Source organism: Indicator indicator, chromosome 24 (genome assembly GCF_027791375.1).
Source record: "Indicator indicator isolate 239-I01 chromosome 24, UM_Iind_1.1, whole genome shotgun sequence".
NCBI lineage: Eukaryota > Metazoa > Chordata > Aves > Piciformes > Indicatoridae > Indicator > Indicator indicator.
This window is the reverse complement of record NC_072033.1, coordinates 544,317-823,896: the sequence shown is the minus strand read 5'-3', so window position 1 is coordinate 823,896 and position 279,580 is coordinate 544,317. Positions and strand designations below refer to the sequence as shown.

The 279,580-nt window shown below is 55.2% G+C and overlaps 6 protein-coding genes across 6 annotated transcripts in view; 2 read left to right on the top strand and 4 right to left on the bottom strand.

Moving 5' to 3' along the window:
- TP53INP2 (tumor protein p53 inducible nuclear protein 2) overlaps positions 1–16,818 on the bottom strand; it is a 17,441-nt gene extending 623 nt beyond the window's left edge. The window contains exons 1-3 of the mRNA XM_054392021.1: positions 16,781–16,818; positions 5,816–6,143; positions 1,398–1,695 (exon numbers count right to left, since the gene is read on the bottom strand). Coding sequence (XP_054247996.1) covers positions 1,398–1,695; positions 5,816–5,939 — 422 coding nt within the window. The 5' untranslated portion in view covers positions 5,940–6,143; positions 16,781–16,818. The remainder of the gene's footprint in view (positions 1–1,397; positions 1,696–5,815; positions 6,144–16,780) is intronic.
- A 38,675-nt stretch (positions 16,819–55,493) lies between these two features.
- PIGU (phosphatidylinositol glycan anchor biosynthesis class U) lies at positions 55,494–76,834 on the top strand. Its single transcript, XM_054391983.1, has 12 exons — positions 55,494–55,623; positions 57,855–57,919; positions 60,473–60,532; positions 61,397–61,459; positions 63,866–63,975; positions 65,821–65,921; positions 68,330–68,427; positions 70,066–70,220; positions 70,931–71,074; positions 71,549–71,673; positions 73,741–73,883; positions 76,721–76,834. Exons 1-12 carry the CDS (start codon positions 55,494–55,496, stop codon positions 76,832–76,834), a joined length of 1,308 nt encoding a protein of 435 aa, XP_054247958.1.
- Positions 76,835–80,299: 3,465 nt separating this feature from the next.
- Positions 80,300–83,183, top strand: TLDC2 (TBC/LysM-associated domain containing 2). The gene is made up of 6 exons (XM_054392137.1): positions 80,300–80,332; positions 81,084–81,245; positions 81,801–81,953; positions 82,121–82,216; positions 82,599–82,672; positions 83,030–83,183. The coding sequence occupies exons 1-6, from the start codon at positions 80,300–80,302 to the stop codon at positions 83,181–83,183; spliced, it is 672 nt and encodes a 223-aa protein (XP_054248112.1).
- Positions 83,184–88,318: 5,135 nt separating this feature from the next.
- Positions 88,319–135,287, bottom strand: SAMHD1 (SAM and HD domain containing deoxynucleoside triphosphate triphosphohydrolase 1). The gene is made up of 17 exons (XM_054391789.1): positions 135,110–135,287; positions 134,942–135,008; positions 125,229–125,301; positions 123,553–123,713; positions 115,233–115,348; positions 113,118–113,188; positions 111,358–111,513; positions 105,867–105,967; positions 105,649–105,757; positions 104,525–104,616; positions 103,394–103,509; positions 98,577–98,716; positions 97,976–97,983; positions 93,348–93,435; positions 91,774–91,878; positions 90,737–90,874; positions 88,319–88,747 (listed from the first exon to the last, which is right to left on the bottom strand). Exons 1-17 carry the CDS (start codon positions 135,285–135,287, stop codon positions 88,625–88,627), a joined length of 1,842 nt encoding a protein of 613 aa, XP_054247764.1. The 3' UTR covers positions 88,319–88,624.
- Positions 135,288–144,890: 9,603 nt separating this feature from the next.
- Positions 144,891–176,604, bottom strand: RBL1 (RB transcriptional corepressor like 1). The gene is made up of 22 exons (XM_054391809.1): positions 176,467–176,604; positions 176,232–176,365; positions 174,641–174,841; positions 173,591–173,655; positions 173,370–173,498; positions 173,101–173,261; positions 172,376–172,425; positions 169,924–170,110; positions 168,069–168,235; positions 165,579–165,691; positions 164,135–164,238; positions 163,488–163,625; positions 161,141–161,305; positions 160,856–160,988; positions 157,528–157,782; positions 156,320–156,498; positions 151,551–151,727; positions 150,702–150,773; positions 149,975–150,059; positions 147,078–147,244; positions 146,042–146,206; positions 144,891–145,061 (listed from the first exon to the last, which is right to left on the bottom strand). The coding sequence occupies exons 1-22, from the start codon at positions 176,602–176,604 to the stop codon at positions 144,891–144,893; spliced, it is 3,156 nt and encodes a 1,051-aa protein (XP_054247784.1).
- A 5,672-nt stretch (positions 176,605–182,276) lies between these two features.
- Positions 182,277–234,691, bottom strand: CHD6 (chromodomain helicase DNA binding protein 6). Its single transcript, XM_054392136.1, has 37 exons — positions 234,428–234,691; positions 233,085–233,584; positions 230,897–230,909; positions 229,115–229,249; positions 228,829–228,978; positions 226,116–226,181; positions 225,586–225,644; positions 224,692–224,809; positions 223,275–223,361; positions 222,767–222,916; positions 222,370–222,491; positions 221,518–221,761; positions 220,737–220,913; positions 219,038–219,181; positions 218,116–218,371; positions 217,424–217,634; positions 216,834–217,029; positions 216,192–216,356; positions 215,656–215,835; positions 214,828–214,938; positions 211,677–211,879; positions 205,065–205,264; positions 201,810–201,969; positions 201,359–201,448; positions 200,400–200,503; positions 199,691–199,820; positions 199,395–199,455; positions 198,776–198,833; positions 197,795–198,014; positions 195,846–196,054; positions 190,961–192,520; positions 190,306–190,454; positions 189,872–190,069; positions 188,783–189,232; positions 187,966–188,157; positions 186,249–186,368; positions 182,277–183,167 (listed from the first exon to the last, which is right to left on the bottom strand). The coding sequence occupies exons 1-37, from the start codon at positions 234,689–234,691 to the stop codon at positions 182,277–182,279; spliced, it is 8,343 nt and encodes a 2,780-aa protein (XP_054248111.1).
- Positions 234,692–279,580: the final 44,889 nt, after the last annotated feature.

The following is a 279,580-nucleotide window of genomic DNA, read 5'->3' as shown; positions in this document are numbered from 1 at the left end:
GGAATGATGTCCCCTAGCCCAGCTTCACCTTCTGCCTCCTGCCATGGTAAGGGGCTCCCAGAGGAGATGCCAGAGGGCAGGGGGGGTTGGACTCGATGACCTCTGGAGGTCCCTTCCAACCCTTAGCATTCTGTGAGTCTATGATTCTATGACTGGGGAGCAGTAGGGACCTCATGGCACGGTGGGACCTAGGGCTCGTCTGGCAGCAGCAGGGCTGAGCGTTCACAGTCAGGGCTTTCCCAGGGCTACAAGGCACTGGAGGGCAGACATGGGGAGAGGGCAGAGCTCCCCAGAGGCCACAGAGGGGCTGTGCCCCCAGAGAAGGATGGTGGTGTCCCAGGCCATAGCTCCTGTAAGAAGAGAGGGCAGTGGGGGCATTTGGGGCATGCTTGTGTAATCTTTCCCTGCTGAGCTGGACCTTGGGGCAGGAGGAAGGTCTACATCCATGGCTGGTGGCATCCTGCCCAGCTGGCTGCAGGACACCCCTGTGCTAGGCCAGCATGGGGCCAGGAGTGGGATGAAAGCAGCTGCAGCACCCTTCTGCTGGGGGAAGCCAGGGGGCTGGGGGGGACCACTCTGCCAAAGGCCACCTTGTCCCATTGGGTTCACTTCACCTGTGCCAATGCCCAGCCTGGCAAACCCTGGATGGGGGTGGGGTGAGGGTGACAGGCAGCAGTGGCAAGGGCTGCAGCCCAGCAGCAAGCTCACAGTTCTGCAGCCACAGCCATCTCTGTACTGTTGAGAACCTCTGAACAGAGCATCTTGGGACATGGAGGCTACTCTCCTGGCATGGCGTCCTCTGGGGTGCCCTGCTAGGTGTGCAGAGTACTCCCTGAGGAGAGATGTGGGGACAGGGGTTTGGAGCACCTTTGCTATGAGGACAGGCTCAGGGAGCTGGGGATGTTCAGCCTGGAGAAGGCTCCAGGGAGACCTAACAGCAACCTGCCAGTACCTGAAGGGGGCTATGGGAAGGATGGGGAGAGACTGTTTGCAAGGACCTGGGGTGACAGGGCAAGGGGCAATGGCTTCAAACTAGAGAAAAGCAGATTTAGATTGGATATCAGGAGTAAGTTTTTCACTATGAGGGTGGTGGAACACTGGAACAGGTTGCCCAGGGAGGTGGTTGAGGCCTCATCCCTGGAGATACTCAAGGTGAGGCTTGAAGAGGCCCTGGGCAGTCTGATGTAGTTGAGGATATCCCTGCTGACTGCAGGGGTTTGGACTGGATGACCTTTGTAGGTCCCTTCCAACCCAGACCATTCTGCGACTCTGTGGCACTGAGGTTCCTCACCCTGTCCACAGGCAGCATGTGCAAAGCACTCCCAAGCACACAGAGCCGTTTGGGATGCTGCCACTGACTGCCCACCCTGCAGCAGGCTCCCCCCGGTCGCACTCACCCGGTGACATCGTCCTCGGGGCCCTCCCCGTCCACCTCGAGGGTGCTGGTGACATACACGGACATGCTGGGGTGCTCGATGAGCAGGTCCTCCATGGGGCTGCTGCCCATACCGTCGGGGCCAGGCTCCTCTGCAGTAAAACAGGGGGGAGGGGTGACAAACCAACTCTCGTCCATCAAGCAGGGACCGGCCGGAGCCGGGGAAGCTGCCGGGCCAGGGGGCGTGGGGCGGGAGCGCGCCGGGCGCCCGGACCCGCCCGCAGCTGCTCGCTGGGCTGCGCCGGGGCGGGCACGGCTGCCTGGGGGCGGCGGGGGTGCAGAGCCATGCGGGGCGCAGCGGGGACACACACACATACCATGTACAGTGGGGAGGGAAGGGGGGAGAGAAAGGGGCATCGTTAGTGCGAGAGACACCCAACCGTCACCGCCGCCGCTGGAGACGGGCACGGCCCCGACGTGGGCAGGGAGCCGCTGGCAGTGCCACACACCTGCCCCAGCCAGCACCTCCGAGCCGGGGCCGAGGCTGCTGCTGCTGCTGGGTCCAGCTTCGCTGCGCTAGCAGGGAATCAAACGGGTGTGGTGAGGCAGTTCAACCAACACGTGGGGCAGACCAGGAGGGGTTAGCACAGCAGATTTTTTTTTTCCCCTTCTCAAACCAAAGTAAGAAATTCGTCAGGCATGGAAGGCTGCCTTGGCCTGCACTCACGGCACCTGAGCCGTGCCATGCTGCCCCGGGAAGGCACTGCCCACCCGTGCTTGTAAGCACCACTCGGCACTGTGCAAACACTGACACAAAACACAAGCAGAAGGCAAAACCAGCTGGCACCTCCTCCCTGGCAGAAAGCAGGGACACAAAGGCTCCAGCCAAGGTTTCACTGCACCTTCAGCTTCAGCCCGTCAGAGACCCAGGTTTGGGTTGATCCAGGAGCTGCACCCCTGCGGCACCCCAAGCCTTCCTCACCTTCCCTCCCTCTCCTCCATCTGGCAGAAGCAGCTGGGCTGGTTCTTTCCTGGGTCCCTGTGCTGGGAATCCCTGGCTGCGTCATGGGAAGGGAGCCTGCACATCGTGCTGGGCTCAGGGCGATACCCAGATCCATGCCAGCCTCAGCAAAGGGATCCCAAGGGAACTGGTCTCGGGTGGGTGCAGTGCAGGATCTACATGGACACGTGTGACACTGCAGCTAGGTGAGGGTGCAGGAGGGATCAGGGGTGAGGGTGGAGAAATACAGCACATGAAGCACGGGGCTGGCATTGCCCACCTGGCACGTGTCCGGCTTCTCCTGCTGGCGATGTCCCAGCCTGGGGCTTAGGGAAGGCCACAATTAGCCTTGCAAACATGAGAGTGTCTTTCTCCAGGTCACTGGATATCAAACTATTAATAGTTGGTGACATTCCAGCCTGGAGACAGCCACTGAGCCTGGCTGGAGCCTTCCCACTCCGGCAGCACCCCTGCGACAGGGGAGAGTAGGGGACCCAGCATGGCTGAGCCTGCCCCAGCCATCCATAGCTACCTGTCCCCATCCCTTGCCAAGGTCACTTTTAATGTCACAAAGACTGTTTCAGGATCCCCACAAGCCTGGGTGACCAGCAGCTGTATCACTAAACACTGGGCAATGCCCTTTGATTCCTCCCTGGGCATGGAGCAGAGCCAGGCTGGGGTGAGAGGGGCATCTGAAACGCTCCTGGGAGGTCTGCCTGACTTGGGCCATTTATGCAACATAAGGATCAAAGACCTGGCTGAGAGGGAACGAGTTCAGAAGCTGGTTGGGCTGCTCCTCTACTGGGAGGGAGGCAGGCTGTGAGACCAAAGAGTCACTGGGGTGGAAGGGACCCTCGAAGGGCATCCTGTCCAACCCCCTGCAGGCAGCAGGGACACCTCCAAATGGAGCAGGTTGCTCAGGGCTCCACCGTGTTTGACCTTGAATGCCTCCAGGGGCAAGGTCTCAACCACACCCTGGGCAGCCTGTTCCAGTGTTCTACCACCCTCCTGCTGTCCAATCTAAATCTGCCCTGCTCCAGTTTCAAACCCTTGCCCCTTGGCCTCTCCCCACATTCTGAACAGTCCCTCCCCAGCCTGCCTGCAGGTCCCCTGCAGATACTGAACTGCAGCTCTGAGGTCTCCCTGGAGCCTTCTCTTCTCTAGGCTGAACAGCCTCAACTCTCCCAGCCTCTCCTCACACAGCAGAGGTTCTCCAGTCCTCTGATCATCTCTGTGGCCTCTTCTAGACCCTCTCCATCAGGACCAGGTCTCTCTTCTGTTGGGGTCCCCACAGCTGGACACAGCCCTGCAGGTGAGGTCCCCCCAGAGCAGAGCAGAGGGGCAGGATCCTCTCTCTCCAGCTCTGGCCACACTGTTTGGATGCAGCCCAGGCTGCTCTTGGCCTTCTGTGCTGCCAGTGCCCATTGCTGGCTCCTGTCCAGCCTCTCCCCAACCAGCACCCCCAAGTCCTCCTCTGCAGGGCTGCTCTGGCTCTCATCAGCCCCAGCCTGGATTGATATCCAGGGTTGCTCTGACCCAGGTGCAGGACCTTGCACTTTGCCTTACTGAACCTCCTGAGGTTCTCCTCTGCCACCTCTGCAGCCTGCCCAGGTCCCTCTGGTGCTTGTGTTCCCTCTAGATGCTTGTGATTGCCATGGCTTGAAGGTGAAGGGTGGGGGCTGGAGCCAGCAGGTTTTGTTTTTAAAGTGCTTTGCATAACTCCAGCCTCAGGAATAGAGCTGAAATCAATCAGTCCCTCCCTGGCCAGGGAATGCTGCAGGAAAGGGCAGCAGCAGGGCTGCTGGGGGTGAGCAGTGGGTTGGCAGGTCCCAGGCAGACACTGCTCAAAGCTGGCTCTACCCTGAGAGCCTGGCTGCTTGACTGGGAAAAAATGGGAGCCTTTTGTACCAAAGCCATCCCTGGGACCCTGCTGAGCCAGCTGCATCCTCAGCAGCCCAGGGTATCAGGCACAGGGCAGTGTTGCTCCACCTGGGAAAACTCCTGGCTTCTCCTGGCATGCTCTGGGTGTGCTGCAGCCATTGCCAGCTGGCCCAGACACATGCCAGCTGCCTGCCCCTTGCTCCAGGACCCTCCTTGCAACTGGCCCACCCCAGTGTCACTGCTGGGACCCAGCCCCAGCCCAGTCACACACAGCCCAGAGGAGAGGGAATCATCCACACCACCCAGCCACCTCCACCAGGTCTCCACAGTGCTCCCACCAGGCACAGGGAGTGTCCCTGCCTCTTATCCCTGTCTTGGCCATGCTCTCCTCCTGCTCACCACATGGGGAGAACCCCTCAGAATTCACACCAGGAAAACAATCTCTGCTCAGGGCATGGAGACTGGCAGGGAGCATCTGCTGGGGGAACAGATGCCTGCAAGAGGCAGGACAGAATCTCCCATCCTGAACCTGCAGGATGCATTTGTAGAGCTCTGGGCTGGGGCACCACAGCTGAGCAGAGGCTGCCAAGGCAGCCCAGGGCCGTGGAGGAGCTCCTGCACAGGCAGGCTTGGTTGGCCTGAGTTCATTGCTCCATCTGCTAGCAAAGGGTCACAAAATCATCATTGCAATCACTTGAGTCATGCATCCTACAATAGCAACACCCAAGCCCTCCTGGAGCTGGAGGAGCTCTCAGCACAGAAGGAATTTGTTGATCTGCCTGGCCTGTGTCACACAGGGCTTTAGGTGGCTGTCACCACCCCTGAGAAGAGAACAAGGAGCCCCTGAGGGCCCTTCAGGTACAGGGACCTTGTGCCAACCCCCCTGGGTCTGAGTGCCCTTGGCATGGGCACTGGGAATGATTTGGGATGATCAACCCTTTGGAGCTGAGACTTGCTCCCCTGATGGACTCAAATGACCCAGACATGGCCAGACTGCCAGCTGGCACAGGCTGCCACCCCACCCCCCAACCAGTGCCTGGGGACTGGGTTTTCCCCCAGAGAAACAGGTCCCAGTTTGTTTCAGCAGGGGCATCACAGGGAGCAGCTGAGCCCAGCTCCTCCTGGCAAAGTGCTGCCCATGGCACAGCCACAGCTCACAGGCAGACAACCCCTGGGGGATGGCATCCCCCACCCCACTGAGCCCCTGTGGGCAGGATCACACCCAAACCCTGAGTGACCTCCATGGGCTGGTGCTCTGCCAGGGCCCCATCCTGGTACAGAGGCACCGAAAGCCCATCTGGAGACACTGCTGCTCCCATGGTGGTGGAAGGTCAGAACCACCTTTGGGAGAGGAAAGGGAAAAAGGAGGAGCAGATCAGGGGCTGCTGTGGTGCCCACAGGGCTGGGCAACATGGGCAGGACAAAGGGACCAGGGGAGGAGGGATGAAGAGCAGAGCTGATCACATGTGGTGGAAGCTCCTCTGCTGCTGCCCAGCTCCAGGGAGAGAAGGTGCAGCAGAGACAAGGTGTAGGAAACCACTTCCCCCTGCTTTGCTCACCTGCAAGATCAATTATGAGCCAACCATCCTCTTCCTCCTCTGCCTCAACAAAGGGTTTGGGCTCCTCTAGCCCTTCTGGCAAGTTGCTGTCGCTGAAGAAGAGGCTGGTGAGACGCTGAAACATGATGGGGAGTGGTCCAGGGGGGTGGGGGGTGAATTAGAGCTCCTGCTGAGCACTGGCTTCCAGGCACTGAGATGGCAGCAGTGGGCAGGGAGGATCAAAACCAGGCCTGGAGGGCTCGGTGGTGGTGCAGTTGCTTTGTTGCTAGTAGAGCTGTGGCTGAGTAGTGCAATTCTGAGGTTCTTCACTTGGCTTCAGTGCAAAGGCCTGGGAAAGGGCAAGGAAAAAGGAATCATGCATTTGGACTGCTTGGCAGAGGCCACTCCTGCATCCCAGGGGCTCAGATGGGCCCAAGGGGCACTGATCTGTGCTGCTGGCACCTCCAAGGACATCACACACCATGTCCAAAAGGAGCAGCAAAGGGCTGTGTGCCCATGGCCTGCAGCCACTGAGTCCTGCCTTGTGTCCCCTCCCTCACCAGAAGCTGGCAGGGGCAGAGCCAACACTGTCCCAAAGTCAGACTGGGACCTGCCTCCCCTGTCACTTCTCAGGCATTGAGCTGGGCTGGTGGCACCAAACTTTGCTGCTGTCCTGTCTGAGCTGCCCCTAAGTCCAGCACCAACCCACTGACCACCTCAGCCACCCTCCCCTCCTCCAGCTGGGTGCCAAGAGCCTCTTGCTGGCCTTCTCCTGGAGGGGCCTGGCACAGGTACCTGCTGGGGTTAGTTTGATCACGAGTCCCTGCCTCTCCCCTTGCCCTGTGTGTGTCTGCAGGGAAGTTCTGTCCATGCAGCTGCCTCTCACTGCCACTCTCCAGGCCTGAAAGCTGACACTGCCACACGTGTCAGCACTGCTTCTTCACAAGGACCTTACAGAGAGCCCCAGGACAAAATCCTTGGCTGTGGCTTATGTCTCAGTCCCAAGCATCAAGTGTGCAGAAGCAAGGGGCAGGGAGGGGCAGGGAGTGGGTGGCCTTAGCCCAGCCCTGGGTGTCTCTGCTCCACCTACACTCATCACAGTCCTGCCCCTGAGGGTTCTCCCACCTTGAGGGGAGGGCAGGGCTCACTAATCTGATTGATGCCTGCAGTGCTCTTGTACAGACACACAGCAGCCACAAGGTGCAGAGTGTGGAGAAAATGTGCCCCAGAGTGGTGCACAGACATTAAAGGGCTTTAAAATGCCATCCAGAGCCAGCTGCCAGGAGAGGGCCCAGCTGTGTGCTGCCTACTTGGGTCCCTGCTGGGACTGCATTTGGAGGGCAGCCCTGGGGATTCATGTTTAGAGCCTGCAGTGGTCCTAGACCCTGGAGAAGCTCCATCTGCTCTGGGCAACACGGAATGGGAAGGGTGCAGGGAGGTATGATGCACCTGAGCCTGGAGCCAGACAGATGCCAGCTCCAGGTCTAGCTCAGACCCACCCCCTCCAAGCAGCAGCCTCCCCAGCCTCAGCTTTGCTAGGCAGGGCAGCTGGGCTGGGTGCTGGCTATGGCTCTGGGGCTCAGAGCTGGCATTTACCCATTGCAGGACCTCCCTGCCTTTGGCCTTCTCTCAGGTGCCTCAGGAAGGCAAAACTTCTGCTACACATGGCAGAGAATGAAAGATCAAGGGGACCCTTTCCCCATGGCTGGCATGCCCTGGGCTTCAGGGGCTCATCCTGCTCCTGCCATCCCCAGATGCAGAAGGGTGTGCCAGAGCATGAAGCAGCCCTGCCACACTCAGCCATCCCTGCCTGGCATGGCTGGGGCAGCAGCATGGCACTACCTGTCCCCTTGACCAGGAGCTTGAAACCTGTTCAAGGGCTCAGGTCCCGAGTCCCAGGGGACTTCAGCTGCCCCAGAGGCGCAGGGCAGACCACACAGCTGCAACTGTGCCTGGCTCCAGACCCCAATGCTCACAGGTCTGGCCCCCTCTGGTGCCATGTGCTTCCCATCCTTCCCCTTCCCTCCAGGATGCAGCCCCCCACTGCCATGGTTCACCCCTTCCACCCACACCCTATGCCCAGACCCGTGGGGGAGGAGCAGCTGCAGTTCAAGCAGCTGGGGCTCAGCTGGGGTCATGCATTCAAAACAGATCTGGCTGAGACTGGCAGAGCCTCTTGCATGATGAACTGGGTACAGGCAAGGAGTCCCTGCTCTGTGTCCTAAAAGGGCTCCTGTCTTCCCCAGAAGCACTGAGCAGAGGGGTTTGGGGCACTGAGCCATGGCAGAGCTGTCTCCTCCAGCTGCAGCTCTCAGCTCCCAGCCCTCCAGCACTGCCACACGGGCAGTGGAGCCACAGCCTTTGTGATCTCCTCCAGTGCACTCCCCCCAGTGAGCCACAGCACTGAGGTGCAAGGCAGGGAAACAACACAGAGGGGACAAGGACTGGACAGTAGCCATGGGGCTCTCTCTCAGTGTGCTCTCACTGTGCTCTTTTCTTACTTCCTGATGTTTGAACTTTTGAATCATCTACACCTGAGATAGGTGGAATGGAAGATGAACTGAAAAGATGGACAAGGAACTTGATTGACTCATTACTGTAGGTGTTGTTTTAGATTGGATGGATAGAATTAGCCACCCAGGGGTTGTTTAGAAGGGGTGGACGGGGGCAGTTTTAGGCTGTGCCTTGAAAATTTTCCACAGATCTTGAACAGAAAGTGGTAGGATGTAAATAAATCACCACTGGGTGTAAAAAGGGAAACCATGATAAGTTCTAAACAATCCCATTGGAGAGGTAGCTACCATATGTTTGAAAAACAATCTCTCTCTTTTCACTTTTTCAGCTCTGGCTGCTGCTTCTCCTGGCTTTACTGACCCTGGCTGCACTGCTTTGCTGTGATTGGTATTAACCTCAACTTCTCTGCTCTGTCTCTTGTCCCTTTTTGTGTACAGGGGGGTAAGGAAGGAAGAGCAGGGGAGGTGGAAGCTAGTCTTTAGCCAGGGGGTTTCTTGTGCTGTTTATCAATTGTAAATCCCTGTACCCATTGCAAATCTTGTGGATTTTGTACACACTCACTGCACTCCGTTGTAGAGTGTAGTTCTGTTTGTAAATGCAGTTTTGTCTGCTTCCAGCTGAGCTGGAATGGCAAAGGTTAATGCTGGGGAGGAATTTTCACACCTGCTGAGCCCACAGGGCATTTCCTTCCCATGAGACCCACCTGTGCACCTGCCCTCCCCCAGGCCAGGCTGGTGAAGGACACCCAGGCCAGCCCTGGAGGCTTCATTACACACCAGCTCTTCCTGCCTGCAGCCTGAAACCTGGCATCTGCCTGCAGCCTTTGCCTAGTTGATGAATATCTTTTCATATTGCATTAATATTAGTTGTCTAATAAATTATTAAGTATCTAATTGCAGCAGGAAGCTCATTGCTCCCAGGTACCTGCTGGAGATGTCTCAGGGCCTCCTGCTGTTTGCTCTCCCCCAGATCCCTGGCAGCAGGGAGCAGGACTGGCAGCACCCAGCAGCTGGTGGTGGGCATGGGGGATGGCAGGCAAGGAATGGGGAGCAGGGGGTGCCCCAGTGCCCCAAGGCCACCATGGCCCTGCCCTGTGCAAGGCCAGGAGCAGGTTCCTGTGCTTTCTGGGGTGGGGCAGCTCTGCCTGTAGCACTCTTTGGCCAAGGCTGACCCCAGTGTAGCTTCTCAGGGGGATGCAGCAGGGCTGGGGGGAGCTGGGCACAGCAGGGTCCCCTGTGCTGCAGCTGGAGCCCCCCTTGCAGAGAAGGACACTGGAAACACTCTTGGCCTGCCTCTGCCAGGGCTGCAAATTCCAGCCTCTAACCCCCAAGATGTGTGTGCCAGACAACAGCAGACCAGAGATAACCAAGGGGAGGCCATTGCCTCAGCACAGCTGCTAGGGGAGGGTCACCCAGAAAAGCACCCAAAAGGCTGCCACAGGCCAAGGTCTGAGCCAGGCAGAGACCTTCCCCATTGCCTGAGCAAGGCCATCCCAGAGGGAGCCTGCTGCTGGGCTGGGGGCTGGCTCAGCACACACAGCCCTGCTGAAACCATGGCATCTCAGAATGGTGATCATCTGGAGATCATCCAGTCCAGCCCCCCTGCCAAGGCAGGGTCACCCAGGGCAGGTCACACAGGAACACAGCCAAGCAGGTTTTGGATGTTTTCAGAGTTGGAGACTCCAGCACCTCTTTGGGCAGGCTGCTCCAGGGCTCTGTCAGCCTTCGATTAAAGAAGTTCCTCCTCATGTCTGGATGGAACTTCTGATGTTCCAGTCTGTGCCCATTGCCCTTTGTCCTGTCACTGGTCCCATCCTGCTCACAGCCACCCTGTGAGTATTGATCAGCATTGATCAGATTCCCCTCAGGCTGCTCTACTCCAGACTAAAAAGCCCCAATTCTCTCAATCTTTCCCCATCAGAGCTGTTCCAATCCCCTCAGCATCATTGTAGCCCTTTGCTGTACCCTCTCCAGCAAGTGATGGCTCCAGACCAGATAGCACCAGAGCACTACCCTCTGCTCTGCAGGCCTGGCTTGGAGAGCACCCAGCAAGGAGCTCAGAGCCAAATGATGAACTGCACCACCAAAAGGGAGCAGAACCCCTCTGAGTTTTAGTTAAAACTTGAGAGCAGCTCTCACTGCACTGTTCCCTCCTGTCCCCACCCTGGGGCCAGTGCTCATTCCCCAGGGTGTGCCAAGAGGACAGTCAGGAGCTGAAGTGTGTGGACTGCACACCCAACCCCAGACAGTTTTCCCCTCCTGACCACACAGGACAGCAGCTGCCATTAGCTTCAGCTCCTCCCCTCTCCCAGACTTCATTTTCCTTCTCTCTCTAGTTAAAGGCCTGGGATAAGGACACTCCCACTACACACAGCCAGACCCATGAGGAGAGGCTGCCAGGGGCTGCCCTGCTCCAGAGCAGGGACAGTGGTGTCCCTCAGGGGGGGTCCTGGGACCTGTGCTGTTTAGTATTTGTATCAATGCTATAGGCAGTGGGATCCAGGCACCATCAGCAGTGTGCAGCTGACACCAGCTGGGTGGTGCTGACCATGTGCCTGAGGGACAGGATGGCATCCAGAGGGACCTGGACAGGCTGAAGAGGTGGTGCCCAGGGGAACCTCCTGAGGTTCAGCAAGGGCAGGTTCTGCACCTGGGCTGGAACAATCCTCACTATCAGTCCAGGCTGGGGGAGGAGGTGAGAGAAAGCAGCCCTGAGGAAAAGGACTTCGGGGTGCTGGTGGGGAGAAGCTGGCCAGGAGCAGGCAGTGTGAGCCTGCAGCACAGAAGGCCAAGGACAGCCTGAGCTGCATCCAAAGCACCATGGCCAGAGCTGGAGAGAGAGAATCCTGCCCCTCTGCCCTGCTCTGGGGAGACCTCAACTGCAGGACTGGGTTCAGCTCTGGAGCTCTCAACACAGGAAGGACATGGACCTGATGGAGAGGGTCCAGAGGAGGCCATGGAAATGATCAGGGACTGGAGAACCTCTGCTATGAGGACAGGCTGAGGGAGCTGGGGGTGTTCAGCCTGGAGAAGAGAAGGCTCCAGGGAGACCTTAGAGCAGTTTCCAGTACCTCAAGGAGGCTACAAGAAGGCTGCAGTGGGACTGCTCCCAAAGGCCTGCAGGGACAATGGCTTCAAACTAGAGCAGAGCAGATTGAGATTGGATGTGAGGAACAAGTTCTGCAGCAGGAGGGTGGTGGAACACTGCAACAGGTTGCCCAGGGAGGTGGTTGAGGTCCCATCCCTGGAGATCTTCAAGGTGAGGCTGGACAGGGCTCTGGGCAACCTGATCCAGTGGAGGATGTCCCTGCTGAGTGCAGGGGGTTGGACTGGATGAGCTTTGGAGGTCCCTTCCAGCTCTGTGGTTCTATGAAACCCAGCTGCACTGGGAGGGCTGGGGCAGGAGGAATGGGGCACACCAGTGGGGCAGCGGAGCAGCTGTGATGGCTCTGGGGCCAGCAGGAGAGTTAAAAGCTCCCTCAGCAGTAAAAGGATCATTTTAAAGGATCATTCCCCAAGGAATTTAAATAAGTCACCAGTGGAGGAGTGTCTGGAGACACTGTGATCCTGACCCTGGGGAGATCAGCTCCTGGTAAAACCTGTGAGAGCAGCCATGGGTTGGTGGCAGTGTGGACAGGGCCAGCACAGCCAGGGTGCTGTGCCATGCTCCTCACAGAACGGCTGCCCAAGGTGTCTTGGCCTGGCTCTGCCTTGGCTGTGTCCTGGCCAGAAGAAGGGAAGAGGCTTTTGAGAGTGGGAGCAGCCCTGCCAGGGCTGGCCCAGCACATGGGAAGCTGCAGGGGAGCTGCTGCCAGCACAGCTGGCAAAGCCTGCAGGATCAAACCCGCAGGGTTTGGGGCAGGAGCTAGGTCCTGGCAAGCAAGAACAAAAAAGAGCTTTAATCCTCCCCCTCACTTTATCCTGTCTGCTCTGAAATCCCCAGCAACACTTGAGTGAAGGTTCTTCATCCCCAGGATGCACCCTCAGCAGGTTTGCAGATGACATCAAGCTGAGTGGTGCCAGAGGGACCTTGGCAGGCTGCTGAAGTGGGCTCATGTGAACCCCATCAAGTTCAACAAGGGCACCTGCAAGGTCCTGCACCTGGGCTGAGGCAATTCCCATCACCAGCACAGACTGGGAGCTGGATGGATTGAGAGCATCCCTGAGGAGAAGAACTTGGGGATTCTGGTGGGTGACAAATTGGATGTGGGTGACAATGTGAGCTCCCAGAAGCCAACCATGTTCTGGGCTGCATCCCCAGCAGTGTGACCAGCAGGCCAAGGGAGGGGATTTCACCCCTCTGCTCCACTTGGATGAGACCCCACCTGCAGTGCTGGGTCCAGCTCTAGGGCCCCCAGAGCAGTTGTGGAAGCCCTATCACTGGAAGTGTTCAAGGCCAGGCTGGACAGGGCTTTGAGCAGCCTGCTCTGGGGAAAGGTGTCCCTGCCCATGGCAAGGGCAGTCAGACCAGATGAGCTTTGAAGGTCCCTCCCAACCCAACTCATTCTGTGAGTCCACATTCTCCCATCCACCCTGGAAGGGAGCAGCTCCTGGCCAATGGGATCAGTGTGCTCTACCTGCATGCCATCAAGAGTGCACCATCAGGGAGGGTTGGAGGTGACTTTGAAAGGCTCCTTAGGCAGCTGCCACCAACAGCAGCCAGATGGGGAGATGGCCACACACCACCTCAGCATCTGTGACTTCCACCAAGCCCTTCTCTGGCTGGGCCAGCACACAGCCATCAGCAGATCAAGCTCCAAAGTTTCTCCAGGTTTTTGGAAAGCCTCCACTCTGCCTGCAGCAAACCTTTGCCCCATTTACAGCAGGTGAAGCAGGGCCAACAGCTTCACAGGAACTGCAGTGTGGGAGGCACCCCAGTGTGCCCCTGCCAGGTGCCTGCATGCCTCTGCCACCCGAGTAATGCCTTGTCACTGGGCAGAGACAATGCCCACGGAAGCAGTTTGAACAAGGAGGTGACTTCTCTGCTTTTATGGTGGCAGGGCTGGGAAGAAGTCTGGTGCCAGACACCCCACCCCTGTGAAGGAGGTATGGGGCACAAGGGGACTGCCCATGCACCATGTCCTTGGGACTAAGCTGCCCCAGAAACCACACAGCTGTCCCCAGCCCCCTGCCCTAGCTGGGGTTACCATGGTGGGACAGCTGCTATCCCTCCCAGGCTCCCACAAGCCCCTTACTCAGCAGGTCAACCCCATGCCAGCCCTCCACCAGCAAAAGCAGGCAGCCCAGAGGTGACACACACTTGGGGACAGGCAAGGATGAGTGAATGAAGCTCATCAGAATCCTCCCAGAGAGTCCAACAGACTTTTCAAACTAGCCAGAGGCTGTTGAAGATTACAACACACTCCTGTTAAAGCAGGAGTATGGAAACCATAACACACTGAGTTCCCTGCTTCCCTCCCCAAAAGCCTCAACACAATAATGACTTTTCTGAGTCACCACCACTGCAAATAACCAGGAGCTAAGAATAGGCAGGAGGATGGGCACAGAGTCCCAGGAAGCACCAGGAGCTTGCCAGGGCAGCAGCCCTGGGACTGGTGGCTCCCAGAGTCCCAGGCTGCAGGAACAACAGCGGCTCCACATGGAAATGGGCAACCAGGCTCCCTAAAACTTTCCACAAGCCCCAGGCAGCAGGAGGTCTGCTGCTGGCCAGCCACAGAAGCTAAGAATACTGCACAGAGTCATCCTGGCAGGTGATGGAGCGATCAGTCAGGTGCCTTCCTCCAGCACGCTTGGGAAATGTTATTTTCAACTGATTCTGCCTCAATTAGAGAGGCATTTCACAGGCTGCTCTCCCTGTGCCATCATGTACCAAAATCCTAAATCTGGCACAGACACACAGCACGAAGGAGAAGGGTGTCTGGCAGCTGGGGGGGCCCTGCTCATCACCCCAGAATGACCAGTGAGGCATCCCAGCACTATCCTCTGCCTATGCCCCTTGAGAAAAGCACCAGAGCTGTCCTGGCTTGCCCAGAACACTTTGGCATGTTGGATTAATGCCCTCGGTCACTCAACAGCTGCACTACAGCTCCTGCTTTGCTTTGCTTTGCCAGCAGTCTCCCCTCCAGGGTTCCTGGCTGAGCACTGTCCACAGGGGCAGAACTGGGCCCCGAGGCAGCTGCTGGCATGGACAGAGGGACTTCAGCAAACTGAGGGTGACTCACAGTCAGAGCCTCTTCCACTGCAGGGCAGGGAAGAGAAGGCAGAGAATAGTTAGAAAATTTCCCCCAAAACTCTACCATGAGTCTCTTATCTTTGATGGCAGAGCAGCAGCTGGAAGGGTTTCCTCTGCCAGCCCAGGAGCTCATCTTCAACTGGAGTCCCTCTGCACTCCTCCACATCCCACCTGAAGGAGGGGACTAGGGGTCACAGAAAGGGAGTTCATGTCCCCATCCACACCAGCTCCTCCGTGCAACTGCTGCAGGAAGCTCCTTGCCCCAGGGACAAACCTCACCTCCTGCTGCTTGATGTCACTGCACAGAGCCCTGGAAAATCTGTCAGTGGCCGGCAGGATCTGAGCAACTAGGAAAGGCTTAGATTTGCCACGAGGTGTCCTGTGAAATGTTAGGAGTTTCCTCTGGGGATGTGCTAACTGAACACACCCCTAGGAGCATGCAGAGGGAGAGGGGAGCAGCCCCGGTGTTACACCCTCGGCAAGCCACAGGAGGCTCAGGGCTCACTCTCAAGCTGGACTTGACCCTGCAGGAGCCTCCAACTCCTCAGCAGCCTCTCCCAAGCCTGCCCCAGCCCTGTTTGTGCTGGGGTGAAACTGGCCTGGGCAGGGCTTTGCTCTGCAATCAGCACTGAAAAGCTGATGGGTAAGAGTTGAGGTCTCAGATTTTACTACAAGCAGGTGGTGTGGGGTTTGTTTTTCCAAAAACAACATCCACAATGTTTTTCTTTCCATGTTCAGCCAGATAAGCTCCCGTTCAGGGCACAGCCTTCCTGATGGTGACAGCAGACCACAGCTGAAAGCTTTTTTCTTTCTTTCTTTCTTTTTTTTTTTTTCAAAGTGGGGAAAATAATATAAAAATGAGAAGAAAGATTTATTTTAGGGTAAAAAAAAAATTGTCCTTGGCAATTTGTGGACTAAGCCAGGTGGGAAGGAAGGTACAGGACAGTCCAAGACAGTCCTGTACTGGAGCTCAGCACCTGTTTCTGGGATGGTTTCCTACCCCTTGGCCAAATTAGCCACAGCACTTGGCACCAGCCCAGCTCGGCCCTTGCTGGTGCCACTGTCAGCAGTGGGTGCTGCCAGTCCCAGGAGGGGCACTGTGAGTCAGTAGGTTCTGACCCTAGGGTGGCAGTGCCTTTGCTCAGGCTGAGCAGGGCTGTAGCTCCTCTGCACACAGGAGCTCTGTCTATGTGTATAAAAGAAGCACAAAAGCAATCACTCCTTTTTCATCATGTTTACAGTTTCACTCCACGCAGCTCAAGTTTTTCAGCTGCTGAGCCCCCTCAGATGGCAGCAGGTTTAGCACCCAGGACCTTCCAGGCTCAGCCAAGCTGCTGAGCTCCCGAGGCAAGAGCCATGAGGTCTATGAGGAATCTGACCTTCCAGAACTTAGGACATTGGTGAGCTGTCCCTAAGCAGGTGCTCCTAGAGCAATGAAAACAGAAGCCCAAGGCACTGGTGGGCTCAGCATCCCGAGACACAGTGGGGTCACACCAGTGGCACGGCAGGATGCCACCACACGGACCTCAGACTGCCTCCACCAGCGTCCTTCACCTGCTCCATCCACATGGCCCCACGACTCCTTCCTGGGCACCGACACTAAACTCGATAGAAATACCTAAGCAGGTGCCCAAATTTCACCAAACCAGTTGGGATCTGCACATCATTGGAGGTGTTCAAAAGCATGGAGCATTCGCGGGAGAGCAGCTGAACAGCAGATCCCGACGCGGCCATTTCCACGGTACAGCGATTTCGTGATTCCACCTTCACGCTCCCTTCCCAAAACACCACATTTCTCACCAGGACAGCCCCTAACGAACACCGAGACACCGCTCATGCTTACAGCTCGCCCGGGACCGCGGCAGCCAGAGGGAAACGGCGCAGGGATGCCCACCTCTGATCCCTGCCGTTTACCCCGCACCGTACCGCCGGAACCTCCCGAGGGGGCAGCGGGGCCGGGGGGAAGGCTGCGCTCCACCGGGTCACAGCAGGACAGCGGCGGGGGGGGACCGGGCCCGGGAGCAGGCAGCCCTATGACGTCTCAATGTCATATGCAAATAGACTACGTCACTAGAGCGGAGCCAATGAAAGCCGAGCCCAACCTCGAATCGTAATCCGGTGATGAAGAAACAAACAACAGGCGCCGGGGGGGGGGGGGGCCCGGCGGGGGCACCCCTCCCCGCCAACGACACCCTCCCCGCAGGAGAAGATGGGGGCAGTGAGAGCCCCGCTGTACCCGGTCCCCTCCCAGCACACAGCCGCGGTGGGCGGGAGACTCACCTAGCAACGGCAGCAGGAGCGGCGTGCGGGAGCGGCGGGAGCGGCGGGAGCGGCGGAGGCGCTGAGGTAGTGGCGGGCCGGTGGCGGGGCCGGTGGCGCTGCCGGTGGCGCTGGCGCGGTTGTGCCGACCGCCCGCCGCTCCCTCGCACTAATCGGACCCTTCCGACAGCTGCCGTGACGTCACAAAGCGGCCCGCCCGCCCCCGCCGCGCCGGCCAATGGGAGGCGGCAGCGGGAGGGAGGGCACCGCCCACGTGAGCCCGCGCCCCTGTGGTCGGGGGGACCCGGGACCGGGTAGGCGTCGTTCGGGGGGGGGCTCAGCCCGGGGCCGATCCCCGCTGCCCGGTCACCCGCGCACCTTTCCAGCCATCCGCGGGCCGGGAGGCCGTTCCGCAGGGACAGGAGTGCCCGAGGCCGGGCTGTCCCTGTCCCGAGTCCCCGGAGAAGGAGCAGAACCCGCGGGACAGTGCAGAGCGGCAGCGGGCGGCGGGAGGCTGAGGAACCCCGCGGGTGCTGCACGTTGTGCCCCGAGCCGTGGCAGGAGAAACGAGAGAGAAGGAAAAGAGCTGAAGGACTGAGACCCCACCTTCGTGGCCTGGCCACGCTCGGGGTCGCAGGAAGGAGCGGGCGAGCAAGATGCGCTCAGCCGTTAGCCAGAGGCACCGGAAGGGAGGGACAGATGGAGGCTCGGGGCTTCCCGAGCAGCAGCCCGGCCCCTGCTGACATCTCTCGTCCCTGTTGCGCTGAGGAGGGCTCAGAGAGAAATTGTGGTGGGACACAAATGAGCGGCTGGAGGCATGAGAAGGTGAAAGCCCCCGGCCTAGCACCAGCCTCTCCGCCGCCCTCGACACGAGCAGGGCTCGGCGGGACGGCAGGTACCTGCCACGGAACCGGGAACAGCCCGGGAGCGCTGCGGTCCCTGGCATGCTCGGCAGCCTTCGGTTCGGCTTCGTCCTCAGCACGGACTGACCATGGTACCGAGCTTTGGTTTGACACGGTGCCAGGCTTGTCACACGGCAGGAAATTGTCCGTGTAAAAATAGAACATTTATTAAAACAGTCATTAATGGAGCAGCTGAAGTGTCTGAGTCATGCATGGTACAGTTAGGATTCATCTGGTATCCCAGGTGAGAATTCCCCATCCCAAATTCACCAGAGGTAGAATTTAATTGAGTTTTATTCAACCCGCAGTCACAAATTAAATAACATTTAGCCTTCTGTAATTGCATGATCGTGCAGAAGGGAGTAAACCATTTCAGGAGGAGAGGTGCCACCCGGCACGGCTCTTGCCCAGCTTTGCTGGGAGGGCAGCAGAAACCTGTGAAGCTCGAAACATTTCAAAGCAGAAAATCCACTCGTTTGGGATGTCTCACGGAGGGCATTCCCCGCTGGCAGCAGCAGCTTCAATGCCACAAAGAGCTGCAGGTGCTCAGCCTTCCTGGGCACAGTGGTGGAGGCACCTGCAGGAGACAGCCAGGGGTTAAGGCATAATTCAAGTCTGACTCCCCTGTCTGGTCCCTGCTGGTGGTGCCAGCGGGGTTGCATTGTGCTGCTTTTCTCAGCCCTCGTTTGAGGCAGCTGCACCAGGGGTTAACCTTTCCTCCTGCTGCTGCACAGGCACCATGGATGTGAATAAATGCAGCAGAACAAATCCTGCTGGGATTGGTTTTAGGCTTAGCCAGGGGAAATTGCACTGAGCTGTCCCTGGCAGGGCTGGTTTAACGGGACAGCTGTCTGGTCCCACGGGGATGGGAAATGCTTTGGTCTCTGCTGCACCCTGCTCCAGCCTTTTACTGTGAAAAAAGTGAGCCCCCCACCACCACCCCCAACTCCTGTCTCCCCCAGGCAGTTTTTAGCCACAGTGATTTCCTGCCGGGGAGAAGCTGCTGCAAACATGATAAAGCAGAGGAGCAAGAGCTTTGCTCCAGCCCAGAGCTGTCAGCAGAGCTTCCTGGTGAATGCTGGACCTGGCCCTGGGTACTGGGATCGGTGGGCTCAGGAAATGACTGGCAGCCATGTCCATGTGGCACTGGCACTGGACTGTAATCTCACCAGTGGAGGGAGCAGCAGTCAGGAAGCTGTGGTCACCCAGCCCCTGTGTGCCTGTGGTGACAGAGCTGCCAGCCTGAACTGGGGTCCATGTCCTTCTGTCTCTGGCTGCCTTAGAGGGTGAGCAAGAAGAGCCTGTGGGGGTTGGGGACTCCCCTCTTCAGTCCCCAGGGACAGCAGTGTGTGTTGACATGGAATAAAGGAGAGAACCAGAGTGACTTCTCCGTGGCACAGAGGGGTGGCATGCAGGAGCACCCAATCTAGCAGAGGGGATGGCTTGGCTCTGGCTCCTGGATAGCTCTGGCCATCAGGTCAGTGGGGAAAGTCATGATGCAGTGACCTGACCTGCAAGGCCCAGGTGGCTGTGCTGGAGAGGGCCAGCAGCTGACTGCACCTCATCACCTGCCCACAGGTCATGGACGGTCAGCTGCAGCCTTGGCACCTCACCAGCAGGAGCCTTGGGCTCTGCCACTCGATGTGTCACCAGCAGCACTCTGCACTGGGTGACTGTTGGCAATGGGTTGGTGATCCTGTTGGCTTCTGCTTCACCCAGGAGGTTTTGGGAAGCTGTGCTGATAGCCCCTGGCAAGGTGCAGGGCTGGTGTGTCACACATGCCTGGTGTCAGCCAGCACATGGCCAGCAGAGCAGGCAGGGCTCTCCTCATTTACCCATCCTTCAGTGCCAAAAGAAGGGCTCTGGGTCCAGCCAGCAAACCCTCTAAGAAGACAAGAGAGCAGAACAAGACAAGAGAGCAGAACATAACAGTAGGAGAGGATCTTTGCAGAGCCCTCCAAGAACACACCTCCAGCATCTGGCATGGACTGAGCAAAGGTGGTCCAGGGCAACCCTCCAGCCCCAGCTGTCTGCTCTGGCTTCCCTCCAGGTCCCCAGGGCCATCATGCTGCATCTCCAGCAAAGGCTGGTCCTGGCAGCCCTGGCATGAAGAGCACTTGGGGAGCACTGCCTCAGTGCTGGTGATGCTTCAGCATGATCCCAGGGTCACAGGTAAGGGCTGAGCACCATAAGGAAGCATTTCACAGCCTGCATGTCCTGGGGGCATGGGTCAGCAGGCTGAAAGTGCTCACAGCTCCCAGGTGCCTGCAGGCCACAGGCTGCTTGAGCCATGGGCTTGCTGCCATGGTGTGAGCTGGGTGCTCATCAGCTGGGGCTGAGCAGTTACTGAAGGATGAGTCTGCTGGCCAGAGACAGTCCTTAAACACACACCCTGCCTGGAACACTGGGCAACAGGAAAATCAAATGAGCAGAAGCTTCCCTTTCTCCTTCCCCAGAAGCACTTCCTGTCCTGGCCACCCCTGTTCCACCGCAAGCCCTCAGCACACCAACTTGACACTGAACCCTGACCCTCATCCAGCCCCAGGGAAGCAGACTAGGAGGTGCCACCAGTAGTAACTCACACCTCTGGTGTCTGTGTGTCTGCCATGCTTCAGCTCCTCAGTCTGCTGTGTTCTTGCTGCCTGTCTCTTGGGATGGATTTGCCTGGGAGATCCTGCTGAAGTTGATTTTCTGTGTCCTAGATCAAAAAAAGATCCCAGAGAAGGTCCTAGATCAGGAAAAGCTACTACAGAAGGTCCCGGATCTCAAAACCATGCTGGTTTGCATTTTTAAGTCCTCACTGCTCTTTGCCTCTGGAGTGGTGGCACCAGTGACAGGAGGTGTGCCCGTGGGTCTCAGCTCTGCCTCTTCTCATTCTTCTCAAAATTCACTTTAACTAGGCAAAAGCACCAGCCCCAGAGAAATCCCAGTGGAGTCTTGCTGAGATTTAGTGGGCAGAGGAAGGTCCACTTGTGATGGGCTCAGCATGATTTCTGCCACCATCCTGCTCCCCCAGAGGTGCCCAAGACGTGGCTGGCCCAGGTGGGCTCTGTCCCATGCCCACAGGGCTCCACAGCAGTTCTTCTCTCTCTTCCCTTCTTCTCTGCTGGCATTGAAGGGATGCTGCCAGGGAAACCCAGCCCTGTCCAGCCAGACTCACATGCAGGTGAAGGGTTCCATTCAGTCCCTGCAGGAGGCAGGTGCTTCCTACATTGGAGGTGTTACAACATTTGGTCCCTTGCTGCATGGTGGCCAGGACCCCATTGCTCCCAACACAGAGCTTTGCAGCCTCCTCCTGCCCTTGCTCCACTGCCAGCACTGGCTCCCAGCCCCCTGTGCCCTCACCCAGCCCATGCTGGAGAAGAGCTGTGAGGTTCCTTGGGCCTCAGGGCACCTTTGGTTATCTCAAGGCTGGGGACACGTCGTGTGCCTATGGGACAGGGACAGGGATGTGCTCTGCCATGGGCAGGTGCTGCTGGGGCTGGACAAGAGATGCCAGCCTGAGGGGATGGATGCTGATCATCCATACAGGGCATCCACAGCCCCCAGTCCCAAAGAACCTCCTTGTGCCACCAAGAGATGCCCATAGCTGAAGTGACACCCGAGGGGGCGGGGTTGGGGCAGAGGCAGGGGCTTGGCTCAGCAGCCTTGCCCAGCTGCTCTACCCGAGGAGTGGGCAGCAGCCAGGCCTCATGCCATGCTTCTGTCCAGGAGCAGCTGCCCCTCACCTGAGATGGGGATAGTCCATGGCACGAGGAGCTGCAGCTCTGGAGTTTGCCAGAGGCTGTCAGCAGCGAAGGAGCACAGAGGAGCTCACCCAGAGCAGACTGTGAGAGAGCCCCGGGGATGACCACAGCCAGCAGGTGACCTCACCTGCAAGAAATCTGGTGTTGTGTTTACACCTCCCTGGCAAAGGACCTGCTCCCCGGAGGTGCCTGTGGGGGGGATGCTGTGCATGCAGCACCAAAATCAGACTGCTTCTATCTTTAGAATTTGGGTCAGCAGCAGCTTTCTGCCAGGAGACACCACAGCATCTCCTGAAAGCAGGGCTGCAAAGAGGCTTTGGGCCAGCAGCTGTGGCCCCTTGGGAAGGCTGCCCAGGGAGGCAGAGCCTTTGGGGAGTCACCAGGGGAGGTGCTGGCTGCCTCCCAGAGCAGCAGGGGTGGGGTGAGCAGAGCCGCTGCTGTGTGCAGCCCTGCATGACCCCAGCCCGGGAGCTCTCTGACTCAGTGCCCTCTGACTGACACCTTCTTGTTTTCCACAAGATTCTGGCTTGGCTTTGGGACAGAAGGAAATAGCAGCTGGTGAGAAGAGCTCAGGAATCTGACCCAGGGCCAGTTTGGGCTGTGTGTGTCTCAGCGTGGAGTCACCTTGCTGGCCTGGGTGCAGGCAGCCAGGGTCCCTCCCATGCAGTCAGGGGCTGCTATGGGGCTGGGCACCTCAGTGCCCTATCACCCCCTGCCACTGCCACCTCCCCAGCAACCTGGGCACCTCTGATTGATGAGATGGTAGGCACAGGCAGCTTTTCTGGGCATGGAGAGCAGGTTTGCCCTCTCCCTGCCACGCTGCAGAAAAAGTGAGTGGGGAGCCCAGCTGCTGCCCCACCAGCAGCCACTGCCCATGGGGCAGCCTCAGGCCTACCTCAGCGGTGGTCCCCTCAAACTGGCTGGAAACTGAGCTTCCACCTCCACTGCAGTGCAGAGAGAAGGATCCTGCCCACCCTGCTGCCCCACAGCCCTCACTACCAGGGGAACAGCCAGACCTTCTTCCCCCCTGCCCCCTCCATCACTGCTGGCTGCACCCAGGGGCGTCAGCAGCAGAGTTAGCAGCCAGAAGGGCACACACCATGAGCCACAGGACATGGTGTGAACTTCACAGCATGTGGTGTGAGCTCCACAGGACATGGTGTGAGCTCCACAGGGATAATGTGAGCTCCATAGGACATGGTGTGAGCTCCATAGGACAGGCTGTGAGCTCCACAGGACATGGTGTGAGCTCCATAGGACATGGTTGAGCTCTATGGGACATGGTGTGAGCTCCACAGGACATGGTGTGAGCTCCACAGGACATGGTGTGAGCTCCATAGGACAGGCTGTGAGCTCCACAGGACATGGTGTGAGCTCCACAGGGATGGTGTGAGCTCCATAGGACAGGCTGTGAGCTCCACAGGACATGGTGTGAGCTCCATAGGACATGGTTGAGCTCTATGGGACATGGTGTGAGCTCCACAGGACATGGTGTGAGCTCCATAGGACAGGCTGTGAGCTCCACAGGACATGGTGTGAGCTCCATAGGACATGGTGTGAGCTCCACAGGACAGGCTGTGAGCTCCACAGGACATGGTGTGAGCTCCATAGGACATGGTTGAGCTCTATGGGACATGGTGTGAGCTCCATAGGACATGGTTGAGCTCTATGGGACATGGTGTGAGCTCCACAGGACATGGTGTGAGCTCCACAGGACAGGCTGTGAGCTCCACAGGACATGGTGTGAGCTCCACAGGACAGGCTGTGAGCTCCACAGGACATGGTGTGAGCTCCACAGGACATGGTGTGAGCTCCATGGGGCTGGTGTGAGCACCATGGAGGTGATATGAGCTCCATAGGACATGGTGTGTGCTTCACGGGGTTATTGTGAGCTCCACAGGGTGATGTGAGCTCCACAGGGTGATATGAGCTCCATGGGGTTGATGTGAGCTCCGTGGGGGTGATGTGAGCTCCATGGGGGTGGGATGTGCTCCATGGGTTGCTGTCCTCCATAGAGTGGTGTCTGCTCCACAGGGTGAGCATGCTCCAGGGATGATGCCTCAGAGGGCACATCGTGGTGCTGAGCAATGGCCCCATGGTTGTTCTTCCTACAGCCCTACTGCCTCCAACCCATCTGAACAAGGACCCTGAAGGCCCTTGGGCACCTCAGGGCCATGAAGTGCCCCCAGACTTCTGACACCTGAGTGATTTCAGCAGTGTCACAGGCTTACAGCTTTCATAGCTCAGGGCAGTTTGGTCTCCCAGGGATTGTGTCATGCCTGTCTCTGTGTTTTCTGCCAGCCTCTGGGTTGGAAATGATGCCCTCCAGATGGGTGTCATGAGGTGGCAGTGATGCTTCACTCAAGAGTGTTCCCAGGTTGCCCTCAAGCCATGTGTCCCAAAGGGAGGCTGAGCACCTGAATCAGCATTTGTGGCCTCTCTAAGGTCAGGGTTAAATCCTGCCTGAGCTGACCCCAGCTCAGTGGACGTTCAGACCTGGCCATGCCTCCATCACTGGAGGTGCTGCAGCCAGCTGGGCCATGCTGGGATGCTGCTGGGGCCCTCTGCTTGCCCAGCCTTGGGGCATCAAACACTGCACACTGTCAGCTCTCACACAAGAGCTTCTTTCACTCCTGACACATATTTGTCTTGTGCAAGATGAGATCTTGGCTGTCAGAAAACAGAGACAGGCATGACACAATCCCTGGGAGACCCGACTGGGTAAAGGCCATCCTGCTGCTGCTGCTGCCCACCCTGGGCTGGAGGTGTGCCAAGGTGCTGCTGCCGTGCCACAGCCTCCATGCCACCACTGCTGTGTGCCTCAGCCTGGCTCACACTTATGCTTGCACAAGCAGAAGAGGCAAGTGAAGAGCAAATCCACAGTGAACCACGAGCAGCCTGGCCGGGAGACAGAGGAGCTGCTCTTGGATTCTGCAGCCCAGCATCGTTTTTCACCCTTGCCATGGGAGGGCTGAGCCTCTGCTGCCTGGATGGATCCCCAGGGCTCAGCTCCATTCTCCATCAGGAGCAGCAGGATGGCCTTTACCCTGCCCAGCTTCACCTGCTCCTGGCTCCCTCTGTTTGTATCCATTTGTTTTAAATCATTCTTCAGGGCAGGAGCTTCCCACACTGGCATTGAAGCCAGGACAATTATGAGCAAATAAAAGGAAACCTGAGTCTTCTGTTTCAGGGGATGCCCAGGGGACAGCAATCCCTCTTCTGTGGGTGGGTGCCCAGCCTTGCCTGTTCAGCTGAGGCTTTCCAGAGAGCAGTCAGAGCAGCATGTCCCAGGCAGAGCAGCTCTCCTGGGCTTCACTGGTGCCATGCAGACATGCCCCTGCCCCCTGCTTCCTGCACCTGCTGATGCAGGGTCACACCACAACTGCCCTAGCAGCTGCTGCCTACAGCAGACACTGCTGCTGGCCACCACCATGGGTTAAGTGTCATGGGGACATGATCCTGTTCTGGCATGGAGGTAAAGCTGCTCCCTGGGGCTTTCCTCTGGACAGGCACACTCCCATCCCAACTGCACAGGCAAAGCCTCACCACAAGCACCCTCATCCCAAAAGGGTGGAGTAAATTGAGGAAAAGTGAGCTCATCTCCTGCTCCAGAGCGCTTCTCTGCCCTGCAATTTGGATTTGTCCAAAAAGGGCTCCCCAGGGCATGTCAGGAAGGGCCCTGAGGCCTCATGCCAGCAGCAGCTGGCAGGGGCAGCTTTGGGATGGCCACAGCCAGGCCACCAGCACCAGCTCTGCTCTGCTCTGCCCTTCCTCATCAGTGAGTTTTCTACAGTCTAAGGAGATCCTGCTGGACGAGGATCCCTGGGACGAGGAGAGGTTTATCCAGCACTCAGTGTGACCCTCAGCCTTGGAGGATCTGTTCCAGGCAGTGTTTCAGCTGTGCTGTCCTTGCAGTGAGACCTCATCTGCTCTCATGGTCTTCAGAGCACGACTTGCCAGCCAGGAGAGAAGGCAGCTCCCATCCCAGGGTCTCAGCCCACTGACTGCTTGTCCCCAGAGGGTTAAAGGGCAGCCAGGTGGGGACCTGCTCTCTGCAGCTGCCCCAGTGTGAGAGGGGTCGTCATTCTGCTGCTGCCCCAAGCCCTGGCCTGGCTCTCCCTGGGGAATAGGGACTGGCTGCCTGCAGTTCGTCCCAAGTGCTGCCTGTCCATGATGCTGGGAGGGTTCCTGCCTGTCCTAGGATCCCCCCAGCCATTTGGCACTTCGACTCAGAGTCTTTCTCCCAAGGAACTCAGAGTTCCTTGCTCTAGGGACCTTGTTGTGCAGTTCTTTGTCATCTTCTTGAAGCACAATTGTAAAGCTAGATGTGAAAAATGGAGAGGAGAGCCCAGGGGAGCTGATGGAGAGCCTGGGGCAAGGTCACCAGTTTGCAGGTGGCATCTCTCCAAAGGAGGGACTTGCTTCCTTGTCACAGAGTCACACAGTCACAGCATGGGAGGGGTTGGAAGGGGCCTACTGAAATCATCCAGTCCAACCCCATGTCAGAGCAGGGTCACCCAGGGCAGGGCACACAGGAACACATCCAGTTTTGAAGGTCTCTAAAGACAGAGACTCCACCACCTCTCTGGGCAGCCTGCTCCAGGGCTTTGCCACCCTTGCAGCAAAGAAGTTTCTCCTCAACTTCCTGTGTTCAAGTTTGTGTCCATTGCCTCTTGCCATGTCACTGGGGACCACTGAGAAGAGCCTGGCCCCATCTCCCTGGCCCCATCTCCCTGACCCACACCCCTTAGATATTTGTAAGCATTGATAAGATCCTCCCTCAGCCTCCTCTTCTAAAGACTACAGCAGCACTGAACAAAGTCGCTGGGGTCTGGTGGGACAGATCCCCACACAAGCAGCAGAGCACCAGGCTGGGAGATGTCCCCTGTCTGCTGCTCACACAGAAATGGGGTGGCTCTGAGGAGCATGGGGGGGTGCCACAGGTGCCTGGCACCATGGCTGCAGCCCTCTCTTTGCACAACACCAGCTCCAGACTGCAAGGCCCAGGGGTCTGTGCAATGTGTGCAGGGTGGAAAGACTGCAGCCCCCTCTCAGCTGCCCACAGCCACAGCAGGGCACAATCCCAGATGCCAGCCAGGGCTGAAACCCAAGAGAGCTCCCGAGGAGGGAGGGCAGCTATTAATGTCCTGCCCTGTGTGGGTTTCACTGTATTGAGGGGAGGAAGGGAACACTAAAGTCTGCTCCTAATCCACAGTCTGCTTTCATGCTGAGGTGACAGGAATGGATCCTCTGTCATCATCACCTGGGTGCCTCCCTTCAGCTTAATGCCTGCACAGTCCTGGCACACACCCTGCCCCTTGCAGGCCCCTGCTAAGTCTTCTGCCCCAGCCCACCCCAAATACCCGAGAAATACAACACCATGGAGGCTAAAATTAGCTTCAGACTATGTTCACCCAGACCAGCACCACTGCCTGGTGGCAACACCAGCAGCATGGCTGCTGAGCTGCAGCACCAGCACCAGCAGGAGCCTGGCAGCAATGTGAGATCTGGGACCATGGCTCCAGGCAGCCAGGCATGGGATGGGCACAGCCAGGCATGGGATGGGCCCTACCAGGCATGGGATGGGCACCACCAGGCACGGGATGGGCACTGCCAGGCATGGGATGGGCACAGCCAGGCATGGGATGGGCACCACCAAGTATGGGATGGGCACCGACAGGCACGGGATGGGCACAGCCAGGCATGGGATGGGCACTGCCAGTCATGGGATGGGCACTGCCAGTCATGGGATGGGCCCCTCCAGGCATGGGATGGGCACCGCCAGGCACAGGATGGGCACTGCTAGGCACAGGATGGGCCCCTCCAGGCAGGGGATGGGCACCCGGGGAGAGGGGCTGCAAGCCCAGCTGCAAACATCCCTGCTCTGTTTCCTCTGCTGCTGGGCATGTGCAGAGCTCCTGGTGGGTCCCTGGGGCTGAGCTGCATGGCACCAAGGGAGGCAGGGCATGAGGGCTGGCCTGGAGAAATGCCCTACCTGAGCTCTGTGTGCCTGGCACAGGGTAAGCTGATGGGCATTGGACTGTTCAGCCTGTAGATAGATGAAGGACTCTAAGGGCCAGCAGAAGGGCTGAGTCTTGGTCTCATCCTGGCTCTGGTTGTGGCTTTTTTACTCTTTCTGCTGCACCTCAGCCATGGTCAGACTGTGCCCCACCAAACCACCTCCTCCTCACAGCCATGCTGCCTTCTGTGTGGCCAGGAGCAAGCCCCTCTACAGAGGGCTGTGCTCCAGGAGCTGTAACTCCCAAAAGCCTGAGGACAAGCCACCTCCACTTGTGGGAATCCAAAGGAATGTTTAGATGTCCTCCATGTGGATGTGGGAGCCTGGAGTGTGCCCAGTGATGTACCTTGAGTGGTGTGAGAAAGGATGGGAGTGGAGATAACAAAGTGCTGTAGCTTTGAAGCAGAAGGGAAAGACAATTGGAGAAAAAACCATCTGGGCTTGAGGGGAGTAGGCTGTGGGAAAGTCAATCATAGAATGTATGAACTTCTCAATAAATAGCCATGGGCTCAGCTGATTGAGGCCATGCTGGCCCCGCTGTGGCCATGGCCACAGGATCATTGCTCCCAGGATGTGAGGGGTTGGAAGGGACCTCTGGAGATCTTCCAGTCCAACCCCCTGCCAGAGCAGGACCAGAGAATGCAGCACAGGTCACACAGCAATGCATCCAGATGGTTTGAGATGGAACCTCCTGTGCTGCAGTTTCCATCCATTGCTCCTGGTCCTATCCCAGGGCACAACTGAGCAGAGCCTGTCCCTGTCCCTTCCTTCCTGACCCCCAGCCCTCAGCTATTGATAGACATTGATCAGATCCCTCTCAGTCTTCTCCTCTCCAGACTAAACACCCTCAGGGCTCTCAGCCTCTCCTCCCCAGGCACTGCTCCATTCCCTTCAGCATCCTTGGAGCCCTCCCTTGGACTCTCTCCAGCAGATCCCTGTCCCTCCTGAACTGGGGAGCCCAGACCTGGATGCAATATTCCAGGCGAGGTCTCATCTCCTCACAGCCTGCTCTGTCAGTTTGTATTTCAGCTCACCATGGTGGGATCAGCTGGATTGGGACCAGCTGGATTGGGACCAGCTGGATTGGGACCAGCTGTATTTCTCACAATTCTCAGGAACAACTCCACATTCATTGCCTGTAGTCATGGATGGGCAGCACTGGTGGCCACGTCTGCCCCAGGTGCTGCCAAGCATCTGCTCGTGGTGGCTCTGCCAGCCCAGCACAGGGCCCACAAAGGGGATCCTGCCCCAGCTGGGTGCTGCATAAGCTGGGCTCTGCCAGTGTGGGGGGCTGCTGCAGGCTTGCACCAAGTGCACCCCAAGCCAGAGGAGAGCTGCAGCTCTGCCCTTTCCTGGGCTGACCCCAGCTGTGTGCAGCTGGTCTCAGCACACACAGGCTGGGGTGAAGACCAACACCCCAGAGCTCAGTGACATGGCACCAAAAGCTTTCAAGGGCTTTGTGGCATTCTGAACATCCTCCACCGAGATGACTGATGCAAGGCAGACTCTTGCTGTGTGTCCCTTGGCAGCTGCCTGAGGGACCATGGCACCCTCCCCAGCAAGCCAGGAGAGGCTCCAGCCAGCAGCAGGATCACAGTGACACTGGAGATCACAGTCTCACAGTATATCAGATGTGGGAAGGGACCTCAAGAGATCATCAGGTCCAACCCCCCCCCTGCCAGAGCAGGATCACTTAGGGTAGTCTGCACAGCAATGCATCCAGGTGGGTTTTGGAAAGTCTCCAGAGAAGGAGACTCCACAACCCCCCTGGGGAGCCTGTTCCAGTGCTCTCTCACCCTCCCTGTAAAGAAGTTTCTCCTCATGTTGAGCTGAAATCTTCTCTGTTCAAGTTTGAACCCATTGTTCCTTGGCCTATCACTGTGCACCACCCAAAAGAGCCTGGCCCCCTCCACTTGCCCCCCACCCCTCAGATATTTATAGACATTGATCAGATCCCCTCTCAGTCTTCTCAAGACTAAACAGCCCCAGGGCTCTCAGTCTCTCTTCACAGGGGAGATGCTCAAGTCCCCAAATCATCCTTGTGGCTCTCCCTTGGACTCTCTCCAGCAGGTCCCTGTCTCTCTTGAACTGGGAAGCCCAAAACTGGACACAATATTCCAGATGTGGTCTCACCAGGGCAGAGTAGAGAGGTAGAAGAACTTCCCTAGCCCTGCTGGACACCTTTCTTGATATATCCCAGGATCCCAATGGCTGTCTTGGCCACAAGGGCACATTCTTGTTCCATAGAGAACTTGCTGCCCACCAGCACTCCAAGGTCTTTCTCCATGGAGCTGCTCTCCAGCAGGACAGCCTCTAACCTGTCCTGGTGCCTGCTGTTATTCCTCCCCAGATGCAGGACCCTGCACTTGTCCTTATTGACCTTCCTGAGGTTTGCCTGCAGCCAGCTCTCAGCCTGTCCAGGTCACGCTGGATGGCAGCACAGCCTGAGGGGTGTCAGCCCCCCCCAGTTTTGTATCATCAGGAGATGGGGTTCCAGGATTGAGGGAAGGACAAGGGCAATGTTTTTCCTTTACTCTTTGGGCACCGTCCCAAGACCTTTGACACAGAGGCATTTAAAAATACAGACAAGTCCTGATCACCTCAGGGTGCCACACTCGGGGTCCTGGTCACAGATGAGGCACAGAGCCAAGGTGGAGGTGCAGAGCACAGCTGGAGGCACAGAGCACACCTGGAGGCTAAGAGCACAGCTGGAGGCGCAGAGCACAGCTGGAGACTCAGAGCACAGCTGGAGGCGCAGAGCACCGCTGGAGGCGCAGAGCACCGCTGGAGGCACAGAGCACAGCTGGAGGCACAGAGCACAGCTGGAGGAACAGAGCACAGCTGGAGGCGCAGAGCACTGCTGGAGGCGCAGAGCACAGCTGGAGGCGCAGAGCACCGCTGGAGGCGCAGAGCACTGCTGGAGGTGCAGAGCACTGCTGGAGGCACAGAGCACAGCTGGAGGCTCAGAGCACAGCTGGAGGTGCAGAGCACAGCTGGAGGCGCAGAGCACTGCTGGAGGCGCAGAGCACAGCTGGAGGCTCAGAGCACAGCTGGAGGTGCAGAGCACAGCTGGAGGCACAGAGCACTGCTGGAGGCGCAGAGCACCGCTGGAGGCACAGAGCACAGCTGGAGGCACAGAGCACAGCTGGAGGCATAGAGCACAGCTGGAGGCACAGAGCACAGCTGGAGGCGCAGAGCACCGCTGGAGGCACAGAGCACAGCTGGAGGCATAGAGCACAGCTGGAGGCACAGAGCACAGCTGGACGCGCAGAGCACCGCTGGAGGCACAGAGCACAGCTGGAGGCATAGAGCACAGCTGGAGGCATAGAGCACAGCTGGAGGCGCAGAGCACAGCTGGAGGCACAGAGCACAGCTGGAGGCATAGAGCACAGCTGGAGGCGCAGAGCACAGCTGGAGGCACAGAGCACAGCTGGAGGCATAGAGCACAGCTGGAGGCGCAGAGCACCGCTGGAGGCACAGAGCACAGCTGGAGGCATAGAGCACAGCTGGAGGCACAGAGCACAGCTGGAGGCACAGAGCACAGCTGGAGGCTCAGCACTGCAGAGCTCTGCAGCCCCTCCTGGCCCGTGGCCTTGGGACTGGACTGGTCTGACATGCAGGAGCCCTGTGCTGGCTGTGCCTCACCCCGTGCCAAGGTGTGGTGGGTCTGTGCCCTGTGCCCTTCAGGAGCTGTAGCTCCTTGTGAGAGCAGCACAGCAAGCTCTCGAGGGGGTGAGGGTCCCCCACAGCCCAGGTCATCAGAGGAGCAGCCAAGGGGGGCTGCTGGGGACATGTGTGGCTGTCAGTCTGCTGCTGGCACTGGCCTGAGCAAGCAGAGTGCTTTTCAGGGAGCTGACCTTTACAGGAGTGAAACACAGCCTGCTTGGAAGGCTGCTGCCTGCTCCTGCCAGCCATGCTCTCCCACCAGGAGGGAGGCTCCCTCTGAGCCCAGCCACAGCAGCCTTAAAAGGGCCCAGCACTGAAACTGCTCCAGGACCCCTCTGCTCTCTGTGATGTGCATGGACACAAAACCTCCAAAACCTCCAAGGTGCCCCAGCAGCTTCTCCCCTGGCTCTCCCCTGGCCTGTGTTTCTGTTCCTCTGAAGGTCTTCTTGGAAGGAGGGAGAGCTGGCAAAGGCCTTGCACAGTTTCTAGTCTTATCTGCTCCACCAAAAAAAAAAAAAATCACCTTTTTCTGAGTATTAATAAAAAAGGCCCAAGGACCGTTTGCCTGCCTTCTCCTCAACCTCCTTCCAAACAGTTGGTATCTGAGGATCCTGCAAATGGAGAGCAAAGAGGGGCCCTAAGTCAGCTTGTGCCCCAAAAATAGAACAAAAGGTTATCTGAAAAATGCACTAAATATAGACAAAGTTTGGGCTCCCAGCTGCAGCACTGGCCAGCCCAGCATGTCACCAGTGTCACCTCACACAGGCTGGCTTCTTAAAGGCACAGCCCCACCCCAGCTGATGTGCTCAGAGAGGGATCCTGTCACACCACCTCGGACACAGCCCCACACTGCTCTGGCACAGCTCTGAAAGTGTGAGACCAAGGTCACCATCCCTGCAAGGTGCTCACAGCAGGAGGAGGAGATCAGAAAGTGAGTGACCAAGGTCATCATCCCTGCAAGGTGCTCACAGCAGGATGAGGAGATCAGAAAGTGAGTGACCAAGGTCATCACCCCTGCAAGGTGCTCACAGCAGGATGAGGAGCAGATCAGAAAGTGAGTGACCAAGGTCATCATCCCTGCAAGGTGCTCACAGCAGGATGAGGAGGAGATCAGAAAGTGAGTGACCAAGGTCATCACCCCTGCAAGGTGCTCAGCAGCAGGAGGAGAGGCTGCACAACTCCCATCACAGAGGAACAACCCCCTGAGAGCTTTGCACAGCAGATCTGCAGTGGCTTTTTGAAGGCAGAGGTGCCAGGTGATCCTGCTGGGAACTGCATCCAGCAGGCTCTGCTGCTGCCAGGGCAGTGCCACAGCCCTTTGCACAGGACTCAGCATCTCCCCTGGCCACCAGAGTGCTCAGATCAGCCTGAGCTTCGGGAACAGTTTGCTGTCGGTTTCAGCCAGGGGGCAGGTGCAGGAGCTCCCTTCACCTGGGGCAGGTCATTCAGCTCCACTTACAGCAGGGACTGGGAAGCCTTCCAGCCTTCCAGCACTTCACAGCCCTGCCAAAGCCCAGTCCCGTCCTCTGCCCCCCATGAGTGCAACAATGACCTGCAGCAGAAGCTGTGGAGGTGTGAGGGGGGGTCCAGGCAGCCCTGAGCCCAGCAGCTCAGTCCGAGCAGGCACTGCTGCCTTGGCACTTTGCAGCTGAGCTGTCCCCAGTGGGTCTCTGCTTGCCCAGGTTGGAGCTGTAAGCCAGGTCCAAGGGGGATTTTTCTTCTTGCAGCCTGCCAGACCTCTCCAGCAGCTTGGCCTGACAAGTTCACTGCTTTCCCACTCCCTGGTCCACTGAGGCACAGAAGTGACCAAACCATCTGGGCACGTAAGTTGCTGAGAAGGACAAGCATGGCCAGGGGAAGCAGAGGTGAACACTGGTGGGCAGAAGGAGGGGAGGAAGGGAATTTCAGCCTTGCAGGTGGCCTTCCAGACACCTGAGGACTGCTCTCCCAGGAGAAGATCAGCAGAGGTGTGGGAAGGCACCAAGGCAGATCCAGCAGTTCTGTGTGTTTCTGAGACTCAGTGATTTTTGGTCAGCAGCTCCTGGGGTTAAAAAACCACTGCCCTGAGTGTGAGGACTGAGGCAAAGGAAGCTCATGAAGTGTGTCTGAAAGGGCCAAGCCTTGGTATCTTTGTGAAACCAGATAGGAAAGTCTCCTTGAAGAAGGTCCAAATCCTTTGAAGTCCTCATGGCTCATTAACTGGAGCCTGAGAGAGCCCTGGCAGCCCAACACCTTCCTCTGCTGCTGCCAGCAGCAGGTCCCAGCTGCCAAGGGACAGCCTCACCTACTGCAGCAGGGAGCAAAGCCACGCCTGGAGCTGGGGCTGGCTGCATCAGCTGGGGCCTGCAGCTGCTTTCTTCATGGATGTCGAGGCTTCTTCTGCACACTTTGCCAGGCACAGCTGATGTAGCCAGCTTGGGGCATGGGGCATGGGAAGAGGTGCTGCTGCCCAAGGTGTTGCCCTCAGGAGCCAGGGTGCTGCTCACGCCAGCCCTTCCTGTTCCCCAGCTGCAGCAGCCTGGTTTCGGCCACGAGGGAGCTGGTTTGGCAACATCAGAAACCCAAAGCTGCCTCCAGGACCTGTGAGCAGACCTTCCCTGGTGCCCCAGACCTTCATTAAGACGATTTCTTTTACAAAGCCTGTGTCATGCTGTGGTCCTGACAAGCTCTGACAAACAAGGCCAGGCGTTGCCACCCTCACCTGTTCTCCACAGGATGGTGACATCATTCCAGCTAAGGCCAGCAAGGGGCTGGGGGGGCCAGCAAGGGGCTGGGGGGGCCAGCAAGGAAGGGGCTGGAGGGGCCAGGCCGGTGCAGGGCAACTCCCCGTGGCTGCCCAGGGCAGCTTGCTGGCTAAGAAGAATCCACAAAAGGGAGGAGAACTGGGATGGGGAACTGCTGCAGTCATGTGAGTTGCTAACCCTGGGGGCTTGAGGCCCCTTCAAGCCTTCCCTTCCTCCCCTGGGAGCAGGGTCACTGCTGGAAGCGCGGTTGGAGATGGAGCAAGGAGGATTGGCACTCTGGGATTCAGGGGCAGAACTTGCAGTGCTTCAGCAGGCATGGGCAGCTCTGCCCACCTGCCTGCTAGCTGTCACCTGGGCAGAGAACAACCACAGCCCAGAGCCCAAAGCTGCCTCCTCTGTGAGCCACCCACTTGCCAGAGTCATGGGGCTTGGCTCTGCCCTGCTGAGGACACCGTGACCCTCACCCAGCAAAGCACAGACATGGCTGACATGCAGAGCCAGCAGGGCTACAGGCAGCATTGGCACCAACACAGGCTCCTCTCTGCTCTGCCACCTGGGGAGCAGCACTAGTGTGGCACCATGCCCGTGTGCCCAGGGTGAGGTTACCCCTGAACAAGGACAGGCATCAGCCAGGTTGTTAAGGACTGATCCAAAACGAGTGGGACCAAAGCATGGGGAAAAGCAGTCACATATCCTTCACCCCAGCTCCTGTCCCTGCACCAACAACCCCAAGCTGCTGCAACACCCTCCCAGGAGCTCTGCAGCATCCCTTCTCAGGCAGGCTGTAGGCAGGACTCTTATTTCACTATCCTCTTTTTCTGGTCTCCTCGGGATGAAGGTGATGGCAGCAGGGCAGCAGCAGCAAGATCTTGGTTAGGATCACCACTGCCTGTCTGCCACCAATCCTCTCCATGTCTGAACCATCAAACCCTGATGAAAGGCTCCTGCAGAGCTCATTTTGCCCCAGCTGGATGATTGGGGTGTGTATAACTCAGTGCTTTACAAAAAATCCTTGCTACTTCCTGCTCTTCTGCAACCCAAGGCCACTGGTGAGGTGATGCAAGAGGTGGCTGTGATTGCAGCCAGGGCAAGCACAGGTGACAGTGCCAGCTCTGCCCTCCTGCCCCTGGCACACAAGGTGCTATTCAGGGGGGCATTTGCTGAACTGGTGTGAAGGTAAAGCTGGGCAGAGCCAAGTGCCAGGCTCTGTGGTGGGGGAGGATGTGAGAAAGCCTCAGGGAGGATGGAAACCATGATCTGGCAGTGATGAGGTACTTCAGATGTGCCTGGTTCAGCATCCCAGAAGCTGTGATTGGGATGGAGAAAGAATTTTGTAATTCCACCACTGGGGCTGGCATCAAGGGCTCCAGAGGTTGGCACTGTAGAGAAGAACTCATTGATGCTGTCCTCTTTTGGGAGATGCTTCTGGAGCCAGTGGGGCTCCACCTGCCCCTGTGCCACTCTACAACCAAGAGGCTCAAGGTGGTGTTTCCATTGTTGCCTCTTTCCTTCAGTGGTCTGAAGGAATAAAGCTGGAGTGGAGCAAAGATTAATTCCTTTGACCAGCACACCCAGGGAGGGTGGTGCAGCCCCTGCCCTGCTTCCCCGAGGGCTGGCAGCAGTGGAGCTGAGGTCAGTGCCAGCATCCTCTCCATGCCCACACACCGTGGGCACACCAAGGTGGCACTGGCATGGCAAGCTGGGCCTGTGCCAGGGGACACCTGGGCTGTGTGAGGACCGTGTCCAGCAAATCTCTCCACTGCCTCTGCTGCCGTGAGCGCAGGCAGTGGGGCCGGGGCGGGCGCTGGCCGGACAGCAGGCACCGCCCCGCGGCACAAGCTGGGCAGAGCCAGACTGAGCCACCCGGCCGGGCCAGCGCCGCCAGGGGCGGCGAGCAGCCGGAGAGACAGGTTTGGGAGAGGGGCGGCATCTCCTCACAGCTTCCTCCAAACACCCTGCCCAGCTGGCACAGGCCCTCCCTGCCCCCTTGCCCGGACTCATGTCCCTGCTGTGACCATGGAGCCCACCGGTGCCCTGCAGCTGCAAGGGGGGCAGCAGCAAAGCAAGAGGTGCAGTACGGGGAGGGGGGGGGGGCAAAGCGGGGGAACCCCAGGGTCTGTTCCTCTGTCCTCACTGCCATGCCACCCCCATGCCACCCAGCACAGCCCTGATCTGCTGTTTGCAGTGGGTGGGAAGAGTCTGATGTGCAGGCAGGAGGACATGTGGTGCCAGGCTGGTGGGGGCAGTGCCCAGCTTGTCCCCCAAAGCCACCATGGTTACTGTGGCAGACGTGCTGGAGGCCTCTGGAGCATGGCACAGTGTGCCTGGCACACAGGTGGCAGAGGTGCAAGGGTGGCACCACGGAGTCTGGCACAGCCTCCAGCCCAGGAAGGACTGTGAGCCCCAGCCCTGCATGGCTAATGCTCTGCTCCCTCCTGCACCCTGGGGTCCCTCCTCAGCATGGGTAGAAGCTGTCAGTGTGCACACCCCCATGGGGCAGGCTGAGAGGTCCATCTTGGCCAGCCATGGTGCAGCCCAGCAGGACATGGTGCAGCCCAGGGCTCTCTCTCCAGGACACAGAGAGGGGCAGTTTGGCTGGCATGGGGCAGGGCTGTTCCAGCATAGCAGTGATGAGGAAGACACAGGTTTCTAAATGTTGGCCAGAAATGCCCCAGCTCAGAGCTCAGGAGCAGGGAGCCCCTGCCACAGCCAGAGACCCCCAACACTCCCCTTAACCAGCACACAAGGGCAGGGCCTTGCCCTCAGGGTCTTTGATCTCCTATTGAGAGGCAGCAGCAAAACCTTCTGCCTTGCTGAGCACCCCAGGCCCTGCACCACGGGGTCCAACCACAGGGTGAGGAGAGCATTGGGCTGCAGTCAGCAGCTCAGGCAACGTGTGATAGGCACAAGGGAAGGGTCCCCAGGGCACCTGGGGGCAGAGTCACACAGCACAGGACAGCCTGGGTGTGCACTTCAAAGAGCCAGGTCCCACAGGACACAGCAGCTGAGGGGTGACTCCTCTGCATGCCAGTCAGAGGGCTGAGCAGCCTGCAGCCATGCCGAGCAGCCAGAGCAGGCATGGCAAGGCAGGTTATGCATCATGAAGTCTTCCTGCATGACCACAAACAGCTGCAGGGTCAGGCTCAGGAGGTAAGAGGTCACCAGCTGAGTCACCAGCAGGGCTGAGCACCACGCTTCCCAGCACCAGCCACCAGCTCCCCTCCAGCTCTGCTGCCCAGAGCATTGCACAGAGCCTCCTGCCAGCTCCATCCCACCTTGACTGAACTTCTGCCTTCTCCCTGGGGATGCCTGTGCCCCTCCTTTTCATCCTGACACCCCCATGTGTGACATGAGGTGCCATCTCTGCAGTGCTGGTGGCATGGGGAGACCTCATGGAGCATTCAGGTGAGCTGTGCCCAGGTAGGATTACCCTCAGCCCTGCAAGGAGCCAGCCCTCAGCCCTGGCACCAGAAGAGGGAGCTGGGAGTGCCCTGTCAGAGTGCCCACCTCATCCACACTGCTGCCTCCCTGTCCCAGCCCACTTGGATCCCAGCAGATACACACAGCCATGGCAGGACTGGCATGGGGCATAGTGATGTTGGTACCTGCTGCCCTGGCTCAGCCAGTGGTACAGGTACAGGCTGTGCTGGGCAAAACAATCTCAGGCTCTTCACTGAGCATGGGACATCAGGGCTGGGAGGGCACAGATCTATTTTTGCAGCCCTAAAAGCCTTGGAGCATTTGGAGGAGGCCTTGGAATGAGGCAGCAACATCCTTGAGCTGCATCTGCTGCTGGGGAAGACACCATCAGCGAGTGGCACATGCAGGCAGGGTGGCCATGGCTGGGGGAGTCTCAAAGAGCCAGAGCAGCTCAGGGGTTCCTGCATCCATGTGGTGCGCAAGCTGATGATTCCAGGAAGATGTTGGACACCCTGCACTCACCTGGGGTCACAGCAGAGTGCCCAAGGGTCAGGCTGCTGCAGCCCCAACAGGGAGGCAGCTCTCAGCCCCCACTCAGCCCCCTGCAGACTCCAGCCTCAGAATCAGGAGCAACAAACATTAAAACATAGAACTGTAGAGTCATAGAATGGGTTGGGTTGGGAGGGACCTTCAAAAGCTCATCCAGTGCCAAGCCCCTGCCATGGGCAGGGACACCTCCCACCAGCCCAGGTTGCTCAAGGCCCTGTCCAACATAAAGCAAACATTCACCTGGCATCCTGGCAGAGGCAAGACAGGACCCACAAGAAGGGGTTGCTGTGGGGGTGTGAGCTCCAGCCCCAGATGGGGTAGATGAGCCTGTCCCCAGCTCCACCTCAGCCTCACAGCAAGCCCTGTGTGGAAAGCACAGAGGTCAGGAGAGAGCAACAAGAAGCCTCTCTTCTGGCCTGGCTTTGTGCCCCAGAGCCAGGGCTGCAGCAAGCTAAGCAGGCTCCCAGTTCCTTCCCACCAGGCTGAGGTTTCTGTAGCCAGGTTCTTCCCAGTCATGCAAACAGAAACCAGTGAGTGGCTCAAAAGCTCTCATCTGAAAGGTTTTCAGCCTGCAGAAGAGGAGGCTGAGGGCAGACCTCATTGCCCTCCACATACCCCTGAAAGGAGGCTGCAGTGAGGTGGGAGTTGGGCTCTGCTCCCAGGTAACAAGTGATAGCATGAGAGGAAACGGTCTCAGGGTGCACCAGGGGAGGTTCAGGTTGGAGATTAGGTGAAAATTTCTTCACCCAAAGGGTTCTCAGACACTGACCCAGGCTGCCCAGGGAGGTGGTGGAGTCCCCATCCCTGGAGGGGTTTAGGAGACCTTTGGATGAGGTGCTCAGGGACCTGGTCTGATAGCTGTGTGCAGGCTTGGGTTATGGTTGGACTGGGTGATCTCAAGGTCTTTTCCAAGCAGGGAGCTCTGTGATCCCAGCAGGACACAGGTGTGCAGAGCTTCACAATGTACAGCATGAAGAACTTCAGTGTATGGGAGAGATGCAACGTCCATGGAGCCCACAAGGATCACAGAATCATAGAATGGCTTAGGCTGGAAGAGACCTCAGAGCTCATCTACTCCAACCCCCTGCCACGGGCAGGGACACCTCTCAGCTAGCCCAGGTGACTCGAGGCCCCATCCAACCTGGCCTTCAGCATCTGCGGGGTTGGGGGGGGGGGCAGCCACAGCATGTGTTCAGTGCTGTGACAGGCATGCAAGCAGCAGGACTTTGGGCAGCTCCATCTGAGAGCAGAGGTGCTGGGGGCTGCAGAGAGTGCCAATGCCTTTGCTGGAGTGGAGAAAGCCAGGCAGGGAAAGCTGTACTGTGAGGAGCCACCACAGCCAAGGCCCTGGGGATGCAGAAGGGATCACAGCTCCCAGGATGTGAGGGGTTGGAAGAGACCTCTGGAGATCTTCCAGTCCAACCCCCTGCCAGAGCAGGACCAGAGAATCCAGCACAGGTCACACAGGAACACATCCAGACAGGGCTGCAAAGGCTCCACAGAAGGAGACTCCACAACCTCTCTGGGCAGCCTGCTCCAGGGCTCTGTCACCCTCACAGTGCAAAAGTTCCTCCTCATGTTGAGCTGGAACCTCCTGTGCTGCAGTTTCCATCCATTGCTCCTGGTCCTATCCCAGGGTGCAGCTGAGCAGAGCCTGTCCCTGTCCCTTCCTTCCTGAGCCCCAGCCCTCAGCTATTGATAGACATTGATCAGATCCCTCTCAGTCTTCTCCTCTCCAAACTAAACACCCTCAGGGCTCTCAGCCTCTCCTCCCCAGGCAGTCTCCAGTCCCTTCAGCATCCTTGGAGCCCTCCCTTGGACTCTCTCCAGCAGATCCCTGTCCCTTCTGAACTGGGGAGCTCAGACCGGGATGCAATATTCCAGGTGAGGCCTCAGCAGGGCAGAGTAGGATGACACTGTGCAGGGAGGACGTTGCTGTCCCTGCCACCCACACATTGTTCTGTCTTTCCCCAGCCCAGGCCCCCTGGGAGGTGTGGGTTGCTCCATGCTGGGTGCATCAGGAGCTGCTGGCAGGGCTCAGGACTCTCCGTTTCCAGCAGTGGGCATGACTCAGGCACCCTGCTTTGGCTAGGTGACCTCTCCTTCTTGTGACAATCTTCAGCTTCTTTCTGCAGCCTCCCAGGAAGTGACTTTTATTTTTCAATTACTGGGTCCCAACAGAGGGAACCATTGGCTTGGGGCTGTGGAACTGGGCCCATGGTCTGAAGATTGGCTCCCAGTGGATTTTCCTGTTGGAGAGCACTGGTGTGCAGCACTATCCAACACCAGGGCTCTGGTTTCCCTATTCCTGATGAAAGACAATGGAATGCAGGAGAGGATCCTGTGTCATGGGCTCTGGGTGATCCTGCTCTGGCAGGGGGGGGTTGGACTGGATGAGCTTTCAAGGTCCCTTCCAACCCCTAACGTTCTTTGATGCTGTGAAACCTGAGCTGGAACAGACATCAGAGGCTGACACCAGGAGAGGACAGATCTGCAGGTGGACCTGGTGCTCCAGGAAAGCTCAGCAGCCACACAGGCTACTCCACCATACTCACCCCTCTGCACAAGACCCCTCCTGAGGCTGCAGGCCCACTTGGCTGCAAGCTCCCAGGTTGTTCTTTCACCCCTCCACTGGGAACTGTGGTGTGCAGGCTGCTCCCTGAGCCTGGAGGGAGTTTAGTCTGGGAACAGTGAGTGAGAGGGGAAGGAGATGCAGGAGGGGATTTGTTGCTCAGGGGTGGGAAGGGCTGGGAATGGACTCCCAGTGCCTGGGTTAGAGCAGGGCAGCTCAGAGGGCTTCTCTGCATCTGCTTTGGGGTTTTGTTGGTTTTTTTTTTTTGTTGTTTTGTTTTGTTTTGGGGTCTTTTTTGGGTTGGTTGGTTGGTTGTGTTTGTGGTTGTTTTTTGTTTGTTTGTTTTGGGGTATTTTTGTTTGTGCTTGGTTGGGGGTTTGTGTGGTTGGGGTATTTTTGCCTGAAAACACACAGTCTTGCCTTGAAAATGAGCAAATCTACTGCAATAGCTGAGAAACCTCTCTGCTCTAGCAGTGCCTGCACCAAGGGCAAGTGACAGCCCAGCCACTGCCAGACAAACTCAGCTTTGCTGTTAACCCACACTGACCCTCCTCTGCAGCCACACAGGGACTGGGAGCACCACACAGGGACAGGGAGCACCACACAGGGACAGGGAGCAGCCTCACAGGGACAGGGAGCACCACATGGACAGGGAACACCACACAGGGACAGGGAGCAGCCTCACAGGGAGCACTCTCCACACAAACCAGCAGCACCACTGAAGCAGGATGAGCCCAGTGTGAACAGCAGTGAATCATGGAATGGCTCAGGCTGGAGGAGACCTCAGAGCTCATCTACTCCAACCCCTGCCACGGGCTCCAACCCCTCCCACCAGCCCAGGTTGCTCAAGGCCTCATCCAGCCACCCTCCTACTGAAGAATTTCTTCCTAAGATCCAATCTAAACCTGATCTCCTTCAATTTAAGTCCATTTTCCCTTGTGCTCTTGGTGGGCACTCTTGTAAACAGTCCCTCTGCAGCCTTCCTGCAGGATCCCTTCAAGTACTGGAAGGCAGCTCTGAGGTTCCCCCAGAGCCTTCTCTTCTCCAGGCTGAACACCCCCAAATTCCTCAGCCTGTCCTCACAGCAGAGGTGCTCCAGCCTCTGGATCATCTTTGTGGCCTCCTCTGGACTTGTTCCAACAGATCTATGTCCCTCTTGCAGTGGGGACACCAGACTGGAGGCAGGCTTGGAGGTGAGGTCTCAGCAGAGCAGAATCCCCTCTCCTGCCTTGCTGCCCACACTGCTCTGGCTGCAGCCCAGCACACAGCTGCCTGCTGGGCTGCAGGAGGGCACTGCTGGCTCCTGGGGAGCTGCTCAGCAAGCAACACCCCCAAGGCTTTTTGTTCAGGGCTGCTCTCCAACCACTCTCTACCCAGTTTGGATTTGTGCCTGGGGCTGAGCTGACCCAGCAGCAGGACCTTGCATTTTGACTTGCTGAACCTCCTGCAGCTGGCACTGGCACACTTCTGAAGCCTGTCAAAATCCTTGTGGATGGATCCCTTCCCTCCAGTGAGTCCAGCACCACACAGCTTGGTGTCGTTGGCAAATCTGCTGAGGGTGCACTGGATGCCATTGCCCATGTCACTGTGAGTGCTGCCCCCCAGGCTGCCTGGCAGCAGGAGCTGTGCAAGGGCAGAAGAGAGGAGCAGGGGGCTCCAGGGGCACCCATGGCCTGGCTTTCACAGGCAGCAAGTGACTGACTGGTGGTCTCCAACTGGATGGAGGAATCGTAGAATTGTTTCAGTTGAAAGAGATCTCTAAGATCATTGAGTCCAGCCTTCAGCTTAAGGCCACTATGGCCACCAAACCCTGTCCCCAAGTGCCATGGCCACACATTTCTTGAGCACCTCCAGGGATGGAGACTCCACCACCTCCCTGGGCAGCCTGTTCCAGTGCCTGACCCCTCTTGCAGGAAAGCATTTTTCCTAACACCCTTACCCCACATGCTTTGGTTCTCTGCTTCCCTTGCCTGGCTCTCTCCAGCAGCTCCTCGGGGCAGTGCTGAGCTGGGAGCATCCCCCTTTTCTGCCCCTGGCCAGGAGGCTGAGGCAGGCTGTAATCAAAATGTCTCTTTTCTGTCTTTTCTGCTGACTCTCTTGGGCAGTGGTCTCTTCAGACACCACCATGGCTTATTTACCAAATGCAGTCACAGGGTCAGTGATTTGGTTGTGGCTTTCCCACTGCACATCTCCAGACAGTGAAATGGCTCAAGCACAGATCTGAGCTTTCCCATGCAGCAATTCACATTGGCCACACAGGTGCTGGGAGCTGTGGGTTCCCACCCATGGGATTCCATGGCAGCCTGGCTGGGGACTCAGCACCTGCTCCTGTGTCTGGTGTCTGCCCAGAGGCTGTGGCTCTGATTGGAGCAGTCCTTGGCTCAGAGAGGGCTAAAGGCCTCTCTCTTGTCATGCCCAGTTCACAGTCTGGAGCTTGCTCTGGGCTCAGAGAGGGCTAAGGGCCTCTCTCTTGTGTGCTCCCTCGCTGGGCTGCAGCCTCTTCTGGGATTCAGTCCCCTTGGAGCTTTTCCCCTTTCTGCCTTGGTGCAGGTGCAAGGCCTGGCTGAAGTTGTTGGTCTGCTAGAGCAGATTCTTCAGCAGCCCTTGGGCAGCCCTTGGCTCTTTGTGGTCAGCAGGCCCTCAGCAGCTCTTGGGCAGCCCTTGGCTCTTGTCTCTTTGTGGTCAGCAGGCCCTCAGCAGCTCTTGGGCAGCCCTTGGCTCTTGTCTCTTTGTGGTCAGCAGGCCCTCAGCAGCTCTTGGGCAGCCCTTGGCTCTTATTGCTGTCTGGGTGAGCACAAGGCAAGTTGCCTGACTCCTGGGCTGGTTTAAATACTGTCCTGAGACAATGAATGCCCTTTGGTAACACAGGACCCTGATAACTGGACCCATGGGGTGAGGCATATCCAAAGCTGGCCAGGGGCACACCCAGCTGCCAGCTGTGTCACAAAGTTAATCACACCTGGTACAGGGTTGTCTGGAGCCCAGGAAGTGTCCAGGTTAGCACATTCACAGGTGCTTGGCCATTCTCTGGGCCAGGGCACGTTTGGGGGTTTGACCCCTCAGGACACAGACCCAAGCTGGACTCACCAATCTGTTTTCCTTCGAGGGTGTGCTATGCCACTGACCTCTTAAAGAGGAAAACATGGACAAGAGAGTGTGAGATACAGCTCTGCTTCTCATAACCCACTTTGCCTTTCCAGTTGTTAGAGTTTTAAGCTATGCTTAATTGTAAGTAAGAATTATATTGTTTTCAGAGAAATTCAGCCCAGGGGCTGGACAATTAATATTTTTTTCCCTAAGAGGCTGAGCAAGTAACCAAGTAACAGAGATAAGTTTAGTTCATTTCCTTGGTTCTGCAAATTCCTATGTAGTTTAGGAACTCAGAGTGTTTTCTTTCTTTCTTTCTTCTTCTCTGGGGCTGCTCCTGCTTCACTTTTGGGCTGCTCTATTTCCTTTTTGACCTTGCATGTTCCTTGGCTGATCTTCTATGTTTTGACTGGTGAGGTACAGGGTGGGTAGAGACAGGCGGCTGGCTGTTGATATAGCCCTCTGGGCTGCCCAGGTTGGGGAGAGAACTGCAATGTTGTACAAAGGAGGCATTTCTGATGTTGCTGAGGTGTGGATATATGTAAGTATACCTTGCATATGTTTGCTACCTCTTATAATTTCATATTTAGTCCACTTTTGTAAACATAATTTCATTTTGCTTCCAAAATTCTGAGTTAGTGTGGGAAATTTACTCTGGGGGTAAATCGCCAATTTGTTGGGGTGCAAATCCAACCCACACCACCAGTCTCTCCTTGCGCCAGCTGTTAGAGACCTGCCTGAAAAGGAGGAAGGAAATGAGGCTGCTGGCTGTGAATGCTGAGCCAGTGTCCTTGGGATCTGTGTCCTGGGTCTGCCCCAGGCTTTTGCTATGAAGGACGTGCAAGCCTCTACTGCACTGGATCAGAACAATCCCTGGGTGTTTGCTATCTGGAAGCTCCACAAAGTCTATTCAGCTGAAGAAAATATTGTCTGGAATTCTGTGCTGCAGATCTGGCTGGGAATTGGCTGCTGCATTAAAATCACTCTTAGGCTCTCTGATGTCTTAAAATCACAGAGATCTGCACAGTCCAAGTGCTGAATGTGCTGAGCAGAGCAAAGACAAAGTGATTGCCCTCAGCAGGCAGAGGGGAGGCAGGCAATAGCAACACTTTTCATTGCTCTTTCATCAGCCAGGTTATTGCCACCAGGATGTGTCCAAACATGGCATGCCTTTGTCCCTGAAAGCATGAACAGCTCCAGGGCCTACCCAGCTACAGCAGCTGGAGCAGCAACCTACAGAAATGCTGGGAACAGTTGATGGTGAAATTTGTGAACCCCAAGCACTTCTTGAAAGGTCATTTTTAATCATAGAACTGTCAGAGCTGGAAGGGACCTCAAGGCTCATCCAGGTCCAACCCCACAGTAGGTTGCTCACAGCCACATCCAGCCTGGCTGCAAAAACCTCCAGGGATGAGGCTTCCACCACCTCCCTGGGCAACCTCTGCCAGTCTCTCACCACCCTCCTGGGGAACAACTTCTTCCTGACATCCAATCTGAATCTCCCCACTTCTAGTTTTGCTCCATCCCCCCCAGTCCTATCACTCCCTCACACCCTCAAAAGTCCCTCCCCAGCTTTCTTGGAGCCCCCTTCAGATCCTGGAAGGCTCCTGGGAGCCTTCTCCTCTCCAGACTGCACAACCCCAACTCTCTCAGGCTGTCTCCAGAGCAGAGCAGCTCCAGCCCTCTGCTCATCCTCGTGGCCCTTCTCTGGACACCTTCCAGCACCTCCAGATCCTTCCTGGAACAGAGGCTCCAGACCTGGACACAGAGCTCCAGGTGTGGTCTCAGCAGAGTGGAGCAGAGGGGGAGAATCCCCTCCCTGGCCCTGCTGGCCACACTTCTCTTGCTGCAGCCCAGGCTCTGCTTGGCTCTCTGGGCTGCAAGTGCTCACTGCTGGCTCCTGCTGAGCTTCTCCTCCCCCAGCACCCCCAAGGTCTTTCCTTCAGGGCTGCTCTCCAGCCAGTCCCTGCCCAGCCTGCATCAGTGTCTGGCATTGCCCTGACCCAGCTGCAGGACCTTGCACTTGGTCTTGTTGACCCTCAGGAGGTTGGCTTGGGCCCAGCCCTGCAGCCTGTGCAGGTCCCTCTGGATGGATCCCTTCCCTCCAGCTCTCAGCCACACCACACAGCTTGGTGCTGAGGGAGCCTCAATGCCTCTGTCCATGTCCCCAGTGAAGATGTTGAACAAGACTGGTCCCAGTACTGACCCCTGAGGGACTCCTCACGGGAACTGCTTGAGGGAGTCCAGCACAGTGCCACAAAGATGCTGAAGGCAGTGGAACATCTTCCTCATGAGAACAGCCTGAGGGACCTGAGGTCTCTGTAGCTTGGAGGAGGAGCTTCAGGGTGATCTCATTGCTGGTGATAAAGATGTGCAGGGGGAGTGCCCAGAGGCTGGAGCCAGGCTCTGCTGGGGGATGCCCAATGCCAGCACAAGAGGCAGTGGTGGAAGTTGAGGCAGAGGAAGTTCCATGGAAACAGGAGGAAACATTTTTTCCCTAAGGGGGTCACAGAACTCTGGAGCAGGCTGTCCAGGGGGGTTGTGGAGTCTCCCTCTCTGGAGATATTCAAAACCTCCCTGGATGTGTTCCTGTGGGACCTGCCCTGGGTGACCCTGCTCTGGCAGGGGGTTGGACTGGATGAGCTTTGGAGGTCCCTTCCAGCCCCTAACACTCTGTGATTCTGTGATTGCATTGCCCCTGCTTTGCTGAAAAGCTTTTCCAAAAGCCTATTTGCTGGCTGCCAGTCACCCACATCCACAGCAGCCACATTCATTTTCTTGCTTTTAATTGTTTGGTTGTGGTTTTGTTGTTGGTTTTGTTTTTTTCAATGGCACCAACCTGCTGAGAGGCAGCTCAGCTCCTTGCTCCTCTCTGAATGGGCAATTCTAGCCAGGATTTGGCTTAGATCTTGGAAGAAAGGTTTTGAGCTGTCCTTGGCTGGCTTCACTCTGAACGTCAAGCTCCTGTGGCAGTTGTGTTTGGGGTGATCCCTCTGTGTCCAGTGATTCAGTCAGCCTTGGCTCCAGGCTGTTATGGCAGTGTCATACCCACCCAGCCTCGTTTCACAGACAGCTTTGCCAAGACTGCATCACAGAATTGAAATTGCTTTGATTTTTGTCTGCAGCCTGGGAATCTGCAGAGCCTGAGCCTCTTCAGCATTTGAGGGACTGATCAGTGAAGGTGGTTGTGGTTTCAGATCTGCTAGCTTGGGAGTAGATGACCTGGGCTGACACCAGTAACCAGTGGGCAGCTGGAGGTGGAAAAGCTTCACACCATTGTTATTAATTCCTTAGTGCCTCCATGGGTTAGGGTTGGGGTTAGGGTGCAGCCAGAAGGGGCTGCAGAAATAATTTCATTTCACAGATTTGTTTCTCACTTCCCCAGGCTGGACAATGTGAGTATCTTCAGGGTACCAGGTAGAGATAGGACTGGGGGGAATGGAGCAAAACTAGAAGTGGGGAGATACAGATAGGATGTTAGGAAGAAGTTGTTGCCCATGAGGGTGGTGAGAGACTGGCAGAGGTTGCCCAGGGAGGTGGTGGAAGCCTCATCCCTGGAGGTTTTTGCAGCCAGGCTGGATGTGGCTGTGAGCAACCTACTGTGGTGTGAGGTGTCCCTGCCCACGGCAGGGGGTTGGAGCTGGGTGAGCCTTGAGGTCCCTTCCAGCTCTGACAGTTCTGTGATTCTGTGGTCTTGATACTGTGATACCCGTGCCCCCTGAAATTCCTCTCTAGAGAAGTAGCCATCTCTTTTCTGAACCACAAGGTTCCATGGGGTATCCCCACTGCTGGTTCAGGAGCCCTGGTCTGCCCCTGGTACCTTCCCCTGGGTTTCCAGGCTGAGGCTGAGGCTAAATGAAGGGCTTGAGAGATGCCATGTAAAAAGGGTCTCTGCATAGTGAGAGCTTTGCCAGCTAAGGGAGACAGAGGAGGTGAGGTTTGTGGGCTCAGCACTTTTACACTGGATGTTTAAAATGAAATCTTGAATTCTTGGGATTTCCATGCAAAGACATGACCTCTGAGCAGCAGACACACAGCCTGTATCCAGAGCAGCCATAGAAACTGCATCCAGCCATAGAAACTGCATCCAGAGCAGCTCCCTATTGCTCAAGGCCTTGGACAGCTCTGCACAGAACAGAGGATGTGACACTGCTCCAGACACACAGCCTGGGAGCAGGGAGCCAGCTGCTCTGGACTCATTTCAGCGCATTGCTTTCTCAAACGGCTCACAGGTTGCCCTCTGCCTCTGGGACAAGTCACTGCTGCAGGATGTGGCTTTCAGACAGCTTTCCATGAAAACACCTCTCCAGGAAGCCAGAGCTCCTGTGTCCCTGGCCTAAGCCTCACCAGTTAATGTTGCAGACAGCCCACTGCAGCAAACAGCCAAGTTTCAAACACTTGAGTTCTCTTGCCCAACACTTAACAATTTCCTTCTGGCTGGGCTGTTACCAAAGCTGAAATGAGACAAAACAACTACAAAAAGTCATCCAAACCTTTCTGGCAGCAGCTAACAGCCTGCCTGTGATTGCCTGCAGTGGAGAGGTTTGGGGGGAGGTTGTGCTCCAGCACAGAGCTGCAGTTGGTACCATGGCACAGTCTGGAGGGGAACAGACACTGCTCCTGCAACTAGCAATGCAGTCTGGAAGTGAACAAGGGAGGGCAGAGAGAAATAGAAGGGTGGAGGGAAGCAACCTGGGCAAGGGCTGGTTTGCAAAGAGTCCTGGTGATACACAGATCCCTTTGGACCTCTTTCCCATCTGATTGCATGGCAGATCCCAGATGGGAGTAAACAAGTTGGGTTAGATCTAACTGGGAAAAGCTGACAAGCTTCCAGGTGCACAGAATGTTCTCTGAGTTCCCTCATCTGCATGTTCCCATTCCTCACATTGAGTGCAGAAGGCAAAGGCAAGAGCATGTCCAGCTTTAACAACTGCTTTTGCATCCATCACACCCTGCTGGCTTCAGCTCTTCCCCTGAGTCCCTCACAAATGAAGACACTCATGTTGATTTGGAAACCTGTAACGTCAGATTGGTACAGGGAACAACCCCATCAGTTCCCTCCTCTCCCCCTTTCAGCCTCTCCTTTACTGTAGCCCAGCTGCTGGGCACACTGCCAGCCAGTGAGAGGCTCTGCAGCCTGGGCAAGCACAGTATCAGAGAATGCTCTGGGATGGAAAGGACCTCCAAAGCTCATCCAGTCCAACCCCCTGCACTCAGCAGGGACATCCTCCCCTGGATCAGGTTGCCCAGAGCCCTGTCCAGCCTCACCTTGAAGATCTCCAGGGATGGAGCCTCAACCACCTCCCTGAGCAACCTGTTGCAGTGTTCCACCACCCTCCTGGTGCAGAACTTGTTCCTCACATCCAATCTCAATCTGCTCTGCTCTAGTCTGAAGCCATTGCCCCTGGTCCTGTCCCTGCAGGCCTTTGGGAGCAGTCCCTCTGCAGCCTTCTTGTAGTCCCTTCAGGTACTAGAAGGTCTCCCTGGAGCCTTCTCTTCTCCAGGCTGAACACCTCCAGCTCCCTCAGCCTGTCCTCATAGCAGAGCTGCTCCAACACCCTGAGAATTTTTATGGCCTCCTCTAGACCTGCTCCATCAGGTCCATGTCCTTCCTGTATTGAGAGCTCCAGAACTGAACCCAGCACTGCAGGTGAGGTCTCAGCAGAGCAGAGCAGCGGGTCAGGATTCCCTCTCTCTCTCCATCTCTGCCCATGCTGTGTTTGCTGCAGCCCAGGCTGCCATCACCCTTCTGGGCTGCAAGTGCACACTGTCTGCTCATGTCCAGCATCTTGTCCATCAGTAGGTGTAAGAGATCACAGCAGAGATCACCACAAACTGTATGTAGCCCCCAGCTGCTCGCTGGGTGATGCAGACCATCCTCAAAGCCTCTGAAGGAGCAGTGCTGTGGAGAAGTAAAGCACTGCTGAAATACTGGTACAGAGCTACCCTGGAATGCTCAGCCAGTGGTCTGTGACCTCATCACACCCTGAAGTGCTTCTCATCACCATAAAAATACCTAAACATTGGTCTGCAGGAGCATATTTACCCTCTGGTCTTTCCTTGGACCTGCCAAGACAGACACAAAGCAGATGTCTCTGTCAGGCAGCTGCTAGGATGAGAAGTGAAGCCAACAACCAAATCCAGACCCCTTCACTAGTCTGATCTGAACACTCATCATGGCAAGCCAGTGATGGATTCTACCCAGGGACCTTCCCAGAGCAGGGTGTCTTGGTTTCAGGAACAAGACAGAGCTAATTCTTCCCAAAGGAGTTAAAGAAAACACTCCAGGTCTGGAGAGAAATGGGAGAGTTTGAATGGAAATGCTGTTCATAAACTACAGAGCAAGGCACAGAACATACAAAGAAACCCCCAGTCTGGGCTTAACACAGAAGCCCATTAAGCCAAAGTTTCCCCAACCTCCACCCAACCAGGCCAGAAATCCAGGCCTCAAATGCCACCCCTCTCCCATCTACATGTCTACTCCCCCCATAGCTAGAAATCAGCCTTGCCCAGGCTGCTAGCAGGCTGTTCGAGGTCAAAACCCTTCCCACACCAAAGAGGAGATCAGGAGCCTGTGTGGGAAGGGAGCAGGGAGAGGAGAAGGGGCAGAGGCAGGTTGTGCTGTGCCTTATAAAGACTGGATGCAGGCATTCTGGGAATGAAGTAACAAAAATTACACTTTCCAGCCCACCCCTGGACCTCCCTACTCCTCCTGTAAGACTTCTCTATGGTTTCTTAGAGGCACCCAGCCTCACACCATGACACAGGTCCACGATGTCATCACCAGGAGCTGGTCGCACACCCGGGGGGTGCAGCCCTGGGCAGGCTGCGTGGAAGCACAGCAAAGTGTGTGATGGACAGCCCAGTGTGAAGGTGCTGCTGTCAAGGGGAGGAGTTTGCAGTGCTCTGTTCAGACAGTGTCTAAAAGCTGACCAGTGCTCTGTGCCAGACCCTTTCCACTCATCTTGGCCAACCTCAGCTGCCCAGTGTCTTGGAGGCTGGTTCAGTGCAGCCCTTCCCCAGCCAGGAGAGAAGCCTGGAGTGTTTTCAGCTCTCTTGGACAAGCTCCTCTCTCCCTGCTGTGGGTGATGAGCTTCCTCTCAATGGTCAGTTGGCTTGTAGATGGTTGAGGTTAGCTGGCAGGAATTCCAACTTTCCTCTTTGGGTTTGTTTTTCTTTAAATGTTGCCATTTAAAGCTCACTCTGGAAAACCCTCATTGTGGCACCAGAGGTATAAGCCTTCCCCACAAAGAGATCTGTCTTTCATGGGAACTTCCTGGCATGTGAAGCCACTCAGTGAAATCTGAAGTGCATTTATTAACCCCTCTCTCTGAAGCCAAAGAAGAGCTGATTGCTCAGACTTTACCTTCAGTACAGACCACTGCTAACCTCCACAAAAGACCACAAAGCTTCTGCTGTCTTCTGCCAATCATACAGTCACAGAATGGTAGAGGTTGGAAGGAACCTGCAGAGATCATCCAGTCCAACCCCCACCATGCCAGAGCAGGGTCACCCAGGGCAGGTCACACAGGAACACAGCCAGGTGGGGCTTGAAAGTCCCCAGAGAAGGAGACTCCACAACCTCTCTGGGCAGCCTGCTCCAGGGCTCTGCCACTCTCAGAGTAAAGAAATTCCTCCTCATTGTGAGGTGGAACCTCCTGGGTTCCAGCTTGTGCCCTTTGTTCCTTGTCCTATCACTGGGCACCACTGCAAAGAGCCTGGCACCTTCATCCTGACCCCCACCCCTCAGGTATTTACAGACATTGATCAGATCCCTCTCAGCCTTCTCTTCTCCAGACTCAACAGCCCCAGGGCTCTCAGTCTTTCTTCATAGCACTCCAGTTCCAGTTCCTTCATGATCCTCGTGGCTCTCTGTTGGACTCTCTCCAGCAGATCTCTGTCTCTCTTGAACTATGAAGACCAAAACTGGACACAGTATTGCAGGTGTGGTCTCACCAGGACAGAGTAGAGGGGGAGGAGAACCTCCCTGGACCTGTTGGACACACTTTTCTTGATGCACCCCAGCAGTAGAAAGATTAGAAGATACCTACAGTGCTGCTCTTTCAGCCTGCCAGGAAAATGTGGGGGTGTTCCAAGCTAGTAAATAAAAGGCAAGCACCTCTCTCCCAGCAATTTATTTAACCCCAGAATGCTGGGGTAAAATGGAGCAATGGAACTGGTGTAGCCTACACAAATTACACACAGGAATTGGGAGGTGAGTGAATAAAATCTGCCAGCCAATGAACTCCACCAGCAGCCAGCTTGGAAAACAAGAGGCAAAAGCAGCTGAAGTGTTTGATCAGTAAAGGCTGCTGGTATGTAAGGTAGAACCTGTGAAGTGGACTCCACAGGAAATCCAAACCCACTGAGGAACAGCAGTGAGCTCCTTGCAGCTCCTGCTATTGTAAGGGCTGTCAGGGAGGGCAGAAGAACACAATGCAGCACTGAGGTGATTGACTGCAAGGAAATAAACACAACTGCCTGGCCACAATAAATGATGGGTGCAAATGAGCCCTCTGGTACTTGGGCTTGGGTGGAACAGATCTCACAGGAGGAGGAAGCATCTCTGTACTGTGAACTCCACGGCAGAGGGCCCTGATGAGATCTCAGTTAGAAGAACTCAGGCAGTTGTGGTCTCCCAAGTGCAAACCGATTGAGTTAGATTGGAAGAGCTGCCAGCAAGGCCTGTGGGGTGCCTGGGGAGAGTGGAGCTAGAAAAGGAGTGGCTTGTTTACCCAGAAAAATGTCCCTCTTGTGTAACTCCAGTAGGGCACACAAAAAGTGCCCAAACCAGCATCTGTTTGCAGGAACAAAGATGAATCATCACTGAATTGGCTCAATCTTGAACAGTCTTTTATGAAAGTTCTGTGATGTAACAGCACCAGGTTGGATTCAGCACCCAGATTAGCAGCACCCAGATTAGCAGCACGGGTGCCCCATTTAGGCAATGAAATCAATGAAGGGAAGGAGGTTCCACCAGCAGCTCTCTGTTGGCTGTTTGGCTCCATCTAGAGCTGCACCTTTTTGTTCATGCAGCAAAAGCTCAGGGTAGGCAGCAAGTCCCCTTCAGAGCTGCCTTTGCCATCAGCTATGTGGACCACCAAGCACTTCAACATCCCTCTGCAGTACTGCTGCTGGTGCCATGATAGGAGATGCTCCAACTGCAGATGGTTAAACTGCTCCCATCCTTCAGCACCCTGAGCCCTGCACATGTTAGTGTCAGCTCACCCACACAGACAGGAGTTTCAGGAAGGAAGGAGAGCACATAAAGCTCCTGATACCTGCAAAACCTACCAGCAGCTCGGGGTAAGCACCAGCACACAGGGGATCAGGTTAATGGCTCTGCTGAAAAAGAGACCCAAACTGTTGCATGAAACAAGCAAGTCCTTATCTCCCTCAGCTTCCATAGAGTCACAGAGTGCCAGGTGGGAAGGCACCCCAAGGATCATCTGCTCCAACCTTTCAAGGTGACAGCAGAGTTGCAATAAGCTTCCCCAGAACCCTGCCAAGCTGAGCCTTCAAACTGCCCAGCACGGGGTACTCCACTGCTTCCCTTGGGAGATGATTCCAGTCTTTCTCTGTGCTCATGGGGAAACATTTTCTCCTGGAGTGCAATGGGAATGTCCCCAGCAGTAACTTGTCTCCATTGCCCTTTGTCTTTTCCATGGCACTCCTTGTAAAAGGGAGTCTCCATCTTCCTGGCAGCTGCCCTTTATGGCCTGGTCCATGGTGATAAGGTCTCCCCTAAGCCCTCTCTTCTCTTCTCAAAGCTGCACAACCCCAGCTCTCAGCCTTTCCTCACATGCCAGCTCCTCCACTCCCCTGATCATTCTCCTGGCCCTTCTCTGCACGCTTTCCAGCCTGTCCACATCTGTTTTGTGTAGTGGGGATGTTTGGTTTGTATTCTGACAGCTCGATGCTGCAAGTATCTGTTCAGCTCAGGATCGGCCTCTGACAGCCCCTGAGACATCTTCTCTGTTGCTCCAGCTGCCTTCCCTCCCTGCCCTTTCCCTACTATCTGGGAAAGCAGCATGCTGGCTTCCAGCCCCAGCACTGCACGCTGCAGGCTGCCAGGTGATCTCAGACTTTGCCTTTCCCAAACCCCAGTCTGGGGCTCTTTAACCTCCTCCTGATTTTCACAAAGCCTGTAAGCACCACGAGGTTTTTAGAGGTCTGCTCCTGTGTCTCGTGCAGCTGAAAGTAGGCTCAAAAGTCACTGCCAGACAAAAGGCAGTGCCACACAGTGTGTGTGTGCTTATCACAACTCCTGGGCCAAAGTCCAGCCCCCTAAATGAGTGTCAGTCCCTAGACAGTCACCAAGACTCTAGCACTTAACCCACTTGTCTTTGCCTTCCATATTTGATGTGCTGAGGGGGCTGAACGTGCCAACTTACCTTGTGAACCTCACCCTTGCTAGCCTCAGGATCTCCAAGCGGAGAAGCATTTGGGCAAATCTGTGGCTCCAGAAAGATTTTCTGCATTTCTCATGAATTATGCTTTTGACCTTTCTTTTCAGCTGGCTTTTGTACTCCAGTTAAACACAGGAGAACTGCAGTGGCATGATTTCCCAGGGCCTGGTTATCAGAATTTCCCCAGGGTTTCCATTTCCCTGTGCTGCACCAGCAGGTGCTGGGAAGCATAGGGCGCTGATCAGCCTGGCAAAAGCAGCACTTTGGAGCAGGGCAGCTTTAACCACACAACCATGGTCCAATTATTCAGCAAAGCAGCACTCCCAGGCAACCACTGTCAGTTACCCTGGATCAGAACTGTCACGGGGAGAGCAATCAGTGCTGGGGAAAAGCCTTTCTGAACAGAGAGCTCAAGAGAGCATTGTTAACAGCTGTGAAGAAGAGGACGAATCAGCATTTCTGGCTTCTTCTTTACAAAAGCCTGCACAAATAAATTAACTTGAACAAATTCACTCTCATTAATCAGAGGATGTGCCAAGCCCTGTAAGTCCTGGGGCCGTCAAGCAGCACGGCCAGCCAGTGCCCATGCTAATAGGAAATCAGTTTCACCACCACAGCCAGCACCTTCGTGCCAGCAGCCTGAGAAAAGAAGAGCTGCCACGTGAGGGACTGAACACTGAAGCTTCCCTGTTGCTTCAGGAACAATTTTTCATATTGTGCCAGTGGGCAGGAGCACATTGGAGGCCAGCCCTGCAAAGGCAGCAGCTGGACAGGCACTGCCTAACCCTAGCAAGGGTGTGGGCCCAGGAGGAAACACTCTTTGGACTGTCTGAAGGTGGCTTGTAGCATGGAGGGATAAATGTTGTCCTTACTGTCGACAGCAGAGCTGGAATTGACCATAGCTGAAAGGGTGGTGGCAGCTGTGTGCAAGACTACAGAGGTATCTCACACCAGTGTGAAATAAAGAACAGTCTGAGGGACTTTCCAAACACTTTTCCAGAAGCCACTGATCTCAGCCTGCCAGCCTCTGCTCCAGGGGGTGAAGAAGTGAACATTCAGGTCAAGAGCTGTCACCCAGAGGCACCTCGTCTCTACAGGCTGCACAAACGGCCCAAGAGGAGCCTGATGAAACTCATGAGGTAGCCGAAGAGAAGGAAGCTTTTGTAGCAGCCCTGCCCAAGGTCAGTGCAAGGCTCCGAGGGACCACGGCCTACTCCGTAAAGGGCACGAATGGCTTCGTGGGGCAGCACAGCCACCGGCTGGTGAGGGGAAGGAGCCAAGCCGTCGGGCAGAGGCCGGAGGGCGAAAGGCGATGTGCTGAAGGCGTAAGCGGAGCATCCAACCACCTGGAGAGGCCGCCTCTGCCCGCACAGGAGAGGAAACCTGAGCGGGCGGAGGTAGCGCAACAGTAGAACGGGCAGCACACGCGGTCTTCTCGCTCTGGTTAAGTTCGTCCCGCCGCGCGCACCGTAGCGCTCCGGCGGTGCCGGGAAGCAGGAGCGGGGGGCGCGGGGCCTTTCGGGGCTTGTAGTCTCCCCGGGCGGGCCGGGGCATTGGCGCCGCGTTCTGCGGCGCCGCCCGGGAACTACAGCCCGCGGCAGTCGGTGCCCGTCCGCGAGGATGGCGGCTCCCTTAGTGCTGGTGGTGCTGGTGGCTGTGACGGTCCGTGCCGCTCTCTACCGCTCCAGCCTCGCCGCCTTCATCTCCGAGCGGGTGGAGGTGTCGTCCCCTTTAAACGCCTGGAAGCGAGGTGAGGCCCGGCGAGCCTTGGCCGGCGCTCCGCTGCTCCGGCGCGGCCGAATGGGCCGAGTCCTGCGGGGGCTGCGGTGAGGGTCTGGGGGCGGCGGCTGCCCGGGCTCGGGAGCGCAGAAGCGGGCGGGCAGGGGCCGGCCCGGAGCCGGAGCCAGGATGGCGGCACAGCCCGCGGGGAGAGGCTGGGTTGCAGTCCCAGCGCTGGGGATGGGCCTCGCGTCTCCCGGGCCCGAAAACACGCGGCGTGGGGCAGTCCGTGACACTTGTTCCCGGGGGAAGAGCCAGTGCTGCAAGGGGACAGTGGCCCGAGGGCGGGAGGACAGGGGCTCAGCCGTTGCGTGAGGTGCCTGGGCTGCGCTGGTACCAACTGGTGGTGTCAGAGGTGTCTGAAACGGAGAGCAAAACCTGGCACCGAGTGAGTGGTCTCAGCAGCACTGATGGAGCCGCGTTCGGTACACTGGAACCGTCACAGGCACCGTCTGTGCTGTGGGCACGGCTGCCTGCTTCCCACTTCGTGCAGCGCTGCTCACCATCACCATGGGCAGTTTGTGGCCCCACACGTTAGCAGCATCATTCAGATTCTCTTCTGAAGACTGGGGTACAGTTGAATCAGGGCTTTTCTGATCCTCTCTGCAGCATCTGAGCCTGTTAGCAGTCTTAATTTTAAAGACAGCCCTTTGGGAAAGTAATATCCAGTTATTTGTGCAGGGGTGGAAAACGGTGCAGAGTAACAAAGACATGGATGCATTTGATAGCCACAAGGCCTCTTCTCCATGATGTATGGCACTTCATGCTTCTTTGTTTCAGCATACAGCTCCCAAAAAAAACCTTGCAGCAAAGGATGCTTTCTGAATCTTGTCTTAGAGCATCAAAGCAGTCATCTAGATAGTAAGGAACATGAGTAGGATTACAGTATGTTAGGGTTTGGAAGGGGTCTCAAAAGATCATCTAGTCCAACACAGGTTCACAGATGGCTTTGGGTTGGAAAGGACCCTCCAAGGGCATCTTGTCCAACCCCCCTACATGCATCAGGGACAGCTACAGCTACAGCAGGCTGCACAGGGCCACATCAAGTCTGGTCTTGACTTCAACCACATCCCTGGGAAACCTGTTCCAGGATTTCACCACTCTCACTGTGCAGAACTTCCTCCTGATGTCCAACCTAAACCTCCCCTGCTCCAGTTTCGAACCACTGCCCCTCATCCTATCCCCACAGGCCCTTCTGAACAGTCCCTGCCCAGCTTTTCTGTAAGGTGCCCTGCAGGTATTGAAATGTAGCTCTACGGTCTGGAGCCTTCTCTTCTCCAGGCTGAACAGCCCCAATTCTTTCAGCCTGTCTGCCTAGGAGAGGTGCTCCAGCCCTTGTCACCCTGAAAAGTCGAGCAAGGACAGAATCTTCTTCACATATGGCTGAAGTGAGAACCTCTTCTTGCTTCCCTCAGTCTCCTGCTTTGCTTCTCTCTGAACAAATGCACCTAGTTACTGTAGTTCCTTTTGCTGCTTGATCCCCAGGGAACCTTTGTGCCCAGTCAGGTGGAGCTGCTGTAGAAAAGGTGCAGTCCTTACAGTGCAGGCTGTAATTACAGGGCTGCAAAGGGCCTGGAGTAAGGCTGCAAAGTATTGGGAAGGTTCAACAACAAATCAGGCTTTTAGCTTTGCCTGGTAATGTGTATTCTTTTCTGCACTTTTGTTGTGGTTTTGAACGTTTCAGGTCTCTTGACATCCAATTAGACAAAATAGCTCCAATTCTACATGATGCCATGATTTGGCCTCTTAGAATTCAGTGTTTCTCCAGCACAGCTGCCATGTATCCCACATCAGGTGACTTAAAATCAGAAAGTACTGTCCCTATGCCTTCTCTGTAGTTAAATGCAAAACAGTGCAGCTGTAACATCTTTAGCTGAAACAAATCAGTGGATCACAACTCAGTAGATCAGTGTGGCAGCAGTCAGCAAGCAAGCACTTTGAGCTGGCTGTTGGCTCTGTGAGATTTTTGCACAATCACAGAATTACAGAATGTTAGGGGTTGGAAGGGACCTTGAAAGCTCACCTCCCTGCCAGAGCAGGTCATCTAGAGCAGATCACACAGTTTTGTGTCACTCATTCAGGTGGCAATCCAAGGTGAGATCCTTAGGAGTGTGGGTGGCTTAAAAACTGTAATTTTCGCATCCTGAGATCATTCTCTTCCCACAGTACAGGATTCAAATGCAGGGATTTTGTGTCTTGCAGTGGTGGAAGGCTTAGCTCTGCTGGATTTGGGGGTCTCACCGTACTCTGGAGCTGTGTTCCATGAGGTCAGTATGCATGCTTCATTTCACACCTGCTATCTGTAGTCTCACTGTTGAGGGACTGGCAAAGCCTGGGTACCTGTCTTGTGCCAGAGACTTCTGAGAGCTTGGAGCCTTGTAGTTGTCTGCAATATTTGTTTGGGTAGTGACTAGTAGAGTGAGGAAACAGCTCATCCAAACCAACCCTGTGCCATGACACTGACAGGCACTGCAAGATCTGGTACTGCATAAGGAGAGCCTGAAGTGGGGAACATCTCTCATGAGTCAAATACTCTGCTCAAATCCAGATGTTTCTGTCAGCAGGAGCCAGAGCTGGGAGAAGCAGTGTGAGTCTGAACACAGGGACACTGGCTGGCAGCAGCTGGGCTTTGTGCACTTGCAGAGTGGCAGCAGCATGCAGCAGGTGTGTTCCTCATCCTGGAAACACCACACTGCACATCCCTGCAAACACGGAGGTGTCTCAGGGGTTTTGTGCCCACCAGTGGTGTTACTGCTGGGAAGGTGCTCATGGTGTCCCCTGGGGCTGAGACTCTCTGTATACACCTGAAAGTGGAGGTCTCTTCAGGAAATTCTCCTTCTTTAAGCTCAGTGTTCTCCCAGAGGGTGAAAGCTTTTCCCAGGCTTAATCATTGAGACCATCACATTAGTTTAAAGGCATTTCAAAAGCAATGCATTTTCTTCCAGTGGGGACTGGATTTATACCTCCAGGTGAAGCTTTCCTGTCACAGCAATAATGCAGCAGTGTGCTCGTCCTGCTGCCCTGGAAGGGAGAAGCTGTGGCAGTAAAAGGATGCTGGGGCTGCAGTCCTACTGCTTGCTGCTTTTCATAGGCTTTGTTCTTTTTGCTTGATGAAAGACTCATCTCTCACAGCTCTCAGAGAATCATGGAATCATAGTATGGTAGGGGTTGCAAGAGACCATCCAGTCCAATCCCCCTGCCAGAGCAGGGTCATCCAGGGCAGGTCACACAGGAACACAGCCAGGTGGGGCTTGAAAGTCCCCAGAGAAGGAGACTCCACAACCTCTCTGGGCAGCCTGCTCCAGGCCTCCAGCACCCTCACATCTAAGAAGTTTCTCCTCATGTTCCTGGGTTCCATCTTGTGCCCATTGTTCCTTGTCCTGTCACTGGGCACCACTGCAAAGAGCCTGGCACCTTCATCCTGACCCCCACCCCTCAGGTATTTATAGCCATTGATCAGGTGCCCTCTCAGCCTTCTCAAGACAAGAGAAGGGTGAGGAGCAGTTGCTATGTAGGAAATACTTTCAGAAGCACCTGCAAGCAACCTGAGAAAAAGGAAATTCTCTAGGAATATTTTGTAAGGCCATTCTTGATCTGTTTTCTATTGCAACTCTACCACTGTCCTAGTAGAGTAGAAGAGCTGCAGTAGAATATAACTGTCAAAGTTCATGGTGTCTTCTAGAAGGGCTGTGGAGAACTTCTCAAGAGGAAAGATAGGTAAGAGGAGTCCCTCAGGGGTCAGTCCTGGCACCAGGACTATTCAATCTATTCATCAGCCAGCTGGATGAGAGCACTGCCAGCAGATTTGCTGATGATACCAAACTGGGAGCAGTGGTAACAGCCCTCAGGCTGTGCTGCCATTGCCCAAGACCTGGACAGGCTGAAGAGCTGGGTAGGGAGAAATCCAATGAAATCCAGCAAGGCCAAGGGTAGAGTCCTGTACCTGGAGAAGAACAACCCCATGGACCAGGATAGGTTGGGGGCTGATGTGTTGAAGAGCAGTGGAGGAAAAAGGTCCTGGGGGTCCTGGTGGACAGAAGGATGCTCATGAGCCAGCAATGAGCTCTTGTGGCCAAGAAGGCCAAAGGCATCCTGGGGTACATTAGAAGGGCTGTGGTGAGTAGGTCCAGAGAGGTTCTCCTCCCCCTCTACTCTGCCTTGCTGAGGCCACATCTGGAATATTGTGTCCGGTTCTGGGCCCCTCAGTTCCAGAAAGACCTCAGGGAACTGCTTGAGAGAGTCCAGCACAGAAGCACAAAGCTGCTGCAGGCAGTGGAACATCTCCTGTGAGGGCAGGCTGAGGGAGCTGGGGCTTGGAGCTGGGAGCAGAGGAGCCTGAGGGCTGCCCTCATGGCTGGGGATAAAGCTGTGCAGGGCTGGAGCCAGGCTCTGCTCAGGGATGGCCAAGGACAGCACAAGGGGCACTGGGGGCAAGCTGGAGCAGAGGAGGTGCCATGGGAACAGAAGGGAAAACTTTGTCCCTGTGAGGGTGCTGGAGCCTGGAGCAGGCTGCCCAGAGAGGTTGTGGAGTCTCCTGCTCTGGAGACTTTCCAAGCCCACCTGGATGCATTCCTGTCCTGGGTGCTCCTGCTCTGGCAGGGGGTTGGACTCAATGGTCTTCTGAGCTCCCTTCCAACCCCTGCCACTCTGTGATCCTGTGCAGTGTGCTTTGTTTAGTCTCTTGGCTCTGAAGTAACAGTGCTGTAGGGGAGGCTAAGGGAAATCACCCTTCAGAGTCTCTCATTACTGCTCCATTTTCCTCAAGAGGTGGTTTGATCTGGACAGGGTCTGACATGGGTTTCCCTTCTGCTCTCTTCCAGACCCCCCTGATAATATATCTCTTCCACTTCCTGATTGAATATGCTGAGATGGTGTTCATAGTAAGTGCTGCTGGGAAGCTCCTCCTGGCACCTCCCATTCTGTGAAATGCTGGGCATGAGGTCAAGAGCTGGGGGACCTTCAGCCTCCCTGCAGCTCAGATTCCTGCTGAGCTGTGCCTGTACAAACCTGTGTTTGGCCTTTTCCCTGGCTGTACACACTCCTCCTTTTCTGGGAGTCCTTGCTTAGCTAAGTGCCCACAGAGGGATGGGAAGCTGCCATTTGGCTTCAGAATTCAGAGTTTACCTCTTCCAGCTGAGAGTGTTTTGTCCCCAGCCTAATCCCTACACTGCAGTGTTTCTCCCCAGGCCTGCACAAATGTGTTGGTTCTCCAAATGTCTCTTGTAAACTGTCCTGGAGTCCTGCATAGTTCAGGACAGGAATCTCACAGCTGGCTGCCAATGCCACCTGCTGGAGCCTGTCCCCCCCAGCTCCCTGCTGGGCAGGTCTCAGGCAGAGCTGAGCCATCTGCCTTGTGCTGGTGCTGGTTTTTCAGGTGGCTCTGCTGCTGCCTGGTGTTTTTGGGACAGCTCAGGGCACTGTCATGCTGGACTAATGGACAGGTTGGGGTCAGCCAGCTGGGCACTGCCCCAGTGCTGCCTGTGCTCTGCTCAGAGCAGAGGGTCTCTCTTATCCCCTGAACACTTTCTCTGCCCTTCCTTCCCCATTCTTATAGCTTTGGTGCAGCTCATGGCCTCGAGGTGATGCAGTGGGGGCTGAGCAGAGTGCCCAGAGCAGCAGGCTGGCAGGTTTAAAGCTGCTGCTTTCAGATCAGAGCCCTCCCTCAGCCCTGTAGGGCTGCCCAGTGGCTCTTACTCCATTCCTTTGCTTTGCTCACAGTCACTCTGTGCCTTGCTTTTTACCAGATAACTGATGTGCTGACTGCTGTTGCCCTCTACTTGGCCATCCAGGACTTCAACAAAGTTGTGGTAAGCTGCCAGTGTTGCTGGGTCTTCTCTCCCAGCATCTTGTCCCAAAGCCAACACATGCCAGGGGCTGCAGTCATGAGCAGTCCTTGCTGCAGTAGTGCTGATCATAGCTGGAAGAGTCATGAACTGAGTGTGGCTGACATCAAAGTGTTCTCAGAGTTGCTGTGACAGCTCCACAGTGTCTGTAGCTACTACCCTGCACTTGAAAGCTGATCACAGCAGTGTAGATTCTGTGATCTGGAGGGAATATGAAGCATTTGAGCAATTGGGGAGAATGCAATAGCCAGGGAAGTGCAGACAAGTCTGGGGTCATGGTGCACAGGGAAGGTGTGAGACTTCAGAAGCTGTTCTGAAAAGCCACCCTCAGCTGTGGCAGGCTACAGTAGGCAGAATTTTATCAGTAGCTGTGGATTGGCAAGACTTGGGTACTCTCTTCTGTCACCTCAGCTACTGCTGCCATCTCCTGCATGTTTTGTAGCTAGAGCCTGGAATGTTTTGCTTTGGGCAAGGTTTGTGTTTGCACACACCACGAGTCCATCCTCAGCTGGAAACCTGTAAAGGAAGGAACAAAGCCTTCCAAGGATGCTGAGGTGACATAAATCATTCTGGTGAGCAAGGTGGAAATCTGTTCCCTTCAGGTTCTCAGTACATGGATTTGGCAGGGAGTGATCCCTCCCAGGTCTTCCTCCTAAGTAACTCAAAGACCATTTTGTGTATGCAGTGCTGAGCTCTCTGGGATCCTAGAGAGACAGCAATTCAGCACCAACAGGAGAAGGGGGCTGCACTTTCTACAGCATGTCTGGTCTCCCATCCAGCTGTGTGCTTGTTCCTTCCCCTCTGACTTTGAGAAATAGCTCATGACAGAATGTGTAAAAATCCTGCATGTGAGGTACTTTGCTCACTGAGAGTTTATTGCCTGCACCTGGTCCAGAGGAGGCCACAAAAATGCTCAGGGGGATGGCGCACCTCTGCTACAAGGACAGGCTGAGGGAGCTGGGGGTGTTCAGCCTGGAGAAGAGAAGGCTTCAGGGAGAACTAATAGCAACCTTCCAGTACCTGAAGGGGCTACAAGAAGGCTGCAGAGGGACTGTTTGCAAAGGCCTGGGACAGGACCAGGGGCAATGATTTGAAACTGGAGCAGGGGATATTTAGATTGGATGTGAGGAGCAAGTTCTGCACCATGAGGATGGTGTAACACTGGAACAGGTTGCCCAGGGAGGTAGTTGAGGCTCCGTCCCTGGAGATCTTCAAGGTGAGGCTGGACAGGGCTCTGGGCAGCCTGATCCAGGGGAGGATGTCCCTGCTGAGTGCAGGGGGCTGGACTGGATGAGCTTTGGAGGTCCCTTCCAGCCCAGAGCACTCTGTGATTCTTTCCCCATCCCAACAGGTCCAGAATTCAGATGTCTCTTTTGACTCCAGAGAGAGCCTCATAGAAAGAGACAGATTAGAGAGAGAGATTTTGGGTCCTGAAAGGAGACTTGACAGAGGTGTCCATCTCCACAATAACCAGGACTCTTACTGCTGTGAATTGCAGGGCCTTGTCTGTTGAGCAGTGAATGTATTGAATGTCAGTTTAATGAAAGTCAGCCTGTGACTGGAGATCCAAGAGCCTTCAGGAAGATGGAAAGTGTTCAGCTCTAGTGCAGTGAATTCACTGTCAGTTGTGCCAAGAGCTAGACACAGGTGACTTAGGGAGTTAAATGAGTATAGAGATTATCTACTTTCTCCTGACTTCACAGAATCATAGAAAACAACCAGTGGGAAGAGACCTCCAAGCTCATCCAGTCCAATTCCAGGCTCAGCACCAAACCATGGCCCTAAGCACCAGGGCCACAGCTGCTGGAACACCCCCAGGGATGGGGACTCCAGCACTGCCCTGGGCAGCCTGTGCCAATGTCTGAGAGCCCTTCCAGGGCAGAAATATTTCCTCAGCTCCAGCCTGAGCCTCCCCTGGGCAGCTTGGAACCATTGCCTCTGCTCCTGTCCCTTGCCACCAAGCAGCAGAGGCTGTGCCCTCCTCACCCCAACCTCCCTTCAGGGAGCTGCAGAGAGCAATGAGGTCTCCCTCAGCCTCCTCTTCTCCAGCCTCAACACCCCCAGCTCCCTCAGCCCCTCCTCTAGCCCAGGGGCTCCAGGCCCTTCTCCAGCCTCCCTGCCCTGCTCTGGACAGGCTCCAGCCCCTCAATGTCCTTCCTGCAGGGAGGGCCCAGAGCTGAGCACAGCACTCGAGGTGTGGCCTCCCCAGTGCTGCTTCCACTGCAGCTGTTAAGTATTTGGGTTGTGGTTTGTCCAACACCTCATGTAACAGGAGGAGTCTTGGCTCCCCCTGGGGCTGCTGTGTCTTCTGAGTGATAAGAACAATGACTTTCCTCACCTGACAGTCTTTGGTCTTTCTCCCTTGTCCAGTTCAAAAAACAAAAGCTGCTCATAGAGCTGGATAAATATGCCCCAGATGTGGCTGAGCTCATCCAGACGCCCATGGAGATGCACTACATCCCCCTCAAGGTAGCTCTGTTGTAAGTATTGCTTCCTGCAGGCTGCACTAGGCTGCTCCAGCTCCTCACTTCCCTTTGGGCTTTATTTATCTGATTTGGGGCTTCAGCATATGTTGAAGAATGGTTGGTTGGTTGTGTTGGTTTTTTTTCTTTTTTCTCCCCAGAAATTCTGAATTTTTGCTGTACCTAAAAATCTAACACCCCCCACCCCCAAACCTGAATACTGGTTTGGAAGGTGCAGAGCAGATGCTTTTCAAAGGTTTGTTGCCAACAAGCAAATTCACTCAGGCCCTCTAAGCAGACTGAGCAGCACAGAGTGGTTAGTTGGGTAGCAGGGGTGCTGTGTCTGCACACATCACAGCCCCATTCACTTCTGCTCTGTGCTGATGTTACCTGAAGTGGTTCTGTGCCTCCCAAATGTCTCTCAGGTGGCTTTTCAGAAACGTGAAGAGAATCTCTGAGCAGCTCAATGTCACAACTTGAGCATCCCACAATTGCTTATGACAGTTCAAAGACCCTGTCAAGGGTGTCAGCAATGGCCTCTGTAAATTAAACCTTTTGCTTGTTTGTTTCAGAAAGCTTCAATTAAAATAAATAATACAGAGGCAAGGTACTTAATGCCAAAAAGTTGTTGTTTTGTTGTTTTTTTCATTGAGGTTTTGACATGAATAAAATATTATCTGAATCATTCTGCACCAGAGAGTTTTCCATTAGATAAGTTGTTTTTTTTTCTTCCTGTTGTCATATGGATTTTGTAACATTCCACAGGGTGAGAAAGGTGAAACTGCAGACAGTTTTGTGTTTCACAGTGCTGCACACCAGCACAGCAAAGCTGAGCTGAGGTTGCACCTGTCCTGCTGTAAGCTGTCTCTGGAGACACAGCAAAAGACAACCTGAGACTCAGAGAAGCAGGAAAGTGTAAAGAGAGAATTAGGAAATCATCCTCAGCTTTGTCTGCTCAGGTAGTTGTTAGCAGGGCTGATGGGTCCAGCACCTTGATTACTGTGTTGGTCATCCTGCCAAGCATTTCTGAAGCCATGAGAGGAGCTGGCATCCTCACCAGGGACAGGTGTGCAGAGTTGGCTGTCTCCCCATCACTCCAAGGATGGATTTCCATAGCTGGCAGGTTTTGTTCCTGCCATGCTGCACATCAAGGATTGCTCTGCCACAGCAGGAGTGGGCAGGTGCAGCTGGGCTGGGGAGCTCTGCTCTTGGCTCAGGGTTTGTTTCCATCTTGCTGTCTTCTTATCACTTCCTCAGAGACAGATGTGCATTGCAGAAAGAGTTTACCTTGGGGCCAGTGATCCTGGGTCTGACTGAATAAATATACAATGTTTTGGCAAAGCAAGGGAGGTTTCTGATAGCCATTTTCCTGGACAGAGCTTGCACTGTGAACACCTTCACAGCTGTCGCCTGGTCTCCCTGTGGCCACTGTATCCATAGCTCCAAGCCAGAGATCTGTTTTTTACAGTATCCCAGGTGTGGTCTCAGCAGGGCAGAGCTGAGGGGCAGCAGAGCTGAGGGGCAGCAGAGCCTCCCTAGCCCTGCTGGCCACACTTTTCTTGCTGCACCCCAGGATGCCATTGGACCTTTTGGCCACCAGGGCACATTGCTGTCCCATGCAGAACTTGCTGCCCACCAGCACTCCAAGGTCTTTCTCTGTGGAGCTGCTCTCCAGCGGGGCAGCCTCTAACCTGCCCTGGTGCCTGCTGTTATCCCTCCCCAGCCTAAAGAACTGAGTTGATGTGCTGCTGAGATCGTCCCATCAAATGTAAACAAATGGCAAAGAGCTTCTGTTTCTCCTTTGAACATCTCTGGTTGGATGCTGTCTCCTTTGAATGTAACTCAAGCTTTGCTCTCTTTCAGCTATTTGTTGAACCCCTACACTGTGATGTCTTGTGTGGCCAAGTCCACCTGTGCCATCAACAACACTGTCATTGCCTTCTTCATTCTAGCTACAATCAAAGGTAACACAGGGAACAAAAAGGGCTCTTTGTGACTTCCTATAGGATTAGAAAAGCAGCAGAAGTTAAATGGAGGTGGAACTTTACAGGCAATGATTGCTACAAAGTGAAACACAGCAGAAATGGGCCTGGAGTGAGGTCAGAGCTCAACCTGAGATCACAAGATCAGGAGAATTCATAGTCAAGGCCACCTAGGAGTTTCATCTCTGAAAGCTCTGCTTTTCCTGGATGGCTTCAGCTAGTTTGCTGCTGCTGAGGGAATGTGTGTCTGTGTGTAGGAGTTCATGATGCTCTGCTGCTCTTCCTTTTGCCCTTGGATATGCACTCCAGGTTGTTGTGTCCAATTGCTTTCCCGAGTGGATCTTTGAACCTTTATTCCAAAGCTAGCAGCTAGCTGCAGCTATTGTTTGGCTTTCACTCACAGTTGTAAACTGGCTTTGAGATTAGCTAAGTGAGAGAAACAGTAGCCGAAGACCCCCAGCAGCACAGCTGAATAGATGATGGCAGAGCAGCTGTTTCCTTCACTCTGTGAGTAGTGCCAGGTTTCTGCTTCCTTGATGACTTTCCAGTGGAGAAATCTTTTAGCATAGCTGACTTGTTCTGATCAGCTCAGTTGCAGGAGTTGTCAGAGGAAAGGTCAGTCTGTGCTCTTGTGTCTAGCAATACCCAGTCACTGTGAAGAGAACTGATAGAGACTGGTTTCCAAAGGAGAAAATTATTGACTAATTGAGGCAGGAGGGGTTTGGATTTACAAGCAATCACAACCTCACACAAGTGGGGTCCATGTGGATAAACTCCTCTCTGATCCCATGAAATGAACAATTCAGTCCGAGCCAAAGGCAGAGTAGCTGTCCCATGTGCTCTCTCCCTGCCTCTTAAGTTTTAAAGTGGGCAGAGAGGGGATATCAGATGATGGCTGTGACTTCTGGGCACCATTCCTTTAGACCTGTGCAGTGTTAAACACTCAAGAGAGTGGGGAGGTTTCTGTCTAGGGGAATGTAGTTGAGGAACGGAGAAGGCTCATCCCCAGGGTCCTGTATCTTCTCTGTGTCCAGTTCTGGGCCCCTCAGTTTAGGAAAGATGTTGAATTGCTGGAGCATGTCCAGAGAAGGGCAACGAGGCTGGGGAGAGGCCTTGAGCACAAGCCCTATGAGGAGAGGCTGAGGGAGCTGGGACTGTTTAGCCTGGAGAAGAGGAGGCTCAGGGGAGACCTCATTGCTGTCTACAACTACCTGAAGGGAGGTTGTAGCCAGGAGGGGTTTGGTCTCTTCTCCCAGGCAACCAGCACCAGAACAAGAGGACACAGTCTCAAGCTGCACCAGGGGAGGTTTAGGCTGGAGGTGAGGAGAAAGTTCTTCACAGAGAGAGTGGTTGGCCATTGGAATGGGCTGCCCAGGGAGGTGGTGGAGTCACCATCCCTGGAGGTGTTCAAGAGGGGATTGGACGTGGCACTTGGTGCCATGGTTTAGATAGTCATGAGGTGCTGGGTGACAGGTTGGACTCGATGATCCTTGAGGTCTCTTCCAACCTTCTTGATTCTATGATTCTATGATTCTATGATTCTCTTCCAAAAGCTGGGAGCAGAGAAGAGCTTCCTGTTGGATGGCAGCAGGCTGCTGGTCACTGCAGTGCCCTGAGTCAGGATTCTTGCTGCCTGAGCTGTGTTTTACACAGATGAGTTCCAAGTGACATCAGATGGGGAGCTGTTAGCCAGGCTGCTGCACTGGGGGCTGGGGCTTTTCTTCTGTTTAACCTGGGAGCTTTTGGATTTGATTTCTGGGGTTGGTAGCTGGGCAGGTGTGGCAGTTTTAGGGTGGGGTGATTTCAGCCCACGACAGCAGTGTGAGTACTCAGCACTTTGCTCAACCTGAGAGGAACCAACAAAGGTTCCTCAATAAAGGCTTTCATATTTTTAAGACCATTTGGAAAAGCTGAGCTGTGCCTCAGGTCTGGGGTCTGTGCAGTAGGGTTAATGCCTCCTCATTGCTTCAGCTGCAGACTTCTGCTTGATCCCTTTGACAGAGCTGTGCTGGGGGCCCTGGTGATGAGGTTTTGCAGCATACCCAGTGTGACTCCAGCAGCTGTTTCACTCAGCTGTGACTGAAGTGAATGCATTGCCATGCATAAGGCAGCCAGCAGGGTCTGTGCCCAGACTGCAGGAGATGAATCTGTCTGTATGTGAGGGGTGGGAGATGCAGCTCAGTCAGGGGCTCTGCTCGTGGAGGATCACCTTGATGTGAGTCATTCTTCCCTCAGAATGTAGTTCAGAAGGGCAGTCTCCAGGACAGGTTCTGCCTGCCAGGGGTGGTGCCTGTGCAGGCCCTGCGGGGGGTTGTGCAGTGCCTGCCTGCCTGCCAGCCTGGTTGGCTGAGCTGAGCCTCACAGCTGCCTGTGGCTCTTTGTCTTTGCAGGTAGTGCCTTCCTCAGCGCTGTGTTCCTGGCCTTAGCAACGTACCAGTCACTCTACCCTCTCACCCTGTTTGCTCCAGCACTGCTTTATCTTCTACAGGTAGGTGATGTACACATCTTTTGCTACCTCTTGTCCTCTGGTAGCTGAGCAGGGCCCATCCTCAGCTGCTGAGAGGGGAGCTGGGCAGCTCCTGAACTGCAGAAAAAGTGACTTCCCTCAAGCCTTGGAGAGTGTGAAGCCTGTGCATAGAGAGAGGGGAGCAGAAAGGCCTCTGCAGAGCTGGTGGTGTTTAGCTTGCCCCAGAGAAGTGCTGCTGTGGTGTTGTGTGGATGGCAAGGAGGCTGTTAGACCTGGAGAGTTTCCTTTGCACTGAGCTGCCTGAGTGAGGAGCTGTGAGTTCGACCACTCCGAGCTGGAGGTGCTGCCTGGGAATGTGCTTGAGAAAGTGACTTGCTGAGCTGTGGTTTCACCCTCCCCATGAAGAGATCCCTGAATGCCAGAGCAGGGATCCATCAGCCATGAGGATCCATCAGCCCTGGGGATCCATCAGCCCTGGGGATCCATCAGCCCTGGGATCCATCAGCCCTGGGATCCATCAGCCATGCATATGTGGTTAACACTGCCCAGGCAAACCCAGCCCAGCAGCAGGCTGGGGACACATCTGCAGCCATGGGCAGGGTCTAAGGCTCAGGCAGCTCTTTCCTATGGAGTGGATCCATCCCTTCCCACTGCTCTCTTTCTCAGCTCTTTGCAGAACCACAGAACCATTCAGGTTGGAAAAGAGCCTCAGGATCACCAAGTCCAACCACTGACCCTGCTCTGCAAGGGTCACCCCTGAACCATAGCCCCAAGCACCACATCTGAATGGCCTTGAAAGACCTCCAGGCCTGGGGACTCCAGCACCTCCCTGGGCAGCCTGTGCCAGTGTCTGACCATTCTTGCTGTGGAAAAATTCTTCCTACTGTTCAGTCTAAGCCTACCTAGTGGCAGCTCGAGGCCATTCCCTCTTGTTCTATCACTAATGACCTGGGAGAAGAGATCAGCACCAACCTCTCCACAACCTCCTTTCAGGTAGTTGTAGACAGCAAGGAGGTCTCCCCTCAGGCTCCTCTGTTTCACACGAACCATCCCCAGCTCCTTCAGTTGCTCTTCACCAGATTTCTTCTCCAGGCCCTTCACAGCTTCCTTGCCCTCCTCTGCCCTGGCTCCAGCACCTCCACATCTCTCTTGGATTCAGATGCCCAACACTGAGCACAACACTCAAGGTGTGACCTCCCCAGAGCTGAGTCCCAGGGGACAATCCCTTCCCTGCTCCTGCTGGACACAGCATTGCTGATCCCAGCCAGGATGCCTTTGGCTCTCTTGGCCACCTGGGCACTGCTGGCTCCTCTTCAGCTGCTTGTCCATCAGCACCCCCAGGTCCCTTTGTGCCAGGCAGTTTCCAGCCACAGTGCCCCAAGCCTGCAGCATTGCTTGGGGTTGTTGTGGCCCAGGTGCAGGACCTGGCACTTGGCCTCCTGTGAACGTTGGCCATGGATCCAATCTACCCAACTCCCTCTGCAGAGCCTCCCTACCCTGGTGCAGATCAACTCTCCACATAACTTGGTGTCATCTGCAAAGGTCTTGTGCTACACACAGTGACTCTCACCACTTTCAAATGGTGTTCTGCACACTTGGGCTTCCTTGTGGCCTCCCCCTGCTGAGGAGTGTCTCTGCCTGCCTGTGTTCCATTTGCAGCGTCAGTTCATCCCAGTGAAGCTGAAGAGCAAAAGCTTCTGGCTCTACACCATGCAGTATGCAGCCCTGTACCTCTGCAGCCTGGTGGTGATCATCTGCCTCTCTTTCTTCCTTCTCAACTCCTGGGATTTCATCCCATCTGTTTATGGGTTTATGTAAGTAGAAAGATGCCTGCTGGGCTTGGGGTTTTTCAGTCTTGTCCCCCTTGTATTGTGCATCTCACACAGTGCCACACAGCCTGTCCTTGGGAGTGAGTGAGCTGGGAGCTTACTGACAGGGCAAGGACATGAAGTGTGTGGAGGGAGCAGCAAAAAGGAGAGAAGGCAGGAGGTATTTCTACTGAGCTGATTGGAAATGGGCTTGATTGTTGAGCTGCCATGGTTGGGGAATTCTCCTCTCTGGAGAAATGTCTGCTTGGGAGCAGTTTAAGTCCTGCTGGGGCACAGGGAAGGAGCCATCTCTTCTCTCTCTAGGCTTTCACCCCTGTGGTTTCTCTTCTGTGGACTTCATAGAATGGTTTAGGTTGGAAGGGACCTCAAAGCTCATCCAGCTCCAACCCCTGCCATGGGCAGGGACACCTCCCACCAGCACAGCTTGCTCAAGGCCTCATCCAGCCTAGCCCTGAACACCTCCAGGAAGGGCACAGCCACAGCCTCCCTGGGCAACCTGTGCCAGTCTCTCCCCACCCTCACTCTCAACAATTTCTTCCTCCTCTCCAGTCTCAATCTCCCCTCCTCCAGCTCAAAACCATGTGCATGGAAGTCCTCCATCCAGCAGCTCCCTGTGCTCAGTCAGTGTGTCAGCAGCAGAGCACTGAACCCAACCATTTCAAAGTGTGACTTTGCCTTTTCTCCTCCACCTGCAGCCTCTCCGTCCCAGATCTGACTCCCAACATTGGCCTCTTCTGGTACTTCTTTGCAGAGATGTTTGAGCACTTCAGCCTCTTCTTTGTCTGCGTGTTTCAAATCAATGTCTTCTTCTACACCATTCCCTTGGCAATAAAGCTCAAGTAAGTATCTTTCTCTGCTCCCTTTGGACTCCCAGTTGTCTGCTGGGAGCTTATAAGGCTGGTGTCAGGTGTCCTGACCTACAGGCCTGAGAAAGTTAGGGTTTGTAACAGGGGCTTTCCTCCTTCTTCCCCAGAGTTTCAGTCTTTATCCTTGAATAGAGTGAGTTTGGCTCTGCTGTACAACAGATCAAAGAATCACAGAATTGGCAGGGCTGGAAGGGACCTCAAGGCTCATCCAGTTCCAAGTCCCCTGCCATGGGCAGGGACACCTCACACCAGAGCAGGTTGCTCACAGCCACATCCAGCCTGGCACTGCTGCTCTGCAAAGCATCTTGGTCTGCCCCAGCCCAGCACTCAGAGGCCCCAGGGGCATGAGAGCCTCCTGAGCCTGTCCCAGTTTGTGCCTTTGCTGTTGTCTGCAGTTTTTGAGGCCCCTCCTGCAGCCTCCTGTGCTTTGTGTCTTTGTCCTTCCAGGGAGCACCCTGTGTTCTTCCTGTTTGTCCAGATTGCAGTCATCTCCATCTTCAAGTCCTACCCCACGGTGGGAGACGTTGCACTGTACATGGCCTTCCTCCCACTCTGGAGCCACCTTTACAGATGTAAGTTCTCTGTCTCTCATTGGTCCTTACCTGCGCTGGGAAACTGCCACCACTAAACCAAAGAAAGCTGTGTCCCCAGGCTCTTGTGGCCTCCTTGGGGTGCCTGGAAGGAGGCTTCATTTTTCTGGTGACCCAGGTTGTCTTTAGGTCTAGAGCTGACGGGGTCAGGCAGGGAATTGTCCCTTGTGATCTCTCCAAGCTGTTCTGCAAATGAAGTTTTTTGTAAGAGCCTTTTGCAGCCCTGCAGAAGGGATGTGGCTTGGTGAAGATACCTCCACCCTTCAAATGCTTTGCTCCCAGGTAGCTTGAACACTGCTCCTGCAGGTGTGGTGAGGTGAGGCCTCTGACCTTCACACCCTGCACTTTGCAGTGCCTCCTTGTTCTGCCTCTGCTGGTTTGCTTAGAGTGAAGGTAACTGAACTGCTCCAAGCAGTTGTCCAGTTTTTCTTACATGCTTCACAAAGAAGCTCTTTAAGACACCAGAGAGCTCCCTGATGAATTTCAGACACAGCCCCTGGGGGCAGATTTGGAGGGGCTGTGTTTTTCCTGCTCTTTCTTGCCTAAACCAACTGCTTTCACCAGCCCTGCCAGGCTGTCCAGGCCCTTGCCTGCTGCCTCTCTAACCAGGTGTGTTTGAGAGCAGCAAGCCTGCCTGTGGCAGGAGACATAAGCAGGAGGCAAGAGACTTGGAGACCATCTCTGGTCTGTTGTTTTCAGATTAAGGAAAGCTAAAGCCAAAGCAGCTGTGATAAAACAGGACAGGACCCCAGCCTAGCCCTGAACAGCTGTGGCAGGTGATGAACTTCTGAGAAACCTGCACTCAGTGTAGAGCAATTGCATGTTCCAAGCAAGCAGAGAAGGGGACTGTGAGCAGCAGGAGGGACAGTCACCTGTCACGTGCTGCCACCCCACAGTGAGGGAGCTGAACAAGAAGTTTAACAGGACAAGTGGGAGCAGGTTCAGACAATGTGCTCCAAATGCCAGGTGGCTCCCTCCAGCTGCAGAATGCTGGGGAGCCTTCAGCTGCCTTCAGGGCTGCTGGCTGAGCTGCAGCCAAGCACAGCATTGCAGCTTCACAGATGGCATTGGGTTGGAAGGGACCCTCCGGGGGCACCTTGTCCAACCCCCTGCAGGCAGCAGGGACACCTCCAGCCAGAGCAGGCTGCACAGGGAGACAGCAAATCTGATCTTGGAGGTCTCCAGGGCTGGGGCCTCAACCACATCCCTGGACAGCCTGTTCCAGTGTTGTGCAGAACTTCCTCCTGATGTCCAACCTAACTCTGCCCTGCTCCAGTTTCAAACCCTTGCCCCTTGTCCTATCCTCACAGCCCCTTCTGAACAGTCCCTCCCCATCCTGCCTGCAGGTCCCCTGCAGATACTGAAGTCCCACAGGTGCTGGGATGAATCATAGCACTGCTGGGAAAGGACAGGCACCAAGATGTCACAGAAAACAAAATCTCTGTGGCCTAGCAGTTCCCAACTCTAGGAGCCAAAGCTGGGATTGTGTTTTGTCCACCTGAGACAGGCACTGAGTGATGGACTCTGGCCACACTTGCACCTCCTGAGGGCCTGTAAGCCTTCTGCTGCTGTGGTGCTTCCATTTCCTCATCACCTCTCAAGTATCTCTTTTCCTGTGGCCCTCAAGTCCATTTTGTCCTTTTGCCATCAACCTGACAAGGCCAGGGAGTTCCATGCTCTGCTTTCTGTGATGTCCTGGTGCTGCTGGAAGGGCTTCTCAGAGCTGCTAGGTACTGCAGTGGGGGCACCAAAAAGCCAAAGTCCTCCAAGGAAGAGTGTTTGGATGCAGGACCCAGAAGCAGAGAGCCATAACTGAGGATTTCACCCTCCAGCAGAGGCAGAAGCCTTTATTTAAGGGACACAGAGTGGGTTTGTTACAACAGCCAGCCAGGAAATCCTTGAAGCAGAGTGTGGAGGGCTGTGGGAGGGCAGTGTGTGGTGCAGGTGGCAGTCCCTGCTGCACAGCCCCTGGGCTGCAGTGCTGCAGGGCTGAGCCTGAGGGCTGTGCAGAGCAGTGCAGGCTCTGACAGTCTGCTTTTCCTCTTGCAGTTCTCCGCAACATCTTCATCCCCTCCTGTGTGCTCATCGTCTGCTCCATCCTCTTCCCTGTCCTCTGGCACCTGTGGATTTATGCAGGAAGTGCCAACTCCAATTTCTACTATGCCATCACTTTGACTTTCAACATAGGGCAGGTCAGTGGAGCGAGGCTGACCCTGGGGTGCTCGCTGACTGGGCTGTCCTGGCAGCAGCAGTGGCTTCTGCAGGGTGGCTCTGGCTCTGCATCCCCTGCAGCCCTGCACAGCAGCTTCCTGCCTCTCCTTGCTCCAGCTGGAGCCTGCCTCATCCTCACCTCCTGGCACACTGACAGGAAGGAGTTCCTGTGGTGTTTGAGCTGTAGCCAACCAGCCCAGCTAGGCTGCCCTGCAGGCTGCAGGGGCTGCTGCTGGAGAGGAGAGCAAAAGCATCTCAGTGTGGCAGGGCTTCAGAGCACAGCTGGCTGCAGAAGGTGAGCTGAGAGGAAAAAACATGGAATCATAGACCCATGGAGCTGCTGAGGCTGGAAGTGACCTCTGAGATTCCCCAGTCCAAGCTCTCACCCAGAGCTCACAGCCCCACTGCTGAGGCACTGCCACTAGCCCATGACCCTCAGCACCACATCCACGCAGCTTTGAAACACCTCCAGGGGTGGGGACTCCACCAGGTCCCTGGGCAGCAGGGAGCAGCAGAAGTGGGGCCAGACAGCAGGCAAAAGAGAACTGCCATGGGGCCATGGCCCCAAGTTTTCCTAGCTTGATATGTCACCAAAGTGTGGGGCTGTGGGCAGTGCAGGCTCCCAGCCAGGCCAGGGCCTGCTCTCCCTGCTCTCTCCAGGCCATTCTGGGCACAAGACTTTCTCCAGCCTTAGGGACAGCAGAGCTCAGCACCCCTGCAGGGTGGGATTTGATGTACACTGTTGCTGCAGCCTTTTCTCTGTGCTGTTTGCTGTGTCCCTAAGCCCTGGCACAGTTTCAGAGGTGGCTGAGCAGAAAGTTCATTTGATGTTAAAGTTCCCTTGCTCTGGAATGTGCCTCAGCCATTTCTGTTTTTCTGCTTCTCCTGCAACTGGAGGAGCAGCACTTTGGCCAGGGGTTGAAAATCACCTGCATGGGCATGTCCCCACCTGGATAAATGGAGACCAATGTCCGTTCTGCAGAAGCAAGAGAGACTCCCTGCAGTGAGGGGGGGCACAGAGACACTGCAGGAGGGGCTTAGAGAAATTGGGACTGGTTGCTTAGCTCTGGAATGAAAGGGATACTCAGCACTGAATCAGAGGTGGCAGGTGGTGAGGAGCTAAGAGGATTTTATTTCCTGCCTGAGAAAGTCCCAGCAGCTCCTGCAGGGTCCTGTGCCCTCTGTAAATGCAGGCAGGTCCAAAATCTGCTGAGTTCCTTGTGACAAAGCAGCAGTCCCCACCCCCACCAGCCTCCGGTGGCTCCCTTCCCATCAACAATCCCACAGGCTCCAGTTAGGAGTAGCCTGACCCAGGTAGATGCAGCATGGCAGCACCATGAGTGGGCAGAGGCAGCAGGAGTGGGCAGAGGCAGCAGGAGAGGGCAGAGGCAGCAAGAGTGGGCAGAGGCAGCAGCAGTGGGGAGAGGCAGCAAGAGTGGGCAGAGGCAGCAGCAGTGGGCAGAGGCAGCAGGAGTGGGCAGAGGCAGCAGGAGTGGGCAGAGGCAGCAGCAGTGGGCAGGAGCAGCAGCAGTGGGCAGAGGCAGCAGCAGTGGGCATCTCTGCTCCTCTCTGGCTGTTCTTTGCCCTTCCTCCTCTGCCCTCCTCTGCCCTCCTCTGCCCTCCTCTGCCTTCCTCTGCCTTCCTCTGCCCTCCTCTGCCCTCCTCTGCCCTCCTCTGCCCTCCTCTGCCCTCCTCTGCCCTCCGCTGCCCTCCGCTGCCCTCAGCTGCCCTCAGCTGCCCTCAGCCCTGTTTCTCTTCCCGTCAGCTTCCAGCCAGTCCTCCATACAGTCCTGTCCTGCCCTGGCTGACAGCCTGGCACTGCCCTCCTTTGTCCCCTTATCCCTGCAGCATGCTTCAGGTGGGGCACTGTGCCAAGGCAATGCATCCAGTGGCATCTGGACACTAGGACACTGTGCTGCCAGCTTGGGCTGGCACTGGGAGGGTTTTGCACTCGAGTTGTGTGCTGCTGTGTGGGGATGGAGGGGGTCAGCAGCTCTGGGGAAGGGCTACACTGCCAGAGGCCCAGTGACAAATAGGAGCAGCCCAGCCTGCCCCTGCAGTGCCAGCTGCCAGGATGACTTCTGCAGGAGCACCCTGGGCACCTTCTGTGTGTTCTCAGTGCTTTTGGCAAGGAGTGCTCACACTGTGGTGCCTCAGAACCACTAAGGAGGGACCTTGTGATATCCAGGTCAGGTTTCCAGTGGCAGTGCCAGCACAGGCCAGTGCCAGCATCCCTGTGTGTGGGAGACAGAGGGTTTGAGAGCAGGGGGCAGGAGGGAGCTGTGGGAGTGGTGTGGGTGGAAGGAGTGCCTGTGCCTGGTGCTGCTCCTGCACCTTGTGCTGTGAAGGACTCTGCACCGCTGGTCAGGATTGGTTTGTCAAACTGCTGAAGTCTCTGTGTGCTGAGGCTGACCTGGGGAGCTGTGGTGTTCCTTCTGCTGCCTGCAAGTTGCCCTCCGAGGAGAGATAGAGCTGAAAAACAATCCCGACTGAAAGGCTCTTAGTAGCAGTCAGCAGCAGGAGCAGCAGCGTTTGGGGTTTGCTGCAGGGCAGTGCCTGCACGGAAGGCTCCTGCGGGGGAGGCTGATGGGCTGCGAAGCTGTGGCACGGAGGGACTTGCCCTCGGCATCCCTTCTGGCCGGCTAGGGAGCTGCTGTCTCAGCAGAGGCTCGGAGCTCGCTGGCAGCTTACATCTCCTTTGGCCGAAGGCTGCGGGGCCCCCCTGGTGGGTTAAGAGCTTCTTAAAGCCCTCCCCCACCAGCCCAGCCCCTTGTGTCTGTGTCCTGACCCCCTGCCGTCTCTGGCCTCCTTTCTGCAGATCCAGCTGATCTCGGATTACTTCTACGCCTTCCTGCGGCGCGAGTACTACCTCAGCCACGGGCTGCACCTCACCAGGCAGGACGGCACGGAAGCCATGCTGGTGCTCAAGTAAGGATGGTGCCCACCGCTCCCTGGCACCTGGATCACTCCGAGGAGCGTGCAAAAGCCTGGGGGTGAGGGGTGGGCGGGGAAGGCTCCTGACCGAGGTGTGACTCTGGGAATGATTCCTCCTGAAAGAAAGGGCTGAGGCTCTGAGAATACCTCCCGGGCTGAGGGCTCGCTGCTGAGACTCTAGGAGCTACAAGGAGGAGCTGTAGTGCCTCCCTTGGAGCATCTCCCTCCTCTCCTCCGCTGTGCTTTCACTGCAACCTCAGCCATCGACTCTGGGCAGTCTAGCAGGGACTGGAGAAAGCATCTAAGCTTTATAAACCCAGGGCTGAATCTGTCCCAGAAAGAGCTCAGACCATGAACTGTTGACTTTGCTATCCCAGGCTCCTTGGGGATGTTTGCTTCTCCTGGAGCCAGCCCCTTCCCTGCTTTGCCCAGCGCTCTGCTTGACACAAGGCACTCTCTGGGCAGCTGGTGCCCAGGCCCTGCCTGCAGATGCTGTGTCCTGGCTCTCCTGCTGCACTCCTGTGGGGTCTGGAGGAATCAAATCTCCTGTGCTCAGCCACAGGAGGAGCTTCTGCAACCAACAGTTGGTTGAGTAAGGCTGAATGACCTCTGGAAGGAGGAAGCTGCAGCTGCTGCCTTGTCACTCAAACACTACAAAGAACTGGAAGTGGGGTGAGGGCAGGGGCAAGGCACGTACTGGGTAACTGCTGTGTCCCCTTGGAGCAGCAGTGGCAGCAGCTGCACAGAGCCATGGTAGGGTCTCAGAAGAAGGAACTGTGGAGATGGGCTCCTGCTGCTCCTTGTTTCTGCAGGGTAGCAAAGCTTGGCAGTGCAGGGCTCACACTGGCATTGCTTGGGACAGCAGCCTGGAGGTGGAGCAAGCAGAAGCAGCTTGGCTGGACCAGGAGGTGTCAGAATCTCCCTGTTAAGGCCCCAGACTGCCTCAGAAGCAGCCTCAGCTGCCATTGTTAGGGAGTCAGGCACTCCACAGCCACCTGGCACAGGGCTCTGCTCTTCCCTGGGTTGCCCCCACTGCAAGCACAGTGATGGTGCCCTCGTAAGGCTCCCCCACGGCTCTGTGCTCAGAGCTGCCCACTTCAGAGGGGCTGCTGACCCTGGCAATGTGACCCACTGGGGAGGAGCCCCCAGGCTGGCATCATTGTGCTTGTGGTGGTGGCCCTGGAGGTGGTACCCATGCTGGGAAAGCCTGGCTGGTGCTGGGGCAGCAGGCAGCCAGCTTCCCACTGATGCCAAGGGAAATCCAAAGGGCTGGGAATGTGACAATGTCAAAACCAAACCTGGCACAAGGCAACAGGGAGGGCTGTGCCCGGGCAGTTGCTTCCCTCTGGACACGTGCCCTGTGCCTTACTGCACTGCTGTTGGCGCTTCGGGGGGCTGGGGGAGCCCAGTGTAGCCCCGTGGTGGCAGCCTGGTGCCCGGGCAGCTGCGTGGCATGGCAAGGGGCATAATAAACTGTGCGAGTTTGAATCCTGCTCTGTGCCCTGTGCTGGGGGCTGGGGCGGGGAGGCACCTCCCAGTGCCTGGAGGGGTTGGGAGAGGATCTGAGTGCAAATGTGGTCAGGAGGGAGAGAAGTGGCCCTGGGGCACACCAAGAAGCAAACAGATCTCTGGGGCAGGCTGAAGCCCACACGGTGCTGGGCAGTGGTGCTGTGCACAGCTCAGCCCCACAGCAGGTTTGTGTGGGGGCTGCCTGGCAGTGCCCCTCCCCCCTACATACAGCAGGGCTGGGCTGAGGGGCCAGGGGAGCAGCTACAGCCTGTCCCCAGCAGCTGAATTGGGTCTGTGGCTGTGTCCAGGGCTCAGCTCCCAGTGCTGGGTCCCTCTGGGTCTCCCAGGGAAGCAGGTCCCAAAGCCGGACCCAAAAGTGGGCATGGGAAGAGGTGATGGTGTGAGAAGTGGGGCAGGGGACAGAGGTGTGGGCACTGGCAGGGACAGGGCAGTGGATGAGACAGGGGTACAAAAAGGCCAGGAGCCAGGGCAGAGGAAGGGCCAAGGGGCAATGGGTAGGAGGAAGGGCAGGGGCAGGGCTGGGAGCAATGAGGGGACAGAGAGGAACAGGGCAGGGTCAAGGGCTAGGTCACAGCAGGGACAGTGGCTGTGGCTGTGTGAGGGCAGGGGCAGAATCAGGGGTGGGGATGGGGCAGGGTCAGTGGTGGGGACAGGCTGGGTAAGGACAAGGACAGAAGCACTGGCTTGGGTGGGGGTACAGAGAAAGCAGGGGCAGGAGTGGTGGTAGGAGCAAGTGCAGGCACAGAAATAGGCAGGGGGAAAGGGGTAGGAAGAGCCAACCTATGGCATCTGCAGGGGGAGGGAGAGGGACGAGGGTAGGAAGAGCTGCCATGGGGTGGCAGCTCAGGCAGGGTTTGGCTGTCTCATCCTGGCTCTTGAGCAGGAGGTGGGTCCCAGGGAAGGCTTTTGGGGCCACTGGGACCTCCTAGCCCATTCTGGGCCCTGCCAACAGCTGTTGGCTATGCCAAGCTCTTAACCTCTGCCTCAGAGTGGTTCCAGAGAGTGTTTATGGTGATAGGTGAAAAACATAAAAAACATAAAAACCCACCCAAAACCCCAAGCTTCTTGCTGCCAGCCAGGGGGCACCACTACCATCAAAGCCTGCTGGGGAGTGGGCACTGGGAGCCACCCACCTGGGCAGCCAGCACTGATGGGGCTGCAATAGGTGCTGCATGGAGGCAAGGAGCAACCCCAGCCATGCCTGCAGAAGGGCCAGGGTAAGGCTGTTGTGGCCATTGTGCCACCGTGCAGGGCACCCAGAAACTCCTGCACTGGCACCAAGGGGATGCTACAGCTGGAGCCACAGGCTGGTGCCCGTGCTGGCTAGCTGGGGAGGGCTGTCAGTGGGAAGGGGGCACCTGGAGCACCACAGTCTCTCCCTCCAGGTCCTGAAGGGTTACAGAAACCTCTCTCGGCAGGGGGATTCCTTGCCAGGGGTTCACTGCTGTTCACCAGCACCCAAGTGTCACCCCAGGCTGTCATCCCAGGCTGTCACCCCAGGCTGACCCTGGCAGAGCAAGAGCCTAGTGCCACCTCATCTGCCGGGCAGGTGTTGGCAGTTGCTACAACTATTGCAACAGTCATGTTGCAAAGAGCAACAGAGGCAGGCCCTGGATGTTGACCCCCAAACAAGGGCTCCCCCACGTCCCCCTGGCTGCCTGCTCGGCTGCCGCCAGCTACCCAGTGCCTGCCTGGCGCTGCCCACCCACCCCAGCACCACACGGAACCTGTGCCTGCAGGGGAGCACTCGGCGGAGCCCTGTGAGCCAGGGCAGGCTGCCCGCGGCCCCAGCCAGCCGTGCCACCCCGCGGGTGCCCAGGGAGGAGCCGGCGCTGGTGAACATTAACCTGGGGTGGAGCCGAGGGCTCTCCGGCAGCGGTGGCTCCCAGCGCCCCAGCAGCGACCAGCCCCCGCCCCCCCCCCCCGCCCCACCATGAGAGGGCTCCGTGGCCGCTACCAGCTCCTGGTAGGTCCAAGGTGGCAGGGACACAGGTGGCAGCGTGGGCACTGGGAACACGCTTCAGGACAGCCCCGGGAGGCACCAGTCGTGGCGGACACACGGATAGATGGGGGCTGCCCTGGGGACAGCGGGGGGCTGGGGAGGGCAGTGGCATTCGGGACCTGCCCCTTTAGCCCTGCTGGCCGCCCCCACCTGGAACATCCGAGCACCTTGGGGGCAGTTCTGCTGCCAGGGGCTGCTCTTGCTCGTCTTTCCTCTCTCCTTGGGGTGTTTTCTGCCCATTCCCCACCCCAGAGGACCGCTGCCCACCTGCCCTCGGGCAGGGACTGCACCCACAGGCACTCTGAGCGTGTGGCCAGGAGAGGCACCAGCTCCACCGTGCCCCCCACCACGCATGCCCTGGGACCAGCTCGGCCGTGGGCAGGCTGGGGAGCGGCTGCACTTCACCCCTCCTGCCGGGGCTGAGGTTGGGCTGTAGCTGTGGATGTCTCCCAAACTTCCTCTTCCTCCTCGGGTGGCATCATACCCTTGAACTTTCATGTGCAGCAGGGTGCCAGGGCATGGCATGGCACAGCACAGGAGGGCTGTTAGAGAAGTGGACAGCTGTGAGCTGCCTTGGGGTGCGCAGTGCCCATCCCTGCAGCCTTTGTGCCCCTTTGCCCAGCCCCTGGACACAGGGTGGGAGGTCATCCCTTGAGGGCAGGTCCAGGGATGCTGCTGCCTCAGGGCACGGATGCTGCCCTCCACCTGCCTCCAGCCCGGCCAGGACGAGGAGCTGCCCGCGGGAAGTGGAGCGTTGGATGGAGAGCAGCAGCCGGGCTGGGAGGGAGCCCCAGCAGAGACCCCGGCCCCGGAGGAACCGGGCAGGCTGGTGCTGAGCACGGCAAGCAGCATCCTGCGAGACAGGGAGATCCAGGAGGTGAGGGACCCTCAGGAACTGGTCTAGCACAAGGACAGATGGGTGACATCCTCCTGTCCCCAGAGACCTCTCAGCAATGCCTCTTAGAAGGCTGCTGGGGGTTGGGGGGGGGTGGGGGGCAGAGTGGGTATATGCTCAGGGAGTCATCTCAGAAGGTTCTCAGGGTGAGGATGCCTGAGGGAAGCATCCTGGGAGGCTGCTGGGCAGGTTGGGAGCTTGAGGAGTCTCTTTGGGAGCATGCTTGGGGACAATGGGGAAGATGCTCAGGTGGGAGGTCTCTTGAGCATCCGCTCTCCTTGGGAACATCACTGTGGGGCGGGGTGGGGGTGGTTGTGCTTGGAGGGAGGATGTTTGAGGAGACATTTCCGCAGGATGCTGGGCGGGGGATGGGGGGTGGGAGGGGGGTGAGGAGGTTGCTTTGTGGGAAAACTTTCGTGGGGGCTACTCGGTGGGGGTGGGGAGAGGTGACTGGCTGAGGACATCTCCTGGGAGGCTGCTCGGGGCAGGGTGCTCGGAAGCAGGTTGCCAGCCCTGGCTGAGCGCCCTCTGCCCCAGCTGAGCCCCCACCTGCCCCCCCGGCTGACGAAGCAGCCCTGGCAGCTGCTGTACTGCCGCGGGCGGGACGCCTGCAGCCTGCGGACCCTGTACCAGAGAGGGGGGCGCCCGGGGTCCCCTGCCCTGCTGCTCGTCAGGGACACCGAGTTGCAGGTATGGCCAGAGCCTTCCAGCCCAGCTGCCCTGTGCCACCAGGGACAGTGAACCTGGCACCACCTGGGGCTTGGCCACATCCTCACCACCAGCAGCAGGATGGGGTCGTCTCCTGGCCCCGGGGAGCCCCACCGAGCTCCCTCCCCCCTCCTTTCTGTTCCCCCCAGGCCTTTGGTGCCTTCTCCACCAGCAGCATTCGATACAGCGAAGGCTTCTACGGCACGGGGGAGACTTTCCTCTTCTCCTTCTCCCCACAGTTGAAGGTGGGGGCTGCAGGCTGCCAGCCATGGGGCGTCCCAGGAGGTGGGGGGCTGGCCATGCCCCTGGGACCTGGCCATGCTAGGGGTATCCCCAAGGTGCTGCTGAATGACTGCACTTGGCTGGAGCTGGCTGGCTGGCTGTGGTCCCCCAGGCTGGCCCAGGGCTGTGGGAGAGATTCCTAGGGCAATCCTAGGGGAATCCCGAGCCAGAGCTAGGATAATGCCCACAGGCTCGGTCACATCGCCCTGTGGGCACACAGCAGGGACAGGTGGAGCCAGCTTTGCTCAGCAGCCCCCAGCTGCCCCTTGCAGGACAGGGGGAGGGATGGGGACAGGGAGAGTGCACTGCATCCCCTGGTGCTGGCTGACTGCTGTCCCCACACAGGTGTTCAAGTGGACTGGCAGAAACAACTTCTTCCTGAAAGGGGACAGGGACCTGCTGATGATTGGGGCAGGCAGGTAGGAGCCACGTTGGCAGCTTCAGTGGCCCAGAGCCTCCACAGCCCTGATGGCCACCAGGGCCATGGTCTGAGCCCAGGCTGCACTATGGTTTGAACCCAAAGACACCAGTGGAGGTTGCCCAGCAGCACTGGCACTCCATCCCCATGCCCCTGCTGCTGCAGTCCTGCCTGCAGGCCCCTTGGCAGCCCTGGGGTGGCTGCTTGCCCTCTCTCACCACCCTCCAGCCTGTCCCTTGTGCCTGGCATCTCAACAAGAGGGTGCCTGAGAGCAGGGAGGTGGCTGGGGAGGTCTGCAGAAAGCAGGAGAGGTGGAGAGAGGGAGCCTCTGCTGACTGTGCTGCTGGCACCTCCCCAGTGGCAGGTTTGGGCTGTGGCTGGACGGAGCCCTGCACCGTGGGGGCAGCCTCCCCTGCGAGACCTTTGACAACGAGACCCTCTCCGCCCGGGATCTGTTCCACATCCACAGCCTGGAAGTGTGGGGCCTGGATGACCCCATTCCACACACCTAGGGACAGAGGTGGCATCAGAGGGCTGCTTTGGGACCAGTGCCTCACACACAGCTGTTGCCTGCCAGCACCAGTCAAGCCTGCTGGGACAGGGCATAGCCCTGGGGCTGCCCCCCTCCCCCCCATGGCACTCACACATGCCCTGAAGTGTTTTATCCCCAGCAGCCCAGAAGCAGCTGCCCTGCTGGGTCAATAAACTGCACTTTAGTTAAGGTGGTTGTAGAAGTTCCTGGCTGAAGGTGGCCAAACTTCTCAGGCAGGGCCCTGGGAGCTCATGGAGCACGAGCAGCCTGGAGGGCATTGCTGTTGGCACAGCCAAGATGGTGAGAGGTCAGTGTAGAGGATGTGACAGCACTGAGAGCACTGCACTGGGGCTCACTCAGACCTGAGCCTGCCCCCAATCCCTCTGACAGCTGAGCAGCAGCTGGAAGGCAGGGGATTTATTTTCTGCCAAATCACTTCACCTTTTAACACAACAGGAAATTGGCACAGAGAGCAGGAGTGCCATGGGGGAGTTGCTGCAGATACAGAACTGTGCCCCTTCCCATGCCATGGGGGAGGTGCTGCAGATACAGAACTGTGCCCCTTCCCATGCCATGGCAGAGGTGCTGCAGATACAGAACTGTGCCCCTTACCAGGCTGGGAAGGAGAGGGCCCAGGAATCTGAGAACATTGAAGAGAAAGTGGTGGAATGCACTGAGCAGTGCCAGGCTGTGCAGAAGTCTGGGAAGGGAAAAGGCAAAGGAGTCATTTAGCTTGAGCTTGGCAAGAAGCTAGGGAAGCTCCTGCTCCCAGCTGGATTTCTGCTGTGCCAGAGTGAGGTGTTGAAGTCATGACTGACCTCTGCAAGGAGACAGGAGCAACACGGGGAGTCCCTGCTGGTAATCCTGAGAGAGAATTAGCATCTCCAGCAGCTATGGGGAAAGCTCAATGGGCTGGTAGAGAAGGTCCAACCTCCCACTCCCATGGAGCAGACTGGGAGGTGAATGTGTAACACAAAGCCTGAAACTTGGGATGGAAATACTTATAGTGATGATGATGATGATATCAGTGCGACCCCCGATTCGGATCCCAAACTGATCCCTTTACCACCCCTGATTAAAACTGAGACCAGGATGGGGACAGTGACACAGGCACAGGGACACTGCTGGGCATGGAGCTGAAGCAGCACCATTGACACCACCCTACCCCAAAGCTGCAGTTTGAACATGGAGCCCCAGGCTCCATACAGATCCATCCTACCCAAGGTGCTCCACCTTGAACCTCACTGCCCCTGGCGTTGCTTCCACCTCCCATGACCCTTCAGAGACTCTCCATGGCCACTTTCTCTCTCCTCATTCTGAGTACTGTTCCCAAGGGCATTTACTGAGCTGCCGGGAAGCTCCATGGTAACCTCCCACTGCAAGAGCTGTCCCTGTCCCCCTGCTCTCCACTTGCTCATCTGCCCCCCAGAGATGTTCCCTCCTGCCCAACCTCCCTGCCTACTCTCCTCTCCAAGGCAGCAACAGCCCCAGACCTTGTGCCCAGCAGGCCCAGGCAGCACCTGGTGGGTGCTGAAGTATGTCAGGAGCTGCTGGCTCCTCCAGCCCAGGACTCTCCTGCCCAGCTGCTGGAGCCCCAGTGCCTACCCAAAGGGCACTGGGTTTGGGTACAATACAGCCACTCACCCCCAGCAGCTGGCACCAGGACTCCCAAGTGCTCCACAGCCTTGGTCCAACCCAGCCACAGCAGCTTCAGCAGCTGGCACCCAGTCCTTGCAGCACAGGCAGAGGCTCTGTGAGACCACCAGAGGAGGAGCCAAGGGACTGAGGACAAGACAGGCAGCAGCAAGAGCAGGTGCAGGGCTCTCAGGCAGGGCCCCGTTTTACAGCAGCCCTTTGACATCTTTTCTCTTGGGTCCTCCCTCCTCTGTGCACAGAATCCCACTGCTGACCCCTCCCATGCCCACCCGCAGGGACTCTCCCCAACCAGTTGCCAAGTCCTGGTCTCCTGCATCTTTTTGAGAGCCCAGCAGCCAGTGGGACTGAGGTTTGTCTCCCAGCTGACACCAGGAACCCTTTCCTGCTCTCCATGCTTTGCCCCAGGAGTGCCTCCCACCATGTCCTCATGGTCTCCTTATCCTGTGACCAGCACTTACCCTGTACCCAGCACCCCTGGGGCCTCACTGGTGCAGAGCAGAGGGTTGGGGATCCTCTGCCTGCTGGCAGCCCAGGACACCAGAGACATCCTGCGCTGCATGAGCACCTCCTGTGCCCACCAGCCCCTCCAGAGCATTTTCTGGCAAGCTGCCTGGCAGGGGGTTGCCCTCAGCAGCCACCAAGGAGAGGAGGGGCTGACCTGGCACTTCTTGTTGAGCTCCAGGCAGTTCCTGTCAGCCACTGCCTCCAGCCTGGCACAGTCCCTCTGGCTGGCAGCACATTCCTCTGGTGGACCACCCACTGTTCCTCCAGGTACCACCTGCAAACTCACCCAGGGTGGCCCCTGTCCCCTAACCCAGAGCCAGTATTGACCCCGGGGTGCACCACTGGATTTTGTGCCACTGCTAACCACCCTCTGGGCCCAGCTCTTCACTTCCCAGCCCACCCAGAGCACACCTCAGCAGCTTGCTGAGGTAGACAGAGGACATCCACTGCTCCCCCTCAGAGCCAGCCCAGTGTCCTGTTAGGTGATCATGTTGGTCAAGGATGAATTCACTTTTGCTCTTCTCCCTGCACGAGAGCAGAGCAGTGTCCAAAGCCAGCCTGGCCACCGTCAGGGTGCTGAGGTCAGGGGCCTGCTGCTCCCCAAGGGCTCTGCTCATGGCAAGGGCCTGGGGCTGCAGTTTTACCCCAAGGCATGAGGTGGATCCTCCAGCTTTCACAGAATCACAAAATGGTTTAGGTTGGAAGGGACCTTAAAGCTCATCCAGCTCCAACCCCTGCCATGGGCAGGGACACCTCCCACCAGCACAGCTTGCTCAAGGCCTCATCCAGCCTGGCCCTGAACACCTCCAGGGGGGGCACAGCCACACTCTCCCTGGGCAACCTGTGCCAGTCTCTCCCCACCCTCACTGGAAAGAATTTCTTCCTCCTCTCCACTCTCAATCTCCCCTCTCCCAGCTCAAAGCCATTCTCCCTCATCCTGTCACTCCCAGCCCTTCTCACAAGTCCCTCCCCAGCTCTCCTGGAGCCCTTCAGGTACTGGAAGGCTGCTCTGAGGTCTCCCTGGAGCCTTCTCTTCTCCAGGCTCAACAGCCCCAACTCTCCCAGCCTGTCCCCACAGGGAGGTTCTGCAGCCTCTGACCATCTCTGTGGCCTCCTCTGGCCCCTCTCCAGCAGCTCCAGGTCCTTCTTGTGCTGGGGCCCCAGAGCTGGAGGCAGTGCTGCAGGTGGGGTCTGAGCAGAGCAGAGCAGAGGGCAGAATCCCCTCCCTGTGCTGCTCTCTCCCTGCTCTGGATGCAGCTCAGCACTCAGCTGGCTCTGGGCTGCCAGGGACCAGTGCTGGCTCCTGGGGACTTTGTCACCAACTGACACAACCTCTAGGAGTACCCCATGGGTCTTTACAGTGTGTCCCCTCTCCACCCCACCCCCAGGCAGTGCTTTGGGCCTGTGCAGTCAGAGCTCTGCTGATGGAGTCCACACACTGCAACTTCTTTAAAGAATTGTAAAATCACTGCTTGGGAATTTATTCTGTCCAGGGAGGCTCAAATGAACATGTTTGAGAGCAGCAAATGCTCCACCTCTGAACTTGAGTACAAAGTTTTGCTTGAACATAAACAAAAGCTGTTTGCCAGGGATAAAGTGCACCTTCAGAACAGCCCCAGAACAAACCCCAGCACCAAGAACAGAATGGCACCATCCTGAACAGGCCCTGATTTTGTGCAGCCAAGGCAGCTGGATGCCTTCAGTCCACGAGGCTGTTCTGTGAAGTATAATATTTAGAAGCTTCTGGAGAGGTCACAGCCCCTTCTGAGAGTCACCTGCAGATGTGACACTGCTGAAGATGAGAGCAGCAGAGGTGGCACCACATCCCCTTCAGGCACTTGAGGAGAGGTGGGGAGGAAAGCAGCAGAGCACAGAATGGCCTCTGGGTATCCCAGCAAGGGAACTGTGAGGTTGTGAATCCATCTTCTCCTTCCCTCTGCCTCAGGCCACCAGCTCCCATGGCAGGGCAAACAGGCTCCAAAGGGAAGCCCATGCCTGGCTGTCAGCTCTGAGCCCTCAGCTCCTCTTGCCCATTTCACACCAAACTCCAAGGCTTGTTCTGATCTCTGAGCATTCCTGAACCTCTTGCTTTGCATTTTCACTTCCAAGGGTGGACTTCTTCAAACTTTGAGGTTTTATATAATGAAAGCATCCTTCCTCCTAGACCTGAGCACATGATGAGGGGGAAAAGCTCTCCCTCATTCACTTTTTGGACTGGACAGACATTGAGCAACACTCACTTCAGTGTTGCCAGGAAGGGAAAATGTAAAAACCCTCACAGTTCCTCATGGGACAGAACGAAGTCCTCAGGCACAGCAATCAGATCCATGAGGATCAGGGGGGGACAGAACAACAAAGAACTCCTGCAGAGCCTCTCTGCCTGCTGCAGCAGAAGGCAGGAATGAGTTGGAGGTGGTGCAGAGTCCCAAAAGCTTCCTGCTGAGCCTGCAGGAACCTTGCCCACCTCCACCAATCCCCAGCAGACCCCCACCAGCCAGGAGCTCTGTGTCCCAGCCAGCTCTCAAGCCAGGGAGGTTCTGGGTGCTCTGCAGGTCAGTGTAACAGTAAGAACACAACATTCAGTGTATCAAAAGTACACCATCAAGCAATAAAAGGCTGCATGGCACTGCAATGCATTGTTACTGCCAGAAAACTCTGCTATCACCTGCAGCAGAGGCAGCATCCTCACCAGCTTTCTGGATACCACCAGGGTGATCTTTGGCTACTGAAGAGACTCCTCTCTCTCCCCCCTCCTTTTCTCTCTTGCAAGAAAGTAGTTTTGCTGCTCCTGAAGATGCCATGTAGAGTTACTCCAAGTTCTCTCACCTCACTGTTTCCAGAGGCTTACTTAACTCCTCCTCTCTTCCACAGGCACTGAGAAGCAAACAGCACCCTCCAAAAGAGCCAAGCTGGAAGTTTTTCTGCTGGCAGCATCACCTCCAGAAGGGTTGAGGAGCAGCAGGAGCAGGCAAGGTGTCTTCAGCACTCTCTGCAATAACAATGAACTGCAATGCTTCAGGCTGCTCTTTCTCCATGGTGCCAATACATTCAGAAAGAGCTGAGGGCTGGGTTTGCCCTGCTGGAGCAGGTCATTAGCTTTTCAAAAGTCAGTTGCAATATGCACTTCAATTATCTACATGAAAACTGTCCTGGAAAATGCACTTCTGCATTGTGCCATACACTCTCCCACTCCATGCCACTGGCTGCTCAGGTGGAGCCATCCTCTGCAGCAGCAGACTCAGCAGTGGAGCAGCAGAAGCCCTACTTGTCAAAAGCAAGCCTCTGTTTGCAGTTGGGGGTGGCAGCTGTCCTGTGTCCATCGTTCCTCCTGCTGTTCCAGCTTTCCTTCATTGGGGTTAGATGAGGAGCAACCACATCTCCATCCTGGCATTGCAAGGCAGAAAGCAGTAATGAGGGCACATTCACCTTTGCATTCTACCCCAGCAGAGGGAAAAAGAAACTCAGGATCAGACTTAACAGAGAACAACCAATCCAAGGCCCTAGGAGCACTGTAAATCACCCAGCACTGAGGACTGCACCCCAGAGATGGGAACTGCTCTACTCAGAGGTATCATCTGGTGGGGACAAAAGAAGTCTCCTCTTATCACAGAATGGGTTGGGTTGGAAGGGACCTTAAAGATCATCCAGTTCCAACGCTGCTATGGGCAGGGACACCTCCCACCAACCCAGGTTGCTCAAGGCCTCATCCAGCTTGGTCTATGAACACCTCCAGGGATGAAGCTTTCACAGCCTCTGTGGGCAACAAAACACTGGCACAGGAACTGGCAGGGGCTAAGACAGCATTACCAGGTATCCACATTAACCTAGTCCCCAGGCACTGCAGACAGAGAGAACAAACTCTCTCAGCTTAGAAACAAGCTGGTGAGATGCATGTGTCATGGTCTACAAGATTTCAGGGCCTGCAGGATGGATATCGCCTGCTAGCAGAGCATGCTTACAGGGGACTGCCACACACCAGCAGCAGAGGAAGCTTCTTGATTGACCCTGCTAAAATTATTTGCTCTTCAAAGCCCTTCTGAACCTAACTGCATCTCCCAAGGGGCCAGGAACATGACCTAAGAATGAGCCTTAAAACAAGCTGCCTCCAGCTTCAGCCTCAGCACATGGGAACTGCTCTCTTGGGTGGTCCTTCCCTTCACAGGATGCAGCTCTTTCCCTGAAGGGATCCGAAGCAAATCAGCTGCCAAGGCAGGGCCATGAACACACCTATTGGGAAGGAAGGCTCAGAACAGGCTGCTCACAGCATTTATTTGAGGCTGGACCCCAGGCAGTGGAAAATGTCTGCAAAAGGGCACTACTGAAGAAAGCTCTTCCTGCTGTGACCATCAGAGCAACAAAACGTGAGAGGCAGCTCTTAGAAGAGAAAGGTAACAGCACATCTGCCAGCTCATCTCCCAGCCTGCTGACAGCTCCAGCTAAAAGCCTCACAGCTCCCAAGAGCCATGGACCAGCTCCAGGAGCATTTTCTGCTGAGGAAAGCTTGGGTGATACTACCACAGCTGCCTCCCTTCCAGCAGCACCAGCACGCAGGAGCCCTGTCAGAGGAAGAGGCTCATCTGCCTGCAAGGGGGATGTGGGTGCTGTGACATGTCACCAGCTCACAGCCAGCACTGCTACAGGAGAAGAGAAGGCTCCAAGGAGACCTTATTGTGGTCTTCCAGCATCTGAAGGGGGCTACAAGAAAGCTGGGGAGGGACTTTTGAGGGTGTTGGGTAGGGACAGGACTGGGGGGAATGGATCCAAGTTGGAGGAGGGGAGATTTAGATTAGACCTAGGGAAGAAGTTCTTCCCCATGAGGGTGGTGAGAGACTGGCAGAGGTTGCCCAGGGAGGTGGTGGAAGCCTCATCCCTGGAGGTTTTTGCAGCCAGGCTGGATGTGGCTGTGAGCAACCTGCTGTGGTGTGAGGTGTCCCTGCCCATGGCAGGGGGTTGGAGCTGGCTGAGCCTAGAGGTCCCTTCCAACCCTGACAGTTCTGTGATTCTATGATTCTCCACCACCCTGGGCAGCAGGAACACAAAGCAAGATGCACAGACTCAGGGTCTGCTCTAGAGCCATTTCACTTGCCAAGGCAGCTCTGACACAGTTCCCAACACAAGACCTCAGCTGAGCTGTAACATGCCCTGCCCTGCTGCCCTTCCCACAGCTGGGAAGTTGTACATTCTGAGAGGGAAGCACAGCCAAGGCCTTGCAGGCAACTCAGCCTCCAGACAAGCTGCACAGAGAGCAGAGCTCTGCAGGTATTGTCCTCTCTGACCCAGAGCACTTGGACTGGTTGTTAGCTTCCTGGGGCAGGAGGGAGTTTACAGCTGATAAACAAGGAAGGGGAAAAGGGAAAGCTACAGAACTGTTACCTGTGGTTTGGTGAAGTCATTCCTTATACACCACTGAATTAAATACTGCTTGGCAGCTGAGACAGTATCTGGGTCCTGACTTTTGCAGTACACCCGGATGACCTGCTCTGCAAAGGTCATGGGCAAGAGCTTTGACACCTTGAGGACAAACAAGAAGGAAGCTTTAGCATTCCTTAGGGTCTGAATAGGAATGGAAAGCAGCAAACCCTCTGCCTTGGTTTTAAGGAGCGAGACAGATGTTCTGCATCCCTTCCCCAAGGAGTAAGGAAAGTGCTCCACAGCAGATGGGAAAGGATTGGAAGTTTAAAGGGAAGTGCTGTTCATAACTACATGCAAAAGCACCAAAGCAGATAAAATGCACAAAATCCATGGTCCACCTTGGCCACAACTCCCCAAAAACCTCCTTAGGCCAAAGGCTTCCACAACCTCCCTCCAAACCAGGCTGAAACCCCAGGCCTCAAATGCTCCCCCCTCATACCTCTGTACCCCCCATACAAACCTGAGTGACACAGCTAAATGTTCAGCTTGCCAGTCCAGGCCCCACTCCCCCACATAGCAAGGACAAGGGAGCCCATGACAGGAAAGGGGCAGGGAGAGGAGAAGGGGAAAGGGCAGCTTGTGCTGTTCCCTTGTCAAGGGGAGATGCAGGCATTCTGGGAATGAAATAACCATTTCCTGTGTCCACCCACTGGGCTGGCCTGTTCATCTCCTTGTACCCTCTGGTACTCTGCAGGAATCATCTCTATGATTAGGACAGAGGCCTCAGCCCTGTAACCCCATCCCCTGAGACCTACCCAAAGCTGCTGTGTTGTGCTAAGGCCCCCAGTGCACTCCAGTTCAACACTGTTCACATGCAAAGGCTGTCAGCATGCCAGATTGTCCCAGTCCAGCACACTCCTGGGACACACCTGCAAGGCTGCACCACCTCTCTACCACTGCTGACAACCACCATGAAGGACGGAAGGGCTGCAGCCGCTTCCAGCACACGTGGTGGGGCTGGTGCCCTTCAAAGCCAGCTGAGGAAAGCAGCAGCTTACCTGTTCTTTAGTGATGTTGACTGCCTTGGAGGGATCAGCCTTGCAGTAGAAGAGGACATTATCAATGGGATTCTGCTCCTTCATTCCATAATCCATGTTGATAACCTTGCATGGAAAACAAAGATGATGAGGTTTGTTGAGGTTGTCTTTTGGCCTTCTCACAATACAGATGGAAGGATGCACACTGCCCTGCACTGAGGGACAACCAGAGCTCACAAATCATTACTGCCCCCTGCATTTTACATCTTTCCTTCCCCTGCCTTTCACTCTGCAGCTGCCAGGTGGACACTCACACTGACACAGAGCTGTGTGCTCTGAAGCACTCCAGCTCCAAGCAGCAGAAGCATGCTGGTGCCCTGCTTGCAGAGCTGGCATCTTTAAACACCAGGTTCAGACAGGGTTCTTCACACCTGCTGGCACCCCAGCAGCTCTGTGGTCAGTGGGGGGCAGCCCACTTCCATTGGTGGGACAGGGAAAGCTACTTCAAAGCTGACTTCTTCTACAGGGGAAATTCACACTGCTGCCAGACACCAGAGCAGATGGCAGCTCCCTAGTGCACCATTTCCTCTCCTCCCTCAGAGGCAGGGCAGCAGCAGGACTCTCCAAGGCAAAGCTTTGCTCTTTGGAGGTTCTTCAGCATGAAGTGTCTGTGTGTGAAGTGTCAGAGTGGCTGTGTGTAAGCAGAGGCTGCTTTTGCAGAGCATGAGGCATCCAGGGATTAGCACAAAGCTCTGGGATCAGGATTTGTCCCTGAGGGTGGTGAGACACTGGAACAGGTTGCCCAGGGAGGTTGTGGATGTCCCCTCCCTGGACCTGACTTCCTCAAGGCCAGGCTGGATGAGGCCTTGAGCAAGCTAGGCTGGTGGGAGGTGTCCCTGCCCAGGGCAGGGGGTTGGAACTGGATGAGCTTTAAGGTCCCTTCCAGCCCAACCCATTCTGTGATTCTGTGACTGAACTCAGCCTGAAGCAAATGTTCAGTAAGAGGGAACTGCAGAAGTGGTTTGTGATGTATTCCATGAAAGCCATCGATTAGTTCTTCCCAGAACTAAAACCAGGGATTAAGCTACTCAACACCTGCAGGCTGCTTGAGCTCTTTCCTCTGTGTCAGGCCTTCTCCTTCCCACCAGACAGAGTTGTGAGAGCAAGGTGCTTTGTGCAGAGGAGAAACCCAGGAGTGCCTGCTATGCACCAGCCATGCAGTACAAGCAGCCTGGAAGTCCCTGCACCACTGGGGCCCACAGTTTCCCTGCAGCAGTGGCTCTGAGCCTGCTGCCTTTAACACCCAGGTGCTACAACCCAAAGCTTTCCCTGCTGCTCCTTTCAGGGTGAGGACAGCCAGAGGAGGGTATTCATCACCTGGACAAGTGGCAAAGGACAGTCCAGCAAAGCTGCCTGCAGCCTCTACCCCAGGCCCTCCCAATCATAGCAAAGCACCCACAGGGAAGCTCTCAGAGCCCCAAGCTGAAAAGCTGAGCCAGCACTTGTGAGGCAGCTCTGGGGGTTTATACTTTTTTCACTCTGAAAGGCATCTTCAGTTTTCACCACAAACTCTCAGCCTGCTCTGAGATACTTACATCAATTATGACATCTTCAGCCTTTAGCTCCACATTTGGAGGATTCTTTTCTGGCCTGGAGTTAACGAAGCTCTCTAGGAGGCTGTTGCTCTGAAAGAAGAGCAGCAGAGCTGACACTGGTGCACTGAGCAGGACAGAGCTCTGCACAGCTGACATTGGTGCACTGAGCAGGACAGAGCTCTGCTCAGCTGACATTGGTGCACTGAGCAGGACAGAGCTCTGCTCAGCTGACATTGGTGCACTGAGCAGGACAGAGCTCTGCTCAGCTGACATTGGTGCACTGAGCAGGACAGAGCTCTGCACCAGCTTGCACAGAAGAGCTGCAGCTCAGCTGTGTCTTGGGTACATAGGGAGCAAGATATATGCTATTCAGCACTACATACAACAGTACCAAAAAGCATACAAACCACACAAATCCATAATCCACCTCATTAAGCCTAGCACCTTCAACAGCCTTCCCCCAAACCAGGCCAAACCTCAGGCCTCAAATCCACACACCCCCCCCCCATACCAAGCTTGAGTCACAAAGCTAAAAAATTCAGCTTGGCAGCTCCAGGCTGCTCAAGTCTGCAAGCCTCAGTTCCCCCTGAAATATGACATGCTGAGGGGAGAGCAGAGAGAGGAACAGGGAGAACAGATAGAAATGACTGCTTGGAAAGGGTGGCAGGGCTTATGGGAATGAAATAACAGATTACATTTTCTGGCCCATCCCAGGCCCTTTCTGGTCCTCACAGTCTCACAGTATATCAGAGGTTGGAAGGGACCTCAAGAGATCATCAGGTCCAATCCCCCTGCCAGAGCAGCATCACTTAGGGTAGTCTGCACAGGAATGCATCCAGGTGGGTTTTGAAAGTCTCCAGAGAAGGGAACTCCACAATCCCCCTGAGCAGCCTGTTCCAGTGCTCCTTCACCCTTACTCTAAAGAAGTTTCTCCTCATGTTGAGGTGAAATCTTCTATGTTCAAGTTTGAACCAATTGTTCCTTGGCTTATCACTGTGCACCACCCAAAAGAGCCTGGCCCCCTCCACTTGCCCCCCACCCCTCAGATATTTATAGACACTGATCAGATCCCCTCTCAGTCTTCTCCTCTCCCCAGGGCTCTCAGTCTCTCTTCACAGGGGAGATGCTCAAGTCCCCAAATCATCCTTGTGGCTCTCCCTTGGATTCTCTCCAGCAGTTCTCTGTCTCTCTTGAACTGGGGAGCCCAAAACTGGAGGTCCTCAACTCCATGGTTCTTGAAGGCATCCAGCCTCAAACCGTAACAAGCTGACATTTGTGCACTGAGCAGGACAGAGTTCTGCAGCAGCTTGCATTCCTGCACAGCCTGACAGCCTCTTTTTGCAGCACTCTGGCTCTCTGAATCCTTGGTACACCCTAGCCACACATTTCCTACCAGTGCTTAGACACCAAACAAGCTCAGATATCTGAGCAGCACCAAATCCTGCCAGCCTGAGGAGGAGACTGACACTTGGTAGCAGGCAGGGGACAGGGTGGTGTCCATCCAGGGTCTTGAAGCTCCACAAAAGCCAACAATACTCACCTTGCCTTCAAGAAGTGTTTCACTAATACAAATGTTTTGCAGTTCAGTTCCCCAAAGCCAAACAAGAAACATTTTTACTGCATTTTTTAAGTGAAGGGCTGCAGGATCTCACCCTCTGATAAAGCTTTACCTGTACCCTGGAACATGTAACAACCCCAAGGGACACACAGCACTGATGGCATCAATCACTACTGAAAAACCAAACCAAAGCCAGAACCACCAAGCTCCTGGGCAGACTTTGGAGGGGATGGTGACCTACTTCAAAAGCTAAAAGCTGAAACCCACGAGGGGTCTTGTCTGGCTTTGGACTCAAGTACTTGGCAGAATATTCCCTGCTACAGCAGGAGGAGCAGGGGTGGACGGAGAGCAGAGCAGGGGTGGACAGAGAGCAGCTGTGCATGGCCCTGTCTGAGTTTCCATTACAGGCTGTGGCTGGGCAGGACAGAGAAGGTCCTTTGCTCAGGGCTGCTGTGTTCTGGGCAAGATGCAAGATCTGATAATGCAAAACCTGGAGAAAAGGAAGCTGAGGGGAGACCTTCTCACTGTCTGCAACTCCCTTGAAAGGAGGTCATAATGACATGGGGGTTGGTCTCTTCTCCCTAGTAACAAGTGATAGGATGACAAGAAACAGCTTCAGTTGCACCAGGGGAGGACAAGAGAAGAAACTTCTTCCCTGGAAGGGTTCTCAAACACTGGCACAGGCTGCCCAGGGAGCTGGTTGGATTCCCATCCCTGGAGGTGTTTAAAAGAGGCAGAGACATGGTGCTGAGGGCCATGGTGTAGCATTAGACAACGACTGGACTCAGTGACCTCCAAAGGTCTTCTCCAACCAAAACCATTTCGTGATTCTATGATTTTCTGGGAGCAGCCTGAGCCTCAGGAGAAAAGCTTCGAGCGCAGCACAGGACATGCAGGAAGGAAGTGGTGTTGCTGCTGCCCTGTCCAGTGCAAAGGCAGGGACACAATCACACACTGCCAAGCTGAGGCACCAGGCCTCTCTTGGGTCCAGAGAAGCCAAGGAAAGGTTTGGACTGAGAGCAAAGCCAGAGGAAAAGCCTTGCCAGGAGGCAGCTTGCTCAGCTGTTCTCCTCTGCATGCCAACATGCCTGTGCTCATTTGCTCCTCTTTGCTGTTGCCTGCTTGCCTTTTGCTTTTCAGGTTGCCTTCTTCAGTGTGCATACCCCAAGACTCCACACCTGGGGTTGTTTTTTCAGGGATGTTTGTTCTCTCCATTAACCAAGCTTATAAAAGATGGAAGGTGGAATTCATGCAGTTCACTCTCTTGTTCATCACCTTATTTGTTAGGCATCTACCCTGAACTCCTCACAAGGGCATGAACTTGACAGTCAATGTACAAACATTTCACATCCAAAGGGTAGTGGTCAACAGCTCAATGTCCAGATGGAGACAGGTGACAAGTGGTATCCCTCAGGGAGCCACATCAGGACCAGAGCTGTTCAATATCTTCAGCAATGATAGAGACAGAGAGATTGAGGCACCCTCAGCAAGTCTGCTGGTGACACCAAGCTGAGTGGTTGAGGTTGGTAAGACTGAGGGGCAGGATGGGAGCCAAACAGAGGGATCTGGACAGGCTGCAGAGGTGTCAGAGGTTCAGTAAGGCAAAGTGCAAGGTCCTGCACCTGGGTCAGGGTAACCCTGGATATCAATCCAGGCTGGGGCTGATGAGAGCCAGAGCAGCCCTGCAGAGGAGGACTTGGGGGTGCTGGTTGGGGAGAGGCTGGACAGGAGCCAGCAATGGGCACTGGCAGCACAGAAGGCCAAGGGCAGCCTGGGCTGCATCCAAACAGTGTGGCCAGAGCTGGAGAGAGAGGATCCTGCCCCTCTGCTCTGGGCAGACCTCACCTGCAGGGCTGTGTCCAGCTCTGGGGACCCCAACAGAAGAGAGACCTGGACCTGATGGAGAGGGTCCAGAGGAGGCCACAAAGATGATCAGAGGACTGAAGCACATCCCCTATAGGGGACAGGCTGAGAGAGTTGGGGCTGTTCAGTCTGGAGAAGAGAAGACTCCAGAGAGACCTTAGAGCAGCCTTCCAGTACCTGAAGGGGCAATAACAAGGCTGCAGAGAGACTGTTTGCAAAGGCCTGCAGGGACAGGACCAGAGGCAATGGTTTGAAATAAGACAGGAGAAGATTTGGGTTGGATATTAGGAACAAATTCTGCACCATGAAGCTGCTGCAACAGGTTGCCCAGGGAGGTGGTTGAGGCTCCGTCCCTGGAGACCTTCAAGGTGAGGCTGGACAGGGCTCTGGGCAACCTGATCTAGTGGAGGATGTCCCTGCTGAGTGCAGGGGGTTGGACTGGATGAGCTTTGGAAGTCCCCTCCAACCCAAACCATGATTTCATGTTTTCTTTCTTCCTACTTTCACAATGCTGCATCTCTTAACACTGCTTTTTCTTAGGCAAAGAACAGAAGCAAAACTTCTCTTCAAACAAGAGGATGAAGGGGGCAGTAAGACATCTCCAAGTTCTTCTCTAACTGCAGTCTTTGAAAGAGCTGAATTATTTTTATTAAGGCTTTCTAGAAGCAGTCAGCCACTTCTGGAAACCTGGCATGGAAGGTATCAAGCATCTGGGTTGAAGCTTAGAGCTGATCAGCTAGCATGGTGGAGTGCACTCGAGGAGCAGGTGAGCCATCTGAGGCAGCGTGTCAGCTCACTGCTCTGCAGCCAGACCACAGAGCTTAAACCCAGGCCTGCTGACTGCTTTGAAAAGCAAACCCTGGCTTGCTCAGGGCATTTGGAATTCATTCCTCAGTCTGCTGCTTGTCCTCCAAGTGCTGCAGACCAATGACAATTCAAAGCGTTTCTTACTGGTCTGACATTTGAACAAGCACAAGAAGCAACCTCAACCACTGCCCCACAACAGCTTTAGGCATAATTTGTTCTTCACAAAGCAGGCTTCTCCTGAGGAGATGTGGCCAGGCTGGATGAGGCCAAGTCTGGCTGACAGGGGTCCCTGCCCATGGCAGGGGGCTGGAGTAGATGATCTCTCAGATCATCTTTTTTGATTTCACAGAATCACAGAACCATTCAGGTTGTAAAGACCCCTGGGATCACCGAGTCCAACCATTGATCCTGCTCTACAAAGCTCACCCCTAAACCACAGCCCCCATACCCAAATGGCCTTTAAACAGCTCCAGGGTTGGTGACTCAACCACCTCCTTGGGCACCCTGTGCCAGTGTCTGACCACTCTTGCTGTAAAAACTTCTTCCTAAATGTCCAATCTGAACCTCCTCTTTTTCTACCACTAATTACCTGGGATAAGAGACCAGCACCAGCCTCTCCACAACTTCCTTTGGGAGAGCTGTAGAGAGCCATGAGGCCTCCCCTCAGCCTCCTCTTCACACTAACCAGCCCCAGCTCCTTCAATCACTCTTTATGGGATTTATTCTCCAGAGTAACTTCTGCAATAACCAACTTCTGAGTTTCCCTCTTTTGCCACCCTTCAGGCTGTCTGTAGACCAAACTCTTCCCAGTTTCCTGTTTTATGGCTCAGCTACGTAAGGACAGAAGGAGAATTTTTGACTCTGTTTTTGGAACAGCAATTAACCAAAAAAACCCAACCCAAAGCTGACCCACATGGATAGAAAGGAAAAAAAGATGGCCAGCAGCTTAGAGAACATCTTTCTAGGGACAGACTCCAGCATCTTCCACCCATGGGGATTACCTTTATGACTGTCCTGGCAGTCTCAGGCCGAGTCTCCCCCAGGAACTTGTAGAGCTCGCGGCGCTCGATCTTCCGCAGGATGGCTCTGGCCTCCGCCAGCTCCGGCCGGCTCGAGTGCAGGATCTCCAGGTAGATGTTGTCTGCAAAGTTGATCCAGTCTGGTTCAGCATGGCACAAGCCAGGGTCACAGCAAAATCATTCACAGCAAAATGTCAAAGCAAGAGGGAAAACTGCTGGTTCAGGAGAGACCCTCAGAGAAGGGCTGGCCATGCCAAGACTGACTTCTGAGAATGCATGGGAACAGGGAATGGCTTGGGTTGGAAGGGACCTTCAAGATCATCAAGTTCCAACCCCTGCCATGGGCAGGGAGACCTCCCACCTGCCCAGGTTCATCAAGGCCTCATCCAACCTGGCCTTGAACACCTCCAGGCAGGAGGCAGCCACAGCCTCCCTGGACAACCCGTGCCACTGTCTCCCCACCCTCACTGGAAAGAATTTCTTCCTCCTCTCCACTCTCAATCTCCCCTCTCCCAGCTCAAAGCCATTCTCCCTCAGCCTGGCACTCCCAGCCCTTGTCCAAAGTCCCTCCCCAGCTCTCCTGGAGCCCTTCAGGTACTGGAAGGCTGCTCTGAGGTCTCCCTGAAGCCTTCTGTTCTCCAGGCTGAACAGCCCTAACTCCCTCAGCCTGTCCCCACAGGGCAGGTGCTGCAGCCCTTTGATCATCCTCATGGCCCTCTCACATCACTTACACTACCTTGATTATCACCAGATTTGGCGCAGTTGCTGACAGAAAAATTCTCAATTCTCACCCTTGCACCAAGTTTTATTACTTGACTGGAAGCTGCTTTCTCTTCTCCTTGGGCCAGTCTTGTTCAGCAGAAGACCCTGAACCCCATCAGTACCTGGCTCAGGGACAAGGGGGTCCTGTCTTGAGCAAGAATTAGATACTTCTGCTAAACCCTCAGAATCTCTCAGCCTTCAGAGCCAGCACCAATGTCCCTCCTCCTGTCTCCACATGACTGAAGTGGGCAGGATGCCTCCCACCACCCACAGGAGCAGCAGGACACAGGTTTCTTTTGATGTGGCTTTGGAGCAGGAGGGTTCTTTTTGGCTGTCCTGAGATGGTGCTGTCAGGATGCTGCTGGCTTGTCCAACCCACAGGGCTGCACTCTGGGTGCATCGGCACTCCCCAGCCATACACCCAAGCACCTCTGATGAGTGCTGCCAGCACAGCTGCTTCATGCCCTGCCTAGGGCCACCACTGCCTTAGGAAGCTCCTGACACACTCCAGAAGCAAGCCATGAGCCACATACCAAAACACCTTTAACTGAGGGCTGGTTTCATGGACAGCTCAGGAACTTCTCCATAAGGAATAACAGATTGAGAGAAGAAATAGTGCAGGGGAAGTAAGGAGCCCCAGTGCACAGACACAGCAGGGACAGGGAAAGCTTTACTGTCTCATCCTTTACTAGGAGGCAACAAATTAAAAACTCAAAGTGGCTCCTCAGCCACCATGGGAGAAAGCCAGGGAATTTCCTGCTGGACCCTGGTGCTAACTTGCAAGCACAGTTGATCCTGCAGACTAGGGAACAGGTCCTAACCTGCTAAGAACTTCATCCCAGTTCTTGCCTTTCTGCCCAGTATCCCACAGCCAGCACTGCAGTTCACAGCTGCTGCTCCTCAAAGCCAGTCCCTTCTCCACCCCTGGGGCAGAGGCATGCAGGGCCGGGGGGGCAGGCAGCACCTCATCATGCAGCAGGGCAGGCTGAATGTGGCTGTGGCAGATCCAAGGATTCAGCAGAAGGACTTTAGCATGGCAGAGGTTAAGGCACACAGGATCATCTGCAAGTGCCCTCAGCCTCTCCTCTGCCATCTTGTCCATGGACTAAAGGTAGAAGCTAAGTTGCTCTGCTGGGCAGCCAAGGCTTGGGGATGGAAACTCCTGCAGGCTGCCTTGCCACTCGAGGATGAAGCCTTGGGAGTCCTCATGAGCTGCAGCTCACAGGTGCTGCAAGAGCTGCCAGTGCTTGGAAGCAGCCTTCAGGAGGGTCTGCCTGCAGTCACCCACCACAAAGCCCTTGGTGCAGCAGGATCCGCCTTGCCCACACTGGCCTCCATCCCCCAAGCTGCACAAGGCTGGCTGGGCATGCTGCAGCACTGAGCACCAACCAGAGCAATGCTGGTGAGCCTCACAAAGACCAGGAGGGGTAAACAAACCAAGACACCATGGTGGAAGTCATGGAACTACATAACAGAGGACAGAGCAGAGTTTCCGTAAATCACAGGCTCAGAGGATGTTAGGGGTCAGAAGGGACCTCTGGAGATCCTTGAGTCCAGCCCCCTGCCAGAGCAGGACCTCAGAATCCAGCACAGGTCACACAGGAACACATCCAGACAGGGCTGCAAAGGCCCCACAGAAGGAGACTCCACAACCTCTCTGGGCAGCCTGCTCCAGGGCTCTGGCACCCTCACAGTGCAGAAGTTCCTCCTCATGTTGAGCTGGAACCTCCTGTGCTGCAGTTTCCATCCACTGCTCCTGGTCCTATCCCAGGGTGCAGCTGAGCAGAGCCTGTCCCTGTCCCTTCCTTCCTGACCCCCAGCCCTCAGCTATTGATAGACATTGATCAGATCCCTCTCAGTCTTCTCCTCTCCAGACTAAACAGCCCCAGGGCTCTCAGCCTCTCTTCCCCAGACAGTGCTCCAGGCCCTTCAGCATCCTTATAGCCCTCTCTTGGACTCTCTCCAGCAGATCCCTGTCCCTCCTGAACTGGGGAGTCTAGACCGGGATGCAATATTCCAGGTGGGGCCTCACCAGGGCAGAGTAGAGGGGGAAGGATAACCTCCCTTGACCTGCTGGCCACACTCTTCTGAATGCACCCCAGGACCCCATTGGCCTTCTTGGCCCCCAGGGCACATTTCTGTCCCATGTAGAACTTGCTGCCCACCAGCACTCCAGGTCCCTCTCCTTGGGGCTGCTCTCCAGCAGACCCCCTCCCAACCTGTCCTGCTGCAGTTCATTCTTCCTGTCCAGGTGCAGGACTCTGCACTCATCCTTGTTGAACCTCATTAGGTTCCTCTCTGCCCAGCTCTCAGTCTGTCCAAGTCTCTGAACGACCTCACAGGCTTCAGGTGTCTCAGGCAAGCCTCCCAGTTTGGTGTCATCAGCAAACTTGCTGAGCAGAACCTGTCTGCCTGTCTGTCTCTCCCCTCATCAATGTCACTGACAAAGATTTTGAACAGGACCAGACCCAGCACTGATCCCTGGGAGACTCCACTGGTCACAGCTCTTCCAGCACTGAGCCAAACCTTGAGAAATGGGAAAACATCACAAGTCTCAGCTCACCTGCTGTGGTGGTAGGCCATGACACATGGCCCCGTACAAATCCAGACAGGCCTCAAGATGTCTAGACAGGTCCTTTCTCTCCCCTCCTTCCTGCCACAACAGCAGGGCAAGGCAGGAAAAGGAACAAAGGGGACAGGCCCTTGCCTGTCTGGTAAACAAGATGTTGATATGGGGTCAGAGCACATAAGCTTCCCCAGATATGAGGTCCTGGCCTCTGCCTTTGATGGTCATAGCCTGGCAGAGGCTTTTCCATTGGGTGGCTACATGTTAGCTTGAGTGCCCCATTGGACCAAGTGACCTCTGGCATGTTGTATGTATGCAAGTGGCTGGGGAGCCTGGGGGCTCCTGCTCAAATCGGCTTTTGCTCAGATCCACCTTGCTCACATGTGCCGTGCCGAAGCCTTGCTCACATCTGCTGCAGCCTCTCCTCACTTCAAGCCTTGTCGTCTCCAGTGTCCTGCCTTGCTTCCAGTGCCTGCTCCAGAGCCCTGGGATAAAGCCTGAGCCTGGAACTGGTACAAAACCAACAGTTTCTGGAGCCTGTCAGCAGAGAGAGCGAGCCAGGGACCATCTCCAAATTCCCACTCTAATCCTCCTGAGTAAATCCTGGCCTGCTCAGATCTTCCTAAGGGTTATTGGTTGGCCTTTGGTTCATAAGTGGGTGAAGCTATTTGTGTCATAGCTTTTTCCAGTCTCTGAACTCTCTAAATTGTGTCAAAATTGCCATTAAGCATCCTGGAAGAATCCAGGACCCGATAGAAGCTGTAAATAATTCTATCAGTTTTGTACATGGTTTTGGGGCGGGGTTTTGGGAAAATAACAATATATTTTATAATTCCCACCTGGTTAATTTAACTCAAAACTAATACACCTGCCTCACTCTGTAACCACCCTGGAGTTCCTCTGCATGTTCTCAAGCAGCTTGCTGTGTACTGATCCCATGAGAACCTTAGCAAAGCTCCAATCCTAGCAACCAGAAACTTTCAGCAATCAACTAAGCTGTTCACAGATTGTTTTCTTCTGTCACATTTGCAAGCAGGGCAGCAATGTCTCAAGCAAATCAAATCAGAGCTGTCACAGCCCTTCAAATCCTGCCCCGGGAGTAGCTTCACTCTGCCCCACGTGGACATACAGAACTTCTCTACCTGCTGCAGCATCATCCAGAGCTGACTTACAGCCCCACTTGGGACAGGGGCAACAAACCCAGGGCAAATCTCCTCCTGAGAGCACCGCCTGCAGAACATAAGAATTTGGTCCTTCCCCTCTCTCTCAGCATAGAAGTAATGCAAACTAGAAGGTTTTGCTCTCCCAGCAAGAGATTAGAGCACAGAGATTGCATGGTCCAGGTCTGCCCCATCACCAGTGCACAAAAGTAGCACTTGGGAGCCTAGCCACAGGCAGGGCCCTACTGTACCAGCAGCATTGTTACCAGGCACTCGTGTCCTTTAAAGAAAAGGATACTGAGAGCTCATACCAGTCAGCTTAGTGTAGGCTTCCATGTCCTCCATTGCTGTAGAAATCTGGTACAGCTTTCCTCCAGAGCCTTCTATTTTGAAATATTTATCTGCTTTCTGAAAGGCCTCTGTAATCCTAGGTTGAGACAGAGGAAGTCTTAGGAACAGCATCATTGGGAAACATCAAGAGTCAGAAAAGAAAAACAGCAGCATGTGATAAATAGCAACCAAGAGGTGAACCTGCAGCAGACAGCAGCCCCTGGCCACCCTGCAGTCAGTCCATCTCCATCATCTCATTGCACACTTCAGAGCCTCTCCAGCTACTGAACACAGATTCAGCTCAAACCTGAACCTTCCTTCACAGAAGGAGCAAGCCCAGTTTGTTCTGCTGCACTCTTCTATGTCACTTAGATGGCTGCAGAGCCCTGCCCAGCACTCCCACAGCCACTCAGCAGCAAGGAGGCTGCCTCACAGATGACAATGTCCTCATTGCTCCTGGAGTTAACTGGGAGAACACAAAGTGCTGCAAAGGTGAGGCACTGTGAACAGGTGGGAAAAGCTCTTGTTCTAAGTATCAAGCCCCTCCAGAGTCCCCTGCACCATGCTGTCATTTCCAGTTCACAGGCACATTTGGACAGGCTGCTACAATTATGGTCAGACAAGAACTACAGTCTCTGACTGGTTCACTCCTCACAGAGAGCTCCTGTTGAACTTTAGTTTTTTCAGCCTGAGTCTGAGAGGATCATTAAACAAAGCAAAGTCAGGCCTCAGCTGGGCTACAGTGGGCTGTCAGTAACCTTGCTCAATTAGCCAGCCACTTGATCTTAGTGGTCTCTAACTTGTAGATTAAAGATCTGACTGCAGCTGTCAGCAGTTAAAACAGCACAAGCAGAGCCTGGTCCTATGCTTCTTCATTTTCCTCTCACTGAGTTTCACCTGGAAGGATGTTGTTGCTGGTGTCCTCTCTCTTTTTTTTGATGATCACAGCCTCTATGAGACTCTAAGCACTGAGCCTTGCCACAGGAGTTAGCTTACACAGCCCAGTGGCTATGAATCCCTGTCACACCCTATTATGAACATTCCAGCCACACAGCCAGCTTCAATAACTTCAAACTAAATGGCAAGAAAGAGGAGGAAAGCAGAATACTTGCATGATCTCGATGATATTGCCAGTCTTGTGCTGGTAGGCTCGCCGGTGCAGCCAGTACCGTGTGTGGAACATGTCATACAGGTTGGCAGCCTCCTGAAGCAACAAAACCCAACCACCTTTTACTGCTGCCACTGCCTTAGCTGCAAAGCCAAAACCATCAAGGAAGCCAATGAGATGTCCCTTGCATTTGCAGCCAACAGCAGAATGGTTATTTTTCACAGTTCAGACACAGGCTGCTGTGGGAGAGCAGATGGTGACCCCAGGCAGCCTGGGCACAGAAGAGGATCTCTAGCTCCATGTGCAGCCCCTTGCTAAATCACAGAACATAGAATGGCTTGGGTTGGAAGGAACCTTCAAGATCATCCCCTGCCATGGGCAGGGACACCTCCCACCAGCACAGCTTGCTCAAGGCCTCATCCAGCCTGGCCTTCAACACCTCCAGGGAGGAGGCATCCACAGCCTTCCTGGGCAGCCTGTTCCAGTGTCAGTGTCTCCCCACCCTCACCGGAAAGAATTTCTTTCTCCTCTCCACTCTCAATCTCCCCTCTCCCAGCTCAAAGCCATTGTCCCTCATCCTGACACTCCCAGCCCTTCTCACAAGTCCCTCCCCAGCTCTCCTGGAGCCCTTTAGGGACTGGAAGGCTGCTCTGAGGTCTCCCTGGAGCCTCCTCTTTTCCAGGCTAAACAGCCCCAACTCTCTCAGCCTGTCCCCACAGGAGAGGTTCTCCAGCCTCTGATCATCTTGGTGGCCTCCTCTGGACCCTCTCCAACAGTTCCAGGTCCTTCTTGTGTTGGGGACCCAGAACTGGAGGCAGTGCTGCAGGTGGGGGCTCATCAGAGCAGCCACATTCACCTCTTGCTCAGAAACCTGGAGGATGCACAGCTGAGCGTTTGGCAGAGTCTCCCTGGAAGGACCTGCCTCGGGCCCTTTCCAGCAGAGGCTTGCTCTGTCCCTCTCTTCCTGAAGCTCCTGAGAGCAGCTTTCAGGGCAGTACCAGACCCTTTTGTCCTGGGCTAGGAAAGCTTCCTGCAGGCAGTCCAGCATGTCCTGCAGACCCAGGGCAGCTGCCTGAGGCAGGCTGTGCCATGTCGCCTGTTCTGGGCATGCTGCTGAGTGCTGCTCACCTTGTCCCGGGCACAGATGTGCTTCTGGCTGCCTGCCTCACACACCTGCACGAACTTCAGCAGCCGCTTGTAATCGAAGTTGTTCTGGATCCCCAGGTGGTGGCAGTCCCTGGAAGCACGGCACAGAGAGGCTGTTGTCACCCACGGGAGATGGCACTTGCACAGCCAGCAGCATGGCTGCAGCATTGCTCAGTGCAACCCCCCCAGCAGACCTGTACCTTGCAAAGTAATCCCATTTGTCGACGTCGATGCCGTTCGTTTTGTTGGCCACTATCTCATACAGGAAGCTCTTCTCCTTCTGCCGACCACGGTAGGGCCACTGACAACAGGGGGAGGAAAAAAACTGATCACAAACAAGAAGAAGCTGAAGAGCACAAACAGCATCAGAACAATGCTCTAAGGACAGCAGAGATACACTTTGGTTTTGTCTACGACAAACATCCAAGATGGAGGTAGGAAGGAACATGAAGTCTTCAGGCTGACCGGTAGGTAAACTCCAGCAAAGTGGTTTAGATGCAATCTAAGCCCTGTGAGGTGAGCTGGAAACTGGCTCAGAGTTCAGAATGCTGTAATCAGCAGCACAGAGTCCAGCTGGAGGCCAGTGGCCCATGGTGTTTCCCGGGGAGCAGTGCTGGGTCCACTCTTGTTCAATATCCTCATCAACGACCTGGATGAGGGGACAGAGTGGACCCTCAGCAAGATTGCTGATGATAGGGAACTGGGAGGGGTGGCTGAGACCCCTCAGGCTGTGCTGCCATCCAACAAGAGCTGGACAGACTGCAGAGGTGGGCAGAGGGGAACCTCATGAAGTCCAGTGAGGACAAGGGCAGAGTCCTGCATCTGGGGAGGAACAACAGCAGGCACCAGCACAGGCCAGGGCTTGTCCTGCTGGAAAACAGCTCCATGGATGCAGACCTTGGAGTGCTGGCAGACAGCAAGTTCTGCATGGGACAGCAATGTGCCCTGGTGGCCAAGAGAGCCAATGGGATCCTGGGGTGCATCAAGAGAAGTGTGGCCAGCAGGGCTGGGGAGGTTCTGCTGCCCCTCTGCTCTGCCCTGCTGAGACCACAGCTGCAATCCTGTGTCCAGATCTGGGCTCTCCAGTTCCAGAGGGACAGGGATCTGCTGGAGAGAGTCCAGTGGGGAGTTATAAGGATGATTAGGGGACTTGAACATCTCTGCTGTGAAGAGAGACTGAGAGCCCTGGGGCTGTTTAGTCTGGAGAGGAGAAGGCTGAGAGGGATCTGATCAATGTCTGCAAATACCTGAGGGGTGGGGGTGAGGATGAAGGTGCCAGGCTCTTTGCAGTGGTGTTCAGTGACAGGACAAGGAACAATGGGCACAAGATGGAACCCAGGAGATTCCACCTCAACATGAATAGAAACTTCTTTGGTGAGGGTGCTGGAGCCCTGGGGCAGGCTGCCCAGGGAGGTTGTGGAGTCTCCTCTGGGGACTTCCAAACCCCATCTGGATGCGTTTCTGTGTGACCTGCCCTGGGTGACCCTGCTCTGACAGGTGGCTTGGACTAGATGACCTCTGGAGGTCTCTTCCAACCCCTATAATTGTATCAGTTGTGTTCTTCTCATAGCTGCATGTTATGGTGTTTATAGGTGAAGATAAGATGAGAAGACTCTTATTGTGAAAGGCAAAAGCATTTATTGCCTAAGCAACTAAGCAAGGCACTAAGCACAAGCAAAAGCAAAGCAAGAGCATAAGCCTAAGTCTACTGCTCTGTTACATAGTCAACTTATCCACTTTTCTAACACAGAGCTGCCACATCCCCACTGGCTATCCTTTCACTGACATGGGTCCAAGCAAAGCATACAGTAGATTAATACTGACAAACAAGCTTCCCAACATAGCCACTCAACTTCTGCCTAGTCTTTCTCTTCAATTACAAGGTGTTTACATTCTTTCCAACTCAAAGACAAAACATAGCCTTCTAAAAAGTTGTTCAAAGGTTTGCTATCTTCCTACAAACCCCTACCATTCTATGATTGTATGAAAGAGCTTCCAGAGCTGTTGGGCATTAGAAACTAGGTTTTAGACAGCTAACTCTCCAGAGTATCAGGAAGAACAAAATTCTTTCATTTTCCATTTGCCTAAAGCAAAAGCCTGCAGCTCCAAAATGCCAAAAACCCCATCCACAAAAGCACAGCAACAAAGAGGAAGGAAGGCCGCAATCAGTGAGTTCTCAGAGGACTGTTCAAACCCACAAACATGGCACTGGCTTGCAGTTTGCTGCAGTCAGCTCTCCAACTTTAGGGAACAGAATTTACAAACAATTCCTTGGATGTTTTAAAGAAAACTGCTTTGAACCCCCATCTCCTTTAACTCCTAACCCACAAGGGACAACTCAGCCACCAGGCAAACAGGAAATCAGTGCCAAAACACTAATGATTGTATGTGAACATGATTTTCTTGAAAATGTAATGTTCTAAGCTAAGAACTAAACCACAAAATGCCATGAAGGGGGCTAGAAGCTCTGAGGAGGGGAATTGTTGTTTACAAACAGCTGACGGGCTTTCATCTGGGCTGCATGACCAAAGCATTCAACCCAGTATGAACAGGCACACAAAGGTGTGCAAGCAGCAGGAGAGCACACCCTGTGCTGGTCACACAGAGCTCTGCTGCTGGGACAATGCCCAGGCTACTGCTTCTGTTCACACACAGGACCTGCAGTGCGACGGCATCACAGCACAGATGCCTTGCAAGCAAAGGAGCGTGCACAACCACCAGTGCAGAAACTACAGCCAGTAGAAGATCCTGCAGCCTAACACCAGGAGGGTGGCAAGAAGGTTGCCAGGTATCATGCATGACATCCCTGTTCCTGTTATCCTGCTGGGAAACAGGCACATAATCCAAACAGGAAACCTTGAGCAAGAACCTGATGCAAGATCAAAGGGAGAGGCAGGCAGCAAAATCTGTCTGCAAATGAGTGAGTGTGAGTGGGTAAAAATCTACTTAGAATGACAGAACTGTCTGGGTTGGCAAAGCCCTCTGAGATCATCCAGTCCAACATCAACCCAACACCACCATGGCCACTAAACCATGGCCCCAAGTGCCATGGCTCCACCCTTCTTGAACATCTCCAGGGATGGGGACTCTACCACCTCCCTGGGCAGCCTTTGTCAATCACTGACCACTCTTGCAGCAAACAATTTTTTCCTTATCTCCAACCTAAACCTCCTCTGGTGCAGTTTCCAGCCATTTCCTCTCCTTCTATCACTAGGGGTAGACTAGGGAGAAGAGACCAACCCCCCACCTCACTGCAACCTCCTCTCAGGGAGCTGTAGAGAGCAATGAGGTCTCCCCTCAGCCTCCTCTTATCCACACTAAATACCCCCAGGACCCTCAGCTGCTCCTCCCCAGCCCTGTTCTTCAGACCCTTCCCCAGCTTTGCTGCCCTTCTCTGATATGCTCCAGCCCCTCAAGGTCCTTCTTGGGATGAGAGACTCCAAACCGGAGCCACTATAACTTGCAGCCTGCAAACACCTCCTTCCCCTGAGCTCATGGAATCAGAGAATTGTTGTGGTTGAAGCATCGAGTCTCTGACTGATGTTTATTTTGCCAAGCTGCTGATGCTGTCAGAGTGCTGCGGCACACATGGCAGAACCACAGCCCACTGCAGTAGCAGATGATGGCTAAGTGCTAATGTTTGTGGGTGATTTGTTTGGGACACACTAATTGTGACTGGGACCAGACTGTCATCACAGATCTCCCATTGAGGACTTAACTCTGGTAGCAATTGAATGGCTGTCCTTGAAGACAGGACAGGAGCTGTGAAGTGAGAACTCTATTCTTTCATAGAGTTGCAAGGATTAATAGTCACAACCTCTTGAGACAACACATTCCTTCAAGTCCTGTCCCTGCCTCTGTTTCTTCCTGCAATAATTTCAAGAATTTTGCTCCTGTCAGCAAAGCTGAGGCAACTCTGGCACTTGGGCCATGCTCTGCATTGCTCTTTGCCTCATCCCTGTCAGTTCTCAGTTTTGCTATCCAGCATTATAAGGTACTCTCAACTATCTTCATGTGTTCTTTATACAGCCACACGCAAACATCATCTCCCACCACCATTGCCTCCAGGCCTCCAGGAAGAGGCTGTTATCCTACTCTGGCCATTTTAGTTACCATTAAAAACTCAGTTCTCCCAACCTAAGTTCCAGTCAGTTAGGTTCACTAAATACAAACAACATTGCCACACTTCCTTATGATCTGAAGACTCTGAGGTAAGAACCTCTCAGAAAGCTGTAAGCACCCAGCACAGAGAAGACAGCACCTCCTGCCAGTGCTGGAAGAGATCAACACTACACTTCCCCAGCACCTCTTGTGCCAGCGTTCTCAGCATCTCATGGGGCCAGTAACAAATAACAGCATGCAGCAGAAGCTCCTGCCATAAACCTGAAGATATGTTGTAGGCTAGAGACTAGCTGTCCTACCAGAGAGAGAAACTCCTCCAGAAGGGGCCAGGCAGTCCTGCACCAGAGTTGAGACCTCCAGTGCCCAGAGTGTCCAGCCCAGTGAGTGGACACAGAAAATGGTGCAGTTCTAACCATAAATCCTGCATCCTATAAAGCTGGCTGAAAAGTCACTCTCTTCCCTTTCTTCCCTCTCTTCTGCTGTAGGAGGCATCTCTCTTATCTCCTGGTATTTTCACTGCACAGCTATGGCCTAGACATGGGGGGTGTAGGGAAGCCCTGATGGGCCTCAGGAGAGAGAAATGAGGAGAGGCAGTTAGGGCCTGGCCAACCTGAACCAGCCTAGCAATGGTGGGGAAGAAAGAGCCCTGGGGCTTATGGTAAACCCCAGGTGGGGGAAGAAAGAGCCCTGGGGCTTATGGTAAACCCCAGGTGGGGGAAGAAAGAGCCTTGGGGCTTATGGTAAACCCCAGGTGGGGGAAGAAAGAGCCTTGGGGCTTATGGTAAACTCCAGGTGGGGGAAGAAAGAGCCTTGGGGTTTTGGTCTGAATGGCTGGCCAGGTGTATAGGGCTTAATGATCATGTGTGTTAAGCCTAGACTGTGGATTTCTTTGTGTTTGATGTGCTTTGCTATGCTCACCACTATGGAACTGTATTCATGAAGAGCCTTCCCATGTGCACTTTCCATCACTGTCCAACCCAGCTGTGTGAGCACTATTCTGTTGCCCCTTCTGGAGCAGCAGAGCAACCTGCCTGCTCATTAAACCAGGACACTAGGTAAGCAGACCTCCCAGCCAGTTGTGTCTCTTTCTCCCTCCTCTGCTCCCTTTGGTTTGTGGGGGAGTGCAGCCTGGCAGGCAAGCTCTTCTCTTCTTGCTGCAGAGCTGGCCCTAGTGTGCCAGCGGGGGTGGGGGGCAGCGAGGTTTGGGGGGAAGCACTGAGGCCTGTAGTCCTGTCTTGGTCAGGGGGAGCAGTTTGGCCTAATCTGGGCCCACTGAGGCCTAGTGCTGGGGGCAGGTCTTGATCTGGTTGTGGCCTAGTGTGGGGTTTAGCCAGGGGGGGGCTAAGCCAAGGCCAATTGAGAGTACATAAATATACACCCTGTGGCCTTTCTACCTTTTGTAGTTGATTCACCTTTGCAAACAGTATTTCTGTTTAACCACCAGTTCTGTGCAAGTGTTTTCATTTACTCCTTTGGAGTAAATTCCTTCTATCCTCAGTCCAGAGCTGTTTTCAGCTCAAACCACAAGATATTGCTAAGGATAGCCACAGGAGCAGAACAGTGTCTCACCAATTTCCCAGCAGCAATTTCATCTATGGGCCCTCCTATCTGCTCCTTGATGAAGTTCAGATCTTCTTCCAGGACAAGCCCATAGGACTTCATGACTTCTTCCAGCTTGTTGGAAGCAATCAGGTGCTCAAACATTTCAACAGAAGCCATTTCATGCTGTGAACAAAACACCCAAGTGTCACATTACAAAGTTTAAGTCTTTCCTGTGGGGTCCTGTTAAGGGTTTAAGAAACTGGGATGTCTTAAACCACAGAGTACAGACCTCCAGAGGCTAGACAGGTCCAGGGGTAGACCAGAAAGTGGAATCTTTTGTTATTTCATTCCCAGAATACCTGCATCTCCCCTTTATAAGGGAACAGCACAGACATCCAGCCCCCTTCTCCTCTCCTTGCTTCCCTCCCAGTGCAGGCTCCCTTACCTCTGGCAATGCTGGGGAGTGGGGCCTTGAGCAGCCTGTAGCTGGCAAGCTGAATTTTCAGCTGCATCACTTGGGTTTGGTATGGGGGCAGGGGGGTAGAAAGGCATGGGGCAGTAAGGGGCATTTGAGGCCTGGGGTTTGAGCCTGGTTTGGAGGGAGGTTGTGGAAAGCTTTGGCCTAAGGAGGTTTTTGGAGAGCTGTGGCCAAGGTGGACCATGGATTTTGTGCATTTTATCTGCTTTTGTACTGTTGTATGTGGTTATGAACAGTACTTCCCTTTAAACTTCAAATCCTTTCCAATGTGCTGTGGAGCATTTTCCTTGCTCCTTTGGGAAGGGATGCAGAGCATCTGTCTCGCTCCTTAAAACCAAGGCAGGTCCCAACTTTCTCTTAACCCAGCAGCACTGCCTGGCAGGGCACCAGGGCTCAGTGGTGTGCAAATGCAGCTCCTGGGTGATTTTCTGTCCATTCTGTATGGAACCAAAGAGGAAATCACCAGGTCCAGAGTCCAGAAAGAGGCTCTGCAACAGACAGCTGTTGATTTTGTGTTTTAGCAAACAGCAGGACAGCTACCCTGCTAAAAGACAAAACAACCAATTCTGCTGGACAAAAGTTCACCAAGTCCACTCAGCTGACTCTGCTGAGAGATTACAAGCAGAAAGAGGCCTGGAAGGGCTGAGCTGTGTTTCATTTACAGCAAACAGCCCCTGAAACCTTGGCAGTTTCTCCAAGTCTGAATTTTACAAACTGCATTAAACATCCTGCCCTTGACCTCTAGCTGTAAGCTGGAACTTTGCTGCTGTAAAATACATTCTGCAGGAAGCTCCCAACACGCTTGGTCAGCAAAAATGCTGGCACAAAGCCACCAGCATGGCCTTGGCAAATCCTGCCTGTGCAGGGTCACACCACAGGCACTGACAAACACAGGACATCTCAGTTCTCCTGTGTCACCCAGTGTGTCAGCTCCAGGGAGAGGACAAGCACATATAAGGACATCTCTTCTAAGTACATAGGAGTTCAAGAGCAGTTGCACTAGCAGGGCAGAGGTGCTGGTGACAAACATCTGCCTTCTCCTACTTCTCCCCATGCCTCTTTCTGCTCTGCTGCATCTGCTCAGGGTCATGCTGAGGGGGCTGACATTCCCCAGACAGTCAGAGAACGAGAAGGAAATCATCACAAGATTATAAGACAATGTTCTGGGGTTTAATGATGCCACTAAAATGTTGCAATAAGCAAAGGCCAGATGATGACTGTTCTCACAAGCACTGCCAGACTTCAGAGCTGAGTCATTTCTCCTGTAAAAGTTTGGGTTTCTGTTTTGCTTTGCTAGTGAAAAGCCTACCTTCCACTTCAGGTCTGGACGAGTAAGTGGAATAAATCTTCCATCAAACATGTGTGAAAATGGCCCGTGACCTTAAAAATAGAGATGACACAGGTTTAATCTAAGGCATGGCTGTCAGTGGAAATATTTTAAGCAAGCTGAGGATCTGGATTTTCTTCAGTCTGTCTTGATCTTGACATGTTGCAACAAGTCCAAAGGAGTCCACAAAGGCCAAAAAGGCCTCTGCTATGAAGATAGGCTAAAGGAACTCGGATTGTTCAGCCTGGAGAAGAGAAGACTCCAGGGGGACCTTAAAGCTGCCTTCCAGTACCTTAAGGGATCCTACAGGAAGGCTGCACAGTGACTGTTTACAAGAGGGCCCACCAATAGCACAAGGGGAAATAGATTTAAATTGAAGGAGATCAGGTTTAGATTGGATCTTAGGAAGAAATTCTTCAGTAGGAGGGTGGCAAGACTCTGGAATGGATTGTCCAGAGAGATTGTGGATGCACCCTCCCTGGAGATGTTCAAGGCCAAGTTGGATGGGGCCTTGAGTAATCTGGGCTAGTTGAGAGGCATCTCTGCCCATAGCAGGGGATTGCATTAGATCATCTCTGAGGTCTCCTCCAGCCTAGGCCATTCTGTGATGCTATGGTGATGTCCTGAAGAGTCAAAACCCCAAACGTGCCCTGGCCCAGAGAATGGCCAAGCACCTGTGAATGTGCTAACCTGGACACTTCCTGGGCTCCAGACAACCCTGTACCAGGTGTGATTAACTTTGTGACACAGCTGGCAGCTGGGTGTGCCCCTGGCCAGCTTTGGATATGCCTCACCCCATGGATCCAGTTATCAGGGTCCTGTGTTACCAAAAGGCATTCATTGTCTCAGGACAGTATTTAAACCAGCCCAGGAGTCAGGCAACTTGCCTTGTGCTCACCCAGACAGCAATAAGAGCCAAGGGCTGCCCAAGAGCTGCTGAGGGCCTGCTGACCACAAAGAGACAAGAGCCAAGGGCTGCCCAAGAGCTGCTGAGGGCCTGCTGACCACAAAGAGACAAGAGCCAAGGGCTGCCCAAGAGCTGCTGAGGGCCTGCTGACCACAAAGAGCCAAGGGCTGCCCAAGGGCTGCTGAAGAATCTGCTCTAGCAGACCAACAACTTCAGCCAGGCCTTGCACCTGCACCAAGGCAGAAAGGGGAAAAGCTCCAAGGGGACTGAATCCCAGAAGAGGCTGCAGCCCAGCGAGGGAGCACACAAGAGAGAGGCCCTTAGCCCTCTCTGAGCCCAGGGCAAGCTCCAGACTGTGAACTGGGCATGACAAGAGAGAGGCCTTTAGCCCTCTCTGAGCCAAGGACTGCTCCAACCAGAGCCACAGCCTCTGGGCAGACACCAGACACAGGAGCAGGTGCTGAGTCCCCAGCCAGGCTGCCATGGAATCCTATGGGTGGGAACCCACAGCTCCCAGCACCTGTGTGGCCAATGTGAATTGCTGCATGGGAAAGCTCAGATCTGTGCTTGAACCATTTCACTGTCTGGAGATGTGCAGTGGGAAAGCCACAACCAAATCACTGACCCTGTGACTGCATTTGGTAAATAAGCCATGGTGGTGTCTGAAGAGACCACTGCCCAAGAGAGTCAGCAGAAAAGACAGAAAAGAGACATTTTGGTTACAGGTGACCAGCTGAGGAAGATCCAGCTACAGCCAGTAGCCTTCCCTAAGACACCTTAGGTACTACTGCACTTCACACAGCCACTGCCTACAGCACAGGCAAGCACTGCAGTAACACTGAGCACCTTCATGGCTCTGTGTCAGCCCTGAAGAGCTAATTGTAAAATAATCCTAACTCTTTTTGAAAGGGCCACACATTTTCACTCTGAAATGTGTAAGAGACCTGAGGACATCACAGAAGCAAGCAGAGACTTCAGCCACTGAGAGCACAGCTCTAAGCCCTGTATGGACACATGACAAAAAGCAGGCTGAGCCTGGCTGCAGATTCAGCAAGTAGAATTGCCTCTGCAAATACAAATCCTGTCTTAGAACATGGCCATGCACTAAGCAGCCCAAACCAGCTCTCACAGACAGCTTTTCACCCAAGGTGGCTCCCAAAGAGCACTGAGTCATCTCAGGTGCTGCTTACCCAGGTCATGGCAAAGCCCAGCGATCTCCACGCAGAGGATGTCCCTCTGGGTGATATCCAGCTCCGGCTGCCTCTCCTTCAGCGCACGAACCAGACACCCTGCCAGGTAGCCCACCCTGGTGGGGAGAGAGAAAAGAGAGAAGGAAGTAGACACAGCACTGCTTTAAGCCGAATAGCAACAGGGCAGCTCAACCCTCCTGGGACCACAGCTGGGCTACTCTGCCCACCGCCAGGCTCCCCAGTTCAAGAGGAACAGGGATCTGCTGGAGAGTGTCCAACAGAGGCTGAGGATGATGAAGGGACTGGAGCATCTCTGTGATGAGGAAAGGCTGAGAATCCTGGGGCTGGTTAGAATGGAGAAGGCTGAGAGGGGATCTTATTAATGGTTACAGATATCTGCAGGGCGGTGTCAAGAAGAAGAGGCCAGGCTCTGTTCAGTGGTGCTCTGTGGTAGGACGAGGAGCAATGGACACAAACTGAAACCCAGGAGGTTCCACCTCAACATGAGAAGAAATTTTTTTTGTGTGAGGGTGCTGGAGGCCTGGAGCAGGCTGCCCAGAGAGGTTGTGGAGTCTCCTCCTCTGGAGACTTTGAAAAGCCACTTGGATGTGTTCCTGTGTGACCTGCCCTGAGTGACCTTGCTTTAGCACAGGGATTGGACTGGCTGATCTCTGAACGTCCCTTCTACCCCCTACCATTCTGTGATTCTATGACATACTCTGACTTGCTCTGTTAAGTCCCAGTCCTTGTCTGAGAGGCAGCACACAGCAAATACCCAACCCCTGACCTGCCAGAGCAAAGCAGATTAAGCTATTTCCTGTAATAGTTTTAGCCATCAGTAACACATTGGACAGCAAAATAAGCAGGAGATACCAAAACCTGGGGACCACAGCCCCCTGCAGCAGGTCCCAGTGCACAGCCACAGAGTAGCTGTGGGAGGAAGGAGCAGTGTGGTACTGCCAGTGCCCAGCTCACAGCACACACAGCCTCCCAAACAGTGCAGCTGCAAAGGTGCCCAGCAGCCGCCAAAGATTTTGTTCTTCTCTCAAGACGGCTCTTGTGGCAATAGTTTATGACAGCTCTTGCCCTTCTTTCCATTCACTTTACATTTGATTTCCCTGTTCCCACCATGCAAAATCAGCAGGAGAACACAAGGCTGACACTCCTGTAACTGGTTCACAAGCTCCACACTTATGTCCATTTCTTCTTCCCTCAGGAGAGCTGGGGAGGGACTTTGACAAGGGCTGGGAGTGCAGGGACAAGGGACAATGGCTTAGAGACTGAGACTGGAGATGAGGAAGAACTTCTTTAGAATAAGGGTGAGGAGACACTGGAACAGGTTGCCCAGGGAGGCTGTGGATGCCTCCTGCCTGGACCTGACCTCCTCAAGGCCAGGCTGGATGAGGCCTTGAGCAAGCTGGGCAGGTGGGAGATGTCCCTGACCATGGCAGGGTATTGGAACTTCAAGTTCCCTTCCAACCCAACCCAATCTGTGATGCGTATCAGAAGAAATCCAGGAACACTGGAGACCCAAAGTGCCACCCCAGCACAGTGCCACCCCAGCACAGTACCAAACCAGCACAGTACCACACCCCAGCACAGTGTCACACCTCAGCACAGTGTCACACCTCAGCACAGTGTCACAGCCCAGCACAGTGTCACAGCCCAGCACAGTGTCACACCCCAGCACAGTGTCACACCTCAGCACAGTGTCACACCCCAGCACAGTGTCACACCTCAGCACAGTGTCACAGCCCAGCACAGTGTCACAGCCCAGCACAGTGTCACACCCCAGCACAGTGTCACAGCCCAGCACAGTGTCACACCTCAGCACAGTGTCACACCCCAGCACAGTGTCGCACCTCAGCACAGTGTCACACCTCAGCACAGTGTCACACCTCAGCACAGTGTCACACCTCAGCACAGTGTCGCACCCAAGCAAAGTGTCACAGCCCAGCACAGTGTCACAGCCCAGCACAGTGTCACAGCCCAGCACAGTGTCACAGCCCAGCACAGTGTCACACCTCAGCACAGTGTCACACCTCAGCACAGTGTCACAGCCCAGCACAGTGTCACACCTCAGCACAGTGTCACAGCCCAGCACAGTGTCACACCTCAGCACAGTGTCACACCTCAGCACAGTGTCACACCTCAGCACAGTGTCACACCTCAGCACAGTGTCACACCTCAGCACAGTGTCACACCCCAGCAGTGTCACACCTCAGCACAGTGTCACAGCCCAGCACAGTGTCACACCTCAGCACAGTGTCACACCTCAGCACAGTGTCACAGCCAGCACAGTGTCACACCTCAGCACAGTGTCACAGCCCAGCACAGTGTCACAGCCCAGCACAGTGTCACACCTCAGCACAGTGTCACACCTCAGCACAGTGTCACACCCAGCACAGTGTCACCCCACAGTGTCACACCTCAGCACAGTGTCACACCTCAGCACAGTGTCACACCTCAGCACAGTGTCACAGCCCAGCACAGTGTCACACCTCAGCACAGTGTCACAGCCCAGCACAGTGTCACAGCCCAGCACAGTGTCACAGCCCAGCACAGTGTCACAGCCCAGCACAGTGTCACACCTCAGCACAGTCTCACAGCCCAGCACAGTCTCACAGCCCAGCACAGTCTCACAGCCCAGCACAGTCTCACACCTCAGCAGTGTCACACCTCAGCACAGTGTCACAGCCCAGCACAGTGTCACAGCCCAGCACAGTGTCACACCTCAGCACAGTGTCACAGCCCAGCACAGTGTCACAGCCCAGCACAGTGTCACACCTCAGCACAGTGTCACAGCCCAGCACAGTGTCACACCTCAGCACAGTGTCACAGCCCAGCACAGTGTCACACCTCAGCACAGTGTCACACCTCAGCACAGTGTCACACCCCAGCACAGTGTCACACCTCAGCACAGTGTCACACCTCAGCACAGTGTCACACCCCAATACAGTGTCACACCCCAGCACAGTGTCACACCCCAGCAGTGTCACACCTCAGCACAGTGTCACACCTCAGCACAGTGTCACACCCCAGCACAGTGTCACACCTCAGCACAGTGTCACACCTCAGCACAGTGTCACACCCCAGCACAGTGTCACACCTCAGCAGTGTCACAACCCAGCACAGTGTCACACCTCAGCACAGTGTCACACCTCAGCACAGTGTCACACCTCAGCACAGTGTCACAGCCCAGTACAGTGTCACACCTCAGCACAGTGTCACACCTCAGCACAGTGTCACAGCTCAGCACAGTGTCACACCTCAGCACAGTGTCACACCTCAGCACAGTGTCACACCCCAGCACAGTGTCACACCTCAGCACAGTGTCACACCTCAGCACAGTGTCACACCTCAGCACAGTGTCACAGCCCAGCACAGTGTCACAGCCCAGCACAGTGTCACACCTCAGCACAGTGTCACAGCCCAGCACAGTGTCACACCTCAGCACAGTGTCACACCTCAGCACAGTGTCACACCTCAGCACAGTGTCACACCTCAGCACAGTGTCACAGCCCAGCACAGTGTCACACCTCAGCACAGTGTCACACCTCAGCACAGTGTCACAGCCCAGCACATTGTCACACCTCAGCACAGTGTCACACCTCAGCACAGTGTCACAGCCCAGCACAGTGTCACAGCCCAGCACAGTGTCACACCTCAGCACAGTGTCACACCTCAGCACAGTGTCACACCTCAGCACAGTGTCACACCTCAGCACAGTGTCACAGCCCAGCACAGTGTCACAGCCCAGCACAGTGTCACACCTCAGCACAGTGTCACACCTCAGCACGGTGTCACAGCCCAGCACAGTGTCACAGCCCAGCACAGTGTCACACCTCAGCACAGTGTCACAGCCCAGCACAGTGTCACACCTCAGCACAGTGTCACACCTCAGCACAGTGTCACAGCCCAGCACATTGTCACACCTCAGCACAGTGTCACACCTCAGCACAGTGTCACAGCCCAGCACAGTGTCACAGCCCAGCACAGTGTCACACCTCAGCACAGTGTCACAGCCCAGCACGGTGTCACAGCCCAGCACAGTGTCACAGCCCAGCACAGTGTCACACCTCAGCACGGTGTCACAGCCCAGCACGGTGTCACAGCCCAGCACAGTGTCACAGCCCAGCACAGTGTCACAGCCCAGCACAGTGTCACACCTCAGCACAGTGTCACACCTCAGCACAGTGTCACAGCCCAGCACAGTGTCACAGCCCAGCACAGTGTCACACCTCAGCACAGTGTCACACCTCAGCACAGTGTCACACCCCAGCACAGTGTCACACCTCAGCACAGTGTCACACCTCAGCACAGTGTCACAGCCCAGCACAGTGTCACACCTCAGCACGGTGTCACAGCCCAGCACGGTGTCACAGCCCAGCACGGTGTCACAGCCCAGCACGGTGTCACAGCCCAGCACAGTGTCACACCTCAGCACAGTGTCACACCTCAGCACAGTGTCACACCTCAGCACAGTGTCACACCTCAGCACAGTGTCACACCTCAGCACAGTGTCACAGCCCAGCACAGTGTCACACCTCAGCACAGTGTCACACCTCAGCACAGTGTCACACCCCAGCACACTGTCACACCTCGGCACAGTCTCACACCTCGGCACACTGTCACACCTCGGCACACTGTCACACCTCGGCACACTGTCACACCTCGGCACACTGTCACACCTCAGCACACTGTCACAGCCCAGCACAGTGTCACACCTCAGCACAGTGTCACAGCCCAGCACACTGTCACACCTCAGAACAGTGTCACACCTCAGAACAGTGTCACACCTCAGCACAGTGTCACACCTCAGCACAGTGTCACAGCCCAGCACAGTGTCACACCTCAGCACAGTGTCACACCTCAGCACAGTGTCACAGCCCAGCACAGTGTCACACCTCAGCACACTGTCACACCTCAGCACACTGTCACAGCCCAGCACAGTGTCACACCTCAGCACAGTGTCACAGCCCAGCACACTGTCACACCTCAGAACAGTGTCACACCTCAGAACAGTGTCACAGCCCAGCACACTGTCACACCTCAGCACAGTGTCACAGCCCAGCACAGTGTCACACCTCAGCACAGTGTCACACCTCAGCACAGTGTCACACCTCAGCACGGTGTCACACCTCAGCACGGTGTCACACCCCAGCACAGTGTCACAGCCCAGCACGGTGTCACAGCCCAGCACAGTGTCACAGTCCAGCACAGTGTCACAGCCCAGCACAGTGTCACACCTCAGCACGGTGTCACAGCCCAGCACAGTGTCACACCTCAGCACAGTGTCACACCTCAGCACAGTGTCGCAGCCCAGCACAGTGTCACACCTCAGCACAGTGTCACAGCCCAGCACAGTGTCACAGCCCAGCACAGTGTCACACCTCAGCACAGTGTCACAGCCCAGCACAGTGTCACAGCCCAGCACAGTGTCACAGCCCAGCACAGTGTCACACCTCAGCACAGTGTCACAGCCCAGCACAGTGTCACAGCCCAGCACAGTGTCACACCTCAGCACAGTGTCACAGCCCGGCACAGTGTCACAGCCCGGCACAGTGTCACACCTCGGCACAGTGTCACAGCTCGGCACAGTGTCACACCCCGGCACAGTGTCACACCTCGGCACAGTGTCACAGCTCGGCACAGTGTCACACCCCGGCACAGTGTCACACCTCAGCACAGTGTCACACCTCAGCACAGTGTCACACCTCAGCACAGTGTCACACCTCAGCACAGTGTCACACCTCAGCACAGTGTCACACCTCAGCACAGTGTCACACCTCAGCACACTGTCACACCTCGGCACAGTGTCACACCTCGGCACAGTGTCACACCTCAGCACAGTGTCACACCTCAGCACAGTGTCACACCTCAGCACAGTGTCACACCTCAGCACAGTGTCACACCTCAGCACAGTGTCACACCCCAGCACAGTGTCACACCTCAGCAGTGTCACACCTCAGCGCAGTGTCACATCCCAGCGCAGTGTCACACCTCAGCACAGTGTCACAGCCCAGCACAGTGTCACACCTCAGCACAGTGTCACACTTCAGCACAGTGTCACACCTCAGCACAGTGTCACACCTCAGCACAGTGTCACACCTCAGCACAGTGTCACACCCCAGCACAGTGTCACACCTCAGCACACTGTCACACTTCAGCACACTGTCACACCTCAGCAGTGTCACACCTCAGCACAGTGTCACACCTCAGCACAGTGTCACAGCCCAGCACAGTGTCACAGCCCAGCACAGTGTCACAGCCCAGCACAGTGTCACACCTCAGCACAGTGTCACAGCCCAGCACAGTGTCACAGCCCAGCACAGTGTCACAGCCCAGCACAGTGTCACACCTCAGCACAGTGTCACACCTCAGCACAGTGTCACACCTCGGCACAGTGTCACACCTCGGCACAGTGTCACAGCCCAGCACAGTGTCACAGCCCAGCACAGTGTCACAGCCCAGCACAGTGTCACACCTCAGCACAGTGTCACACCTCAGCACAGTGTCACAGCCCACCACAGTGTCACACCTCAGCACAGTGTCACACCCCAGCACAGTGTCACACCTCAGCACAGTGTCACAGCCCAGCACAGTGTCACAGCCCAGCACAGTGTCACAGCCCAGCACAGTGTCACACCTCAGCACAGTGTCACACCTCAGCACACTGTCACACCTCAGCACACTGTCACACCTCAGCACAGTGTCACACCTCAGCACAGTGTCACACCTCAGCACAGTGTCACAGACCAGCACAGTGTCACACCTCAGCACAGTGTCACAGCCCAGCACAGTGTCACAGCCCAGCACAGTGTCACACCTCAGCACAGTGTCACAGCCCAGCACAGTGTCACACCTCAGCACAGTGTCACACCTCAGCACAGTGTCACACCTCAGCACAGAGTCACACCTCAGCACAGTGTCACACCTCAGCACAGAGTCACACCTCAGCACAGTGTCACAGCCCAGCACAGTGTCACACCTCAGCACAGTGTCACACCTCAGCACAGTGTCACACCTCAGCACAGTGTCACACCTCAGCACAGTGTCACAGCCCAGCACAGTGTCACACCTCAGCACAGTGTCACACCTCAGCACAGTGTCACACCTCAGCACAGTGTCACACCCCAGCACAGTGTCACACCTCAGCACAGTGTCACACCTCAGCACAGTGTCACAGCCCAGCACAGTGTCACAGCCCAGCACAGTGTCACACCTCAGCACAGTGTCACACCTCAGCACAGTGTCACACCTCAGCACAGTGTCACACCTCAGCACAGTGTCACACCCCAGCACGGTGTCACACCCCAGCACGGTGTCACACCCCAGCACGGTGTCACACCTCAGCACGGTGTCACAGCCCAGCACGGTGTCACACCTCAGCACGGTGTCACACCTCAGCACGGTGTCACACCCCAGCACAGTGTCACAGCCCAGCACAGTGTCACACCCCAGCACAGCGTCACAGCCCAGCACAGCGTCACAGCCCAGCACGGCGTCACACCTCAGCACGGTGTCACACCTCAGCACGGTGTCACACCTCAGCACAGTGTCACACCTCAGCACGGTGTCACCTCAGCACGGTGTCACAACCCAGCACGGCGTCACACCTCAGCACAGCGTCACAGCCCAGCACGGCGTCACAGCCCAGCACGGCGTCACACCTCAGCACGGCGTCACACCTCAGCACGGTGTCACACCTCAGCACAGTGTCACACCTCAGCACGGTGTCACCTCAGCACGGTGTCACAACCCAGCACGGCGTCACACCTCAGCACAGCGTCACAGCCCAGCACGGCGTCACAGCCCAGCACGGCGTCACACCTCAGCACGGCGTCACACCTCAGCACGGTGTCACACCTCAGCACAGTGTCACACCTCAGCACGGTGTCACACCTCAGCACGGTGTCACCTCAGCACGGTGTCACAACCCAGCACGGCGTCACACCTCAGCACAGTGTCACACCTCAGCACAGTGTCACACCTCAGCACAGTGTCACACCTCAGCACAGTGTCACACCTCAGCACAGTGTCACACCTCAGCACAGTGTCACACCTCAGCACAGTGTCACACCTCAGCACAGTGTCACACCTCAGCACAGCGTCACACCTCAGCTCAGTGTCACACCTCAGCACAGTGTCACAGCCCAGCACAGTGTCACACCTCAGCTCAGTGTCACACCTCAGCACAGTGTCACAGCCCAGCACAGTGTCACAGCCCAGCACAGACTGGCACCAGTGCTGCCCCTTGGCTGTCACGCTGGAGCCTCGTGCAGCGCAGTGCCCAGGCAGGAGCGCGGGAGGGCCGTACCCTATGGAGTGCTCGAAGCGGTTGTGGGAGGCTCCGGGGAACACAAAGTAAGTCCCTCCCAGCTGCTTGATGTAGCGCAGGCGCTGGAACTGGGGCGTGTCGATGATGCGCACCAGCAGGGGATGCATCTCGATGTGCCCGTGGATGGGGTCGTTGAAGACCTAGGAAAGCCAAGCACAGGGCAACTGACCTTGAGGATTGGCTGTGCAGAGAAACAGGTACCAAACTCAAGGGTATCTGAAAGGCTCAGGGATTTGATGGGAGAGGGCAATTGTTTTCTTCTCTCCTGTAAACCAGCCCCATGTCAAGATCTCTGGTGAAGCATCCTGTCTTGATTTTACAGCTAACAGAAAGATATTTTATTCCTCCCTAAAGGAGCAAAATAAAGATGCTCCTCACAAAATTGGAAATGTATTTACAAATCTTTACACTATTTACACAAATGCAAAACACCCACATCCACATTTCAACCTCATTAAGCCAAAAGCCTTCCAACAAACCAGGCTTCAATGCCTCCCCCAGGGCCTGCCACCATCCTTCCCTTCCCCCCCAAGCTAGGCCATATGGCACAGCTTTGCCAAGGCCAGGCACCAAACCTTCCCCACATGGCCAGAGACAAGAGATCTGTGCTGGGAAGGGAGAGAGAGGCAGAAAAAAGGAACCAATTGACTCTGCATCCCCTTTATATAGCAGATGCAGGGCTGGTGGGATAAAATAATAAAAGATTGTAATTTCCTGTTCCTACCTAGCCCCTGGGAAGACCTTTTCAACTCTATGGTTAAGACATCCAGGCTTAAACCCACAACACATCACCTAAGCACCACATCAAAAAAGACAAAGCTGTCTGTTCCAGAGGGTGAGGGAATTAAGGTCAAAATCTCTAAACCTGTTATCAGCTGCTCTGCCATTCCAAACCTTAGCACTTGAGAGAATTCCTGTCTTCATTCAGCTGCTTTTCCAAAGTGTTTGCCTTCACACTGCTCATGGGTTCCAAATCCAGCGAGATTTGGCAGAGTGGAAATGTCATTAAACAAAATGCAAACCCCAAGGGAACTGCAATATGCAAACCCTCCCTGACCATCCCTAAGTGTGCACTTTAGGAGACATCTGAGTAACCACAGTGAAGATAAACACACACCATCAATCCTTGCCTCAAAGGAGCAGGAAAAATAACTTCACACTGAAGTTTTCCTGAGTTCTGTCCACACTGAGCTGCCAGGGCTTGAGCAGATGTGCAGACTGCCTGCAGGCCTGGCCCCAGTTACACCAACATGTATAACTGAGAAGCTGTTGGACAGGGCAAACACTGCAAGCCAGGAGGAGTCTGTTAACCCAGGCCCAGGGCTAAACTAACAACCACCCAAGGGCTGTCTCCACACAAGGAGATGTGAAAGGGAAGCTTCTCATTGCATTTCAAACAGCTCAGCTGCTCAACCCATCTCTCTCAATCATCAGGTGCCCACAGAAAGCTCTCAGCTGATGATTCCAATCATTGTTCTCCTTAATGTGGTGTTTCAAGAGAGAAGGGCTCAGTCTGCAGCTCCGCAAAGGCATCACCACAGCACCAGCTGGCACTGCCAGGCCACAGCAGGGAGTAGAGATGGGCAGAGATGCCCTGGAGTGGTCTCCTCCTGACACAACTGTGCACTGGTGCTACCTCCATGATGTTCACTTACCTTCATGACATCCATGTCCTGCTGCCTCAGTTTGTTCAGGCAAGCCAGCACCTTCAGTCTCTCAGCTGGGAGGCTAGAAAGGAGCAAAAGACATTGAGAGCAGTGTGTGCCACGAGTTGCCCTCTGCAGCTTGCAACACACAGAATGACTTCTGCAGCTCCATCTGGCTCTGGCCTTTGCTCTCTTAGAGCAATACCCATTCCTGCAGCTTCTGCAGACACAGGCTGAAAGCAGTTACCATGGGGGATGGAAAGTGGTGGCAGAAGGGAGCTGACACAAGTTGGCTCTTCCAGGGGAGAGCTTTCTGGCTGCTTTCCTGGCAGGCTCAGAGCTGCTTCCCAGCACTTGTTGTTCAGACTCCCTTTTCTAATTCATCTTCAGCACTGCTGGAGCAGCTTACAGCATGAAGCCAGCCTGGTTCTCACCATCTCTGCTCCCTGGAACCCTTGAGAAGTGTCCTGCTTAGGGCAACACCTGGGAGAGTGAGACACCAACTGCAATGGAGTTGTGCTCATTTGTGCTGCTGCTCTGGAAGCAGAAGAGCAGCCTGAGGGGGATCTGATCAATGCTGATCAGAGGGTGGCTGTCGGGAGGATGGGGCCAGGCCTTGGTCAGTGGTGCCCAGTGACAGGACAAGGGGTAATGGGCACAGACTGGAACATCAGAACATCCAGACATGAGGAGGAACTTCTTTAAGGGTGGTAGAGCCCTGGAGCAGGCCACCCTGTGGAGCGGTGCAGTCTCCATCTCTGGAGTCATTCCAAATCCAACCAGACACCATCCTGTGCACCCTGCTGTGGGTGACCCCACCCTGGCAGTGGGGTTGGACTGGAGTTCCTTCAAGCCCCTACTGTTCTGTGATTCTGAAGTCAAGTACAGAAGAGGACAAACAGCTACAGAAGTTTTCTGTCAAGCAGTGGAAGTGTTTCTCCCACTTCCTACAGAACCAAGAACCAGACACAGCAGCAAATCCACCACTTTTTAACCAGTTTCTTTCAGAGGAAGGTCTTTAACCTTCTGCAGAAAGACAACATGCAGTGCCTGAACAACAAACAGTTTAAAGGCTGAAAAATTCCTTCAACTAAAACATTCCAATGATTTTTATAAACATTTCTTTCACTCAATCAATTCTGTAATAAAAGAAGTTTTGGCCAAATTAACTTGAATTTGATATGAATCAATTGCAACACCACCAGCAGAACCACTGGAATTTAGATGATGCTCCAATTTGATTGCCAGTTAGGGTTCTTCTCTTTTGCCAGGATGTAAAGGTCCCAAAGGGAGCTGCCAGGCAAATGAGCAGGTGCCCAGCTGCAGGGAGTGCCCTCTGCCAAAGACAACCCTGGGTGCAGTGCCACCGGGTGAACAACCTCAGCCTGGTGGCTGAGCTGACCGAGAACATGGAAAGGCTGAGGGGTGCGAAAGGGAGAGAGAGAGTGGTGGAGCCAGCCCTTACCTTCCTCAAACAGGGCCAGCAGTCAGACAGAGCTCAGGACACAGAGGGCTCTCTATCCTCTCTTCAACTTGCTGAAAGTGGTGATATGGAGGACATGGAGCGGTGGTGATAAGCACCTGCCAGGCACCCTACCCCATGAGCTTCCACACCTCCCCAGTGCCCTCGCAGAACAGCTCTGCAAGGACAGTTACATAGTGACAAGGGTCCACGTAGCTTAGAGGTGGTGCCAAGGCTCAGTTGGACCACACCTGGTATCAAAAAGACCTCAGGGAACACAAGCAACCCTGTCCTTGTCATGGGTGACTCTTCTGAAGGGAGCAGAAGACCCCAGCTGCACACCAGACCCACTTCTCAGGGAAGCCTCCTGCCTCCCTGGGGCCAGAACTAAGGACATCAAGAGAAAACTTCCCACCCTAGTTCACCCCTGAATAATTTTTCAGGTAGGCAGTGATGAAGTTCGGTCAAGAAGTCCAAGGGAGAGAGATTTCAGGGCCCGGGGACAGCTGGTGGAGGGATCAGCAACACAGCAGTGATCTCCTCTGTCCTACCAGTTGCAGGGAGTGATGAGGGTTTAGACAGGAAGAGTCAGCAGATGAATTCCTGGCTTTGAGCTGGTGTTACCAGCAGGACTTTGGGTTCTTGGAGCACAGTTTGGCTTGTAAGACACCAGGCCTGCTGGCACGGAGGGGGGTAACCTTGTCTCCAAGTGGGAAAGGATCCTGGGACAAGAGCAGGGCTCATGGAAAAAAGCTTTAAATTAGACTGGAAGAAGGATGGGGATAAAACTGGGCTTGCTAAAGAGGAGTCTGTGTGTCAGTGGAGGTGGGGATGGTGATCCACGCAGCAGCAGGGCTCAGTGATAGCTTAGTAACCACAGAAGTGGCTGAGAATGGTCAGGGAGAAATTAGAGCTTCTCCCCCCAAGATGGTGGCAGGCAGCAGCAGCATCTACAGCAATGCGCACAGCATGGGCAGCAAGCAAGAGCTGGAGGCCAGAGTGCAGCAATCTCAGATCCCTGGGGGCTGACTCACACAGCTGGAGCGCTGCAAGTCACGGCTCCAACTTCTCAGAAGGGATGGGCAGCAAGGAGAGGCAGGGGGAGGCCCATCTGTGTCAGGGACACAGCTGAATGAAGGTGATGGTAGGGTTGAGGCCCTGGGGGCAAGAATCAGGAAGGCCAACAGGGCTGCTCACCTGCTGGGAGTCACCCAGCCAGCATGGATGAAAGATTCTGTAAGCAGCTGGGAGAAGTTTCACAATTGCTGCTCCTTGTTCTCATCAGGGACTTCAGCTTCCCTGATAGTCTGCTGGAAACACAACACAGCAGAGAGAGAACAGTGCCAAAGGTTCTTGGGGTGTGGAACACAGCTGATGAGAGAGCCAGCTAGGGAAGGTGCCACCCTTGACCTGCTGCTTGTGAACAGGGAAGGACATGTGGGGGAAGTAGTAGTTGGAGGCTGTCTAGGGCACAGAAATCATGAAATTACACTTTTCAATCCTTGGGGAGGAAAGGAGAAGGCAGTAAAACTGACACCTTGGACAGACCTTGACTTGTTCAGGAGACTGATTGATAAAGTCTCTTGGGAGGCTGCCCTGAAGGGCAGAGAGTCCAGGAAGCCTGGGCACTCTTCAAGGAGGAAGCTGTGATGGTTTGAATCAGAACAGAATGGGTCAGACCAACCCAGAGGGTTAACCTAGCTACTGTCCCAACACAGGAGGGAGGGAGAAATAACACTCAAACTCAGAATTGAGATGAGAAAAGAGTGAGAGAAGAACAGAGTTTACTGATCAAAAATCAGAGAACCATGGTAGCAAAGGCATCATTCCCTCAGCCTATGTGCAGAACAAGCAAGGTGCAAAGCAGCAGCAGGCAGCAGCAAGAGAGCCAAAAGCCCAAGCCAGCAGACTGCTCCCCCATCCCTGCTTGTCCTGCTGCCATCCCAGCAGAAAGGACAACACCCAAAAGAACCTGGAAGCCAGATGCAGCAACTGGAACAGGAAGCCTCTCATGCTGCAATCTGAGCTTCAAGCTCCATCATGCTTTGCTCCAGTCAGCACTTTCACCTGTACAGTTGGCATGACTGCAGCATGGGGTGGGGAAGGGCAGAAGTGCAGCAGGTCCAACTCAGCCCATGACAGAAGGCTCAGAAGCACAGGAGCAGGCTGTCCCCACGTGTGGAGCCAGGGAGCAAGGGGCCTGGCTGAATGGAGCTCGGGAACAAAAGGAGAGTTGGTGGCCTTTGGAAGAGATGACAGAGCCACTCACGAGGACTATAAAGATGCAGTGAGGCTGTGCAGGGAGAAAGTCAGCAGGGCCAAAGCCCAACTGGAACTCAGCCTGGCTGCTGCTATTAAAGACAATCAAATGTTTCTGTAAACACAGCAACAGCAGGAGGAGGACGAGGGAGAGTCTCCATCCGCTGCTGGATGCAGGGAGAGCCATGATGAGAAAGGCTGAGGGAAAGGCCGAGGTGCTCAGAGCCTTCCTTGCCTCACTCTCTAGCAGAACTCCTCGTTCCCTGGGCACCCAGCCCCCTGAGCTGGAGGACAGGGAAGGGAGGGCAGAATGAGACCCCTATAATCCAAGAAGAAATGGTGAGGGAGCTGCTGAACCACCCAGACACACAAGTCTGTGGTGCTGGGTGGGCTACACACAAGAGTGCTGAAGGAGCTGGCAGTGCTCCCCAAGCCACCTTCCAGCACTGCCCTGACTCAGTGGGCAGGCCCCAGCTGACTGGAGGGCAGCAAAGGTGATGCCATCTACAAGAAGGGCTGGAAGGAGGACCCAGGGAGCTCCAGAGCTGTCAGGCTGCCCTCAGTGCCAGGGAAGGACATGGAGCAGGTCACCTTGAGTGCCAGAACACAGCAGACACAGGATGGCCAGGAGAGCAGAGCCAGCCAGCATGGCCTCATGAAGGGCAGCTCCTGATCCTCCATGCCAAGGTGACCTGTCAGTGGATGAGGGACAGGCTGTGGATGTTCTCTGCCTGCACTTCTATAGAGCCTTCAGCACTGCTGCCCACAGCATCCTCATGGCACAGCTGCTGCCCTAGGCCTGAATGAGCACTGCTGGGGAAAGCACTGGGGGATGGCCAGGCCCAGAGAGTGGTGGGGAATGGAGTGAAACCCAGCTAATGGCTGGTCACAGGTGGAGATCCCCAGGGCTCACCATGTCTGTTCAACATCTTTATCAATGATCTGGATGAACAGATGCAGAGAGAGCTGGCAGTCAATACCAAGTTGTGTGGCAGTGTTGATCTGCTGGAGGGTAGGGAGGCTCTGCAGAGGGATCTGGCCAGGCTGGATCCATGAGCTGAGGTCAGTAAACAAGGCCAAGTGCTGGGTTCTGCACTTGGGGCATAACAACCCCATGAAGGCTCCAGGCTTGGGGCACAGTGGTTGGAAACTGCCCAGCAGAAAAGGACCTGGGGGTGCTGGGTGACAGCAGCTGAACAGGAGCCAGGGTGTGCCCAGGTGGGCAAGAAGGCCACCAGCAGCCTGGTCTGGATCAGCACTGGTGTGGCCAGCAGGAGCAGGGAGGTGATCATGGCCCTGTACTGGGCACTGGGGAGGCCACACCTTGAATCCTGGGTTCAGTTTTGGGCCTCTCACTCCAAGAAGAACATTGAGGGGCTGGAGCAGGTCCAGAGAAGGACAGCAAGGTTGGAGAAGGGTCTGGAGAAGAGGGCTGGTGAGGAGCAGCTGAGGGACCTGGGTTTGTCTAGTCCTGAGATGAGAACACTGAGGGGAGACCTCATTGCTCTCTACAGCTTCCCGAAAGGAGGCTGCAGTGAGGTGGGGGTTGGGCTCTGCTCCCTGCTTGTTGAACAATCTGTAATGCTGCAAGAGGGGCAGCAGCACCACCACACAGCCACAGGTTACCTCGGGTAACAACTGCCCCCAAAGATGCTCTGGGTCACAAAGTACACAAGGGAAGAGAGGCAGGGCTAAGGGACAGCCATGCTGAGGGCAGGACACAGCTTGCTGCTTTGAAGCACTGGGTTGTACTTCTAAATGCCTCAAAAATGCTGAAGGGTGCTGTCAGGAGGATGGGGCCAGCCTCTTTGCTGTGGTGCCCTGTGATAGGACAAGGGGCAGTGGATGTAAATTTGGTCATAAGAAATTCCATCTCAACATGAGAAGAAATTGTTTGGTGTGAGGGTGCTGGAGCCAGCTGCCCAGAATGATTGTGAAGTCTCCTCTGAAGAGATTCCAAACCCACCTGGACACTGTGTTCCTGTGTGACCTGCCCTAAGTGATTCTGCCTTGCAGAGGGTTGGCCTGGATGATCTCTGTGATTCTCTGAAAATTAACTGGAAGACAAGCAGGTAGATGAGGAGGAAGGTGTGTGTGTGATACCCAACCTCTGCAAGTACAGGCAGAGCAGAGCCAGGCCAGCTGTGTGCTGCTGCCAGCACAGCTGATCACACACCTGCCACAGTTCAACCCCAGCCAGCAGCTCAGCCTCACACAGATGCTCACTCCCAACCCAGCAGTGGGATGGGGGAGAGAATCAGAAGGCTAAGAGTGAGAAACTCCTGGGCTGAGCTGAGGAGAGTGTAACAGGCACAGCAAAAGCCATGTGTGCAAGCAAAGCACAAGGAACTCGTTCTCCACTTCCCATCAGCCATCACCAGCAGAGCAGGGCTCCATCATGTGTAGTGGTTACTTGGGAAGACAAATGCTGCAACTCCCAACTTCCTCCCATTCCTCCTTACTCCCCCTGCTTTATATGCTGAGCATGATGTCATCCAGCCTGGAATGTCCAGGCTGCTCTAGTGGGGTGGGGTGAAGAGCAGAAAGCGCTGCTCAGCAGTAACTGAAACATCCCTGAGTTACCAGCTTGAATCTAAAACACATCCCCATACCAGCTACTGGAAAGAAAATGAACTCCCAGTCCAAAGCAGCACAGCAAGCACTGTCCATAAAGCGCACAGCCCAGTCACAGAGCCATCAAGGTTGGAAAAGTCCTTTACAATCATTGAGTCCAACTGTAACCCAACTGCCATGACCACTGATCATGTCCTGCATCTCTATGCTTCCTGAACCCCTCCAGAGATGGGGACTCCACCACCTCCCTGGACAGCCTGTTCCAATTCCTGACCACTCTTGAAGCAAAGAAATTTTTCTTCATCTCCAACCTCACCCTCCCCTGGCACAATTTCAGGCCATTTTCTCTCCTATCAGCTGAGACTAGGGAGCAGAGCCCAACCCCCACCTTACTGCAGTCTCCTTTCAGGGAGCTGCAGAGGGCAGTGAGGTCTCCCCTCAGCCTCCTCTTCTCCACATTGAACAATCCTGGTTGTGGTGTTCTGCTGCAGAAACTCACCTCCAGCAAGGCTGAATTAAACCCAGCTCTCTGCATTGTAGGTCTGCTGAAGTCACCCTGGACTGGCTTGGTGCTCCACCAGGTGAGAGAAGAGCAAAAGGCATGAGCCTGACTAGGCAGGCTGAGAAGTCCCCTCCTGCCACACCACATCACTGGCCCTAGTCTTGCCCTACTTCCATCAACCCCTCAGGCTCAGCCTCCAGCAAAGCAAGCAGGCTGTCAGTACAGTCCTCCTGCACCTGCTCACCTCAGGGTCACAGCTCTTTCTATCCTTCTTCAAACAGAAAACCACAGCAGGAGGTTTTTTCACCTAGTGTCTACCTGGTCAGCCCACATCAGCCAGCAGACTGCACACAAGCCAGGTGCCAGCACTGGGAACCAGTGTTCTGCAGGCAGGGCTCCCCCAGCAGTCAAAGCACTGATGCCTGACGTTGCTGGCTGCCTCCAAAAGGCTGACAACTGACACTTAAGATGATTTGAATTGGAATGGACCTTTACAGACACTTCCCAATCTTCTCCCTTCTACTTCTCCTTGCTGCATCTGCACCCTCCCTCATGCCACAGATGGTGAGGATGAGACAACCTCTGTCCTGCACCCATTAGGACCACTCCAGAGAGGTCAGTCAGACAGCCCTACCCACTGCCTGTATTTAGCACATGGCACACCACACTCAGCTTCCAGGAACAAGAGGACTCCTGGGAAACCACAGCAGTGCCTCCGGGCCCCTCTCCTCCCCAGCTCTCCCCACTGAACCCCCAGGAATAACAGCACACTAAATATGCACATTCATCCCTGGCCTGTCACAGGGAAAGGTTGGAAGCTACAGCAGGACAAGGTGTGTAGAGGGGAAGACATGGCAAAGGGACCACTCACAGTACAAAGCTGAGATGTTTGAAACAAGCAGAAGGCTCTGGCACCATCTCATCCAGCTCACATTGACAGCTTAACAGAGACAAGACGTCAGATCTCACTGAAGGAAGCACCTCATGAAAGCAAGCTCCCAGCACCAACTGCTCCATGCTGAGTGCTCTGCTCAGCTCCTCTCCACCACCTGTACCACAAGCTCAGAGGGTCCTCCTTGCTCTCCTGTCCTGCCTGCTCACCGCCTGACCCACAGTGTTCTGACAACCTGCAGTGTCTGTTGTGTGTGAGTGTCTGCAAAGGTATTTGATGCTGCAAGGTGCTACAGTCAGCCTCCTGGTAGCCTCTAAACCAAACCCAGCATCCGCTTGGTGTCACAGGCAATTACCTCACCCTACAGGAACAAAGCCTCTAGCTGCCTCCCTCACCACACCACACCATCCAGCTGCACACTTCAAACAGCTGTGGTTAAAATCCTGCTTCCAACAAAACCAAACATACCTTAAGGACTCACCACCCTAGCTCCTCTGAAGCACAAGCTCTCTGCCTTGTCCCCTGCAGTCACACCACCTCTGCTTTATCTCCCCGTGGCCACACCCAGACACCTGCCCTTCCAGCTCACCCTTCTCAAGTTGCAACCACGTCCAGGATGTTCTAGGGCAACAGAGATGGAGCCCTTCAGGCTCAGCACAGGGTTCTCAGCCAAGGAGCCAACCTGCAGGCCAAAGCACTCAACACCTCCAGCAGCCCCACACTGGCACGTGCCTGGCAGATAACCACTCTGCAAACTGCCTCAGGTCCCCCAACCACAACGTGAGCAAACAGTTGCAGTGCAACAGTTGGGTGTTGAAAGATGTTTGGAGGAAGCAGGATAAACAAGGTTAGCAAAGGAGTAGAGAGACAAGAGAAAGATTAAAAGGAAGTATGTGCTGACCATGCATGTTCACAGCCCAGCAGAGATGACCAAACCTGATACCAGGGGAGCAGAGAGGGCCCTTCAGACAGGCAAGGTGACAGCATCCATTTCTGTTGCAGAAAGGCAAGAAAGTATAATAACCACCACATAAACTGCAGTATTTTGGGACCTGTCACTTTCCTCCTGCCAGGAACAATCCTTCACGTGCTTCAAGAGATCATCAGTTTTCACATGCTCACCGCAGGTGACTGCTCCCAGACTGGGAGCAAGACTTGGCCAGAGTGCCCCCTCCTGAGCGCAGTTCAGGGTGGCCACTGAGCCCAGCCACTCACCCTCAGGCCTGCATCCCATCAGGGCACACAGAACCTCCTTTTTCACTGCAGCAGGCACATCAGACAGCAAGGTCCCAGCAACCGTGAGGAACTTCAGCACCCAGTTGTTGTCCTGGGGAGGGTGAAGCCATCCTGGAGAGTCCAGTGCCCACCTGCTATACGAACCACCACCACTGCTGCTGTTACTGGAATAGGTGGAGCATCGACTAGGCTCAGAAGAAAGTTCTCATCAAAGCCCCTTGGGCTCACAGATGTTCCTATCCACACCTAAAAGGTTACTGTGCTACTGCTGCTACTTGCATGGAAGCTTTATAAATGGACTTTTTTTTTTTTTTTTTGCTTTTCATGGCTACTGGGCATTAGCTTCTACGCTCGGGATGGCAGCAGCTGTACTGGGATGGGTGAGGAACTGGAAAACTGTTCTGGAAGTTCGGCATCATGCACAGAGCCCATCCCACCCACCCACTCACCCCACCTGGCCCTACGGCCCCTTAGGCATTTAGAGTGGAAATGGGACAAGGCCATCCTCTGAGGTCAGGAAACTTCCTTCTCTCAGAACTTGCCACCCGCAGCAGCTCCCGCGGCGCCCACGCCCTGCAGGGGCCTCCCGGCGGGGCAGCCTCAGGCGAAGCCTCCTCCTCCTGCTTCCGAGGAAGAAGCGTGCCCGAGTGAGGCGGCGACCGCCAAGGGCCGGCCACGGCGGCCGGAGCCCGGCCAGCACCGGAGGACCCGGGGGCTCACCGAGAGAGCGGGAGCCGGGGCCGCCTTTCACCGCCCTTCCACCCCGTGGCCTCCCGCGGCCCGGGCGCGGCTCTCACCAGACACGGGTGACCTCGAGGGCGCAGGCCGGCAGGTCCAGCAGCATGCTCCCGGTGATTCCGCTCTCTGCGGGGGCAAGCACACGTTAGCGGCAGGGCCCGACCGCCCCGAGGGGCCGCCCGGTCTCAGGCCCCGCTGCCAGCCCCGGCTCCAGGCCCCAGCGCTACCTCGGAAGCGGCGCAGCAGGCCGGGCTCGGCCACGCCGCTGAGCTGGAGGTGCTGGCAGAGCCGCTCCGTGTCCCACAGCCGCGGGTCGCCGGGACCGCGGGGCCCGTCCGGAGAGCCCTCGCGCCGCGCGCGCTTGGCGGGAGCCGCGCCCCAGCCCGCCGCCGCCGGGCTCCCCATGGCGCTGCCCGCGCAGGCGCCGCGCTCGGCCCCGCTCCGCTACCCCAGACACCGGCGCCGCTCTGACGTCACCGCCGCACGAGCCCCCGTAGCGCGGAGGGCTCCTGGGCGGCGAGGCCCTGCCGGGGGCGCCTCTTGGCGGCCTGGGGATAAGGCGGCGGGGCCGACCCGCGGGAACGGGGGAGCGAACTGCGAGCGGGATCCTCCGGGAGACCTGCACTCCCCCGTCACCGACGCTGCCCGAGCCGCTGCCCCACCGGGCTCCACATCGGTAACGCCGGCAGCCCCCTGGTCACGCTGCCTCTGCAGTTCCCCCGAGGTCAGAAGTTTGGAACTAAGAGCTCTCAGGGTGAAGGAGCATCTGATGAACTGGTCTGAAAGTGAACTGGTCTGAAAGTGAAGCAAGCTCGAAGCGGGAAATAACCAGAAACAAAGCTCAGGAATTAGGAGCAGGATCTAAGGACTCAAACCACCAGCTCAGGCTGCTAAAAGACTCCATCCCGCCCTGGCCTTCCACACCTCCAAGGGGGCATCCCCAGCTGGCCACACTGCTTGTGATGGAGCCCAGGTCAAGGGTGGCTTTTCGGGCTGCCAGCGCCCGTTGCTGGCTCATGTCAAGTACCTCCTCACCCAGCACCCCTAAGCCTTTCTCTGCAGGGCTGCTCTCACTCCACTCATCACCCAGCCTGGATTTGTGCTTGGTATTTCCCTGACCTGGGTGCAGGACCTTGCACTTGGCCTTGTGGACCTGTTCTGAACAAGAACACTTTAATACCAGACACAAAATATAATCATAATAGCATTTGTAATCAAAAGGAAGATGAGAGAGAAATACAGCCCAAGAAAGACAAATGATGCAGGATGCAATTCCTCACCCACCGCCTGCTGTGCCTCAGCAGCAACCAGCCCCTCCCAGCCCCAAGGTCAGCTACCCTGGCAGTGCTTCTTTCCCAGCTCGTTGTGCCCCTAGGGGCTCGCCGGCAGAGCACAGAAAGCTGAAAAATCCCTAATTTGGGATAAGTGCTAAGTAGGTGAAACATTGGTGTGAGATTAACGTGGTCATCACACTAAATTCAAACCACGCCCAGCTGCTAGGAAGAAAATTAACTCCCAGCCAAACCCACGGCATCCCCAAACAGCAGCTGACCAGGAGAAATTCAGATGCAAATACCTGGAGACCAGCACCAGTACAGGCCGATGATCACCATTCTCATGCCACATCCCAGCGTGCTCACAAACATCAGCCTCCACAAGGGCCATCATCAGCCTCCCCAAATACGCTCCCAAAAAACAATGCCACAAGGCATCCTCAAAAAATGAAGGCACCCAGACTCAACTTGCCGAAGATGATCTTCTCAAGATACTACAGGCAACTAGAGCAGACACAGCCCAGCTGCCAAACTCAGCTGCACACAGCCAGGTGCCCCCACAGCATGCTCTTAGAGACATGCATGCTGGTCTCCAGCTGTCACGCCCATGAGGAACATCCCAGCACCCCTGAACACAGCTCTGCTGCAGGGCGCTGCTGTGTGCCACAAAGGCCTCAGCATGGGCCTGAGACTTTGGTTCCCAGCTACAGATTGTGGCTGTCAAGAAAGCTGCCACCCTTGGAGACACCACATAGGAACCGGCTCCTGCCAGGAGCTTCAGCCCTATGGTGGGGATCCCACACTGCTGCAGGGGCAGAGTGTGAGGAGGAAGCGGCAGCACAGACTAAGCATTAGAAATTGATCCCAGCCCCCATTCCCCATCCCATCTGTCTTGAGAAGAGGCTAAGAGGGGATCTGATCAATACCTGAGGGGTGGGTGTCAAGCGGAGGGGGCCAAGATCTTTTCGGTGGTGCACAGTAACAAGGAACAATGGATACAAACTTGAACAGAGAGGGTTTCAGCTCAAGATGAGGAGAAACTTTACAGGGAGGGTGCTGGAGTCCTGGAGCAGGCTGCCCAGAGAGGTTGTGGAATCTCCTTCTCTGGATACATTCAAAACCCACCTGGATGTGTTCCTGTGTAGACTGCCCTGGGTGCCCCTGCTGTGGCAGGGAGGTTGGACTGGATGAGCTCAGGAGGTCCCTTCCAACCTCTGATGTTCTAAGATTGTATGATGATCCCCATGCACTACCTCTAAAGAGAGGGGGTAAGGAAGTCAAGGATGAAGCTGAGGCTAAGAAGGGGAGTGTGTATTTTGTTTTTGTTACTTGTTTTTAGTTGCAAATAAAATTAATCTTCCCCAGCCCCAGTCTTTTGCCCTTGACAGCAGTTGGTCCTTGTCCTCATCTCAGATCAGGAGCTTCTTCACTGAATGTCCTCCTCTTGCCCTGCTGAGGAGGAGCAGTGAGAGCACCCCTGGGCAGATCCACCAAAACACAGCCCTGGGAATCACTGTGTTCATGTCACAACTCCCCCAGCAAGGTTCAGATGTGTAGAAAAGAAAAACAGCATCAGAAAAAAATCCCCAAAGACACAAATGCTCAAACTGTCATCTTAACAACAAAAATCCTTCCCGAGGTTTCTCCTGAGGTCTCTGCATGGTGCAGGGCTGGCTGCTGTCACCCACAGGCCTTTGCTCTCCCAGGTGGGGTGGTTTAATGAGCAGGCAGAATGCTCTGTGGCTCCAGAAGGGGCAACAGAATAATGCTCACACAATTGGATTGGATACTGATGGAAAGTGCAGATGGGAAGGCTCTTCACAAATACAGTTCCATAGTGGGGAACATAGCAAAGCACATCAAACACAAAGAAATCCATAGCAAGCCAAAGCTTCACACCCAACCCTCTTCACACTAGGCCAACCAACCCAGGCTTCCATGCCCCCCTCCCTACCAGGGCCCTCTCCCTCCATAGCACCAAGGTTTGACATGCAGCACAAGTTCAGCTTGGCAGCTCCAGGCCCCAGTTAAGCAGCCCAGGCCTAATAGGCAGCATTGCCAAGGCTGACAACCAGGCCCCACTCCTCTGCAGGAAATAAAAGCCTGGATGTCTTCCTGGGAGGAGAGAGAAAAGGGGAGGAGACAGATTTCTCAGCCAGCTTTATAGGATTTATGGTTAGAACTGCACCATTTCCTGTGTCCACCCATGGGGCTTCCTCTCCAGTGGAAGCCTCAACTCTGTGGCCCTCTTAAAGACAGCCAGCCTCAAACTGCCACACAAAGTGAATATTCTGCTTCCTCAGGTCCCAGCTCTACTCAGGGAGTTGCACTGATTGCTCACTGCCTGGTTTCATCTAGGTGAATCTCTCTCCATCCCCTCTGGGGCTTCCTGTGAGCGCCATCAGCACTGTGCTGTCATCACCCAGAAACGAAACTGCCTGCTGAGCACTGGTTGCACCCAGTTAGAGAAAACACTTCTCTTCTTGGAAGCAGCCTCAGGAGACTAGAGCAGACCAGGTCCATCAAGGGTCATGTCAAATAGCCTCATCCCTCCATTCCTACACCCACTCCATTCCCACACTGCTGCTTGTTCTTTTAAGGAATGATTCACCTCCTGTCCCTGCACTGCCTCCACCAGTGTTCAAAAGGGCTCTGCCTAGCTCAGGCCATGCTCAGTACCAGGCCATAGAGGGCAGCTGCCAGGAGGATGGAGACTCCTTTTTGACAAGGAGTGCCATGGAAAAGACAAAGGGCAATGGGGACAACTTAGTGCTGGGGACATTCCCATTGCACTCCAGGAGAAAATATTTCCCCATGAGCACAGTCAGAGACTGGAATCATCTCCCAAGGAAAGCAGTGGTGTCCCTTGCACTGGGCAGTCTGAAGGCTCAGCTTGGCAGGGTGCTGAGCAGCTCAGTTAACTGCCCTGTGACCTAGAAAGGTTGGAGCAGATGCAGATGATCCCTGGGGTCCCTTCCCACCTGGCACTCTCTGACTCTGTGTCATTCAGTAGCTGGACCATACCTAAGGATTGTTCTGGGGAAGAGGAGGAGTTGAAGGACACACATCCTATCATGGGCCCAAGACAGCTGGAATGCTCATAAAAAAAAAAAAAATGCAATTCAGGAGGGATCTCATTGTGTTTGTGGCCTGAAAAATAGCAAGGGAGGAGTATCCTCAAAATGTCAGGACATCTTTTTTTGGATCACCTGCTGGTGTTACACCCCTGTAGCAACAGCATGGAGGGTGACCGGTTTCACCCTTGCTAGTAGGAGGAAAAAAGAAAAGGAAACCCTGCACTAGGCAGGGCATTGTCTGGGCAGCATCCCCAGGAACCAAAGCACATGGAAAAGGGGAAGGGAAGAAAATGTCTGTGTTCAGCTTGCTCTTATTTGGGTGCAGTGAAGTCAGCCTGGACACCCTCCCTCCCTGCCTGCACAGGAAGCCTCTGTGCTGTAGCTCTGGGCCTGCAACTTGGTGCAGAAATCTAAGGAGAGCTCAACAGGAGGCCCCCTGAGGGCAAACAGGAAAAGTCAGGATGCTGAGGGCTCGTCTCTGTGTAGGGTCATGTGGGAGCCAACACAGGCAGGAGGCAGAGCAGCCACAACCCAGGGGTGAAATGCAAAGATGAAGTTTATCTTTGTGACCTTGCTGAAGCAGTGCTGGGCAGAGGCACACAGGCAGGGGCACCACATTGCTCGGTCCATGCTGGAGGGTCACACCTGGAGGTTTTACTGCATTGCAGAGAGTCTCACAGGTGTAGTTTGAGCTTGGGTCTGTCCCAGAGCAGGGCAGGAATCTCAAACATGTTCAATAAAGTGCCTCCAAGCATGTCCCAGGCCTGTGTTACCAAAGCACAGCTGTTGGACTGGTCCAGCCCACAGGGCAAAGCAAGCAGTGTTAGCTGTTTCTCCACAGCTCAGCTGCAGATCAGCTGGGTGTGTTCACAGCCCTCCTCACCTCTCTGCCATCATCCTCCCACAGGTCTGTGTTATTCACTTCACCAGTTCCTAGCAGCACTTACCTGGTTTTGCTGGGCTCTGTGGAGCAATGCTCCAGCCCCACTGCAAAGATGCCCATTCCTTCCATGGCCTTGAACCTCCCAACCCCCTATTTCATAGAGCCACAGAACTGCTAGGGTTAGAAGGGATCACAAGATCATCCAGTTCCAACCCCGCTACCATAGGCAGGGACACCTCACACTACATCAAGTTACCCACAGCCACATCCAGCCTGGCTGCAAAAACCTCCAGGGATGAGGCTTCCACCACCTCCCTGGGCAACCTCTGCCAGGCTCTCACCACCCTCATGGGGAAGAATTTCTTTTTAACCTCCAATCTGAATCTCCCCACTTCTACTTTTGCTCCACCCCCCCAGTCCTATCACTCCCTGACACCCTCAAAAGTCCCTCCCCAGCTTTCTTGGAGCCCCCTTCAGATCCTGGAAGGCCACAAGGTCTCCTGGGAGCCTTCTCCTCTCCAGACTGCACAACCCCAGCTCTCTCAGGCTGTCTCCAGAGCAGAGCAGCTCCAGCCCTCTGCTCCTCCTCATGGCTCTTCTCTGGACACCTTCCAGCACCTCCAGATCCTTCCTGGAACAGAGGCTCCAGAACTGGACCCAGAGCTCCAGGTGTGGTCTCAGCAGAGTGGAGCAGAGGGGGAGAATCCCCTCCCTGGCCCTGTTGGCCACACTTCTCTTGCTGCAGCCCAGGCTCTGCTTGGCTCTCTGGGCTGCAAGTGCTCACTGCTGGTTCCTGTTGAGCTTCTCCTCCACCATCACCCCCACCTGAACGAGCTGAAATTCTTCTAACTAAACTCTTGCAATGGTTTTTCTGTTGCTGGGAGCCATGGTGGATGCCGTGAGAGGGCAGAGGGGGTCCTTGCAGCAAAGCTGCCACGGTTGATGCCTCAGCCAAGAGGCAACAGCTGGTTTGGGGAACACTGCTGTGGAGGGCAGGCACAGGACAAACTGAGCTCCCTCAAGCCCAATATTGCCTATTCCTCAGCTGTGTTAACTTGCAGGATGAGGAGGCACCATGTGAGCCCCGTGCCCATCAGCCCTGCCCAGCTTTCTGGCTCAGATGAGCTGGCAGCTGGCTGCATGCAGGTTGGGAACCACAAGTGGAACCTACCTATGACTCACCTGCCACTCAATGCATTCCAGTTACTCAGGGAGGTCTCTGAGTTTGGCATCACCTTCACATCACAACTGTTTTTCAGGAGCTGCTGCTTCTTAGGTGGCAAGTTGTAAACTTTCTTTGGTCCAGATGAGTACAAGTTGACCTCCTTTCACCCGAGATCCCAGCACTCCTTAGACCTTTGCAGCTCTTCCTTGTGTCCCCAGTTTAAGTTCTTACTGCTCCTCAAGGAACAAACAACAAACCAACCTGCACCAGTCACAGGGTGGGAAAGGGAAGGGCATTTCCTAGCAGGAAACTCAACAGAAAATCAGTTTCAGTTTCCCACACTGCCTCTTTGCATTCTAACCACAAATCTTCTGGAGGCCACATCTTAGTACAACACCTGGGATGTGGCAACCCAGTACTGAAGTACTGCTTAGATGTGAAGTGTTGGCAGATTTACCATGCTCCTAGTGGCACTGAAGGGAAGGTTATGAAATCTCTCTTCCTCTGACTCCGGAAAGCTGACCTGTAGCAAAGATGGAAGCTTTGAATCCAGCTGGAGTACTAATGAAAATCCTTCTGTCTGGGCAACACCAGGCCTGGCAGAGAGAAGGCAGTGTGCAAGGCTCAGATGCAGCAGCCTGTTTGTCACTTCACACTGCCACCCGTCGGGGGCTTTCCTCATCTGCCAGAGGCAGCATACAGACAAAACCCAGATACACTTCCTCTGTCCCACCACATCCCTTTGGGTTGGCAATTACAGCTGAAGTCTGGAGCAGGCTGCCCAGGGGGGTTGTGGAGTCTCCTTCTCTGAAGATCAGGACCCACCTGTATATGTTCCTGTGTGATCTGCTCTAGGTGCTCCTGCTCTGGCAGGGGCGTTGGACTGGATGGTCTGTGGAGGTCCCTTCAGCCTCTAACATTCTGTGATTCTAGGAAGTATTTTAACCTCAAAGCTCTAGTGTCAAAAAAAGCCATTCCAGCTGACTGCACAAATTAGCCTGCTGCTAGTGTCCAAGAGCTGCTCAAGAAGCCCTGAGTTTGTGCCAGCTTCAAGCTTACCTGCAGAGCCAAAGCCAGCATGAAGCCCTCTGGTACAAATCTGAACCTGTCCCAAAGCTGGTTTTCAATGCCCTGGGAGGAGGGCAGGAAGCACCAGCACGCTGCAGCTGGTGGCCACAGAGCCAGGAGGTCAGACCTCACCTCTGCTGCAGGCACACCTCCCTCTGTGAGCACCACTGCAAGCTTTGCTCCTCTTCAGTGGGTTTTGGTTCCTCCATGCACTGCATTACTCACATTCTCCTCCCAGAAACACAAACAGTGCAGAAACTTCAGGAGGAAACACAAAAGATGAAATGAAACTGAAAAAGTCCCCAGGAAATTTGCAGGAGCATGAAAAGGCTAAGAGTACTTGACAAGCCAAGCAAAGCAGACAGGAGGCTCCGTTAATGAATTACCACAGAAACCGCCACACAGCTTCCAATAGTTTAACTGTTTGTTATAAAATACATATTTACAAGGGAAGGCACTTTGGAACCCTTAATCTTCACAGTTGTGTTTTTAGATGCTCAACAAACCAAACATTCTTTTCTATCATCACCTGCAAAGGTGAATACAAACCTGAGCTGCAGCCCCTTGCAGCATTTCCTTTTTTCTCATGCCAACTCAAAAGGATTTTAGCACCATCGGTTTTCTGCAGTTCCAGCAGTGGTGAGCAAAGGTGTGAGGGGAGATCCCTGTGCGCTGCTCACCCCACACAGCCATGCAGCCTGACTGGGTGTTCCCCACCCAAAGCTGCCATCCTCCATGGATCCTCCATAAACCAGGCTGCCAAAAGCTAAAGAGAGATTCCCTGTTCCCACCCCCCAGCCCAGGAGGCTTTCAGGGACTGAAGCAGACACTGAATGGTTATAGCTGCAACAGCACCGAGGAGCAGATCAGGAGAGGAAGCTTTCTCTTGCATTTTTCATCTCAAGATCTGGAGGCAAACATTAAAAATTGAATAAAACTAAAGGAACTGAAGAATCTGGATGAAACCTCACCCACTGTGTGGCCATTGCCTCACACCACAGCTCTCCCCAGCCAAACCACCTTTTTTGGAGAGCAAAAAAAAAAAAAATTAAAACTAATCCAGCATTGAAGCAAATGATGGTTTATAAACTTTCTACTCACTGCTGAGCAGGGTCCCTGCTCCTGTGCTTTCCTCCACTGCTGCTGGCCAGAGTCGTTGGCCTGAAATCATGGCAGAGCTCTTCCCTGAACTGAGGCACAGCAGCTCTCTCAGCACACACTGAACAAAGCCAGCAGTAAAGGGAGCAGAGCTCCTAAAGCAAGTCCTATGGAATCATTCCATTGTTTTTTCAGTTCAGTATACACAGAATCTGAACAATACAGTGCTGAGAAGTTTTTCTATGGCTCAAACCTTAAAAGCAGTTCTGGAATAAGATCAAGCTACTGATTTACAGTAATGACTAAACCTTGACTCTAGTGATTTACAGTAACAACTAAACCTTGGCTTTTCCCAGTTTTGGTAAAATAAATCCTGTCAAACCCTTCAGCATCAGAAACTTAGTTACAAGAACTGGATGCTGGAATCTACACACTTCCAGGGAATCCAGGCCTTCAACAGCTATACCCCCTCCCCCATACACAAACAGGCCTTGTCTGAAGGGCTTACATTCAGTGTAGATACTACACAAGAGGCTGAGATCTTCAGGAGAACAAAAGAGATGCCATTTGCTAAATGAATTTGTGCCTCTGAACAGCTGTAAGATGGTCCAGAGCCCAGCAGCTGCTTGTGACCAGCTCCTGCTCGCTCACAGGTAAGCTGCAATGTGGAGGAACAGCTTCTACAGGAAGGTTGTGTCAGCTCCAGCAGGAAAGGAGCAGCTCTCTGGGCTTGAGAGAAAGGTGACTTGGACTCCCTGAATCCCATCTCAGCATCTGCTCAGATGTCAGTGTCCACTTTATGTCACTGCTCTTGGTACTTCCTGCTGACAGTGTTTGCTGGCACAGCAGCTGCCTGCCCCAAGCCACAGCACAGCTTTCTGCTGCACTTCTGACAGGAGATGGAGCACAACACAAATCAAAGTTCAAAACTGCTCAGCTCCTCCCGAGACTCAGTGATCAGTGTAGTCTCCACTGCAGTTACCGCACAGTAAGACAATGCATCAAATCCCACATCTGACACTAAGGCACTTCCCAGATTTCTACTCCAAACACCAAAAGCTTGGAGAGACTCAAGGACTTCACTCATTTCCTTGGCATCCTTATCCCAACACTAAACTTGTATTACTAGAAGTTGAGTTCATGAATCAGAGTTCATGCTGCTCTAAATCAGGCTGGTGAACATCCAACGCAGCCTTCTACAAGTTCTGCTAAACCAGCTCAAACAGTAAGTCACAGCACAGCAAGGACGTGAAAGGAAGACCACCACCACCTCTCTTCCCTGGCCTCCACCACCTCACCCTTGCTTTCTGCATCCTCTGGTGCTCAGGTGACAGCTCCAAGTTAAAGACCCTTGGCAGCTGTCTGCATACAAAAAACAAGAGGTAAAGAGCACAGGCACTGTGTGCAGCCCACAGCCTTTAGCTAGCAGTGAGGAAGGGAGGTTCAGTGGTTTGCTCTCTCGCTGACGACGTCCTGGAGCCGCTTGAGCAGGACGTCGTCGCTCTCCTGGCACCGGCGCTTGCTCGGGGACTCGCCGTCACTGTCGACGCTGAGCGCTCGCTTCTTGCTCCTCTGCTCACCCTGCTTGATCATCTCGTTGATGTCCTTCAAACTCTGCCACCAAGAAAAGAAATGAAGAATTACTGCAGCCCCAGTTCCAACCTGCTCTGGTTTTTGGTTATCTGAGAACAAAAAGTTTCTTTGCAGCTCTTTGAGTGAGTGATGGATTCCATGCCAAGAGCTCTGCCCTTCACGGCCAGCTGAGACTGGCACAGTGAAACCTCACTGTGCTAGAGCAGGTGAGCAGGTCTTGAAGGGGGGGCCAGGCCACCCTTGATATCACTCCAGGCTGGGGACCTATGAGATCCAGAGCAGCCCTGCAGAGCAGGATATGGGGGTGCTAGTGGGGGAGAAGTTGGACAGAAGACAGAAATGGGCACTGGCAGCACAGAAGGCCAAGGACAGCCTGGGCTGCAGCCAAAGCAGTGTGGCCAGAGATGAAGAGAGATCCTGCCCCTCTGCTCTGGGGGGACCTCACCTGCAGTGCTGTGTCCAGCTATGGGGCCCCCAACATAAGAGAGACATGGGCCTGATGGAAAGGGTCTAGAAGAGGCCAGAGAGATGATCAGAGGGTGGAGAACCTCTGCATTGGAGATAGGCTGAGAGAGTTGGGGCTGTTTAGCCTGGGGAAGAAAAGGCTCCAGGGAGACCTTAGAGCTGCATTTCAATATCTGAAGGGGAACTGCAGGCAGGCTGGGGAGGGACTGTTCAGAAGGGCCTGTGGGGATAGGCTGAGGGGCAATGGAGCAGGGCAGAGTTAGGTTGGACATCAGGAGGAAGTTCTGCACAGTGAGGGTGGGAAGACACTGGGATAGGCTGCCCAGGGATGTGATAGAGGCTCCATCCCTGGAAACATTTGAGATCAGGCTTGATGTGTCCCTGGGCAGCCTGCTCCAGCTGGAGGTGTCCCTGCTGGGGCTGCAAGGGTGTTGGACAAGATGCCCTTGGAGGGTCCCTTCCAACCCAGTGCCATCTGTGACTGTGCAATCTGAGCTCACTCTGGCACTGATCCCTTTCAGCCTTTCCCCCCCTACCTTGCAGGGGCTGCCGTTGAACCTGTAGAGCAGCGCGGAGCGGGGGGTCAGGCAGGCACCGTTCTTGTGCGGAGAGACATAGATGGAGTGCAGCTGGGAGACCCTGCGGGGGGACACCACCTGCGGCTGCACGCTGGGGAACGGAGATAGCGGGGGGGCCTCCATCTGCAAGGGAGGACAAACTGCACAGGAGCTGAAGCAGAAGATGCCTCAGAGAAAGGAAGATTAACAAACCTGCAGGGCATCCTTCAGGAATCACAGATGAGGCACAGAGCAAACACCCCCCAGGCACCAGACACCCCCCAGGCACCTGACCAAATGGCTGACAGCAATGGCAAGAGGCCAAAACCAGGGCTGTAAACTGAACTGCATCCGCACCTGTCCTCTTGGAATGCTCTGAAAGCAGTTGCAGCATCACCTGTAACCCTCTGCTCTGCTGAGACCTCACCTAGAGCACTGTGTCCAGCTCTGGGGTAACCAGCACAAGAGGACCTGCTGGAGAGGGTGCCGAGGAGGTCACAAGGGCTGGAGAACCTCCCCTATGGGGACAAGCTGAGAGAGTTGGGCCTGGAGAGGAGAAGACTCCAGGGTGACCTTAGAGCTGCATTTCAATATCTGAAGGGGACCTACAAGAGGGCTGGGAAGGGGCTGTGGGGATAGGACAAGGGACAACGTTTTGAAACTGGAACAGGACAGATTTAGGTTGGATGTCAGGAGGAAGTTCTGGACAGTGAGGGTGGGGAGACACTGGGACAGGCTGCCCAGGGAGGTGGTGGAGGCCATGTCCCTGGAGACACTGAAGGTCAGACAATGTGTCCCTGGGCAGCCTGCTCTAATTGGAGGTGTCCCTGCTGCCTGCAGGGAGATTGGACAAGATGCCCTTGGAGGGTCCCTTCCAACCCAATGCCATCTGTGACTATGTAAGCACTAAGCCCACAAGGTGGTAACAGAACAAAACTCTCCCCGCAGGTTTAGCTGTCAGGGCAGCAGCTCTGTGTCTGGCCAGAGCCAGCAGAAGTCCCAGGGCTTTACTTACGACGTGGTCCTGGTTGGTGACGTCGTACTTCAGCACGAAGGACTTGACCCTTCCTACATAGACTGCATTGTAGAACTTAATGAGGTCTCCTCTCTCCTCTGTTCCTGGCTCCCTGGAGCTCTCTGCTGCAGATCCTCCTGAAGGGCTCTCAGTTTTCACGGGCCAGCCTGGCAAGAAGAGAGAGCCTCACATTTCAGAGGGAGCTTTGGTGGCCCTGGCACTGCAGGTCCAAACCTGCAATGTCCAGCTGACAGGAACCTGTTCACAAATGGACCAGTGATGAGATTAGCTCAGGAGTGTGCTTCAGACAGGAGCAGGGGGTGATACTAGGAGGTGGTTAGGAACATCACGGGGAGCTCCAAATCACTGTGGATGATGAGTAGATTTAGGGTAGTGGAACACCAGAACAGGTTGCCCAGGAAGGTGGTGGAGGTCATCCCTGGAGACATTCAAGGTCAGGCTTGATGGAGCTCTGACAGGGTTGACCTAGTTGGGGATGTCCTTGCTGACTGCATGGGGGTTGGACAAGATGACCTTCAGAGGTCCCTTCCAACCCTGTGGCTGAAGGCCAGCACAGATCTTTGTTCCAAACCTGGCAGTAGCTGTAAGAAAAGCTGTCCCCCACAGAGCCCTCCTGCCATGCTCACTGGGGGCAAGGGTACAATGCCATTTGGCACTCTGAACACTGAGCTTCCAGCTTCTGAGGTTTCTGGTGATCAGCTGGTGAAGATCAGCTTTGTGCTCATCTTAAGTCTGCTGCAAGGCAGCCACCACACCACTCGTTCAGGTGTTGGGTGAGCAGAACTGCAGCCACACAGCAAGGACATCTCTCCTCATGTTCTTCTTCCCCACCGCTGAATACAGCCTCTTGTGTTCCATCCTCCTGTCTGCTGCCAAGCAAAACTGGGCAACAGAGAATAAAGCCTCTTGCAATCAGTGCACTGAGACACCCCCCCAGCTTCAGCTGCTACCCCTGAGTGTCTGCCTTGTATCAACTCAGCAGCACATGCTCCTGGCAGCTAGTGGCAGAGAAGCAGAGATAAAGCTAGAGGAGAGACAACTGCTAACTGGGGGTTGGACTGGATGACCTTCAGAGGTCCCTTCCAACCCACACCATTCTATGAGTCTATGAACTGCAGACGAACAAAGAACTTTGGACCTGAGTCCATTTGCCTGCAACACCAGAGCCCAGTGCCACTTCAGCTGCTCTACAGCAGCCAAGTGTGGAGCTGCTGGACAGGATGCTGAGCCTACATGAGGCACAGAGCACACACCTCAGGCACCCCTGCCCGGGCATGTATGGAAGCCTGGCTGGTGAGAGGCAGAGGCAGGGAGAGGCAGAGCCTGGCTAGGGACAGGTAGGTAACTGACTATAGAGGAGGTCTCCCTAGCAAGCAGCTTTGGCAGAGCTTTCCCCACCAGGATCAGGAGAGGTCCAGCAGCACTGGACCTGGGAGCAGAGAGCTGTCTCTGGGCCCTCACACTGGTGGCAGCCATCAGCCTCCTTCTCTTTTCTCTCTCTTTCCTTTTTTCCCCTTCTCTCATCTTTCCCTACCCCTTAGGTGCTGCTCTCTGTGCAAACAATGAGGTTCTGCTGTTGATTGGAGCAAACCCCTGGCATGGGCACCTGAGTATTTACACTTTGAGATCACAGCAGAGGAACCATCACGAGTCCAGAGTGACCCTGACAGCACAGGGGGAATTCACACCCACTGCTGGAACTCTGTGTGTCCTGGCTGCAGACCTGCCCTGCTCACAGGCCGCCTCGTGATGTTTGTCTCCTGTGGTGTCACCAGAAGCAGCTCTGGCACCATTTGCATGCTTGTCTCAAATGCTGCTTGTTATGAGTTCAAGAACCATGGAGTCTGGACCAGACAGCCCAGGAGGTGGCTACTGGCAAAAGTGCAATCTTTGCTACTCCATTCCCAGAACTCTGCATCTACTCCCAGATGGACAGAGCCAGAATTGCAGTCTCTGCCCTTTTCCTCTCTCTGCTCCCTGTCTTTGCTGTGCAGGGGAGCAGACCCTGGAGCTGCCAAGCTCATTTTCACTGTGTCATTTGGGCCTGGGTAGGGAGGTGCAGGGAGGGAGGTGGGGTGAGCAGGGGAGCATTTGAGGCCTGGGGTTTTGGCTGGGTTTGGGGGAAGGTTTGTGGAAAGTTTTGGCTTAATAAGGCTCTGTGGTAAGCTTAGAGAGAGCTGGGCTGAGGCTGTTTATATATAGTTTATATGGTTGTGAGTAGTACTTCCATTGACATCTCCAATTCTTTCTGGTCCTGTGTGGAGCATTTTCTTTTACCCCTTTTTGGTTGGTGTAAAAGAGCATGTGTCTTGTTCCCCATAAACTACAACACTACTCTTGTCCTTTTCTCCTTTTTCTCCTCTAACCAACTGGTGGTCTCAAAGAGTCACCAGCTTTATTTTCTGCAACAGATTCCCCCTGTTGAAGCCTTCAGGGTGGGCAATGGTAAGGAAAAACCTGCCAAATATCCCAGGCACTGCTCACCTCCCTCTGTCCACCAGCACTGGGAAGAGCAGCAGGAAACACGCCAACCTGCAGCCACCAAGCTGCAGCAAGCAAAATGAAACTTTTTTTCCCAACTAGGAAGTGCATTTTCCACAGCCAACAGGCAGGAGGTGTCTCCTGCACAGGAGACAAGGTTTCATGGCCATGGTGGGGGCAGGTGGGTGGTTGGACCACTAATCTCAGAGGTCTTTTCCAACTGACTCCGGAGGGCTACTGACAAGATGGTTTCTTCTTCACCAAGACATTGATTTCTCTCCAGTACATTTAAAACTGCAGATCTTGCTGCAGCTCTCCTTCCTGCCTGCCAGCACAGTCCTTCAGGAGCCCACAAACACACCTGCAGAAGCAGTGGATGACTTTGCTGTGCCTACCTTCTGCCATCTCCACATCCTGGTTTGTGCCCCTGTCCAGCACAACTTCATCAGAAGCATTTCTCAGCAGGACACTCCTGTAAACCTACAGGACACAAAAAAACTCTTGTCAAGGAAAAGCAGGAAGTCAGAACATAGACAAAATCCACCTGGACAAGAATGAATTCCCAATTTAAGAGAGACTGGGATCTGCTTCAGAGAGTCCAACAGAGAGGCACAAGGATGATTAGGAGACTTAAGCATCTCCCCTGTGAAGAGAGACTGAGAGCCCTGGGGCTGTTCAGTCTTGAGAAGGCTGAGAGGGATCTGATCAGTGTCTATCAACATCTGAGGGGGGGGTGTCAAGTGGAGGAGGCCAGGCTCTTTTGGGTGGTGCACAGTGATAAAGAACAATGGATACAAACTTGAACATAGAAGGTTCCACCTCACTATGAAGAGAAACTTGTTTGGTGTGAGGGTGCTAGAGGCCTGGAGCAGGCTGCCCAGAGAGGCTGTGGAGTCTCCTTCTCTGGAGACTTTCCAAACCCACCTGCATGCATTCCTGTGCAGACTACCCTGTGTGATCCTGCTTTTGGCAGTGGGGGTGGACTGGATGATCTCTGGACTTTGTCCCTTCCAACCTCTAACACTGATTCTGTGAGTGCACCACTGCAGAGGCTTTGACTCTTGGCAGCACAGAGGCCACCTGTGAGCTGTGGCCAAGGGCCAGGTGATGCCATTTACTCACATGGCTGTGTGCCTGGGGCTGGTTCCTGTAACTTTTCATGATGTCCTGGAAAGTCCTTTCCTCTTTGGTCACCTGGAAAAGGAAAGGCTGTTGAACACCAAGAGCAAGCATCAAGGTGGGGCTGCTCAGGTGCTGTCTGTTCAGTCAGCTTCCCTCTGGGCAGCCTTTTCCTGAGCATTCCTATGAATGTGTAATTAAACTCAGCATCAGAAGCTGAGCATTTTTCTTGTTGGGGCACTCCTTACTCTCTTAGCTACCAAAGCCTGTTGTTACTTGTGGTGCTTAGGAACTATTCCTTTCCTGACTTTTCTTCTAGTGACACTCAAAAATTGAAGATGGGCAATGGAATTAAGCCAAAATGTATTCAGACATTTGCACACTGAATGAGAAATGACAAAGTAGGAGTACAGGAAGCCAGCTCAATTCCTCCACCTGAAGCTTCAAAAGCCAAGTGGATTTTTGTGGGATAGAAACGTTCCATCCACACATTAGGCTGTGAGCTCCTGCAGATTTCTGCACCTGCATAATTCTGTAACTGTGACCATGGCTTTAGTTCAGATCACAGAGATCATGCACAGGGCAGAAAGCACAAACAGAAGGCAATGAGACTGCATGAGCCTTGGCCATGCAGAGCAGTGCTCACTATGAACATCAGGAAGAGAAGTCCTCTCGACCTGGCTGACTGATGAGAACTACTGAGATCAGACAAAACAAGGCAGAACCACACTGGGATGTTTCACTTCTTGGAAGGACTTTTCCCTTCCCTCCAGTAGTTGACATAAATAAAGCAATCCTGCTGCCAACCAGCCACACAATTTGCATTCTCCCTGCCTTAGAACCCCACCTTACCTTTGCCATGATATAAAAGGCACAGAGGAGGAGCTGGTCCAGGTGCCTGTCCTTCATGAGGTCAGCACAATGGACCAAGGTGAACTCAAAGCAGGTCCAGATCTTCCTGCGCAGGTCATTGGAGACGTCCAGCCTGAGGCACAGGTCCCGCAGGCGCACGCTTGCCAGGTGGTAAACCTGGGAGCAGAGCACACCGGTTGAGCAGCCAGGCCAGGCCACAAACCAAAGGCCTCACAGTGGTCCTGTTCTACTCTGAACATTTCCATCCCCTGCCCAGGACAATGTCTTCACAGATCAGGCTGTCAGCTTGGTTCGGGTGTTGGATCTCTCATGTTACAGGGAACTCACTGAAATGCCTTTAGGCTGGGGAGAGCCTCCTGGCCAAGGGCTGGGGAGGCAGTGGATTTGAGCTGGGAGAGGGGAGATTGAGACTGGAGATGAGGAAGAAATTCTTGACGCTGAGGGTGGTGAGACACTGGAACAAGTTGCCCAGGGAGGCTGTGGATGCCTCCTCCCTGGAGGTGTTCCAGGTCAGGCTGGATGAGGCCTTGAGCAAGCTGGGCTGGTGGGAGGTGTCCCTGCCTATGGCAGGGGTTGGACCTGGATGGTCTTTAGGGTCCCTTCCAACCCAACCCATCTGCTGATTCTAAGCCATCACTGACTGTAAGGGAACACTTCCAACAAGCCCAGGGAAGGCCCCACATTGTTTCTTATCATCAACAGTCTCAGATTAACAAACTGATAGATTTTTTTTCTTGTTGATTACCAAAAATCTGTCTCTGAACCTGAACTAAGCACCAAGTGCAGCATTTGCCTCCTCCCACTGATTTCAGAAGTTTTCCCTTGATGGAAGGTAATGAGGCACATTCTGTATGCTGGAGAGCAGAAAGAGTTCATCTCATTTTCACTTGCTTCAGGGAACAGGAACAAGAAAGGGAAGTAGGGAACAGCTATCATGCAGAATATGATGATCACTGTAAAGAGAAGGTCAAGTGCAAGGTCCTGCAGCTGGGTCAGGGCAATCCCAGACACTGATGCAGGCTGGGCAGGGACTGGCTGGAGAGCAGCTCTGAAGAAAAGGCCTTGGGGATGCTGGGGGATGAGAAGCTCAGCAGGAGCCAGCAGTGAGCACTTGCAGCCCAGAGAGCCAAGCAGAGCCTGGGCTGCAGCAAGAGAAGTGTGGCCAGCAGGGCCAGGGAGGGGATTCTCCCCCTCTGCTCCACTCTGCTGAGACCACACCTGGAGCTCTGGGTCCAGTTCTGGAGCCTCTGTTCCAGGAAGGCTCTGGAGGTGCTGGAAGGTGTCCAGAGAAGGGCCATGAGGATGAGCAGAGGGCTGGAGCTGCTCTGCTCTGGAGACAGCCTGAGAGAGTTGGGGTTGTGCAGTCTGGAGAGGAGAAGGCTCCCAGGAGACCTTCTTGTGGCCTTGCAAGGATCTGAAGGGGGCTCCAAGAAAGCTGGAGAGGGACTTTTGAGGGTGTGGGGTAGGGATAGGACTGGGGGGGATGGAGCAAAACTAGAAGTGGGGAGATTCAGATTGGATGTCAGGAAGAAGTTGTTGCCCATGAGGGTGGTGAGAGCCTGGCAGAGGTTGCCCAGGGAGGTGGTGGAAGCCTCATCCCTGGAGGTTTTTGCAGCCAGGCTGGATGTGGCTGTGAGCAACCTGCTGTGGTGTGAGGTGTCCCTGCCCATGGCAGGGGGTTGGACCTGGATGAGCCTTGAGGTCCCTTCCAACCCTGACAGTTCTGTGATTCTGTGAAAATCTGAAAACAAATCTAAATGAAGACCTTGGTCATCTTTCATACCAAGAGGAGGATGCTGCCTACCACATGGCTACATCTCAGATATTCCCAGCTGAGTGAAGCCTCCAAAGGGCATCCTGAGGTCATGCCTGACAGCTTGGCCAGCCAGCTCTGAATGCCCTGGCAGGGATGAGCTATCAGCAGCAAAATTAGAGGATCAATACTTCACACACAGGAGGAGGCTTCCCGGTGCTTCCAAGGATAAAGACTGACCTTAGATTGTACAATGCAGAATTTTCTACGTTTACAAGAGAGATACTCTAAAAGTGGGAAACCTCTGAAAACAACTTCTCCAGTGAGAAAACAGCAGCAAAAACCCTCTTTGAGAGATTCATTTAGGCACAGACCCTCTGCAGGACTTCAGCCAAGTCACCCTTACAGACTTCACAATGGACATGACAGCAACCAGGAACAGGCAATCTGCAGTTTGGAGCACACTTGCTGCTTAACTTGCCCTTTAAAGCCTTCACTAGCTCAGGAAGTTCCTTTTCTCTAGAAGCTCTCTGGCACTGTGTTACTCCTCACTGCCTTTTGAGGTCACACATCAGCAGCAGGAACCCTTGGGAAATGGTCCTCTGGGAGAAGGGAGCAGAGCTGGCAGATCTTTAAGGACACTTTCCTTAGAGCACAGGAGCTCTTGATCCCTGTAAGAGATCAGGCAAATGCCTGGCATGGATGAGCAGGGACCTGATGGAGGAAATGGAGCAAGAGGGAACTGCAGAGGAGGTGGAAGCAGGGACAGGTAGCCTGGAGGAGCACAGGAACACTGCCCAGATGTGCAGGGATGGGGTCAGGAAGGCCAAGGCATGGCTGGAGCTGAACTTGGCAAGGGGTGCCAAGAACAAGAAGGGTTCTAGAGGGACATCAAAGAGCCAGCAAAGGATGGCTACAGAGAGTGTGGCCCCTGAGGAGTGAGGGTGGAGTGCTGGTGGCAGCAGATGAGCAGAAGGCTGAGGCACTCAATAACTCTTTGCTTCAGTCTTCACTGCCAGTCTTGCTCCATTCCCCTCCAGAGTCAAGGACTACCAGGAGAGGACCAGGGGGTGAAGTCCCTCCCACCACAAGGGAAGATCAGGCTCAGGACCACCTGAGGCACCTGAACACAGACACATCTATGGGACCTGGGGAGATGCATCCCAGAGTCTCTTGGCTGAGGGAGTTGCAAAGCCTCTCTCCATGGTGTTGGGAAGTCCTGGCAGTCAGGTGAGGTCCCTGGAGCCTGGGAGCAGGGAAAGGTTGTGCCCAATTTTAACAAGGCTGAAAAAGGGGAGCCTGGAAATGACCAACCTGCCAGCCTCAGCCCTGGGCAGATCATGGAACAGGTCCTGCTGGAAGCTCTGCTACAGCACATGGAGGACAGGCAGGTGACTGGAGACAGCCAGCAGGGCTTCACCAAGGGCAAGTCCTGCCTGAGCAACCTGGGGGCTTCCATCAGCAGAGGGCAGAGGAAGACCAAGAGCTGTCACCTGTCTGGACTTCTGCAAAGCCTTTGGCACAGTCCCCACAGCATCCTTCTCTCTAAGCTGGAGAGGTGTGGAGGTGATGGGTGGAGTGTTCAGGGGAGAAGGAATTCTTTGGATGATCACATCCAAAGGCCACCAGCTCAATGTCCAGATGGAGACAGCTGAGAGGTGGTGTCCCTCAGGGGTCTGGATCAGGACCAGAGCTGTTCAGTATCTTCAGCAATGCTGTAGCCAGTGGAGAGTTTGCTGATGGCACCAAGGTGAGTGGTGTGGTTCAGAGATCTGAAGGATGGGAGCCATCCAGAGGGATCTGGGCAGGCTACAGAGGTGGCAGAGGAGAACCTCAGGAGGTTCAGTAAGGCAAAGTGCAAGGTCCTGCACCTGGGTCAGAGCAACCCTGGATATCACTCCAGGCTGGGGCTGATGAGAGCCAGAACAGCCCTGCAGAGGAGGAACTGGGGCTGCTAGTGGGGGAGAGGCTGGACAGGAGCCAGCAATGGGCACTGGCAGCACAGAAGAGCAGCCAAGAGCAGCCAAGAGCAGCCTGGGCTGCATCCAAACAGTGTGGCCAGAGCTGGAGAGAGGATCCTGCCCCTCTGCTCTGCTCTGGGGGGACCTCACCTGCAGTGCTGTGCCCAGCTCTGGGGACCCCAACACAAGAGAGACCTGGACCTGATGGAGAGGGTCTAGAAGAGGCCACAGAGATGATCAGAGGGTGGAGAACCTCTGCTACGGGGGACAGGCTGAGAGAGTTGGGGCTGTTCAGCCTGGAGAAGAGAAGGCCTCAGAGCTGCAGTTCAATATCTGCAGGGGACCTGCAGGCAGGCTGGGGAGGGACTGTTCAGAATGTGGGGAGAGGCCGAGAGGCAAGGGTTTGAAACTGGAGAAGGGCAGAGTTAGGTTGGACATCAGGAGGAAGTTCTGCACAGTGAGGGTGGGGAGACACTGGGACAGGCTGCTCAGGGATGTGGTGGAGGCTCCATCCCTGGAGACATTTGAGATCAGGCTTGATGTGTCCCTGGGCAGCCTGCTCTAGCTGGAGGTGTCCCTGCTGACTGCAGGGGTGTTGGACAAGATGCCCTTGGAGGGTGGGTCTCTTCCATCCCAATGCAAGCTGTGATTCCAAGATCAGCAATATCAGGGAGGGCTCAAAACTGCAAGTGAGAATCTCCACCTGCAGGATCTGACCCAGTACAGTTCTGAATGAGCAGGACTCAGAACGATCCCATTCCTGACCTGCCCTACCCCTGCAGGTGTGGGAGGCAGTATAAACTGACAAGCAAAATCTACCCATGTTTCTTAGCTCATTATTTATAGAAGCTGATAATTAAACCAAATCATGAAACACCTCATGGTGGGAAGAACTGGATTGTCTCCGGCACTAGACAACAGCTTTTCCCTTCTCCTCCCAGGTACACAAGAGCTGCCCACGCCAAAGGAAAGGCAATGAGAAGCGCCAAAGGAGGTGAGGCTGAGGGGGCCATGAAGAGCAGAGCAGAGCTCACCTTTCTGTAGAACAGAGCCAAAGATCCTGTTCTCCTTGGCTTGCTCACTGCCCACTGATGTGCTTCCTGCGCCTGCGGTCCCGGCGCCTGGCACGGAGCCTGGGCCTCCACTTCGCATGGCTGCCCTATGCTCATGGAGATGGGGATCAAGGTGATCCCTCCCATTTCATTGGCAATGCCTGGAGAAGGGAAACACAGCAATAAACTCTTTGCTCTCCTCATGCTGCAAAGCTACACTGCAAATCCATGCACTCACAAATACCTGAGGAGGCTGCAGGAAGGCTGTAGAGGGACTTCTCATGAGGAGATCTAGAGACAGGACAAGGGGGAATGGCTTGAAGCTGGAGGAGGGCAGGGTTAGACTGGAGCTGAGGAATTTCTTCAGGAAGAGGGTGGTGAAACTCCAGAATAGGCTGCCCAGAGAGGCTGTGGATGCCTCCTTCCTGGAAGTGCTTTAGGCCAGGTTGGATGAGGTCTTAGGCAACCAAGTCTAGTTGAGAGGTATGCCTGCCCATGGCAGGGGGGTGGAGTAGATGAGCTCTGAGGTCCCTTCCAACCTGAGCCATTCTAGGGTTATGATTCTGTGAGACCCCACTGAGGGAGACTTTGCCTCTCAGAGCCTACAGAACTGACTAAAGGAAGGCCATGAATGTCAGCTGTCATTTCTAAAATTATCTGAGAAGCAAAGTTCCCAAGGAAACCCCATGTCTGCAGCCAGAGTGGCACTCTGCTGGGGGAGGGGGCTGGTCCCTTTGGGTTTCCTCTGATCTGCCAACTCAGCAGCACATATCACAGCCCTCCTGAGCTTCCTCAGCACTCAAACTCTCCTGCTGAAAATCTCCTTCAACATTGAAAATCCAGAGTTTTTTCTGTTCATTTTTATCTATAGACTTTATAAAGGTTTACTTTAAAAAAAGCTCTGCAGTTAATTTCTCAGGTGTCATTTGCAGACACATTCAAGCATCACCCAACTTCATCAAACCAGGCATCCCCCCCCATCTGCTAACATTCCTATGCAGCCTCCACCTGCACATTCCAGAGCCTCTGAAGATGCTGAGAGCAAAGCAAAGACAAACAGCAGTGAATCCTTCCTGGAGCTGAGACCCAAAGCATCACTTCAGCTGTGCAATGTGACACAGATCTTAAGAGCAAGCAAAAGATCAGCAAGCAAAGGACTGAGCAGAGAAGGCAGTGGGAAGGCCTCGTACCGTGCAGCGTCAGCTCCTGCCCTGCCTGTGTGGGCACCGTGGCCGCTGCCACGGCCAGCACAGTGTGGCCAGCAGGCACCTGCTCAGCAGCCACACCCGAGGCTGGAGCGATGGGCAGCTGGGTTCCTTCTGTTAAGATCTTCTCCACCTGCACTTCTTTGGGGCTGTCGTCCACAAAGAGCCTTCTCTTAGCACTGCCAGCCGTGGGAGAGCTGTAGCGCTCATGGACAGAGATGGGCGACAGTGGCTGCAGGTCTGGGAGGCAAAAAAGACAACAAACAGCTTCAGAGGAGCAGCTTGAGAGGAGGCTGCTGCACAGCCCAGAGAAGGCTGTCCTGCAAAGTACAAACTGGAGCTCAAGACATCACCCAAGACATCACCCATCTGATCTCCCTACTCACTGTGCCTTGGCAGTGCCAACAAGAATCACAGGACCAGGGAACTGTCTAGGATGGATAAAGCCCTCCAAGATCATCCAGTCCAACACCAACCCAACACCACCATGGCCTCAAGTGCCATGGCCACACCTTTCTTGAACACCTCCAGGGATGGGGACTCCACCAATTCCTGACTACTCTTGCAGCAAACAAATTTTTCCTTATCTCCAACCTAACCTCCCCTGGCACAATTTCAGGCTATTTCCTCTCCTTCTGTCACCTGAGACTAGAGAGCAGAGCCCAACTCCTACCTCACTGCAGCCTCCTTTCAGGGAGCTGCAGAGAGCAATGAGGTCTCCCCTCAGCTTCTTCTCCAAACTAAACGCCCCCAGTTCCCTCAGCTGCTCCTCCCCAGCCCTCTTCTCCAGACCCTTCCCCAGCTTTGTTGCCCTTCTCTGGACCTGCTCCAGCCCTCAACGTCTTTCCTCTAGTGAGGGGCCCAAAACTGAACCCAGAATTTGAGCTGTGGCCTCACCAGTGCCCAGGACAGGACAGAATCCCTGTCCTACTCCTGCTGCCCACACCATTGCTGATCCAGGCCAGGATGCTGGTGGCTTTCTGCTGTAGACTTGTAGTCTAACTGTCCCCTGGTATTTTTGTAGCTATCCCAGAAGAGGCTTCACAGTCAGGTAGCTACCACATGGAAGGCAAGAGTGACCAAGTGAATTTGCAGAGAGTGAAGAACAGGCAGGATCACAGACTGCCTCCAGTCTGTTCAGCAGATCAGCACCAGCTGCAAGTGCTGGTCCTCTGGACATGCTGCATTCCCTGTCTTCTGCCTTTCAAACTCTCTCTAAACCAGCTCCAGTCAAGAGCCTTCACCCTCACCCACCCCTGCTTAATCTCTGACTTTTTTGCTGCTTTCAAACAGGACAGAGCTCAGAGGGCTGTGCTCAGTGGGGCAGGGGCTAGTTGGAGGCCTGTGGCCAGGGGTGGTCCCCAGGGGTCATTGCTGGGTCCAGCCCTATTCAGTATCTTCATCAATGACCTGGATGAAGGGACAGTGTGGACACTCAGCCAGTTTGCTGATGACACCAAACTGGGAGGAGCAGTGACACCCCTCAGGATGTGCTGTCATCCAGCCAGACCTGCACAGGAGAGCAGGCAGGGAGAACTCCAATGAAATTCAACAAAGACTCAGGAAGAGTCCTGCACCTGGGAAGAGCAACCCCATGGAGCAGTACAGGCTGGAGGCTGAGCTGGTGGACAGCAGCTCTGGGGAAGAGGACCTGGGAGTGCTGGTGGACAACAGGATGGCCATGAGCCAGCAATGAGCCCTGGTGGCCAAGGAGGCCAAGGGCATCCTGAGCTGCATCAAGAGGAGTGTGGCCAGCAGGTCAAGGGAGGTTCTCCTGCCCCTCTACTCTGCCCTGTGATGGTCTCAACTGGAGTGTTGTGTCCAGTTCTGGGCTCCCCAGCTCAAGGACAGGGACTGGCTGGAGAGGGTACAGCAAAGGGCTACAAAGGTGCTGATGGGATTGGAACATCTCTGATGAGGAAAGACTGAGAGAACTGGGGCTGTTTAGCCTGGAAAAGACCAAGGTGGGAGCAACAAGGTGGGAGTCAGGAAGATGGACAAGTGACAGGACAAGGGGTAATGGGCACAAACTTGAACATCAGAAGTTCCATCTAAGCATGAGGAGGAACTTCTTCAATTTACGGGTGACAGAGCACTGGAGCAGGCTGCCCAGAGAGGTGGTGGAGACTGAGACTTTCAAAACCCTCCTAGATGTGTTCCTGTATGACCTGCTTTGTGTGACCCTTGCTTTGGCAAGGGTATTGGACTCAAAGATCTTCAGAGGGCCCTTCCAACCCCTGCCATATTGATTCTGTGATTTGTTCTGCTAGCAAGCCTGAAGGACACAATACTCTGGGGTTTGCCTTTCTGCTGAAGGCTCCTCACCACCTGCGAGGACACCAGCAAGAGCAGTTTCCTGTTTCCCACAGAGCAGAAACCTCCTGGGTAATGAACCAGGTGAGACTGATTGGAGACCTTACAGTTGATCCTGCTGGGATGGTGCTCTTGGTATCAGTGACTAAGGAACATTCCCAATCCCCAACCTTTTCCATTTGAAATTTGGATGTGTGTTTGGTACCAGATTCTCACACCCAAGATAAAGTCTCCCACAGCCCTACCCATGGATATGGCACCATCTACAGGTTTGTTTTCCTTCCACTGTCCAGGACACCCCCAGCAAGAGCTCAGCCAGCTCCTTCCCAACCAGCATGGAGAGAGCAGCCTGCTGTGCCTCCTGCCAGCCACACAGGAGACAGCATCACTGCAGGGACGAGGCCACAGGGCCTAGGGCAAGGTCTTGTGAGGAGCAGCCGAGGGACCTAGGATTGTTCAGCCTGGAGGAAAGGAGGCTGACACCCACCCCTCAGATATTTATAGACATTGATCAGATCCCCTCTCAGACTTCTCCACGCTGAACAGTCCCAGGGCTCTCAGCCTTTCTTCATAGCACAGATGTTCAAGTCCCTCAGTCATCCTCCTACTTCTCTGTCTCTCTTGACCTGTGGAGCCCCAAACTGGACAGAGCATTGCAGGTGTGGTCTCGACCAGGGCACATTGGAGGGGAAGGAGAAACTCCCTAAAGCTGCTGGACTGCAAAGTACAAAGCAGCCTGACCTGCTGCTTCTGAGCAGCAAAGCACAAAGCACCAGCAGATGACAACCCACCAAGGTCAGCCTTGCATCAGACCAGTGGCCAGACCTGCTCCAGCTCAGAAGTGAGGCACTGTCCCCAGTGCCTGCTGCCAGTAAGACACAGCAGTGGTCTGACCAGATGTCCCTAGACTTTCCCTGCCCCATATGCTTTGTCACAGCCCAGCTTGCTGTGTGCAGTTGCAGAGGTCTGAGCTCTCCCCACGTTCGCACCCTGCACGCACCGCGTCGAAAGCTGCCAAGGTCTGTCCGCACCTCCTTCACCCGAGGGTGAACGAGAGGAGACGTTGGCATCATAGGCAGATGCCCAGCTCCACTTCCTCCACTGCCTGCTTCCAAATTACTGGGAAATATCACCTGAGGAAGCAGAAACGTCAGGGTCAGAACAAGCAGCCTTTCCTTCTTCGAGGCAGTCTAGCAGGGGGAGCTTCTCTGCAGCAAGTGTCATCTGCAGGGTTTTGGTAACACAAAGCACAGGAAGCCCCCAGTGCAGGCACACACAAACATACCTCTTCACAGGTGGGGACCTTGTTCTCACAGGCCTGCAGGGCGTGCCAGAGGGCTGAGTCCCGAGTCCAGGCAAGACTCTCAAGAATTTGTTCCTCAATGCTGTTGAGGTGCTTCACCATGTCCCTGGAGAGTCCCTCCTCAGAGCGAATCAGCACCTCAATCACCTGAGGGGAAAAAAAGAGACACACAGAGCCATGGTGCTGAGCAGCACCAAACAGCTGCACACGCACAGCCACGGTGCTGAGCAGCACCAAACAGCTGCACACGCACAGTCTGGTTGCTCACCTTCAACACCACCAAGCAATTGCTTGTTTCAGGATCCTGTGCAAAATTTCTCTTCAGCACAGGACGCCTCAGCCTTCTCCTCACACGTTAATCTTCCCAAACCCTCTCCTGATGCCTCCTGTTCTTTGCAATTTCCTTTTACAAAGGCAATCCAGGACTTGGGAGCGGGCAAGTGGCCCCTCAGTGCAGAACAACCCACCCCAAGGGGTTGTTCTAAGCAGTAAGCACATGCAGAGGGTAAGCACTAAGCACACACAGTGCTGGGGCAGCAAACTTGCTTAGGCTGGGCAGGTGAGAACCCAGTAGCTCAACTTTCCCGCCCAGCACCAAGAGGACTGAAAGCAGTTTGAAAGTTTAAGAAAAGGTTAGAACCCTCAATGAGTATAAAGCAGGACAGAAGAGTTTAAAGGGCCCTTAAGATCCCCTACTCCAACCCTGTGCTCCAATGCAAGATCCACTTTACTTTTGTTACTTCTGACAGAGGAATTTTCAGGCTGTTTTTCTAGGGATGGAAATGCTACCAAAAGTTCCCAGGAGGACTTACTGATGTGTTCAGTTATTTACACTACAGAAAGCAGGAACAAAGTGACAAACAGCACCAGTGGAATAATAAATGCTGGTGCTCTCTTGTGAAGGCTTGGTGATGGCAGTGAACAGCAAAGCATTAAATCAATGTCAGTCTGTCCCACAAAGCTGGATCCACGCCAGTGCACCTAGTATTCATGGAGGCTACCAACAGCCACAGCAAGAGTGACAGATTTGTGTCAGTTTCACACTGCTGCCCTACATTTGAGGATAAAAGGGAGACCAAAAAAATCAAACGGCTTCCCCATAGGGTTTGGCTTTATCTGAAGGGGGCTACAAGAAAGCTGGGGAGGGACGTTTTAGGATGTTAGGTTGCGATAGGACTGGGGAGAATGGATCTGAGCTAGAGGAGGGGAGATTGAGATTGGGTATTAGGAAGAAGTTCTTCCCCATGAGGGTGGTGAGACACTGGACGAGTTTGTCCAGGGAGGTGGTAGAAGCCTCATCCCTGGAGATTTTTAAGGCCAGGCTGGATGGGGCTGTGAGCAACCTGATCTAGTGTGAGGTGTCCCTGCCCATGGCAGTGGGGTTGGAACTGGATGATGTCTTTTCCAACCCTGACAGTTCTGTGATTCTGTGAAAACAGGAGGCACAGAGGTGCATGAGACAAGGATCAGACTGGCCAGAAGTGACATGGTAGGCAGGGGGCATGATGGGAAAAGAGCAAAACCAAAGAATACCCAGGAAAAGAGTTTATGTTCTGACACACAAAACTAAGAGGAGAATCAAATTTAACAGGGCAAGCCTGTGGCCACTACTAGGAACCAAAACCAACAAAGAACATTATTGCTCTTGTGTTACTTCTAGGCAGAGCTGGAGCTTGCAGTTCATAAGTATGAACAGCATCAAAATCTAGGCTTGAATGCCACACACACTAAAAGTGTGCATATGAGGGTCCAAGTTGACCATTACAGCTTAGTACCATTCAGAAAATGATTTTGCTTTAAATTTCAGCTTAAGCATTGCACACTCCAGGGAATATATTTAAGGACAACCAGAGTTTAGAATAGGCAATCACAGAAGGGTAGGGTTGGATAATCTGCACAGGAACACATCCAGGTGGGTTTTGAATGTATCCAGAGAAGGAGACTCCACAACCTCTCTGGGCAGCTCCAGGGCTTCAGCACCCTCACTGTAAAGTTTCTCCTCATGCTGAGCTGAAACCTTCTATGTTCAAGCTTGTCCCTGTTGTTTTTTTGTCTTATTATTGCACACCACCCAAAAGAGCCTGGCCCCCTCCACTCGACACCCACCCCTCAGATATTTATAGACATTGACCAGATCCCCTCTCAGTCTTCTCAAGACTAAATAGCCCCAGAGAAGGTCCCCTGGAGGAGGCTCCACAGGGACATGCCCAGGTGGGTTTTGGATGTCTCCAGAGCATCAGTCCTTCTCCCAGGTGACTACCAAGCAAAGAAGAGCATTATCCTCTCAGCCAGTTTTACTACAGGTCCAGCTCCAAGAGTTTTTATTTACCTTATAGAAATAGAAGGGCCTGAGGTCAAGCACCTCAATGATCCAGGGAAAGGTCCGGGGGGAGCTGTAGGCAAAGAGCACAATCTCCAGGCAGCAGGCCATGAGCGAGCGGTGGAAGACATCCTGCTCCAAGAGAGCCTGAGGAGATCACAGAAAACATCACTGAGCTTTGGGGAGTGTTGTGCCACTAACACTACAGAGCTGTGTGCTGGAGAGAAGGGCCACTGCTTTCTGCCACCTTCCCCAACCTCCTCTTTTTATAGGGAGGTTTAGAATGGACTAGAAGCAGACAAACAGCACCAAATCCACCACACCTTTCATACCAGGGCCAAATGAAGTGGCCTCATTGGGACTCACAAAGCAGAGCAAAAGCTCTGCTGACCAGTTGATATTATTAACTGGATAGAGAACAAAAATTATCTGTCCATAAAGTGCTGATTCCAGAAGGCAACACAAATTAAGATGGTTACTCCTGCCAGGATTACACCAGTTTCAACAGCAGTAAAGACTACACTTGAGCACCTCCCATATCTGCTCTTTTTAAATACTAACACTATATGCACACTGCTCTGTTCTGGAAGTGCCTGAAGATAACCTCCTGGAGGGTTGCAAGAAGCGTTCTCCTCTTTTGCCAGCTCTTTACTTACAGTCAGATCCTTCCCAAGCAGTCTTTGTGTTTCTTGCATCACAACAGTCTCCAAGATTTTATAGTACAGGATCTCTGCCAGCTTCAATCTGTTCACAGCAAAATCTGGAATGGAAAACCAACACAAATGAAGTCCAACAATGTCTGCGCAGAAGCTCTAAACGGACCAACTCTTGCTCTTCTTTAACAGTGCAGGGGTGTGTATGCCAGTACAGACTTCACAAATCAAAAGCAGGTTCAGGAATCCACCAGTCTCAGGAACAAAGTTCTAGGACTGTTGTAAAGGAAGAAGTATTTCCACTTTTCCAGTGAGGTCATTTTGCAGACAGCTGCAACAATAATTGTCCTATTTGCGTTCAGTTTCCCATAAATTCTAACCCTCAGAAGAACACAAGATCACAACTTTTGCTAAAAGCTGCCACAGAATCTCAGAATGGTAGGGGTTGGAAGGGACCTCTGGAGATCATTCAGTGCAGCTCAGAGCAGGGTCACCCAGGGCAGGCCACACACACAAGAACACATCCAGGCAGGTTTTGAAAGTCTCCCAAGGAGGAGACTCCACAACCTCTCTGGGCAGCCTGCTCCAGGCCTCTAGCACCCTGACAGTAGAAAAAGTTTCCCCTCATGTTAAGGTGGAACCTCCTGGGTTCCAGTTTGTGTCTACTGCCCATTGTCCTATTCACAGGACACCACTGACAATTCTTGTCATCCACCCTTCAAATACTCACAAAGAAGTCTTGCAGGATGTTCTCTCACATAACCCACTGCAGAAATGGAAGGGTTTAAATTCACAAAAGCTTTATGGTCATCAAACCAAGATGCTCAGCTGCTGCTGTCACCACAGGACCACAATCAACAAAAAAACCCAAACCCGTTTTGAAAACACAAAATGTATCCAAGGCAATAGAAAACAAAACATTCAGTGTAGGGAGGAGGCTTTTTGGGTGGTCTTGGCTAGATCAAGTCCCAGAAGCTGCCAGTAGAAGCTGTTCCAAATCTGCATTTGAATGACACTGCATAGGAAGCAGTGAAGTAACAACATCACTGCTCCTGCATAGCTGCATGACCCAAAATGTCAAACTCCCTGAGACTTTCCCCTGCCTTCCAAAGAAAGACAGTGGTCAAGAAGTGAGTCCAACTGAGCCCACTAGTGAGGACTGAGGATAAGGGTTTGCAGAGTGAGTTCTATGGAAGATCATCCTGAGATGTGTATCTATCATTTCCATGCTCTCCTGACTGCCCTGTTTTGAACTGCAAACCCTGGAGTCACTCTGTAAGGATCTTTTGTTCTTTACAGGTTTCTATTGGACAGCACCAGTTCCTGTCTGCTGTGTTCTGGGTTGCAGGCAGCTGCACTGTGCTCAATGCCCAGCCCATAGGGGACCCACACATTTCATTTGCCCTGCTTTCATGTCTGCAACATCCTCTGCACCCCATGCCCATACCTATGTGAGATCCTGGCTGCTCATCAGTTGGCTGGGTGTAGCTGCAGCAGAAAGTCTCACCTATTTCTTTCACTCTGCTCACAATGCTCTCCAGAGGGCTGCGTGCACAAGACCTGAAGCAGACAAAACCAAAGAACACAGAATCATCTGGATTGGAAGGGACCTCCAAAGGTCATCCAGTCCAACCCTCTTGCAGTCAGCAGGGACATCCTCCACTAGATCAGGTTGCCCAGAGAGGTGGTTGTGGCCCCATCCCTGGAGATATTCAAGGTGAGGCTCAGCAGGGCTCTGGGCGACCTGTTCCAGTGCTCCACCACCCTCAGCGTAAAGAACTTCTTCCTAATATCCAATCTAAATCTACTCTTCTCTAATTTCAAACCAATAAACAAATATCCAGCTTCAAAACCCCCTCAAAACCCAACCAACCAAAACCACAGCACAAATAAAGAGAAGCTGGTTACACTGAGCTCCCCTCACCAGCAGTAAGCTGTGTTAGCACTGACAACAGAGTCTGCATGATCCTTTCCTAACAGAGGTAGGAGAGGCTATGTAGGTTTTGGGACATATGCAGGAGAAAGCAAGAGCTGCAGCAGCACACTCAGGAGAAAAATGTATCTGCTAGACATTGAGGGGCTGGAGCATGTCCAGAGAAGAGCAGCAAGAAGCAGCTGAGGGAGCTGGGGTTGTTTAGTCTGCAGAAGAGGAGGCTGAGAGGGGAGACTTCGTTGCTCTCTACAGCTCCTTGAAAGGAGGCTGCACGGAGGCCAGCGTTGGTCTCTTCTCTCAAGTAACTAGCAATAGGATGAGAAGAAAGGGGCTTAAGCTGTGCCAGGGAGTGTTAGGTTGGAGATGAGGAAAAACTTTGCTGCAAGAGTGGTCAGGGATTGGAACAGGCTGCCCAGTGAGGTGGTGGAGTGCCCAGCTCTGGAGCTGTTTGAGAAATGTGTAGATGTAGTGCTTCAGGACAGGGTTTAGTGGCCATGGGAGTTGGGTTATCACTGGGCTTGATGCTCTTAGAGGACTTCTCCAACCTTAATGATTATATAATTCTAAGGTGGTAGGAAGGCTGCTACAAAATTATCATCAAAGAGTTTGGAGATAAGACTGAGGTGAAGTGCCACAGGAGAGCACAGAGACAGGGAAATGGGAGTCCCAGCCAGGCAGAGTACACAGCTGGCATCCCCTGCCCTGCATCACATGAAAGCCCCAGGAATGGAAAAGCACAGGGCCACCCATCCCCTCCAATCCTGGCACCAGGGAGATAAGAGCAGGAGGCACCAGAAATGCTCCTGCCCCATCTGCCTTTTACTCAAACTATTTTGTTCATACTCAATATGCCCATGCACCAATGTTTTCCTGTGCATTTCACTACAGCCAGCACACAGCCACCCACCCAGAAGCCTGATTTAAAGAACTGGGACTCTGTCCTAGAAGTGGAGAATGTGAAAGCCTAGAGTTGTGTCCAGGGGCCACTTCCCATGATCTCCCAGTACCTCACAGCAGCTACGAGGGCTGAGCACAAGGCTCTTGCCCAGGAATGCTCTAACTCCTTCTGGGATGCCTGCCCTAGGACAGACTTCATGGCTCAGGAAGGAAAGTCCTGGGAATGGCCCCCAGGACAAGAAGATGTGCTAAGACTAGTTGCTGCTATAGAAGGGATCACATTGAGTGCAGTGAGGGTCACTGCTAGGCTGATACACAGGCTGTGAAGTTAGCTTAGGAGACCCTGAAGTGAAGTTAGCTTAGGAGACCCTGAAGTGAAGTTAGCTTAGGAGACCCTGAAGTGAAGTTAGCTTAGGAGACCCTGAAGTGAAGTTAGCTTAGGAGACCCTGAAGTGAAGTTAGCTTAGGAGACCCTGAAGTGAAGTTAGCTTAGGAGACCCTGAAGTGAAGTTAGCTTAGGAGACCCTGAAGTGAAGTTAGCTTAGGAGACCCTGAAGTAGTGTGGAGAAATAGAATCATAGAATGGTTTGGGTTGGAACGCACCTCCAAAGCTCATCCAGTCCAACCCCCTGCACTCAGCAGGGACATCCTCCACCAGGGCCTCAACCACCTCCCTGGGCAACCTGTTCCAGTGCTCCAGCACTCTCATGGTGCAGAACTTCAGGCTGCTTTTAGTCTTATCTTCCCAACTCTTTCCAGCTTGCTGACACTAACATCTCTCTTCTCCCCAAAACTTCTAGCAGCGTAGCTGCTGTTTCTGCAGCATTTAAACAAAGAAGCATTTGGCTTGCAAGCAGCTGAATTACCATCAGCAAAATCTGAATCTGCATTAGTACAGTGGTGGTGACAAGCTGAAGGGGGTGTTCAGCTCTCCTCCTCCAGCTGAGATCATCTACAACACTGAAGATACTTTGAAACAGAAATAACACAGAAACACAGACAACACACCCTGCACCAAGCAAAAAGAAATCAAATTGGAGCAAGGAAGCAGTGCCAGGCATGAAGAGAGGCCTTGGTGTCTGAGAGCATGGCAGTGGAGGTACTTACTCAAAAACCGCCAGGAGCTGCTCACTGGGAGCGTTTCTCAGCCCAGCCACCATGTTCTGCAAGCGGCTGACACTCTGCGTGGCAGAGGCCACAGGGGTGATGACAGCTTCCTGTTCCCGCAGGTACCTCCTCCCAGTCAGGGGTGTTGAAGGTGCAAATGACCTTTTCTGTGGGGCAGAGAACAATGCAAGCACTCAACACAACTGTTTCAAAAGCCTCTCAAATGATCAGGTCCTGTAAAACCCCTCCACAGATGAAAATGACCTCTCCTGAGGGCTGCCACTACACCTGGCAGCTGGGAAGGGACTGCAGCATGGCTGAAGCTCTCCCAAGGCTCCATAAATACAGAACATAACAAATCCTTAGGCAGAATAGAATTAACTCACAGGGATTTAAAGTCTGTAAAATCTTAAGCTCAGCTACACACTGAAGAGAAGCCAGGCAAGCTTGTGCTTCCATGGGCACTCCCTGAGCACACTGGCTGCTGGCACAGCAATACATGGCAGAGCTGCCCTGCAGAGGCTCACAGAGGAATGCTGTCTTGGTTGCCCTGGAGCCCCCCTTGACCCAAGGCATGCAGCACTGAGCAGAGGGAGCTGTGCTGACTGCATTTACCAATTTGCACTCTGCTTTCTGCAAGTGATGCAGCGAAATCAGTCTGAGCTGGGTGCCAGGGAAGGTGATGAAGCAGGGCACCCTGAGTGCCATCAGACAGCACACACAAGACAAGCAGCAGATCATGGCCAGGCAGCAGGGGGTTGTGCAAGGCATCTCTTGCCTGCCTGGTCTGATTTACAGCAAGGTGAGCTGCCTAGGGGATGAGGGAAGGGCCTGGACATTGTCTGCCTGGACTTTAGCAAAGACTTTGCTGCTCTCTGCCCCAGCATCCTCCTGCAGACACTCCTGGCACAAGGCTTGGCTCAGTGCCCTCTGCCCTGGGTAAAAACCGGCTGATGGCTGAGCCCAGAGAGTGGTGGGGAATGAGCTGAACCTGGCTGGTGCCAGTCACCAGGAGTGTCCCCCAGGGCTCAGTGCTGGGGCCTGTGCTCTTTAATGTCTTTAGCAATGATCTGGCTGAGGGCATCAAGGCTCCCTCAGTGAGTCTGCAGATGGCACCAAGCTGGGTGGCTGTGTCCATCTGCTGGAGGGTAGGGAAGCTTTACAGCAGGGTCTTGGCCATGGGCAAGGCTCTTTGTGTGAAGCTCAACAAGGGCCAGGGCCAGATCCTGCACCTGGGTCACAACCACCCCATGGGGAGCTGCAGACCTGGGGATGTGTGGTTGGAAAGCTGCAGCTGGGAGAGGGACCTGGGGGTGTTGGTTGGCAGGCACTGACCATGAGCCAGCAGTGCCCACGGGGCCAAGAAGGGCAAAGGCATCCTGGCTGGCATCAGAAGCAGGGAGGGCAGCAGGGCCAGGAGGTGCCCATCCCCCTGTGCTCAGCACTGGGGAGGCCACACCTCGAGTGCTGTGTTCAGCTCTGGGCCCTCCCTGCAGGAAGGACATTGAGGGGCTGGAGCCTGTCCAGAGAAGGGCAGGGAGGCTGGAGAAGGGCCTGGAGCCCCTGGGCTAGAGGAGGGCTGAGGGAGCTGGGGGTGTCGAGGCTGGAGAAGAGGAGGCTGAGGGAGACCTCATTGCTCTCTGCAGCTCCCTGAAGGGAGGTTGGGGTGAGGAAAGGACAGCCTCTGCTCCTTGGTGGCAAGGAACAGGAGCAGAGGAAGCCTGCAAATGGCATCCATCAGCTCTCTCTCAGGATGAGGTTCAAGACATTCAAGAACCACCTCAGTGAGTCAAACAGCATTCAAGGATGGAAAAACCTCATGAGTAGTGCAAGACCACCAGGCTACTTGAATCACCTTTTCAAAGTGCTGCTGAAGATGACACTCCACATGAGCTCTGGCTGCCACCTTCCCTGCTTGCACCTCTGCAGGGAACTTCTGAGGAGTGCCAATCTCCTCCTCAGCACCAGCTCCCAGGAAAACCCTCTCGTCGAAGTCCCCCATGGTCAGCACATACTCCTCATACTCCTTGTTCAGAGCTTTGCTGGAAGAGAAGACCAGGGGCTGAGCCAGGGCTTAAACTGCTCAAGAAACCAAGGCAGAACCAGCAGAGGCTGTGGATGGACAACCCCAAAATCTGTTCGAAGAGCTCAATGCCCTTGGCAGCAGTGCTGCTTGTGAACAAGGCTTCACTGACCCCAGCCATTTGCCTGCGCTTGTCCCTGCCTAAAGCCTCCCCTGCTCCCTCCAGGATCCTGTCCAGGGACCATTCCTTCCCTTGAAGTACCTCCAACACCTGGCTCAACTTTGCTTCCACCCCAGGCATGGATAGCAGTGTTTGGTAGCACTCAGCTGCTCCAAGGTTAAATCTTTGTATGCAGGGAACACATTCAAATGCAGCTCATTTCATGCAGCTGCCATTAGTTCTAGAAGGCCCCAATTCTCCCAGTGGTACAGAAGGAGGGCAAATGAAGGCTGCCTGGATCCAGCTTCTGAATCACCACTGACAGAACAAATCTTTGATTTTCTTTGTTCCAGCTAACCCAACTAAACCAGGAAAATTTAATCTTCACAATCCCACCTCCAGTTCTGGTGTCCCCAGCATCAGGACACAGAGCTTCTGGAGTGAGCCCAGAGGAGGCCACAAAGATGATCCAAGGGCTGGAGCAGCTCTGCTGTGAGCACAGGCTGAGGGAGCTGGGGGAGTGCAGCCTGGAGAAGAGAAGACTCCAGGGGGATCTCAGAGCTGCCTGCCAGTACCTGAAGGGATCCTGCAGGAAGGCTGCAGAGAGACTTTTCCTGAGGGTGTCTAGAGACAGGCCAAGGGGGAATGATTTGAAGATGAGGCAGAGCAGGGTTAGACTGGAGCTGAGGAGGAGGTTCTTTAGTGTGAGGGTGGTGAGACTCTGCAACAGGCTGCCCAGGGAGGCTGTGGCTGCCTCCTCCCTGGAGGTGTTCAAGTCAAGGTTGGATGAGGCCTTGAGCAGCTGAGTCTAGTTGAGAGGTGTCCCTGCCCATGGCAGGGGGTTGGGCTGGATGATCTCTGAAGTCCCTTCCAACGTGAGCCATTCTGGGATTCTATAATTATGATTCCATGTCAAGCTCCTTGCAAGAGAAGAGAAACTACTCTGTCACTCCACATGACACTACTATTAAAATCATTCTACTAATCGTTAAGTAGAAACACTAAGAGCAGTTCAGTGCTTCAAAAGGATCCCAGCAGCACCGTTCCACAGCTAACTCTGAGCCTTACCCACACTGTTAAAACAACTGAGTCTTAAAATGCTCCAAATAAACCAAGAAATTATGAGGTATTCAGGGAAAGGGCAAAACAACCCCAACCAACCCACCTTTAAGGGATGCAAACCAAAGCAGCTGCTCCTCCTGTTTTGCATTTCCATCAGCTTTCAGAAGTGAATTTAAAACCTTTCTGAAACAACTCCACCTGCCTCCCACAGCAACATCCTGCCTCTTTTTTGTGGTTTTGCAATTGTTGCTCCCTTTCCTTTTGAGCGTTTCTGTGGCATTCACAGATTTATACACCCAGCTGAAGACTGAGAAAGGAATCTAAAAACCTCCCTGCTCTGGTACAGTATTTGAAGTGTGCATAGAAACACATCTGTGAGCCTCATAGTGCAGGTTTTGATTACTCACAGGTTTCAGTTGCCAGAAAATAAGGGCAAGCATCACAAATCCTGATATGAGTCCCTCCTTCTGAGGAGAGCCTGAGGCAGCTGAGGGCTCTTTAGCTTGGAGCAGAGGAGCCTGAGGGTGACCTCATTGCTGGTGATAAAGATGTGCAGGGGGAGTGCCCAGAAGCTGGAGCCAGGCTCTGCTGGGTGATGCCCAATGCCAGCACAAGAGGCAATGGTGGAAGCTGAGGCAGAGGAAGGTTCCATGGAAACAGGAAGAAACATTTTGTCACTGTGAGGGTGACAGAGCCCTGGACAGGCTGCCTAGGGGGGTTGTGAAGTCTCTCTGGACATATTCAAGATCTGCCTGGATGAGTTCCTGTGTGACCTGCTCTAGGTGCTCCTGCTCTGGCAGGGGGGTTGGACTGGATGAGGTCCCTTCCAGCCCCTAACATTCTGTGATTAAGGAAGAGACTCTGCAGCTGAGCCCTTACACTGGACACTTCCCAGATCCAGAAAGCATTTCAGCCGGACAGCAGCTTTGATTGTCAAATAATCAAAACCCAGCAGGTATGGCAAGAGAAAAGGAGCAGGAACAGCTGAGCTTTAGGATTCAGGAGCCTGTGTTTTAGAAATGAAAGCAAACCCCATGCCTCAGAACAGCAGCTGCAACTTACTTGTTTTCTGTGAAGTTGCACAGATCCAGCAGACATTCTCCTTTCAAGATCTAAGGGGAGAAACCAGAAACATCTTACTAATGAAATCCAAACTGTTCCATCTAAGTGTGGGGGCATGAGATTTTTAGCCAAAAAGGAAGTGGGATTTAGGACCAAAGAACTACAAGGCCATCAGCAAGATGAACTGATGAGGACAAAGCCTAATTCTACCCAAGCCCTACGTAAGCTCACTCCTCACAAACAGGGCTGCTGCTTAACCTCTGTTCCACTGAGGGCTTGGGGACTCAGCTGATGAATAGAGACTTCCACAGAGCTTGGAAAGAAATTTCAAATTTCAAATCAGCCAGAATAGTTTGTTAGCTGCAACCCCAAACTCTTCCTTCCAAAGCGTTGTGCTCAGCTCCAAGCCAAGCAGGAGGGCCTATGCTGCTGTGACACTCATCCCATGGAAATGTGTCACGATGAGGTTACTCTTGGGCCTGAATTGTCCAGAACTCAGTTTCACACTGCCAAGGAAGGGCAGCAAAGGCTGACTGACACAGCACTGACACAGGGACCCTTTAGCAGACACCACTGGCAGTGACAGTAAATTCTGCTCCTGCTAAAACACACACAAGCAAACCTGACCCAGCCCACGCTTGCTGCCTGCTGGCACACTGCCCTGCATGGTCTGGAGATCACTCATCTGAGCACTACCAGGAACTCTTCAAGCTAGTCAGATGTACCTTCCTATCAAACAATTTTGCAATGTATGGTTTGAAGTAGTGTTCCTTGATTCCTTTTGCTTCTACCAGGAGCCCATCATGCAGCTCACACAGTGTGGCAACGATGCAAGGACGTTCCTCAGAGGCCTTGATCTCTGCCCCGTGGAAGTCTGCTGGTAAACCTGAAAGCAAGGGGAGGGGCAGAAAGAACCAACCAACCTTCAGCTTCATTTAGAAAGAAAGAAGAGAACAAATAATATTTTAATTTAATTAATCTCTCCCCACCATACCTTTAAACGATGGATTTAGCAAATCTCTTCTATTGGGACACAAAAGGGCATTTGCAAAAATCAGGTCCAAGCAGCACAGAAGCAAATGATAGGAATTTACTAAATCATCTCCAATCATACGGAAATTACCTTCAAGAGACAGCACAGCACGTCAAGCAACACCAACAAAGGCCACAACTCAGAAGGTATACAAACCATGCAGCTGCAGAGAGCCAGCCTACCCTTGGTGTACACAAAGAGAGTCCAGCAGAAGTTGAAGAGATCTTTAATACCACACAGCACTCGTCTGGCAGGGAGGAAGAGGAGCAGAAGTCAGTATCTGGCTCCAGGGAGCTGCAGATTGTTTTGCATTGAGAATCTCATTCTGTTTCCTTGCTCAGAATAATATCTGGAGATGTTGTCTGTTTTCATTTCACACCGAGACACAATCTAAGCCACGAGTCCTTGTTTCAGCTTTAACTGACCAGGTCTGCTGCCTGGCTCCACAGAGCATCCTGCTCAGCATCCCCAGCCTTCTGTCCCCGTCCTGAGCCAGCAGCTGCCTTAGCCTGTCACCCACACTGCTGCTGTCACAGCTCTAACAGAACCCTTCTGCAGCTGCAGGTGGTGCAGGTGGAATTCCAAGGGATGTGCAAATTGGTGTTGCGTCTTCCTAAATGCTTTGCTAAAGCTTCAGGCATCCCTTCAGAACAACCCAGCTGCAGCTGCACTACAGCTCATCTGCTGAGTCACATGTGGGGTCAGTTATCCAAACCCATGGAGCTGGAAGAACCAGGGAAGCCAGCAGCTTCAGCCAGCCCACAGAGAAGCTAAAGCTGTGCTGACACCAATGAACACTCCTCCACTGAAGGAGCATCAGTAGGGCACCACAAGAAGATTGCCACAAGAAGAGCTGCAGCAGCTGCAGCATCCTTCCTACCCCAGACATGCAAGCTGGAGAGCTTTAGCTGGACAGCTGTCCCACACCCAGAGGACACACATCAGCTGACAGAAACACCTCACACAGCCCCAGCCTGGCCTCCTCATCATTCAGATTACCCTCTCAGCAGATGTTGGTCTGACCCATCCCAGTGTACTTCTCCCCACCACACACAGACAGCCCACACTATAGGCTAGTCTGGGCACATGGCTGACAGGAGCAGTGCCCACTGAGATCAGGGATGTCTCTGTAGTGGCTGTCAGAACCAGGGAGCTGGCTTTGAAAGCACAAACAATGACCTTAACCTTCATTAGTGGGTGCCAGGGACAAGTCACATGAAACCTCACCATACCTCTGCTTCCTGCTACGCTGTGGCTTGGGAGTTTCTTCGTAAGGGTTTTGAAATATGTCCAAAAATATTGGTTCAAACTTTTTGAAAATCACAGTTGAGACTTCAAAATTCCTCTCCAGCCTCTCCACTCGCTCCCGGAATTCCTGTGGTAGATTTGACATGTCCATCCACTTCTTCATTTTGCTAAAAAACTGAATTAAACTTCAAAGAAAAAGAAAAATAAGGCAGCTTTACTCCAAGCTTAAGCGAACTCCTTCATCCTGAACTTTTTTAAAGGCCCAGGCTGAACAGATTTGCTCCTTAAAGACTAATTTGATGAATCTGTAGGTTTACCATTTATTCTGACAGACTTCCACACGCCAGCTTTTCACCTTCTGTCACTTGGGTCTTTCTCCTTGAGTCTCTTCAAGGAACAAGCAGGGAATCACTGACTGGAATTAAGGGCTGCCAGCAGAACCGTGCCACCCAGGAGAGGGTGGGTTGGAGGAGCCTGGACGGCTCTGCGTGTGTCTGAGGGGAAGGCAGGAGGGGCAACACCACTAGGAACAAGAGTGCTAGTCACAGTCACCTACACAAACCCAGGGTGTGACTACATGGCAACCCCTCCTCTGGCAGAGCTGCTGAGAACAGGCCTTTGAGTGGAAGGAGACTCACCAAGTTCATAGAATCAGAATTCATTCTGAACTCCCAAGCTCATCAGGTCTAAATATTAACCTAACACTGCCAAGCCCACCACCAAACCATGTCCCTCAGTACAACATCTACACATCTTTTGAACCCTCCCAGGGACAGTGATTCCACCACTGCACTGGGCAGTCTGTTTCAGGGCTTAACCACTCTTCAGTGAAGAAGTTTTTCCTAATGGCCTACCTCAACCTCCACTAGTGCAACCTGAGGCCACTTCCTTTTGTCCTACTACTTGTCCAACCAACTCCAACCTCCTTGCAAGGAGCTGTAGGGAGCAATGAGGTCTCCCCTCAGCCTCTTCTTCTCCAGACTGAACACCCCCAGTTCCCTCAGCTGCTTCTCACCAGCCCTATTCTCCAGACCTTTCCCTAGTTTCATTGTTTTCATCCAGACGTGCCCCAGCTCCTCAACATCCTTCTTGTGAGGGGCCCAGAACCGAACTCAGTACTCGAGGTGCAGCGCCTGAGTTCTGTCACCTCAGGCCAAAGCTAGTGGCAAGCGGAGCTGCCTGCCAGGGAGCCGCAGTCCTTGCCAGGCCTCAGCCCCATCCGTGCTGCTCGCAGAGCATCAGAGGCCTTGCTGGGGCACCAATTAACTACTGAAAGAAAAGCGAATAACTGACGTGGGCGGAACAATCCCCGGCCTGCCTTGGGGCTTTTTTCAAAGGCTTGAAGTTGAAAATTCAGGATTTGCATCTTATTTCCCTTTCTAAACAAAGAGGGTTTATTGCTTTTCTCAGCGATTACCTCGGGACATGCATTTTGCAGTGCTTGGAGCCGTAAGAAAAGCGGTGAGCAGATGAAATGGTGCCTTCAGCGGAGCAGCGAATGGCACATCGGAGGCAATGAGCGAGGGGGAGCAATTAGCCAGGGAGGGGGTAATTAGCCAAGGGGAAGCAGTTCACCTGAGCCTGGCGGAGCGCAGGATCCTGGTCAGCGACACGCCGTTGCCCTCCATCAGGCCGCTCCCCACGGTGGGCACCAAGCTCTTGCGGCAGGAGACGTAGAGAGCACAGGCAAGCCAGTGCAGCGCCTCGCCCTGTGGGGAAGGGAGCGGGAGTTGCGGGGGGCTGCGGGGCCCGGGCCGCCACCTCCGTCCCCGCCAGGCCCCGGCCCCACCGCCCCGCGACCCCGCCTCACCTCCAGGCTGTAGGTGCCCCTCAGCGCCGTGAAGTTCCGCAGCGCCTCGGCGGCGCTGGCCGCGTCCAGGTTGAGCTCCTGGCAGAGCTGCTCGATGGCTGCGGCAGGCTCGGCGGGCAGCGGCTCCGGGCGGGACATGGCGGCACCGTCCCGCAGCGGAGCAGCCCTGGCGCCCCGCGCGCCAAAACGCGGCCGCCGGAAGGGAGCGGCCACGTCCGCCCCGGAGCCGAGCCCGCCCCTTCCCGAGACAGGGCCTCGGAGCTGCCGTCGCTACCGGCACGGCAAGTGTGGTTCCGTGTAAATGCCCTTGTGCAGATCCCCGCGGTCGCGTAGTGGGAAGCCGTGGGCTGGCGGAGCCAGCATTCAGCTCAGCTCGGTGCTTCCCCAAGCCCTGGGTGCATCTTTGGGCCCTTCGCTCCAACAATCACAGAACGTTAGGGGTTGGAAGGGACCTCGAAAGATTGTCCAACCCAACTCCCCAGCCAGAGCAGGGTCACCCAGGGCAGGTCACACAGGAACACATCCAGGTGGGTTTTGACCTCTCTGGGCAGCCTGCTCCAGGCCTCCAGCACCCTCACAGTGCTGTTCACCTGGAACCTCCTCTGCTCCAGCCTGCGCCCAGTGCCCCCTGTCTTATCACTGGACACCAAGAGAGACATTTAGGCCCTGGAGCAGGTTCAGAGAAGGGCAACAAAGCTGGGGAAGGGTCTGGAGCACAGGGCTGGGGAGGAGCAGCTGAGGGTGTTTGGTCTGGAGGAGGCTGAGGGGGGACTTCATTGCCTGAGAGGAGGTTGGAGTGAGGTGGGGGTTGGGCTCTGCTCCCCAAGATCAGATGATAGAAGGACAGGAAATGGCCTGAAATTGTGCCAGATAAGGGCAGCAGCCAAGAGAGCCCAGAGCCAGCACCTGTCACGGCTCCCGAGGAGCTGTCCTGTCAAACTCCTCCCAAGGGCTGGCCTGGTCCCGCACGAAGCACTGGGATGCAGTTCCCGGCTGAACCAGCAATGCCACATCCCCATCCAGACCTTCGGCAAGCGGCAAACGGAGCTGTTCTGCTCGATAAGACCCCGCCGGAGAGCTAAGGAGGGGAGGGGGACTGGTTCCTCCTGGGCTGGAGAACCTGCATTGCTCTGCACCGTTAGAGGGGCAGTCTGGGCTCTCCAGGCAGAAAGGTTCTCCAGGGAGCCAGATTCTCCTGCAGCTTGGGCTCTGCAGGCAGCAGTGCTGCGCTGACACTGCCCCAATGGCCTTGAGCCGTTCCTGGGTGCACCATGAAGCCACCAATGTCAACAGCAGCCCGAGGAGGATGGTGCCCAGACAGCAATGCAAGTTGTTAGGGCCATGTGGGACAAGGAACTGGGAAGAGCAATGAGGGACAAGGTGAAGTTCTCTTACCACCACTTTTCCAGAGCTGCTGCTCTGCCAGCTGCTGGGCCAAGTCCTTGCCTGGCAGTGCTGTCTGCCCACCCAAAGCCTGCATCTGAGTACCTCACCATCCCAACTGGCTGGTGCCCACAGCTCAGCACCCTGCCATCCCATCTGCCTGGTGCCCACAGCTCAGCACCCTACCACCCCATCTGCCTGATGCCCACAGCTCAGCACCTTACTATCCCATCTGCCTGGTGCCCACAGCTCAGCACCCTGCCATCCCAGCCTGGGCTGCTGTGGCTGCCACATGCAGTGCAGAGCCTTCAAGGCCCACCGTGGTGCCTCTCCCTGCTCAGTGAAGCACTGGGTGCTACTTAAAGGTGGTAAGTGGGAGGAGTGCTAGGGATCTCTTGTGTCTGCACAGCCCTGGGTCTGACCTGGCTCCTTGAGGAGCTGGAAAATCCAAAGGCACTGGACAGATGCAGTTTGGTTCAGTACAACCAAATGGCCTCAGAGGAGCTGCCCTTTGCTCACTGCCAGCTGAGATCCCTGCCTGGGACTTTGTCAGGACAGCAGAGGTGTGAAGGAGACACTGCCTCTGCCTTGCTCATGCTGAGGGGCATCATTAACACCTTTTGGTGAGCATACAGAGAAACATACATCTCCTGTCTGTGTGGTGCTGCTTCTGTGTTCTACAGGAAAAATATCAGGCAGGGACAGGAGCACAGAGCAGCTGCAGGCAGTTTTACCTCCTTATGCTCCAGGAAAGGGCACCTGTACCCTGCAGAGCAAAATCCAGAGAGCTGTGCCCACCCATGCCCATCCTCCACATCCACTCCCTCCCAGGAGGTCAGGAACACCTCATCTGAGGAGACCAATGCCAGTGACTGTCAATGGCTGCCAATGACTTCACAGCATGAGCAGCAGCCCGAATGCTTCTCCATGGACCAAGGCACTTCCTGGTTTCTGCAGATCCTTTGAGCAAGTGAAATATTCTGCACTGGTGATGCCAGGGTGAAAGGCTGCAGCCCAAAGGGAGACTCTGGAACTTCTGAGCTCACACCATCGTTGGCCTGCTCTATCCCTGTCCAAGCATCTTCTGCCCAGTGCTTTCCTGCTTCTCCCCCAAAATAAAGGCAGCAACAAAATGCCAGGACAAGGGCAGGGGGAGCAAGTGAGACACTTGGTTTACTCTGTCCCTTTTTTCTGGATCTTAAAGAAGTCTTTAGCTTTTCCTGTGCATCTGTTTACAAAGTTCTCATCTACTTGTCTAGAGCAGGAGATCCTTACATTGGGCACGAGATGAGCTGCCCACTTGCTGAGCCAGAGAAATCAAACACCTCTGCTGCTGGGAGGTGACATGATAGGCACAAGGGCCTGTAACTGGTACAGAAGATCTCATGGCTGGGCTCTGGGCTTCTGCCCACCTCAGGTGAAGCGTTTGGCAGAGCCCCTGTGACCTGTGCTGAAGCTGCTGAGGAGCAGCAGGTTAACCCAGGCTGCACAGAAGGATAGCCCACACAGGGCTGGCAGGTTGTTAACCCAGGCAGGATGCAAGTTAACCCTCCTGGCGCTGGGTGAGGGAGCTGCTGGCCACTGCAGGGGCTTAGCCCCACAACCTCCACCTGTGGCAGCAGAGCCAGGGAGCCGAGCACGGGCAGCACTTCCCCAGGGCACCACAGACTGCAGAGGGCACAGAAGGCAGTCCTAGAGAAGGGAGAAGTCGCTGGGTTGGGCAACTTCTCATGGGGTCCGTGGTGAGAAAAAGGCAAGTCAGGTTCATCATGGAGTCAGGTGAATTAAACATTCACATATATTTGCTGAAAAAAACTTATATACATCTGCAGCAAGGCTCTGCCAAGCCTGAGAGATAAGCGTCATCTAGTCACTAAATTAAAAAAATAAAAATCTGACTGTTAAATCTTTTTCTTTTATCCATGTTCAAGAGCACAGACAGTTTATTTTGTTAGCACATTTGGTGAAGGATGTATGTTCGTGTGAGTAGCCATGGAAAGTGGTGAGGATTTGGTATTTGGTTGTTATAGGATGGAAAAGAAGAAGCCACTTAACGCCTTACAGATTAAATAATCCACAGAGTATATCGGGTTGCAAAGGGTCACAAAGTAGCAGTCCAAGAGAAGCCTAAACACCCAGTGACATAGCATACATGTCTGATAAGGAAGAACAAGGTAGAGAGCATGCTGGCTAATTAAATAAATTCCACTTTAAACCCTGTTCCTTCCGCCTATCACCCTGGGGAAAACCCACCCTGTGCCAAGAAATGGACTCTGGAGAGATTTCTGCTTCTGCTCACAGTAAGGCTTTGAAGATCGATGGAGTTTTATAGAGTTTGTATTTTCAGGGTTTAGGGCAAGTACATGTTCTTCTACTGAATAAAAAGAAAGTTAGTACTTAAAAAGTTAAAAAATATATCAGTTGTGATTCTTTTTTTTTTCTTTTTTTTTTACATAAATAAATTATATTGATCTCGGATTTAACAGCTGAAAAAACCCTTTCTGCTTCCACTGGAGGCAAAAACTGAACAAAATGTTAGTTAAATAGAGACAGATAGCAGCATTTCTAAGAAATCTGTGGGTAGTGATACAGTATCTATGCTACAAGGAGCTTATTAAATAGAACACATTTAATTATGGGGGGTTTAGGGGGGGAGGTTGCATTATGATTGGTTACATTAAAAAAAAAATCATCATCATCCAATGCAGTGAGGTGGGAATCGATTCTGGGAGGATAGAAAACCAAACGCTGCTCAGAGCAGGGGGAACAGACTTCTTTGAGATGCTAATTTTAACAGGTACATAATTTAGAATCCCAAATGTATAAAATACAATGACACAAAAAAACCCAAAAAACAAAAACCAAACAACCAAAAAGCATCATAAATAAATAATGCAGAACCCAAGGAGTTATGCCAAAACATTTGGACCATGTGATAAATTAGCAAAAACTGTAACAGAAAATCAGTATAAAATACAGTAAATGGTGACAACCGAGTGTGAAAGCCATGACTAGCATGCTCCCAGTTCCCTCACCAGCGTCCTGCCCTCTGCCTCGCTGCTGCACCACCCAGGGTTTATTTCAAGTCTCCAACCATGAGCTGCAAAAAGAACAAGCCCCAGTGACAAACAAAAATAAAGGAGTGAGGGGAAGGAGGAGTCGCCTGTGGAGGAGCCTCAGTGCCCAGCGCTGCAGGGGCCAGTGGCCTTACCTGTCAGTGTCAAAGGCATTTCCGGGGGGGAACTGGGGAATACTGCTCAACAGTGAATGGAATGGCAAGAAGAAGCCAAGGGTCATCTCTTCACAGCCTAATGCTAGCAAAGAGCAAACTCCAGCTCTGAAAGTCTCAGGGGACCTTCTCAGAGGGCTCCCCAGACAGGAAAGCAGGTCTACAGCCTTTCATGGTGTGCTGGAAGGACTCTCTGCTGCTGGGGCCAGGAGTGGGAAATGCAAGAACTCCAAGAGCCTGTGAGCTCATATAGGAAAATCCAAGTGTGGCCTGTCCAGGGCTTCAAACGCCCTAGCAGCACTGCAAATGCCACGGAGGAGAACTAACACCGTGGGAGAACCAAAGGCTAGTGGTCAGCAGAGAACTGGTAGCTCCAGGTGCAGTAACCCCCAAGGAGTCATGCAAAATGTGCAAAACCTCTGCAGCTCAGGCTGAGAAGCTCTTTTGATGAGCAAGGAACAGGCAACTAAACCTCACATGACGTAAAGCCAAGTTTTGTTTCCAAGAGACACAGAAGGATGTCTGTGTGGTGTTTGTGCTCGTGGCAGTCTGCCTCCAAACCTCTGAGGTGGGGGTGCCAAGACCTAGCACTACCAGTTCTGCTTTTTCCTTCCCAAGAAATGAATATATGCATTTTTCAATCATTAGTTATATACTTCTGCCTACACTACTACTCTAGTAACCATGATAAAATAGGGACATACTGGAAATCAAAAATACAGGTCAGCACTTACTATAGCTGTGCTTTCTACCCCCACAGACAGGCAAAGCTTTCCTTCAGTGTCGCTGCAGACAGACCCTTGTCTGGGTGTGGACCAAGAGGCAAAGACTTTTCTTTTGCTCTTGCGTTTTTGTTTTGCTGCTTTTTTCTTCTCAAAGGAATGAGCGATTCAGAGGGGGGGGTGTGGATTTGCTATGGTGGGCTGGGCTGAAGGTGGCCAGGAGAAGGCAGGCTGGGTGCCTCCCATGACAGCTACACAACACTGCTTATCTAAGGAAGTGGCAAGACCCTGCAACTACCAACATGGAGAATGTCACCAGAGTTTGTCCTGACAGGGGGCGGCTGGGGAATATTACTCATGGAAACACAGGTTGATGGAGGTGGAGTGGGGCAGGAGGGGAAGTAACAAAGAGTCTATGGGGTAAGAAACTCACGAGCCACAATCTTTGTGTATGTGTTTGCAAGGGAACCAAAGTCCTACTCAGTGCCGCGTGCCGCCTGGCGCTCCTCGCCCGCGGGCTGGACCTGCTCCCCCTCTGCTGGCGCAGGCACTGCGGGCTCCACACAGTCCTGGCTGCTGGCAGCTTCCTTCACTGGCAGCACCACAGTTTCTGGCTCCGGGTTTGCCAACTCCCCTTTCGCTTTCTTCCTCTTCCGCTTCTGGCTTTCCAGGTTGGCTGCCTCCGAGTGCCTGGTTTGCTGTATGCCAGGCAGCGCCATGCCAATGCCAGGGGAAAGGAACATTGAGGGATAGATCAGTCCAGGAGACATCCCTGGGATAAGAAACGGGTTAAAAGCTACAGGACTACTGGTAGTTATTGCGGACTCTGTCTGATTAGAAAATGAGCTAGGGCCAGGCTTCTCTTCCGAGACAGTTTCTGTTTTCACATCCTGGCCGCTGGCTTTATCCTCAGCAGCTTTCTCTGCGCTGGCAGTGCCACCTTTCGTTGTGCTTGTTAAGGAGGTCGGAGCAGTCGCAGTACAAGTTGTTGCCATGGGGGGGTTGAGAAGTCCTCCAACGCCAAACATCTGCGGTACGGTGGCCATGCCCGGCAGCATCATGGGCAACATACTCAGGGTGCTTTTCACATCCTCGCCAGTGGGCACCGCTGCAAACCCAGCAGGAAACCCAACCAGCCCGGTCAGGGGGATCCCTTGCATGTTTCTCATGTTCTGAAGTCCTACCAGATCCATGCCAGCAATCAGTCCGTTCATGAAGAGTGGTCCCATCCCAGAAGAAGAATCTGCCACCATGCCGGGGCCCTTGATCAGCTCGCTCCGGGGCCTCCTCCCCCTGCGGCGTGGCCCCGCATCCCGCAGCATGGGCTCGGTTAGGATGCGGTTGAATTTGCTCTCTGGTAAGTAACCCTGAGAACACACATAGCAGAGAACATCCAGCAGTTACTGCTGTGCCAGGAGAACCCTGCCCTTTCTGTGCTCTCATCTGCAGCCCAGATGGTGTCGGCACAGAAACGTTTGCCTGCATGGTATGGAATCGGAGAGGTACGCACAACTTTTCCCCAAGGGATGCTGCCAAGTGCAGAACACTCTGGCTATGCCCTGGCATGGTGCTGCAGCATCCCAGGGCACAGGGAGGGAAGGAAGAAGCACACTTTTGTCCCACAGTGTCACCCCAGCCCTCAGCATCAGCCCTTCACAATACAAGCAGCATGGGGACAGCCCCATGCCAGATGTCAGCTCAGATCGCGGCTTCAGCACCAGCTGAAAAATCCAGTCCCTTAGGAGGGCCAAATTTTCACTGCTCTGCAGGACAGCACAGACGTGTGGGATGGCACACAGAGAGTGGACATGCTAGCTGAGGAGCTCCCAGCTGGAGCTTTGCTGAGACGCCAGCAAGGTGGTTCTGAGCATTCAAGACAGAGGACCAAACCTCACCGGCCACACCTGGCTGAGACTGCCTGGTTACACAGAGCAGTGCAGAGGGATCCACAGTGCAGCTTAAAACTCTGGTTTCCAGTGTCCTCATCACAGACATACAAGCATTTCCCTTTGTGGCTCCCTTGAGTTTCAGTATTGCTGCTCTCTGAACGGTTTCCAAGAACAGATCTGGGTAGGAAAAGCATTTCCCATGGACACTTGCAGCACAGAAACTCCAGCAGAGTGCCCTGGCAGCCTGCCCTGCACAGCTGCCACCCAAAAAGGGGGAATCTCCTGCTCTGCTCCCACTGCCATCTGGGAGAACCTCCCCTGGGCCATGACTGCACCCAGGCTCTCCCAGGCAGCTGAGCCCAAGCTGCTGCCTACTCGGAGCAGCTGGACCTGGCTCTGCACGCAGCTGCAGTGCTTGCCGAAAGCTGTGCAGCGGCGGGGCCTGGGCTGCGGGCACTGACAGGCACACAGCCACCCAGCAGGGCCTGGGAGTGGGTGCTGGGGCAGTGGCCACAGCTATTCCTACTGGCACAGACATGGGCCCCTGTAAACCAAGGTGAGGAAGACGTGCTGGCCACCCAGACCGGGCACCAACGCCAGCCTCCCTGTGGAGCTGTTTCCTAGGTAGTGGGACAGACCATGCCACATCTCCGGTGCTAATTAAAAGCAAATCTGAGAGCAGTACAAACCTCTAAGCCAGGAGATTCCCACTCCAGCCCTCTGAAAGGGCATCACATGAACTACTGCAGCCACAAAACCAGGAGCAGGTGAGAGGGATTGTAGGGAGAAGTCTGGGTAAGGCCAGCCCACAGGGCGGAGAGGGCGATCTGCATACCACAGTGGAGAGCACCCCTCCCCCTCCTGATCCTCCCTTGGCTCTGCCCAGGTAGAGACTGGCATGACGAATGGGGTGAATGGACACAGCTTGACTTGTCTCCATACTGCCCTTCTCCCTGCCAGTGTCTGAGCCTTCAGGCCTGGCAACCTGGCAATCTTTGCTGGGCCCAGGGCTGCACAGGCAGAGTCTGCAGGAGCTGCTGAAAGCCTTGGCTGAAGCTGTTTGAAAATGTGACCTGCAAGAATGCTTTTTGTCCACTCCCTGCTGTCCAGCACCCGAGGACGGTGACTGCTCCTAGGGCATTCCTCTTGCCTCTGCCATTTCTGAGGCTCTCTGGGCAGACAACCTGAGCTGCCAAGCCCCATTCCCAGGGTGCTGACCTCCTTTCTCCTTCCCCTGCCCATGCTGCTGAGGGGTGGCAGGGCCCAAGCTCCCTCTCTGCCCCCAGAGCTCTGCTGGTCCATCCGGCCCTGCGGCCTCCCCCTCCCACCTGTGCAGCCTGGGTCCTGCCTCGCAGCTCTGCATCCTCACTGGAGACAGGTTGTGGGGATGGGGAGGGGAAAGAAAGGATGACATGATACAGATTTCTCCAAAAGCTCTAACTTACTGAAAGCTTAACAATGTCAGCCCAGTCAGCTGCAACAGCATACTCCAAGTTTGCATCAAGCCACCTTGGCAATTCCTTCAATGCTGGTGCTGTGGCTCCCCCTAACTATAAAACACAGCAGAAGGATGACCTCTATTGCAGAAAGAGTCATGTCAAAGAACACAAGAAACATGGTTACACCTCCCCTATCTGCTTGCTCTGGGCTGCAGTGTGGCTGGGGCAGAGACTCTTCCCTTGCTACACACCTCCATGGGACTTCCCTTGCTACACACCTCTGCAGAAGCACAGCTCGGGGAGGAAAGGCCTCTGAGGCCTGTCCCAGCACCCTCCCCATGCACAGCTGATGGGGACAGAGCTGCTACAAAGGCCATGCTCAAAACTGCCCAAACCCACCAATTCACTCATGCCTCCAATGGTGATCAGGAGTGTAACAGAGGGAAACACAGATGTGACTGAAACTGCCTCTTTCTGCCTTGCTCTGTTGCTTTGGTTTTAGATGTGAGTGATGTCACATCATCTTCTGACCTAGTGCAGCCCTAGGCATGGTTAAGAACTGAGTTTGGGTGGAAAATATCCCTGAATGTCCGTTCTCATCCACAGTGAACACTGGAGACACACCACAGACAGATAAATCCAGGCTCCTTGCTCAGTAAGCAGAAACAGCCCCTGGAGCCCTCCAGCATTTGGACGGGTGTTGGTATGCTGCATCTCCACCTCGTAAGGAGGAACAAAACCAAAGATATTTGCATGGCAGCATTAGAATTTGTGGCACACTGCAGTGAATTCAAGGGGAATAATCAAACCTGGAAGGGAAAGTGCCAGCCAGTGCTGTGCTGATGGTGGCTTAAGGCCAACAGCTGGATCCCTTTGCCACTGCAGGGTCTGTGCACCCTGACAAGGGAGGGCATCCAGACTTCCCTTACTTGACACAGTCACTTATTTTGCAGGTCTGTTCCCCTTGGGCACACACATGTCACAAAATAGTGTAGCTCAGTTACGTGTTCCAGACCTCTGTCTCTTCCATAGGCTCCTCTGGATTCTCCCCAGGGTGAGCTTGGGCTCTGCTAAGCACTTCAAGACCCCAAGGGCAGAGCACAGGAGAGCCTCCGCTTACCCGCCGTCCAGTACCCTTATGTACCACAGGCACCCGCTCCTCTCCTGTGAGTGAGTTAATGTCCAATTTGCTGGGGTCCTTGCAGCGCTGCCTCCTCTGCTTGGGCTTGTCTGAAAAATTCTGGAGTGCAAACAAGACAATGTTAGTGAGACCAGACATCCTAATGAGCCTGGGTGGCTGCAAGCCCTGCAGGAGAGCGGTACAGATGAGCTCCCAAGGGACAGAGGGTCCCTGCAGACGTGGATGGGAACAGTGGCACAAGCTGGTCTCTGCCACTGGGCCAGTTCTCCAATGAGCACAGATGCCTTTTGTAGGTGTAGAGGGGCTTCAGGGTACCCCTCTCAGACTGCTCCAGCCCTTTCTAATTCCCCTCCAGTCTTAGAGCTGTAACCCACTGCCAGTTCCTACAGAGGCATCTGTAGCTGAACTGTGTATGTCACCTCCTGCCAGGCCGACACAGCCACTTGTTTCTCACCAGCTCATCTCTGCTTTGCTTCCTTCCTGCTTCACTGTTCCCACCACAGAGTTGCTACACCACATTTCTTCGGGATCAGAGCCCCTGCAGGACTACAACCTTCATAGCTATAGTGGGGTGGTTGCACACACCAGGGTGCACTGAGGCCTGGGGTCACTGTGCTTGCAGGGGCCCAGTTCTCTGCAGGGTCTGGTTCCTGGGAGCCAAAGAAAATCCCTGACCTTGGTCTGTTCTTCAACAAGATAAGCTGCTGCAGCTTTCCATCCATCCTGCCTGGGGAGAGGACACCTGCCCTAGTGTGGGGGATCACTGGGTGCTTGCTGGGAGCAAGAAGTTCACCAGCAGCATAGCTAGACTCTGCAAGCTTCAGTAAGCCCCTACGGAAGGCAAGGATGATGGAAAGCAGTGGGGGAAGCACCTCCATGCCTGCTCCATCATCTGACTGCTGCTTGCAGGGCTCCTTGGGTGCAGAGCTCCACATACCTCTGGATTTTAACAAGCAAGGGCCACCATGCCCAAGCAAATGCTGATGAGCTCCAAAACACTCAAGGCTCACCTGCACTCCAAGCTCCAGGGCAGCCCTGCCTCAGGCCCACAACCCTCCAGGTCCCAGAGGCATAGCCTGCTCTGTATCACCACCACAGCTCTCCCTGCTTTACAGCTCTGCCCACCCCATGCTCTAACAGGCTAAATAAGCTGAGACCTGGAGCAAAATGATCTGTGACACCAAGAGGTGTCACACATAAGGGGCAAGCAGACTTTGCTCTCCGCTCTGCTTTCTGACAGTGCCTGCAGCCACACAACCACAGCCTCTGCCGCCTCCAACACAGCTTCTTCGTCCCAGTCTGTAAAACCTCTTATCTGGAAATGCTGTTTAGTACAACAGCACTGCCAAAAACAACCCCAGGAGCAACACAGACAGTTCTTGAGCATCCCAAATCCCTTTCTCCATTTCTCTCCCCATTCCTGGTGCTTTTGGAAGACATCAAACTATTTGTGCATCGGGCAGAGGTGGTTGGAGAATGGACAAAGGAGCAGGAGGACACAGCTCCACAATTGCCCTTCACTCCTGTGCCCAGCTCCCAGCTGTGTGACAAACATTCCAAACAGCTCTGGAACACCACAAGCCACAGCACAAGGAAAAGGGATGCATTTTGAGACACTTCCTGGAAGCCCCAAACTCCAGGGCACCACAGGGCAGACACACACACACACAGAGGTGCCAACGAAGGCCACCCTTACAGTGCCAAAGGCAGGGACGTCGAGCGTGTAGTCAGACTGCTGCCGGAGCCAGTCGAGGAGACTCTTGTTGGGGACAGCCTTCTCTGCTTGGCTGCCCATGGCTGGGGCTGGCTGTGGAGTTGAGGTAGCAGCAACCGGCCCATTGGGAAGGGGACTGGCCTGGGGGGGCTGTGGCTGGTCATCCTGAACATCCTGAGGTGGAGGGAGCAGCAGGGAGAGCCCATTAGCAGCATGTGGTGATGTACGCGCACCCAGAGCTCCCAAAGACTAATCCCAGTGCCTGTTCCATAAATCACCACCCACACTTCCACTCAGTCTCCAGCACTGCTGGCATGGCAGGCAGAGAGAGCTGGAGATGCTTCTGAACTCCCCTAGAAACACCAGCTGGACCAACCTTCCCCAGATCACTCCTACAAGCAGTCTACAGAGCTTGGTCTGGCTCCCCCAGTGCCATGCTTCCTTGGGTGGATTTCAGTGCAGAAGAGAGAGGGTGCAGCAGGCTCTTGGCCACAGGTCCAATGGAGTCAAGGACCTTTCCTCACATTCTCCTACACTAAACACCACCTGAGGTGGGACAGCTGCTTTTGATAATGCTTGGCAGGATTCAAACACTCCAGGCAGCACTGCAAGCCAGAGGGAAATCTTCCCTTCCTCCCTGGAGCGCTATCTGCTCCTGCCTGCTCCACTACAAGCCAAGCTGCCCTGAGAAGGTCTCACATTGTCATGGGCTGAGGAGCTTGTAGGAGACAGCTAGACCATGAGACAAATTGTGCTTGACTCCACTGGGGCCATGTAAAGGGGAGGAACATCAACTCACGTGCAGCCTGGTTGGAAGAGGCCTCTCCTTCAAGAAGATGAGGTCCATCCCTTCCACATTTTTTCTCCTGCCCCGTCTCTTCCTCATGGCAGCATCGTCTCTTCGGAGGCTGCCATTGACAATCTGTCCTGTGACAGGATGGATTAATCCTGCCTGCAGGATGCCAGACAAATCCATGCCCAGGGAGCCCTGCAGGGTGTTCACGGTCCCCAGTTTGGGAATGTTTGTGTTCAGGGGGAAAGGAGAGGAGCTCCCTGGAGACCCATCAGAGGCTCTGGACAAGTCCACAGCTGCATCCCGCCAGCCGTTCAGCACGATGGAGGGGTGCACATGGGCTGCTGCCAGCTGCTCCAGGCTCCTCTGCTTGGCATCTCTCTCCATCTCCAGTTCATAGGGTGGTCTCCTGTGCTTCCGCTCGTCCTTTGCAAAGGCAGGGCTCAGGAACCCTTCCTGTGTATGCCAAAGCCACGGAGAGGGTTACAGATGCTCAGGCACTGCCAGGGGCACAACTGAGCTAAGGGCCAGGCTCTCCTGCCTCTCCACAGAGCCCTGGAGGGTACCCTTCCCAGGGCACATCACACCTCTGTGTGGGAGCACCCCCACAGGCACTTCCACCTCCCAACGTGCTATACCACAGGGTTGCTGGGTTCCAGGCCACCAGCTTCTGCCTTTGCCCTGTGTCCCTCAGTGAGAGGAGATGAGAGAGAGCTGATGAAAGATGGGACAGTGACCTCTCCTGCAGCCTGTCCTTTGGGACACCAGGGCACTCTCCCCTTTTCCTCCTGACCATATGGGTGCTCCAGCACTGACTCTGGAAGCACCTCTACAGCGCAGAGGCTGTGGAGCTGCCACAGAACAGCCACCTTCCCCGGAGGAGAGCAGGGCTGGAAGGGATCTGAGAACATGGGGGGCTCACCAGGGGCCCACAGGGAGGGAACCAAGTGGGTTAAGCCACATGTTACAGCCCATCAGGGGCACTACAAGGCAGTGAAAACCCAGGCCCTGCTTGGAAACTCCAGAGCACCTCTGGGCACTGCTTCCCCCCAACCCCCCAAGCCTTCCCTGCTGGAGCCCCCTCACCTTTGGTACCTGTGAGATCAGCACCCCACTGCTGAAGCCAGGATCGGGGGGCTCTGACTCGGCAAAGCTGCTCCTGCTGCCAGCGCCGCCGGGCAGCGCTGGGGCCGCCAGCAGGCCCTGTGTCTCCAGCTGCTGGCTGGAGGAAGGCCACTTGCCCTTCAGGATGGCGTGGCAGATGTTGTCAATGCGGTTGATGATCACACGGTCCTGCAAGCAGAATGGGAGGGTGGCAGGCTGGCACCAAATGATTGACTCCCGTTTGTCACCCCAGGATCAAAACAAACCCAGCCTTGGGGACCTCAGCTTGGTGGGGACCTGCTTTGGGGCAGACATGTCCATGGCATGGGTACTTGGGAAGAGCAGCCCTGGGGAGCAGGAGGCAATGCTGGGGCTGCTGGGCAGGACCAGGCAGTGACACCTGCAGTACAAACTGTGAAACTTACCTTGGGCCACTCAGAGAAGGAGTAAAGTGTCTTCTCCTGCAGCAGTTGGGCTATGGTCGGTGCACGAGCATCCTGAAGGTCATCAATCTCCCCAGGCAGGACAGAAGCAGAACTTTTGCTCTCTTCCTCCAAATACTTTCCTGGACCATCTGAGAAGGCAACAGAGAATAGAGCCCACAACGACCGTGCCTCTCTCATCCCTCCCTCAACCCTTCCCATCCCACCATCCAGCTCCACAAAGGATCCCATTCCTCAACCTGCCACCAAGAAATGCAGCAGCCCTGGGTCACAGCTGGCAGCCCCTGCTGCTCACAAGGGGCCAGCACTCCCCTGGGCTGAGCCTGGAGCCTTGTATTGCAATGGCCCCCACCCCTGACCATCCCCATATTCTGGGGAGGTAGGAGGAGGGCATGTGCCTCCTTGCCAGGCAGTGGCCTGTGCTAGGAAGGGCATCCTGCATTCCACAGGATGCTCATGGCTGCTGAGGCTCAGTGGGGGGTTCCGGCCAGCCCTGATGACAAGCACAGCCACCCCCTCTGGCCTGCAGTCCCATCAGCTAGAGAGACCCCAGCTCCTTGGCTCTGCAGGGAGGACGCAGGTCCCTCCCACTCCAGTCAGAGGTACCATCAACCAAAGGGAGCTCTCAGGACTGTACCTTGGCTCTGCCTGCTGCTGGCTTTCTCCTCCTCATCTCTGGTCTCACACTCTTCTTGCTTCACAACCTGGGCCTTGTGCTGCAGGGCCTCTCTGCAGCCTGCCTGTCCCTCAGCCTCTTGGCACCAGGTCTCCTCCCTGGCATAGGGTTGCTCTGCTCCTGGGGGCCTCAGCAGAGGTGGAGGCAGGCTGAAAGCCTGGCTCCGAGCCTGGTCTGGTGAGTGCTGCAGAGTGCTCTCCTCATCCAGGCCATGGTCCTCCCTGCCCTCTGACCCAGGCTCCCCCAGCCTGTCAGGTGTCCCCAGCCCCAGGGACTCCCTCTCGCCATTCACTTCTGGGCAAGTGTCCTCAGGTGTGGGGAGGCCAGAACTCTGCTCCTCACCCTCCACTTCAGTAGCTTCAGGGTCACAGCCAGACTTGGTCCTGGGACCGCTCAAGCCTGTAACATCTGCTGCTGCCTCAGAGTTATCATCATCCTCTTCTTCCTCCTCATCTTCCTCACTGTGGCTCTGACTTGGTGCTGACTTTGCCTCCAGTCCTTTCTCCTGCAGCAGACTGATGAACCTCTGCTGAGGAGGAACCTTTATTTCATAGTTATGAAGACTGGGACCATAGAGCCCCATGCTTATGACCCCTTCTATGGCACCGTGCTCAGGCAGCACCGGTGCAGGGCTGTTCAGGTTGCCCTTCTGTTGCAAGGTTCCCTGGAGCTCTTCTGGGACTCTCTGTGAAGGGTTGCTTTCAGGGGTAGAAGGTGAAGGCTCAGTCTCCTCGTTCTGACCATCCATTCTGTCACAGCCCCCCTGCAATCCCTCTAGGAAGGGAGTGTCTTTCATGGTATCTGCATCACAGCTGGATGGATCCTCGTCCCCCTCTAGCTTGCCCTCAGAGTGCTTAGTGCTGCCACCTGTGACATCTGTGCAGCTGGGGCTGTCCCGGGCCAGGGAGCTCTGCTCACTGTTGCAGGCCTTCTCCTCGTACATCATGCAGACCAGGGAGTCCGGCAGGGAGCTCTCGTCGTAGTTACTGGAGATGATGTCCCGGACCTTAGACATGAACGTGTCACAGCTTGCCCCCGGTGGACTGCCCCCAACCCGGCACATGGCACTGTCTGTGGCCTCCAGCTTGATCTGGCTCTCAGCTTCGCCCTCCATAGCTCGGCAGGTGCGGCCCCCCTGGCTGTAGAGGGGAGCACTGTAGAGTTTGGAGTTTGTCTGGTAGAGGCAGCACAGAGTCTCTGGGCTGGGCAGCCCTGCTCTCTTGTGCTGGGCGTAGTTCCTGTAGGCATCCAGGAAGGACAGCTGGGGGTCGTTCATGATGTAGTAGTCAGTGCGGTTGAGGCCGTGCTTGGCAGTGCCAATCAGCAGGTCGCGGTCGTGCTTGCCGCACTCCCACCAGACTGGCAGGTAGAGGCTGGGCCGGCAGAGCTGCAGGCGCTCATGCAGCTGTGGGCAGCGCAGGACCTGCTCCCGCACCTTGCGCAGCAGCTCGATGCGGTACAGCGTCCTGGCCGCACGCTCCTCTGTAATGGGCTCCACGTAAATGTCAGGGTCCGGGGCACCTGCAGCAGGGTGTTGTAGGTTAAGGCTAAATACCTTTCAGAACCAGAGAGCTGACAGTCCTCCAAGGGACTGGACAGCCACTGGAAATCGTAAGTTGTGTTGTTTTATCCCACCACCCTGTATGCTAAATAAGCAGAGTGCAGAAATTATTCAGCCCTTTTTTCCTGGCCTTCCTTCTGCCTTCCCCTCTCCCCTCTTGCCATGGTATCTCTTGCAGTGCGGAGGAGGCCTGCTGCCTGGTTCAGATGGGACAAAACTAGCTTGGTAGCGGAGCTGTTTGGCTGAGGTTCAGGGGGTAGGGAGGAAGAGTGAGTGGCCTGGGAGGGCATGGAATCCTGGGTTGTTGGGGTTTATGGCTGGCTGAACGAGTCATGAGCTGAGGTTTTGCATATATGTACATAGTGTAAGTAATTGTAAATAACATAGCCATTTGAAATTCCACTTCTGTGTGGAGTGCTTTTATTTTACCCCTTTTTTGGAGGGGTAAAATATATGTTTTCTGTCTACTCCAAACTAAACTTAGACAACAGCCCAGGCCCCGTTACACAGAGGGGCAGTGATGAACACCAGGAACTTCATTCCCTGCAGCCTGCAGGGAGCACCTGAGGCCACTGCTGAGGCTTCTTTTCCCTTCCATTCCCTTGCCACCAGAGTGAACTCCCTCAGCTTTAGCAGCCAGGCCAGGAGCAGCACTCGGCTGCAAAGGAGCTCAAAGCCCTGCCTGAGCTCTGCCCTGTCAGTGCCAGCAGTGCAGCAGCTGCCTGCTCCTGCCAGCAGAGTAGCTCCCTGGGGTCTAAGCTTCTAGTAGCTCTTCAGTAGGATCTCAGGGAAGGAAGCCCCTCAACTCATGCAGCTCTTTTGATGAGGAACATCCACCTAAATATCAACACACACACAAGGAACCCCCCAGCAGGTCTGAGATGAAATCCTTTCTGGTGCTGTTGGAAGCAAAATCACCTTGTGCTTAAACAGCCCCCAAGCAGCATTTCATCTGCCATGTCCTGCACAGTGCCAATGCACTGGGGCCCTGCAGGGCATTCAGAGAGAGCTCAGTGCTGGCCAGACTTCCCAAGCCTCCTGTGGTGGGTTCAAACTCCCTTTGCCCTGCAGCAGAGCCTGCCAGTCAGCTCTGCCACAGCATGGGCCCTGTCAGGTGCCAGCAGAGAGATGCTTGGAAAGCGAGCAGCAATAGAGACCACCCAAACAACCCCAAGCTCCAGTGTGGAGGAGATGTGATCTGCTGCTTCTCTGCTTCTCCTTCACATCTAGAGATCGTGGACAATACTGGTTCTGATTTCATGGGAGAGCTCTGTGAGACCTGTGAGAGGGAGGTGAGAGGAGTGGCTGGAGCCTGCAGGACTCCCTGCCCTCCCACTGGGCTGGTGAGATGGTACAGGGTGGAGACAAGGCAGACAGAAGTGGGCATGGATTCTGCAAGCCCACAGCCTGCCTCCAACTGTTCCAGAAACTCCTTGCTTGCCCTCCTGCTCCATGCAAGCAGTGGGACCATTTCTGACCCATTTCTGTTATGGGTTTAGGACTGGGTGTCCTACCATAGAGATAAAAAGTCTTCCAAGGGCTAGGAAGTCCAGGACACAGGAAAGTGTGCATTTTGTTACCCCATTCCTGCATCTTCCTATATAAAGGGAGTTCACAGCTAATTCTCTTTCTTGCCTCCCTTCTCTCTGCTCCCAAAGCAGTGGCTCTTATCTCTTGTGGATCATGGGGAAGTTTGCGACCTTCTGTGGCTCTGGCTGGCAACTCCTTGCTGCATAATTCTGGCCTGTGGGAGGGCAGTAAGGCCTGTGGGGTGCAGTGAGACCTGTGGGGAGCAGTGAGGCTGTGGTGGGGGACAGTGAGGCCTGTGGGGAGCAGTGAGGCTGTGGGGGAGCAGTGAGACCTGTGGGGGACAGTGAGGCTGTGGGGGGGGGAATGAGGCTGTTGGGGGCAGTGAGACCTGTGGGGAGCAGTGAGGCTGTGGGGGGGCAGTGAGGCTGTGGGGTCAGTGAGACCTGTGGGGGGCAGTGAGGCCTGTGGGGGGCAGTGACACTGTGGGGGGGGAATGAGGCTGTGGGGGGCAGTGAGGCAGTGGGGGGGGAATGAGGCTGTGGGGGGGCAGTGAGGCTGTGTGGGGGGAATGAGGCTGTGGGGAGCAGTGAGGCTGTGGGGGGGCAATGAGGCTGTGGTGGGGCAGTGAGGCTGTGGGGGTGCAGTGAGGCTGTGGGGGGGGAATGAGGCTGTGGGGGGAGCAGTGAGGCTGTGGGGGGGGAATGAGGCTGTTGGGGGCAGTGAGGCTGTGGGGGGGCAGTGAGACCTGTGGGGGGCAATGAGGCTGTGGGGGGGGAATGAGGCTGTGGGGGGAAGTGAGGCTGTGGAGGACAGTGAGGCTGTGGGGGAGCAATGAGGCTGTGGGGGGGAATGAGGCTGTGGGGGGGGGAATGAGGCTGTGGGGGGTAGTGAGGCTGTGGGGGGGAATGAGGCTGTGGGGGGAAATGAGGCTATGGGGGGCAGTGAGACCTGTGGGGGGCAATGAGGCTGTGGGGGGCAGTGAGGCTGTGGGGGGGAATGAGGCTGTGGGGGGGAATGAGGCTGTGGGGGGCAGTGAGACCTGTGGGGGGCAATGAGGCTGTGGGGGGCGAATGAGGCTGTGGGGAGCAGTGAGACTGTGGGGGGGAATGAGGCTGTGGGGTGCAGTGAGGCCTGTTGGGGAGCAGTGAGGCCTGTGGGGGTGCAGTGAGACCTGTTGGGGAGCAGTGAGGCCTGTTGGGGAGCAGTGAGACCTGTTGGGGTGCAGTGAGGCCTGTTGGGGTGCAGTGAGACCTTTTGGGATGCAGTGAGGCCTGTTGGGGTGCAGTGAGGCCTGTGGGGGTGCAGTGAGGCCTGTTGGGGAGCAGTGAGGCCTGTGGGGGTGCAGTGAGGCCTGTTGGGGTGCAGTGAGGCCTGTGGGGGTACAGCGAGGCCTGTGGGGACATTCAGGCCTGGTCAAGGCCTGGTTTGTCAAGCCTGGGGAAGAGGCCTTCAGGCCTGCTCCTGGGCCTGCTGAGGTAGGGGCAGGTTTTGGAAGGTTTTGGCCTGGTAGGCCCAGGTGGAATAATTTATGTAGATATTCCTTGTCCCTGAATACCTGTTGCGTTTCTGTATATATGTGTGTAAATAGCACTCATAGCTAACCTCCAGTTCTGTGTGAGTGGGTTTTTTATTTTAGTCCCTTGGGGGTGAAAAACCTCTCTGTCCTTTTGCCCTGGGCAGCTCATGGCTCAAACGGACCCACTGGCTCTGTGGACCTACTGTTACCCCAGCTTAAGCCATACAGTTTCCACTCACCATCCTCTTTCCACAGTGGGAGACCACAGACATTCTTGCACATGGCTATGAAGCTGTAGAAGTACTTCTCCAGGCTCTCATCTGTCTTCTTCTCCAATCGAGAGATGGCTCGGAACTGGGCCCAGTCAAAGATCTTTTTCTCCTGGTCATAGATAACCCCAAAGGAGGAGACAGTGCGGTAGAAATCTGCCTGTTCCCTCCTGGTCCACCTGTAGGGCAGGGAAGAGACATGAACACCACTGAGATACGGGGCAAGGCACCAGGCATTAGAGGTGGAACATTCAGTCACTGCCTGCAGGTTTTGGGGGAGCTGCCAGGAGAAGCGCTCCAGGGAGATGACCACAACCTGAGAACCTCTGCCTATTGCACCTTGTGAAGAAGAGTGAAGGCCATGGGCCCTCTGTTGAAAAACCACCAAGTGCAGCTCTTGGCTGTGGTGCAGTGGGTTGCAGGCTCCAGCAGTGTCTGGAGGCACAAACCTATCACACCTATTCACTTCCTGCCCGTGGGGTTGTCTCATTGCCATAGTTGGCGGGCTCCTGAGTGCCAGGGGTGGGTGTCATCCCCTGCGGGAGAGCAGCTGTGGTGACAGCAGGGTTAGGATAGAGCACAACTTCCACTCTCATGTGGACTCTGAGCTTTCACCCCATGGGAATTACTCGCAGGGACAAGCCCAGGCAGAGATGGTGAAGAGCACCCTGGGCAAACAGCCAGAGACAGGGCACAGAGAACTGAGTAGGGTGCCAGCTGCAGGGCAGGAGCAGGTCATGGCAGAGAAAGCTGAGTGCTGTGGGATGAAGAAAGGTTAAAGTCAAATCTCAGCTCCTCTGAGCCAGCAACAGCAAGCAGCTGGGACACATAAAGGGAGGGCAAATAGATGACAGCACCCAACTGACCAAAATACACCCAGAACACATTTCCACCTCTGCTCTCAGGGGCCATGAGCCCTCTGCAGGGCTATCCATCCCAAAGAGGAGGACAACAGGAAGTTAATAAACGTCAGTAATGAAAATCAAGGAACCCAACAAAGACTTCGTTCAAAGACCTCAAATTAAAGGCTGGTGGACTCTCATGTGAAGAGCACTCCTGAGAAGCCCACAGAGCTAGAGGATGGGAAATACCAGGCTACTGTGGCGTGCACAGCACAACCACTGATTGTCAAGAGGGGACAACACAACCAAAAGAGCTCCAGAAGAAGGGGAGACAGAATGTCTGGAGAAGCTTCCGTACAAGGAGGCCGTGAACAGAGAGCACAGAGTAGCAGACAGTGGTTCCAACGGTTCCTGCAGCAGGGACAGTTCCCAGGAGACAAAGGCATCCAGCACAGACAGCAAAGCCACCCAGCACAGACAGACCCTGCAGGTCAGGAGTCCCAGGGCTGCACACTGTGGACTGACAGTGATGGAGGCAGCACCACGCTGCTGGACACCCTCCACAGGTTCTGCAAGGAGCTACTCGGGGTGCCAGAATGGCTCCAGCACCCTTCCACTCACCAGGATGCAGATGAAGTGGGAGCAGCCCACAGCCAGGACATGCCACCAGTGGGCCCCCGAGGCATGGGCAGGAGGTAAACACAGCAGCATGAGAGGTACCAGGGCCAGTGGTTGTGGACTGTGGGCTGTGACAGTGCTGATCCCTCACCCACGCTGTCCCAAGTGCACTGCTGCTCAGCAGCAGCCTCTCAGCTGGGGCTATCCTTGGCCCAGATGACACTGGGTTTGACCACCAAGAGCTGTCCCCTCGTTTCCTTTCATCTTGCCACCAGCTGCTACAACTGTTCCCTGGCTGGGCTAGCTGTGGGAGTCACAAGGCTCCCTTGCAGCTGGGAGCAGCGTCCCCTGCCCAGCGAGGACCTGCACACCCCCGTGGCAGCTGTGGTGATGTTCACTCAGGTGAATCAAGGGGCACAGGATTTCAGCTGGCTTGGGAGGAACCCTCTGCTGCACTACCTTTTCTGCATTTCTTTGTTCACTGAGTCCATCTCAGAGGCTCTCCTGAACATTTCGTCCTGCAGCCAGTAGCCATGGTTACCAGGTACCAGCATCTCGGCACGCGGAGGCAGCTCCTTGCGGTTGCAGCGCTGGTAGACAGTGACGAGCCTGCGCAGCCTGGCTGTGAGAGCAGACGAGACAGGCCAGCAGGATCTGTCTGAGTCGGAGCCATCCTGGGCTTCAAACATCAGCAAGGACATTAGTATTTAATGCACACTCAATGCCACAGGCTCCTGCATCCCTCTGGCTGGCTCTGAGAGCTCTTCCCCACCTTCTCCCACCTGTGGGAGACACCAGGGATCACAGTCACGAGTGAGGGGTTGTGGTGACCATCCCTGGGCCTCCACATCCCAAGGCTGCTGGGTCTGACCTTCCTTTAGAAACGGCCCAGAGGCAGACACATCAGACCATGTATGGGAGAGGACTGCAACTCCCTGCTCAGCAGGGGTGCCAGCCAGTCTGTGGGACCCAGCAGCACTGCCCACTGCAGAGACCCTGCACAGTCATCTCAGGCAACTGCATGGACTAGGGCAGGCTAATGGCTTCTAGTCACCCCTGGCTGGAAACCCTTTTTGGGACCCTGGTTGCCCTTCCACAGGGCCCATCCTTGAGTCACCTGGGACTGCACCGGACAGCCCCAGACAGGAGCCTGCCCAGGTGAAGTTCCTCACACACTAACACAGAACAGCATGTCCCCCAGCCCCAGCAGTGTCCTCCAACCCCAGCAGTGTGTGTTCTCTCTCAGCAGTGTGTCCCCCAGCCCCAGCAGTGTCCCTGAGCCCGAGCAGCATGTCCCACCCCTAACAGTGTGTCCCCCCATCCAGCAGTGTCCCCGCCCCAGCAGAGTGTCCCCCAGGCCAGCAGTGCTAGCTCAGCACCCTGGCTGTGCCGTGCAGCCCCCATGCAGCCAGGCGCCATGCAGGGGAGACGCAGCCTCACCTGCCACTGCCTCCTCCCGCTTCTCGCTGGTGTCGCCCGCCCCAACAGCCACCACTTCCTGCGGAAGGAAACTCTCAGTGGGGGCTCTCCAGTACCCACAGCCCACCCAGCCCTGGCAGGGTGCTGGGTGGCAGGATGGGCAGGGCTGCATGTCCTGTACCCTGAAGCTGTGGTTACTGGCTGCCCTCAGCACACACGATCAGAATGGACAGGGGAGGTGACAGCTCAGAGGGGACAGAGTTCTCCATTATGAGCTCAGAGCCTTGCTCACTGCTCTCCCTTTCCCCAGGATCATATCTTCTGGGATGCCATCAGCTCTTTTGCCAGGGCCCCATGCAGTTCCTGAAGCCAAGTGCAAGACGTGGCACCCCAGGCCATCCCCAGCCCTCAAATTCCATCAGCTCCCCTCCAAGCAGGCAATGCCCAGGTCCTCAGGAGACTCACAAAGACAACAGCAGAAACTATGCCCCACTGAAAAGAGCTGACACAGACAGCATGGGGCAGAGCTGGTGCACAGCACACCAAGGCCAGCACTGAGTAGGGGCACCAGCAGCACCAGTTCCCCTGTGCCCTGCAACAGGCCTGGCAGCAGGCATGCAGCCATCACTGTCCCACTCACCTCCCGCTTTGGCAGCCCCTCCAGCTTTTCTCCACTGCTCTCTTCCTTCTCCACGCTGCCCCTGGGTAAGTGAGCAGATTAGTCCCTGACAGTGGCAGCACAGCCCCCTTGGCTGTGCGAGCTGTGGGCAGGAGGGAGCTGGTGTTCACTCCATCCTCTGCCTTGTACTGGGGAGCTGTGCCCCCTGCCTGCTGCGTGCAGGCAGTCTGCCTCCTCCCTGCTCCCCATGCACAGCTCACCTGCAGCACCGCCCCACCATAACATACACCCCAGGGCTTGGCCCATCCCCTGCCCACCTCTCAGCAGTGTCCTGAGCACTGTCGCTGGCCCCCTGCTCGGCAGAGAGCAGCTTCTCGTCGGGCATGCCAACCTTCTCCAGGAAGCACAGCGCCGGGTCTGCGCGCATGGCGTTGTACCGCTCGTAACCTGCCAACACCAGCGCCTGTCAGAGGGCACACAGCCAGCCCCTGCTCCCTGGGACACAGCTCCTGTGCTCACTCTGCTGCCCTGACAGAAATTCTCACCCCCACAGTGCTTTCCTCAAAGTTGCTGATTGCCCTGCAGCTCCTGGGCAGCAGCCAAAGGGCAAGGTCAGCCTTGGCACCCCACCAGGCAGCGTGGCGCCCCGAAAGTTGTGGGCAGCACCCACGGCAGGATGCAGCTGGGAGCAAACAGCCTCATGGCTCCTGGAAGCCACAGGAGGGCTTCATGACAAGGCTGGGAATGCCAGGAGAGAAGCTCTGTGCCTTCCTCCTCACCCTCACATGCCAACTGCACCCTGCTCCTGGCAAATCAGGAGTCTGCTATGAGACTGGGCATGGCCATCCTGGGCATCACAGAGCACCCGCCCCACCCCAGTATGAGCTGGGAGAGCTGGCTCAGTCCTGCATGGCTGCGGAGCACAGCTGTGGCTCTGTCCCCTCACAGGTACCAGGGCTCTGGGCCAGGTGCTCCACTTGGCTCCTCCTCACACACTGGCCCCTGCCAGGCAGGCTGGGCACACACCGTGCTTGAAGACTCCGATGAGCAGCGATTTATCGGCCTCGGCATTCCACCAGTCCACTGGGATCTCCACGTAGTCAATGTCGGGCAGCAGCACGTCCAGCTCCCTGTGGCACACAAGGTATGAGTGCCCCTCTCACAGCCCACTGGCATTGCTGGGCAGGGGCAAGGGGGACAGGAGCCATCACTTGCTAGCTTGGGGACAGCAAGACTGTTCTGGGGCCCTGCCATGGACTGCAGTGCACATCCCCCTGGCATCAGAGTGCTGGAGCCTTGGCTGCCTCCCCCATCCTCTTTCTCCAGCAGTAGCGAGGCTGCACAGCTGCTCTCCCCTTCCACCCCAGCAGCACCAGAGGGCTGGTCATGTCTGATCTGAACAGTATCCCCTGGGGGAAATCAACTCAAACCTACTAACTCTAAAGGACAGCACACCTGGGGGAGTGGGCTACAAGGTCTTCTCCAGACTTGTGCTGATGCAGCTGTGCTGGGGAAGCCAGGAGCACCTGCTCCAGGACAGTAAGCTCAGCACATCCCCCTTCTCTCTGAGGCATCAAGAGCTAAGCTTTTGCAGGAAGGTCAGGAGCTGGCAGGCTGCAGGCTCGGTGGCATTAAGTCTGTTGGCCTCAGTGATGGGAAGGGGCTGCAGGCCACAGCAATGGGACATGCTTTGCTTTGAGGCCTGGCCTTGGGCACTGGGCACAGGCTCAATGGGCTCCTACTTTGGATTAAAGGCTCATTTGTCATACAGTGCACAGTGGCATCTTCCTGCAGGGTTTCCCCAAGTGTCCCCAGAGCTGCCTCACCAGGACTGCCACAGTCACAGGCCCTGCTCAGGCAGAGCTGCTGTCTAAGGATCAAGCTCTGCCTGAGTAAGCCCCACTCAAATCCCACAGGCTCTGAGTCCCCCACAGCACCACCACCTCAGCAGGAAGCATGGCAGGGGCTCACCATCAGGTCCCTACCTGGCAGGGGTCCCCTCAAAGGCTTTGTCAGCAGCCTCCCCCAGCACTTCAGCCTTCAGGTAGTAAAGCATTCGCACCCGCAGCAGCACCCTGTCCCGGGGCAGACAAACACAGCTGGCACCAAGGAGCTCAGAGTCAGCCGAGGGCCTGACCCAGTGGCCCTCACCAGGCCGTTCTGCAGTGTCAGCAAGGCTAGGGAAACCTGCTGACCCCAGGCCTCCCCACGGGCACCTGCCACCTGCTGTCACACCACAGTGCCCAAACCTGTCGTCCGCTGAGGCTCCCTGGCCTGAGGTTTGCTGCTCAAGACACAGCTTCTGTTAGCTGCAGGAGCATCTGAGAGTGGTCCAGCAGCTGGAGCACGGTGACCCTGCCCGGGCTGTGAGCCCTTCATAGCTCCCTCCCACCCCCACTGTGGTCTCTGTGAGCTAGCAGGGGCTCCTGCACTCACTTGTTGCAGTGCTGTTTGAGGTGCTTCTTGTAGCTGTCGTCGTGCAGGACCACCTCGGGGTTGCAGGTGGCCAACCAGTCTGCGTTCTTCAGCTCGGGAAGCAGCATCTGGTTCTTCGTCTTCTTCCCCTTCCTGCCCCTGGGCACAGGTGCTGACAAGCCTGTAACAGCCAGGGGCAGCCAGTAAGCACCATGGCACTGTGGAGCAGGCCAGGCACTGCCATGAGGCATGAGCAGGGCAGCAGAGCCAGGAGCTGGAGGGGCCACAGCAAGTGCCCAGCTGCAGGTTGGTAAGTGGCAGGGCAGGGCACAGGGCAAGTGCAGAGCACGAGAGGCTCTGTCTCCAAAAAAAACAACCTGATGATCAGCACAGAAACTGAACTGCTGTGAGCTCTCAGAGCAGGGCTGAGCCCAAAGGACAATGTGGTCCCTTGATGTATACAAGTATCACACAAGAGCAGGGAAGGAGCCTTGGTCCTGGGTATGGCCCTTTGAGCCTTACCTAGGCATGACAGTCAGCTCTGAAGTTCACCCTGTAGAGGACAATACTGTGATTTGGGACAAGAGCTCACAGAACAGGATCCCAAATGATCAAAGACAAGAAGACAATGCTGATAATCTGATTTGCAATGGCTATTTCCTGTTCTGTGTTTCGGGAGGGGGAAACCAGATCACTGCAGGGGGCATTTACACTTGGCAGAGATGCTGAAGGGATGAGGAACACAGTCCCATCTGGCTGGCAAAGAGAAAATGAGATCCAGTGGCTGGAGCTAAAAATTAAACACATTTTCAACCTTGAAATAAGATGCAAGTTCATGGCAGAATGTGGAAACAACTCCTGGAGGGATTACTATTGTTTGGAGTCTTCTGAGAGGGGCAAGCTGCCTCTCTGGACAGGGTCCTGCAGACAGCCTCCCCTGGCTGTATGTGGGAAGGGCAAAGCAGTGCCTCAGCAGTCTCATGCCAGCCAGCCAGTTTTGAGACACCAAGGAAGAAGAGAGAGGGTCCCTGTGTCCTCAGCACTGCATAAAGTTTGCAGCTCCATGACAGGACAAGGGTTCCAGCACAGGCAGCTGCTGGAGGCTAGCAGTGGGCACCAGAGCTCCTGTTCCCAGCACCGAACTGGAAGACAAACTCCAGGCAGATGCTGCTTCCTCAGCAGCCTGGCCTCCTCCAGACTGAAGGCTGGACAGGGCTGGATCAGAGCAGAGCTCTGACGTGGGCTCACCTCTCATAGTCACACAGACACAGGGTAGAAAAGGAACACCCGCAGGATGCAGCAGCAATGGCTGGAGGTTGCTGTTGCTTCCTGCACATCGGTTTGGCCAGGATCACATCTCTCCTGGTCAGCTCTCTGCGGATACAGATGGTACTTCAAGCTCCTTGGTGAGCCACAGCAGTGCCCACTAAGCTGGCTGCTCTGCACTGCAGGGTTCTCCTCGCCTCCAGCTCCTAACGTTAGCCTAGATGGCTTTGTTGTTCTGCCACATGCAGGCTTCCCAGGTGGGAAAAGCCATTCTGAAGAGCTGATGGAGAAGCTCCTAGTTGCTTCTCTCTGCTAAATATCCAATTTTGGTGCTGCTCTTGCACCAAAGCATTCCTGACCCTCCACTGAAACTGCAGCTTCTTCCTGACCCACATCAGCCAACTCCTTTATTACTCTTGCTCTGCTCCTCCCAGGGTTCTCGAATCCAGTCCCAGCAGCTCACCAGGCAGGGCTGTGTGACAAGGGCAGGAGGCAGTGCTGGTGGAGTGACTCAGGTTGTAGGAGGTGACTGGAGTAACTTAAGGAAACCACTGAAGGCCACGTGCTCACCTCACACTGCAAAGCCAGTCAGACACCTCCAGGCAACAGATAACACACATCACGCTCCTGAGGCTGCCGCAGCATTTCAGAACAACTTCCCTATGCCCCAGCACCTCAAAACCAGAGCTGGGGGTTTCACCCTGGCTCCCTGAAGCTGAAGCAGGTTGGAGAGTCCCGGGCTCCTTACCACTCACCTTGTGCCACAGATCACAACTGCAGGACATGCAGCGCCCAACAGTGGGGCTCTGAGCCCCTGGGGAGCAGAGTGGGCTCCCCAACCAGCCTCCCCAGACTGACTCACCTGTCCTGAAAACTGCAGGACACTGGTGCTGTGCTACCAGGGGCCTGTGACACAGAATGGGCAGTGAGCTGCTGTCCGAGGCCACAACCCTGCAGCCAGCCCGAGGAGCCAGCATCAGGTCTGGCTTCATCTCATTACAGCAAAAGCCACCTGGGCTGCAGGATGCTGTTTGTGTGTTGGGTCCTATTCACTGTGCTGCCCCACCCCAAGGGATGCCTACAAGAGCAGAAGCTGCACTGCAGGCAGGGAAACAATCCACAGTGTCCCAGTGCCCAGGCAGGGTCAGAGACAGCAGGGCAGTAGGGCTGGGAAAATGTTGGGTGTCCCTGTCTGAAGCTGAGGACACACTGGAAACCTCCACTCAACAGAATGCAGACACAGCATGAACACATGGAGTGACGTGTGGGCCTCACGCACTGGAGAAGGAGTATGAGTCCTCTGAGCATGGGGGGCACAGCCAAACCCCAGGTAAAGGTCCTGCTAGAAAGAGTGAGAAGGCAGCATCACCTGGGTAGGATTCTGCATTGCAGAGGTCTCAGGAACAAACCACTGCTGCACCTTGAGCCATCAGACCAGAACGTGTGCGACAAGGACCGTGCTGAGAGGATACACCAGCCCAGGGTGGAACAGCTGCACAGTCTGCAGCACCAGCAGCTCTCCCAGCACAGCCAGCACTCAGCTGTCAGTGCAGGGGCCAGGGCTGCCAAAAGGCACTGCCAAGGTCCCTGCACAACAATCCACAGTCCTGCAATGCCCTGGGAACAGTGGGGCAGGTTTGAGTGCAGTGAGAACCCTCAGGCTGTATCACACCCTGTGTGTCCATATGGTCACCAGTGCCCCATGAGCTTGCTGTCTAGTGTGTCCCCACCTGCAGGAACCCTGACAGTACTCACAGGCCAGAGAAAACTTAGCAGCACCCACTTGAGAGTGGTGTTCCCACCACAAGGCTCCCTGCGCACCAGCTATGGCTCTGGGAACCAGAAAACAGCTTCCTGCACCCAGCCAGGCCCTCCTGCTGGCTCTGAGGTTCAGTGCAAAGGTCAGCCCCACGGCAGCCACCTTCTATGTGCAGAGAGCTCATGCACAAAGGCTGAGCCCTGCACAGGGGTGCAGGGTACAGGTGCAATGGCAGAGAGAACACGCAATACCTGAGTGATTCTGCAAGGCCTGGTTCTGCCCATCCTTCGTGGGTGTGATGAGATCCCAGATGAAACTCTTGATCTTCTCATCCCCCTTGTAGTGCTTGACGCAGTAGACCAGCAGGGCTCGGCAGATCATCTCCATGTCTTTCTCGTTCAGGTGCCACTTGAAGCGCCCGTGGGTCAGGATGTCCTTCCAGCGGCCCCAGCTGGAATAGCAGGAACACAGACAGCATCAACACCCCTCTGCAGCTAGAGACCTGGCTGGCACCTCTCTTGGTAGTTGTGCCTTGAAAATTTTCCATAGATCTTGAACAGAAAGTGGTAGGATGTAAATAAATCACCACTGGGTGTAAAAAGGAAAATCATGGTAAGTTCTGAACAATCCCATTGAAGAGACTACTTACAAAGTTGGTCTGCACAGTCTAACTTTCTCTCTTTTTGGCTTCCTCGCTTTTCAACACACAGTGAAACCAGGAGAGGCATCAACAAATCCTCCACAATGGACTTCCGGATGGCAGACTTCGGCTTATTTAGAAAGTACCTTGGGAAACAGCTCTTAAAAACCAAGGGGCCCAGGAGGGCTGCACCTACTTCAAGAAAGAACTCTCGAAGGTGCAGGAACAGGCTGTGCCCATGTGCCAGAACAGGAGCCGATGGGGCAGACAACCTGGATAGGCAAGGAGCTTCTGACCGAACTAAGGGAAAAAAAAGGATGTACCACCTGTGGAAAAAAGGGAAGGTGACCCAGGAAATAGAGAGGCAAAAACCCCCTTTAGATCTTAGACTGGCCACTGCTGTGAAGGACAATAAAAAATGTTTTTATAAATACATTAATGGCAAAAAGAGGGACAAGGACAACCTCCACTCCTTAGTGGACATGGAGAGGAATATAGTAACAAAAGGGGAAGAAAAGGCAGAGGTACTTAATGCCTTCTTTGTCTCAATTTTCAATAGTAGGATAAGTTGTCTGCAGGACAACTGCCCTCCTGAGCTGGCAGATGGAGTCAGGGAGCAGTATAGTCCCCCTGTAATCCAGCGGAAGCGGTAAGGAACCTGCTGAGCCACGTGGATCCTCACAAGTCTATGGGACCAGATGGGATCCATCCTAGGGTGCTGAGAGAGCTGGCAGATGAGCTGGCCAAGTCACTCTCCATCATTTATCAGCAGTCCTGGCTCACTGGAGAGGTCCCTGACGACTGGAAGATGGCCAAGGTGATGCCCATCCACAAGAAGGGCCAAAAAGAGAAGCCAGGGAATTCCAGGCCTGTCAGCCTGACCTCAGTGCCAGGCAAGACTATGGAGCAGGTCATCTGGAGTGCAATCACACAGCACCTACAGGATGGCCAAGGGATCAGGCCCAGCCAGCACAGATTCAGGAGGGGCAGGTCCTACCTGACCAACCTGATCTCCTTCTATGACCAGGTGAGCACCTGGTGGATGTGGGGCAGGCTGTGGATGTAGTCTGCCTGGACTTCAGCAAGGCCTTTGACACTGTCCCCCATGGCAAACTCCTGGCCAAGCTGTCAGCCCCTGGCCTGGACAGGAGTAATCTGTGCTGGGTTAGGAACTGGCTGGAGGGCTGTGCCCAGAGAGTGGTGGTGAATGGTGCCACTACCAGCTGGCAGCCAGTCACTAATGGTGTCCCCCAGGGATCAGTGCTGGGCCCCATCCTGTTCAATATCTTTACTGATGATCTAGACAAGGGGATTGAGTCCATCATCAGTAAGTTTGCAGATAACACCAAGCTGGGGGCAGGAGTGGATCTGTTAGAGAGTAGGAGGGCTTTGCAGAGGGACCTTGCCAGGCTGGACAGAGTCCAGGGCATGAGATTGAACACATCTAAGTGTTGGGTTCTACACTTCAGCCACAACAACCCCATGCAGTGCTACAGGCTGGGAACAGAGTGGCTGGAGAGCAGCCAGGCAGAGAGGGACCTGGGGGTACTGGTGGACAGCAGCTGAACATGAGCCAGCAGTGTGCCCAGGTGGCCAAGAAGGCCAATGGCATCCTGGCCTGCATCAGGAACAGTGTGGCCAGCAGGAGCAGGGAAATCATTCTGCCCCGTGCTCAGCACTGGTTAGACCACACCTTGAGTCCTGTGTCCAGTTCTGGGCTCCTCAATTTAAGAAAGATGTTGAAATGCTGGAACGTGTCCAGAGAAGGGCAACAAGGCTGGGGAGGGGTCTGGAGCACAGCCCTGTGAGGAGAGGCTGAGGGAGCTGGGGGTGTTTAGCCTGGAGGAGAGGAGGCTCAGGGGAGACCTCATTGCTGTCTACAACTACTTGGAGGGAGGTTGTAACCAGGTGGGGGATTGGTCTCTTCTTCCAGGCAACCAGCACCAAAACAAGAGGACATAGACTCAAGCTGTGCAGGGCCAAGTTTAGGTTTGATCTTAGAAAGAAGCTCTTCGCAGACAGAGAGATTGCCCTTGGGATGGGCTGCCCAGGGAGGTGGTGGGGTTGATAGCCCAGAAGGTGTTTAAGAGAAGCCTGGATGAGGCACTTAGTGCCATGGTCTGGTTGATTAGTTAGGGTTGAGTGATTGGTTGGACTTGATGATCTTGGAGGTCTCTTCCAACCTGGTTGATTCTGTGATTCTGTAAAGCTGTTCCTTTGGTTTAGATACAGGTTAGGAAGGTTTAGTGATTACTGTCTTGGATTTGTTGGTTTGGGAGGATATAGCAATGTGACTGTGAGTGTTCCTCCTGAGTTTTTTGAATTTAGTGTTCCTGTAACTGAGAGTTATCTTGGTGATTTGAATCTTAAGATGCCTAAATTTGCTATTTGTGATGGTAATACAGGTCTGTTAACAGCACTGTGCAGAAAGGGACGTGTGGCTGATTGCTCTGTCTCTAAATGGAGAAAGAGATGCAAGAGATCTGGGCCTAATGCAGGCAAATCTAGTAGTGAGGAAGACACAGAGGCAGAAGCTGCAGCACCAGGCAGTAGCAGGCAGGCAGCAGTTAATAGGAAAAATGCTTTGAACCACAACAAACGCAGCCGCGGCGCTGGCATTGAGCCAGTGGGAGGGCAGCCAGTAGCTCGAACGGCGCCGGCGAGCCCTGCTCAAGCAGCTGTGCCCGGAGCCCCTGTGCCGGTGGCGGCTGTGCCTGCAGCCCCTGTGCCTGCAGCCCCTGTGCCGGTGGCGGCTGTGCCTGCAGCCCCTGTGCCGGCGGCGGCTGTGCCGGCGGTTTCGCCAGCAGCCCCTGCTCAAGCGGCGCCAATGGCGACGCCAGCTCTACAGGCAGCAGCCATTACCGAGACTAAGAAGGCAGAGAGACTTCTGCCTGCAGCGGCTGGAACGGAAGCGAGACCAGCAAGGGCAGCAGGGTCCCAAAGCGCACCCGGTGACGCTGTTTCTGTGTCAGCCCCTTCTGCTTCTGCCGGTCCCGCTGTGAATCTCCAAGCGGCACCAGTACCTGTAAAGCTGGTTGCTGCTCTGGACAAGGATCCTTCTGATCAAGCTCCAAACCCACCTCCAAAACCAGAGAACTCGAATGGGCAATCTTGAAAGACCTGGTCTGGTGGAAGTGATCACAATCTGGCCAGAAGGCACTGACTGTGCAAACACTCCAGAGGAGAGAGTAACTCGTGCTGAGGAAGCTCCTCCTTACAGTGATCTGTCTGATGATGACAAGAGATATGCTTTGTTCACAGACGTTCCTGTCGTCTGGTTGGAAACAAGCAAAGGTGGAAGTCTGCAGTGGGGAGTCCAACATGCAGGGTTGCTGAGGCAAGAGATGGAGAGGAGAATCCAGCCAGTGTGCAGAGGTAAAAGCTGTCCAGCTAGCTCTTGACATAGCTGAACAAGCTTTATCTCTACACTGTGGGGTTGGCTAAAGGACTGGAAAACGAATGACTGGCAGAGGAAAGGAAAAGCCTATCTGGGCTGCAGATCTGTGGCCAGACATTGCTGCTCGCATTGAGAGAATCCCAGTGAAAGTGAGACACATCGATGCTCACATTCCTAAGAGCAAAGCTACTGAGGAACAACAGCACAACCATCAGGCAGATCTAGCTGCAAGAGTTTCCCAAGTGGACACAAACTCTGATCTTGATCCTGATCTTGACTGGAAACACCGAGGTGAGCTGTTCTTAGCTCGGTGGGCCCATGACTTGTCAGGACATCAAGGCAGAGATGCAACCTACTGATGGGCTCATTGCAGATCCATTGACATTTCCATGGATGCTATCACACAAGTCGTCCATGACTGTGACATTTGTGCTGCTATTAAGCAGGCAAAGCGGATCAAGCCCTTGTGGTATAGTGACCGATGGTCCAAGTACAAGTATGGTGAAGCCTGGCAGATTGACTACATCATTCTACCTCATTCTGGATCTGGTAAGCAGTATGTGCTGACTATGGTAGAGGCAAGCACTGATGGTTGGAAACTTATCCAGGTCCTCATGCAACTGCACGTAACACCATTCTTGGTCTGGAAAGACAAATCCTGTGGAGACACAGAACTCTAGAGAGGATTGAGTCAGACAACGGAACTCGTTTCAAGAACAATCTTGTAAAGAACTGGGCCAAAGAGCAGGGCATGGAGTGGATATTCCACATCCCCTACTATGCACCAGCTGCGGGGAAGATCGAACGGTGGTTTGCTGAAAACCACTCTCAAAGCCATGGGGGGTGGATCTTTGAAAAACTGGGAGAAGAATTTAGCACAAGCCACCTGGTTGGTGAATAGTAGAGGTTCAGTGAATTGAGCTGGACCTGCCCAATCAGATTTGTTACAAAAGGTAGAAGGTGATAAAGTTTCTGTTGAGAAAAGAATCTCTTAAGCAAAACTGTTTGGGTATTTTCTCCTTCAGGAGAGGCCAAACCTGTCCGAGGGGTGGTTCCTGCTGAAGGTCCTGGTCACACTTACTGGGTGATGCAAGAAAATATTGAAGTTCAGTGCATTCCACAAAGAAATTTAACTTTAGCTGAGAGAGTATAGTACAGACACAACATCTCGCCCAAAGGAAGAATCCATGAGGAACCTACAGTGCACGAACCCTGAGAGCCCTGAGTCACCTGAGAGTCCCTGTTCCTTTTCTTCGTCTCAACTGTTTCTTTATTTCCTGTTCTTTGAACTTTTAAATCATCTACATCTGAGATAGCTGGAATGGAAGATAAACTGAAAAGATGAATTTTATTTATTCATTATTGTAAGTACTGTTTTAGATTAGATGGCTAGTTTTAGCAACCAATGGGATTGTTTAGAAGGGGTGGGATTGTGGTAGTTTTAGGCTATGCCTGTAAAATTTTTTCACAGATCTTGAAGAGAAAGTGGTAGAACGTAAATAAATCACCACTGGGTGTAAAAAGGAAAATCATGATAATTCTAAGCAATCCCATTGGACAGACTACTAACAAAGTTGGTCTGTATGGTCTAACTTTCTCTGTTTCGGCTTCCTCGCTCTAGCAGATACTAGCTCTGGCTTCTGCTTGACTTTGTTGACATTGGTGTGTTCTTTGTTGTGGCTGAGTAATAAAAAACTCTCTGCTCTTTCTCTTGTTCTGTGTACAGGGGAGTAAAGAAGGGGGCAGGGAAGGAGAAGCTATTAGGAGTCCCCCTGATTTTGTTCAGGGGGGTACTTGTGCTGTTTATAAATTGTAAATCCCTGTAAATATTGTATATTTTGTACGTATTCATTCTATTTCACAACCTCTCTCCAGAAGCCTGCTCAGGGGCATGGCCCTGCCAGCTGCCCTGCACAGGGGTGTTCTGCCCTCTTGTGGGTTAAGCAATAGCTGTCTAACCATGGAGAGGTCCTCCCAGGGGCCTGGACTGCCCATCTGTCCCAAGAGGCATGGCACTGGGAATTATGTTATTCCATCCCAAAATACTGCATCTTTATCTCCCCTTTATAGAGGACCAGCACAGGCTGTTGAAAGCCCTGTTCCCTTCTCCTCTGCCTGCTCCCTTCCTGATGCAGACTGCGATCTCTTGCGACGCAGAGGCATGGGGCCTGCTGCTGGCAAGCTGCATTTTAGCAGTGTCCTTCAGGCTGGTATGAGGGGGGGCATTTGAGGCCTGATTTGGGGGAAGGTTTTGGATGGTGATGGCCTAGTGAGGTTTTGGAGAAAGCCCAAACTGGAGAGCTGGGCCAAAGCTGCTATGGATTTGTGTATTTTGTGTTCATGTAGATATTAGTGAACAGTACTTCCATTCCAATTCTTTCCAATCCTGTGTGGAGAGTTTTCTTTGACTCCTTTGGGAGGGGAAAACTGGATCTGCCTCTCTCCCTAATCCTGAGACATGCCCCTAACATTGAGGCCTTGAGCAGCCCTGTCTAGCTGAGAGATGTCCCTGCCCATGGCTGCGAAGTTGGACTAGATGATCTCTAAGGTCTCTTCCAACCTGAGCCATCTATGATTCCACGATGATTATGGAGCAGAGAAGGGGAGAGGTTTGCTCAGGACTGAACAGGGCAGAGGCAGGAACAGACTTTGGAAGCACCAACTATCACCTTATGCTTTGCCTTCCTAACTCCCCTTCCATTCCAAACGTTTGCATGGAGCCCCAGCGGAGAGCTGGCTGCTGAAGGGAGGGGCACTGCAGGACAGACAGACAGTGCCCGGGGCAGGCAGGGGGCAGGCTGGGTGGCGGGGGGCAGGGCAACTGACCCGAAGATGAGCAGGTTCTTCTCCACGCGGAAGCACTCTGCCCGCAGGTAGCGCCGCGTCTTCTCGTTGAGGCGGCGCGAGCGCGTGGGCCGCTCGTCCGAGTCGCTGTCCAGCTCCGAGAACTCCATCAGCTCATCCTCCTCGAAGGAGTTGTAGTGCTTGGTCTGCTTCCGCACCCGGGGCCTGTCCAGCACCAGGCTCTCCTGCCAGGGACAGTGAGGAGGAGGTGTCCAGGGGTGGGCACACGCTCCTGTGTCCCCTCAGGGCACAGCATGCCCTCCTCTCCCCACTGCTGCTCCCCAGTCCCCAGCCCTGTAGCTGCCCAGCACCTTCCCACCAGGATACCTGCTCCACATGGCCTGCCCGTGGCTCTTCCCTCCCACCCACACCAGGCAGCTCTTCAGCCTGAAGCTGTGGGCTGAGAAGCAGGCCCTGTGGGTTCGGAGTGCTGGCAAGCAGCAGCTGATTCAGCTCTGAGTCACAGGCCTGGCCCTCCCTGCACTGTCCAGGCCAAGCACTGTGCTGGAGGCATGACAATCCCATGCCAGGGGACACCTGGGCTGGGAAAGGGAAAAGGTGCAGGAGAGAGCACCATGAAATTAAATGGCAGGTACCTGCCTCCTATCCTTCCCTCCTCCCTGTCAAATGGATCCATGTCATCCAAATCTGCCTGGATTTCATGCCCTCCCCCCCATCCTCCCTGCACAAGTGAGCTCTGCAGAGCTGCAGGGCCTCCCTCTTGCTGCTCATCCCTGACATACTGCTGCCACAGCTGGAATTCAGGCAGGCCCCAGGGCTGTGCTGAGGCTGACTGCAGCACCCTGAGCTCCAAGGAGGAGTGGGAGGAGATGCCTATGCTGCAACTGAGCCCACGAGCTCAGCAGGGCTAGCAGAGAGACAGGACCTGTCCAGTCCTGCCTCCTGGCAGGCAGAGTCATCAACCCTTGGGCTCCACCTCTGCGCTGACCCAGAGCGCTCCTGTGGTGGGCAGAGCAGGCTGGGGTGGAGGACAAGCTGTCCCTGGGAGCTGCTCTCCAGAGGAGCATTGCCCATGGCCACTGCTGGGAAGGAGTCAACGTGTCAGTGAGGGCAAGAGAGGCTCTGGGGGTATCCATTTACAGCCCCCAGCCCCCTGCCAGCCATGGTGACAGACCTGCCAGACTCACTGAGCCTCACTGCTTGTCCCCAGGCCTGAAGTCAGGACAGCAGAGCTGCAAACACTGATGGAGGAAGGAATGGCACAATCTGAACCTCTGCCCACTTGCTCCACCAGGCTAGGAGAAGCCCTGGGCACCTCCCTTCATCCCTACTCATGTTCAGCTTTTAGAAGAATTTGTTTCTAAAGCAGTGCCTGGATACTGAGCCTGACTCACATGGTCTTCAAACACTGCCCAGGCTCAGGTGTTTGGTGGGACATGGGAAATAGCCAAGGGGCAGCATGAGGGAGCCTGGGGAGTACTGCAGGAGGCACCTGAGCCAGAGTTCTCCTCATGACACCCCTGGCACTCAATGACCTTGCTTGCAGCCTCCTGCTCAGGGAAGGTGAGACGTTGAGCAAGAGGGAGCATTTGCAGACACCCTGCAGGGTTGTGCCCAGCCCTTGAGGCACCTGGCAGCACCTTCCCCAGCCTGCTCCAACCTTGGGCAGAGGTCTGAGTCCCAAAGCAGACCCAGCATCCACACAGAGCGATGCTGTAGCTAACCCAGTGCCCACAGCCATGGTGTCAGCCTCCCTGCACCTGCAGCATGGCACCTCCCAGTACTGCTGTGCTCAGCAGACACAGACATTCCTGCTGCAAAGAGCTGCTGCCTTCCAGCCAGCACCCACCACCTGCTCCACTACAGCAGCACAGCTTTGCTCAGCAAGGGTCCCCGGTTGCAGGGCCCTCAGCACACCAGTGTGCCTGGCACAAGCCCCTTGTCCAGCAGCGGCTCAGCACAGTCATGCCTCTGCAGATCCTCAAAATCCTCCCAGGCTGCTGTTGGAACTCACACATTAACTGCCATGAGCAAGCCCAGCAGAGAAGCCTGGGCACTGTGCTTACTGCAGTGATTGCCTTGGCACTAACCACAGCTGTGCAGTGCATGACTCATGCAGGGACCTGCCTGCTCCCCAGCAGCCTCAACTGCACCTCCACTTTGCTCCTAGATGGCTGCCCTTGCTGCTGGGTGGAAGGCTCCCTGAAGAGGCCCATAGGTGCCATGGCTCTGCAAAGGGCCTGGAGGGCCAGCTGAGGAGAGCAGAGGGCACCCAGGCCAATGGGCACAGCCACATGCAGTCACACACACCTTCCTCTCTGCCCACTGCTGGGACAGCCAGGCTGCCCTGCCAAGCTTCACCATGGCAAACACCACCTCCTTGGCCACTGACACCTACAGGGTGTGATGAAACAGATGTGCCTGGCACTGTGAACTCCAGGAGAATACAAACTCATGTCAGCTCACCAGACCTCCTCCAGAGCTGCCAGACCAAATGACCACCCCCTGCCCAGGGTGCCCAGGCTCACATGGACTTTGGAATGACTACGCAGCTTTCCCCGAGTGTGGGAAGAGCCTTGCTCACTTCACCAATTCCCAGCCACAGCAGAAGCTGGCACTTGAACTAACTAAGGTCCCTGGGCTTGGTGAGACAGCAAAGGACCCAGGAGATCAGAGCTGGCACCTGGAGAGCAGCACAGGACCATTCTGGTACTGCTCCAGCAGAGCCCCAGCTGCCCAGGCTGCCAGCACCCAGTCTAGCTGGCAGTGGAGGGCACTCTGCCTGCCTGTGCTGTGGGGAACTCCAGCAGAGCTCCAGCTCACACAGAGGCAGTTACCCACCTGCTGGGTTCAGACTTGCCACCCACACAGGGTACTGCAGCCTCAGAACCCCTCACATGCTGTCAGTCCCAGCTGCTGCCCCTTAACTGGGTTTGGGAATTGCTGGGGGCACAGAATGAGCACCCTGAAGTACCAGGCTGGCAGAGCCCTGCATGTGGCTAAGTAACTGAGTCTTTAGCCAGCACTCATGGGTCCCTCTTCCCCTGCAGTAAGCCCTGATGCCCAGTATGCCCCTCCAGGAGCCCAGTGGAAGCACACAGGTCCTGCCTGCAGACCCCACCAGGCAGCATTGGCGCAGTGGTGGGCAAAGGTGCCACGACCTGGATCCTACCTTCTCGTTCTTGGCATCTGTGTCAAGCTCTGCTATCTTGGCCCACTTCTGCCAGAAGTTGGGGTCATCTAAGGAAATGTCAGTTCTGTTTCCTGATGCTACGAAGCTAGCCTGGGAGTAAGAGAAGAGGAGAAGAGTGAAGAGGGTGCAGCCCAGCATGCAGATGTCCCTCCCCCTATGCAGAGATTCCCTCCACATCTGTCTGCAGCACACAGGCTGCCTGCCATGGGCTGTTACACCCCATGCCAAACATGCCACAGGGCTCTCTTTGCTGAAGGGAGCTGAACCCCTCTTCTGCAGTCCTGCCTGACCCGTTGGAAACGGGAGCCTGGACTGTGCCACCCACAATAGAGGAGGGACAGATGCCCCTTGGTGCCCCTAGAGGACACCAGTCATGAGCGTGGCACAGAGCTGGCTCCCTGGGCTCTGTCCTGCAGGGATGTCAGGGCCCCATGGCACACAGCTTCCCATGGCACAGCAGCACCCAGATTTGGGGATCATGCAGGCCAGGAACTGGGTCCTATCACCACGTGCTCTGCCTTCTCACCAGCCTCAGTTGGCTGCAAAGGGAAAGTGGAAGGTGGCACATTGAACCCTCTGGGCAGTCTCACAGCACCCATCCAGGCTGGTGGCCCCCTCCTCAACACCTCAGTCACCAGTGAGACAGGAGATGTGCAGTGCCCCAGCAAAGTCTCACTGCTGGGTGCAGTGGGACAGGCAGGAGAGCTTCCATGTGGCTGTCTCAAACAGGGCTAAGAGCTCAGCCCATCACTACTGCCCTGCATGTCCCCCACCACCCTGTCAGAAGTCCCCTGGAGCACAGCAGACCTTGGCGAAGGTGGAGCCCTTGCCCTCTGACTGGATGGTGATGGTCTGCGTCCTGCGCTGGAGGATCTGGTCGATGTCTTCCTCACAGAACTTAGATCCTTCATCCTCCTCATCCATGAGAGCACCATAGGCTCCCTTCCGCAGCAGGTCCTCCACCTCCACCTTTGAGAGCTGCTGAACCTGCACAAAGCATGGGGACATCATCAGCCTGGGCAGCTGCTCTGGGTGCTGCACAGCAGGGGTAGGCTCTGCCCTGGTCAGGGTACCCCAAGCCAACCCAGACCTGCCGCTGCCACTGCAAGAAGGTCACTTCAAAATGCTGCCAGAGGGACTGCCAGGAACTTCAACCCAAGACACACACAGCACCGTGTGTACCCTAGCCCCACAGCAGTGCAGAGACAGCCTGCCAGGCCAAACAGCAGCAGTATGAGCCTGTGGCACCCAAGAAGCCTGCCTCGGTCTCTGCTCCAGCCAGGCAGCGACTTGCAGGGGAGAGGCAAGCCCCCAGCCTGGGCCTGCTGTGCCAGCCAGCCTACCCCGTTGGTGCTGCCCTTGCGGTTGATGTCCTGCAGCACAGCCTTGTCCAGGCCCAGCTTCAGGCTGGCCTTGTCAAACATCTCTCGCTCGTAGGAGTTCCTGGTGATGAGCCGATAGACCTTCACCGCCTTGCTCTGCCCGATGCGGTGGCAGCGAGCCTGCGCCTGCGGGGGCACAGGGCACAGCGTCAGGCACAGAGAGCTCTGCGGGATGGGTGCCGCACCCTGTGCCCACGCCCACTGCAGCCACTCAGCTCCCACCCACTGCAGCACCTCACCCAGTGCCCATGGCCAAGCTGGCAAGGCTCTGCCAGCAGGTGCTGGCTGGTGCCAGGCCTGCACAGCTGTGAAGCAGTGCCTGGAAAACCTTGCACCCCAGACAAGGAGGTGGGGCTCGAGCTGGAGCTGTGGCTCTCTGCAGATGGGGGATACTCAATACCCAACACCTCCTCCAACAGCAGCTGTGGACACGGTGTTGCCTGGTCTGTTGCCCACCCATGCTTTTAGAGCCCCACCATGACCTCCACTACTCTCTGCCCACACTCCCACCTGTGCCCTGCAGCACTGGATGCTGCTGCCCCCCCGCCTGGCCAACAGGAGGGAAAGAGCCGCTGCAGGGCCAGCTGGCAGCTCGGCCCTTACCTGGAGGTCGTTCTGGGGGTTCCAGTCAGAGTCGAAGATGATGCAGGTGTCAGCAGCGGTGAGGTTGATGCCCAGCCCACCTGCCCGCGTGCACAGCAGGAAGACGAAGCGGTCTGAGTCGGGCTTGCAGAAGCGGTCGATGGCTGCCTGCCGCAGGTTGCCGCGCACCCGCCCGTCGATGCGCTCATAGGTGTACCTGCAGCCAGGCATGGCCGTGCCAGCGTCACAGACAGGCACCGCACACCCCTCTGGCGCTGGGCCCTGGCCTGCTTGCGGGCAGGCAGGCAGCCGGGCCCCGCCAGTACCACCCGTGTGCTCCATGGGCACCGCGGCTGTTCCCTGAAGTTGTTCCTCTACTATGGCAAAACCATCATAACCCTGAGCACGGTGCATGGACATGGAGGCAACACAGAGTGGATGGGTCAGGGCTGCGCAGCTCTGGGGCCTCTGCACCCGCCAGTAGTACTCTGTAACATCCTCTGGTACGTGGGCACGGCACGGCCCAACCCCCACCCTGGGCTGTGTCCTCGATCTAGAGTTCAGGAGGAGGTGCTGTGGGGAGCTGTGTGAGTGCTGGCACCCATACTAACCGTCTCTGGATGAGGTAGTCCTCCAGGATGTCAAGGCAGCGCACCATCTGCGAGAAGATCAGCACCTTGTGCCCGCCGGCGATCAGCTTGGGCAGCAGCTTGTCGATGAGCACCAGCTTCCCAGCCGCCTGGATCATGGCCTGCAGCTGGAAGTCTGGCGCCTCAGGGCTGTGTGTCTTACGGAAGTCCTCCAGGATCTTCTCCTCTGCCCCTGCCAGTGAGAAGGGACCTGAGCTCCTGGCAAGGCTGGCAAGGCAGCTGCACCCAGCCTGCCACGCAGGCCACCGTGTGAGGAACTCAACCCATGCAGTCCATCAGATCTAGGGAGGTTGAATAGAGACCTCCAGATGCCCCTCCACTCTCACTCTACTCCTTCTTCAGGATTTGCACCAGCTCTTGGCAGAATGATCCAGACTGGCATGTTGGAAAGGGTCCCAAAGCAGAGCACCCCCAATCATAGTGAGCTTTGCAAGACCCTGAGGTGCCCAGCAGCCAGCAGTACTGGCAGAAAGCTGGGCTGCCCTTGAGAGCAAGGGAGTTGACTGCCCCCCACGCCAGGCCTGGACACATGAGGCACCAGCAGCAGATGGCAGGAGGGCCTGAGCTGGTTCCCAAGCCAGAGGAGCTCTGCAGGCAGTGCCCAGGAGATGCTGCAGTGATCTCCATGCCCCCTTGCTGTGCACAGCCCTTACCATTGATGAGATAGGGGTGGTTGCAGCACTTGCGCAGCTCCATCATGGTGTTGATGAGGTTGGGCATATTGTGCTGGTTGGCACCCTTGGAGAGGAAGGAGAAGTTCTTCTCCAGGATGGCTCTGTAGTATTTCTTCTGGATATTGGTCAGCTCCACCTCAATGATGGTCTCCTGCTTGGGTGCCAGATTCTTCTCCACGTCATCCTTCAGCCGTCGCAGCATCATGGGCTTCAGGATGGACTGCAGCTTCTTCACCTGCCAGGGCAAGCACAGGGACTCACTACCCTGCCTGCATGCCAAGTACAGGGCACAATGCCAGAGCCTCCCCAGCTGCAAAGCCACCACCAACGTCCCTAAAGCAGCTGCTCTGCTGAACGCCAGGACAGTTGCAGAGGCTGGATTCCCTGGGGCAGGCAGGTGAGTGACAGCCCTTGGCCATGAGCTCCACCGGCTTGGGTCAGTGTCTGCTGCAGGAGAGCTGAGAGGGGATGGCTGCTCCACCTGCAGTGCCTGCTCCTTAGAGTGGGCATCTTGGCGCAGCGAAACAGCCCTGGGCACCTAGGTGCTCTCCATGACCCATGCTCGAGGAGAACGTTGGAGGACAGCCCCCAGGGCAACCTGACAAGGGCAAATGACACAGATTCTTACTGATCTCCTCACTCTCCCCACGTTCCTGTTGGTCTCAGGGCAGAGCAGGGGAGACAACCAGGTGAGCTGTCCTGCCCAAGCATGCCAGGGGTGGTGGGCAGCTGCCCACTGCCTTGGCACAGGCTGGTCTCTCCCCAGAGCAGCTCTAGGGGCTGTGTCACAGGAGTCCTGTTCCCCTCCATGAATTAGGTGTCTGAGCGTGTGCCAGGCCTGCCTGGCCAGAAGTCCCAGTGGCCTGTGCCAACAGGCACCAAGTGTCACTCTTCTAGGTACCTGCTCCTCTGTCTTCAGGTCTCCAAACTCCTCCAGGAAAGCTGTCTCTGAGGGGAACTGCTGTGGCTCCAGGAAATTCAGGAGGCTGAAGAGCTCCTCCACTGAATTCTGCAGGGGGGTGCCAGTCAGCAGCACCTTGTGCTCCTGGGGACACACAGAAAACAGGTTGAGGGCTCAGAGCCACTGGCTGGGCCTAAGAGATCCCAAGAGCACATGCTCCCAGTGTTCCAGCCTCAGAAGCACTCTGGATGCCCTCGGGGCATACACACTCCTTGAAAGACTCCCCTGGCCATGGTGCCAGCCCTGAGCAGTCACAGCCATGAAACAGCACTAACAGCCAAACCTGAGTCCCTCCTGCCCTGAGGCTTCAGCCCTGCCCTGGCACAAGCTCCTCAGGCAGGGCTGTGCTGGCACTGGACTGGGACACTGTCAGAGCCCAAGCCTCCAGGCACCTAGGGGTAGGATGTCCCTCTTCAGGACTCAAGTAGAACAAGACAGAACATGTCCCAATGCCATGTGATACTGAGGGGTATCTGGGACCTTCTGCTAGAGCCAGCGTGTGCAGGGTGCTGCACAGCCAGCAGAGGCACCTCTGATTGTCACATGTGCACAGGGAACAAGTTGGAGCTTTGAACCATGTAGGTAGATGCCCAGTAAAAGGAGATGAAGGTCCAGACAGACCCCAGCACCTGGGGGTGTGAGGAGTGGATGATTCCTCCAGAACACATTCTCTGCCATGTGCTCCATGGGCTCCAGCTTCGGGCACCACCATGTGCTGCCTCATGGGGTGCACCACCTGCTCTGTCCCAGCAGGGCCAGCACCCAGGCACTTGCTTACTGCTCAAGCAGATCCTCCTGCCCAGCCTAATGCAGGGAGCATTCTGAGAGTCACCAGCTAGAAAGAGAGGGCAGCCTTAAGGTGGGAGGCTCGCACAAGACTTGTACAAGGGAAGGTGATGGTGATAAAGTGGTGCCAGCCACATCCCTGCTTTGCCCCAGGCTGCCCACAGCCCAGCAAGCACCTGCACAAGACACAAGTTCACAGGCAAATAGCAGAGGCTTTGGGAACTGCCAACATAAGGCTCCCAATTTCCAGAGGCCTGGAAGGTGAATGTGCTGGAGGCTGGGCAGGGCTGGAAGATGCAATGTACCTGAAGCGTCCTGTCCAGCAAAGAACAGCGGTGCTGTTCCCAGGGCTGGAAAGGAGCTGGACACCCAAATTAATTTTTCAGAGCAGCTCCTTGATCCCTTTTTCAACACATAGTCCTGTACCCCCATCCCTGGCACAGACTGGCCCCATGTGGGCAGAGCAGAAGGAAAGGAGTGTGAACACTGCCCAGGGATGCTGGCAGGTCAGCAACTAACTGGGTGTGCTGCTGCAGTCTGGCACTGCCAGGCCAGGCCGAGCTCTGCCAGGGAGCACACACAGATGGGAAGGCTTGTGAGGGGCCTGCTCTGCTGTGTGTTAACATCCCACCTCAGCAACAAGGAGTCTGCGACAGCTGCAGGCCACCAGTGCCCCATCCATCAAAGGGCTCTATCACTGGCACTGTTTAAGCAATCTGATGGGTCCTGGACAATTTTCCCTCTGACAGGGAGCTTTCAGCCCTGGCACTGGGCAGCCAGCAGTGGCATCTGACTGCTAGACATGGCCATCTCTGGGCCACCCTGCTCTCCCATGCACCTGGGCCATGCTCACCAGGGCCATGAGCTTCAGCCCCTCCAGCAGTTTGCAGTTCCTGTTCTTCAGGCGATGTGCCTCATCGATCACCACGCAGCGCCACTGGATCTTCTTCAGCTCTGGGCAGTCAGCAAGGATCATCTCAAAGGTGGTGATAACCACCTGGAACTTGAAGATCCCAGGGAGAGGGTTACCCTAGGGAGACACAAAGCATAGGCAGTGCTTGGCTCCTGCAGGGTGGCACGACACTGTGAAGCCATCCTGTCAATGCACCAACATTAGCCTCCGGCTCCTGCCTGGGATTTCCTCACTTTCATCTCTATCACGCAGGCTCCTGCAAGCCTCCTCTCCAAACCAGACACTGCCTCAGGGCAAAACATGCAGCCCTGGACAAGAACTGTGGCTGGGGCTCTGCTGGATTTTCCTATTTCTGCATAAGCTAAGCCTGTTCTTCACTCATATATGATGCACCCTGAGCCCATGCCAGGAAAGGGGTCTTGAAAGATGACCTTTGCCTCTCCTGATGAATCACAAGCTCCACAGGCAGCTCACTGCTTCCCGCATACAGGAAGCAATAGCTGAGGGATGCGTTATAGAATCACAGAATGGTCTGGGTTGGAAGGGACCTCCAAAGCTCATCCAGTACAACCCCCCCTGCAGTCAGCAGGGACATCCTCCCAGGTTGCCCAGAGCCCTGTCCAGTCTCACCTTGAATATCTCCAGGGATGGGGCCTCAACCACGCCCCTGGGCACCCCGTTGCAGTGTTGGTACAGAGGTGTGAGCTGTGGCAGCACTCACCTGTGCGTCCCTGTAGACCATCTCATACTGCTGGATCATCTGGCGGCTGATCTGGCTGCCGTGGTACACGATGGCGTTCATCTCCGTCCAGGTGCGGAACTCCCGCTCCCAGTTGGTGATGGTGGAGAGAGGTGCAATGATCAGGAAGGGGCCGTGGATGCCCATCAGAAAGATTTCTGAGAGGAAGGTGATTGACTGGATTGTCTTCCCCAGCCCCATCTCATCTGCCAGGATGCAGTTCTTCCTGCAGGGATGGACAGGGCCATGTGAAGGTGGCTCTGCAGAGCAGGAACCACCCTCTCGCCAGCTCCTCACCAGGGCATCAGGCACATCAACTGCACCCACCCACACCTCTGGCTCTGCAAGTGTGGAGGGTGGGGCGACACTGGTACAGTGGCCTGAACCAGTCTGGGTAAGCCAGACCTGCTTGCAAGATGATGGTCTCAAACATGCTATCCCTTGGGTGCACACTAGCTAGGGAAAGACATCTGCTGGCCTGCTGCAGCTGAGAGCATTCATATTCCTGCACCCCTGCCACAGGAGTGGCTCACCAGCAGCCTGGCCAGTACCACAACTCAGGTGTGTCTTAGACCCAGAGCTAAGCTCTGCTGTCTCTAAGCCTCACCAGCATTTACCAGACATTCCTAGAGACTCAGGTTTAGAACTAAAACCAACAGTTTCCCTGGCAGCTGCCTGCCAGCTCCAGCACTGCTATGTCTCTGCAGCTGTTGTGTCAGGCCCCGCTTTGCCAGCTCTGCATCTCCAGCTGTGTTGCTCCTGGGAATGCACACACCTGGGCCCCAGTGCCAGCAGGACCCCACATGGGAGCACCATGCCCCAGCCCCTCCTCACCTGTTGTACCAGTTAAAGAGCAGCCAGTTCATGCCCTCCAGCTGGTACTCCCGCAGCTGGTTGCTGTTCTTGTACTCCCGAGACTTCTCCAGCTTCTGCCAGCACTCGGATCCAGGGCGCTCCTGCAGAGAGCAGCAACAGGGTCCATGGAGAGGGAGAGGCCAAGGCTCAGTGAGGCCAGACCCTGCTGCTAGGGCTGTGCACCAGGACAAGGTGATTGACAACAAGGGCTTTACCCCAGATCCCGCCCCCAGATCCTGCTAACTAACCCCCCTGGAGGGGAGGATATGGGGCTGGCACTGCAGCGGCAGGGACAAGGTCAACACTGCTGGACCTTGGCAAGACACAGCCAGCCCCTGCCTGCCCAGGGCAGGGAGCTGCCAGCTGGGTACGTTACCTCCAGGTACGTTACCGTGTGCTTGATCTCTGGAGGGATCTGGAGGGCTTCAAACTCTTTAATCTTCCCTGGGTCAACATCCTCCTCCAGCTCCCACGTGCTCTCCTCATAGGGCAGTGAGCACCACTTCACCAGGTAGTGAGTCACCTCCTGCAGTGCAGAGAAATGGGCTCAGGGGCAGTGTTGGGGCTCAGGGGCTGTGTTAGGGCTCAGAGGTCATGTTGGGGATCAGAGACAGTGTTGGGGCTCAGGGGCTGTGTTAGGGCTCAGGGTCGGTGTTGGGGCTCAGGGCAGCACAGGGCTCACAGCTGCTCAGTCCCAGTGTGCGGCACAGGCTGCCACCATGAGTCAGTCCCAGTGACAGCAACCCCTCCATTTAGCCTTCTGCCAAGGGGTCCCCAGTGCCAGGGCACAGGCTGTGTAGGACTGGTGAGACCTGAGGGTGCCCAGAGATGCTGGGCACTGCTGTGGGCCTCCGGCCAAGCCCCCTCCCTGCACAGCTGCTCACCTCCCCGGTGTCAGGGTCCTTTGTGTGGGCCACCTCCAGGATCCGATCCACCTCCACATAGTCTGGGTTGAACAAATCCTCATCAGGCTGCGACAGCAACAAGAGAGGTAAGCTCAAGGTGACTTAAAGGTCACACAGGTGGCTGGCAGAGCACACAGTTGCAGGGCATTTGTCCCCAGGATGCTGCCAGCTGCATGCAGCACACCAAGCACCCTGGACAAAGGTACTTGACACCTGTCCCTGGACAGGGAGGATGCAGGAGCCCTGCAGAGGGCAAAGCTCTTGCTTCAGAGTGGCTGTGGGCTCCATGCTGCCCTTGCTGGGAGGCAGGGCCAGGCTCTCAGCCCATCTGGCCCTCACCTGTTTGCTCCAGCTTGTGTGCAGCACACGGAGCCGCATGTGGCACTGAGGACCTCCACTCCTCTGCCAGAGATGACAGCTCCTGTCTGCCTCTCCCCAGCTTCCGCTCAGCTACCAGCACCACCTGCTTTTGAGGCAGGAGTTGCTTCTGCCAGCAACCCCTGGGGAGTAGTGGGCTTCAGTCTAGTGTGGTCCTTGGCAGACACATTATCTTGGGGAGGAGAGAGGCCTCTGTAATCACAGCTCCCCAAGCCCAGGCAGGCACAGGCAGAGCTTTGCTCCTTGCTAAATGGTTGTTGGTGCAGCACCTTCAACATCAGCTGCTCCTTTGCATCCTGGCAGACCCCACCCCCAGTCCTCCAGCTACTTCCATGCAGAAGAGTTCACAGCCTACTGGTCTGATTTACACTTGTGGGTGGCAGCCTGAGGGGATCCAACAGCTACCTTCAGAGCAGCAAGATCGACCCCAGAACCCTCCTCATGTTAAGATGAATCTGCTGCAGGAGCTGCCCTGAGCCCAAGCATCTGGGTGCTTCTTTTCTCCCACAGCAACTCTGCTCCACTGTGAAAGCAGCTCCAGCACTGGAAGCTGCCCTCCCTCCCACTGAGCAACGTGTCCAGGGGTGGCAGTGGCTGGCAGGTGACATTTGTCATCCTACCATACCTCTGCCAGTGACACTGTTCAGGGCACTGTCAGGGCCCCTTGGCTCCAGCATTCACTCCCACCCATTCACCCTCTTGTGCTGTGCCCTTGTTCAGACCAGCCTGGAAGCTCAAGGTGCCACACTGCTGCCTGGGCACTGCCACGTTGTCAGTGAGGGAGCACAGGTGGGGCTCTAGGTAGCTCTGGGACTTCTGAGCCTGGCAGAACTCAGGCAGGGCAGGCACAGCTGCGGTAAGCCCTGCCCACCGCCTGAACCTTGGCTGTGCAGCTGGGCTCACTGGGGCAGGAAGGTGCCAAAGGCAGAGCTCAGCTTTTGGCCTGCTCAGACACTGCACTGTGCCCTGCCAAATGTGCCAGGGTTGGGCACAGCTGCCTACCATGCCCAGCTCTCACCTCAGTGAAAACGTGCTTCATCTGGGCCTGCTTGTTCCGGAAGCGCTTTATCTTCTGGGAGATCCTGGGGTCCTTCTCCAGCTCCTCCAGAGTTGCCCACTTACAGTGGAGGTAGGAGCTGCAGAGGAGAAAAAGCAACAAACTGCAGCCCAAGAGGATATTGACCCCAATCCAACCACAGCACAGAGACCTCCTCGGGACCACCCAAGCCTATGGAGGGAGATGGGCCCAGGCCCAGGCCAAGACTGATCACTGCAGCTGCAGTGTCCTTCCTGCTTCCCAGGGCGGCAAGGCAGGACTGGGGCTGTGGGGGTGCAGCTCTCACTGCTGCATGGCACAGGGCACCACCACAGGGCACCACAACAGGGCACCACCACAGGGCACCAAAACATGGCACCACGACATGGCACCAAACATGGCACCACGAAAGGGCACCATGACAGGGCACCACCACAGGGCACCACGACATGGCGCCACGACATGGCACCATGACAGGGCACTACGACAGGGCACCATGAAAGGGCACCACAACAGGGCACCAAAACATGGCACCACGACAGGGCACCATGACAGGGCACCATGACATGGCACCATGACAGGGCACCACCACAGGGCACCATGACAGGGCACCACCACAGGGCACCACTACAGGGCACCACTACAGGGCACCACGACAGGGCCCCATGACAGGGCACCAAGACATGGCACCATGACAGGGCACCACAACAGGGCACCATGACAGGGCACCACCACAGGGCACCACGACATGGCACCATGACAGGGCACCATGATAGGGCACCACGACATGGCACCACGACATGGCACCACAACAGGGCACCACCACAGGGCACCACTACAGGGCACCACGACAGGGCACCACGACAGGGCACCTACAAGTTCCTGTACTTGACGTAGAACTCCTCCATCTCGAACGCCAGGCCTCCGGGATGAGCCTAAGCCAAGGGAAGGAGAGGATGCAACAGTTAGAGCCTGTGCAGGAGCTGGGGACATCCTCTGTGCTCTGGGCATAGCCAGGCATACCCTGCCTGGGCACAGGTAGGGTGCCCAGGGCTGTGAGGATGGCAGGCACTCAGCACGTGGCTTGGCCTGGAGGCTCAGTGGCCCTGGGAAGTGTGGTGTGAGACCACCCTTGAGCAAAGGGACCTCAAACACTTCCTGGGCACCAGCACAGCTGACTCCTCTCCAGAGGCTTTCTGGTGCTCAGGGCATCACATTGATCCCCAACCCAGAAAGGTGCCAGTCTGGGCATACACCAGCAGCACCCTGCAAATAGAGCAAGTGTGAGGAATGGCACAGCAGCACCAACTGCTGCTCCATCTCATGGCCCGGCTGCACAAGGCAGCCAGGCCTCACCTCTCCTCTGCCCAGGGACCTTCAGCCCCACTGACATCTTTGCCACTCACCTCCTTCTGTACCATCCTGGAGGCAAGGATCTTCTCAATGATATTGGCATCATCCTCGGGAGGCTCCTGGGGACAGGAGAGCAGAGTGCAATGTTTCTGGCTCACAGGCATGGCTTGGACCCTGGCACTCTCCCACTACAGAATAGCTGCTTGCTCTTCTCCCTGCCCAGCAGCTGGGCAGGCAGAGCTGGCACAGTGGGAGCTGGGAGAACTGCACTTGCAGAACCCTTGCTGGGTGTGAGGGTGCAGGTGCTGCCAGCCCAGCTGTGTTTGTCCTATGCCCATGCTCAGGGGCTAGAAAGTTTGCCCTCTGTCCTGCTCAGCTGTGTAGGTCCTTCCAGCTAGACCAAGGCAGAGAGGGTGGCAAGTGTCCCAGAAAAAAGGGAGCTTGGGCATTTCTACCTCGAGACTGAAGGAAGGAAATATGCCAAGAGGTGCCCATCTGCTCCCATGCTCCAAGCTACATCTCTGACCTGCCCTGGCATTAAAACAGCCCCCCAGTGGTGGATGTCCCCAGTGTGCCAGCACAGCAGACAGGGCTGTTGGGCCCTGCTTATGGACATAGGACACAAGCAACGGCCCCACTGCTGTCCATGCAGCTCTGCCGACACTCAAGAGAACCTCCTCCTTCCCTCCACAGGCTCCAGCTCTGCCATGAGGAAGTCATGAGGCTGCAGAGACCTTCTGCTGGCCACCCACAGGCTCCCAGCCCACTCCCTCACGTTGAGAACATGAACTTGGCTGGGGGTGGCCCTAACTGTCCTGCTTCCAGCTACAAGAAGCAGGCACAGAGGAAGTGAAGAGGCCTGGGCTGTCCCAGCCCCACCACATGCTAAGGGACAGGAGAATGAGGCTTGTGCCTGTGTTGCAGCAGGAGAGGCATCGAAAGGCTGAGGGAAGAGGACAGAAGCAGCAAAGTAGAGCTTGCCTGAGCATCAGAAATACCAATTCTGCTCTGGCTGGGAGATGGTTTGGCAGCAGGGGGAAGAGCAAAGTGCAGAGCAGAAAGGAGGAGGATTTTGTTCACCCTCTTCAGACAGAGACAGTCTGGTCCAAGGCAAAGAAGCCCTAAGATGTCCTTTGGCAGATGAGAAGGACCTCTCTAAGCAAGACACAGGACAGGCTGGGGAGGGACAGGCAGCTGGGGCATGCCATAGTACTCACCCAAAAGGCTCTGGGAAAGCCAAGGTGGTGCCCAGGGCTGCAGCAGCCCCTGCATGCCCCAGTCCTCACTCTTGGCACACTGATGGCAGTGTGGGGCAGGATGCTGAACCCAGCACTGTCACACAGTGAGCAGGGTAACAGCAGCTTTCTGAGCCCCTCAGCTACAGTTCTGTGGCCCAGAGGATTCCTGATCTCTTTGGGGAGCTCTGCTCCATTCCAGAGTAACACAGCCAAGGGCAGCATGCAGAAACTGTGCAGTGCCTGCTTCCTCACACCTGGGCATCCACTCTGGCACTGTTGAGCTCCACCTTGACTCTGACCACAAAGGGTTTGTGTGAACATGGTCAGGGGCTGACATCTCAGCCAGCTCCAGCATCCTGTGGCTGGGAGCTCCCAGGCTGACCTGGAGCCCAGCCAGCTTCCCTGGGCTGCAGGCTGTAGGGGAAGCCCTGCACTGCCCCAGAGAGCTGCTGAGGAATGTGGCCAGGGTCTAGGGGAGAAAGCTGCAAGTCCAGGCCATGGGGAGCGCAGCCCTGAGGCCTCAGCATTCCCATCTTGCCGTGCTGGGTCAGTCCTGGCCTGCTGGCAGGAGCCCAGCGCAGCAGCTCGCTCAGCAGAGCCTTGCTGCTGTCAGACAGCAGCCTCCAGAACACATCTGGAGCAGGACAAATCAAGGTGGAAGTCCAGGACTGAGGAGAGAGCAGGGTGGCAGCATGAACACAAGCCAGAGGCAACTCATTCTCACCTGCTGTTTTGAAAACCTCCCTTGAAGAGATGCTTACAAGGAGCCCAGCTGGGACACAGCCCAGGCAGCAGCTGAAGCACCACTGGGAACCTCCCAGGCTGTGTGCCAGCCTCTGCCCAGGCAAGGCAGAGAGCATCAGGCCAGCTCTCATCTACTGCCTTGCTGACCAATGCCCACACAAAGCCCTGTGAAGAGGGGGCTGGAGAAGGACAGGGGAACACTGTGAGAACAGTTAGTATCTGGCAGCTTGTTAGTGACCAGTGGGGGAGAATGAGCTGCAGGATCCACCACACAGACCAGCAGCAAGGAACTGCCAACAGCGAGCAGGAGCCAGCACTGAAGGAGTGGGCAGTAGAGGCAGGGCAGTGAGGCCCAAGCTGCAGTGACAACAGCTGGTCCCTGCCGTGCTGCCCAGATCCTGCCATGCTGCCCACAGGTCAGCTTGGCTGGATGGTGTTGGGCTGGGCATCTCTGTGGCACTGAGGGAGAGGAGCAAATGGGCAGAAAATGATGACCTGGCCCCTACAAAGCCCTTGGTTGGCAGAGCTAAAACCAGCCTAGCCTCATGGACTTAAGCTACAGAGACAGGAGCCAAAGGTGGGCAGGGCAGTGTGGGGGTCATGCCTTCAGGGACACATTCCAGAGGCCTTAGTCACCAGGCAAGAGGGGACCAGCTGGACCTGCATACCTCCTGCCCACCCCTTTGTGCACAGCCAGACTGCAGACTCCCAAACAGGCACTCACCCTGTGCTGGGACCCCCCTTCCCCTGACACCCCCTGAGCCCCGTGCCCAGCCAGCCCTACCTCTGCCTGCCAGGCCAGCGTGGAGGCGGAGAGCGCGGAGGTGCGGCCGGCCCCCAGCACGGCGATGGTCTCCCCATCGTCGTCTACCACCTTGAAGTCCAGGTCCTCGTTGTACTTCCTCCTCTTCACCTGCCGGCCTGAGCGCCGCTTCTGTGTGACACCAACCACACTCAGGGCACAGGGGCAGGCCACGGCCCTGCTCCTGCTTGCTGGGGCCCAGCTCTGCTCCTGCCCAGAGGCGGCCAGGCCCTGCCCCTGGCAGCCATGGGAGGGCTGTGGAAGGTACCTGGCTGTCGGCTGACTCCGCAGACTCCTCTGGGCTCTGTGCAGATGGGCTCAGGAGATCCTGATCCAAATCCAGACTGTCCACTGGGATCTCATTTTTCCTCTTCCCTTTCTTCTTCTTTTCCACAGGGGTGTCCTTGCTGCTGAGACGGACAGACAGATCTCGTCCTAGGGATCCTGGGGGAGAGCCAGCAGGCACCCACACAGGGCTCTGCTCCCACTGGAGCAGGCTGCTCAAGGCTCCTGGGGCCTCTCTCAGCATTGGGGATCCCCAGTTGGTGATGCTCATTGAAAGGTTCACCTGCTCTGGCCTGGTGTGGGGTGGAAAGAGCTGGGGGGCTCCAACAGCCAGGGGAGCAGCCCCATAGGAGCTGAAGGAGATGGGGTTCAGCTCATGGCCAGCCCTCACTTCTCTTTTTGCATGGGGAACTGTGAGGTCAGGGCACTCTGGACAGTCGCTCAAGTGTGGTGATGAGATGGAAGGAACCAGGCCAGACTCTCCCCTGCAGGCAGGGTGACCTTTCCTCGGGCCATCAGGTCTCCAGAGTGAAGGCAGGTCCTGCACCAGAGTGCAGCAGCCTCTGCACCAGATGGGAGATGGAGACAAGGACCTGTGTCCAGCACAGGTGCAAGGAGGATCTCTCACCACCAGCCCCAGCAGGCCAGGGCAGTGAGGTGCCTGCCCTGGGCAGAGCAGTCACAAACACATCCTGCACCATCAAAAGTCAGGAGTAGAGTTCAGCAGTTCCAGAGGCAACCTGTGTGCTGGCTCCCCAGAGACAAACCTGGCTGCCAGGCCACACTAAACCTTTACCCCAGTGCCGAGGCAGAGGCTGCTCCAGCTTATGGTTTATCTTCCCTGGCACCAAGGCCCCTCCTGAGAAAACAGCTGAGCCAATGCTGGCCTTTGCCTGCAGCCAGAGCAAGTTCAGCCTTGCTAGCACCACAAACACAGGGAGCACACAGGTCCCATTGTCCCACCAGAGCAAAGGGCCACCCTGGCAGTCACCACCACCTCCAGGGGCCCATGAGAGGATGTGTCCCACCAGGCAACTGTCCTCCACGCTCTGGTCACAGTGGGATTTGCTCCCAGTGACCCCTGTGAGATTGAGCTGTGCAAACACACAGCCCAAGCCTGCAGCATGCTCTTGGAGTCAGGTCCAGCCTGTGCCCCATGACACCTAGCACAACAAGGCCATGTGCCCAGGAAGCACCAGGGCAAGAAACAAGCACTGCAATCGTGCCAGACCATCCTCACCCTCTGTCAGGGAAAGATGCCAAAGAGCTGGTGCCTCTCCCTGAGCAACTGTCTCTCCCTCACCCACAGCCCTGCCATGCTGCCCCTGCCCACACCAGGCCTGCCCAGCAGCAGAATGAGCTTTCATTTCAAACCACGTCGAGGTTTTGCCCCCACTTCAGGAGGGAAGTTGCTGCTTGCCCAGGGCCAACAAACTCCAAGCAGTGACAGATGTGCTGCTGAGGACAAGCCCCTGCTGGCCGTGCCCTGGCCGTGCCCTGGCATCACTCCCAGGTCCTGGGAAGGTGCTGCCAGCACTGCTCCTGCCCGAGCAGCAGCTCTTGGGGTATTGATCTGAGTCACAAGTAGCAGCAGCTCCATTCCTGACCCAGTAGTTGGCTGTGATTAGAAATAATTTAGAAGCAATCACAGCACCATTATCTGCCACTTAGAGGACTCCCTGCAACCATTTCGGATGCATGGAGGCCTTACCCTGTCTGCTGCTCACCTCCCCCTCCCCCATGCTGCCTGGGGCCCCCAGCCCACCCCCCTGTCTCTGCTCCCTGCAGAGCTGCCACCCTGACACCCATGGGTGCCTCCACTCAGCAGCTGCTCCTCCTGTGTGTGTGTTTGCTGCTGGCTGACCCAGAGGCCAAGGCGACCGTCTGAGAAGGGGCTCAAAGAGGAGCTGTGGAGGGAGAGGCTGCAAGAAGGACCTACTGGCTGGGCTGCCCTAGCAGCAGGGGCAGACCCAGGCCCTCTGGAAGGTGCAGGTGAGCACCGCAGGCTTAGACTCCACTGGGGCATCAGAAAGCACAGAGCTTTGGCACTCCCAGGCTCCCACACACAGTTTCTGCCGACCCCAGTTCAAGCCAGTGACCTCCCTTAGCTGGACAGCCTCTTCCCCAGGGCTCTGCACACTGGCCCCAGCAAGCAGATCTTCCTTCAAAATCCTCCTGGTACCCCCAGACCCTGCCCTGCCTTTGTGGGAAGGACCAAGATCTTCAGCTCTGCAGCTGGGGTTACCCTGCTGCAATTCCCAGGTCCAGCAGTGTGAGCTGCCCACCCACAGCAGGGCACACTGGCATGGTCTGCTCTGAGCACCCTGTGAAGGCACTGCTGACAGCCAAGGGACCTGCCAGGGTGGCAACAAGCTCCTGGATAAGGGCCATGAGTGCCTTCAGAAGTCCAAGCCTTCATAGTCTGCTCTTCCCCAACTTTCCCCTACTTTGGTATGTCCCCAAAGGTCCTACCACAGGGATGGACTTCCGTGAACTGTCCATAAGGCAGCTTCTCAATGGTGGAACAGAGGTGTTTGCTGCCCAGGGTCCTCCTTGGTGCCCAATGCTCTCCCTTTACATGGTCCTCATCCTTCCCTACCTGTAGCCCCTCTGCTTCCCTCTCCACCTTCAGTCTCTCTGCTGCAGCCCTCCTCAGAGCACTCAGGAGCCCTTCCCTTACTCTCCTGCCACTGTCCACTTGATCTGCCCATCCTCATTTGCTCTGGCAACACAAGGGCTTGGCTTCCTTCTGTGCACAGCCCCAGGCACCCACAAGTGACAGCATGGCACAGCTCAGGGACACATGGAGGACACAGCGCCCAGCTCTCACCCTGCTGAGCTCCCCACCAGCCTGGCATGAGAACTCTACTGGCCTACACCTTCTGTTCACCAGCAACCCATGGCAATGGCACTTATGGCCACCTTGGTGCCAGCTCCATGGCCCTGGCCTCTCCAGGATCCAGCTGTCAGCGAGTTCCCAAGGAGCAGGGCTGTGGAAGACCTGGGGCTTGCTTCTTGCCCACACTTGTGTCCTGCAGACAGCCATGGTGGGAAGTAGCTGGGCAGATCCCAGACTCTGGTGACCATTTCCAGGAAAGTGCCTTCAAGAAGCTCTCCCAAACGGGTGCTTTCTAACGGAAGAGGTTTTGCTGCAAGGTTCCCAGCTGCCTCCTGTACTGACCCTTTTGCCTGCAGAACTAAACTCATCCTATGGATTCTTCACAGCACAGGAGGAGGACCCAGCTCCAATCCAGGAGCTGCGTTGTACAAGGCTCCAGAAGCACTCATTCTTGCCAGACCATGACACTAATCCAAACACTACTGCTGCTGCTGAGACCTGCTGTGCGGTCCACACACGTGCCCAGTCCAAAGGCTAGCAGAGCTCCTGGCCAAGCAGCCTGTGATTCAGGAGTAAGAGCCCTCAGGCCAGGCCTCACTGCCAGCCTTGGCTGCCAGCACAGCTCCACAGCTGCAAGGGGCAGGTTCTGCTGCCCAAGGGAGGCATAGGAGATGGAAAGTGCTCCACCAGCCTCCCTGAGCCGAGAGGAGGCAGGCTGCAGGCCCTGGGGCATGCAGGGACCCTTGCACAGACAGACCCGGGCCAGGGTCCTCTCCATGTACACTCCTGGGCCCCAGAACAGGGATGAGAGGCTCTGGGCCACACAGCAGCACACTGTGCTGCTGAGACAACTCCCTAAGGCCCCTCTGCCCTCCAGGACATTCAGCACAGAGGCCAAGAAGACACCAAGATTCTTTGGTCCTCTTGCAGAGCTGGGGTCTCAGAAGACCTCATGCCCAGAAGGGCCCCTGCCTGCACTGCCTCTGCATGGCCAGAGCTCCTCCTGGCCTCCCAACCGGCACATCCAGGCTCCAGCACGAGGAGCCTGCACTCCTGGCCCAGGGTGGCCCAGCCCTGTCCACAGCAGGCACAGAGACACGGTCACACCACTCACCTGCTCTTCTTGGGTCTTGCTCTGGGGGTAGTTTCAGAGCCACTCTTCTTTTCCTTCAGCTCCTTGGGGGCTTTGGGCTCCCGAGGTTTCCGGGGCTTCTTGGGCATCTCTCTTTGCTTGGGCTCCTTCGGCTTCTTGGGCTCCTTTGCCTTTTTAGGCTCTTTTGGTTCTTTAGGCTCTCTTCTCCTCTTTGGTTTCACCTCTGCAGTTGCTTTTTCTCCACCTTCCTGCTCTCCCAGGTCCTTTTTCTTCCGTTTCTTCTTCACCCCTGTGCCCCCTCCCCCACTGTCCTGCATGCCGTTCTGGGTGCTCAGCCGCTTCTGGGGAGCCCCCTCAGGCTCCTCCTCTGGGCACTGGCACTGCCCACCCATGTCCGTGTCTGTCACCATGCCCTGCTGGGGCACCTCGTCCTGCTCCTCGCTGCTGGCAAAGGAGTCCTGTGCCTTGCACTCCCAGGCTGCCGACATCGGGGAGCAGCTCAGCGCCTTCACGCTCGGCGGCTGCAGAGAGAACAGAAAGGCAGTGCTGAAGCTGAGGGCGGCAGGAACAGCAGCAGGCTCCAGAGGGACCAGCAGCCCAGCACCCCTCCCAGCACCCAGCTACAGCACCAGCAAAGGCCCTGGACACAGGGGGACTGTGCTAATGGCCACCACACACAGACACTGTCCAAAGGGAGGCTGACAGGTGCCTTTGGGCTCATGCCAGTGCAGTGTGGTGGTGGCAGTGTGGCAGTGTGGTGGTGGCAGTAGCAGTGTGGTAGTGTGGCAGTAGCAGTGTGGCAGTGTGGTGGTGGCAGTGTGGCAGTGGCAGTGTGGCAGTGTGGTGGTGGCAGTAGCAGTGTGGCAGTGTGGCAGTAGCAGTGTGGCAGTGTGGTGGTGGCAGTGTGGCAGTGGCAGTGTCGCAGTGTGGTGGTGGCAGAGTGGTGGTGGCAGTGTAGTGGTGGCAGTGTGGCAGTGGCAGTGTGGTGGTGGCAGCAGTGGCAGTGTGGCAGTGTGGCAGTGGCAGTGTGGCAGTGTGGTGGTGGTGGCAGTGGCAGTGTGGCAGTGTGGCAGTGGCAGTGTAGTGGTGGCAGTGTGGCAGTGGCAGTGTGGTGGTGGCAGCAGTGGCAGTGTGGCAGTGTGGCAGCGTAGCAGTGGCTGGTCCCTGTGCCGTGCCCCCAGGCAGGATGCTGCCTTGGCACACTGCATACAACCCATGCGCCCTGGCTGCAACCTGCCCGCTGCCCAGAGCCAGGGACTGTCCCAGCAGGGCGGGAGGAGGGACTCAGGGTTGCCTTGCAGCCTGCAGACCAGAAAGCAGGGCCCTGGGTGCCAGCAGGGCTGCAGGTGGTGTTGGAACAGCACCTTGCCCGGGCACTGCTGGCGCAGGGGCTCCCCCAAGCCCAGCGGGCCAGAGCTGCTCTTCCTGCTCTGCTTCAGCACTGAACTCCAGAAGGAATCCAGCTGCCTCCCAGTGTGCTCTGCAGAACCAGCCCCACCAGAAAGCAGCATGGAGAGGCCCAGTTGTGCTGCAGCAGCAGCGTCTGTCATGAACAGCCCAGCCTGGTGAGCAGCCACCAGCTCCTCGAGAGCAGCCTGGGCCAGCAGGGCTGGCAAGGGAAAATTCATGGTAGGGACCAGAAATACCCCTTGAAGGACGTGCCAGAGACAGAGGAAGGGACACATAACTGTGTGCAGCAGGGATGGGTAAAGTAACAAGCTGGGCTCTGCTTCAGCTGCTCTGCCATCCCCAGCACCCCAGCACAGGCAGTGCCTGGCCCTGCCAGCACTCAGCAGCCCACTGTACCCTTTCTGGTCTGGCTGCCATCAGGGGCCACTGGAGAGTGGCCAGGGACATGGTCAGCACTGGTCCCTTGTGGCACTGTGGAGAGCCAGCCCTTGGGAGCCCAGACAGGTCTGTGCCCATGGCCCTGGCAGCATGAACATTCTGAATCTGCCCCCACAGTGGGACAGCAAACCCCTCCCCCACAGCCACCTTGTCAGCTCCTTCTCTTACTGCACACAGGGCTGCAACCAGAGGAGGCTGCAGCCATCCCCAGCCTGCCTCACCACCAGCTCACAGCTGGCAGAGCAGCACCAGCCCAAGCCCAGCAGCACAGCAGGGCTGAAAGCTGCTTCTACAGACAACTATTTGGTGGCTGTGCCATGAGACACTGGCATGGCTAGGCCTCTGCCAGGCCTGTCCTGCCAGCCCAGAGGTGGCCCCTCCTTGGAGGGAGTCTGTGGGGCAGCTGCTGAGTGGCCTGGGAGACAACAGTTCCTCCACAAGCCATTGCCCTGGTGCAGAGGTGCCAGTGCCTTCGGCAGCAATGCCCTGGCCCCACCTGGCTCTTCAGAACTGCAGGGGAGAATGTAAATGCTGACATCCTTGGGCTGAGGAATGGAGCCCCTGTGGGCTGCTCTAGGTGCTGGGACTCTGTACACTCAGATTCCTGCTTTGGGCTGGAGGGAAGCATTGGATGAAAGAGGCTGCCCCAGGGAGAAGAGCCCCAGCAAGTGGCATCAGCTGGGAAAGCTGCCCTGGCACCTCTGCCTTCACACAGCACCTCCAACACTCTGCTCCAGCCACCTGGTACAGGGGAGAGCAGCCGTCACAGCTCAGGGACAAGCCACCAACATGCACCCAGGTGACTAAAGAGAACCTCTTCTGGGATGGGAGAAAGTCAGCACTGGAGATGCTGCCCCTGAGCCCACAGACTGAGCAACAAGATCAGTCCGGGCCTTTGCCTTGCTCAGATCCTGCAAGCTGGGGATCAGCTGGAACAATTCACTGGATTAGCTACAAAGCTCACAGACTCCCCAGAGCCTGGATCTCCTCTTGCTTCTGTGCTGAGCAGCAGCCAGGCATAGATACCAGGCAGAAAGCAAATCTTCAGCATCCCTGCACAGCAGGAGGGTGAACTGCTCCTTGCCAGCCACAGTTTGTAGCCCTGAGTCTTACAAGGGGCTGCCCACTTCCAGGCAGACCACCTGGGGAGCAGCAGCTAGCCAGGATCTTGCAGTTCTGCTGGAGAGGGAGGGCTTCCCCAGATCACCCCTGGGATTGGACCAGGACTGGCTTGGGCGTGGTGCTGAGCACTTGAAGTAGCTCTGTCCCTGACAGCCTCTGCCTGAGGGACCTGAGCCATTGTGGCCAGACAGGGGGACCTGAGTGCCTCTGGGTGCATGCTGCAGCAATTCCCAGCAAAACATGAGGAGCAGAGGGTGCCAAAATGGGCTCAGGGTTCCCACCACCACCCCCCAGCCAAGTGGTCCAAAGCTCCCTGTAAGCCAGTCTGCTGCCTGCCTCCACAGCTCAGTCAAGGCTATGGAGCCCAGGCAGGTCCTGCTTGCCACTGCTATGTCCACGGCCTTTAAGAAGCCTCAGGCCTCAAGGCATCAGACAAAGGTGGCAGCAGGGAGGCCTCAAACCATGACCTACTTGGCAGTGTCTGCCTCATTGTGCTGCTCAGGCCAATTGTAGAGGGCATGCTGGTGACTGCTGAAGAAGACATCCCATCCTGCACAGGCCTAAGCAGAGAGGGGAATGCTTCATAGAAACAACCACAGGCTGTCAGGTTTGAGAAAATGCAACAATGCTGCTCGTCCTGTATCACCTCTTGGCTGCCAACAGCCCCTCCAGCCTCTAGGCAAGTCCCTCCTGGTGGAAGAACAGACATGTCCACCCCAGCACACCTTCCAGACCAGCAGTGCCAGCACTTTTGCCATGGGATGCCCTACCACAGCCTGCTGTGTCCAGCAGGGAGCACCAGGCAGCACCCAGAGCCTCTGGTGCAGGCCCTGCCATGGCAGCCTCATCAAACACCAAGCAGCTCACGAACAGGGCCTGCACAGGCAGCAGAAGCAGAGGGAAACCAGGCTGCCCCCCACTGACTGCAGGCAAGGTACCTCCAGACCCAGAAACCCTGCGGCTGCTCCGTCTGCCTCAGGAGGAGAAGGCTCCACGCATGAGCCCAGGCAAGCTGCTGCCATCCACAGAGCACAGATCTGCTGTCAGAGCTCACTGCTGCATGCCAGGAAATGAGGTTTTCCTACTCCCCCCCGCAGCCGTGAGGTTCAGTTTCTCCTGGCTTCCTGTCAGCAGGACAGCCTCAGGAAGCTGTGCCAGTGTCACCTGTGCTCCTGCACCACTTCACTGCAGCCTTGCGGCTCGCCTGCAGCAGCCCAGCTGCTCCTCTGCAGCACGCAGTACGCTGTCCCCACGCAGACACATCAGAGCATCAGCCACTGCCCTGGGCTGCAGGGAACCCACTGGATTCAGGACTGCAAATAAGGCATGGGGAAAGCCCAGACAGGTTCAGTCCTGCTGCCCTCCCTTCTATTTCTCACGGTGTGAGAGCAGGGAGGAGAATTTCCTTGTCACCTCCTCTGTCCCATTCACTGGTTTGCCTTCTCCATGACATCCTTCCCCTGTGCTGCTATTTGAAGGGGGAACTTTAGCCTAGTCCCTGACTGCAAGGACTAAAAGTAAAATAAATTATCATTGGATGTAAAAGAAAAATAATGCTAAGGTCTATAGAATTCATTGGCTTGCCAATGGAATATTGAGCAGAGGCAGAAACAGTTCTCTCTTTCTTTTCTTCTTTCCCTTCTGCTTGCAAATTTCCTCTCTCTCTCTCTCCCCCCCATGGCCTTGCCAGGGGGAATCTCTGTTTTGACCACTGTGTGACATAATGGGAAGGAGGGAGGGAGTGGGGGAGGAGGTGAATGTGTCCCCTGGATCCATCCAGCGGTGTCTGAGGAATTTCTGTGTTGTTTATAAATAGTAAATCCATCCATATTGCACATCTATTGTATATTTTGTACATATTCATTGCATTTCAGATTTCTAGAGTTTAGTTTGCTTGTAAACAGAGCTTCATTTGCTTCCATCCCAAACTGAGCTGGTCTGAGCTATTTATTCTGGGGATAGTTCTTCCAAATTGGTTGGGGGGGTAATTTTCACCCACCACACCCTGCAGAGCTCCCTTGGTCCAGCACAGGTACAGCTGTCCAGTTACCCTCTCCTTGCAAGCAGGCTGGGCCAGCTCTCAGACCATCTGCCTTCCTCTGCACGTCTCCTAAGCCCATCAGCTCCAGGGTGGCAGCAGGAAAGCAGAGTGCCACAAGAGGTACCACAGCAGTGGAATGGTTTCTGCTCTGTTCCTTTTCCCCTTCTGAACTGCTGAGCACCCCTCTGGCACAACCTGCAGAGCTCTGAAGCTCTGCCAGCTCTGAAGCTTCTCCTCCAGGATGGGCACAGCCCCGTAAAGGTACACACAGGGCTGGCTCCCACACACACACTGCCTGGCACTCCAGGCTTTTCTTCAGCTCTTCAGACTCCATTTCCATTACAGCATCTCAGATGGCTGCAGGAGTCACCAGGCACCTTCTGCCCTGCTCTACACCACGAAAGCAGAGACATTTTTCCTGCAGTTTGTGTCCTATTCTTTCAGCAGTAACTGATTGACAGACAGAACTCTGATCAGGACAGCACCCAACTTCTTCAAAAGCATCTGGTGGGGAACCTCCTCAGGTTGTTTGGGAGCCCAGGAGCACAGCACCAGCACAGAATCACAGAATGGTGGGGGCTGGAAGGTACCTCCAGAGATCATCCCATGCAAACCCCCTGCCAGAGCAGGGTCAACCAGGGCAGGATGCACAGGAACACATCCAGGCAATGCTTGAAAGTCTCCAGAGGAGACTCCACAACCTCTCTGGGCAGCCTGCTCCAGGGCTCCAGTCCCCTTAAAGAGAAACCTTTCACAGCACACAGCCTCTCCTGCAGGGCTCCTCACAGCACCAGCTAACCACACGGGTTTGCTGTTTCCAGGGTTGTTTGGAGGGAACTGGGAAGTAAAGACAACTCCCAGCTCTGGGTGGGTGCTGCCCACCCTGAGCTCTGGTACCACACCCAAGCAGGACGAGATTTATCCCCTGAGCTGTGCCTTGGCACTGTCTCTCACCTAGCATTTATCTGGTGACCCTTGCAGGATGCAGTTATGTGCAATGTTTGCAGTGGGTTCTATTCCCAGAGGAATTTCCTATGATTTCCATTGCATACAGTACAGGATGGTGAAGCCCTCAGCAGCAGCTGCAGCATGAAGTCTTGTGCCCTGCTTCTAACTACTGTCAAAGAGAAGGTCAGGGGGAAAAATGGTTTCAAACCTCTCCAGAGAGCCATGAAGACTAACAGAGAGCACTTGCCACTGCATTAGAGAGCAAAGCCAACCTCAGGCTGGGCCTTAATGCTGTGCTTCCTTAACTTAAAATTCTTTTATCTCTGGCCCCAGTTTTTACTCAGGACATAGGGGAGAACACCACCAGGAGGCAGGAGGCAAAGCAGTTCCTGCCTTGGTCCTCAAAGGGCTCTCTGCCATTTCCCAATGTGCTGAGCCTGTGAGATGCACCCAGTCCCCCTGGCCCATGAGGGTTACCCCTGCCCCCCTCTGAGTCCCCCAGCAAAGAGCAGAGCTGGGCTCACAGGGACCCGAGGGACCAGTTTGAGCCTGCACTTGGGACACACACAGGGAGCTCAGGACCTGTCCTGTCCCATGACTGACCAGGGCCTGCACCAGCCTAGGGTCAGCAGGACTCTGTGCAGCCTGAGCTGGGACCAAAACCCCCACCCTCCCCATGCCAGGGACCTGCAAAGGGACCAGCAGAGAAGAGGAACAAGAGGGAACAGCAACTGCTAAGAGAAGGTGGGGAGGGGCACTGGGCACCAGGACAGGGTGGCCAGGACCATGCAAGGATGTCCTAAGGAGCATGACAGAATGGGAACAGCAGGCAGCTTTGGGGGAAAAGAAGAGAAAACTGGGCCCAAGCAGCTGGAACAGGTAGAGCAGAGGGATGAAGCTTGGCAGGATAGGGTGGAAGATGCTGCACCCTGTGCCCAGCCAAGAGGGCACATCACACCCCCAGACCTGCTCCTCCACGGCCTCTGAGACGACATCACCTTCCCTGTCCCTGGCGCTCCTGGGCTCCCACCCTGCAGCTGGGCACCGCCTTCTGCCCTGTAAAGGTGGCACTGATTGCACAGCCTGGCATGTGACACCCAGAAAGCACCTGCTGCACCACCTAGTCACACGTCATGGGCTGGACTCCACCTTAAAGGACTTATCCAGCCTTAGTGATTCTGTGACTCCATGACTCTAAATGGCTTACACCCAAGGGTACTGAGGGGGCTGCTGGCAGTGCTCCCCAAGCCACCTTCCAGCACTGCCCTGACTCAGTGGGCAGGCCCCAGCTGACTGGAGGGCAGCAAAGGTGATGCCATCTACAAGAAGGGCTGGAAGGAGGACCCAGGGAGCTCCAGAGCTGTCAGGCTGCCCTCAGTGCCAGGGAAGGACATGGAGCAGGTCACCTTGAGTGCCAGAACACAGCAGACACAGGATGGCCAGGAGAGCAGAGCCAGCCAGCATGGCCTCATGAAGGGCAGCTCCTGATTCATCAACCTGATCTGCTATGAGCAGCTGACCCTGCAGGGCAGGCTGAGGGACAGGCTTGTGGCTGTTGTGTGCCTGGGCTTCAGCAAAGCCTTTGGCACTGTCCCACAGCATCCTCCTGGAGAAGCTGCTCATGGCCTGGATGGGGGCACGCTGCTGGGTTAGAAACTGCCTATGCCAGGCTCAGAGACTGGTGGGGAATGGAGTGGAATCCAGGAGGTGGCTGGTCACAGGTGGGGATCCCCAGGGCTCAGGGCTGGGGCCAGCTCTATTTAGCATATTCTTTGATGACCTCAATCAGGGGACTGAGTGTGCCTTTAGTAAGTTTGCAGATGACACTAAATTGGGTGGCAGGGTTGATCTGCTGGAGGGTAGGGAGGCTTTGCAGAGGGATCTGGCCAGGCTGGATCCATGAGCTGAGGTCAATAAACAAGGCCTAGTGCTGGGTCCTGCACTTGGGGCACAACAACCCCATGAAGGCTCCAGGCTTGGGGCACAGTGGTTGGAAACTGCCCAGCAGAAAAGGACCTGGGGGTGCTAGGTGACAGCAGCTGAACAGGAGCCAGGGTGTGCCCAGGTGGGCAAGAAGGCCACCAGCAGCCTGGTCTGGATCAGCACTGGTGTGGCCAGCAGGAGCAGGGAGGTGATCATGGCCCTGTACTGGGCACTGGGGAGGCTACACCTTGAGTGCTGGGTGTAGTTTTGGGAAGATACTGAGGTTCTGCAGCAGGTCCTGGACAGGCAATGAAGCTGGGGAAGGGTCTGGAGAAGAGGGCTGGTGAGGAGCAGCTGAGGGAGCTGGGGTTGTTTAGTCTGGAGAGAGGGAGGCAGAGGGGGACATCATTGTTCTCTACAGCTCCCTGAAAGGAGGCTGGAGCCAGGTGGGGGTTGGGCTCTTCTCCTTAGTCTCAGGTGGCAGAAGCAGTGAAAATGGCCTCAGGTTGCTTCAGTGGCAAGTTCAAGTTCAAGTGGATATTAGGAAAACCTTCCTCACTGGAATAGTCTCGAACAGTGGAACAGGCTCCCCAGGGAGGTGGTTGAATCCCTGAGGGTATTTAAAGGACAGAGATGTGGTGCTGAGGGTCATGGTTTAGCACCAAACTTGGAAGGGTTAGATTGGACTGGATGCTTTTAAAGGTCATTTCCGAATGAAATGATTCTAAAGGTGGGAGCAGAGAGGATCCACTGGACCCACGTGGCAGAAGGCAGAGGCCAGCACTGTTTGGAGCAGTGATGGAGAGGATGTTGTGTTGGTACTGCTGAGTGCTGGAGCCTCCTCACCAGCCACCATCACTCCTGATCCATACCCAAACCCTGCAGGACTACACAGGTTAGATGGGGGGTGGGGGAGGAAGCAGCCTGATGTCCACTTCACTGCAATGCTGTGCCCTGGGGTTCTGCCCTGAGTCCTGCAGAGTTTCCCTGGCAAGAGCAGAGCTGTGAGGAGACCACAGCTGAGCTCTGCTCTTTGTCACTGCCAAGATCAGAGCCAGCTCCCCTGGCTGCCAGGCTCAGACAACACACTCCTGCAGGGCAGTGTGACCAAAGCCAGTAGAAGTGGCCATGCCACTTGTCATCTTGTACACAAGTGCCACCTCCATCTAACCCCTGCCTGCTGCAGGCTGGGCCAGACCTTCCTGCAGGCCCCAGCAGAAGCAGGATGCCTGCACAGAAGTAAAAGCCCTGCACCTACATCTCAGGCACAACTCAAGCCCTGCAGAGCTTTGTCTTATATGCAGCGTGTCCATGAGAGCATTGACCGCAGGGGCTGTGAAGCTTCCATGCTCTGTCCAGCACCTCAACTGCTCAACCTCCTCCACAGCACCTGCTGAAGCCACCACTCAGGCTGCTGCTGTTCCTGCAGCCTGAGGTGGGCACAGCACACAGTACTGTGTCCCCAGGTTGGTCCTGCTGCCAGGCACCAGCCCAGCCTTTCCGCACAGCCCCCAGTGCAGGCAGCCTGCTGAGGACCTGCTGCAGCAGCTGCATGCACAGCAGGGGCTGCTAGATTTTGGTCCCTGGGTGTCCACACCCCTGGTTTGCAGCCCTTCATGCAATGCAGCAGAAGCTAAAAATACTCAGGTGCGCTGCAGCCTCCGTCACGCCGCGGAGCAGCTGCGGGTGCCGGGGCTGTGGCTGGCGGAGGTGGGGCCTGGCTCTGCTCCCAGCACCACGCAGCCCTCCGCAGCTGCTGCTGGGAAGCTCCAGGCCGTGACGAGGCCAGCCCTGGCAGCAGGCACTCGGCACCACTGCCCTCACGGAGGGCACAGTAGGGGCCTGAGGGCACTGCTGCTGCCCTGGGCTTGCCAGGTTGTCCTCCCCACTCAGACCTCTCTGGCAAGGCAGGAGGGAATGTAGGGAAAGAGCGTGGAAAGAGAAGGAGCTCTACAACCCTTGGCACCACCATGGAGGACCAGGACCAGCGCTCCTGGCTGTGGGTGCAGGATCTGGGTACCCAGGAAGCTCACCACTTCCCCTGCCCTTCATCCTTCTCAGAGCAGAGCTCCTCCATGCACCTAGCACCAAGGCTCATCACACCTGACAGTTTCATCACAACAAAAAAAGCCCAAGGTGGGCCAGGAGCCCCTGGTCACAGTTTGGAGGAGAGCTACAAGTGCCCTCAGGCTTGGGGCTGTGCTCCTCTGCTGCCATGACAATGCTCTGGCCCCGAGGAGCTCGAGTAACAGTCCTGGGGTTGTAGGGGAGCCACCAAGGCTCCTATTTCACAGCTCCACACAGCAGGGGAAATCCTTCACCTTGTGCAAGGGGGTGCTGGAAGCAGGGCACTCCCCACCTCCCAGCCGCCAGCCACAGGGTCATTCCCACCATTCCTGCCACCTCCAGGCCCAGGCTTCAAAGTCAGAAGAGCCCTCCAGGACAAGGCAGGAACTTAAGGGCTCACAGGGTTCCTCATCCCCTCCCTCTCCAAGAGGCAAGCAAGGCTGCTCCGCTCTTCCCAGCTGCGTGGGGGGGAAGCATTTCTGTGGCTGTAGCACAAGCAGAGCTGCAGGCACTGTGGGCCAGCTGCAGCGATCCCTCAGGACATTCAACGAGTCAGAGCTTGGCAGAAAGGAGGAGAAGACCCCTCAGTGTCAAGGGCACAGACAGCAGAGGCAGCCCCCAGTAACATGGGTGCTGCTGAAGTCCTCAAAGAAAATCCATTGTTTGCCATTGCTCCTGCAGTACCCAGGCACGCCTGTCCCACCTCCCTCAGCAGACAAGGCACCCACCCTGGCACGAAGCCTCCTCAGTCACAAGGGAAGTGACAGGTTTCACGAGTTAGTCACAGCTTGGTGACAAACCCACCAGATTCTCAGGCAGTTCTGAAGTGGAAGATTTGTGCAAACACAGCCCCTGCCTGTGCTAACAACATCCCCTCATCAGCTGGCAGTGCCCTGTGTGCCAAGCCATCCCAATGCAGGCAGATAGGGTGGCATTGCTGTGAGGGGGCAGAGAGGAGCTCCCCCCAGGACAGCTTGCTGCAAGACCCCAGCTCTCCAGCCCAGCCTTCATAATCCACTGTCAGTGGACATGGACAGCCCTCGGCCCTGGGAGAGGCCAGAGCACATCCCTAACCTCTTCCTGAAGGAAGGTGGCAGCTCTCCTGCCATCCACCACCAACCCGAAGTTGCCAGCACGTTGTACCCATTGGCCTGAACCTACATCTACATGACAAGCAAGATGGAGTTTCTGCTGGCAGGGACATACAGAGACAGGTGGCCCTCGGTAGCCCTGGGAACCACTCAAGCATCTTATCTTCTCCAGAGAGACTGCTCAGTGGACTCTGGAGAGCAACAGCCCTCCTGAGATCATGAGGAGTCTGTTTACAAGGTGTGGGAGCTCCTGGGCTCAGGTGTCCAGGGGTACAGAGTGGCACCTCTTGCTGGTTTGGCCTGCAAGGCTCAGCAGGTTCTGCAGAGCAGAGATGGCAGCCACTCACCTTGGGGAGCAGCCATGCCCTTCACCACAGCAATCAGGAGCCCAGAGTACCCCCAGGAGCCCTGCCTGGCCAGGCATTCTTCCAAACACTGAACACACAGCAGCATTTCTGACTGCAGCCCAGCCCCTTCTGGGGACACCTCAGCAGAGCCCCTGCAGAGCGGGTGACCCCAGGAACACTGCAGCCCAGTCTGTGGCACACTACAAGGAGTGTCCTACACTGCTGCTGGTTCTGAGAGCTCAGGTGCTGCGCAGCTCAGCCTCCAGCCTTCTCTGCTCAGACTAACACTCCTTTATCTCCCTTCAGGCTTTATCTGCAGGGGCAGTGACACAGAGCAGCCTGGGAGCTGAGCACACCAAAACCCCCACGTGCTGGGGGAGGACAGCTCTGCTGTGCTCCAGCCCCACATCACTTCTGCAACCCTGCCGCCAGAGCAACCAAATCTGCTGCAGTCCAGTGCAGTGCTGGGGATTTCTCAGCTGAGCTTTGCTAGCACAGCAGAGGTCACTCACCCCTGCCCCACAGTGCCCTGCTCTGTTCCAGGTCTTCCCCTGCCCCAGAGCAGTGACCCAGCAGTGTTGGCACACAAGATCTGCTGCACTCCTTCCTCTGCACTCTGAGGCTGGCTCTGCTTCATCCCAGCACCTCCACGACACACTGCCAGGCTCTCTCCTTTAGGACACACTGCTAGGATCACTCTTTCCTACCACCTGTGTGCTCTGTGCTCACCTTCCCAGCCCCACAGTGCCTGCCTTGCTGCAGGCTCAGAGCAGCACCTCTTCCAAACCTCTCCCTGCCCTCCTCCTCCCCATCTCCCTGCCACAACAGGGCCATCTGCAGCTGCTCCAGGCAGCACCAAGAGGCTGCTTGCATGCTGGCTGGCAGTGGCACCAGCTCATCCTCTGCAACAGATCTGTCCCTCAGCTGAGTGTTCCCATTCCAAGCAGCACAGACACAGCACAGACACGAAGCAGCTCAGAGTGGAGTAGTGTGTTTACACCTCCAGCCATGCTCCACCTGGCAGGCAGAGCAAGTCTTCGGGCATGTCCCAGGTCCTGTCCCTTATCAGAGTGTGGGCAGCCAAGTCCCTCCTCTGCACATGCTCACTGCAGACACCACCAGCTCGCAAATCTCCAGGAGCAGCTGGTTCTTATCATCTGAGGCAGCTTGGTGGGATGGGATTGTTTCTGAGCAAGGGAAAATTCCCTAGCCAAGCTCTGCCAGCCCTGCAGATGTGACCTGGCCCAGCCTCCCTCTCAGCCTGCCCACAGCAATCGCAGCAGCCCCATGGGTCTGGAACAGGGATGTGATGAAATGCAAGCCAGAACCAATACCAGGGGCTTGGAGGGAAGAGAAGGGTTGCTCCTCCTCAGGGAAGAGAACCAAACCAGGAGCATTTCCATCACTGAAGGCAAATCTCACCTCAGACATCTTCTCTAGGCTGCAGCTCAGGTCAGATTTGGATGTGCTGAGCTACAGCCCCATCTGGAAATGCAACCCACCCCCAGCCCCTTACCACTACACACCAGCTGCAACACTTCACACAGACACAGTCCCCAGGCCTTGCCAGCTGAGATGGGAGAAGGAGAGAGTGTCACAAACCTGTTTTTCTTTTTTCTGTATTTTCATTATCATCAAATCAGGGATGAATGTTAGCTCTGCAAGACACAACACAAAACAACATGACAATAAAGAGGCTGCTGGACCTCAGGTGCTCCATTCTTCCACACCTTCCCTTCCAGAGGCTGAGCCCACCCCGGTGCTGCTTGGAACAGCAAAGCTGCCAGAGTTAAATGCTCTCAGGGACAACTTGGGGGCATCTGCTTTGAGCCACGGCAAGGAGCCCAACGACACACCTCCCAACAGCCTCGTGCTACCCGAACCCCACTGGGCAAGACCAGCCGTGCAGACACAGTCCTGGCATGAAGTGGTGCACCTGGGGCTAGCAGAGACACACTCCAGCTCCCCAGAGCTCCAAACCCACCTCGGACACCCCTGAGAGATGTGTTGGATGCTGCCAACCCTGCAGCAGTGAGGGAAGCAGTAAACAAGGCAGCCGCTGCCAAGCAGCGATGACAGCAGTAGCAGTAAGGGATGGGAGAGGATGCAGGGGCTTGGGGTGGGCTGCCAGCTGCCAAGGAAGAGCTGCCAGGCAAGGAGGACAGGGCAGGCTGAGAGGGGAATAGCCACACTGGCATACCCCATCTGGCCCATGAGCTGCAGCAGCCCTCAGAGCAGTGCTGGGGCTGCCTCCCCAGGCCTGTGCCCCCCCAGCATGGGAGGATGCTGCCTGAGCAGCTCAGAGGAGATGGGGACTGCAGGCAAGGTGATTCCTGAGCGACCCCCCCGCCCCCAGCAGGCCTGGATGGAGGAGCTGCAGTTGTGAGTCCAGCCCTCAGCAGCAGCTTAGTGCCAGAGGCAGAAGTGTCTGTGTGACCAGGGCCCCACAGCAACCCCCACCAGAGGAGGGGATCGGCAAGGGGGCTGTGGTGATGCAGCACCCCAACAGCTTTCTGAGTCAGAGCCTGGTCCCAGCACCACAGCTCAGCACTGCACCTGCTGGCTGTGCTCCAGCTTGGCCAGCAGCACCTTCCAGCTGGCTGTGCCCAGTGGCCACAGCTCCCTGCAGGCACTGCATGAGCTGCTGTGCCCAAGGCAGGGACACACCTCCATTACACCTCCATGGCTGCCAAGTACCCTCAGGTTGTGGGAGGGACGAGGGACAGGCACCTGCCCAGGCCCAATTCTTCTGAGAACTGGGCAGAGGTTGGCAATTACCAGACCCAGAACCAGGCTCACCACTGCCCTCCTGCCCACACGTGGAGTCAGCTCTGGAAATGGCACCAACCCCACATGACACAGCATTAGAACCACAGAACCATGGAACTGTCAGGCTGGGAACAGACCTTGGAGACCATCAAACCCCACTGCTCACCCAGAGCTCACAATGCCACCACTGCTGCTGAGCCACTGCCACTAACCCACAGCCCACAGCACTACATCCATGCAGCTTCTGAACACTTCCAGGGGTGGGGACTCCACCACCACCCAGGGCAGCCTGGGACAGTGCCTGAGAACCCTCTGCAAAGAAATTTTCCTGATCTCCAACCCGAACCTCCCCTGGCACAACTTGAGGCTGTTTCCTCTTGTCCTGTTGTAAGAAGAAACCAACTCCCACCTTGTGCCAATCTCCTTTGAGGGAGCTGTAGAGAGCTATGAGGTGTCCCCTTGGCCTCCTCAAGACTGAACACCCCCAGCTCCCTCAGCTGCTCCTCACAGCACTTGTGCTCAAGACCCCTCACCAGCTCTGTTGCCCTCCTCTGGACCTGTTCCAGCCCTTTAATATCCTTCCTGGGGTGAGGGGCCCAAAGCTGAACCCAGGATTCGAGGTGTGGCCTCACCAGTGCTGAGTAGAGGGGGACTAGGCCTGCTGGCCACACTATTCCTGATGCCAGGCTGACTGTGCTCACCAGCTGTGACAGCCAAGGGGACATGGTGAGGTCCCAGCAGGTGCCCCAGCCATGGCACACTCACCAGCTGTCAGGGTTGGCTCCAGGCAAATGCTCTGTGGGGAGCAGACCCTCAGCAGTTGTGCCAGCAACAGGCACCAAGGAGCCCAGGTGGTTTGGACAAGCTTTAGACACCAATGTCACTACCACATCCTGCCCCACATGAAGCCCCCACCATGAGCCTCCCTTGCCACTGCAGCTGTCACACTTGCCTGGCACAAGGGCAGAGCTTGCAGCACTGCCTGCCTGCAGGTGAGGCCAGCAAACCCCAGCACCCCCCACCAGGTCTCCTCACAGCACCCTGCCAGGCCGACACCTTGCCCATGCCCAGAGCCACTTCTCCCCTGACCCGGCACCTCTCTTCCTAAAAGGGAGAGCCCAACAGGTCCTACAGAGGGGACCAACTCTGCACACCAAGGCTGCTCCATGGCTCACCCCCACTGCCACCAGCAAGAGGCAAAGGCTCTGATCCTGGCTACGTGGCACAGCCCAGGGGAGGATGTCCCAGCTGTAAGTCAGGCTTGGTGGCAGTCAGGCAAGGCACCCCGTGCCACCAGCTGAGTGGGGAGGACAGCATCTGTGGCCAGGGTGACACAGATCTCCTTTCTCATGCCTAAGGCTGCCAGCCCCTCCTGTACTGTAACCAGAAGGGCTTGGAGGACAAGGGGCTCAGCCAGGCTGGAAGATGCATGCAGCTGCAGCATTGGTGCTCTCCAGGAAGGACCAGGCAGAAGTTTCAGCCCCAGTGGCTGCTCCAGCTCAGAACAATCCTGCCAGGCTCTGGCAGACAGCAGCCCCATCCCAAGGGTCTGCTTGGACACAGAAGTGTTGCAGACCTGAGTTCAGTTCAGCTTTCACAGAGGCCTCTGGGCTCCATCAGACTCCAAGGTACTCAGCTTGCCCCTTCTTGCCAGCAACATGAGAGTCTGCTGGACTTCAGCTCCCAACACCAGCAGGCACCCAGCAGGTCCTGCCAGGGCCCAGCCAGCTCCCCTCTAGGCTCCAGGGCAGCCAATGGTCTTGCCCTAGCTCTGCTTCCCAGCTTTTCATTCACAGATCTCCTTCTGGACTAACCCAGAAGATGGAACATGGGTGTGAGCACCAACACTGTCTTCCTGCTGTTTTCTTTATGCTATTAAAGGCTGTGAGCTCCCTCAAGCTGCCCCTTCCCAGAGCCCTGACAAGCCATGGGGTCCCCTGTTTGCTCCCTGCTCTTACCACTCAGCTCTGGGTTTCAGGGCTTTTTATTTTTGTTGTTAAACTGAACCAAACATCATACCTTGTGGATCACACATTTAGTGGCCCAGGTCCCACCCCGCTCACCAGCTCTGCTAAGGTGGTGACCCAGGCAGTGTTACAGCCAGCAGCTGGACAGGTATCTGCTGTGACCATGTGCAAGGAGAGCCCCAGCAAGGTCATTGCCAGTGTGAGGAGAAAGTGCTTGGTCTCCTGCAACACACAGAGCTAGCTCCAGCAACAGGCTGCCCTGAGGGGATAGCAGCAGCCCAGGTGCTGGTGGGGCCCTGCTGCACCTCCCAGCATGCTGTGCCATCCTGATTTGGGGAAGGCTGAGCCAAACTGGCTTGGCCAGGAACCAGAGTCACTGTAGCCAGTTGTGAACCCAGACCCCAGGGTCCCTGGGGCACTTCACACATCCTATTGCTCAGACTTGTGAGGCAAGCACAGCCTGGCATGGCCTCTGAGGGGACCAGCTGGAGACCAGGAAAGGGACACGTTCCCACCTGCACAGTGCTGTGATCTGCTTGTGCCTACTGCATACAGAGCATCACCTGCCCCCACAGCCAGGAACTTGCCAGCATCCTGAAGGGAAAGAGGGAGCACCAGCACACTGGCATGCCATCACCTCCAGTGAGAACCCACTTCACTAGCCATTTCCATGCTAATTAAGTATCTGCAAATTAAAGAGAAACTCTGATCTCAGCTGAGACAGCCCAGCTTATAAATGAGCAGTACTCCACAAGGAGAGCAGCAGCAGCACCTCCCAAGCACTCAGGCACTGGGCACTTTTCATTCCATGCTCACTTTTTGGTGCCTTTTCACCCCAAGAGACCTGATGCACACTAGTGCTGCCAGCCTGCAGCATGCCCAGCACCAGTCAGCCACCAGTGCCTCCAGCTGCCACAGCAAGTCCTTGTCCCCGAGGCTGGAGTACCCCTTGGCAGTCTTCCCCTTGGCAGCAGGCACTACAGGCCAGCAGCCACAGGGAGCTGCCTTCTGATGTCTCAAGGGAGCTGTCCCTCCACACCAGCAGACCAACAGGCTGTGGCATGGCCCCTGCAGAGCCTCTGCTGCCAGCAGTGATGCTTCCAGTTCCACAATTTGGGGCACAGCAGGTTACCATCCTCCTCCCCTGGATGTATTTCTGCTGCTCTGAAAGCAGGACACATCCCTAGGCTGAGCCCTGCCCAGGCCATGCCAGCATTTCCTGTGGCTCCCCGCTGGGCTCCTCCAGGAGCACAAGCCAAAAGCATTAGAAATTCCAGATTTGAGCTGACACCAAGCCAAGCCCAAGTGGTGACCATGTGCTCTTCCCCTTCTATCAGACTCCCACAAGGGTGGCCAGGCTCTCCTCTGCAGATGGAGGATTGATTTTCCCACCTCAGAGGCTGAGGTTCACAAACATGCAGCTCATGGGCTCCCAGAACCCCCACACAACAATTTGTAAATCCAGCTCCATCAGCACAAATCAGTGTGGAGTGGTTCACCTCTGTGCTCCCTCAGAAAGAAGAGATCTTCTCAAGATGATCTGGCGGATAAAAAGGGTGATGAAAACAAGCTGTGAGCAGAGCCAAGGAGAAGCCACAGCGGCCCAGACAGTCAGCCTGTACAGAGTCAAAGCCTCTCCAGGGCTACACAACTTTTAATATGCATTTCATCTCTGCTGCTTTTCTCTTTCTTCCCTTTGAACAGGGGGGAGGAGGCAGAGAGCCAGCTTTCCTGGCTTTGGCCAGGAAGGTTTTGTGCTGTTTCTGTTAATTGTAAACCCCTGTAAATATTGTAAATGCTGTCTATTTGTATCTATTCATTGCACTCCATTGTAGACTGTAGTTCTGCTTGTAAATATAGCTCCATTTGCTTCTGAACTGAGCTGATCTGGTGAAGCTAATGGTGGGAGGGGAATTTCAACCCACCACAATGAGGAAAAATTTCTTTGCTGCAAGAGTGGTCAGGGATTGCAACAGGATGCACAGGGAGGTGGTGGAGTCTCCATCCCTGGAGGTGTTCAAGAACTGTGTGGCCACGGCACTTGAAGCCATAGTTTAGAGGCCACGGTGGTGTTGGGCTGAAGGTTGGACTGGATGCTCTGAGAGGGCTTTTCCAACCCAAACAACTCTGTGATTCTGTGCTCTGCTGAAAATCCATCTCTGAGCAAAGGCTCAGGTCTGTGCCTGCTGCATGAGCCAGGCCAGGCCAGCAAAGCGCCCAGGCCTTCATCTGCATGTGCAGCTGCTGCACCCCACACGGACAGCCTCCAAGGAGAATGAGCAGCACCTCAGCAACGCAGAGCCAGGAGATGTCCTTGGAGCAGCACATGGCAAGGGCAGGTACCAAGTGCACAGCACCCATCTGGATTCATCCCTGAGTAGGGCAGAACAGGTCCTGATGCAAACCTCACACACAGGATAGGATCCTTGCCAGCAGGACTCACAGCTCAAGCAAACCAATCACACCAGCTCCTCAGGATCCTGCTCTGCTCAGCTGCCTGCAGCACCTTCCTGTCACTGTTCTGGGTGCCCCACAGTCCCCCCAGCACCCGATGGCAGAGGTCTGCAGACACTTCTGCAGACACAGTGCCCACCTGAAGCTGCTCAGGGCACCCTCAAGAGAGCCTCCCACATGCCAGGCAAGAATTTTACAGCTACACAGGCACATTCCTGGCTCACTAAAGGCTCTGAAGCATGGAAATGATGCAGTAGGTGCTCAGACACTCCCCTGACAGGATCAAATCACCTCAGAGAGCCTCCTTCACACAGACTGCAGGTGTCCCCACACCTTCCTGCCTTACTCTAAATCACTACCATGCTCCCTTGCTATCGCTGCCCAGCTGACACACCAGCCTGGGTGAGCATTGCCTCTCCCAGACACCTTCTAACAGCCAAGCTACAGCACCATTCAACATCAAAGCTCCTGTCAGGACCATGTCACACAGCATGTCCCCACTCCTCTGTGCTTGGCAGAGCCTCCTCCTGCAGCTCAACTTGAGCTCTCGTGAGGGCTGCGGCTGTAGCTGGAGGCTCTGTTTCCTGCACCTGGCTTCTCCCCTCCTGTTATTTCTGCGACATTTCTATCCTGTAGAGGGGACTGAGAGGAGCAGGCAGGTGGAACAACACTGCCTGTGGCTGGAGCCAGGCCCTGGGCCAAGCTGCAGCTAGGGCTGGAGCTGCACCAACACAGTGCTCAGCCCCTGGCAAGGGCCATGACAAAACTCAGCAAGGTCACAGCACATCCAGCACTTGCAGGAGCTGACATGGCTGGGAACAAATTCAGGAAGCTCGGGAAGCCTTGGGGAAGTCTGTGTCAGGCAGTCAGCAAGGGAGAGCTCTTCTGCCCAGCTCAGTGGACACTGAAACCCTGCCTAGGACACCACAGCACCTCCCTTCAAAGCACACTGCCAAGAGGAGGTCACCAGCCAGGCCCCGCTGCCAGCCCCACCACGAACAGCTTCCAGCCTTTTCCCTCCAACCCTGCAGAGCCATCCCCCACCAGTAAAGTATCCCTGGCTCCCCCCCTACTCCTCCAATAGTGCATCCCTGGCCACACTGCCTGCCCAGAGCAGGGTTCAACCCAGGAGAGCATTCCCCAGCCCTTCTGCAAGTCTCAACTACCTGGAGGAGTTACCAAGGACAGGCTGACCTGGCAGGCTTTGTTCTCAGGCCTGGAGCTGCCCAAAGAGCTGAACATGTCCTAAGCATTGCTGTTTCTATCCAGTCTCCAAAGTTCTCAGGACAAGAGCAGGGCTGGGTAAGAGGCATCTGTGCCCCAGTGTCCCCATGGGCACCCACTGCAGCATCTCCCTGTGGCCATTGAGACAGCACGGGAGGCCTGCACGGAAACCCAGCAGCACTGCTGCAAGCACAAGGCTGTCAGCAATGGTCACTGTCCCACTGCTGGGGGCAGCACATCTAGAAGACAAACTGTCACAGGACACCAAAAAATTCCTAGCTTGTGGCTTGCAAAACCAGTTGCAGTGCCAGCTTGCCTGCAACTGGTAAGTGGCAATAAATAAGCAGTTTTAAAGGAGTCATCCTTTATCCAGCACACAGCTCTCAGTTAACCCCAGACATATCCCAGAGTAGTCTCAAAGCCATGACCCCAAGCAGTCCCAGGTGTAATGAGTTAAGCATCTTTTGGGCAGGTTGTTCAATTTTAAAGACAACAAAGCCTCAAACAATGCTCTCTAAGATTAATTTCATTTACAAACTGCATAGCTACTGCTCTGCAAGCACAGCAAGCAGCATCCTCCTGCTGCTTCAGCCTGCCTGGGACAATGCCTGCTGCACCACAGACCTACAGCCTGACAGCACCCAGGAGGGAATCCCTAATGCAGCAGCCAGGGGTGCATGAAACTCCCAGATACCAACCAGCCCCCACAACCTGGCTTCTAAACCTGAGAGAGTTTAATGTTAGTGCAGAAGAATAAATAATTTCTAGTACTCATCACCCTGTATGATGGTGCTGGCAAGCTCTGGTGAAGTTGGCTCACTCATCATAGATCACAGAATGGTCTGGGCTGGAAGGCACCTCCAAAGCTCATCCAGTCCTGCACTCAGCAGGGACATCCTCCACTGGATCAGGTTGCCCAGAGCCCTGTCCAGCCTCGCCTCAAAAATCTCTGGGGATGGAGGTCAGCCACCTCCCTGGGCAACCTGCCCCAGTGCTCCACCACCCTCCTGGTGCAGAACTTGTTCCTCACATCCAATCTCAATCTGCTCTGCTCTAGTTTGAAGCCATTGCCCCTGGTCCTGTCCCTGCAGGCCTTTGGGAGCAGTCCCTCTGCAGCCTTCTTGTAGCCCCTTCAGGTACTGGAAGCTGCTCTAAGGTCTCCCTGGAGCCTTCTCTTCTCCAGGCTGAACACCCCCAGCTCCCTCAGCCTGTCCTTGTAGCAGAAGTCATTTTTGAGGCCCTCCTCTGGACCCTCTCCGTCAGGTCCAGGTCCACGTCCTCCCTGTATTGAGAGCTCCAATACAGTACTCCAGGTGAGGTCTCACCAGAATAAAGCAATAGAATCACCTCTCTGGATCTGCTGGCCACGCATCTTTTGGTGCAGCCCAGGATGCCACTGGCCTTCCAGCTCATCCTGGCAGGTCCTTAGTCAGCATGGACAAGGCTGCACACATGGGAAGTGCAGCACAGAAGCAGGCACTGCCCCAGGGCTAATAATAGGGCACTGCTGCAGTGGGCAGCTGGCCGGGTCCAGGCTGCTGTGTGCTCCTTCCAGCCAGCCCCTAACCCAGGACCCTGCCTGGGGCCAAGCTGTTAGCTCCCAGAATAGCTCAGATAGCTGCAGAGGACAAAGTCATTGCCTAGGCATGGCAAGCACTGACTGTTTTCAGCTTTCCAGGAGCACTGCAGGCTAGGGGAGAGCAATCGCAGGGGAGCCCAGTGCCAGCCACCTGGCCCAGCAGAAGGGAGAGTTTGCAGCTCCTGTTTTCCCAAGAAAAGGATTTAGCAAAGAGAGATCAAACCTCAAACTTGTTTTTTGAAACAATTTTCCAGACTGAGAGGCTGCAGTTTTGCATCAGGAAAACATAAAACATGCAGATTTTGCACCAGAGGCATGATCCTGACATCTCCCACCCACCCTCCCCAGCCTGCTGCAGGCCAGCTCCTTGACGAGGGGCACAGAGCACTGCTGGGCACTGAGGGGGCAGCCTGGGTCAGAGCTGGCCTCAGCACTTGTAGCCCTCATCACAAGCACCCAGCGACCTGCTCTTGGCTCCTTTCCCCTGAAGCCCTTGCAGGTCAGAGCAGCTGCTCCACACCCCACTGACCAGCAGCTCCCCCACCCTTTTTGGGTGCTCACAGGCCCTGGCCGTGCTTCAACACCACCTCACACCTCAAGAGGATAAAAGATACCAATGGAGGCACTCAAAAGCCTGATGATGCTACAGTGAAGGTTGCTCGAGCACAGTTAATTGAACTCCTGTAGGCAGCTGTTCCACAGGAGAAGCCTTGCCCTGTGGAACAATGCTGCACACTAGCAGCAAAGCCAGAGTCTGAATCCAAAGCTTGGATTCAAAACTGGGAAGATCAGGCTGCCTGTGCTAGCATCCACATCCTTCACCAGCCCTGCAGACAGGAGACAGCACAGCTGCTGTGCCAGTTCCTGAGAGTGAAGGAGAAGGAAGAAGAAAAAGAGCAGTGAGGTCATGCTCACAGCCCTTGTCTGACTGCTCAACTAGGAAAGAGCAGGTTCTGATGAAAATATAAATAGAAATTCAGACATTTGCATACAACATTGGAGGGCACCAGGGGAGGAACCCCAGCTCACCCCACCTCTGCACATCCAGCAAGCCCAGGGAGCTGGAGCAGTGCATTGATGGCCAGGCTGGGCAGTGGGGCTGTCAAAGCACTGCCACAGTGCAAGCTGCTGTGACACCTCACCTGGGAGAAGACTCCTCTGGGAGCCTTGCCTGGGGTTCAGATGTAAATTTAAGGCTAAGGTTGAAAAAAGCTGTAGTTCTAGAGGTGCTGGAAAGGGCTCCCTAGAGGAAACTGGGGGCTGCTAAAACATCTGGGCTTGCAGAAATGTTCCCTGTGCAATGGTCAGCCAGAAGATTAGGGTTGGGATAACGCTGAGACAAAGTTCAGAGTTGCAGCTGAATTGGGGTTGGAAAGAGGCTGCAAAAGTACCTGTCAGCTGCCAAGCAACCTGGGCTGGGAGAAATCACTGGTCCAGGTAATGGGTAGAAGACTTCTTCTGGCTTCCCAGGAAAATCAGGGTCATGACTACAAGAAAACCCAGAGGTGCAGCAGCAGTGGGGGAAGGGAGGGCTCATCTGAGCAAAGCAGGGGCTGTGAGGGGTCTCACCAGGGAGAAAGCCTTCATGGGGGAAGCGGCTGGGGCTTAGCTGAGGCTCAGCTGGAAAACCAGGGTTAGGGTGCGGAGAAAGCCTGGACCTCAAGCAGGGCTGGAAAGCGACTGCCGAAAGGAACAGAGGCAGCCAAGAGGTCTGGGCTGCAAAGGGCTCAGAAGCCTTCCCTACAGCTCGGCTGGAAAAGAGTTCCTAGTGCTGAGGCTGGGCTCAGAGGCAATGTTACACTGAGCTCCAGGGGGGCTGGAGAGGAGCTGCCAAGAGACCTGGGCTGGGCCACACCTTTCCCTGAGACACGTCTAGGGGCCCTTCTTTAGGGTCCAGCAGGCAAACCAGGGTTTGGGTTGAGGAGAGAGCCTGGTGCTACTGCTGGAGTGAAGCTGGGAAGGTAAGCAAGGGCTGGTAAGGGTCCTGGGCTGAGAGAAACCTTTGGTGTGGACAGAAAGCCTCAGTCTCTCTTCCCTACAGTTCTTCACAAACAATTAGGGCTGAGAGAGCCTACAGCTGAGCCTGGGCTGGGAATCCCAACAGCCAAGCTCACCCTACCCAGAGAGCTGGGCTGGCTCTGTTCTCATCCGGCCAGTGGCTGTGGAGCCTGGTCTGTTGTTCTGCAGGGAATCAGAGAGTCACAGAATCAACCAGGTTGGAAAAGACCTCAGAGATCATCAAGTCCAACCTATTACCTAACACCTCCTGACAACTAAACCCTGGCTCCAAGTGCCACACCCAATCTTTTTTTGAACATCTCCAGGGATGGTGACTCCACCACCTCCCTGGGCAGCACATTCCAATGGCCAATCACTCTTTCTGTGAAGAACTTTCTCCTCACCTCGAGCCTAAACTTCCCCTGCCACAACTTGAGGCTGTGTCCTCTTGTTCTGACGCTGGTTGCCTGGGAGAAGAGACCAACCCCCACCTGGCTACAGCCTCCTTTCAGGTAGTTGTAGAGAGCAATGAGGTCACCCCTGAGCCTCCTCTTCTCCAGGCTAAAGGAAAGGCTAAAGGAAAGGAGAGCTAAACGCAGGGCCAGAGTCAGGGCCAAGGGAGCCTGGAGCTGCAGCTAGGCTGGGGCTGGAAAGGGGCTGCAAATAATCTTTTGTACAGTAGGTCTTGTCAAAAGGTCCAGCTATAAAATTGGAGTTAGGGTAACACTGATGGAAAGGGAAGGCCTCGAGATGCAATTGGAGTAGGCATGGAAATAGGCTGCCAAAGCAGGGGCCTGCAAAGAGCCTGGGACTGAGAGAAACCTTTGGTCTGGAAAATGGCTCAGCAGCCTTCTCTACAGCCTCCCCAAAATAGCAAGAGTTAGGGTTGAGAAAAATCCCAGAGATGCAGTCAGAGAGGGGCCAGAGAGGGGCTGCCGAAAGGAAACAGTCAGGAGACCTGTGCTAGGAGAAGCCTCTGGACTACAACCTGGCTTCAGAGCCATATCTACCAGGTCCAAGGAAATGAAGGCTAAGACTGCAGGATGAGAGCTGCCACTGGAGATGACCTGGAAGGCAGCTGCCAAGACACTTGAGATGAGAGAATTTTTACCCATGGAATGCCTGGGGGTGCTTGTCTAAGGCTCAACAGAATGAGGACTAGATTTGAGAGAAAGACAACATCTCCAGTTACGGTAGCACAAAGACAGTCACAGTAACAGGCTGCTGCCTGCCTTCACTGGGTGCAAAGGAAACAGTGCACAGTGACAGCATTTTTGAAAATCAAATGTTTGTTTTCAGAGGCTGGTGCTTTGCTGAGCCTGGCTGAATCTCCACAAGGACAGGCAAAAGACTGAATTTTGCCTTTTCCTGTAACCTCTTCCTCAAAAGCATCCATTCTTGCTGGAACCTTACAGAAAAGCCAGCCTGAGGCACTGCAACTCTGCACTGCGAAATGCTGAGAGCTAGGCAAGGAATACTCTGACTGTGCTGAGAAGCTTCACCACAGAGAGCACCAACACCATCCAAGATTAAATTACATTGCAATGGATCTTGGGGGAATGAACTCCAGTCAGACTGGCCCACAAGGCTGGTAGCCAACCACAGCCAACCAGCTGAAAACACAGCCTGGGTGAGCAAGCAGAAGAGGATGTGCCCACAAGTTACATATGCCAAGAGCAGGCAATGGGATGATCTGCACCTTCCAAGTTGCTCCCTGTTGACATCCTACTTACCTTCTAGGAGACTTTGCAGGTGAGCTCTCCCATCTGCTACTCCAGTTGATTTTGCAGTGCATCCCTCCAAAAAGGCTAGGGTCAGCTCCCAGGGTCCCAACAGGACCAGCACTTCAGTGGAATGGGGCAGGGGGATGAAGCTTTGGTTCAGTTTTGGTCCCCTCTCTTACAAGGAGGACATTCAGGAGCTGAAGCATGTCCAAGGGGCAACAAAGCTGCAAGGCTCTCTCTCTCTCCCACAGTCCTGTGAGGAACAGCTGAGGGACATGGGGTTGCTCAGCCTGGAGAAGACAACACTGAGGGGAAACCTCAGTTGCCCTCTACAGCTCCCTGAAAGGAGGCTTGACTGAGGTGAGGGTTGGTCTCTTCTCCCTAGTGTCAGGTGACAGAACAAGAGGAATAGGGCCTCAGGTTGTGCTGGGGAGGTTTAGGATGGACATGAGGAACAATTTCTTCCCTGAAATAGCTGTCAAGCCCTGGAATAGACTGCCCATGGAAATGGTGGAATCTCCATCCCTGAAGAGATTTAAAAGATGTGTAGACATGGTGCTCAGTGACATATTTCAGTCTTAGGTTTATGCTTGGACTTCGTGATCTTAGAGGTCTTTTCTAACCTATGGTTCACAAAAACTGGGAACAGTCCCCAAACCCAGCAAGGCACAAGACATGACCTGGGGCTGCTCCTATCTTTCCCCCTTGGGGCCACAGCAAGCCTTGCCTCAGCCCATCCCTCTCCCCAACTCCTGCACTTGCCCCTAAGATACCCGCACAACCACCACCAAGGATGGGCCCCACAGGTGGCTTTAGACTACAAAGTAGAGCCTCCGAGTACAGGCTGGCAGTCCCCCATGGCAGCCCTTCACAGATGGGCCTTCGAGCATCCTGCATCCCCCCAGGAACAGATGTTCAAACAGCCCTCAGTCATGGACACATCAAGACACTTCAGGAAGAAAGTTTTATTCATAGCCTTTATCCAAAGAGCAGCTTTCATTTCCTGCAGGGAAATCACATCTGCAGCATGGTGAGGACAGCAGGAGTCATCAGCTCTGAATGCAGTCCTGCTTTTGCTTTGCTTTCACTTCCCACCTCTGTTCCCTTGGCTCCTACCTTCAAGCCCTGTCCTCTTTACTGCCTGTGGTGCACCCAGACCCCCACCCCATGGCACAGCTGCACTTCAAGTCCCCGAGGCCAGCTCAGCCCCACCACATGGGCAGCAGCCAAGCAGCAGAGCTGGCTGGGGCAGCTGTGAGCACAGCCTTGCCTGCGCCCCTAGGTCCTGTCTGCAGGCTTGTCCCCAACAGCCAAAGGGCCACAAACTCAGACAAAGCAGAGGCCTCAGGATGTGCAGACACTGACGGTATGTGCCCAAGAAGGTTCCTTATTCAGCACAGATGAGCATTTTTCGACTTTATTAGAGCACATCCTGCAGTCCAGGTCCATGTTCAGCTGCTGGAGAGAGGCAGGTGGCTTCCTTTGTCAAAGAGGAACAAGGCAGATTTTATCTGTAGCAATAAGCTGCAGCCAGGAAACAATGCCTGCACTTCAAACAAAAAACAACACCCAACTGGTGTCCTTAGGGACCCCAGATCCTCTTCAGAAGGATGAACAAAAGGGGCATGTGGCTTTCTCCAAGGGAAGAAGGAAGGAGCTGGAATTCACACAGTAAGCAGTGCTCACAAGCAAGAGGCACCCACAGGCAAAGGAGGGCACATCCACCCCTGTGCCACACACTGGTAACAGCACACTCAGAAAACTGTTCTTCTGCACCTTCTGAGGTGGGATTCTGCACAAGGGCCCCTCAGAGCTGCATCAGCACAGAGCAGAAGAAGGGAGCAGCCTCAGGTTGCAGCCACAGGAATGATGAGCAGTCCCTTGTGAGCTGACACGTGCCACCACACAAGACATTTCCATTGTGACCTCAGACCACAGCCACGACCAACATTCACAGACACAAGGAAGCCTCTCAGCACTCTGCACGCGCACAGCACATCTCCATCAAGAAGTCAAAATCCAGCTTCTCAGAAGGTCCCAGGCCAGAAGAGACACACAGGAGGTTTGCTCCTAAAGCAAAGCAAGCTGGGTCCTGTGGCCTTGCACCATGGCTGAGGCACGGAACCACTCCAGCAGCTCCTTCTGGTCCAAGGTAGGAGCACCCAGTGCCACTGCAGGCTCCCAGCACTGCCTTACACCCCTGTGGAGGAGGGCTGCACAAGCTGGGCTCCACAGCTCACCGGGAGCTACAAGACAGCATCTGGACAGCAGCAGTGTTCCCAGCTGCTCTCCTTACGTTGCAGCCTGGAAGATGACCTCACTGTGTGGTTCAAAGGCACTCAAGAGCGGAGCCCCACACTTCAGGCTGGAGGGCCCTCTGCTTAATACAAACCAGAGGAGTACTCTAGAGCAGCACACTTGGCTCCACACTTTCTCACTCATGCTCCAAAACAGCTGGCCCTGTCCCCACTGGAGGTGCACCCTCTCTGAGCTGATCCTGCCTGCCAGACATGCTCCCTGCCACCCAAGGGTCCCCTTTCCAGGCACAGGAGCAGCACCAGGCATCACTGCTGGCCCAGGCTCCAGAGAGGTGACAAGGACAAGGCCTCACTGCAAGCAGCCCCTCTGAGATACAGACATTAAGAAGTGTCCAACCTCTGGTGACCCTTCCAGATGAGCAGTGCAAGCCTCTCTCAGTGCCACATGGCCGTTCCCTCTCTCTCCTACAAATCTGACTACAGAAAGGGTCCCTTGAAAATACAGATCCCAGCCAGGCACAGCACTCTGCCTGCAGCCCCAAAGGACAGGCAGGTAAAGAAGAGAGAATTGCACAGCCATGCCATGAAACCCCTGACTTTGAAACAAACAGGTCTGCTCTGCTGAAGCACCTCAGCAAGGGCTGTATCTCCTCAGTGCCTGGGCACAACTTGAAGGGATTAGTCTGAGGTACAGGGTCAAAACCTGCTGCCCAGGCCAGCAGCAAGCCAGGCTCACAGACTACAGTTGGCCTCAGGGATGCTCAGCATATCTTTGCTGCTCTGGCATCAGAAGATGAGCTACCCTGCCCTGAGAAAGGCTGGTAGAGGTCAACGTGCAGGCAGATGAGAAGCTCCAGATCTCTCCAGAGCAGAAGCCAGCACTCCCAGCAGCACAGAGCTGCAGGCAGCACCCACAGACACAGCACAAAGGACCTGCTCAGCCCTTCCAGATACAAGGCAGCAGCAAAGCGTACAGGCAGAGAGGCAACCAAGAGCTTTCAGCAGCCTGTCTCACAAGGGAAGGGACCCATTCTTTCTGCTGCCCCACACAAGCTGCAGAAGCAGCTGCCTGGGGGGCAGAGGAGCTGCTCCAGCCCTGCCAGCCCAAGAGCTGCTCAGCTGCCCACCACCTGCTGTCATCATGGCAGCAGCCCTTGGCTCAAACATGATGGAGCAGTGTCTCCTGCCTGACAATAAACCTCCAGCCCTGAGGACAGCGAAGAGCAATCAGGAGCCATTCCCACCAGGCAGAGATGACACCAAGCCACGTCATTTTTGTGCTGGGGTCAGGCACTATGTGAAAGCCTTCAGGCCTGAGCACAGCTGAGGCATTAATGCTGCTGCTCCAGCAGGAACTCCCAGAATCCTGATACTTGGCACTGGTCAGAGCCACAGGAACAGCATCAGCGTCTCATGCCATGCCCCATCCTACAGCCTGGGGAGCCTCTTGCATCAGCACACTGACCAGAAGCATGTGAGGCCAAGCTGAATCAGAGTGCTGGGGGCACAGGACCAGCCTTGGCAAGCAAGCACAGATCATTCCCAAAGGAGCAAGGGTGCCTGTGTCTGCCTGAGGACAGTTGGGGGAAATCAGCATTTTCTATTGCTTGCCAAGATGTTGTGAAATTGCCCTGATACTGCTGCCCTCATCACCAGGAGCACTACAGAGTAGCAGGTGACAGGCCGGGACTGATGGGCTCTGGCAGGCTTTCCCAGGCAAGCTGTAGCAGAGACACTTGGGGCCTGGCAGCACCTGCCCATCAGGGGGGCCTCCAGAGTACTCTCCCCTCTCTGTAGCTTTCCTGCTGGCAAGGCAGTCAGCAAGCCCAAGGATAACCAAACATGGCCCAGGCACCAGCCACCCTCCCTACCTGATGCATCCACACCACAGGTGAGCAGCAGGAGAGGCTTGACCAATGCTCTTCTCCAATGCACCAAACAGCAGAGACAGAGACATCTGCAGTCCCCTGGTGCTGTTTGGTTCTTGCTACCTTATCAATTCCTGTTTCCAGGCAGGGCTGCACAGACATGTCATATCCGGTAGAGCTACCAGAGCTTGAAGCCTGAGTATTTGTGGTGCAATCCAGAGGGACTCGGGCAACTACATTCCTGTGGGCTGCATGGAGAAGGGGCTCTGCAGAGCCATCACCCTGCCACTGGATTCTGAGAGGTGATCCTGCTCACTCGGGGAGAACCAGGAAGGGGAGACAAGCACTGACAAGACCATCGCCTGCAAAACATCGAAGGGGCAGAGCTAGGGAAGGGGGAAGGAGAAAAACCGCACAAGAGTGACACTTCTCTGCCTGGCTCCTCCCAGCCAGCTCTCGGCGAGCCGAACGGAGGAGCGCTGCGTGGCCCAGCGAAGCAGCAGGGCAGTCAGAGGCTCCCGCACGGCACCGGCACCCCGAGCCTCTGCGGCTACGCTCTGCAGGAGGCTCCAGCCGCTGCCACAAGCCGCTCGTCCGCAGGCTAGCACGCAAGCAGCCCGGAGCCCGGCTCTCGCCACAGTCTCTGCAGCAGGATCGTGTCTGCAGCTGCTCCTGCAGCCGCACGGAAGGCCAGGCTGCGACTCCTGCTGCGCCCGGCAGCCTCCCGGGCACGCAGGCAGCCCGGCAGCAGCCGTGCCCCAGCAGCAGGCCTGGGGAGCCGGCAGCCGCATTCCCAGCCTCCCTCCACAGAGCCTCCCCCACATCCTGCCTCCAGCCCTCTGCCGGGGGTAGAGAATGCAAATCCTGGGTTGTAATTTTTCCAAGTTAAAAATAACGCAGTAGTTTAGTCAGAATCAGAGAGGCAGGGGGTTGGGGAGCCTGGGAGCTCCAGCGCAATGTTTTTCCTTCCCAAGCAGAGGCTATGGAGAGCTCTGCACATAGGCTATGGAAACAAGGCTCCTCCAGCATCCCAGCTGCAGAGGCTTTGCTGAGCAGCACAAGGAGCAGCCCAACGCTCTCTGTTTCAGAGCAGCCCTAATGCTCCTTGCCGGTTCCCTGGCCCCGACGGGCCCCACTGCCCTGAGCAGGACACACGGCAGGCCCCAGGACACCAAGGGAGAAAGAAGCACACACAGAGACCAAGTCTGGGTGCAAACACCCCTCAGAGGGGCACATGTGTCCTGGGACAGAGCATTGCACTGACAGCCAGCCCCAGGAAAGCCACAGCTGTGCTCCAGGAAATTTATTAAGATATTTTCATCTTAAAAAAAAAAAAAAAGACGGGGAATTAACTCTGTGGGGCGAGAGGAGCTCAGACATCTGCTGATAAGAACATCCAGTGCAGGTGGCAATCATGCCAGCTAAGCCATTCCTACGTCACCCAACTCCACCAACCCCACAGACTTTTAATGGGAAGGTGAAAAAGAGCCATAACCTCCTTGCCACTTGCTCCACGGGACAAGGGATACAGCAGCACTGCACAGGATTCCCCTTCCAAAAAGCCTGCTCAGCACCAGCATTTCTGCTCCCAGGTCCTCACAGATAAGCTCTCAGCCATGCCAGACCCCAGGGAGACACTTGGTACAGTGCCACTGCTGCCACACAGAGGATACTCTGCTGGCACCCAACACAAGGGAGCACATGCAGGCTGGATGCAGCCCCCGGTAATGCAGCTTCAGTCAGCAACGCTTTGTGACTCTCACGACAAGCTCATGTGGCAAAAGACAGCAACAGCTCCTTTTTGGGGACGTCTCAAATGTAGCTCCCAACTCAAAACAGTAACCACAACGACCTTCAGCAGTTATTTCAAAGCTGCACAGTGCCACAAGGCTGAGAACAGAGGGCTGCCTTTGACTCCAGCAAGCACAGCAGCAAGCAGGAACCACCAGCACAAGGGGAAGGAAAGCCACAGAAGGGCTGGAAACGCCCTGGGTTTGCTCAGTGAAGGTACAGCACAAATGCAGAGCTGTGCCTGGCCAGCCGGCAGGCACACCAAGACATGGTGCTCCAGCTTATGGCTAGACAGAGGGAAAACAGCTCTGAGCTCACCCTAAAATACACATGCCTGTGCAGCTCAAAATGAAGGGAGGCACCGCTGCTGGGCAGGGCTGAGGTGGCTGCCAGCAGAGTGGGGATGCACCTGGTGTTAGCCTGGCAGCCTTTCCTCCACCACCGTCCTGCTGCCCCAGTGTGCAAGAGCTGCCAGGAGCCAGCAGGTTTCTCAAGCCTGCGTCTGCTGTCTTCTGATCAGCAGGTCGAGCCTCACTTCAAACAGTTGCTCATAAGCCCCAGGCAGTGGATTTTAATCCTCAGCATCAGCAAGGCAAAAAGCAGAGGAAAAAGAAAATAAATCTCTACAGCTCAGTACCTAGGCAGAGAAGGGAGGCAGGGCAAGCCTGCCCAGCCTCATAGCTGGCACCCAGCAGGCTGGGCTCCTGTAGGCGGCAGGCCCATGGCTGCCTCAGCAGGGTCAGGTCTAAGACTCATGGATGAGCACACCAGTGTGTGAAGATGTGCAGCACGAGGGTGCACATGTGCACACACCAGTGTGTGAAGATGTGCAGCAGCTCCCCAGGGTGCCACCCTATCAGCACAATTTGCCTGCCCTGCCAAAAGCATCACCAGCTCCAGCCCCTGCTGGGGAGCCAAGGAAGGTGACATCCCCAACAACCTCTGCCTGACAATTCACTGTGCTGCAGTCCCACAGGTCAGGGCTCTGCCTGTACCTGCTAAGAGAAACCATCAAACCTCAGCCTAAAACAGCAACAGAGAGAAATATCCTGTTCTCCTGGCCTGGGGACTTGCATACTGAAGCATCAGACAGGGCAAGAGCACCCTTCTCAAGCTGCACTGCTGCCCCACAGTCCTCAGGGCCACATCCTTACAGGAACCTCCAGCTCCAGCTGCTCTGCCCTGCAAGGACTGTCACTCCCTCACATCTACTTCTAGGGTCTTCCTGGTTAGTCTGAATTTAACTCTGGGATACAACTTATCCACCACCTCAGCTGAAACTACTCTGAAGAACAGTCTCCAGAGTTCAGATGCCACCTGTAAGGAGACCTTCCCTTCAGTCACCTCAGTGCTTCCTTGCATTTGCGCCTTTTACATCATCCCAAGAAACACTTCAGCAGCAGAAGGAGTGCCAAAAGGAAATTCATTGAGTGCTCACGTGTAAATGTCTGGGGACCACCAACACCAGGTTTGGTTCCCTCTTCAGCTACAGGCAAGCCCTCTAACACACTTCAGCCCAAAGTTCTGCCCAGAGATAAAATGCTGCTTTGGGTAGAAGTGCACAAGGAGAGGTCAACCCTTCTTGTCCTTGCACATAAAGCCCTTCAGTCAGAGGCCAGCACAGGCCACTGGAGAAAGCATCAGCCTTGCTAGGCTGAAGGGCCACACCAGCAGGGGCAGGGGGCATATCTCTCCTACCAGATCATGCCCAAGCTGCAATCACTGATAGCAGAGCACCACCTTTGCAGAGGAGACCTGGGACCTCAGAGCACACTAAGCCCATTTGAACAGCATACAGGCAGAGCTGCTGCACATCTCTCCTGAAGACAAGCTGCATTCATTCCAGGTGCTGACACAGAAGACATCAACATGTCCAGGCCCCTTGGGGCCAACTGTCTTCATGGGGTCAGCTAGGCAGCAGGCAAGCACCAGACCACCAAGAGACTCTTGTCTGTGCTTGCTTGGCAGGCCTACAGACATCAGGCTCTGCTGACACATAGCAAGATAAAAGCCAGACAAGCAAACTGTGAACATAGCTGCAGAGCACAGGTCCCACAGACCCATGTCTCTACTGCCCATACCTGTCGCAAGTCCTTGCCAACATGGCTTCCACATCTCCTCTCTCTCCATACCTGGATTAGCCACTCCTTTTCTGACCCCTTGCTTCAGCAGTCATCACTGAAGCAACTAACATGCAACAAGGTCCAGAATTCCACTTCATGCCCTGCAAGCCTGCAGCCTCACCTCACTACAGGGCTCGTGGAGAGGCCACTCTTGTTGAAATGACAACTACAAAGTTCAAAGAGCCTGTGCCCACAGTCACCTACTCTCCTTCACCTTCCAGATTCAGGACCCCAGTCCTCACTCTCAAAGCACAATGTGGGGCTGGCCCAGCTCCTAAACAGCAGTTATTATTCTCAGACAGAAACTCTAACCCTCCAGAGCATGGAAGTGGAGCAGTCAATGTGGCTGGCCCCAGCTCTGTAACCTGTTCTCTGAAGAAATCAGGGTAACCAAAAACCTCAGCACCTTCCCAGCAGGCACAAGCCTTGCTTCAGCCAGCCTCCCCACAACCCCACAGCACAGCAAAGAGAGCTGACCCTCTGCTGTCTGCAGTGGCAGAGAACCTGCCTTTATGTATGCACAAAAGTGCATGCTGGGAGGAGCTCCGATACCCTGGTGAGGGGCACCCTACGGGGACTGAGAAAGATCACTGAGAACCAGGGCTCTGCTTGCCCTAAAGCAAGCAGCAGAGAAGCATACAAATAAGAGCAGAAGGCTGCATGTTCCCACACCCCACTGCTCTCCTTCCCAGGCAAGCCAGCACAGGGTACAGCTGGGATGCACCATGCACATATATAGAAGTCATCAAGAGCCAATGGCTCTCTCTTCTCTCATCCTCATTTAACAGACACCTAACATTTCAGCTTCACTTTATCTTACCTATGTTTCAAGTTCAAGCAAAGCAGATGAAACATTCAGGGTTAAAGGTGCTCTATGCACAAGACCTAGAGAACCCAAGGCAGTGGCTCATGCAAAAATAGCACTTTCACAGCATGTCTACAGCAAAGCACCAATGTTTATTCTTGTATCTGGGACTGACTTTAATTCTGCCTCAATGCACAGATATAACAAGACATTAATGCTTCCTAAAGAACCAAGACTTCCCCTACCTACACGTCAAAGAGGTGAAAGTCCCCACTAATTTTGCACTACCCTTGTTCCTGCGTGTGGCACACTGGCACACAAGGCTGGAATTCACCTTCAAAGGTAGCCACTGAGCAGAAGTTAAAGCATGAAACGAAAACCAGAAAGGACATAAAACAGCTTAGGACATAGCAGAGGCCTATTCTTACGTGGTGGCTGCTAAGTGGAGGGCCTGGTGTCTGAAGTCCTGGCAAAAGCCATGCCTCCTGGGGAAGGGTGTGGGTCTTGTCCTCTGGGAAGTTTCAGCAACCTTCAGGGCAGGAGGTGCTGCAGTTGTTGTTCCCGCCCCCAAGCAGCAGAGGGCACTCGCTGTGCTCCACCCACCAGCGCTGGGCCTGGGGTGCTCTCCATATGCTCATGTTCCTGTGTGACAGCTCCAAGGTTTTAGCACTTGCTTGAGGACCACCCAGGACACCAAACGAAGCAATCTTTCCCCTCCTCTGCCTACCTGTCCCTCCTCTGCAGTAACATGGATTTTGGCATGGACATGCAGCCAGTTCACAGGACTGGGTTAACATCAGCCTGACCTCCTTTCACTCTAAGGCAAAACAGGGTTCCAGAGATCCCATGCTTGTACAGCAATATTTAGGGAGCACACATACTCTTCAAACTGATGCTTGCTGGTGTAAATTTTCACTGCTTTCAGCAAAATCATCCCAGAAGGAAGCAACGACCTACCTGCACTTCAGCCCAGACTTCCCATAACAACTGAGCCAAAGGGTAGAAAGAGCCAGACCAGTGTCAAGGAAGCTTCACCAGAAGAGATCTAAACTTAATCTCAACAGTTAAAACAATTTAAAAACAAAACAAACCCAAGCAAAAGCCCCAGCAAAGCCCCAAAACAACCAAGCAGCTCACACAGTGCCTGTACTTGTGCAACATTAGGGCTGCACAAAGCTAGGGCAAAGGCAGAGCTGCAGAAGACATTCTGTGCCTGCTAAAGAGGTCTTGGGAATGTCTCCCTCAAACTCCTTTAGAGCAGCATCCCCCACAGGGAAACCAGGGCACCACATCTGCACCACTTGGCCAGGCCAACACCTCATCATCATGGCATCATGGCACCCACACCCCTTGATCCACACCCAGTGCACCCCTGCAAGCACATTTCCCATGCCCACATGAAAAACAGAGGGACTGGGACTTGGTTCCCAAATTTCTCACTTTCTTTACCAGGCTCAAGAGTGCTGTGCTCCTAGCAGAGCAGGATTTATACTCACTACAGGCTGGGAATCCCCTGGAGACAACAGGCTGCAGTAGAGAAACCCCTTAACCTCCAGCCAGCATCTCCTCCACAAGGGGAAAGTTCTTACACAAAGGATAGGTCAAGTGCTCTGCTGACCTCCTCTGTGACAACATGACCAAGGTCCCTGTTCCCCTCTGAGTGCTGGGCTCAAGGGCAGCATAGGGCAGGAGTCCTACTTCCAGGCACCACTTTTAGCTGACTTCCCAAGGAGACAAGTGTGCTCTGGCACAGCCACCACCTTTTCCCAGGTATCTGTGAGGGACCTGCCCCAAACGTTACAGCTCAGCCACAGCACCCCAAGTACATTCTACTTCTTAGGCTGACTGGACACATCCAACATCACAATACCCAAAATTACTAGCCACATATTGGCAGATCACTCGGCTGCATACCAGATTTTCCCATATAAGGGAAAGTTGAAGGCATTGTCCTATCACACGGAAAACACTGCACCAGCCTCAGAGATTAGAAAGCAAAATCCACATCTCCCCTGCTGGAGCTGACACCCGCAGCAGCACATTCTTCCCTTCTGCTGACAGTTTGCTCACCTTGCCCCAGCTCTGGTGCTTCCACCCGGGGCTCTCTAGAGGCTGGCCTGGGGCTCACTGGAGACTAACTGGGACAAGGACTGCCCAGCACAGCATGCTGCAATACAAAGGCCTGCCCTTCCTTAGAAGATTCTGGTCCCACCACCACCACACAGGCAACTCTCCCAGGGGGACGTTAACTCTGCCTTCATGGCATTGCAGGGTGCAGAGAGCCCACTACACAAACCCTGCATGCTGCCAGCATTCTGCCCACAGCAAAATCTGCTGCTCAACTGCACATAGACCATTCACCCTGACCACTGCTTGTTGGCCCCCAGCAACACTCTGCCACTGCTTTCACAGAGCAGGGTGAAATCACCAACACCAGAGACTGAAGCCATTGTCCCAAGCATGAGACTGGGGATGAGAGTAGAAATGTTTTCACTGCTATGTACAGGACCAAACCCCCCAGCTGCCCTGAAGCCCAGTCAGTGATCCAGCAGCGTGCTTGCCGGTGTCCCTTTAAAACCATCTCAGAGAGGCCTCCATAGGCATGCCTGCTTTCCAGACCCAACACACCAAGTCCACATTCCTGCACCAAGGGCTCCACAGCAGTGCAAGGCTGATCAATCCTTCCCCCTCCTCCACAAGGCAAGCTTCTGCTCGCTGATGTGCACAATACCAGCTCTTATCTCTGCAAACCCTAGACAGGCCGGCACACCACAGCTTCATGCACAAAACAAATGCCTGCTCTGGCAGCAGAGCTCTCAATCTCCCACAAAGAAATGCACTTGCTTGTGCAAACTCTTCTTGAAAGAGCACAAACAGTGAAACACAGTCTATCATCCACCTGTAAAAGTTTATATCTTTGAAGAAGCTCTTAAGAAAATATTAAAGATCTCTCAAAAAGACTAAACCTTAAACATTACTGAGACCACATTTCTAGAGGGAAAAGGCACAGATTTGTCTCCTCTTAAAGAAAGATGGTAAAAAGCAGGCAGGAAAATCAAAAGCCTCCTCGACCAAGCCACTAGAAATCAACAGACCCTGAAAATACCTGCAGCAGCACCACTGGGGCTAACACCCACACATCCAGGGCCAGCTACTCCAACACCAAAAGCTCAGATAGAACCACTCTCCCGAATGCCCACACACAGGACAAGGGAGGGAGAGGTAAACTCAAGCCATCAAACAGGCATATGCTACCAAACCAGACAGCAAGGCTCAGAGCAAGGCCACAAGGAACCCAAACAGCACCCTCCACGAGACGTGCACTGTTCACGCACTGCAGGCACTCGGAAGCACCACAGGAGCTGCTTTAGTTTCACCAAGCTACTTTTGAACATATCCACACCACCCCAACCAAGGAGGTGCCACTACTTCTCAGCAACAGGGAAGGTAATATTTCTGCTTGAGGAAATGAGACAACAGGTAGACATGAACAGCCACAGCTGTGAGGTGGGCTTCAAACTTCACCAAAGTGAAAAAGAACTAAGATCAACCTCTGAGGCCCTGCACTGACTCTGGCTTTTATTGGAAGAACAAAACATACTACGTGCAGACATTTTGACAGGATGCACCTCAACTAGCTGTCATGCTTTACAGCTTGAAGCACTGGAGGGACAACATTCGATCGGCTTCACCCCACCACTGCCGCATGCTTCCCATCTTCACAGCAAAGGAAACTCAGCAGGACATCCAACGCTGCTGAAGCAGACCTGCAAGTTCAGGCAGCTGGACCAATTCAGAGATGAAGGGCAGAACTACCTTTCCAAAAGCAAACAGACAATAACATTAAGCTTTGTGGCGAAAGAGGAATCAATCTTCCCCTAAACAACTGGAAAAGCAACCCAGTGGAAGCCCTGAGCAAAACCAACCCAGCTAGAGGCCAGAAGCCTCAAGAGAAACAACCTATTTGCTCCGGGAAGAATTTGCGCCCAGAGCAAAACCATGCTGTTACTGCTTCATCCTTCAACAGCTGGACCAAAATAACAATTTCTCTGCAAAGCAGCACAGCAAAGCTCCTGCATGGGTGAGGTAAAATGCAACTGACCCCATACCACTTAGAAAAATACAAGCAGCATTAGCTGCCAAACATCTGCAGCCTTGCAAGTGAACAAAGGGCTTGGGGTAAACATCTAACAACTACAACCACATCCCTCTGCCCCCGAGGAGCCCGCTGCCAGGGAGGCCAGCGACTGCTCAGAGGTGCTTAAGATTCTTACACAGACCTACAGGACTCTGTGCTCCACCACAGCGAACTGTCTCCACCCCTCTCCCTTCATTCTCTAACCCCCAAAGCATTTGCTGCATTTCCCAAGCAGTAGGTAAACAACGGACAAGCCCAAAGTTTAGGCTCAAAGCACCCCAGCTCACTGAAAAAAAAACTTTTCACAGCAAAATTGCTGAAAAGCTCCATCCCGTGAAAGGTGGGCAGCAGACCAAGGAGCAGCAGCAACTCTCCACGTGCCTAGGCAGCCTGCCTGGCTTCCGCAGTCCCCGACTTTACTGAGAGTTTAGCGTAGTTATCAGGAAGGCAAATCGATAAGGACGGACACCGCCGCTGCTCCCAGGCAGGGGCACCCGAGGCTGCCATACTAGAGATGCTTTCTCTTCATTTTCCCATATTCCGCTTGGCGCGCGGCTCTCTTGCAGCGTTTACCCTACAGACCTCATTGATCAAGCCTAAAATCCGCCTCAACGGCCTGTAAAAGTCACTGTGAGAGGGAGAATTCCACCAGGCAGCCACCAAAGCAGGGAGGACGCAGGGCTGCGGGGCGCCCGCTGTGATGATGCAGCGCAGACGAGACGGGCTCCGACGTGCCTGTGATGCCTCTGTTGTGACATGGCTGCAATGTCACAACAGATCCGCGGCGGCTCCGCGCGCAGCGGGCCGGGCGAGACGGACCGGAGACAGGGACGGGCTCGTCGCCGAGGGAACGGCCCTTTAACCGGATCCCCCCCCGCTGCATCGCCCCGGTTGCCCTTGCTCGGCAGGGGCCAGGCAGCTGCAAAGCCGTGCCCCGGGGCCTCCAGTCTGCCAAGGGACTCGCTTCTCCCCCGCCCGCGAAGTTTAAAGACTTAATTATCGATTTTCCTGAATACTGCGGCCGGACTGACGGCGAAAAGCTGCGCCCTGCGGGCAGGCTCCCGAAACCCCGCATCCCACACGCCGCTGCAGTCGCGCAGCTCAGTGTAGGGCCGGGGGCCTCGCTCCCCCCTTCCCGGTCGGGAGGAGCCTCCGCGCAGCGCCGGGGGAGTCCGCCCCGCCTCCGGCCCCCCGCACGGCCCGGAGCCGCCGCGGCAGCGGGGAGCGAGGTGGCCAGGCCCCGAGCTGCCGGCCCGGCGCCGGCTAGGCGCGGCCTTCCCTGGGCCTGGCGGAGGTGCCGCTGGATCCCCCCCAACATCGCTACCGCCAGCACCCCCCGCCCCCCGCTGCCGCCGGCCTTGGGACAGGCCGCAGGAGGAACCCGAGGGGGCGCCACCGCTCCCCTGCCGGGGCCAGCCCGGCCCCACGGACGGAGCCATGACAGGGCCAGAGCCACCCCAGCCCCGCCGCCCAGCGCCGCCGAGTTCATTCATAGCGCCGCCCCGACGCGGTCCCGCTGCCGCCCCCCGCCCCGCCGCCGCCCCCGGCCGCGCCGGGCGGGCGAACCCAAAAGTTCAGGGCAGAACTTACCTAAAATGGCTCCTCGGCCGCCCAAATACAAACAGCTATTATTTGGTGAAGTTTAGCCCAGCACCCTGCAAGGACACCCTAACCTCGCCCGGGCACGCCTCCACCTCGCGCCCATTGGCTGCCCGCCGCAGCGGGCCGTCGCCCATTGGCCGGCCGACCCGTCAGCCGCGTAGCGCCCGCGCCAAGCTTGGCTGCAGCGCGCCCGCCGCTCGCTCCATTGTGCTCCTGTTTGCACCGATGAGAGCTCGGCGGCGATTGGCCGCGCCACCGCCCCCGCGCACCGCCCCCCGCCGCCGCCCCGCCCGCGTTCTCCACGTCCGCGCCCGCTGCGCGTTCCCCGGATGTGAAGGAGAACCCCGAGCTCAGGGCCCGGGAAAATGCCCGCGGCGTCCAGCGCGGGGCGGTCCCGCGTGTTCGCCGCCCCGCTACTCGCAAGCGCTGGCGCCAAGCGTCGCCTGACGCTTCGGGAGGTGCGAAGGCGCCCAGAGCGGTCCCGCTTAGACAGGGCCGGGAAGGCGCGGAGGCAGGTGTGAGGCGGCGGCCGCTGTCCGGAGGGCAGCTCCGGGGGAGCCGCTGGGGCAGAGCCGGACAAGGGCTGTGTGATCCGCCCATCCACGAAAACCTCGGCAAGGAGCAATCCGGCAGGGCCTGGCTAGGCTGAGCCGCAGCAGCAGCTCAGACCGGCCTTCGAGGCAGGCGTTTGGAGGCGCTCAGCCAGAACTGCTCGGAGTGCCACTTCCTGGTCACACAGTACCTGGGAGCTCTCCTCCGGCTCAGCACCTGCAACTACACCTGCTGCAGCCTTGCTTGGGGGCTGGCAACCTCCTGCCTGCCATTTCTGCTTGCGAAGGTGTGAGCTGCTTGCCTTCTTGGGAGGAGGGCCAAGGCTGGCGGCGTGGAGTGACTCCATCCACTCAGCTGATGCAAAATGTGCTGAGCAATTCAGCTCTGAAAGGAAATTGTGAGGGCTAATGAGCTCTGCTGAGACTCGGGGCCCAGGTGCAGTCCCAGCACAGCTATTCCACATGCTGGGGCTCAGGGGGATTCTGGAACTGCAAGCCCTGCCTTCACCACCGGCTGGTGCTGACGTCCTGCTCTGCCCAGCTGGCACAGCCCCCTTCTGCCTCTCTGCCTTCCTTGGATGCTGTCCTGGCTACACAGATCCTGCTCCTCTTGGACAGGCAGCACCACTGGGCAGGGCTACAGTGCTCTGGAAGTATCTGTCCTGGCACACAAGTAGATCAAACACAGGACACAGCCAAGGGCCACACATCTATCATAGAGGTGTGCTCATGCTTCCTCCTTCAGGTCCCCTGCACACACCAGTGTAGCACTGTGCTGCTCTACCTGGCTCTTTGCCCATGAATGGCACCAGAGGCCACTGCTAAGCTCTCCCTTGCGCGTTTGTGAGCTCCTACATGTGTGTTCCTGAACTCTCACGTGTGTTGCTGAGCTATCACGTGTTTACCTGAGCTCCCTCTTGTGTGTTGCTGAGCTCTCTCCATGTGTGTTGCTGAGATGTGGACATTCCACTGGTCAGTCAGGACAGGGTTAGAGATCTCTTATACCATCCCAAGACACACAAATCCATGGGCCCTGATGGCATGCATCCACGAGTGCTGAGAGAGCTGCTAATACTGTTGCTGAACCTCTCTCCATCATCTTTGAAAAGTCCTGGAGAACAGGAGAGGTGCCTCATGACTGGGAGAAAGCAAATGTCAGTCCAGTCTTCACAAAAGGCAAGAAGGAGGACCCAGGCAACTACAGAGCAGTCAGCCTCACCTCCATCCCTGGAAAGATGATGGAGCAGCTCATCCTGGAGGTCATCTCTAACCACATGGAAGACAAGAAGGTTATGAGGAGAAGCCAACATGGATTTACCAATGGGAGATCCTTCCTGACTAATCTGATAGCCTTCTATGAAGTTATGACCAAGTGGGTAGATGAGGGCAGAGCAGTGGATGTCATACATCTTGATTTCAGTAAGGCTTTTGATACTGTCTCTCATAACATCCTCATAGAACAGCTCAGGAGATGTGCCATAGATGGCTGTCAAGGGGGGTGGATTGCAAACTGGCTCCACAACAGAGCAAAGAGGGTTGTCAGCAGTGGCACAGAGTCAGCTTGGAGGCCTGTGGCCAGTGGTGTTCCCCAGGGATCAGTCCTGGGCCCAGTTTTGTTCAATATCTTTATCAACAACCTGGCTGAGGGCATTGAGAGTCCCCTCAGCAAGTTCCTGATAATACAAAACTGGGGGGGGGCTGACACCCCTCAGGCTGTGCTGCCATCCAGCGTGACCTGGACAGGCTGAGAGCTGGCTGCAGGCAAACCTCAGGAAGGTCAATAAGGACAAGTGCAGGGTCCTGCATCTGGGGAGGAACAACAGCAGGCACCAGGACAGGTTAGAGGCTGCCCTGCTGGAGAGCAGCTCCACAGAGAAAGACCTTGGAGTGCTGGTGGGCAGCAAGTTCTCTGTGGAACAAGAATGTGCCCTTGTGGCCAAGACAGCCATTGGGATCCTGGGATGTATCAAGAAAGGTGTCCAGCAGGGCTAGGGAAGTTCTTCTACCTCTCTACTCTGCCCTGTTGAGACCACATCTGGAATATTGTGTCCAGTTTTGGGCTTCCCAGTTCAAGAGAGACAGAACTGCTGAGAGAATCCAAGGGAGAGCCACAAGGATGATTTGGGGACTTGAGCATCTCCCCTGTGAAGAGAGACTGAGAGCCCTGGGGCTGTTTAGTCTTGAGAAGAGAAAGAAGACTGATACGTGGGGGGCAAGTGGAGGGGGCCAGGCTCTTTTGGGTAGTGCACAGTGATAGGCCAAGGAACAATGGGTTCAAACTTGAACAGAGAAGATTTCACCTCAACATGAGGAGACACTTCTTTACAGGGAGGGTGAGAGAGCACTGGAACACGCTCCCCAGGGGGGTTGTGGAGTCTGCTTCTCTGGAGACTTTCCAAACCCACCTGGATGCATCCCTGTGCAGACTACCCTAAGTGATCCTGCTCTGGCAGGGGGGGGTTGGACCTGATGATCTCTTGAGGTCCCTTCCCACCTCTGATATACTGTGAGACTCTGATTCTGTGATGTGTGTCGCTGAGCTGTCAATGTGTGTTTTGTCTCCCCCGTTTCTGATTTTTTTTCTGTTTATAGAAGTTCTTTGCAGGCAGAATTGCCCTCCAGTGCTTTCCTCTTTCCTTAGCCCTGCCTACTGTAGCCACCTGGACACTGGTGGTTTTGTTCTCATCCTTCACTGATGAACCTTTGGGCAGCCAGCACCATCCTTTGCTATATCCTCCCTGTGTCTGCAGAGCAGCACCCTGGGCTCTTTGAAGAACATCTGTAAAAGTGGAATTAATTGACACTTTATGGCCTGAAAAACAAAGCAGCTTATTGAACACCTTTTGATCAGCTGGTCTCCACACCTGAGGGTGGTTAAGAAACTCATTCCTATACCTGCAAAATAGGCAGGCCAGGTATTAGGAGACAGTGAACCAAGGCACAAACCAATCCCTTCATGGAAGAGAATTTGTCTGGCAAATACCATTTGGGAAGGCATTTTAGCACCATTACAGAGCTACAGAAGTGTTGGTGGGAAAGGGCCACAGGAGGCTCTGTTACAAATTTCCAGAGGCTCCTTCCCAGCACTGCATTGGTGACCAACATGAGATGAGATCAGCCATGGCTCTGCCTACCTGAGCCTTAACACTGTCCACAGCCAGAGACTCCCCTACCTTTCTGGTGGCCTGAGTCAAGGCTGCACCATCCTGCCACAGAAAGATCCCACCTGAACCCTCCAAAACTCACTTTGTGGTTATCGCTTCTTAATGTATCAGAAGGCACTTCCTTGTAACTGCCTTTGCAGTACCTGCAGGCTACTGGTAGAGCAGCTCCTGAGTCCCACTTCAGCAGCAGAAACTGGCACAGCTGCGCCAGCTGTGTTCAGGGGGCATTGCTGAGACCTCTCTGGCTTCTTGATGCTGTTAGCTCCCAAACTGGTCACAGCAAGTACAGAATGTGTGGTCTGATGATGGAAACTCGTCTACCAAGCCAGTGTTAATCCAGGCTTCATCTGATTTTATTACTTATAGGGTGGGATTGCTGTGTTTTGGCCAAGGTGATTTAGAGCTGTCCCAGCAGTGTTGTTTCACTGTGGTAGCGACACACACAAAGAGTGCTGCACCCAAACCAGGGCCTTTCCCACCAGATCCCCCCACAAGGGCACCATCAGCTGTGTTGTTGGGTGGTCCCAGCACCTTTTGTCACCAGCACTGGAAAGCAGGATTAAGTCCTGACTTCAGCTATTCCCAAATCCTCCTGAGCACAGAGTGCAGCCCCTGTGGGTGCAGGATGCTCCATGGAACAGACCTGGGCTCACAGGGAGCACAACCTTGCTACCAGCAGTCAGCAGTGTGCACAGTCTTTGAGTTAATTACTTCCTGATCTGATAATTAAAATAATAATAATAATAATAATAATAATAATAATAATAATAATAATAATAATAATAATAATAATAATAAATAATAATATAGAGAAGGAAGAAGAAGAAGAAAAGTAGTAGTAGTAGTCCTTTGGCCTCTGTAAAGAGGGACTGTGACAGTTTCCCTGGGCAAACTCCTCTGAGCTGCAGGCTGTTCCTCACTGCTCATGGGGACGCAGGGAGTACAGCCAGCTCTGAGCTCTGGGGTGCATGGATGGCCACTGTTACCTGTGTACCTGCATTGTTACCTGTGATGTGCTGGGTGGAGGCTACTGTGCTGTCTACCACATTCATGAATTTCTAGCAGGGCCCTGATTTCCAGGTGTGCCCCACTCCAGAGGAGGAAGGTGTTCCTGTTACATGCTTGCCTTGAAACCAAGGCTGACTGGAACCAGGAAATGCAAATGCAAAGGAAGGGGCATTCACAGCATCTCAGACAGGCTACACTGGGAGCTGGGAAAGAAAGCAATGAGAAAATCAAATAATATGGTTCCTTGGCTTGCACAGAACATCAGTTGCACAGAACAGGCAGAGGCTGGTCTGCAGCTGACCCCCTTGCTGGGACCTCAGCCCTTTGAGTGCCTGTGCGTTCTGCTGGCACACTGAAGCAGCAGAAGAAAACCATCATTTGGGGCCTGGTGGTGCCCAGGCTGTGCTCCTGCATAGAGAGGTCCTGAGGACTCCCAAGATCTGTGGAGAGTTGGGCACAGGTTCCTGGGCTGTGTCGCAAGGTTGGTGGTTGTGACCCGAGCCCTGTGCTCTGTGCGGCTGGAGCAGCGACTTTGCTCTAGCACACCAGCAGCCACCGCTGCACGGCTGCCTGCAGACCACTGGGTGCAGCTCTGCCTGGGGCTGTGAAAAGCAGCGAGCTCGGAGCTTGCTACCAGGGACGGAGCTCTCCGCTGCTGTCTGCCGCTCTAGGAAGTGTCATCGATTTACCCAAGACGGTGCAGATGTCACAGCAGGAGGTACAGCCTCCCCAGCCAGGAGTGCCCGAGCTGAGGCAAGCCAAGCTGTGCCTGCGGGCTGGGACTCACCACGCTGCTTCTCCTGAGCGGGAGTCCTGGAGATTTCCAGCACCTGCTTACTAGTCAGGGGCAGTACCCGGGCACTGTGCCTCAGCAACTTTGGCTGGGGCTGTGTGCACCCGGGACAGGGCTCCTCTGGCCTGGCAGCCTTTGGGCAGCCAGATGCACTGTGCTGGGCATTGGCTCCTGCAGGGATGGCTTTGGCTGTGGGAAGGAAGGAGCCTCTTTGAGACTCCTGGGCCAAGTGTGCCCAGGCCCAATGTGTCCTCTTGCAGAGAGTGATGCTCCAGTGCTGCCTGCAAGAAACATGCCTGCCTGGGTGCTGCTGAGCCCAGGGCACTGGAGTGGCTGCCCACAGGGCTTGTGCTATCCCACAATGCAAGCCCAGGGAGATAAAGACTTTCTCTGTGGTGGCAGCCCTCCCCCAGGAGCAGGGCAGCCACTCCACAGGTTTTGGAAGCAGCCTGCCATTAAAGGAGCAGTTATGTGCTGGGAGCTATTGGGGGTTTTGGTGTACAGGGACTCATGGCTTCATCCATCTCAGAGGGGTGCTTCACTTGCCTGGTTCTGGGGAGGCTGGCAGGTCTCCAGTGATCATCTGTGGACTCCTCATGAGCCAGTGGCTTTACTGGGGCTCTGGACCTTTTATGTACAGAACTGTCTTCCTAGACTGTCATGGATGTTTGTCTCAGCACAAGGTGAGTGAAGATCCTTTTTGTTATACATCCTCCCATACCAAAGGCTTGGCCACAGGGCTGGGTCCAGACTGGAGGGAAAGATTGGCTCTCATCACCACCAAGTTGCTCTCTCCTACCTCCATCCAAGCTCTCCTGATGGAGGTAAGCTGAGGACCAAGAGCCTTGGTTCTTCTATCACTCTTTGGTGATCCACTGTAAAGCAAGCCAGAGGGATGTATTTGTCTAGAAGCTGTTCAGAAGCTGTTCTGCAGATTTAATAGTGGATGCAGAAGACTGTTTCCATGCCTGGACCTTTGACTCTGAGATATGTAAACCCCTGTCAGAAGCTCATCAGTGGACAGTTCTGGGACCAAAGCACCAGGGTGACTGAACTGGAGTCATGGCTGCGAGTGGACCAGGTCCTGGCTGTAGTGAGGAATCACAGCCAACTATGGCGTGCTGCACATGGCAGTCAGCACAGCTCAAACATCTTCAAGCATCCTCTCCCCTTTACACGCCGTAAGCACAATCGGAGAGTGTTGATCTGTCACTTCAGACTGGAGTCTGACTGTAGCAGGGCTGTTGAGCTGCTCAGCCTCTGCTCTTCCTTCACCTTCAGTGGTTCAGGTGCTGGCAGAAGGCTGTGTGAACC

Excerpts from the sequence above, each read along its gene's own strand:
- CHD6 (XM_054392136.1), bottom strand. The coding sequence starts at position 234,691 with ATGAATTTTCCCTTGCCAGCCCTGCTGGCCCAGGCTGCTCTCGAGGAG. Across the intron at positions 216,357-216,833 it reads ACCCCCAGAACGACCTCCAG|GCGCAGGCTCGCTGCCACCG; the intron begins GTAAGGGCCGAG and ends GTGCCCCCGCAG. Across the intron at positions 199,821-200,399 it reads CATCGGAGTCTTCAAGCACG|GTTACGAGCGGTACAACGCC; the intron begins GTGTGTGCCCAG and ends TGGTGTTGGCAG.
- TLDC2 (XM_054392137.1), top strand. The coding sequence starts at position 80,300 with ATGAGAGGGCTCCGTGGCCGCTACCAGCTCCTG. Across the intron at positions 81,954-82,120 it reads TCAGGGACACCGAGTTGCAG|GCCTTTGGTGCCTTCTCCAC; the intron begins GTATGGCCAGAG and ends TGTTCCCCCCAG. Across the intron at positions 82,673-83,029 it reads CTGATGATTGGGGCAGGCAG|TGGCAGGTTTGGGCTGTGGC; the intron begins GTAGGAGCCACG and ends GCACCTCCCCAG.
- SAMHD1 (XM_054391789.1), bottom strand. The coding sequence starts at position 135,287 with ATGGGGAGCCCGGCGGCGGCGGGCTGGGGCGCGGCTCCCGCCAAGCGC. Across the intron at positions 91,879-93,347 it reads CTGAAGATGTCATAATTGAT|GTTATCAACATGGATTATGG; the intron begins GTAAGTATCTCA and ends TTTCCATGCAAG. Across the intron at positions 88,748-90,736 it reads ATGACTTCACCAAACCACAG|GATGGAGATGTGGTTGCTCC; the intron begins GTAACAGTTCTG and ends TTGCAATGCCAG.
- RBL1 (XM_054391809.1), bottom strand. The coding sequence starts at position 176,604 with ATGTCCCGCCCGGAGCCGCTGCCCGCCGAGCCTGCCGCAGCCATCGAG. Across the intron at positions 165,692-168,068 it reads CAGCTCCTGGCGGTTTTTGA|GTCTTGTGCACGCAGCCCTC; the intron begins GTAAGTACCTCC and ends TGTCTGCTTCAG. Across the intron at positions 150,774-151,550 it reads CCTTTTATATCATGGCAAAG|GTGACCAAAGAGGAAAGGAC; the intron begins GTAAGGTGGGGT and ends TTCCTTTTCCAG.
- PIGU (XM_054391983.1), top strand. The coding sequence starts at position 55,494 with ATGGCGGCTCCCTTAGTGCTGGTGGTGCTGGTGGCTGTGACGGTCCGT. Across the intron at positions 57,920-60,472 it reads CTGGAGCTGTGTTCCATGAG|ACCCCCCTGATAATATATCT; the intron begins GTCAGTATGCAT and ends GCTCTCTTCCAG. Across the intron at positions 68,428-70,065 it reads CACTGCTTTATCTTCTACAG|CGTCAGTTCATCCCAGTGAA; the intron begins GTAGGTGATGTA and ends TTCCATTTGCAG.